This window comes from Podarcis gaigeae, assembly GCF_964106915.1.
Source record: "Podarcis gaigeae genome assembly, chromosome: 11".
NCBI classification, from domain to species: domain Eukaryota; kingdom Metazoa; phylum Chordata; class Lepidosauria; order Squamata; family Lacertidae; genus Podarcis; species Podarcis gaigeae.
In genome coordinates this window covers 2,145,499-2,368,198 of record NC_139687.1, presented here as the reverse complement: position 1 = coordinate 2,368,198, position 222,700 = coordinate 2,145,499, and the positions used below count along the sequence as shown (strand labels likewise).

The window sequence follows — 222,700 nt, the reverse complement described above, 5'->3', positions numbered from 1 at the left end:
TCTGCTTTTGGGGCAGGGGCCTGGTAGGAATTCTGTCCATTTGGCAGATTGGCTGGTGCCATTTGGTTTTGTCTACTGCGTAGCAAATTGTCGCAACTTGTAAGGTTGCGGTTAGGCATTATAAGGTTAATTGTTGGTTGGTAAATGGGATGTGGTTGGCAGTGCCTGCCCCTCCAATGCTGCTGCTGCAAGGGAATTCTGTTAAAGGAACCCAGGGGCTTGCCATGATTTCGTCCAAATCCCTGGAATGGGCTAGGGCCGACAAGCCCCAGGGAGCATGCAGGGCGATGAGGGCCTGGGGCTCAGCTCCATTTTCTCCCCAATATTGTTTTCCCTTACTGGCTTTCGTTGGAATCTGGAAGTCAGTTCTATCCCTGGACAGAGACAGATAGCCGGAACCAATGCCTAAGCAACCACTCACATTTATGTATTTTAATAAAGTTGTGGCCAAAATTATGCCAGAAACCTTAAACAAAAATTCTGTGTGAATTGTGATTTATTTAGGGGGTGGCTTGGGGACCTTGACATGCAATTGTTTGGTAATGCCACTAAGAAATCAGTTAGAGATCCATCAGACTACAGTTCTTTGGGTTCCAGAGAAATACAAAACTGGAAGACATGGAGCCCACAACATTCTCTCCAGCCTGAGAACTGCAGAATGAGCAGTACCGTAGCTATTTTACCATAAGTCGACCACCCAATTAGAAATGTTATACTTTCCCCCTTTAGTTTAAATAAGTGTGGTTTCAAACCAGGGATGGCGAAGCTTTTTCAGCCCAAGGACTGCACTCCCTTCTGGTCATGCCAGGGATGGGGGGGGGGGCAGAACCAAGAATGGGCAAAGCAAGAAATGTAAAAAATGTTTCTATATACATATAGATGGGTTTGCTTTCGTAGATTTTCACGGGTACAGGAATGCAGGTTTTGGTGTCCTCGGGTGTCTTCCCGTGTAAAAGTTGGGGTGTCTAGGCGACGTTTCGACGAGGTCTCACTCGTCATCTTCTTGAAGATGACGAGTGAGACCTCGTCGAAACGTCGCCTAGACACCCCAACTTTTACACGGGAAGACACCCGAGGACACCAAAACCTGCATAGATGGGTTTCTATATACAGTTCTCCATCCAGACAAGCAAAAGAGTCCAAGGACACATTCCAGCCAGGCAAAACGAATGCAGGGAAGAGCAGAATGAGGGAGGGATGTGGCTTGGAGAGAGGAGTCCTGAGGGCAAGAGACTGGAGGGCCTGAGGTTCACCACCCCTGTCTCAAAGTGGGGGTGAATGAGAGGACCCAGGCCCAGCATGAGCACACAGCATGGTCAGAGCTCACACCAGTAGCCTTGTTTTATTTTATTATTTTAAAAATACATATATTAGGACCTGATACTGAGAAAAAGTACCTGTCAGACCAGCAGCCACAGATGCTACCATCTTTCCTGTGCTTGTGGGTTCAGCCACAACACCACGTCCCTCTGAAAAGCTGCATCTGGGTTGACAGGTTTTCTGGGGAAATGAAAGTGGTGGTGACCACAAGGAATAGTCATCAGCTGCTGACCCTCCTGTCGGCAGAAGTGCACAAGTTGAAGTAAACACAGAAGAAAAAGCCTCTAAGCTTTTGGTGATTGGTTTGGAAAAAGAATGGCGGGAAATGGAAAAAGAAGGACCTTTCCCCTTTTAAATGGGACTGGAAAATATGGGATTGGGTATGACTTAATGAAGACATAACAAGTAAATAATTGCGAACGAATATGCTGTTAGGATTTGTTGGAATCCTTGGAAAGAAACTTATCATATTGGATCAGAGAAAGACATTTCTCTCTGTTTTAGTTTAATTTAGATTATTTTGTTTTTATTATATTCAATGTTGAAAACTTTCAATTGAAAATTGATTATAAAAAAGAACAGAAAATGGAGATGGCTGCCAATGTCTGGCCCAGCACTTCTTAGCACAGGTAGGGGGAACAAGGGGTTACATTGCTATCCATCCCTGCAGCCGCCTGCTACCATCCTCACCCCCTGGTTTTGTGACTTTGGAGGGCCCACCAGGTGATGCGAAGATTCAGAGATGCAGAGCTGACCTTGCCTGGGTACCCCTCAAACCGAGTTCCAGCTCCCTTAGGGATACTTAGGATGTCTTTGCGGTGTCTGGCTATTTACAAATCCACCAACAGCATGATGGAAACAAGTGGACTCCTGAAAATAGGCAAAACAGCTGCTAATCCTTCATCAGTTTCCTAGTTGCTATATGCCAAAGATGTTGGTTACAAAAGAAGTCAAGGCAGTGATGATACATTGGGCTAGAGATTTTGGGTATTATATCCAACTTTCATCTTGGAAGAAATAAAATTTACTGCATGCTGTTCATTGAAAGAAAACTATATGAAAATGATGCATCGTTGGTATCTAACACAGAGTAAAATTGCTAAAATGTACAAAATGAGTTCAAAATTGTATTGGAAATGTAAAGAGAAGGAGGGTACTTTTTACCATATGTGGTGGACATGTACATTGGTAAAGGCTTTCTGGGAAATGATATATAAGGAACTAAAGAAAATGTTTATAAATACATTTGTTAAAAAACCAGAACCCTTACTAGGTATAATATGTGAAGAGTTACCAAGAGAAGATAAAAGACTTTTTATGTATGCAACAATGGCAGCGAGAATGCTACTAGCCCAGAGATGGAAGTTAGGAGAAATACCAACAAAAGTAGAATGGCAGATGAAACTGATGGGAGTATGCGCAGATGACGAAACTGACGGGGAAGATCCGAAACCAGGAAGATCAAGTGTTTTCTAAAGATTGGAGTCAATTTGTAATTTATTTAAAAAACCACTGTAAACAAAATCTTTGGCAGGGATGAAATGACACTTATAATGTGGAATTATTTATGGTAATTATGGTTATATAATAGATGGATAATGGTAAAAGATGCAGCAAATTTAAACTTAAACATGGAACCCATGGAGGGAGGAAAGGCGGTCCGAAGGTTCAAAAGAACCATGTATTTCAAGGTATGAGATGATTATATCAAAAACCCAATAAAATTATAGATAGATAGATATAGATGTTGGAGCAACTCCCCCATGAAGAAATATTTTAGTTTAGAGGAAATGGAGGGGGGCATGGTAAAGGTGAATAAAATTAGGAATGGAGTGAAGAAAGTAGACATGAAGAAGTTTTTGTCTCTCTCCTAATACTAGGGACTCAGCTACTTCGGTTAATTTATAACATTAAAGATGTCTTATAAACATGTGCCACTAGATGGTGCTGCAGAGCAGAATCCAAAGTTGATGGCAGATTGCCTTGGGAGCTTTTTTCCTGTAGTCTTTTTATAGCATTTAAAATATTTGTATAGATCCAGCCTAAGTCTCATGAAGCTGAATGTTGGACGATTCAGGAATTACACAGGAAAGGACTTCACAAAGTGCATAGTGGAACAGTAGGACCCATTCCCACAATATACTGGGATAGCCACCCACTTAAAAGGCTTTAAAAGAGGATTAGAGAAATTCATGGTGGATAAGGCTATCAATAGATACCAGCCACAATTGTTATGTTCTACCTCCACAGACTGAGGCAATGAACTTCTGAATACTACTTGCTGGGAAGAGGTCCCATAAGTGCCTGGTTGGACTCAGATGGGTCTTTACAGGTTTTTTCGTGTCGTCTTAGGTTCTCCTGCTCCCAGCGCCACAACCCCAGATTCAAGCTGCAAACTGCCACAGAAGCTGCTTATGGAAACCCAATTCTGCAGATGTCCATCCAATAAAAACCTCCCCGGCTGTTTGCTCCTATCAAGGAAACACTGACCAGTATCATACTTGACAATCAGCAAGCAATCTGCTTACTCAAATGGGTTACTGGTCAGTCACTCAGCAGCAATAACAACATCTTCCTTTGAGCCCTCTTGCTTAGAAACCTGATAAACTCTCACAAATACCGAACCAGAAAATAAATTTATTATTAGAGCAGAAGCAGTCTTAGCACAGAAGGAAAAAGCTGAAAATGCCCAAATGTGCAAATGTGTGTGAGTCAGCTCAGCAGCACTGGAGCTGCTGAGCCAAGTTAGCTCAACCCTAATTGCTAGTTATGAGGAAGACCTGCTGTGCAGAGCTGTTCCCAAGGAGTGGACTGAGCAAAGAGAGAGGAACAAAGTGGGGAAAGGGAATGCATACTGCTAAACAAATGTTGTGCCCTAAATGCATTTCGGCCCACTGCCCCTCCCCAGGTGTGCTAGTAAAGTACTCAGGAGTAGAATTTACAAAGCTGTTGCAACTGACAGCAGCACAGACCACACACCTGCCATTATCTGTGCCCTCCTAACTAGCAGAATTCAGGTACGCATGGGAAAATATTTTTCCTTTATTTTAATCCAACCTACATTCTCTGTTCTGTGTTATTTTCTTTTGTTATTTTAAGACAACACTTAATTATTCCTTTTTTCTGAAGTAAAGGAGGCCAAACGTGTTAAAGAAATATATATGAAGGGGGGGGGTAAGTATCCTGAATGACAGGTGCCTTAAGGTAATGGTGAATTTCAGTGCATAATATATAACATTCCAAAAATGTAAAAAAAAATAATCAAAAGGCCACACAAAAGGTAGGTAAGTGAAGAATGTGAAATTAATTGATTACAGATCACAAAACAATTGTTTCAAAGCTACTTTCATCCACATGAAATTCTTTAGTAAGATGTAGCTCCTCCAGACTCTTGAAAGGATTCAAGAACCTGAGCCAATGGTATAAGGGGTTTGTAGCGGAGTGTGAGCTTCTTAACCAATTGAATTTTCATCCCTTTACTTAAGATGCCCCGTGTACATTCCACCATTCACGCTTATTCCAGGCAGGTCTTTCCCCGTTTGTCACAGCTATGTGACAAGCAGAAAGGCAGCTAGTATAGCATTACTTAACATGGATGTGTGATGGCAGGAAAAGCTGGATTTTTTGTTGTTTTTATTTTACATATCACACAGCTATCGATGCACAGAAACTTTCAAGAAAAATGTACTAATCCAACCAGCAATATTTAACACTAAATGTCAGCAATAGGCTGCTGCTGCTGCTGAGGCAACTACTTACAATGTTCTCTCTTTCTTTTGGAACTTGGGTTATAAGTGAAGTTGACCCCAGTACATGCAGGTATTTTTGAAACACAACCTGCCCCATTGGTTCTAATTTGCAACATGGAGTTGAGCTGTGTGGATTGCATAAATACTGGCATGCAGTAAGAGGAGCATTTTGTTTGGACAGCAGGAGTCTAGCTACAGAGTCTCAGCCTTCAACAGCTAACCTGTCCTCCAGCAAAATAGTTAATTTTTACAGCAGTTCACTGCTAATCAGTGATGAATTATTTGTAACACTGGAAATCCCTTTTGTGTAAGATGCCCTCATAAAAGTCCTAGAAAAGACTTACGTCCTTCCTATTAAGATCTACTATTCTATACTCTGTTGACGAAGTGAAACTCTTTGTTTCCTTGAAATCTTTTCTCTCTGATCTTCCTTCTTTTCTTACAGAGGGCCCAACCACTTTCGCTACCATGCAACCAGCAATACAAACTATTATGGTAGCAATTTAATCACTGGTGTGGCACAAAGAACCCCCATTTATGGTTTTCCTAAATCCAGCGGGATGTTTTGCTGGGTTCTCCCTCCCCTTTCTAATACAATTATGAGATTATAGCTTTACCCTTCAAAAAATAATAATCTGAAGGTTTTCAAAAGTTAGTAGAACTTATTTGCAGTGTTTATGAGTGAAATGTCCATGTTTTTGGTGTATTCAAGCTTTATCACCTAAACTTAAAATACAAGGGTATAGACTGATGTGAATTTTAAAAAGAGTTTATTCTTCAGCTATAGTGGAAATGTGCAAGGTCTCCTTATGTCTAAGAAATTATTATGCAGAAATTACTGGATTTAATATTCCTTTGGATTTTCAACTCAATTCTACTTCAAAAATAAAAGAATGGTATCTACAAACTCATGATATGGAAAGAAGTGGAAATTTATAATATGAATGATAAAATCATGGACCATTGAAGTGATCACCAAATTGACAATGTATATACAGTAAAATGGGAAAGATGGGAGGTGAAAATAAAGGAATACTGAGAGAAACAGGTCGCTTAAGGTCTACTATACTGCATTTACAGTGAGAAAGGAATGAGGAATGAATGCAACCTTTATTGCAACAAAATGTTCTTAACTAGTACAGGCAGTAACATTTGTTACAAGACACTTTACCTTGCTTTCGTGCTTTAGAAAAACCTGGCATAAGTAGATCTCCAAGTGAAATGTCTGTCTGTCAGAAAGTCATAGAAACCTATAACAATATACAAAATACATTTTAAAAATTTGAAATATTAAACATTCAAAGCCAGTGCAAGTAATCACATTCAGAACAGTATATTAAGATTGCCAGGATGAGACTGGCTTGTGCTGAAATTCCGCTGTTTGTGGCCCTGCATATTTTCCATACAGTCCTTCCTCTCAGACCTTACCCTCCAACATTCCTCAGATGGAAATAGAGACATTTCTCACTCCCCAACTGACCCTCCTTGACCCCCCCATTCCCTCCCCCCCGCATTTCCTATCAGAAGAAGGGAGAGTGGCGCCACCACGACACCTACAGCACACATGGCCTGCACTGTCCTGATTTTATTTTATTTTATTCTTCTTTAGTAGATTTACAAAATGAAAAACACACACCAATAAATAAATTTTATAAATTTTTATATTAGATGTGGATGCACAAAGCATTTTTATTTTAAATCATGACTTTGTGCTCCAGTCCATGCCCCCTTTCTCTCCCCCCCCCCCAGGGCAGTCCTGCCCTCTGCTCGTCCCTTAGAGCTGGCGCATTACAGGGGGTGGGCCTCAGTGGCGCCAGCCTCTCTTCCTCCTTGCCTGCTCCAGCAACCGCTATGAGCTGCCCAAGGGGAGGGGTTGCTCCCATGCAGCTCGGGACAAGCACTGGCTCATCCTCCTCTCCGAGCTCAGTGGCGGCGGCACGGCTGAGGAAATGGGGACATTCTGTGATCAAATCAGAAGCCAGGCTGTCCCTGGAAAATTGGGACCTTGGAAGGTATGAATACGTTATATGCATGGACATGGATGTGTACACGAAGAGTTAGTCCAGTGGGCATATTTATTTTACTTAGAAAACTGACTAAAAGTGCAACAAATCCTTTGCTCTCCTGGATCACATGATAGGCATACCAGCGCACACCAATGGAGACCTCTTCTGCCCTTTGGTGTACCACTTCTTGGAACTGTTTTCAAAATAAACCGGGTCCTCCCTTAAAGAGGCCGTGTATTGCGGTGAGACCTGGACAACTGACACCCTGTGTTATGGGTGGGTACAATTGGTCAGCCACAACACCTGATTGGTAAGTCCTTTGAAGCTGGGTTCAAGCTGGCCAATGGGACACAGTCCAAACGGTTCAAGGGACCTATTTATGCCCATGCACGTGACCCAGAGCTTCCTCTTTCAGCACATGCATTCGGAACACCCGCCCACCTCTCCCTACTTTTAGGGCTTGCACTTGACTTTGCTATGCCGTCATGTGTCATCTGTCGTTGGGACAGGGGCATGGCAGGAATTTCCCCCACTTGGCTGATTGGCTGTTGCCATTTGGGTTTCGCCTGCCACGTAGCAAATCGTCACAACTTGTAAGGTTGTGGATAGGCTGTGGTTCAGGTGACAGGGATGGGAGAACGCTCTTGCTATCCCTCTGTGAAGGGTATTCCATTAAAGGAATCCAGGGACTCAATGGTTTGTGCCCGTGCCTGAGTCCAGGGGGACATTTGGGTGGTGGAGTTAGCCTGTTCCCGGCTTTCTGCTTATCCAGGTGTTCACCCTAGGCTGACCTATGCTGGTGCCCTGGATCAGCGATACCTGCATGGCAGGTTGCTAATCAGACCAGAGCCTATGCAACCAATCACTTTCTGTAATCAATAAAGTTGTGGCCTAAATTCTACCAAAAACCAAACCAAAGTTTGAGTCATGTATGAATTTATTTAGTGGGGAGGTTTCTGGGTCTGAACACGCAAATGAATAATCCTCGCCATTGTGAAAGGTGAGCAGCAGCAAAATTGCTGTGCAAGCCTTAAACTGGTGCAGCAATTGGACCAAGTGTGGGGCTGATGCCCTCAAGTGATGATAGCAGAGTGAGCTTAGAATCCAGTGGTTCTGAATCAGGCCTATGCCATCACTGCCATGAAAGCAATTGGGCCAGCTTGAGATCCAGTGAATGCTAGGTTGAGTCGGGCTGGCTCCCTCTTCTGCCTTCTTCTTCAGAAGGAAGCTTTTTCTAGCACATGTGGAGGCTGGTGGAGAACACCAGGGCAGGCAGAGGGACAGTTCCAGAGAGGTTTGGATTGCAGTGTAAAATGAAAAGCATTTTCTCCTTTTTTTTTTTTTAAAGCATATGGATAAAATTGACCAGATCTCAATGTTTAGGTGTTTCTGGGCCCAGTTTAAAGTGCTGTTTTTGAATCATAAGGCCCCTTATGACTTTATGACTCAGGATCCCTTTCAGAGCACCTCTCTCTATAGGTCCCTATGTGGACCTCTCAGTCTCCCAAGGCAGAGGGCCTTTTTAGTTGTGGATCCCCATCAGTGGAATGCTCTTCTCTGGCAAGGCCCACCTTATGCCATCAAGTACATCCTTTTGACACCAGGTTAAAACTTATCTTTTCTCCCACGCATCTGATAGCTGTGTGATGACTGGCTGATGAATGAAACAGTCTTGCTGCTGGAGTTAGTGTTGTTTTTCTGCTGGGCTTCCTTGTGTGTTATTGGAATGGTTTTGTTGAAACATATTATGTTATATGTGATGCCATTTCAGCTTTTAACCTTTTTATCAATTGCTTATAGACTCTTTTGTAGTAACCAAGAAGAGGAGGAGAATAATTTATCTCCCACCTTTTCATGACATGTTGCATATTGTCCTCCTCTTCCTTCATTCCCTTTCTCCGGGTACCCCAAGTCCGGACTTTGGACCCTTCCACCTTTTCACTCTTCTCCCTTGTTCTTCTGACACTGTCTGGGATGGTTAGGATACATCAGGTCACACCTCAGCCTGTCAGGACACGGCGCCTCCTTTGCCTTGCTGGGCCCATCGCTTCATTTCATCTGCAAAGAGGCTGGCGACGAGCTGGCCTCGTTAGACATAAATAACGACAGCAAAGCCAAAGGCAGCCGGCATTTTCCTTCTCAGTTACCTGTCACATTCCCTTGGCTTTTCCTAAAGCAAGCAGTGCTTTTATTAACCCTGGTCAAGGCCAAGGCTGATGAAGACAGATACACATGTATAGACAACAAAGGTTTTGCCAAAGGCTTTGCTTTCGTTTTGTAACTGACCTGAAACACAGAGAACCTCCGACCCATCGTCCCCTTCTCCTGCCCCCTTGGGTCCCAGATCTCCTCCTGCTGAAACTCCTCCTACTTTTCTTAATTAACCAAAACCCCACTGCATGAGATCACATGCTGCCTTTCAGGAGCAGCATTTTGTAATTTGTTCTAAAGAATTCTTGGCCTAGGCTTCTGCCTCTGATTAATTAATTAGTAGACAAATGCACTAGTCTTTGCTACAGTGTTTTCCACTGGCAATGACTTTTAAATATAATTTAAATATATATATAAGCCATCTTTCCAGACCATGTCCACCCAAGGTGGCAACAATACAACTGTACTACACACATATATAAACACCACCAAAATATAAAAATAGCAATACACTAAAATGTAAACCAGAATAAAACAATTTCCAACCACAGCAGTAAAATTATCTAATAGCAGCTTATCAAACACATCAGTTGCAAGCCATTTTAAACAGTTTTAAAGGCTTTGAATAGCACACCAGAGTGCCCAGTCATCTAATTTTTAAAGATGAGCCTATGTTCAGGGCTTCCAGTGGGTGGGCTCATATGGGTGCAGGTGGCCTCTCAAATAGCCTGGCACTAAACCACTTAAGACTTTAAAGGACAAAGCCAGCACTTCAAATTGGACCTGGAAATGCACTGGTAACCAGCAGAACCAGCACAGAACCACCAGTGTAATATAATCTGACCACCTGGTCCCACTGAGCACACTAGCAACCACTTTCCTGCACCAGCTGAAGTTTTCACATAGTCTTCAAAGGCAGCCCCATGCATGTAGTCTAGTATGGGTGTAACAAGGACATGTCTATCCACTACTAGGTCTACTTTTTCTAGGTTGGGTCACAGCTGGCAGACCAGGACTCCCATGTGCAAACACGGCCCTTCAAGGAGAATATGGCCCCTGCACACACACCAGTTGCACCCCTCAGCCAGTTTCTTTACCCACAGTACCGCCATCTTGTATGGATTAAGCTTCAGCTTGTTCACTCTAACCCGTATCAAAATCTTGGAAGCTGCACAATTGCCAAGATAAACATCCTGATAAATCTGAAAAGAAAGAAAGAAAGAAAGAAAGAAAGAAAGAAAGAAAGAAAGAAAGAAAGGAAGGAAGGAAGGAAGGAAGGAAGGAAGGAAGGAAGGAAGGAAGGAAGGAAGGGTGTGGTGAAACAGGTTCAGATTCTTCTCAAAGAAATTTAGTCTAGAGGTGTGGAGGAGCAAAAGTGCTAATTAAGCAGGATACAGAAATCTCTTATGTGATCCCATCTGCTGATCCCTGCTGATCCTCAGTAGACAGCATTGTGAAGGATCAGCAGCCACAAGGCACGACTGATGAACCAGCCCCACTAACCTACTTGAGGGGACACCACAGATGCCACATCCTTTGATCCTTTGGGATAACCCCAAACTTGATGCCCATTGGTTTTCTTATAACCTTGTCTAAATATCCCCTTTTACTATTTTTTGTTTTATTTGAACAGCAGAAAATTCCTCTACCAGTTGTATGAAATCAAGCTGACACAATTTGTGACCTACTAAAAAGAACTCAAACCTTCCAGACATGCAACCTGTCCAAGGCTTGGTCCATTGGAAATCTGAGGCAAGCAGCAAAACTAAGTGATTTAGTGAGCTGGCATGGCTGCATTCATGTAAGTGGTTTGTGCATTAAAACAGGAGAAAGCAGGAATTGTTTGGTCAGGAGCCTTATCACACCTTGAAGGACAAAGCTGAGGTGGGTGGCTGCCATCTCATTCACTTTGCATATGCATCCTCTGTGTGCCATGTCTGCTGCTAAGTGGCCCATTTTATTCCATACTTTGCAACGCGTGTATCATTGCTTAAGGATACTGAGAGTTGCCTGAGAACTCATGGGTTCCAGGCCACCCTATAATTGCACCATGGGTTTCTACCTGTGTCAGGCCAAATCTTTGCACAGCAGGTGCTTTTATCAACAAAGATCTCATAGGATGAATGGTTCTTCTCAGGTCTTAGACTGGTACGTCTGATATACTATGCACTAGCTTAGACCAGGGGAGGACTTTGGTAATATGGCACCCTGAGCAATGACAAAATTTGGTGCCCTGCCCAATATTTCATATTTTCATGCCCCCTCCCTCTCACCTTCCGTTCTGAGACCCCTTGGTTCAGCGCCTGCACGGGGAAACCTCACACACAGCCCTAAATCCAGTGTTGCGTAGACTATCTTGGGAAAACAAAGCCAAGAGTGTACGGAAATAATGCCATTTAAATTTTTAACTATATATTCTACATATATAGTCTATATCTTCTGCCACTCTGCATGAAGGATGCTGAAAAATAGTTCTCTCTTTTTTTTGTTCAGAGGCCAAAACAAGGCATGCTGCTGAGAACGTGGATAGTAGGCATTGTGGAGAAACCACACCGCTCTTGGAGGTTTCTAGTGGAGGCCGGTGCTGTAGGCTTTGGATGTATCACAGAAGTTGCCCATAACCAGGCAGGGCTTGATGTTATGGCTCTTAAATAAACCTGTACAGCCTCCACATAAGGACAATAATATGTTGAAATGAAGCAGAATGGGCAGACTAGGGATAGGAGCAAGCCTTTGGCTTTGGAATCTAGTTTGAAATGCATCCAAATGAAAATAGGAACTGGAATTTAACTCCAGATGGTCTTTGATGGCTTCTCCCAGATGCAAGTTAAATATTTACTTACAGCATCAAAAGAATAGCATTTAGCGAACTTTCCCCCTGCTAAGAATGGAGTCTGGCTGTATCCATTCCTCCACCTAACTCTTAGCTGAAACTGAACCCTTCTTGGTTAATGATCCGTTTTCTTTCTGTAGCCACCCCTCCCCCAACCTTCAATCTCTCCCTCTCCCTCCCCCCACCCTCATTAGTTTAACTTGAGTTAATTAAGACTAGTAGTCGACCTTCAATCTCTTATGTGTTAAAACAGAACAATCCCAAACAGAAAGACACACAGACACAACTATGTGATTTCATTGTCTCAGGGAGACAGAAAGCCAGTGGGGCTTCCTTTATCAAGGCTAACATCTTCTCGATGCTTAATCTGGCTGGTTTTAAAACATCCTGCAAATACAGGATCTAGGATAACAATCTGTCCGTGTTTCCTCTCACCGCCCCCATTTCATCATTGGTAAGAATGAGTGAATTGGATTGACATGGAGGTGATGGAAGAAGAGAAATGGTCTGGACGTCAAAATGACAATGTATATTACATGGTTAACAGAATAAATGGTATGTGCAATAGCTGTGGGTATTTTCATCTGTTATGTCAAAAATAAGATCCTCCTCCCCCTCCTCCTCCAAGTGTATCATTCAGTTTCCTCCCAATGGAGATTTAGTGTTTGCTTGAAGGATCTGTTTCTATGAGTAACCTCACTTGATAAACAGGGGGATGAAGTAGGACTCTCGATAGCCACTTGTTGCGGCGACTGCTGTGTGCATATATATAGAGAGGTCATGCGTGATGCTTTGACTGTAGTGTTGATCACAGACTATAGGACGCAGTGTGCTTTTGAGCAAAGTGCATCCCATCTAGGAACTCAACGTGCACGGGGAAAGGTAGGACCTTGGGTTCTTGATTATCTTTATATATTTCTTTTGGGGGGGAATTGGTTGAAATTGGCACTTAAATCATGCTTACTTTGGAGCGATCTCAGAGAAGATCCTTTACTGCCTATTTAGGAATGCTCTAATTGTATGTGCAATGCAAACAGCAATGCTATAAAATTGCAGCATGTAGATGTTGGCTTCCAAATGCATCTACACAACAGTGAATGGTGTGATATATGAAGACGGTCTGTTCAGTTTTTCTTTGAAAGTGAAAAGCAAACAGAACCATCATGCAAATAGTTTACAGTACACTTGAGAAGGAAGCAGACAGAATTGCTACCCAATGAAATAAAAGGAAATGAATTATATTATATACATTATATATATTATACACATTATATTTATTAGGAAGGATCTCTTGCTTGTTTATACTTCTCATTAGAAATGGCTGAATCTGAAATAGGAAAAAGTGAATTACTGATGATGCCCAAGGTGCATATTTGTAATTATATCAGATGAAATTAGTAAAGCTGATAGTGGGGAAAAAACCCTGCTTAAAAATGCCCCTAGATACTGATGTTTCAGAAGTGTTCCTAGAGTTCCTAAAAGCGATCCAGGCTAGGCAGAACATACTCAAATGCAGACAATGTATTGTTGACTTTAGTGATGTTGAAGTTGAAACAGGATTCATTTATTACAAAAACAGCCACTCTCTCCTAACTGTCCTTAGAATCCTGCATAATAACCCTTGAAGGATAGGCGGACCTCTTATGTAATAACATAATCAAGTGAGCCTTTAAGTGGTTTATTTTTCCATTTCAGCTTTTGAAATGCAGATATGAAATGATTCAAATGGTTCAAAATGTAGCTTTTGAAATTATTCAAAAGAAAACAAATTAGACTTTGGCATTCACCAGAGGTAGGAATCAGTGAAAGATACTAGTAAATCTAATGTCTTAAGGGGCGTGCTACATACAAAAGTAAAATGAAATAAATGGATTGCAACATTTTTGTTTTAAGCAAAGCAGTTTTCTAAAATGTAAACTACTGTAGGAGATTTCCTCTATGCAAAGAAAGACAGAATAATATTTGCAATGTTAAGAACCCTGTCCTGTTATAATTTAGACTAAAGTTTTGACTTCAGATATTCAAATTTGTTCATGTACTAGACGTACCAATAGTTCTAGTGATGGTTGTCAGAAGAACCTGGAATACTTTTAATACATGTTCTTTGATAAATCACTCATTTGCCTTGTCTCACAATCTATGGAAGTAGGGGAGAAGATTCTGATTAATCAACATATAAATTTTACCCATATTGCTTGTAAAACAACTTCTTTGTGACTGAGTTTTCCTTGTTCTTCTTTGCAACATTTTAATATTCCTCCTGACAGATTAATTTACCCCAGCTGAATGTGCATCTCAAGCTTAACCAGCAAGTCTGAACGTCGGCTGGATTAAAATAAATATATTTAAAAGTAAAATGAGTTATTATAAATAATATGGCTAGGCATGTTTAAGATATTGCAGGTCTGAAAGGTCAAGGCAGAGGCACTAACCTTTGATGACTTTGAAGTTCACGGTTCAAACAGAAGCATGTTAGTTTACAACACTACAAATAATTCATTTGTGATTATTTTGCAATCCTAGAACAGTATTTTAAAGGATTTGCTTTGCTTTGCCATTTGCCTTTGTATGTTTCATCGCTTTTTGAAATAAACACATATAAAATGAAATATAATCATTCTTGAGTTTTTCACCCACTTTGACTATTTAATACTTCTTAATAACCTAGGCATAGTATTTACTCTGGGTTAAAATTTTATGGAGCCTTCCAATACAAATGTCTCATTTTCAAGCATTTCATTGATTTTCTTATCATGCTTTTATCTGTCTAAACTCAGCTGAAATATTAGGCTTTAAGATGATTTACACGTCAATTATAAATTATGTTGGAAGTAAATGCCAATATTTTAACAGAATGTACTTCTGTTTTGGATGATACCCTAAGCACATTTTTGGAAGCAATCTCATATAAATAAAAACAGAGACTAAGGCTGCAATTCTAACCCTGCTAAACTGGGAGTAAGCCTCATTGAATTCCATAGGACTTAGTTAAGAGAAGACGAGGTTAGGATTGTGCAGCTATTTCTAGATAATGTAGATGACAGTCCCATTAATCTTAATCCTAAAAACATTGACCGTGATCTAACGTATGTACCAATAATTTGCTAATAGAACTTTCTAATTCTAAACTGAAGGTCCATTATAACCCCCATTTAAATTAAAGCTCCCACCATATCCTGCAGGATTTTCTCCTTGAGAATGCTTCCTACCATCCAGTTTGGGACTCCTGTCCTTTCAGTCATTTTAATATTCATGCTATAGATCGCTGAATAGTAGCCAATGTTTCCCTTCTGTTCTTAAATAGTTGGATATAGATTTTGCATAAGCAGTACACCCTTATCCTGAATGCATTCATTATTAGTTTGTTACTACCAACTGTTTCTATGGTGCTTACTTTGATGTAAGGATATTAAGGATGGGCATTCCAGGTCCAAACACATTTACATGGAAGTAAGGCCAAGAGGTTTGGGGGGGTTCCCCTCACCCCAAATTGTACTTGATACTTTTATGATCTAAAACACGCTAACACCCGATCTTATGCACATTTACAATGTGTTCTGCTGTGTTCAGAGTAGACTCGTTGAAATTAATGAACCCACTGTTTGTGTCCATTAACATCAATGGGTCTACTCTGTGTAGCACTAACTTTGAATACCACTCTCAGTTGTTCCGCAGAGCGTATTCCTAGGTAAGTGTACATAGACAGGATTACCACTTCAATGGTTTGTGCAGTTTACCTGGATCTTGTTATCTGTGACTTGCATCCTTCCATTCCCCCAGCTGTACAAGAGCCCCACCTTTACTTGTAACTGGGTTTTCAGGGGGTTCATAGCACCTCTCAAACACCTGCAGATATTTTTTTAAGCCCTACTCCAGAAAGCGCTAAGGACAAAGGGAACTGCCTTGTACCAAGATGGACCACTGATCCATTGAGCTCAGGATTGCCCACTCTGGGCTTTCAGAGAAGGGTCATTTGCCAGCCCTCCTGGAGATACCAGGGATTCGACTGAGGATCTTCTGCGTTGCTCTGCCACTGAGCTATGGCCCTTTCTGAGCCCACTGTGATTCGAAAGTGTTTCTGTCACCTCCGTTGTAAAGTTTTCACGAGAGACCTGCTGCTTGGACACACCTTGGAACAGTTCTTGCAGGAGGTGGTGGTGGGGTTTTTTGTTTTAGTTTAACCAATAGTGAGCGTGATGTAGTCCCATAGTATGAGGCTACCATTTCTCCTTTAGCAATACAACACTGTACGTCTAGAGACAATGGATAAAACAAAACCATTAGATGTACTGCTGAAAAGTGTTTAATGGTTAATGTATTTGTATTTCTTTAGAAACCAATTAAAAATTGGTTAAAATAAGTAAAGAGATGAAAAGTTTTTTTAAAAAAAGAACATGGGGGGGTTGTCTTTTGGTGGGTGCGTGCTCTTCCCTCCACCACCATAGTATAATTTTCCTTCTTTTTTAAAAAAGAAACAAGTAAGCCCCCCCCCGCCCTTCCCGGCAATTTCAATTCCTTATTGCAACATCACATTCTGCTTTCTAACATTATAATAAGATTGGCACTGAGACTACCAAAGCACTAAGAGGGAAGATGCCTCTGTCTTTTTGCAGGGCATCTGTGAGGCGAATCGTTGCCTATATTGATCCTCCATAAATTTAAGTGCAGTCCCCGACATCGAGACTAGTGGTCATCCCCACATCTTCTTTTCTCTCTTCTGAATCCTCTACCAACCATCTTCATTGCATGAGGACTCAACACTTGACCTTTTCTTATAGGCAAGCTCCTTCAAACTCGTGATGATTTTGATTGCTTTTTTATTCTTTTTCAAGCTCTACTGTTTCATATTTGAGATGTGGTGATCGGAACTAAACACCAGATGCCAGTTGCAGCCACGGCATAGATGTATAAAAATGCATTATGATGCTGTCTGGTCTATTTTCAGTTTCTTTCTTCCTAATCCCAAGCATGGAATTTACCTTTCTCACTACTGCCACACACTAACCATGTTTTCACTGAGCTGCTAACCCACCACAATCCCAAGCTCTCTTTCCTGGTCAATCACTGCCATCAGTAAATATGTGAAACTATGATTTATTTATTTTTGCCCCACTGTGCTTGCTTAACACATATTTACACCAAACCACATTTGTTATTTTGTTGTGCATCCTCCTTTCAACAAAAGATCCTTTGAATCTCTTATGGAACTCATCTGATTGCATGTCTGACAACAACTTCAGTGTGCTTTTTATTAAATATATGTGGTTGTGTGCAATGCTGCCCATGTGTGAAAAAAATGGAAGTCTGCTCACACTGTGGAACTTCACCTTCTTTTCATTCTCCCTAGAGCCCCCTGCACACACTCAACATCTATCCCTGAGGGTTGGGCGGGGGGCTCTGAAGTAAATTTGGGGGGCATGCAGGGGAAAAGAAAGTGACGATCTAGTGTGTGAACATAAATCTGTTCATTCAACTTATTCTTCTGGATCAGAACGAAAGGCCATCTAGGCAAAGGCATCCTGTTCTCACCGTGGCCAAGCATGCCTATGGAAAGTTCAACGGCACTTTTCTCATCTGGATTCAGCCCCTGGACCATTGCCGGACCAGGCATCAGACTTCCCATACCCCAACCAGTATAATAAGAGACCAATAAGACTGGGTTTGGGGTCAAAACAGGCCACAACTTTATAGAATACAGGCGAAAGAGGTTTGGCTTGGGCATGGGGCAATCTAAATACTTCTGGTCCGCTTGCCGAAAGGGACGCGTTGTCAATCCAGGTGGGGGTTCCCAGACTTACATCCAATAGGATGACCCCCGCAGGGACCACTGTCTGGGGGAGTGCCTTCGGTCCTGGCCCTGCCAGGGCACACAGACATGGCCACTCCCCCCAGATCCCTTTAACGGGATACGCCAGTGTTTGGAGGGGCAGGTGGAGACTACAACCTCCTGTCCATCCAAAACAAAGGATTGCCCCAATGCTCAACCAGTTGTGATGATTGCTATGAGGTAGGCAAAGCCACTGGGTCAGTGCCAATTAGCCCAGTGGGCAAATTCCTACCCAGCCCTTAAAGGACGGTGACCACCCTAGCCACAGCAAAGGCATTGACTCTCAGCTTAAACCGAGGGGGGGTAGGCAGGGAAACCTGGCACAGGAACAAACAGGCTGAGACCCCAGGTGCTGGCTGCTTAAATGGGCAAGGAGCGGATCTGAGAGAAGTCCACTTTTGGCTCCATTGGCTCCACGCCCGGCACAGCCCAAGTCCCATTTGCCAAAGCAGGGTGCAGGTAGGATCCAGTTCCAGATAGGGAAGGGATCACAATTTGAAATCCCGCGTCAGGGCCCCAGTGAAGCCTCCTCCGTCCCACAATGCCGCCGCACGAAAAGGGGTGAGCGGGCTTATAAAAAATGTTGATATATTTCAGGCAATTTGTTTAAGGCATGTGCTTTTAAGATGTGCATGTCCTTATTTGACTTATCTTGACCAAGCTCTGAAAAAAATCAGTAGATCAGCACTGTACAGAAGCACAATGCAGTCTTTGCTAAATCATTGCTCAGATGATACAAACTTCCTCTGTAATAAGTTTAGGCTTATCAGTGATTTTCAGCCTTTGGCCTTGAAATAAAATTCTGCCCATATATTGCTTTGCATTTACTAGTTGGCACCAACCCTGACAAGAGTCAATGGAAGTGGCATTAGATTTTCTAGCTTATTTTTATTTTATTTTATTTTGCATGTCTAGCTCAGCATATATTGCTTTGACTGTGGACTATTTATTATAGCCCTTCAAACATCTTTCATTGTGAATTATTACTAGGGCAGAGGAGGATGGGACAATCTGTCAAATTCCTGTTTCTCGTGTTTCCAGTCTCCACATTTCCACATCTGATTGCAATTTTTTTAATGTCCTTATAAAAATTAGTAATAGTTTCCCTTTACATATTTTGTGTGCAATTTTACCTAATATTCACTTGTTCACAAGCAATTTTCCCCAATATAATGCAGTTTTGGATTTTATTACACTAATATTTGAGCTTTTATGCTTTTATGCTTTTAAAGGCTCACCTTTAAATGTGAACTGAACCAATTTTTTCTACCGTCTGTCTCTAACCTATGAGTCCTACTGTTGCAACCTCGTTTGGGGTTTTAAAGCATCTCCCTTTTATGGATTATTGGTAGTGGAGACTTTGAGGATAAATAAAGTTCATGCATTATGCTAGAAATATGAGGTAGGGTGTGCTTTTGTTGCCTAGGCAACAAGAGGTCACTTCCCGTGCTCTGCTAGAAATTACAACACAGGAATTACACGTACAGGAAGAAAGGGGAATGTCTCTTTCTGATTCACCAGGCAAAGCAAGGATACTTTCTTCTCTTCCTGCACTATAATGCATGTAAGTCACAGCCCAGAGGTGGAAGTGAGGAAGAATCACCCAAGTGTCTTGACAACTGGGCAACTTTCTGTCTCTTCCTTCTGTACACCGCAGCCTGTGTATCCCTGCAACACAGTTCAGAAAGAAAGGGAGATTGCTGCCAGGATGCAGTGAACCCACCCCATCTAGCCATAGCAGAAAAACCAAGAACCACCAAAAACATTCTTGGATTTAAATTAGGCCACAACTTTATTGATTGCAGATGTAAATGAGTTTTTGCTTGGTGCTGGGTAGCTACCATCTCCTCCAGCTTACCTGCTGGAGGGATATCAGGGTTCAAGACTGATTTGGGGTTCACCTATGACATACATCAAATAGGTGCAATTCCCACAGACTTGCCACATTGGAGAGTGCTATGGTCCTCAGCCATTGCCTGGACGTATGGACCTCCCCAGGCATCCCTTTAACGGGGTTCCCCACCACCAAGGAGGTAGAAGCAGAGGTTTCACAATTTCCCCTCTGCCAGAGACTAGGAATTTACCCAATGCCATATCCGCACATGTTGTGATGATTGCTGTGAGGTAGGCGAACCCTCAAAACAGGCCAGTTCTTCTGATGAGAAATTTTCCTCCCTAACCCCACATACAGCAACCATAAGAACCATAGCAAGGTCTATCAAATACCACACAATTGCACAACAGAACAGTGAAAACCATGAAAATATGGGTGGGAGGGAGGGAGATCTGCAGGCAACCGTGGTCTCAGGTGAAGCCCAGACCAGTTTTTGTACCCAGGGAGTGGACCTGGGTGAAGACTCCACCAGGAAGTCTGCCTCAGGTCCACCCCCAATGCCACTCCCCCAAGCCCAGCTATGATTGGGCCAAATTGCAGGTGGGCAAATTTGCTAGGAGAGACAGGAGAGCCATCTCTCAATGGCTGTTGGAGCCAGAGACTGGGAGCCAGGACAAAGAAGATGGGGAGAGGGGCTATGTTAGGCTGCAAAAACCACATCACATCTGAAGAGATGAGTGGATATTCAGCTTGAGGTCTAAGCAGCTGGGTGACTCTTCCTGCCCACCCTGCACTGTGCCACAACTTGCTTCTTATATGGTTGTAAAGTTTGCAGACAATCACAGAAGACATGTATTAAATGCATATGTGAAGTTTATATGAGGGTATTTTGAACACCACAAATCCCTTTTCAGTGGTGGAGCTTCATGCTCTGGCCCGGGGGGGGGGGTGGAGAGCAGGCGGGGGCGGGGTGTAGTGTGTGTCCTGGGGGCAGGGCATGCCACCTGCAGGGGCGGGGCACCTAGCGCAGGCAGGGGGGCAGCCACGATGGAACCCCACTGGGATCAAGCTGCTGGGGGCGGTGCGCTCCCCCCGCACTCCTCTTCCTCTGCCAGTGCCAGTGCCCGCTTTCATTCTAAAGTCTTCACTTGGTGATGCTTTGACTCAGCACAAATTCTTATTGTAAGAACTAATTCTTACTATGAGTGATTGCTTAAAATGCCCCACATACTTTGCTTACCACGACACTGTATGCATTCTTTTCCAAAATGCAATGTGCAATAATGAGTGCTCACACCTTTCTTTGTGGGCGCCCTTTGCAGGACCGCACGCAGCACCTCTGGCCACATAGGACTCACCAGCTGGTTGGGCTGGCCCACCTCCTTGTCATAGTCATTGGGGGTTCCCACCAAACCCCAGTTAATCTATCAGCACCTTTGGGAGGTGTGGCCAGTTGCATAAATAGGAGGCAGAGCTGGCAGCAAGCATGCGGTTGGCTCCGGAGCTTCACCCACCCAACCCTCCCTTTGTCTATTGCTTGTTTGCAGGTTAACCATTTTTTCTTCCTGTTCAGTGGGCGCTGCTACGGACTTTTGATGGTTCCTGTTGAAGAACCGGGAAGGAATTTCCCTACATTGGCAGGTTTTGCCTTCCCCATAGCAATTTGTCACAATTTTGGTGGTTTGAGGCCTTGGCGGAATCCTTTAGTCAATCTTCTGTATATGGGGGGAGGCGTGAAGTAGTGACTCACCCTGCCCCCTGCAGTGGCGATTCCAGGGTCCCCTCTTAAAGGGGTTTGTAAATAGGAAGTCCCCTTCATGGGTCACTGCCTTGCCGTGGCGAAGGGGCTTGAATAACTCAGAGAAGCTATGAGCTATGCCGTGCAGGGCCACCCAAGATGAATAGGTCATAGTGGAGAGTTTTGACCAAATGTGATCCACCTGGAGCAGGAACCGGCAAGCCACTCCAGTATCCCTGCCAAGAAAACTCCACGGACAAAGACAACAGGCATATAAAAGTTATGACACTGGAAGATGAGCCCCTCAGGTTGGAAGGCGTCCAACATGCTACTGAGGAAGAGCGGAAGACAAGTACAAGTAGATTCAGAGCTGATGAAGCGGCTGGGCCAAAGCTGAAAGGTCACTCAGTTGCAGATATGCCTGGAAGCGAAAGAAAAGTCCAATGCTGTAAAGAAAAATATTGCATAGGAACCTGGAATGTAAGAACCATGAACCTTGGTAAGTTGGATGTGGTCAAAAATGAGATGGCAAGAATAAATATTGACATCCTGGGCATCAGTTTGGATGACCATCACATCTACTACTGTGGGCAAGAATCCCGTAAAAGAAATGGAGTGGCAAAAGAGTGGCAAAAGCTGTACTGGGATGCAATCTCAAAAATGATAGAATGATCTCAATACAAATCCAAGGCAGACCTTTTAACATCACAGTAATCCAAGTTTATGCACCAACCACTGGTGCTGACAAAACTGAAATTGACCAGTTCTATGAAGACCAGTTCTAGGGACGCAGGTGGCGCTGTGGGTTAAAGCCTCAGCGCCTAGGACTTGCCGATCGAAAGGTCGGCGGTTCGAATCCCTGCGGCAGGGTGCGCTCCCGCTGCTCGGTCCCAGTGCCTGCCAACCTAGCAGTTCGAAAGCACCTCCGGGTACAAGTAGATAAATAGGGACCGCTTACCAGCGGGAAGGTAAACGGCGTTTCCGTGTGCGGCTCTGGCTCGCCAGATGCAGCTTTGTCACGCTGGCCACGTGACCCGGAAGTGTCTCTGGACAGCGCTGGCCCCTGGCCTCTTAAGTGAGATGGGCGCACAACCCCAGAGTCTGTCAAGACTGGCCCGTACGGGCAGGGGTACCTTTACCTTTACCTTTTATGAAGACTTACAACACCTTATAGAAATGACACCAAAGAAGGATGTTCTTCTCATTATAGGGGATTGGAATGCTAAAGTAGGGATTCAAGAGATAAAAGGAACAACTGGCAAGTTTGGCCTTGGAGTTCAAAATGAAGCAAGGCAAAGGCTAATAGAGTTCTGCCAAGAGAACAAGCTGGTCATCACAAACACTCTTTTCCAACAACACAAGAGACGACTCTACAGATGGGCATCACCAGATGGGCAGCATCGAAATCAGATTGATTATATTCTCTGCAGCCAAAGATGGAGAAGCTCTATACAGTCAGCAAAAACAAGACCTGGAGTTGACTGTGGCTCAGATCATCAGCTTCTTGTAGCAAAATTCAAGCTTAAACTGAAGAAAGTAGGAAAAACCACTGTGCCGGTAAGATACAATCTAAGTCAAATCCCTTATGAATACACAGTGGAAGTGAGGAACAGGTTTAAGGATTTAGATTTGGTGGACAGAATGCGTGAAGAACTATGGGTGGAGGCTCGCAACATTATACAAGAGGCGGCAACTAAAACCATCCCAACAAAAAGGAAATGCAAGAAAGCAAAGTGGCTGTCCAATGAGGCCTTACAAATAGCGGGGGAGAGAAGGCAAGCAAAATGTGAGGGAGATAGTGAAAGATACAGGAAATTGAATGCAGATTTCCAAAAAACAGCAGGGAGAGACAAGAAGGCCTTCTTAAACGAGCAATGCAAAGAAATAGAGGAAAGCAATAGAATGGGAAGAACCAGAGATCTGTTCAAGAAAATTGGAGATCTGAAAGGAACATTTTGTACAAAGATTTCCATAATAAAAGACAAAAGTGGAAAGGACCTAACAGAAGCAGAAGACATCAAGAAGAGGTGGCAAGAATACACAGAGGAACTATACCAGAAAGAAATGGATGTCTCGTATACCCCAGGTAGTGTGGTTGCTGACCTTGAGCCAGACATCCTGGAGAGTGAAGTCAAATGGGCCTTAGAAAGCACTGCTAATAACAAGGCCAGTGGAAGTGATGATATTCCAGCTGAACTATTTAAAATTTTAAAAGATGATGCTGTTAAGGTGCTACACTCAATATGCCAGCAAATTTGGAAAACTCAGCAGTGGCCAGAGGACTGGAGAAGATCAGTCTACATCCCAATCCCAAAGAAGGGAAGTGCCAAAGAATGCTCCAACTACCGCACAATTGCACTCATTTCACATGCTAGCAAGATTATGCTTAAAATTCTACAAGGCAGGCTTAAGCAGTATGTGGACCGAGAACTCCCAGAAGTGCAAACTGGATTTAGAAGAGGCAGAGGAACCAGAGACCAAATTGCAAACATGTGCTGGATTATCGAGAAAGCTAGAGAGTTCCAGAAAGACATCTACTTCTGCTTCATTGACTATGCAAAAGCCTTTGACTGTGTCGACCACAGCAAACTATGGCAAGTTCTTAAAGAAATGGGAGTGCCTGATCACCTCATCTGTCTCCTGAGAAATCTCTATGTGGGACAAGAAGCTACAGTTAGAGCTGGATATGAAAGAACTGATTGGTTCAAAATTGGGAAAGGAGTACAACAGGGCTATATATTGTATCCCTGCTTATTTAACTTATATGCAGAATTCATCATGCGAAAGGCTGGGCTGGATGAATCCCAAGCCGGAATTAAGATCGCCGGAAGAAATATCAACAACCTCAGATATGCAGATGACACAACCTTGATGGCAGAAAGTGAGGAGGAATTAAAGAACCTTTTAATGAGGGTGAAAGAAGAGAGTGCAAAATATGCTCTGAAGCTCAACATCAAAAAAACGAAGATCATGGCCACTGGTCCCATCACCTCCTGGCAAATAGAAGGGGAAGAAATGGAGGCAGTGAGAGATTTTACTTTCTTGGGCTCCATGATCACTGAGGAGGTAAAAGCCATGATTTTCCCAGTAGTGATGTATGGAAGTGAGAGCTGGACCATAAAGAAGGCTGATCGCTGAAGAATTGATGCTTTTGAATTGTGGTGCTGGAGGAGACTCTTGAGAGTCCCATGGACTGCAAGAAGATCAAACCTATCCATTCTTAAGGAAATGAAGTGCTCTGAGTGCTCACTGGACAGAGGAGCCCCCATTCCTTGAGGAACCCCCGTTCCCCAGCTGCAGGCTGGGAGGGATACGTGCCCAATGCCTAAGCCAAGGTCTTCCTACATCTGAAAGGTTTAATAAAGTTGTGGCCAATTTTTAATTCCATAACACATTGTCACAAGTCATTATTCTTTCTGGTGGTCTCTTGGGGTCAGGGGGTCTCCGCCTGGGCACGCAAAGAAGAAATTCACCCCTTGCACAAGAGGGTGTATATTTTTAAAGATTGGATTTGCTTGGTGTGAACCACAATACACATTGTGCCATTCCCAAACTACAGAGTTTGAGTGCGAACACTGTAACTCTAGACAAATATTTGCCACTGCAGTGCACAGCCTCATAGGTAAAACATGTCTTGCCTTGGTAGGAACTCTCCCCTGCAAGCAAAACCTTTTCTGTGCACACAGCAGGAAAACTGTTTGTGCACCTGTGCACAGAGCCTTTCCCATAACAGAAGTTAGCAGAAAACTCACCATGTGTGCTTTGGATTGTGTCCAACAAGAACAATTCAAAGAAAGGGGTGCCAAAGTCTCACTGGGATCGATAGGAACTCAGCAGACAATAAAGTCTTTGCATTCCACTTCCGGAGGCGACGCGAAACGGCAATGGCGGTCCTCTTCGCGCTGTGAAGAGGGGCTCCGCGGAAAAGGGTCGTCCGCTGCGGCAAAGCGGAGACCCATCAAGAAAAACCGCAGGCAGAGCGAGCCTGTGGCCGTGGGACTCGGCGGGTTCCCAAAGCCCCCCCAGAAGCGCAGAAGGGACCCCGTAAGGGGCTCCGGAACGTGAAAGGGGGAGCGGCACTGTGAGTTCATCGCTCTTTCCGTGGATGCAAAGCCGCGCAGCTGCTGCCGATGAGCGCCGACCTTTCTTCTTGAAAACATTGGATTGGCAGTAACATACCCGTGAGTAAGGGGTACCAAAATCTAAATCTAAAATTTAAAAATTGGAAATTTGGCCGAAAACGGGAGGCGAGTAACAGGAAGTCTGCCTCCCGATCTTGCTAAACAGATCAAAGCAAAGACTCTGAGGAATGCGGAGGAGATTAAAGGGGATCGTAAAAGTGGAACTATTGTGCATTTAAAGATTTATTTAAAGGATAAAGGAGAAGTTACTTTCAAAACTGTGGGATTCGTTCTTGGAACTATTTTCTTGCTTTACCTTTGTTTTCGGATCTAAAAGGGACAACCAAGCCGTCGGGCTGCCAGTGCTTAAGAGAGCTGTCAAACTGCGGATTACTGTTACAAGAGTTTAAACTGTTACATGTATTGAGGTTTCAACACTTAAACATTGTTGTTGCCACCTTTCTTGCGACCTTGTGGCTATTCTTTAAGAAATAGAAAGCTTTGGGAACTTTCCTTTTGTCTCGGAACTATAAGGATTCAACACAGGGAATATAGGAACTTTAATGGCGGAAAAACTCTTTCCTTCCTTGAAACTGTGAGCCACCCCCCCTAGTGGATTGTGGAGACATAGGGGCCTGGGAACTACACTTTGTTTGGACTTTCTGAGGTTAATTGTTTACACTCTGGATTTGTCTTTCTCATGGAATAAAAGACAATTTGACCTTGAACAGAGGCTGCTGGGGAATGAGCGGCACAGGGAAAACAAGAGCAGCTAAAGCTAAAGAAAAAGAAAAGAAATCTGCCCAACTAACCCAAACAACCTTAATCCATCAACGTAGATCATCTGTTCCAACTGTGCTGACAGCACAGGAGGTGGAAGTCGAACAGCCTGCTCCAGAAGATATGGCAGCAGGAGGGTCTGAAGCAGCTTTGAAACAAATTTTGGAGCAATTAGCAATTTTGAACCAAAAAGTAGACAATCAATCAACAAAAATTGACCAAGCAACATCCTCTATTAGTAAATTGACTGAAAAGGTTTCTCAGCACACTCAAGCAATTGAGAATTTGCAAGGAGCAACAGCTGAAAATCATAAACTAGCTGAGGAAGCCTATCAAAAAGCAGAGCAAGCAAACAAAAAGGTTGATGAGATTAAGGGAGAAGTTAGGCCTCTGCAAAGACGGGTAGGGGAACAGCAAGCCTACCTGTCAATGGTGGAACTGAAAAGTAAGGAAAATAACCTCAGGCTGAGGGCCATCCCAGAATTGGAGGAAGGTAATTTGGAGGGATTTTTGACACTTTTATTTTCCAAATTCTGGGGAGTAGAAGAAGATAAAGACTTTAAAATCGTGACGGCATTCAGACTGGGTAGATTGGTAAAGAAAGACAAGGCCAGAGATTGTTTGGTCATTTTGAGATCAAAGGAAGAAAGAGACAAGATACTAGGCCTACATTTTAAAAAATCTTTGGAGATACAAGGTAAAAAGGCTGAAATTTACAGAGACATACCCAAACCGCTTTTGGATCTTAGAGCCACATATTTAGAACTGACAAAATTGTTGAGATACAACGCAATCCCTTACAGGTGGGAGTTTCCACAAGGATTATCATTTACATACAAAGGAAGGAAAGTAAGAATCAAAACATCAGAGGATCAGCAGAAGTTCCTACACGACCACGGGGAAGACCTCCAAAAAGGAGCAGCAGCTTCTTGGCCACCGCCCCCACCGGAACCTACACCTGGAGCCGGACCAGTACTACCACCACCGGGATCGGAGGAAAATCAAGACACCCCATTGTAAGACTTACGAATTGATCCAGGATGTCTCTGCAACTACTTAGTTGGAATATAAATGGCGGAAACTCTCCGGAAAAAAGAAGAAAAGTGTTTCATATTTTGAAAAAAGAACAATTGGACATTATTTGCCTGCAAGAAACCCATGTGACAAGGCTCCATAGGAAAGTGCTAATTAATAAAAGGTTAGGCCAGGAATTTATTTCCTCGGATAAAGTTAAGAAAAGAGGAGTGGTGATATATGCAAAGGAGAGCCTGTCACCAAAATTTTTATTTAAAGATGAACAAGGCAGAATTCTGGCGATTGAAATTCAAACACAAGGAGAAAAATTTTTGATATTAGGAATCTACGCACCAAACGATGGAAAATCGGAATTTTTCAAGAAGTTGCATAAGACTTTACTGGACTATCTAGACTACAACAACATTATTATGTTGGGAGATATGAATGGAGTTGTGTCTGTACACATGGATAAGTCGCAAAGTGCAAACATAACGAAGGATGGCAGACTACCTAAAACCTTTTTTGAAATGACTGACAATATGGACTTGTTGACATATGGAGGGTTAAGAACCCCCTAGGAAAAGAAGGAACTTTCTTTTCTGAAGCTCATCTGTCATGGACACGAATCGACCAAATATGGATATCTAAAGGACTGGCACCCAAGACTAGAAAAGTGGAAATCTGCCCAAAAACCTGCTCCGACCATAATGCCTTGAAAGTGGAATTGAGATTAAACACAACCGGATCCTTCAGATGGAAAATGAATGACGCTTTATTAAGAGATCAGGAGATTGTTAAGAAGGCCCAAAAAACTTTAAAGGACTATTTTGAGATAAATTTAAACACTACGGTAGAAAAAAGAACAATCTGGGACGCAAGTAAAGCAGTTATGAGAGGGCTCCTAATACAACAAAATACGATAAAGAAAAGACTCTGGAATGAAAGGAAGGAGAAGATATTAGAGAAAATAAGAGAAGGAGAGAAAAAATTAAGATCTAGGCCTAAGTCGAAGGAGGTGCTGAGAGAAGTGAAATTTTTCCAAGCACAATATTCGAAACTGATAAATCAAGAAGTGGAATGGAAAATTAAACAAATGAAACAAAGATCTTTTGAATCAGCTAATAAGTGTGGGAAACTGCTAGCATGGCAGTTGAAAAAAAGACAAAAATTAAATACAGTCACAAATCTAGAGATTGAAGGGAGAATTGTTCAGAAACCCGAGGAAATTAGAAAGTGTTTCCAGAGATACTTCAAAGAACTTTATGCACAAGGGCCGCAGAAAGAGTTTGAGGTGGATCAATTCGTTAAAACCAATGGATTACAAAAAATACCCCAGGAAATGAGAACAATCCTGAACAGTAAAATTTCACAGCAGGAAATCAAAAGTGCCATACAGAATCTCCAACTAGGCAAATCTCCAGGCCCTGATGGACTTACCTCCAAATATTACAAGGCTTTGAAGGACTATTTGATACAACCCTTGATGGAGGTCGGTAATCAGATAATGGAGGTGAGGAAGGCACCGGAAACGTGGAAAGAAGCCTTCATCACATTGATACCTAAACTAGAAACTGAAAAGACCCAAATTAAAAACTATCGTCCCATCTCACTCCTAAATGTGGATTACAAAATTTTTGCGGACATTTTGGCAAGTAGATTTAAAAAAGTCCTTAATGAAGTGATCCATAAGGACCAGGCAGGCTTTCTCCCTGGTAGGCATTTGTTTGACAACACAAGAAACATCATTGACATTTTGGAACTTTTACAAACAAATCTCAACACTAGAGCGGTGTTAATCTTTATTGATGCGGAGAAAGCCTTTGACAACATTTCTTGGATGTTCATGAAGAAAAATTTGGAAGGGATGGGAGTGGGACGGGGGTTTGAAAATGGAATAGAAGCAATTTACTCAGAACAAAAAGCTAAATTGATAGTAAACAATGTGGTGACAGAGGAATTTAAAATAGAAAAAGGGACACGACAGGGGTGCCCCCTATCACCTCTATTGTTTATCTCAGTTCTGGAGGTGCTATTGAACATGATTAGAAAGGACCGGTTGGTACAAGGAATCGAGGTCGGAGTGAAACAATACAAACTGAAAGCATTTGCAGATGACTTGGTATTAACATTACAGGAGCCAGTCTCTAGTTCTAAAAGAGTTTTAGAAATAATTTCTGATTTTGGTCGAGTGGCGGGATTTAAGCTGAACAAGCAAAAGACTAAGGTTTTAGCAAAAAATTTGGCATCCACAGAAATAGATGAGTTCCAGAAAGAGACAGAATTAAATGTGGTTAAAAAAGTGAAATACCTAGGGGTATATCTGACCTCCAAAAATTTGAATTTATTTAAAGATAATTACGAGAAATGTTGGTCCAAAATTAAAAGAGATATGGAAACTTGGTCAAGATTGAAACTTTCCTTGTTAGGCCGAATAGCAGCTATAAAGATGAATGTATTGCCGAAAATGTTATTTTTGTTTCAGGCCCTACAGATCGTGGACAAGGTGGAATGTTTTGGAAAGTGGCAGAAGGATATTTCTAAGTTTGTTTGGCAGGGCAAAAAGCCCCGAATAAAGTTTAAAATATTAACGGATGCGAAAGAAAGAGGGGGATTTGCCCTGCCAGACTTGAGGTTATATTATGAATCTGCAGCCTTCTGCTGGATGAAAGATTGGTTTTTGCTGGAGAACACTGATGTCCTAGATCTGGAAGGGTTTGATAACGCGTTTGGGTGGCATGCATATTTGTGGTATGACAAGGTTAAAGTTCACAAACGGTTTAAAAACCATATTGTCAGAAGAGCAATTTTTATGGTCTGGATGAAATACAAAGACTTATTGGAGAGTAAGACCCCGAGGTGGCTTTCACCGGTGGAGGCCAAGGCACGTAAGAGACTTAACATGGAGGCCTATTGGCCAAAATATTGGGAGATAATTGAAAAAATTGGAGACAATTGGAGGTTGCAGAGCTTGGAAAAATTAAAATACAAGGTGCGAGATTGGTTGCACTATGCCCAAATTCAGGAAGTTTTTAAAGTGGACAAAAAGGTGGGATTCCAGGTGGAAAAATCGAAATTAGAGATAGAATTGTTAGAACCAAAAAATAAATTGCTTTCGAGAATGTATAACTTGCTGCTTAAATGGAACACACAGGATGAGACAGTCAAATCCGCCATGATAAAGTGGGCACAGGACATTGGGCACAACATTATGTTTGAAGACTGGGAAAAGTTATGGAACACCGGAATGAAATTCACGGCATGTAGTGCCTTGAAGGAAAATATTATGAAAATGATATACCGGTGGTACATGACCCCAGTCAAGCTTGCTAAGATATATCATCTGTCTGATAATAAATGTTGGAAGTGTAAGGAGGCGGAAGGGACATTCTTTCACCTCTGGTGGACATGTCCGAAAGTGAAGGCCTTCTGGGAGTTGATTTACAATGAGCTAAAAAAGGTATTTAGGTATACCTTACCTAAGAAACCGGAGGCCTTCCTTCTGGGCATGGTAGACCAGAACGTGTTAAAGAAGGATAGAACTTTTTTTATGTATGCAACAACAGCAGCAAGAATCCTCATTGCAAAGTATTGGAAGACACAAGATTTACCCACTCTGGAGGAATGGCAGACGCAGTTGATGAACTACATGGAACTGGCTGAAATGACTGGCAGAATCCGAGACTTGGGAGAAGAAGCAATGGAAGAGGACTGGAAAAAATTTAAGGACTATCTACAAAAACATTATAAGTTGTATGAATGTTAAGAAAATGTGCTTTTTAGGAAATTTTAACCCCAGCAATAGCAATTAGGTGAAATGAAAACCAAGGTATAAGAAGTTTGAGGTGGAATCAGGAAATAATTTTATTGTGTTTTGATTAAAATATATAAGAATTGGCGTACAACATTTTGAATTTGATAACATGATAAACTGAAAGTTACAATAAGTTATGAAACAAGATGACAAATTGCTGAAGTTTGTATTTTAAATAATTTAAGGTCTGGAGGATGTGGGGAAGTCCAGTAGTTTTGACAAAAGATCTATGAAATTTTTATATTCTTCTTTCTTCTATCTGTTTTTCTTCTATTCTGTAAAATTAATAAAAATATTTATATATATAAAAAAAATAAAGTCTTTGCATTCCATTTCTTCCAGTGACACTCCAGAATACCTAACTTTCTATTAATCATTCCTTGTCTGTTTGGAAACTTGTCCTGGTGGAATCTGATCTGTTTGCTGGCACAATTATTATAACCCATAAGCTTTGTAGTAAGTGGAAAGTCAGTAATATTGGTGGATGCTTTATATATTAAGAAAATTTTAAAATGCCAAAGCAAGCATTCATAGCTGTTTTGCCACCTGAGACAAAGCAGGAAATGGCAACCCTCAAAAAATCAAAGTATATAGCATCCAAGTCAATTTATTTTGACACCTGAAGCAGAAAAATCCCCTAACTGCAGCAACCTGTGTCTAGCAGTTAAGTATGGAAAGTGGTTTCAGGAAGACTGCAAGTAGTACTGAGCCCAGTGTTGCTCTGGGTCTTATGTCCTGCTCTACCTGGAGAGACCCCTGAAAACTGAAGGGGAAATTGCAGAGCGGGAAGAGGCTGCTGGCAGGGGCCTCATATGGCAGCATGTGGCTCATGAAACTGGAAACTCCATGCATCCCCTAACTCCAGAAGGGGTGCATTCAGAGGAGGAGACAATACTAACCAAACCATTTATATATAGTACTAACCAAACAGTTTCACGTGACTTCCAAACCCTGAAATGCAGGCACTGCACATATTATCACAACAATGTATTCTGTCATATCTAATCATGCTGACTGGATATGTCTTCCAAATGCAGTCTTTCTTAAGGATGTCAAGGTTTTGGACAACCATATCTTTGTGCTGTAGTACAGTCAGCATTGGAAGATAACATGCAGTCAGTGCGGCTAGAGAGATATATTGTTGTCATCATTTGCACGGTGTCTGTTTTCCAGTGCTGTGAAACTACAATTATTCGCTTACTGTATGTTCTATTGGCTATAGGCCACATACATATTCTTTGTAAAGTTCTTAACTCTTTTCATATCTATGTTATAGAAATACAATATGTTCATTTAAAATCTTAACTTTATGTATTCTTTTGCAATTTGGGGTATTGCCACATCCCAACAGTGTGAGGATGTGTGAGTCCTGCTTTGTTCCTTTCATGAATGGTAGGGTCAGCCCAAGACATTTTGCTCTCTGAGGCAAAGGCTGATATGGTGCCTCCTGCCCATTTCTCACATCGATGCCAGCCAGACTGACAGCACTGATGACAGAAGCAGCACCACACCTGAGGGGAGAAGACGAGCTTAGGGGACACATGGCAGGCTCACCTCAGGGAGCTACATCACTCCGACACTCAAAGGCTACAGGCTTGAAGTTCTTTCTAGGGACTGAACCCAGATTGTGGTAGTAGCTAAGAATGAAATGCTTTTCACCCGATGCCACTCTTTTTTCCGACAGAAACTGTCTTGCCTTTATGCAGTTGGAGTATGTATTTTGTAACGTGCCCCATGGCTTATTTCTGGAGTGGCTTTGGCACTACCAAGGATTTGCTGGAACAAGCAAAACTATGAGGGCTTTGAGCTAAACTGGAAGGACAGGACAGGACAGGTTGGTGGTGTGGTTCTGGGCAGCTAGCCATCTTGCTCAACAGGTGAACAGACCTTGGTCCTCCTGACTGAGGTATTTGCAGGGTGTGAACCTTGAATCTGGTTTCAATCTCACAGTGCAGCTCTGGGGCTTATAAAGTAATAAAAATAAAGTGCCAACTAGACTTGTGCAGAGTGTTTTTCTTCACCTCCAGTTGACTGCATCCACTTTTCAATCTTTGAATGAGAAAAGACTTGCAGCTTACAGCAGAGTTGCAATTTTTATTGATCCCGTTCCTTTGTCTTTCACAGCAGCCTGGTAGGAGAAATTAAGCAAGTGGAACTGTCTCTGTTGTTAGCTCTGCACACCATGAATTTTAGGTTGCTGATGAAGGCAAAGCAGCAGAGCCAGTAACGGCACAATATTTATGCAAGTGAATTCATGGAAAGCAATGCTTTTCAAATGCACATAAACTGGTTATATTATTCTTCTTTCTGCATGTAGTTACATGCAGGAACAGGGAAAATAAAACCTTGCAGAGGCTGGTGTGTGTGTGTGTGTGTGTCTTCAGTATATGTGCACAGCATAGTGCTGCATCCGTGGATGAGCACAAGGTTGGATTTGTCCATCTCTTTTTATGAAACATTATATATTAGATAGAAATCTTTAAGAGACGCCAGATATGTTATAAGGCGAACAGCTCTGTGCCAACCATCTTGTGTTGCAATATGCAGGGCTAAAGGGCAAGGCTGAGCACTTCAAAACCTTGCTGATGTTTTTGAGCATTACCACACCCTGCATCTAGATTATACCAAAAAATTGCCAGTCATGGAGGGAGGGAGAACATTTTGCACAGAAAGGCAAGGCAGCCCAATCAACATGACATGCATTTCACAAGGAAGGTTGCCATCCCTATCCCCACCCCATTTTTTTTCTCCCTTTAAGTGGCAGAAATCCAGTTAATGTAGCATTCTTCCTAAGTATTTTTGGATCTTCTTTTTTGGGAGGGGTGGGGGAGACTGAACTAGGTGCCTTTTTACCTGCAATGTATAGTCAGGAGAAAGGTTTTGCTGTTTGCCAGAACTTTACTGCCTAGTCTTATGCATCTTTAAGGAATGAACTCTCAAATGTATACCAACCTGATGCCACAATGCCCTGCACAAATGCTGCTTGTCCTGTCACAAAATCCTTCCAGTGGACACCACCTCTCCTACCTTGGCAAAGTGATAATTGCCCCAAGCACCCATCTCTGAAGGTCTCCTGCATACATGACCTGCCTGCTGCTGTCCTAGGTTCCCTCCCATGGATTGGACTCCCCCCCCCCCCCCGCAATGAGAAATGGACAAATCTCTTGGTTTCACTTTCCCATTTTCCTAATCTCAAATTCATTTCTACAATCCATTTGTGATTTTTGTTTGTTCATGGGGTGTCCAGAACACTGTCTAGTGCTGTTATGTTGAATGAATTTCAGTTAGTAAGTTTTGAGGACACGGACAATGTGTTTGGATCAGCTAGGACTTGCACTCTGGACCCGTACCTCTCTTGGCTGATAAAAACTAGCAGGGAGGGGACAGCTGGCTGGGCCAGGGAGGTGGTTAATGCCTCTTTACAAGAGGGGGTGGTCCCTGCCTGTTTGAAGGAGGCAGCAGTAAGACCACTCCTTGAGAAGCCCTCCATGGATTCAGAAAAATCTAAGGACTCAGCTACATTAGTCTAAAAACAGTGTTTTGAATTTGTTATAAACATGCAACACCAGATGGCACCAGAGAGAGAGAAAAAAAATCTATGCAAATTTTACATAGCATTTTTTTCTTTTGTTATAATGATTTAATTTCTGACTTATTTATAGTGGGGGCGTTTTCCCTGTGTGTAGATCCACCCTACCATCGACCATAGCATCCTACTGGCGCTGCTTTGTGGTGGTTCTGGTCCTACATGAATGGTGATGCTTGAATAATGCTCTTCAGCTCTGTGGAATCCTCAACATGGGGTTCCCCAGGGTTTAATTTTATCCCCTATGCTGTTTAACCTGAAACAGAGTTTGGAGGAGGTTGTCAGCAATGTGCTTACAACATGCAGCTCTACTTCTCCTTTACATCTGCAGCTGAGGCAGTGGAAGTGCTGGATCATTGTCTTGCCTCAGTAAAGGACTGGATGAGAGCCAACAAACTGAAGCTCAATCCAGATAAGACTGAGGCTCTGTTACTGGGTGGCTCCCTAGACCGGATGGCTGGGAGGTTGCCTGCTCTTGATGGGGTAACACTTCCTCTGAAGGAGTGGGTATGTAGCTTGGGAGTACTCCTGGATCCTGTGCTGTCACTTGAGGCTCAGGCAGCCTTGGTGGCATGGAGTGTCTTCCATCAGCTTCAGTTGGTGGCCCAGCTGTGCCACTATTTGGACAGGGATAGCCTAAGTTTTGCTGTCTAGGTTCTGGTCACCTCTAGGTTATATTACAGTGGTACCTCGGGTTACATATGCTTCAGGTTACATATGCATATAGCGGAGTTACAGACTCCGCTATCCCAGAAATAGTACCTCGAGTTAGGAACTTTGCTTCAGGATGAGAACAGAAATCGTGCTCCAGTGGCGCGGCGGCAGCGGAAGGCCCCATTAGCTAAAGTGGTGCTTCAGGTTAAGAACAGTTTCAGGTTAAGAACAGACCTCCAGAACGAATTAAGTACTTAACCCGAGGTACCACTGTACTGCAAACTGTTATACAAAGTGTTACAGACTGTTTGGAAACTTCAGCTGGTGTAAGAATTCATTAGACAGGTTGCTCACCAGGGCAAGATGGTTTGAGCATATAATGCCACTGACTGCATTGGCTGCCAATTAGTTTCCAGGCCCAATTCAAAGTGCTGGTTTTGACCTGTAAAGCATTAAATGGCTCATTAAATGGTACCACAATACCTGAAGGACCGGCCCATCTGAGGACCTTCTTTGTGTGACCCCTCCATGAGCAGCTCAGAGGGTGGAAACATAAGAACAGGCATTTTTAGCAGTGGCTCCATGTTTATGGAATGCTCTCCTCAGGGGGGCTGCCTGACACCTTCATTACAGATCTTTAGGTGCCTTGGGCTGAATAAACATCATACAGTATAGCCTTTTAAATGTGTTTGTGGGGTGGGGGTTATTTTATTATGTATTTCGTGTTTTCATTTTCCATGTTTATGTTGTGTGAACCACCCTGTGATCTTTGGAATTTAATATTAATTTAATAAATGATAAAAATGAAAATTTATCAGTGTTTTAGTGTGATTTTTTCCTAATACATATCCATATTTGTATGCTATTTTGCAAGCAATTTCCTCTTATACAATGCATTTTATGTGTTATGTTATGTTTTATTTTATTATATATGGCATTATTTTCAATAATAATACATTTATACTTTTCAATGCACACATTGTTGTGCTTATTATTTGCAAGAAGAATAGTTTCACAAAATTTCAGAAAGCATACCTGCTTCAGTTCATATCTTGTTTCAGCAGGAACTGTGAATTAGGTCTGGTCTCACGAGAATCTAAACTAAACCAAATATGCTGCCCATACCTAACTTGCAGCTTAGCTCCAGTAATGGGCTCCAAGATCTTGGCAAACAGGAAACCGGGAGAAGATGGTCTGAATCTTTCTTCTAGTGCCAATTGGAGATTTCCCAGTTCCTACAATAAGAGCCTGAAGACTATGTGTTTGCAACCCACTAGCCTGGAAGTTTAGAAGCAGGGTGATGGCAGTACTACCTAAAGGTTGGAGCCATGGGTAATGCTTTACCCCCTCACAGGCCAGGTGCACACAGAGGGCTCTGACACTGCAGTCATAGCATTGCACTCTGGAAGGCACATGCTGAAGATATTACTGATGAACCACAAAATCTGATTGTTTTAAAAGTGCTGCAAGGCACTTAGCTGGTTTTGCTGCAAAAGCCAGCATGGTTTCCTGCTGCCTAGAATGTTTCCAAGAGTTATTAAAAATGCATTGATTTGACATATTCAAATTAAACACTCTTTTCAATATTACCACAGCAATTCCTGCCAGGAAAAGCTGAACCTGTTGAATTTTCGCCTGTCTTGTCACTGCTAGAAAGACAGGAACTATTTTTTTAAAAAAACAACCACCAACAGACAGTTTATATTTGTGTAAATTTCCAAAGCTCTGAAGTATCTTCAGAACTCTTTTTAGGTTATCTATACCGATGTTTCTGAGTGTATGTTATTCTTGCAGGTGAAAAGGAGCAGGCTGCTATTTGCACACATAGAGAGTGCCACGACCTCATATGGACTTTTGCACCCAAGTACACAGCCTGCTTTTCTAGGTGTCGCACATTAGCTGTAGTAACCCCCCTCTCTCTCTGTGCTGTGCAGTTGTTCGTCCAATCATACTCTTGCATGCAAATATACTATAGCCAGTTCAGATAAAAAGGCACAATTATATCGAAGTGCTCAGTCAGGGCAAATATCACTGAACTTTTCTTACAACCTCCTTTCACCTGTGTTTCAGGAACTAGTCCAAGCATGTCAACTGCCCCGGCTTTGCCAGAGCCCCTCAAGGATCTGAAGATTCAGTATACTAAGGTTAGTTATATTTATGTGGCTTAACTTCCCTCTAGCTCTGCCACTGAGGCAATCTCCTCCTGTCTTATTGCTGCAGGTCTGTGCAGTTCTCACTTTGGATCTCAGTGCATCTAACTTTGTTGCCGGTTCTTACCTATGGATCTCACTGCAGCTTTATTCCCTGAGGTTCTCCCCTGTTTCCGCAGAGTGTGGCTGCTGACAGCCATCCTGTTTCAGAATGGTTGCAATTGTTGCTCGGTGTGAATTATGTCTGAAGCTATGATTCTGTGAGCCCAAAGCATTTTAAGGCTTCAGCCTTAACCATGGTACTGGATCTTATGCATCTTTACTCAAAGCAAGCCTCACTGGGTTCAGTGGCACCTTCTCTGAAGGACATAGGCGTGAGATTGGGGCTTCTTTGTTTTGGGAGATGTGTATAGGATTTGACCGATGCCTAGGAACAAGTTCTGCAGAAATTATAGCATTACTTCCACAGCGGTGTTTTCAGGACTGGATTATAACAGAGTATTAATGGTTTACAGAAAGAAAGATAAAATCAGCAAAGGGCAAAATCAGAATATGTTACTGTATTAGGGAATGTAACCTTGATTTATAATTACAATTCATTCCTAAAATATGTAGACTACAATCTTCTGCACATTTACTTGGGAGTAAACACCACTGAGCATTCACTTCTCAGTAGACGTGTGTAGGGTTGCACAGTTTCTTGGGGGGAAATCCAGCAGAATTGTTGAAATGTGAACAACACACATGCATCGCCTACGTGCCTGGAAGAGAAGTGCACAAAAGCAGGCCAGCCACTTGAGAGCAATAATGAGGTGGACAATCCTTGCTAGTAGACTTTCTACAATCTAAAAAAGGCATTGACATGCAAGGCAAAGGGCTGGGGGAAATAAGAGGGTCCCTGGCTTGAGGGCTTGTCGTTAGCCAGCTAAGCTGGAGGACTTGGATGCAGCAGGATGATTCAACCTCCAGTACTGGACAGAATGGCAATAATCTTATTTGAGCTGAACATGTTGCTCAGGTTCTGCTTACAGTGGCATCTGGTTGGACCTTGTGAGAAGAGGATGCTGGACTAGATAGGCCTTTGGCCTGATCTAGCAAAATCTTCTTATGTTATCATGTCATCTGTAATACTGTGCAAGAAAAGACACCCCCAAGCACATTCCGTATATAGTTGTATAGTTACTGCAGTTCAGCAAAAGTGTTCCTCTGTAGCAAGCTTGGGAATCTGGGTGAGAGACACCTCATGGAATCTGTATTTGCACTGCACATGTGGGATGGGGATGCACATTCCTATCTGCCTTGAGAGCAAAAGGAAATGTGCAGCCCAATCCACTCTCTTGAATCACTGGTTGCATAGGGCCTGGCTGCAGCTAGACTCAAGCTAACATATTTAGTATTCAGGCATTAATGTACTAGGAAGCAGAAGGCTTCTCAAAATAAAACTAGATTGTTTTCATGTTCTTCCTATATTCCAAGGACATAATAAACCTGTATATCCAGTTTCCAGAAGCTCTCGACAGAAAAACAACAGTGGGTTGTATCCATTCCACTCACACAACAGACTTCCACTTCCACAACCAAACTCCCCCCTCTCCTCTCCCATTTGGTCCTGTGCTCCCTCAGAATCTGCCTCAGGGGGCTATGAGACCCTTTGGAGCAGATACTGGGAGTGTGAAGGAAGGGGAAATCACGCTGCATGAGCAGAACACCACTCAAAACATGCAGCATTGACTGCAACCCAAAGAGTCTTGTGGCACTTTAACATCTGTTATGGGATAAGCTTTAAAGGACTGCAATCTACCTGATCACATGTATGAAATGCTATCCTACGTTGCAGGTGTGTGCGTGCATATGTGAATGCAGGACGGGGAAAGGATTGTAAACAGTGAAGTCAAAAGAAAACAAAATGCAGAGAAGTATGATGGTGATAATTATCTTATTAACCGGGCCTTTCATACAGACACACACAACATACATCCTAGCTTTGGTAAAACGATTTAAAAAAAAAAAGATTTGCGTGCTGAGGTCCCCAAGCACCCCGTCCCAATAACTCACACAACACACATAATTTTTGTTTAAGGTTTTTGGCATAATTTTGGCCACAACTTTATTAGCATACAAATTGTGAGTGGTTCCTTAGGCATTGGTTATGACTAGCTGTCCCCCCCCCCCCCGCCTTGGGGACAGCACTGGCTTCCGGATTCCAGCGAAAGCCAGTGTGGAGGAACAAGTGCAGGGATAACTGGAGCTGCGACACAGACCCTCAGCTTCTCCCTGCATGCTCCTAGGGGCCTTACACGGCCCAAACCCGGTTCCAGGGGTTTGGACGAAAGGATGGTAAGCCCCTGAATTCCTTTAACGGAATTCCCTTGCAGCAGCAGCATTGGAGGGGCAGGCACAGCCAATCCGTACCCCTCCACCAACCAATTTAACCAATGCCTAACCGCTAACCTTACAAGTTGTGACGATTTGCTACGTAGTAGGCAAAACCCAAAAGGCACGCACTAATCAGCCAATTGGAAAAATTCCTACCAGGCCCTCGCACCAATACAGACGACCCCATGACAGGCATAGCAAGGTCAAGGCGCAAGCCCAACAAGGGAGGGCGGGCGGGTGATCCGATGTCCACAGCGAAAGAGAAAGTAACCTGCTGTGGACCTTGCTTATATATCCTCTGATCCCACCCCCAAATTGGCAACATCAAATTTGCCCCAGCAACACAACCAACAACACTAGGCCCCATTCAACCTGCCTAGTCACTGCAGGGTGCTCTGTAGGCCCCATCCGCAACACATGCTCTCTTTGAGTGAGAACATGCTTTAAAAAAAATAAATCAATTCTGCAGTTTCAGTCCAGAAAAGACAGCGCTTAACAACACTGCAGTCTTCTTTTGAAGTTCCCGTATTCACGTTATGTTGGTTGCAGTGTCATTGGAAGCTAAAATGGCCTCTTCCTGTTTTTTCTATATTGCCATGCTGCCATTTTAGAGTAGTGTTGTGTAGAGAAAAGCCTGTTTGTCTTATAAGAGAATTCAGAAGTGCCATGTTGGCAGATGATGGCATATCACTGGAAGCTGATCAGGTGAATGAATCTCAAGGGTTGCACATAAGAATAGAATAGAATAGAATAGAATAGAATAGAATAGAATAGAATAGAATAGAATAGAATCATATTGGATGGGACCCTGAGGATCATCTAGTCCAACTGTTTTTGGGGGACAGGGGGCAGGCAAGTGGGGGGGGGCTCCCTGGTCCTGAACCAGGTGCACAGCCTGGGAGTCATTTTGGACTCACAGCTGACCATGGAGGCGCGGGTCAATTCTGTGACCAGGGAAACTTTCTACCAGCTCCATCTGGTACACCGGCTGCTATAACTTGTGGATTGAATCAGCAGAATGGATTTTTATCACACTACATGTTTTAGTTGGTTTATCAGTGACAGGATGTCTGTGCTATCAGCCCCACTCTTCTGCAACAATGTAAATTACCACCACCCATACTTACTTTGGATCTGACAGTTTACCTCCTCTAACCATCAAGTACCTGAAACTGAGGATACTTCTTCATATCTCTGGTGAAGTGGACTGTAGCCCACAAAATCTTATAGAATCATAGAATCATAGAGTTGGAAGAGACCACAAGGGCCATCGAGTCCAATCCCCTGCCAAGCAGGAAACACCATCAGAGCACTCCTGACATATGGTTGTCAAGCCTCTGCTTAAAGACCTCCAAAGAAGGAGACTCCACCACACTCCTTGGCAGCAAATTCCACTGTCAAACAGCTCTTACTGTCAGAAAGTTCTTCCTAATGTTTAGGTGGAATATTCTTTCTTGTAGTTTGGATCCATTGCTCCGGGTCCGCTTCTCTGGAGCAGCAGAAAACAACCTTTCTCCTTCCTCTATGTGACATCCTTTTATATATTTGAACATGGCTATCATATCACCCCTTAACCTCCTCTTCTCCAGGCTAAACATGCCCAGCTCCCTTAGCCATTCCTCATAAGGCATCGTTTCCAGGCCTTTGACCATTTTGGTTGCCTTCCTCTGGACACGTTCCAGTTTGTCAGTGTCCTTCTTGAACTGTGGTGCCCAGAACTGGACACAGTACTCCAGGTGAGGTCTGACCAGAGCAGAATACAGTGGCACTATTACTTCCCTTGATCTAGATGCTATACTCCTATTGATGCAGCCCAGAATTGCATTGGCTTTTTTAGCTGCCGCGTCACACTGTTGGCTCATGTCAAGTTTGTGGTCAACCAAGACTCCTAGATCCTTTTCACATGTACTGCTCTCAAGCCAGGTGTCACCCATCTTGTATTTGTGCCTCTCATTTTTTTTTGTCCTGTCCTCTGGGGTGTTAGCCACCCCTCCCAGTTTGGTGTCATCTGCAAATTTGATCAGGATGCCCTTGAGTCCACCATCCAAGTTGTTGATAAAGATGTTGAATAAGACCGGGCCCAAGACAGAACCCTGTGGCACCCCACTAGTCACTCTTCTCCAGGATGAAGAGGAACCATTGATGAGCACCCTTTGGGTTCGGTCAGTCAGCCAGTTACAAATCCACTGAGTGGTAGCATAGTCAAGACCACATTTTACCAGCTTCTTTACAAGAATATCATGGGGCACCTTGTCAAATGCCTTGCTGAAATCAAGGTAGGCTACATCCACTGCATTCCCTTCATCTACCAGGCTTGTAATTCTGTCAAAAAACGAGATCAGGTTAGTCTGACATGACTTATTTTTCAGAAATCCATGCTGACTATTGGTGATCACAGCATTCCTTTCTAGGTGCTCACAGACTGTTTGCTTAACGATCTGCTCCAGAATCTTCCCTGGTATTGATGTCAGACTGACTGGGCGGTAATTATTTGGGTCCTCTCTTTCCCCCTTTTTGAAAATAGGGACAACATTTGCCCTCCTCCAGTCTGCCGGGACTTCGCCTGTTCTCCAGGAATTCTCAAAGATGACTGCCAGTGGTTCTGAGATCACATCTTTATGCTGTGATAAAGTTGTTAGTCTTTAAGGGACCACAAGATTCTTCATTGTTTTTTCCATATATCCAGCTAAGTCCTCTGCCTTAAAAAAATCCATGTTGCAAACAAGCTTGCCATAGAAGCAAAGGATATCATAGCAAATTCTTTCCATGCTTATGCACAAACAAACGGATAAGCAGAAAGGTATTATCTTATCGAACCGCTAAAGTAGGTCTCTCATCTTACCACCAGCACATTGCTATTCTTTGCATCAGAGTATAATTGCTAAAATAGAAAGTATCTTTGAACTTTGTACAGATTGGCAGCAAACGTTTTGAAGATTTTCAGGTCATCTGAAGGAGAAAGGAAAATAGCTGTGCAATTAAGAGAACCACTAGCAGGGCCCTTTGCATATCACTTTATTGGCCAGAGATTGCTGTGAGTTGGGGGCAGGTAGGACACAGCAGGCTTTTGAGCATTCCAGCCAGTCTGTGCCTTTCCCAGCAGTTGGGTGTGCAAACTCTGGCAGGTGACGGAAGTTTATCTCCTTGCTGCTGAAGGATCACATGCTGATAGTTACACACAGAAGTGTTGTGCAAGGCAAAAGGGCAGGTACATCAGGGTGGGCTCCCTCCCGCCCTCCTTCCCTTCGATACCTGTCAGCCCTAAGCCACAGTTTCTCACCTTTAAGCATGTGCTCAACTCTCTCGCATTGAAATCAGGCTTGGCTGGATCACAGCCCCAAAGCATAATATTTCGCAAAGAAAAGAAGGAGAAATTTGGGAGGCCTCTTCTGGAATGTTGAAAGCATGAGGAAAAGGTCTGGAGTTGTGACTTTATTCTCAAATCTGATCGTTCCCCCTTGGTAAATGCTTGGAAGAAACACCCTGTGGAGGGACCCAATTCTGCAGCCTCTTTACCTGCTCCTGCACCGACCGCTCTGTGCCCTTCGTGGAGATGCGGTGAGAGTTTGGCAATATTTAACAAGTTTCAGAAACTGGCAGCAGTGTTCAGCCTTTTAAGATTATAAAACACTCCAGAAAAGTAGGGAGGGGTGTGTGTGTGTTTATGTTGCAGGTATAAGGTTCTTACTTCTTTTCTCTAAAAAAGAAGGAAGGGTGAAAAATGCAGGCTTTCCCTTTGAATTATGTCGAAAATAAAATACTTAGTCAGCATAGGAATTTCTAAAATGTGCTATGTCCAAATCCAGATTAACCACCACATCTGATATGTCAATAATGCCAGCTAACTGCCTAATATTTTACTTTCTGTGATGGTGACACAAGGGATCATGAAACCAATGCAGGCATTGACAAGGCTCCCCGGATCGAAATAGATAGCCAGTGTTGAACTTGAAGCACCCAACTTCTAATTTCAGCAACTTACCAGTATTTGCCACTAGCTGAGACTGGCAGAGGTAAAGAACAAAATTAATTTGAGTGCCTCTAAAGGGAAATGGGACCTGAAACGGTCCAAGGAAGACCTGTAGTAGCTTCTTTTCTCTTCTCCCTACCTGGGACTTTGCAATTTGATATATCCACAAAATTCTATATCTGCTTGCTTAGCACAGCTTTTTTTGAAATTGCGTGACTGATTCTGCATAGGCTTTTAATGATTTAAAAAGAAAGAAAGATGGACACACATTTTCTCTTTCCAGAGGCATACTGAAGTGTGAACATGGGATGAAAAACTTAGCCCATAAGTGTCAGGCATAGCCAAGCCTGCCTTTTAGGGGGCAGGTGTGCCACGACTCAGTCTAATGCACAATAAAGTTCCACTTCAGTGTGTCCCTCATCCATATGCAGCCTGCAGCCCATTGATCCCATTCGTTGGGATGCTTTTGCTTCTGATCGAATAAATGATGCAGCAGACAGCAGTATACTATTGTCCTGATCCACAGATCAGGGATTCCAGAAAAGGATGTCAAAACTTCCAAAAGGATTCATTCTAGTGCTTTGTTATGAAAAGGTGAAAACTTCAATGCAATGCCAGAAACCTTACTGCCTTTACAGACTCAGGATAGACACGAAAACAGCAAACATTCATCATGACTGCCTGCCCCCGGGCAAGCATTTTGTGCATTGCTTATACAGAAAACATCATGTGTCAGTTTGGTTAGAAACCCCCATTGGCCCACCTGGCTCAGGAAGGCAGGGATGGCAGGCAGCCAAGCCTCATGGATAGCTCCCCTTCCTAGGCCAAGAGCCAAGCATCCAAAGTCCACAGATAAGCACAGCACCAAAGCAAGCCAAAGAGCACATATCAAAGCCAGCAGATACACATAGATGAGCTCATTCTTGCAGCCAATAATAGTTAGTCCCGGGTTTCCTTGCCTACCAAGATGGCATTTACAGGCCTTTAGAAACATTTTCACAGTTTGGTTCTACACAAAGATGTGCGGTGAATTTGCTACTCAGCTCCAAGCAAAATCCACAACAATGCACAAAACAACACAAAAAAAGCAATCCTATTGCTATAATTGTGACAAAAATCATTAATAAGCGGTGCCACCCCCCAAAAAACCCTTGGAACCACCATGTTTCCTGTCCCAAATTGGCTATATATTGATGCAACACTTCTCATATATCTATTCTGCTTTACAAACCCCTCCTAGAGCAGCTCTTGCTCAGGACAACCAGCATAGTCAGCCAGATTCCAGAGCAAGGGTGTGTTGGGCGGAGAGGTAGCAACAGCACTGTGGAGGTAGCAGCCAGAGGGCTCATTATTATTATTATTATTTACTTATACCCTGCCCACCTAGCCAGGTTTCCCCAGCCACTCTGGGCAGCTTCCAACAGAATATTAAAAACACAATAAAACATCAAACATTAAAGACTTCCCTAAACAGGGCTGCCTTCAGATGTCTTCTAAAAGTCAGATAGTTGTTTATTTCCTTGACATCTGATGGGAGGGCGTTCCACAGGGTGGGCACCACTACTGAGAATGCCCTCTGCCTGGTTCCCTGTAATTTCACTTCTTGCAATGAGGGAACTGCCAGAAGGCTCTTGGCGCTGGACCTCAGTGTCCGGGCAGAACGATGGGGGTGGAGACGCTCCTTCAGGACCGAGGCCATTTAGGGCTTTAAAGGTCAGCACCAACACTTTGAATTGTGCTCAGAAATGTACTGGGAGCCTATGCAGGTCTTTCAGGAACTGGAGTTATATGGTCTCGGAAGCCACTCCCTGTCACCAGTCTAGCTGCCGCATTCTGGATTAATTGCAGCTTCCGGGTCACCTTCAAAGGTAGCCCCACGTAGATTGCATTGCAGGAGTCCAAGCGGCAGATAACTAGAGCATGCACCACCCTGGTAAGACAGTCTGCAGGCAGGTAGGGTCTCAGCCTGCATACCAGATGGAGCTCCAGTAGACAGCTGCCCTGGACACAGAATTAACCTGTGCCTCCATGGACAGCTGTGAGACCAAAATGACTCCCAGGCTACACACCTGGTCCTTCAGGGGCACAATTACCCCATTCGGGACCAGGGAGTCCTCCACACCTGCCCGCCCCCTTTCCCTCCAAAACAGTACTTCTGTCTTGTCAGGATTCAACCTCAATAGATGCCATCCAAACACTCATGCAGGACCTTCACCACCTTCACTGGTTCCGATTTGAAAGAGAAGTAGAGCTGGGTATCATCTGCATACTGATGAACAGCCAGCCCAAACCCCCTGATGATCTCTCCCAGCGGCTGCATGTAGATGTTGAAAAGCATATGGACGGAACCCTGAGGCACCCCACAAATGAGAGCCCAGGGGTCTGAACACTCATCTTCCCACACCACTTTCTGGACACTGCCCAGGAGGAAGGAGTGGGACTACTGTATAACAATGCCCCCAGCTCCTCTAGACAGTCCAGAAGGATGTCATGGTTAATGGTATCAAAGGCTGCTGAGAAATCCAGCACAACTAGGAAACAGCTTTCACCTTTGCCCCTAGTTCACCAGAGACCATCGACCAGCATGACCAAGGCAGTTTCAGTCCCATGATGAGACCTGAATCCCGATTGGAAGGAATCCAATGGGTCCGCATCCTCCAGGCGAGCCTGGAGTTGTTCAGCAACCACTCACTCAATCACCTTGCCCAGGAATGGAAGATTTGAGACTGGGAGATAGCTGACCATATTGGCCAGGTCCAAAGATTTTTATTTTTTAAGAAGTGGTTTAATAACCACCTCTTTCAGCGGGTCTAGGAAGGCTCCCTCGCAGAGGGAAGCTTTCACCACCCCACGGAGCCCGTCACCCTTTTATGAGCCTGGATGGGCAAGGATCAAGGCGAGAGGGGGTTGGTTTCACTCATCCAAGCAACCTGTCTACATCCTTGGAGGTAACAAATCAGAATTGATCCCATGCAACTTGACTAGACAGGACTCTAGCACTCTCCCACCCCGGCCCTGCTCCCGCAGTGGAGTCTACCTCTTTCCGAATCTGAGCCACTTTATCTGCAAAAAAACTTTGCAAAATTATTGCAGGAGATCTTGGGCCCCGATGGCAAAGGTGGTTCCATTAGATTGTGAGCCACCTGAAAGAATCTCTTGCTGCTGTTTTCTGTAGATGCTATCTCCACTTGGTAGGCTCAACGTTGAGTTCTAACCTGTGTCCGGTCTGATTCAGAATGAGTTTTCCGCCACCTGCACTCTAGCCGTCTCGGCAATTGTTCTTCATCCTCAGCTGGGGAAAACCACAGCACTATCTGGGCTCCATGCAGTCGGAGAGGGCACTTTGGAGCCAGACAGTCAATAGCTCTGGTTAACTCCGCATTCCAGCGGGCCACCAGGGAATCAGCTGAAACATCCCCTACCCTCTGGAAACCATTTGGATCCATTAAGTGGTGGGGGCAGACCATTCAAATCTGTCCCACCTCCATGCATAGAGGAATGGTTGTGGAAAAGTCCAGTTGCACCAGGGCACTTCTTTTGTTTCACTTTTACTTAGTGTCAAATAATCCACATCCATAGAGATGAACACCAAGTCTAAGGCATGTCCATGACTATGAGTTGGGTCAAACTTATTCAGGGACAGCCCCATGGAGGCCATGCTTTCCATGAAGTCCCAAGTGGCCCCTTGTAAGGTCATGTTGGCATGCATGTTAAAATCCCCTAGGATAACCAAACTAGGTGTCTCCAGGACAACATCTGCCATGACCTGAAGAGGCTTGGGCAGGGAATCCTAGGTGCAGTGGGGAGGTCAGTACACCAAAAGGAATCCTGTACTGCCCCTATTGTCCAACTTCCAGAACATGCACTCAGAAAACTGGGTCTTCCCAATAGGATGACTGGTGTAAGCTAATGACTTCCTATAAATCACTGCAACGCCCCCTCCCCACCCATATGACCTGGGTTGCTATGCATAAGAGAAACCTAGTGGACAAACAGCAGCAAGAACAGGCACATCTGCTTCATCCAGCCAAGCCTCTGTTACCAGATCAAGTCCTCCATCCATGACAGCCGTCTTGTGAATCTTTGACCTGACATTGCACAGCAGCACCTTAAGGCCATGTGGGTCTCCCTTGTTGATTCCAGTATCCTTCCGGTCAAGACCAGACCCGGAAGCAGGGGTAGTCTTCAAACAACAACTAAACCTGCCTCCTCCATTGTCTGGTCTTAGCATAGCTCCTCCTCCTACCTGTGATCACTGAGATTGGGTGTCTCAGTGCATTCTCCCCTGTGGAACTTGCCCCAGCCATTCTGAATCCCTGCCTGAAGTGAGGGGCAGTGGGGACCTGTGGCGGTGATTCTGGACAGGCTTGGAGCTCCCCAAGGCTGGTCATCTGCCTAGGTAAATCCATAACTGCTGCCCTCAAGGGGCTGAGTTTAACATGTTACTGAAGCCTGGAGGAAAGAGAAGCAGCTGCAACAGTAGGCTGGCTGTTTCTGTCTGTGTTGAAAACTCAGGGAGATGAGTTAAAGGCTTTGCAGGGGTGGGTGAAGGCTAGAGAGACTGATGTTTCTCTGGAAAGATATATGCAAGCCACCGCCTATGACGTTGTAAGGGATTCAGCTGGAAACCTAGAGAGGCAGGAAAAGCAGTTGCTCACCTTTGCTTGTTGATATGTACGCAAAAGTGGATGGCTGCAGCACCCTGGGGTAAAAGCTATTGCTCCACCAGGTTGGTCACCATCAGGGTGGGATCCTGAAGCTGAGGATAGCACCTCAACTGACGATGGGGAAGGGGAATTGCCTTCAGGTAGCGAAAGTGAGGGAAGGATGAGGCTGCACATCCTTTGGTGAAGTCTAAAGTGAAACAGCCTCGGGGGCTTGTGCTGCCCCAGCCCCACCAATGCAGGTGAATAGCGTCCACACCTGGTGTGCTCCTGGTGATGGTTAAGAAATTTCACCAGCAGCCACACAAAACACTGCTGGCCTGGCTGTTACATTTGTGGGATGAAGGGGCAAACGCCTGCTGTCTTGGTCTTCATTCTCTGTCAAGACAGCAAGGCTTTGCTGACTTTTGACAGTTTGCACCTTCTTCTGATAGAGCGCTGGAGCTGATCATTCTGTCATTTTGGGCATCACACGGGCTCGCTCTCCTTTGGGCCTGGGGATCAGGACAACCAGGGAAGAAGCAAGCAAGAATACTGAACAGACTCTGGGCCATAGCCAGAACTGCGGGTCCAGGCTACACTACCCATATATTAGTGGCATCCTGTATATTAGCGACAAACCCCATGCTGTAGCCCCAGGCCGGCATGAAAAAGAGGAGCCTTATTCATCAGCTATGATTGATATGCCAGGGTTGATGGCAAGTACAATGAAACAATTGCCTGGCTACTTCATCACATACCTAAAGTCAGCATGGATAGGTCTATCTGTCATGTGCCACAGCAGTTTGGGCATAAGAATTGGGCTGAAATCCATTTAATTCCATGTATTCTCACTTGCAAGCATGGAGGTGGGATTTATGTTAAAACAAACAGACTTTTCACACCGATTTCAACGGGCACTAAGCACAACTAACTTCGTCTAGAATCTAGATTCAGTTCATTTTCCAAAATCAGGGTTTATTCCTGATGTCTCTCCATGCCCCAAACTCATACTAAAAGCCAGTAAAAGCCCTTAATAAGACTCATGTGTGTTTTGGGTTAGTAAGGAATTCAGGAAATGGCCTTTGATATACATACACTAGTAAATATTTTACTTGATTATGCTCCGGAGTTAAATAATGATTATTCAACTAATAATGTTGTCCTTTGATTTTTCTGTTACACTTTCAACCTAGCTTTTTAAAAACAATTAAAAATAATTTATGCTGCAATGTTATAAAGGCTTAACTGGGAGTAAATCTCAATGAATTCAGTGGAACTTCCTTTTGCTGTGGGTTGCATTGCACAGCACTAATTTGTAGTTATGTAGAGCGGCTGAAAAAATACTTTTTTGTTGCCTTTGGGAAGCTAAGCTGAAAGGCAACATAAATGTATTATTTACTAAGCAGAAAGAAAAATATAAGACTCTTAAACCAATATGCTGTGAAAGGTGGTCATTTGTATGCCAGTGGTGTTAAGTCTGAAAGAACTCTGACATTAAACTCTTTGTTTTCTTTATGAGTTAAATTATTGGCAACCTTTTTCTACACAGTTCAAATCTGGTAAAGCCAGTGAGGGTCAAATACAATTGTTCTGCTTCCGTATCATATCATGGGAGCATCAACTGGCTGCGCTTCGTCTGAGAAAGACTTGCTTGGCTTCATTTACCAGATGCTGCTCAGCATGGACCTTGAACTTTGCATTCAAGGATCTCCCAAGGCCACCTTCCTAGTGGTAAGCTTCCTGGACAAGGCCTCCTTCTGTGACATTGGATCAACCAAGCCAATGGCAATCAGTGGAGCTATGGCACCTTTGCTTGTATGGCATCCCAGCCATCAAAAGGGGCAGAGGAGACAGGGACTTTGGAGAAGACAAATGTAAGCCGCCTATTATAGATGGAATAGGAAGACACACAAACATTTTGCATACTTGAATCATGTTAGGCACACAAAGTCTTCTGAACATGTTTTCATTTTACCAAAATCCAAACTCAGTGAGTCACAGACTTGTACGAGAGAGCCCTTTGAGGAAACTAAACCCACAATTAGCAAAATAACCACCATAGAGGACACCTCATCCATGTTGTGCTTTCGAATACTTGTTCTTGCAAAGAGGACCAGTTCAGACAGGCCCAGAACAGCTGTTGATGATGATCCTGTTTGCTTATTTGTTCATTTCTTCTGCCTGTCAATTATGATATGTCATTCACAATGGCATGCATTCTGCCTTAGCACAAGGGAGCTCAGCTTCCATGGAAGGCTTATTAGAAAGAAAAGTGATGAGTGTCCCTACCTCTCTGTCATCCCCCTGCACACTCATGAGGGGAAGCCACAGTTCTTAGGATCATAGGAAGTTGTCTGGATGGAGGATCATGCTAATAATGGCTACCAGCCATGGTGGCCATTTCTGCATCCAGCGACAGAAGCACGAAGCCTCTGTATATCAGTTGCAGGAAATCACAAGTGGAAAGAGCCCTGTTGCGCTCAGGCCTTGCTTGGGGGCTTCCCTTAGGCTTCTGCTTAGCTGCTTTGAGAACAGCATGCTGGACTAGATGGGCCTTTGACTTGCTCCAGTCGGGCCCTTCTGATGCTCTACAGTTACCAGGTCAGACCGTTTGCCTATTTTGCTCAGTGTTGTTTATCCTCCAGGCTCTCAGGCAGAGGTCCCCGCACTGCCTGTCCCATCTCCTATTATTTTTTCCTATTACAGTGGTACCTCAGGTTACATATGCTTCAGGTTACAGACTCCACTAACCCAAAAATATTACCTTGGGTTAAGAACTTTGCTTCAGGATGAGAACAGAAATCATGCAGCAGTGGGCTGCCCCATTAGCTAAAGTGGTGCTTCAGGTTAAGAACAGTTTCAGGTTAAGAGTGGACCTCCAGAACGAATTAAGTACTTAACCCGAGGTAGCACTGTATTTTAAAAAAAAACCCTGCAGTTAAGGGCACATAGCTAGCATGTCATCTAGTTTTGCCCATGTTGGCTGTGCTGCAGTCAAGCTGTCATTTGGAGGTGATGAGAAGAGGAAATAACATGCTGTACCTGATATAAAAAGCCTTTGAGTCAGTGGCCTAAACGTAGCAGTAAGAACTTCCAAAAAAGGTATGTTTCACAATTGTCTTTTTTCATAAACAGATACGAATTTGACTTACCCTTGCATCACATGGCACTGTTATATTAATATTTACGTTTCACGCACTCTCTCATTTTGGGAGCGCACCTTGTTGCCAAGCCTGGGTTTTCATTATTTGACACTCGGCTTGCTATCTTCTTGTGCCTAATTTAGTTTTCATCGTAACAGATCATGGTTCTGCCCTTATGTTTTTTTAATCTACATCTGGGCTTGGCTATCGGTTTCTCTGGAATGGATTTAGGCCATCATCCGCTTCCTGCTTGCTTAAAGGTTAGAACTGCATAGGCAAAATGCTTTCCAGCTATTTGAAAATGGATACTTTTAGCTATCTTACATCTGCTGCTGAGTAAATGAGTATGATCTCTGGCTTGCTCAGAACCAGGATATGTTTAAGATAATATTATTTCTAATACTGGCAGTCTTGTCGTCGTTTTCATGGTGCACCTGCAGCCTAGGAGGCAAAGGGAGGATTGGGAAAGGAACAGGAGACAGAGGAGGAAAGTCCAGGTGCATCAGCTGAGCCCTCTCCTCAATCCAGCCCAGACATATGGGAGCAGGAGAGTACCACCACCCCCACCCCCAGCCATTCTGCACACCTTTGAAAACAGCCAACACTCATTGGGTTTGACATTCACAGGTTGTCCACCTACATGGGGACAGTGGAGAGGGGGAACTGGCTAGATGGGTGCAGGCAGAAGATGAGCCCTTGGTTCCTGGGGCCTCACGTAGGAGCTGCCTGAGGAGAAGCACCATCCACTTCTGACATTCATTCAGGAGCACTGCACCATCAAGGACTCCTGACTGGTCCACAGAAATGAATGAAAGGATGAATTATGAAACTTCATGAATAGTATTTTGGTAATTTATGACACAATACATCCTGTGCAAATCCTACTGCAAAGCTGGGAGCCAGTGTGGAATAAGAGAGTGTTGGACCACTCTCTGGGAGACCAGAATTTTAATCCTCTTTCAGCCTTGAAGGACACTGGGTGACCCTGGGCCAGTCACTGTCTCTCAAGCCAACCTACCTCACAGGGCTGTTGTGAGGATAAAGCAGCGAGGGGAGAGCCACCACTTTGAGCTCCTTGGAGGAAATGATAGTATATAAATGTAAATAATAATAACTGTGGTAAATAGGAAGTGAGGCAACATGCTTCACTCATGACAAGGACTTGAATGACACTGGAGGGGGGGAGCAGCTTTGGATGGTGGCAGTGGGACATCCGATGTAAAACAAAAATAGTATAAGGAAGGCATGGGATCCAACCAGGCAGTTGTGACCTTCCAGGTGCTTGACAGCACTTCCTGATTTTTGCTGCCCCAGGGAGGAACTAGAAACAAGGATATCAAGCACCTCCTGGGATGTTGTACATGACAGGTGGGTTCTGTCTGTATTGGCACCATGTGGGAGCAAGAGAGAAAACAGGCCCGGTACCAGTGGGCAGTCTGCCTGGGGCCTGGCAAAGGCCCCACCTGCTCAGAAAGATCCCTCAGCGGCCTGACTCAGCTGGGCTGCCCTGGGTAAATTTAAATGGCAGCAGCCACCACAGATGCCAGTCAGGCTAGGCATCACTGCCAGCCCCACTCTAAGATAGCATCCAGGGTGCTGGGGAGGAGGACAGTCAGTTATGATACTGCTGTTGCCCTGGTGATGGCAGGGGGGCAACTGCAACTGCATGAGGAGATGTGAGTGCTGGCAGGAGGTACATAAGGGACCCCTGAAGGCTGAGGAAATAGAAGGTGGTTTTAACAAGCAAGTGGAATGGTGGGATGGGGATCTTTAGAAGTCAAGTGAGTGGCTAAAAAAATAATGGCAAGAAAAAAATATTTTTAATTCCATCTCTTCAGTGTAAAACAAATAATTTGTGCATCTCTTTAGTCTGCCATCTCCACTAATTAGCCTTAGGATCAGTTGAAACAACCACTTTGTTTTCAGAAACCAGGAACCAATCTCTCTCCCTCCCTCCCTCCCTCTCTCTCTCTCTCTCTCTCTCTCTCTCTCACACACACACACACACACACACACACACATTTGGTTTTAATGGCATTACCAGTATTTTCAGTGCAACTCAACATGAGCCAGGAAGATCTGAAAAAGATATCAGGTATTAGCACTCTCTTTGTATTTTTTAAAAAAATTGTGACAGGGAGATATAGTTGTGTAGAGGCCATAGTTCTGAACTCTCTCTCTAAATAGTTCCTAGTTATGACATTTCTTTAAACAAGAGCATGACTGTTATGTGTCGTTTTTTCATTTCAGAAAGTTGTGTGTTTTGCAGGGTGGAAAAATAAAAATATTGATTGATTTTATGTTATTTGATTTAATGTTTGTATTCCACTTTTCCAACAACAAATGTTGAACTCAAAGGGGCTCAAAATAATAACAATAATATTTTTAGAAACCCCAAACATTGCAATCATTATGATATCAGACACAACAACATATAAATAAAACAAAACTACAGCAACAGATTAATCAAAACAGTTAATACATTTCAATAAAGTCATAGTGACTCAGAGTGTTGCCAGGATGCCTCTTGGTTATCAGATGCATTGTTTTGCAACACTGCAATGGATGGAAATGGGATAAGCAGTCACATAATGTCATCAATTTATCTGTCTGTCTTCCATTCCCTTGCAGATATTTATAAACAATGAATGGCATGATTCAGCTAGTGGCAAAAAATTCCCAGTCCTTAACCCTGCGACTGGAGAGAAAATTTGTGATGTTTCAGAAGGAGATAAGGTAAGTTTTCCTTTCTATGGACTTTATCTTTATTTGGGTGTAAACCTCTGCCGCAGGTCACTATCTAGGGGAGAAGAAATAATGGCACTGAGAGATAGCTCACTTGGCAGAACAAGACTCTTAATCTCAGGGTTGTGGGTTTGTGCCCCACGTTGGGCAAAAGGTCTCCTGCATTGCAAGGGGTTGGACTAGATGACCTTTGTGGTCCCTTCCAACTCTACAATCCTATGAAATCAGTCACATGGTGTGGCAATCGTCCAAGGACTGGAGAATCAAAGCCACATTCTGGGGCTGTGTGCACATTACCATTGACTCCGACTCCAGTGCCCTCCCATCACTGGTGTTTAAACCCAAGCACACAGGACACTTGCCGTAAACTACCTTTCTTGATAAATATTGTTGTTTGATGTGTTTTCTCTTAAACCAGCTTCCATCCAATTTGGAAACCTAAGCCACAGCTAAACTGAGGTGTGTACATTTGAAACATCCATTATGCAGGTGCAGGTGACAGCTTCATTGAATAAGAGTTTGAGGGGCTGCAGGGTTGGAAAAATAAATCAGGTGATAAGCATAGGATGAAGCCATCACTACCCCTCTCTAGTGTGTACAGTAGTGTAAAAATGTGATTTCAAATTCAGCTTGCTGCATTTTAAGCTCCTGATGTGAACGTAGCCGAGGTAAGTAAGGGCATTCTGGCTCACTTGCAAAAAGTCCTAAGAATGGGACTAACCTGACCCAGGATGGGCTGCCTGCTAACGGGATGACTGAGCTGAGCACCCATCCTTGAAACAACAAATAACTGAAGAAGGGTTCTAAGAAGACTAATGCAACGTGTTTTGAACAGATGTAGGCTTGCCACATGTCCAGAATTTGCTGGACATATTCGGCATGTATGGAAACCCATGTTGGCAGTGTCATTTTTGGCGATTTTTTTTATGTGAATGTGCCGAAAAAGCTCAACAATTGTCCAGATTTTCATTGTTTGAAATATGGCAACCCTAAAACAGAGAGGACTGTTTGGACTCCTGAATATTGTGTCCAATCCAAGTGAGCTTTTTAAAAAGCTCTTTTTAAAAATAAATCCTGATTCTGAATGTGTGTAGGAGATGCTAGTTTACATGCAGTGCTGATTCGCTAGTGCCTATAATATCATCCAAACTACCCCCACCTTGATCCTAGAGCAATTTCTAAAGAAGAAATATGGATAAACTGTCATTTCCATTTATCATCAGCTTCTTTCCCCAGATAAAGATTGTTACAAATCAGGTGGGTCCGCTGCTTGAGCAATCTTGAATTAAACTGTGCCAGTGATTTACTCAACATTTGGGGCTCTCATAAGGTTTTAAAAAATAAAGGTTTACAAACCGTTTATTGATTTGTTTGAGCTTTCTCTCCCCCCCCCCCCCAAAAAAAAATCCTAATGTAGATTGACAATTAAGTAGGCCCTGAATCCAGCAAATTATTAAAAAATCAGCTAATTATACAAATAATTGTAAACTTCAGAGCTTAGTACTTAGGCAGTGAGCCAAAAGATTTTAAGACTTTAATCTGGATGTTCAATAGCGCTAACAAAGAATTGTTCATTACTTTAAAAAAAAACTTGGAAAATCAAAAGGGGATTACAAATCAAAGACACACATGGGAATGGGAAACAGTATCCTTTCAATTAGATTGTTCATTTAGGCTGCGCTCTCTAAGACTAAATGGCTTAAAGCATGATTGCATCTATTTCAAAAATGGTCCATGGGATGTAAAGTACATTTACAGTCTAATATTATGCATGTCTACTCAGAACCAATCTCAATGAGTTTTATGGTGCTTACTCCCAGGAAAGTATGTATAGGGTTGCAGTGATAGGGAAGTACTCCCTGTGGCTGAGGGGTCATAGAATGCTGTGTGTGGACCTCCCTCCCCACCAGCAAAAACGAAGGTCTGTAGGTGAGAATGGAAAATTCTGCTGCTGCTAGAAATGGGGGATTAGGAGGCACAGTTGCCCCCCTCCCTCAAATGGACTCCTAGTTATGCCTTTCCAGGAGTTTGTTTGCTCAAAACCTATCAAAACAGGGCACTTTAAAAAAACTTAAATCAAGCATTTAACTGAACAAAAATCCTCTGCTACTCACAGCAACAACAAAAAGTCCCAGAATTCTTAAGTGTTCTGCAGGCAACATTTAGCACAGCCTCGCCTCTTGCTCATGGACCTAACACAGAGATAAAGAAAAGACAGGTATAAGTTCAGAAAAGGATATAAACAGCAGAGTGACAGAAGGCTTTGTGGGGGCCCTGATCCAGCTCAGGGGGTTTATTGGCATCACACTGGCTGAGGGAAGGGGAAGCATCCTCTGCCTCACACCTGCTACTACACACCTCTAGTAAATAATGTCTGCATGTCAGCACTGGGTCACAGTTTTTAGCACCTATATTACATCCATGGTTTTTAGAGGAAGAAGAAGGCAGGATGGAGCAACAAGGATGTGGTATTCTCAGTGTTGCACTGGCAGTGGCATCTGTAAAGCTGGAGATGCACTACTCAGATTTCACTAGAATTCATGTACCACGGATATGGTTCAGTCAAAATAAATTGAGCATCATATGCTTAATACTTACTGCATTTAAATGGATTTTCTGTACAGGCAGATGTCGACAAAGCTGTTAAAGCAGCAAGAAAAGCTTTTGAACTTGGGTCCTGCTGGCGAACCATGGATGCTTCAGAAAGAGGAAGGCTATTGAACAAACTAGCTGATTTAATTGAAAGGGATCGTCTCCTCTTAGCTGTAAGTCTAAAACATGGACCACATTTTAAACAATTGAAATATTTGGAGACTGGCTTATTCTGAACACAATTGAGTATTTGTTTCAATGTTGTGAAAGACAAGTTCCGAAATCTGTTTTAGAAAGTCGGGGAAAGTTGGTAGGGATGAACATTCATTCTAAAATACCTCAGCTGATCAAACGGCATAGTAATATCTAACCACAGACAATCCCATCCTCAGAAACAATGGCTTGTTGTTGTGTTCTGCTTGACATTGGATTTAGACTACTGTCTTCCTTTCTGTATTTAGCAAAACTGACAAAGTTGGCTAATGCCATTTAAAGGTCATGTCTCCCCACTGCTGCTGTAGAAGAAGAATAAAAGGAACCTGTCAATTAGAGCTCCTAGAGTCACTTTGAAAGCAAAAGTTGGGATGGGTGAGCAGACCCACACTCCTCCACTGCCAAATCAGTCAGTGTGCTTCCAACTGACTCTTGACTTCTATACCTATCTAGACCATGGGTGGGGAACTGTGGTTCTCCAAATGTAGTTTCACTACAGTCTACAACAAGTGTGGCCAACCTTAGGCCCTCTGGACATTGCTGAACTGCAACAAATGTGGCCAACGACTGGGGGTGATGGCAGTAGTAGTTGAGTAACATCTAGATGGTTCACAACTACCAACATGCTGCCTGGAGCTGATGGAAGATTTAGTCCAACAGCATCTGGAGAACTGCAGCCCCTCCCTCCCCTGAAAATCTGGAACTATGGCATATATATAAGTATGTTAATTTTTGGTTTGATTCCAGTGTTGCTATGTCAAGAATTGCTTTGTTTTGCTATATCCTCCCAGAGTTCTTCATTAGTGTGGTGCTTGTGTCAGCACTGCAGCCTCAGATATCTCAAAATCATCTCCAATTGCTCTTCTCTGGTGTCTGATACTCAGACATTGAATGTTCAATTCCATTCTTAAAATTTTAACCTGTTATATTTAATGTTAATGATCACTACTAACATATTTGTTGTCTAAATACTACATAATAATTGAAAAAAATATTTGGCCCTGTAAGCTGAGAGAAAGAGATTATTATCTCCCAGAGAAGGGGGAAATTTCAGAAATGGAACAAACTCATGGGCTTATCTCAGACAAAGTGAATGTATTTGCCGGCAGTGGAAACTAACCTCGGGTTTAATCATTTCTTTTCTACTATTTCCTTAGCCAAGAACAACAAATCTACTGTTAGGCTAAAATATGTTTATTTTTCCATAAAGACATACCTTACTAATCAGAATTCTTTCAAGCAGGCCCATCTTCTTGTTTTGAATTAGTTCTGCACTTCAAACACTACACATTAAAATCCTTTCAATATTTTTGGGTAGTTTGTCTACTCTTACAGTGTATTTTTACGTATGTCTACTCAGAAATATGCCCCATTAAGTTTAATGGGACTTACTCCTGGGTAATTGTGTATAGCATTACAGCCTTACAGTACACTCCTAAGCCCACTGATCTGTGCTGCTGTAGGAGCCAGGATAAGGCCATGTTGGCCCTCCACCTGGTTCAAATGCTACAGATCCCCCCCCCCCCCCCCCGCCGAGCCTAGCAGGCCAGGAAGCTACCAATAGTGGTTCTCCTACCAGCAAGAACTAGGGGTAAAGCCTCAAAATAGGCAGCGTAATGATGGCTTTGGATCCACTGGATTCATAATCCTGCATATCCCCCAAGGCGTTCAAAATGAAAAGCCATTGTGAATAGGTGATGTTTTGATTCAGGATGAGGCCACCAACCAAATGATTCCAGGATCAGACTAAAAATTGAGGCTCAGAGGAAGGGGACAGAACTAAAATAACATCTAACCACATTTGGGCTTATAAATGGTTATAAATTGCCTATCATTCAGTGCCAAAAGATACTTTTTGGACAGGGATGAACAAGGGCTTCTTTTTGTGGCGTGTGTGTTTGTGTGGTTTTTTGGTTTTTTGTATATTTGATATACTTGTTTTTCCCAGCTGCTGTAAACCTTTTGGAAGAGAGCACATTAAAAGTTTATGACTGCAAATTCTCTGCACTGTTAAGCTATTAAATCTCACTGAAGTCAATGGGATTTGTACAGCCTAAGTGTTCAGCCTAAGTAAAGTCATAAACAACTTGGTTGGGACTTTATTCAACGTGCAGTCCTTTTTTGTTCTACAAAGAGGCAAATTTTACTCTAGAAATCTTTCTGGTAACATCCTTTGTCAGAATTGTGTAATGGAAGATTGGCATCCTGCAGTGTTTGATCACAAAGCAGCCATTCTGGATCAGCCACTTAAAAAAGAAGCCCAGTGGGTGTTGCCAAGAGCTGGTCTGTCATGAGTTAAAGATTCAGTTTTCTGCAAGCACTTATTGTGCAAGACATGCCCATGCCTTATACAACGACAAATTGCTGTGTCATTTATTTGTATTTTTGAACATAAGGTTAGTGTGCTACATTAGGACTTTGATGCATACACTAGATTAGCGTCTACAGGCCACACGGAGGGCGATCCTTCCAGTGCTACCTTCAATGCCCACCTTAGTTTCAACAAGATGCCAGGCCTATAAGCCAGAGTTGCAGAACAGTAGCCCTCTGGATGTTCTTGGATTCCAGCTCCCATTAGCCCCAGCCAGCATGGCCCATGGTAGGGATGATGGGAGGTCACTGGTTCCCAACCCCCCCCCCCCCACTGCACAATGCTTAGAGCACTCAATGGTTATAGACCACCATATTGTTTTACTTATTTATAATGATTAATTACTCAACATATTTTGTTCTAGACAATGGAGAGCCTTAATGGGGGTAAGCTTTTCCCCACCTCCTACTTAATGGACTTAGGCGGCTGCATTAACACTTTGCGCTACTGTGCAGGCTGGTCGGACAAAATCCAAGGACGGACCATCCCAATGGGTGAGTCATTCTGATAAAAAGTTTCTGAGCAGAGAGCTGATTTGGATGAGATGTTCAGGAACATTTTTCAGCTATATGAATGTGTCATCTGAGAAAAGTGTAACCTTAAAAATCCGTTACATAAGTGCAGAGCTGTGGTGGGTAAAGTTTTATCAGCCAATATTGCCTCTTTTTAAAAAAAACCACCACCAAAAAAACATTGTTGACATATTTTGTATTACTTAGCTCCATAATGCTTTTTAGTGAACTTCCTACAGCTGCAGCAAATGGCAGAGTCCTGACAGAAATAATTTTTTTAAAGAGGTCAGCAGGTCTTAGTCATCACCCTTCTTCCATCCCTAGGTCATGTTTAGGAGTAGCCAATTCTTATATCATGTTTGTATATGATCCTTATATTAGGATTTCTGCTGCACGGTGGTCCTGCTAACAGGAAATGTCACCATTGATTCCATCCATCCCACTTGATTCAGATATTACAGCTGGTTAATTGGACATCTGGGCTAATTTAAATGCTTCACTGCCCTCCTGACTAGCTGCCAATTGGTTGGTTTGTTCTCTGTCTTTCCCCATCTATCTATTTTTTCCATGTGAGCAATAACTTTAACTCCCTGCCATGGCAATTTTGTTATGTTTGTGTTGTTAAAATTATCAAAGTGGGGGGAAACTCTGCAGCCTTCTGCAATGGCAAAATACAAGAGCTGAAAGATCTCTCTTCTACATGATTGCTTATAGAATTGGAGCATTCATTCTTGCCTCCAACCTTATGTGTTTGGTCGAATCTAGATATGTTTGATCGAATCTAGATATGTTTACCTTTTCTTTTGATAGTATCATATATGCTGAATAATGTGAGACATTTTCTTTTCCTTAGCTATGCTTGCATCTTACCCATGTGTTCTTATCTTACTTAGATGGAAACTATTTCACATTTACAAGACATGAGCCTGTTGGAGTATGTGGACAAATTATTCCTGTAAGTTAGATCAATTGATATAATGGAGAAAATGGGTTGCATCCAACATTGACCTTGCAAAAGCAGAAGTCTTTCTGTTTGTGGATAGACTTTTTGTCTAGCAGAGGCTTCTGCTAATGGAAAAGGTGGAGTGATTTTGTCTATTTCCCCTCTTCCCTGCAGAGTAGATCACCCTCCATGCCCTTTTTGAAGGTCCCCAACCCTCTGGAGCAGATTTTAAGGGCATAGTGGAGAGGACGAATTGCCAAAAAAAGCTACTGTTACTTACATTAGTAGAAGCCTCTACTAAATCAAATGTTTGTCTACAAACAGAAGGACTCCTTCCATTCACAGAAGGGCATTTGGGAAGCAACCGTGTGTCTTTTATTTATTTAAGTAACATTTGTGGGTATTTGGGTAGGGGTACGCACTGACCTCAAGATTCAGTTCATATCTCAATTTGGCATCTCACCTTTGTTGAAGTTTGTTTGTAGGCTGTGCAATTCAACTCATCTGCTTCAGTCCATTTCATTTCCCCATCTTCATTCACAGACATTCTTTTAAAAATAGCATAACTTTTCCTCCACTTCTGCAGACGTGGATAAAATTTACAGGTATGACAGCCCCTTCAGAGTAGATAAAGCCTGCCTACTAAATTGCTAACAAATAGGTCCAGGGGCTTTTGTTCTCTAAAATATGCTTTCTCCAAAAAATAATCCTTCTCTAACTTTTTTTGTGGGGAGCTGAATTTGATTAAATTTCAAAGCATGGTTGCTCCTTCTGAATTCTGCCAAATTTCAGAATGATGGAGGGTAAAATCCCTTAATGTTTTGTGAGCAATCAGTCTGAAAACTGTGGACATCAGCCAAATTGCAAACAAGAAAGTCTGCAAAGAATCTTGAGAACTGCAGTTTATCCCCAGAAACACAAAGCATTCTGGGAACTCTAGTTTACCCTTCACAAAGCTACAATTCTTGCACTCTTAACAAACAGTACTTCCCATCATTTTTTGGAGGGGCAGAGCCATGGTGTGGATGTTATCTAAGTTTTCCATGTATTGATGAGCAGAGTGCATGTGTCATTGTCACATCCTCGATGCTGCCTTCTCTTGGTTAGATAGACAGGCTGCTCGCAGTCATAAAGACCTTACACACTGATTGCAGCTCAGCAGCCAACTGTGTTGTAATATGATTGAGACCCCAAAAGGAGCTATTTTGTTGTGACCATCAAAGCAACCTGCAATGTCCTCCTTCAGTTCCTGCAAGAGGTCCATTTCACAAAGAGAATCGGGGAGGGAGCTCTTTATCAGTTCAATTAACACACTTCCAGTTCAGAAGTTGTTTCAGGATTTGGAAAGAATGAGTTTATCTTCCATGAACTGGAAGGGTGGGTCTGCTTAGCAGATGTCATAACCAAAGCCCAGGAGGTGTTCTCAGGGAAACAAAGATCGCGTCATCCTAGGCCACTGCCACACAGAAAATGGGGAGCCTTCTGTGCAGATCTCACAGGCTGCAGTGGTTCTGTCATCAGGGTCAATCCATGAGATAAGCCCCAAGCCAGCACATTGAAAAGACAAAGGGTCCACTTGGGCTCACTTTAACCAAATCCTCAAGCCAATATTGACTTTTCATCGCTTATTGAATCTGAAAATGCACAAGACTCACAGAGCATTAGGGAGCATAAAGGATGTGAAGAGAATATGAAAGATAGGAGAATGTGTTGCTGTGATTTGTTGGTCATCTGTTCTTATGCTGCCCTTTCAGTGGAACTTCCCACTGGTTATGTTTGTCTGGAAGATTGCCCCTGCTCTTTGTTGCGGAAACACCGTGGTCGTCAAGCCGGCAGAGCAAACTCCACTAACGGCTCTTCACATGGGGTCTTTAATTAAAGAGGTGAGTTGCCATAGCAAAGCTGCCACGTGCATGTTCCCAAATGTGAATGTGAGTGAGCCCTTACCTTCGCAGTGCTTCTGAACAGTGAGGGCTGTTCTGTTTTGTGTCAGTGCAGCTTGCAGCATGTCTAACCTTGTCTTGGGGAATTGTAATGCACTGCAAACCACTGGAGCAAGTCAAGGGCATGAAGCCTCACATAGCTTTCCAGTCTAAATTGCTCAGAAAACAAATCATTAGCAGCTTAGCAAACTGAACATCTTGGCAATCATCAGGGCCTTCTGGAAGCAAAAGCAAACAAGAGCTCAGAAAAGCAGAATGTTGGTCTGGGTGGTGGGGGCGGGGGAGGTGGTTTTTCATGCAAGTATCTCAGTAATGAAACTCTTGTCTGTAATTTGATATATTAATTTAACTTTGTGACTGAAATATTTACCCTACCAAGCACAAAACTGACAAGCATCATGTTTGGTGTGCCCAGGATAAATACACACTTTATAGGGCTGTAATGCAAAATGTCTTTGCTTAGAAGCAACTCTCCTTCAGATCAGTAGGATGTAGGCTAGATGTACCAATGCAGCCAAATGAGATGGTAACGTAGGGATACATAGATCTGCTGGTTTTCTTCTTGCAGGGAAGTATTGGTTTTTGTTTTAGTGCAAAAGCATTGAACAATTGGCTATGCCACCTGCAATCCAAAGTTCAACAGCCCACTTTCTAACCTTGGTACACTCTCCCACTCCATTCTGCTGCATGCAGAAATCAGGCTGCATTAAGGACTCATCTTGTCCCATGCCTGGAAAGCACACATCTGAGCAGTTTTCCACTTGGCCCATGCCTCCTAGGCACAGATCAGAGAAGTTCCCCCCTTGCCCAACAACTCTCCCATGGAAAACTGGTTCTTTAGTGCTAAATTGGAGCAAATGTCAATCCAGAGAAAACGTGAATTGCTGTTTGCACCGATTGAGCACTAAGGAGCGGTTTTCCCTGCGGGAAAGCCATGAAACAAGAGGAAGTGTGGATAAGCCTAACCCTAGGTTTATATAAAACATAGTTAGGACTGGTGTGTAAAAGTAACAGGTACAATAATTTTTAAGCATTCTGTTGGATCCTTCAGCACAGTGGTATTTGCTATGCAACCTGGAGTGAAGAATAATCTTATGTGGTTCCTGAGCAGAAAAATAAGCTAAGAATACTCCCAGCATGGAGAGGTAATTGGAGTTGCTAAGGCTAAGGTTGCTGTCTTTACCATGCTTACTCAGAGGCAAGTCCTGTTGAAATCAGTGGAGCTTACTCATGTAGGAGGTTAGGTTTGTAACTAAAATCTTTTCCCTGTCCCCTTTTGTACAAAAGGAAAATAAACTGAAGATAATTGTGGTCATGGCAAGTGTTGCTAATAAGTAACCAACCAAAGAACTAACAAAAGTGATTCAGCATATCTTGTTCTTGCCACGGCAACAGTGACTCAGCAAAAGTGAGCAAACAGTTAAATGCCACTTGCAATTAAATGGTTATGGGTCAACAAGTAACTCTGCCTGCAACGGGTGACTCACACTGAAAATCACCATTTGGAATTCACATTTATTTTATTTTTTGGTATTCACTAGTATTTCTCTTCTCCACTGCTCAAAAGTCATAGATTGTCAATAAATGAATCCTTAAAGACCAACATTCTAATATTAAGGGTGTGATCATGTTATGGATATTAACAGATTTTTAAACAGATGGAGCCCTTCCGCGGAATGAAGCCTGAACCTAAACAAGGCAGCATTCCAGGGTGGGGCAAGATGAAGGGGAAGGGGAAAGGAAGTGATTCTGTAGTAGACAGAGAATTTTCTTCCAGCTGAATAGGTTTAGTTTTGCAGCCACCAAAACGGAATAACCATGGAAAGGAAGAGAGGCCCGGAGTGTTTTCTGTCCTCTTACCTCACTGGCTGCTGATAGGACAGAGTCTGAGATCATGGTTCTAGTTATTTTCTAATGCCAGTCTTGGATTAGTGGTCTAGGCTTCAGATCCTTACACACAGTCCCAGGGTTTAAACTAAACCTGTTGAATAATATTGAGAGCCTCCAGTTTAACTTGTTTGTGAGTCCATGATCTGGAAAGTTCCAGAAAAGTTCTGACTTTATGCTACCAAAAGGTTCACCAACTACCTTTGAACTTGAGCCCCCTTCAAAGCTTATTGTACTTTCTAAGTCCCCAGCCCATTCGTGATCAACTCCCCAAGAAGCAAGTGAACAAAATCCTTATACAGTATGCAGCTGTGCATGTGTGTGTATGTAAGACTTGGAGAGCACCCGGACCAGGACATGACAGATCACAGGACTTCTGATTCACAAGCCAGTCAAACCACATAGTTTAAAAACCTATGCACTCACTCAGCTTAAAAGACAATACTAGTACAACCGATTTTTCGTTTGGGCTGTGTTCAGTGGCATGAAAACAAAGACTATCAGGTACTAGTGGCATGTTCTAGGCCAGAAAAAAGCCTCATATTTTAAAATAAATATGCCCTTTTCATCACAGACTATATGCTGAGAAGGCAACAGGTTGCTTTATAAGGCAATCCGTCAAATATTTTTTTCTTCACAACAGAGCCTCTTTCAAGCCCAGTGCATTTGTTTAAATTAATTGCAGCAGCACAGAATCCACTTTGGCATGGCTCTGCCCCTCGCAACACCCACAGCCTGTAACTTCAGTTCAAACAGGGAATCTGGTGGGCAGGAAATGGCTGCTGCCGAGGTGGCCTCTCCTTCCCAGTGATGCAAATGCAGGTAATAATTGCCAGCCCTTGGATCTTTACTAGGACACTTAGGGATCTGGCTGCATGGAAGAGGCACTTTTGCCACAACTGTTATGTGTGAATCAGACCTTTGACTAATTAATCAGGCTTTGATTGCACTGTGTTCCCATCAGGAACAGTTTGCCACCTAACAATAAGGATACTGAAGTGAATGTTTCATGCATACTTTTAGAGTCACAGGAACTGGAAATGAAGCACATCCATGCTAAACAGCCAGCATGAGGTCATGGCTAGAGGGCTGGAGTTAAGAGTGGGAGACCCAGAATCAAATCCCTGCTCAGCCACAAAACTTTGACTTTGCTATTTGACTTTGCCCCAGTCCCCACCCCACAGGGTTGTGTTGCAAAAGAGAGCTATTAGCCTTCTAGGAAGAAAAGATAATGCATCTCAAGAAGGAACTTCAACTGCTTTTGTTTGTATAACACAAGCCTAAAACCTCTCATTAGTTGGCCACCTTAGCTGGAGCAACGACAGAGGTGCTTCTGCCTCTGGAAGGGAGGTGGCTTCTTCGGCAAGTACAGTGGGACCTCGGGTTAAGTACTTAATTCGTTCCGGAAGTCCGTTCTTAACCTGAAACTGTTCTTAACCTGAAGCACCACTTTAGCTAATGGGGTCTCCTGCTGGCGCCACACCGCTGCTGCGTGATTTCTGTTCTCATCCTGAAGCAAAGTTCTTAACCCAAGGTACTACTTCTGGGTTAGCGGAGCCTATAACCTGAAGCGTCTGTAACCTTAAGTGTATGTAACCCGAGGTACCACTGTATTAGCTTTTTACTCACCACAATAGTGTTGCATGCATTTTACCACAAGTTTTTGTGAAGGTTGGGGGAGAGAGGAGTATGCATTCTTTCTTTGAGTTTCTTTGAGAACGGATGGGATGAAATATCGTAAATAACACAGGTGCAGTAACTGTATGGCTGAGAGGTACAACTGTGTTCTTTCTCCTCTGATATTCAGGCAGGATTTCCACCTGGAGTAGTGAATATTGTGCCAGGGTATGGACCCACGGCTGGCGCAGCCATTTCCAGTCACATGGACATAGATAAAGTGGCCTTCACCGGCTCTACTGAGGTATTTGCCTAACCCTGTGATTAAATGACACCACAAAAGTCCGCAACCCACCCACACAGACTCTGACAAGTGATTTAATGCCTAGGTTGTGTAATTATGTTAACCTTTTTCGACTGTGAGCTTCCTAAACAATGTCGCTGAAATGATTTGTTGCTTGTTATATTCTACCTCAAACACATCTACATGGTGTTTGAATTAAAGGAATATCTCTTCAAGCAAAAGAAATTTTGGATATAAAATTGATTCTTCAAAGCTGAGGAGAGGGTGAAGTTTGGATTTTGGCTTAGTCTTTTGTTTCCCCCCTCAAATTTCAATTTAAAAATAAAAATACACATTTTTATTTTTATTTCATCTCTTTTTTATACAGAAAGTTGCATTCTACAAAAATAGATAGCTTATCTCCCTCATCGTGAGCATGCTTCATATTTTAGAAAGGACTACTTTTAATGAAGAATAATGTGGAGGGGGACCAAGATATTTTTCACTGTGCGGGGTATTTGACAAAAATGCATCTGTACACTTTGACCACATTTTAGCCCCCAAAAGTTGATATAAGCAACTGTTAAGCTCCACTCCTGACACTTTCCTTGATGTAGTTAATTAATATTCTTAGACTGAAGCTGCTATTGAATTGGCTGTGCCCCATCTGCACTGCACATTTAAAGCAATATCATACCACTTTAAACAGTCATGGCTTCTGGGAACTGTTGGTTTGTTAAGGGTGCTGAGAGTTGTTAGGAAGCCACTTTTCCCCTCACAGAGCTAACCTTCTCAGAGTGGTTTCACAATCCAGGCTTCTTCCCCGGGAACTCACTCCCCCCTTCACTTACACACACTTTGGCCTGGTGAGAGAAAGGTGTATAGCTGACCTCATATGCCACCAACCCCTTCACTTCACACACTCCACACAGCCTGGCCAATCTGGGTGGCAGGACTCCCATTGACTTTCCAGGAGCCATCATTTGAACCCCAAGGATTATTGATATATTGTGTGAGAAGTCCCCCAAAGCTTGCAGAACACAGATATTTTGTAATACATCCCATTAGTAGAGCACTATTAATCATAGGAATCTGCATTGTTCCAGGCCAGGCTGTTTGTCCATTGGGCCTGGTATTGCCTGACTAGTAGCGTCTCCTAGACAGAGAAAAGTTCTCCACTCTGCATATCACAGTTACTGTATTTTTAACTAGAGGTGCATTTTGCATGAACCACATGTGCCCAACCACTGAGCTGGAGGTCTATTCTCCACTCTCAAATTAACAAGAGAGGTCAGCCCGAACCTCTTGCAAAGCAATGACCACAGTCTAAATATGGTGTTACACACAACAGTTTCAAGTTGTGTCTTCTCTTTTAGGTTGGCAAGATGATCAAAGAAGCTGCTGGGAAGAGCAACCTGAAAAGAGTCACTTTGGAACTTGGTGGGAAAAGTCCCAATATCATATTTGCAGATGCTGATTGTGAGTGACATGCTTCTCTTAGATTTCTTGTCTTCAAAGCTCTCCCCTTCCACTGTGTTGCAAAGCTTTTTAATGTTAGTTTGGGGAGGTGTCTAAGCAAGTGAAAAAACAGATTGTTAGATTACGTTGCAAGGACTGCTGTTTTTGATTTACAGTATTGACTGAGATGCTCAATGTTGGCCTCTTCTGTGTCTCTTTCTTCGCAGTGGACAGTGCTGTGGAATTTGCACACATTGGCCTGTTTTACCATCAGGGACAATGCTGCATAGCTGGGTCTAGAATTTTTGTGGAAGAGCCAATATATGATGAGTTTGTACGTAGGAGTGTTGAGAGGGCTAAGAAAAATGTACTTGGAAACCCACTGGCTCCGGGAGTAAATCAAGGTCCTCAGGTAAGGAACGGTGTTTTGTGCCAGGGTTATCACCTGGGTCAGTGTTGTCAGCCACAGGTGGACTCAAAATGCAGACATCCTGGGAGATGGCATGGAGTATTTCTTCTAATGCCACTGCAAGTCTGTAGAAAACCACAAACCCTTCTGAGCCAAAGTAGTTTTATAGGATCTTTGTGACCCCTTCTTCACTGCATTGGCTCCTGCCCTTTTCTGACCCTATATAAGTTGTCTTTCTTGTCTACAAACTTTGTGCATCAAATGAAAGCTGTGTGCAACTCTCTTGACTCCCACTTTAACCATTCCTTGAGGCAAGCTTCCTCTCCCTGTTTTCCTCTGCACACCTGTCCAGGCTGCCTTTAAGGAACTGATTTCAACCTCCTTTTTAGCCAACAATTCCGCCATGCCCTTCAGTCAGCCCAACCCTGCAGGGGGGCCCCTGAACATCACCCCAATGTATGACACTTGGCAAACAGGTTCAAATACTTTGGCATCTGTCATTAGGAATGAGGCTTGCCTTGTTTATTATACATCTGGGTTTTTATTTTAAAATGCATTTCTGACTCTTGATTTTGCTCATGGATGGACAGTCCTCTTCCTACAAAACAGACATATTTAATACAAATAATACTAGCCTACTTCTTGTGGTGAAACTAGGAGGTTCAGATTAACATGGAACTATTTATTAAGAAACTTTCACAGATCTTTGGAGAGTGGGACTAAATTTCATAAACTGCATTTAGCATTCAAATGCTTAAGTGGGCAATATGACTTTGAGGCTTTGGGCAGCAGGAAGTGTTACACAGGGGTGCAACACTGGGTCGGGGCAGAAGTGTGTGGCTGCTCCTGCTGCCAATTATAAGTACAATATGGTGTTTGCATTCTCATGAAGGTATCCAGTCACAAGAAGGTTTGCAAAGACTCTCCCCACAATCTGGGTCATCAGTGTTGTGGGTGGTTTTCAAGCATTCTACACTAGCCTTATTTCAAAGGTTTTCATCCATCTCCATCTCATAGCCATGACATTGGAATCAGTTCTTAGGTGTTCTGAAACACAGCCCAAACCCAACACCTACATTTGGAAACATCCTTTATTATTATTATTATTATTATTATTATTATTATTATTATTATTAATTAAATTTATATACTGTCCTATGCCTGGAGATCTTCTATAACCCTCTTTGTTTTTGTTTTGCTTCGGTTACTGTTTGTCTTTTGTAAGTTTTGGCGATTTTAAATTTGGAGGTTTAAGTATAATATGTTGGTATGGGAAACTGTCGTGTAACGGGCCAATGGCCGTAATAAAGATCAATCCAATCCAATCCTCATGTGGGAAATGTCAAGGATCTAAGACTCTGCACTAAAAATCCCAAGTCCATAATTCTTCTACTTTTCCTTTGGTGCAGAAAATGCCGGAAATGAAGATATAGTACAAATTAAGCAGGAGGGTTTCCTCTCTAATCACCTTATAAAACTGTTTTACTGACTAGCTTTTGCTAACTACTGCATGTAATTGCAGTCTTGAAATCAGTTCTGAATTCATTTCTGAAAAGTCATTAGTTTGAGAATGCCATCCAGAAATATTTTTTAACAGAAATTGGATAAGGCAAAGGGAGAACTTAAATACTTGAATGTAAAACTGAGCAGAGAGAGTTTACGAAAGTCCATGGCTCACAAGAGTGCCAAGACTGTATAAGCAGTGCTGCTTAAAAAAAGAAAAATTCTTTTGTGCTTAAAGTCCTAATTACTGAACTTCATGGGGGAAAGTGGCAGGGATCCAACCACTCAGAGGCAACTTGTTGCTCCATCTCTTGCTGGTAAAGAGTTTTTGTTTCTGCTTTGTTAATCTTAAGGCCAAAGAAATATCTGGGAGAGTGACTTATCAGTGCAATATTTCTTATTTAGATTGATAAGGAGCAGTATGATAGAATCCTGGCACTAATTGAGAGTGGGAAGAAAGAAGGAGCCAAACTGGAATGTGGAGGAGGCCCCTGGGGAGACAAAGGCTACTTCATCCAGCCTACAGTTTTCTCAAATGTTACAGATGAGATGCGCATTGCTAAAGAGGAGGTAAGCTGATTCAGAACATTCTGCATGTTGGACTACATTCTGTGTTTCACTTGCCATGCAAGATGAGCCTTTTAAAAATCAAGCACTTAGAAGATTAGTTTTCACTCCTTTCCCACCCAGCCCCAATCTAGGCTGTGCAAAACTATGTTTTTACAGCTATGTGTGTTAATTTGGGTCAACTAAATAGAACAGGTCAGCAGGAATTAATACTTTCAGATGTTTTTGGCAATCATCAAATACATCCAGATTTCCAAAGAAGCTGAAGGGCAGCTACAGTTGTGAAAATCTTCCTCCCAGCATTCTCTGACAAGGCCCATGCCCCAATAAGAGGCCACACCTTGTCTCTGGAGACACCTGTCCCTGCTGCTGCTGCTGCTCCTGTGCCCATTAGCCTGCCCTCTCTGAGCAAGGAAGAGGCCAGAGGAGCCATGACAAAGAGCAGTAGCTTCCGCATCTCATTCCTTCTCTCTGGGAGGTGTTGTCATACCCTCCAACATGAAAATAGGGACGTCCTAAGGAAAAGCGGGACATTCCAGGATCAAATCAGAAACTGGGATGGCAAATCTAAATCAGGGACATCCCTGGAAAATAGGGACATTTGGAGGGTCTGCATCTGATGTAGATTAGGAAAGAAAATCAAATTGGCAGCAGCAACAGTGGGGAGGGGGAGAAGTGGCCTCCTCTGAAATGAGGGCCCCACTGAGACAGCCTTGGCCAAGCCCCCTCCCACTGCAAAAAGCCATGGATCTGACACAGGCATACCCCTCCTCCTGCATCTATTGCTGACACACATTGGGATGCATACTCTCCATAATGATGCTCATCTGAGTCTCACTGAACTGGCAAAATGCATCTTTTGAGGTGATGGAGAAGGCACATCCAAATGTGGGGCCACCAGTGGCTATATGTGACTAGCTGCTCATGTCCATAACTCATGTCCTGAAACAAAGAGGGAAACTGAAGTCAAGCAGCAAGGAAAGGCAAGTCAGGGCTTGACAATCCTGGTGAGGCCATCCTCCTAATTTTTCCTGCAAGCAAATTCTAAGATGGTTGTGGATTTGTGCTTTTGAAAAGAAAAACACTTAGACCTGGAGTACTGAAGACTGATTTGTACAAACAGTGACATTTATTGTTTAAATATATTCTGGCAATATATGGAAATGGCTCCTATAGATTGTTGTAACAATTGAAATAAAATTAAAGTCAGTAGCTGGCATTTAGCTAAATTTTACTCAGAGCAGACCCACTGAAATTAATGGGCCTAACATAGTCACATTCATTCATTTTGAAGAGTTGTCTCTGAGTACAACTTACTTGAATACCAGCCAGTATTTGCATGTCCCAAGCTCAGCACGTTTTACTGAGTATAGGATGGTGCTGCATGACTGCAATCCTGCAGTACTAGTACTAAGCACCAGACGAGCACGGTCGGACTCACCTCTGAGTAAACTTGCATGGGATTGTCCTGTGGTTTCGGCTTCTGTGCAAATAAAGCTTTTATGCAGAGGGTCTGAGAGCAGAGAAAAACGAGGCCTGGTTTAACACATCCTTCACCAGCCTAGCACCCTCGGTGTAGTTGGACTTCAGTTCCTATCTGCTGCAGCCAGCACTGAAGCTGGTGGGAGTTGTAGTCCCAAACATGCTGAGAGTGCCTGGTTGGTGGGAAGCTGGTTTCCAGCTCTATTGTCTTTGCCAAAGACATTGATAAATGTGGCAGTTTATAAAACTATGACTGACTTAGAGAGAAAGTATAGATTTTGGAAGTCATAGTAAGCACCTTACAAACGAACCAGACCAGAAGGTGTCTTAACCTGTAGAACTTACGCATCAAAGGTAGTTGGTGCATAAGCTCAACTACCTTATGCAGAAGAAGAAGAATTGCCCATAGTGTGTTACCTCTGCTAAGCAAGCTTTGCATGTTTTGTATTGTTTCAAAGGACTTCAGAACCTGGTTGACCAGTGATCAGAGTGTGACAATAGAAAGTGTGAGAAGTGAGCTTTCTTCCAGACTATCACCTTTCTTTAAAAGCAGTTGCCTGACTCTAGTGCCCTCAGATGTGAAAACTAGAAATATAATCTCTGGAGATATTGAGGGTGCCTTGTGATCTTTATTGTTGCTTCTGGCTGCTCTCTCTCTGCGTCTGCAGGTGTGTGTGTATTTCTAGCCACCCTTCACCCAAAGAACTCCGGTCAGCAAGCTTGGTTCTCCCCCTGCCCATTTTATCCTCATAACAATCCTGTGAGATAGTTAAGGCAAGGGGCACCATATGTCTGGCAAAATTAGCATGGGGGGCGGATTTCAAAACATCTGCAAATGTCTGGGGTTTTGCCAACATAACCAGAAAGTGTGTGTTTGAGTATAACTCTTTGCCTTTTGTGGGCGGCAAGTTTTGTATTCTTGAAATATGGCAACCCTAGTTGAGGCTGAGATAGTGACAGGCCCAATATCACTTATGTGGCTGAGTGGAGAGTTGAACCCAGGTCTCTCTGATCCTGGTTTGCACCACACTGACCTCTTTCCCAGGACAGATTTGACCCAGCCTGGCAATCCTTACATTCTGATTTAGGAAAAAAGCTGCCTTTTCTTGAATTCAGTGAATAAACAAAAAGTTCATGTCGGAATTTCTCTCCACACAAACTCTAGAAACAAAAATATTGTACTTTTTCATCGGGATGAAAATAATGAGGGTCACAAATGGTTCAATATTTATATAAAATGGTGAGTCTAGTGGAAATGTGTTCTTGTAACAATAGTTTGAACAAACAAAAGGAATAAAAAGATTCTTTAAACTTTGTTTTCTTACTTATGCAGAAACTTGTAGATAAGCAAATCTCCAATAAACATTTATGAGATTAAAACACAAATGTGTTCTTAATTTTTAAATAGAAGCACACAATAAGGAGTTTAATAACAATTTACTTGCACACTCATCACAAGGATGTATTTAGACAAGATGCTTTAAAATCCAAGTATACGGTAAATATGAGGTGTTCCCCCTCCCAATAATGACCCAGGCTAATGAAGAAATGGACCAGACTTATTAGAGTGTGAAAATGTGTGAAAGTGACATAAAGTATAAATAGAATTCTCCATCCCCGGTTCAACTATTCCTTTCCCACCCACCCCTCCTTCTACATGCAGGCATTGTGAAAGAAGTTTCAGGTTTGCAGGTTTCTTTCTCCACTGTGTAAATCATAGCATCAGAGAGAGCATGGTAGGTTATTTCACAGAATCACAGAATTGTAGAATTGGAAAGGATCCTAAAAGTCATCTAGTTCAATCCCCTGCAACGCAGGAAACTGAGAGCTGGAGCTCCTCCAACAGATGGCTGTCTGGCCTCAGCTTGAAAATCTCCAGCAAAGGAAAGCACACACAAGGCAATTGCTTTCATTTTCAAACTGTTTTCACTGTTAGCTTAATCTTGCTAATAGTAGATTTGCCTATCTCCCCTTTAATCGAGGGGCATGCTCACAAAGTCCTCCCGTACCGTCCCCTGTTTAAATGTATGTGTGTGTTTTCAACCTTGGCTATTTTACACTTTCTAAGGATTGAAACTAGGCATGCAGGTGGCGCTGTGGGTTAAACCACAGAGCCTAGGGCTTGCCGATCAGAAGGTCGACGGTTCGAATCCCCACGACGGGGTGAGCTCCCGTTGCTCGGTCCCTGCTCCTGCCAACCTAGCAGTTCGAAAGCACGTCAAAGTGCAAGTAGATAAATAGGTACCACTCCGGCGGGAAGGTAAACGGCGTTTCCGTGCGCTGCTCTGGTTCGCCAGAAGCGGCTTAGTCATGCTGGCCACATGACCCGGAAGCTGTACACCAGCTCCCTTGGCCAGTAAAGCGAGATGAGCGCCGCAACCCCAGAGTCGGTCATGACTGGACCTAATGGTCAGGGGTCCCTTTACCTTAAGGATTGAAACAACCCATGCTTAATGAAGGGAAGGTCCAGTGTCATCATTGTGATGGTGTGGATGCTTTGTGGTTGTCTTTACATCCTACAGCTGCAAATCCACATTTTGCTTCTGAGTAGACAAGTCCTAAGGCTACAATCCTAATCCCATTTACCTGGGAGTCAGCCCCACTGAATTCAATAGTTCTGGGTAGACGGAATTATACAGCAAATTATCTTGTCCTGCATCCTCAGGCAGCAGAGAACTGGTGTTAAACTTCTTCAGTGTGACAGACCTTTGGATGTTTGAAGAATGCTATCATTTCCTCTCTTAGTCTTCTCTCTGGGTTAAACATATTCAACTCAATATTCAATATTTCTTTGGAGGACTTGTTTTCCAAACTGCTAAACATCTTTCTGGTTCTCCTCTGAAGGCAATAGCTATAATAGGAGATCCTACATTTATTTGAATCTGAAATCTCCATGAACCATGCTATAGAGAATCTCTGCTTTCCATTTAATGGAGTTATGAAGATTAATGTGATAGGGAAGGAGCAGGCAGGTTGCTAAGTTTCATAGGGAAAATGTGGGTCTAAAATGATAAAGTAACCACTGTGTCAAAGAGCACTGATTTGATCACTAATGAGAATAATACTTTAAGACCTATGTAATAGGGAAAGTATACTTTGCAAGAAAGTATCTATTGATTTTTGCCATGCTAATTGTTGATTGCTTCTTTTGATTTCAAACAGATTTTTGGGCCAGTTCAGCAAATCATGAAGTTCAAGACTGTTGATGAAGTTATAAAAAGAGCAAACAATACTCATTATGGTCTAGCCGCTGGAGTGTTTACCAAAGACATTGACAAAGCTCTGACATTTGCAGCTGCTCTTCAGGCTGGAACAGTCTGGTAAGTACCCTTGGTGTTGTTATTTTACCCAAATTAACCTTACATAGAAGGCTGACGGCACGATTTAATGGGCATTTGTGATCTGAAGGCACACAGAGTACCTGAAGAGAGAGAAAAGCTGTGTAACCTCAAACCTGAATAGCATCTTTGAGACATGAACCTATTAAGTCTGCTACCTCTTCCTACATCTTTAGACTGTAGTTTTAACAAAGAATCTTTTTTGCTTCAGGGGTCATACCCTTATCAGAATTGGCATCACACGCCAACCACCTGTCAATCATCTGACATCCCAATGACATCAGATGCAAGGTGCTTTGAGGTCCCAAAGTTGGTTATTTCTTCCATTTTAGCAAGAGATTCAAGGCAAACGGCTTAGTTTTAGCAGCAGTTTCCGTGTAAATGCCGTTCTGAATCAAGAAGGGGTTTGCATGGACTCCTGTGAAACTGAGCAAGGTTTAACCTCTGCTTATCAGCTGACGGATCCTGTTCCAATAACAGGCATGTGCAGCCAGCACAAAATACAACCCTGCCCATCGGATGGCATCATGAGTTAGGCACAATTTTGAAAAACATTTCTCAAGGGATGCAGTTCTACAGCTTCGGCTTCTGTGCCACTGCTAACTCACATCACCATGCTGCAAATGGTGGGAGCACATGAGGTTGGGCCTTTGAGGAAGATCTCAGCACACAGGTAGGCACAAATGGGAGCAGGTGTTCTTTAGGGTCTGATGATGCAGACCATTTAGTGCTTCAAAGGATAATACCAACATTTTCATTTTTGTGCAGGAACTGCCTGGGAACCAATTAAGCTGGTGAATCACTAAGACTGTTGCATTTTCTGAATATTTTTCAAAGGCATCCCCACCTACAGTCCATTAGAGTAGTAGACTAAAGCATGCATCATTGTGACAAGGCCATTCTTCTTCAGGAAAGTGTGTAGCTGGTAAACCGGCTCAAGCTGACACACTGCAAAAAATTAGAGGCAAACAACCCAAGGAATCCTTATCAGAGCAGGGATTTAACTCTGAAAGCTCACTATCCATACTAATCACTGAACAACATGCTACTCCACATGTAGACAGTACTGTATTTCTGTATTTTCTATGAATTGGGTTGAATAATTCAACAATTTCTACTGTTAGGTAGCAGACATACAGAAGAGCTTGCAGCAGTTCTGAAGGCATATTTGTATTTTTGTGACATGAGAGAAATTCATGTTTATTCTGATTTTTAAAGTATGCACATAGTGCAAGATTCTGTAAAGAAACTCAGCTAGCTCTTATGACCTATCAGAATTCCTGCCCATGACTAAGTTGCTCCATCTTCTCTTTTTCTTCAGGGTGAACTGCTATAGTGCAGTGGCTGCTCAGGTTCCCTTCGGAGGATTCAAAATGTCAGGAAATGGCCGAGAGCTGTAAGTAAAGTCAGTGGGGATTTGTTTCAGATACAGATTTCAGAGATTTTATCTGAGCAAGTTCGTATTTGCACAAAATGTCACCACTACAACATTCTTATTTCCAGGAAGTCTGTCTTTGCTCTCCTGGCATTTCCGCTGCTTTGGCTTATAAGAATGAGTAACCAGTCAGGGAAGACAGGAAAGGAACATCACTGTGTAGAAACTGTGGGTTGTACTAACTCATCCTATGATATGCTGTCCATATCAGTTACAGTTAGGAAGGAAATAACCTGTGCTGTTTCTGTTTTGCAGTTGTTTCTTTTCCACCAAATGCCAAGTTGTTCATCTCACTGTTCACTATTTAATATAATTTTCATAATTATTTATCAATTTAACATAATGAATGATGCAATTACTTCCACACTATTCATTTCAACACAATTTAAAATGGGGGTGGGGTGGGAACCATAATCAAGTATATATAATTTTGGGACTGAGAAACAACAGCAAAGACTGATCAGTATTTGCTGGATTGATTTCCATTCTGGGCATGGCATGAATAAGTGAACATCAGCTTTTGCTTCTGTTTTCATTGGAATTCTTCAACACTGCTAATTACATTTTCCATCCAGAAGTTTGCCCTGTTGGATATTCTAGTGGCATTTGTTTTCCTGCTAGAATGGACTGTTTTGTAAAACTGAAATGAAAAAAAATGTGAATGTACAATTCATTTCAGTTTTACAAAACAGTCCATTCTAGCAGGAAAACAAATGCCACTAGAATATTGCCTGAAGCTACCCCAAACTTCCATTTAAAGATGTCATAAAATGGTATTTGATAGCACAGATCCATACAGAATGCAAGCCTCTGTGCCTTCTTGGTGAGCAAATAGCCTTCTTTGGCGAAGAAGCTGATTTCTATTCTGAAATGTTATCTAGCCCAGATCATGCATTAGGCCTCAGAGGAAGACAATAATTTCTGTAGAGTCCATGGCTGGGTGCTGTTGTGTCTAAGAGAATTTGGACACAGTCACTAGAAATACGCCCTTTGTCAGACTCTCTTGAAGCTTCATGGCAATGAATAGAAATTGTACTAGAATGTTTGTCCTTTCACTTCCATAAACAGGAAATGCTTTCTGTCAGACTTGATTGAAACACCCCCTTATCAGTCAACCAATTGACACTGCCAAGTTCTCATTTGAAACCCCCTCAACCAACCAGTGTAAGCTGAAGGAGCCACATGGTTTAACTTTCAAAAGTAGCTCATTGACTGTAGCGTTCAAATTCCACTCCTAGCCACTCAGTTGCCAAGCCAAAGCTTCCCAGGCTCTGTCTGTCATCATAAAAAAAGGCTGTCACAGAGACTGACATCTCTGGCTATCCAAGCTTCCTGTAACATCTGATCAAAATACACTGTCAGATGATATTTGCAGCTCTTGGACATTGAACATGCTAGATCACAGATATATTAAATATTGTTGCTATTCTGATGGTCTCTCTCTCTCTCTTTAAGTGGAGAATATGGCCTTCATGAGTATACAGAAGTCAAGACAGTCACCATCAAGATTCCACAGAAGAATTCATAATGTCACTGCAGGGAACAGGAGGACTTGACCACATCAGATGCTAATCAGACTTGCAAGGCCAGCTATAGAGCAGAACATTTTGTAGCAGATGTTTTCATGTAATTTGGGTTTTCTTTCTATCTGTAAAAACAAATGTGTTTAGCAATTAACAGTCATTTAGAAAATCTTAAATCTGCTTAACTAAGAAAGGGAAATCTTAATGTCTGAATCTAATTAACAAGTTTTGAATTTTGATGAAAAATCAATTTTAATTTTCCCCCTTATTTGAATATATTTGAATATATCTGTAGTGCTATGGGAAATAAAATTGTGAACATATCATATTTACACAATTTGCTTTAGTGTGCTGTTATAGAATCATAAGCTGTCATCTCTTTCTTTGTTAAGAGCTTGTCAAAAGTATTTAAATATGGCTATCTAATAGAGACTTTGTAATCAAGAGCAAAAATCATTAGCAATCTTCGGGTACATGTTGTAACTTTGATTCTGTTCATAATAACTACTGTGGAGAGGCATTTTGGATGTAAACTTTTAAAAATCTATCCTTTTCTACTGTGATTCATTCAGTTGTCTGTTTCCATTACAAACTAAAGCTGTATCCTACACACACAATCTATGTACAGTTCCCTGGGAGTAACGCCCATCAAACACAATGAGGCTTATTTGGCAGAGGTGTGTGAGGCATTACAACATAAGACGTTATGCTTTGTCATTAAGACATTGAGAATTTTTACATGCAGAGTTTTGAAAACTAAACTAATTCAGTTGGTAATAAGACATACTGGTACCTATACTGCCCCATCTACAAATATATTTTATATATTCCATTTATATACATTTATCCAAAGATCCCAGAGTGGTGTACAACATTAAGAACATAATTTATGCAGCATAATAATAAATACATAATACACAGCATAATAATAAAATAATCATAAAAATACTGCCTCACATTTAACAGGCCATAGATTATTTAATGGCTGAAGGTAAAGAGGAATGTTTTCACCTGGCACTTAAAGACATGTAAAGATGGCAGCAGCACCCACAGATGAGGAGCCACCACAGAAAAGACTTGTTCTTGTGTTGTGACCGCTGGACCTCTCTGGGATGGGGGACATAAAGAAGAGCCTCAAATGACAAGTGCAGGGTCTGGGTCGGTTTGAATGGGGAAAGGTGGTCCTTAAGGCATTTATAGGTCAGCATCAGCACTTTCACTTGGGACTGGAAACTAATTGGCAGCCAGTGCAGTCGGGCCAGCATCAGGGATATACAGAATGCTCAAACTATCTCATTTTGATGAGCAACCTGGCTGGCAAATTTTGCACCAGCTGAAGTTTTCTAACTGTCTTCAGAGGCAGCCCCCCACACAACACCTTGCAGTGATCCAACCTGGAGGTTACCAGAGCATAGACCACAGAAGTTGGGCAAAAAGCTGATGGAAGGCACTCTCTGCCATTGAGGCCACCTGAGTCTCAAGCAATAGCAGAAATTCCAGAAGTACCCCTAAGCTACTATCTGCTCCTTCAGAGATAGTAAGCCCATCAGCAGCAGGCAATCTTCCATCCATCTGATCTACGGAACCACCTACTAACAGGGCCTCAGTCTTATCTGGACTGAGCTTCAGTTTGTTGGCTCCCATCCAGTCCATTACTGGGACAAGACATTGGTCCAGCACATCCACTGCCAAATCTATAGATGTAAAGGAAAATTAGAGCTGTGTGTTCTCCGCATAAAGCTGAAACCACACTAAAACTCTGAATGACTTCACTCAGTGGCTTCATGGAGGATAGAATTGAACCCGGAGAGACCCCACACTGAAGGCCCCATGGTGCCAAAAAACACACCCCAAGCATCAGCCACTGAAGATGACCATCCAGGTAGGACCAGAACCACTGCATAGCCATGCCACCCACCTCCAACTCTAATAACCTTTCCAGGAGGACATTGTGATCAAAGGTATTGAAAGCTGTTGAGAAGTCAAGGAGGATTAACAGGGACACATTGCCCCCCCTCCCAAGAGAGGTCATCATATAAGGTGACCAAGGCAGTTTTTGTGCCAAAGTCAGGCCCAAACCCCCTGAAATGGATCTAAAAAATCAGTCTCCAATAACTCCTGGATCTGGTCAGTGACCACTCACTCAAGAACCTTGTTTTTTAAAAAAGGTTGGCAACTGGCTGGTAGCTCTCAGAATCTAGGGATTGTTTCTTAAGCAGTGGTCTTTTCACTGCATCCATCAAACTAACAGGAACCACCCCCTCTCATAAAGAAGCACTGACCACCTGCCCATCTCAGAAGGCTGTCTCCTCCCTGCTGGATTTTATCAGCCAAGAGGGGCAAGGGTCCAGAATGCAGATAGTTTCCCAAAGCAATCCAAGTGTCTCTCATGTCTTGCTAAAATGTTGTTTTTAACAGGATATACGCTTGGTCTTCATCACCCCAGTTATACAGAAAATTCCAAGTGGGTCTGAACCTCAATGCTTAAAATCCCTGATAGATTATAAGGATCCAGAGATCATGCTAAGGGTGGCCAAATTTTGTGTGGCTGCCATAAAACTCAGGGAGCAAGCTGTGCATTACAAAGACTAAGGCCTCAGAATCAAACCCTAGATAATATTTTAGAGACTAAGGCCTAAACTACATTTCTAATGGCTATCATATTCGTATTGTTTATTGCTATATTCTATTGTAAATTCAAACTTAATTCTATTGTGTTTCATGTTTGTTTAGTACAGTATGTGAATCTGGTCTGGGACCGTAATAAACTTCATTTCATTTCATTTCATTTCAATCCAAGTGCCTTGTCCACATCATCAAATCACAGCAACTGAAATTCATCTAACGACACAGAACTGGCCACTGTGCTCGGGACATCTCTTGAGATTCAAATGCTGTTACAGCAGAGACAAGGTGATTTTACCCTCCAAATGCTTGGCAAGCAAGTCAGAGCAAGCTACCCTCAGTCCTACCACCTCTTTTAGCCAATCCACAAAAGTCCCTGCACTACCCAGAAAAGCTCTGCCAGGTGGCATAGGGAGGATGCCATGGAGGTAGCAAAGCGTGCTTTTTTGCTGCCTTCACTGCCACTGCCATTCAGCTGGAGTTTTCCTCCACTTGCATTCAAGCTGTATCTCAGCTTGATTCTTCACTTAAGTTTGAGAGGATACCACGTGCTCAGACAGACTCCATGAAGCAGGAGAGGGGACTCGGGGTGATTGTGTCAACAGCTGTTCCACTGATCAAGCAGGGCTTCAACGGGAGTGCCTGCCATATCAGTGGGGGAAACTCCCAGAGTCGACTGTTAACCACTTGCATCCATCATTCATACTAATAGGTCCCCCACCTCTGCAGAGGGGAAAGGGTGTTGAAAGCCTAAAGCTCAACAGGAAGTGGTCTGACCATGACAAGGGGCTGTGTCAATATCCCCCACTTACAGATCACTCTCTTCTGGCCCAGTCAAAAAGACAAAATCCAGAGTGTGACCAGCCATATGTGTCAGACCAGTGACATGTTGGGACAGCCCCGTTGTCATGGCAGCCATGAAGTCCTGAGCCACCCACCTTGGCATGGATATTGATGTTCCCAAGAACCAACACTCTGGGAGTCCTAAACATCGCCGCCAAGACCAGGTCCCCCATTCAGGCAGGGAGACTGCTGGGCAGCCAGGCAGGCAGTAAACCAACAGAATCTCTAATCTGTCCCAATTACCCAATGCCATAAATAAATAATTAAAACATAGCAAATGTTCTACTCTGAACTAAGCCTGGCTGAATTCAATGGGACTCACTCCCATAAAAGTGAATATAGGAATGCAAAATAAATGGCCTGAGAAACAAGAAATGTTTTCATTTGGCACTGAAGATATAGCAAGCTCAGCACCAGACAAACCTGCCTATGAAAAGAAAACTGGGGCCAGAGCATCACCATGGAGAAGGCCCTGTCTCTGCTGATGTCAGTTTATCTCTGTTTCTCATTCCCGACCCCCAAAGAATCTTAAATTCATCATCACTTCATGGATTTTACTCCAATGCTCTACGTGCAGCTTCCTTTGTGCTCGACCCCAAAGCTACATTTAGTGCAGAATGTTGCAGCATGATTGCTGACAGCAGATCCTGCTACCAGCCAAGTTCAAGGTGCTACCAGTGGCAGAACTAGCCACTCGGGCACCTGGAGAGGCGCACATGCTGTGCACCCAGGGGTGGGGTGATCTGGCGAGGCAGTGATTGCATCCAGGGGGATTTTGTCACACACACCCTCAGGATGACACCCGGGGCAGACCACCCCCCCTTCCCCTGGGTGCTACTGTTAGTATCTAAAGCCCTAACAACTTGGGACCTGTTTACATCTGAGTTCTTGCAAATGCAAAACAGCAACTATGTGCCACCTGTAATAGCGCCAATTCTGCCAATCAAAGCAGTCAAGTGGGCACATGTGAGTTAAGGCCGTCTCATAGGTAAACTGATCCCAAGTTGTTAAGGGCTTTGTATACTAGATAACCACCTCAGATGCATTGGGCAATGATGTATGTTGGGAGCACAAAGGGGGTGGGGATCAGGAAGTATTTCAGGTGTTGAAAGAGCTAATTTAGCAATAGGAATTAATACCTACAAACAAATACAGATTCCTCATTTCCATCCAAAGGGCAATTCAGCCTACATTCTTTTCTCCTCTACTGAAACCAACGCCTGTTCTATATTATTAATCTGATTAATCTGATGTGCTGAATTTGCCCATGGGTCCTGCCAAAGCAAAGAGATACACCTTTTGTCAATTTAGAATTCAGACCAGCCTAAGACTGAACATGTTAGTGTTTGCTCAAAACATTTGAGATATGCTTGAAGGAAGAAAAGCAGCAACTCAGCAGGATCCATCATAAGATGTGGAAAGGGACAAACAACCCATTTAGCCAAAGATCACATTCCACATCTCTGAGCCCAAACTACGCTTTGAAAAAGGACTGCACAAAAGCTCATGAACACCAGAGCAGTTTTTTCAGTTTATCAGCATTTCGATAATCTTGGCCATTTCAGAAAAATATAGAAAGGGGGTGGAATCCAGGCTTCTCAGATTCAAGAGCATTGTGGTCTGGCCATGGTGTGGGCTCTCTTTGTCTCCTCTTCGGATTGCATAATCTGAAGATGTAAACAAGATATCTGGAGAGAGGAAAACTTTCAAGCACATTATTGATGCTTCTTGCCCTTATTGGACTGCTGGAAAGCAACCAGGGCACTGAGGAGCAGATATTACAAATATTAAGGGAAGGTGTGGTTCTGACACTCTTGAAAGTCTTAAACAGACTAGCACTTGACCTGCCTGATCTGAACATTGCAAATTTGCAGTATGCGGGCAAGTTGCTTAAGTATGTAGTGTGTCACCCAACTTCTGAGTTTATTGGATGAAATTGTTTTTTTAGGTGCTTTCCAATCTGGTTGCCTGTCTAGTTCTTGAACAGAAACTGCCATGGATGATCTTCATCAGGAGGTGGAGAAGGGGAGCAATTCTCTTCATTGGATATGTCCTAGCCGGAGTGTGGCTTGGTGGGACCATTTTGTTTTAACTTCAGTCCTTCCAGGGAAGATGAGCTGAGGAGATGGTGGTAGAAGATTGCTGCAGTTTTTGGTAAGGTTGCCACAAGGATGCTGCCACGAGGATGCAACTTGCCTCCTATGCTGTTTAACATCTATAGGAAATTAATACCTGGGTAGCATGACCTGGGACCCAGGTGAATGCCATAACCTGGGGCAAATGTCAAGACAGCACAGCACACCACTGCATGCACCTATGCTCACATCCTCAGTAACTGCATGCGCAGTACATGTCTCTGATACCTGGGTGCCATAATTTAGAGGTGTCATGACTCTGAAAATGTATACATGAGTTGTCCCCATGTTCTGTTATCCAATTATATTGCAGGAAAGCTTCACACATGTGACAATCAGGAGCTAATCATGTATAGAAAATGTTATAAAGGTTTATTGGATTTTGTATTCTCTGCCCAGTCTTTCAGAATTGTCCACTGGGTCTCTTTATTCACACAGCTGCATGGGCTATATCTGAATCCTTTCCATGCACTGTGTGTCTTCTTTTTGCTTGAAGAATCAGCATTTTTGTTGCACCCTCCTTTGCAGGATAACAAAATGACTTGGTCATGTTCCTCTCTGATTTCTATCTTCTGATCCCAGAGAGGCAGAGGAAGTCTTGAATCAGTGTCCTGTGTCACTTTTGGATTAAATGAAGGTAAACAAACCAATGACTGATGCTCATAATTATGATGTGAATGTAGTGTTGGGTTGGTTTCTGGTGATCTTAGAGTAGTTATAGAACATACTTTGGATGGGGTTGCTGGAGGGGTCACACTCCAACATTCAGTTGCTCTTTTGGGGTCCAGAGGCCATGTTCAACTTCTTCTTGTTCTTACTTGTAAACTTACCTACTAAGCTTTTCGTGAAATGTATCCCACCCCTCCATCAATTTATCCACCCAAATTCTCGTTCTGCAAAAATGGACAGAGGGAAAGGGAGCACTGAACTGGGAATTAAAGGAAGTAAAAACAGCAGCAGACAATACCACTGGGAAAACATGGTTCTGGAACTGCCAGTGGAAGTTGATGTTTCCCATGAGTCCCTACAGTGGATACTAGGACTCCATGAAGCCAGTGAGAGTGAGGGCAATGCTTCTTGCATTCACCCCAGGGGCTCATGGGAAAGAAAAAGAAAGGAAAAGTGGCAACTGCTGGCTACTAGGACTTCTGGGGCTGTGATGACCCAGGATCTGGAAAACACACAAAAACAGCTTTTAAAATAAAATCACCAAAAGAATTCCTGTTAGAACTTTCAACCAGTAATTGCTAGTGATGTGATAATTTCAAGTAATTGAACTTTCAAGTAATTGCTAGTGATGTGATAATTTCTCAAGGGGTAGATGCAGCCAGCCTTTGGGGGGAAAGGCAGAGGAATGATTATTTTTCTTTGTGGCTTTTCTCAACATGGCGAGGTAGTAAAGAGGAAAGCTGCACCAATTTAATTTCTGTCTATGGTGAAGTGCTTAAAAGCAGCACCGGCGTCTTGTTGGGGGAGGGAGTGGAGCAGGCAGATGTGGAAATGCCCAGGAAGAAGTCGACTTTAAATCCTCTAGGGCTGGGGTATACAAAGGCATTACAATGCGTTACACTGCGAACCTATAGGCATTTGCTCAGAAGCAAATTCAGTGGGTTTGCTCCCAGGAAAGCAGTCCTAGGTGTGTAGCATTATGTCACAGAACATTAAGCCATGACTGGAAAAGTGCTGCTTGACAGCTAGGGATAAACACTGGATGGAAACACCCTGACCAAAACAACCACAGAACGATGAAGCGAGAGCCTGATAAAACTCAAGCAGCTGTGAGTCATGCAAAGCAAACCACGGCAAGTGGGCATTGCCAGAAGGAACCCAAGGTGCTCCCGCTTCTTGCCAAGGTGCTTCTGTGCTTGGGCAGCACTCAACAAAATGCAGCCTAAGCACACTTGGAAGCTCAGGTCCATCAACTTTCAACCTTAATGATCAGTGACAGGTCATTTTCTCAAATCATGGCAAGAAATTTCACAAAGGAAACTGGTGTTTTTAATCAAGGCTTCACCCCTAGACACCCCCAAAACACACCTGCTGGTAGCTGACTGGTGCTTCTTTGCTTCAGCCCAGGAATGGATTAAGAAAGTTGCTTTTGGCAGACCAGGGGAACAGTGAGAGAAACTGGATCAACCTTTATTTTTTCATACAAAAGATCCCAGGTTTAACCCTTGGCATTTCTTAGAGTGGGGACCGGCTTCTGTTAGAGGCAGCAGAACCTCAGTTAGTTAAGTATTTTTATTGCTTTTTATTGATTTGGGGGGCAGTTGCCCCCTACCCCCCCCCCCAGCTGCACCCATGAGGGCTAGCAGAGAGCCCTGCCTAAAATCGTGGAGAGCCTTTGCCAGCTACTGTAGTAGACAATACTGAGCTTATGATCCAATTCAGTTTCCTATTGTCATTGTGAGCTGGAAATAAGCTGATCATTTAGTAGATATTTCAAAAACTGCTGCCTCCTCAAGCTTTTATTTTGAAGGAGTCCAATGCTAGCCACGAACTGATTTTTTGCATTCAGATCATAGCAGAGCGGCTGGGCAGGGTTCACACACAGCATATCAGCCCAAGTGAGAGGATGTAGGTGTCCCAGCTTCCCAATGCAATGGGTTGCTGGCCCTTACCAAGAGGGAGAGGGGAGGGCAAGGCATGGCCCGGTGCTGTGTGTGACCGCTGAGCCACCATGCACCACCCCAGCCAGAAAGCAGTGGTGTTCCACCAGCACCACCTCACCAGCTGCTAGCCATGGTTGAATGTGGCTCAAAATACCATGCACCAACCAGACCACGTTTTGTGGAGGGGCAAGATGACCTCCTCCTCCCTCCTGTTGCCAATGCCCATTTGTTTACCATCCCACATGGGACCTAACTCTACAGTCACTCGAGAAAGTGAAAGGTGAGCAGAGGCTCCTTGCTCTTGTCACTGCTTTGCTTCCTTAGAGGGGACAGGTTAGCAGTCAGTGACAGCAGGGAGGATGTGCAGTTCAGGCCAAGGAGGCTGTGGTACTGCCCCAACTCCAGCCGGGATGTCAACCTCAGCAGGTGCTGGAAACAGTGAGCCAGAAACAGAGGGACTGGATGCAAAGGAGAGAGATCCTGCACCTTTAACAGAAGCACTGAGGAGGAAAAATTGGCAAGTGGAGATTTGTGCAATGGATTTCTGAGGCTTATAAGTGATTAAACATATTCATAACTGCAAAACACTTTTTTGTTTAGGCAAGACTAACCTGACATGCAATCTTATTACATTCAGGGTTTTTTTTAAGAAAGATCTTGATTTTTATCTATATTTTTGAAAATTTTATTATGTCCACTATTTTTAAAGTCCGTTTTTATCACTATTTGACTGAATATTCTATATAATTTCATGAAAACTGCTTAAATATATTATTATTATTATTATTATTATTATTATTATTATTATTACTACTACTACTACTACTACTACTACATAAATCTTGCTAAAGGACTCAGTATATTGCCCTAAACCTTGGTTTTATATACTCCTCAAAATCGCTTGGAGTTGCAAAGTGATCTCAGAGGAGAGATCTGGGGAGATTTGCACTGACTGTCTCCTTTTTAAACATATGAAGCTATTCTTCCTAAAACAGTCACCTTTGGATGTTCATAAAATAAATTATTTATTTTGAAGGTGAAACATTTAATAACAGCCCTAGACCAGACACCAGGGAAATGTATAACAAACGGGAAGCCAAAACACAAATCTTTGCAGAGACAAGAGCCCATGAACAGGATGAATCCAGAAACAAGCTAAATATTTAAAGCTAAAAATCCCCATAGTTTAAGGAAGGCATTGTGCAAATAAATAGAAAACATCTGTTGAATTTTTCTTCATTACAGCTTGAGGGGGAATCAGTTGCTATTGTGAAATGCCCAGATATATTGACCATGCAGGGACTCAGTGTCAGATCAAATGCTTCACAACTAACCAGCTGATCACAGCAGAAGAGGCAAGATAAACTGTTCTTAATAAAACATTCTACATGATGAGCAGCTAAAGTTGCTCAGGGCAGCAGATTCATTTTCACAGGTGTGTAACGTCTCAACGCAACTGGGTCCTTGTTGCAGGTAAATCTGTAATGGGAATGACTTAAGCCCTCTTCGTGCCTTCAGTCTGAATGAACCAAGTGGTCTGCAGCAGCATGTACGATAAGCCCTGTCCCCTTGATGATGCTCCAGCACCAGGCACAGGGCAATGCAGGATTGGTGCTAGTCTGCATCAACACATGGGGACATCTCACTAAGGCAGAGCATGCAGCAGTGGAATCCATGCTGCTCCTGCATGCAAGTTTTGTGCAATGTCCACTCAACGCCATCTACATCATTTTCCTATTTAATCCAGATTGGGGGGGGGGATAAATCACAGCAGGAATGGTAAATCTGGATATAATGGGATGGTGTTCTGATGAGGATTATGTCACATGGATGCTGCAAAAATCTTGCATGCTGTCATGTGGGGGATGCTCCAAGGTCCATTGCCCACCTGCTTGCCATCTCCCTCTGGACCAAAACCACACAACTGTGCAGCAGAAGAGCTCCATTTCCCTACTCTTGTCATTTCTTGCATGCTCAGAGGTGAACAGGAATCAACAGGGGAGAAACTGCTGGACCAGGAGAATCCACAGAATGGCAAATGCGCCCTGCTGCAAGGGTTTGGGTCTTGGCAGGTGCTCAACGATGCCTGATCACATTTCTAGATCAGGTCCACCTAGTCCAAAAGTGGACAATATGACATCTCCGGAACCTCATATACAAGATGTAAAGATGATGCTTCTGGTATAGCAGCTATGGGGAACCTGTGGCCCTCCAAATGTTGCTGGACTCCAACCAGCCCCATCTAAGCAGTGCTATTTTTCTAGAAAAAGAGGTGCCGGAACTCACCATGAACACATCTCTCATTCTCTTAGAATGGCAATGGTGTCCATCTGAGAAGGGCTGGAACTGAGTTCCAGCAAGTTCCAGCTGAAAAAAGCCCTGCATCTAAACATGGTGCACATCTAAACATAACAGCTGTTGTTGTTTAGTCATTTAGTCGTGTCCGACTCTTTGTGACCCCCTGGACCAGAGCACACCAGGCACTCCTGTCTTCCACTGCCTCCCACAGTTTGGTCAAACTCATGTTGGTTTCTTCAAGAACACTGTCCAACCATCTTGTCCTCTGTCGTCCCCTTCTCCTTGTGCACCTGATCTTTCCCAACATCAGGGTCTTTTCCAGGGAGTCTTCTTTTCTCATGAGGTGGCCAAAGTATTGGAGCCTCAGCTTCACAATCTGTCCCTCCAGTGAAGCACTAAGGGCTGATTTTGATCTTCTTGCAGTCCATGGGACTCTCAAGAGTCTCCTCCAGCACCATAATTCAAAAGCATCAATTCTTCGGCGATCAGCCTTCTTTATGGTCCAGGTCTCACTTCCATACATCACTACTGGGAAAACCATAGCTTTAACTATACGGACCTTTGTTGGTAAGGTGATGTCTCTGCTTTTTAAGATGCTTTCTAGCTTTGCCATTGCCTTTATCCCAATAAGCAGGTGTCTTTTAATTTTGTGGCTGCTGTCACCATCTGCAGTGATCATGGAGCCCAAGAAAGTAAAATGCCTCCATTTCTTCCCCTTCTATTTGCCAGGAGGTGATGGGACCAGTGGCCATGATCTTCGTTTTTTTGATGCTGAGCTTCAGACCATATTTTGCACTCTCCTCTTTCACCCTCATGAAAAGGTTCTTTAATTCCTCCTCACTTTCTGTCATCAAGAATGAGATTTTGGCCATCAAACTCCATGGACAAAGACAACAGGCATATAAAACATAACAGTATGTCCTTTTAAAATGTGGGGTTCTTTTTTAGGGGGGTTATTGGGTGGTTGTTGTTTTTATTTTGATTATGTATTTTGTGGCTTTATATTTTGATTTTATTCTGTGAACCATCCTGATACCTCTGGGTATATAAATTCAATAAATAAATAAATAATAAAATAAACAGAATGCCTAAGCATAGAAGCTCCATCTATGGTTCATAATAGTTGGCATCTGTATTTTGTGCAAGCAGATTGTTACAAAAGATTACTGCCAGACCAACTCTCCGAGGGCCTTCTAGCAAGAGGAAACTTGTCATCTCACTAGAAGGTGAGGGCAACCTGAAGCCTGTGGATCTTATATCAGCTAGCCTCTGTTGTCTCAGGCAAAGAATAGTTAGTAAACTGCCATCTTGTCTGAAGTATTGTTTCCTGACCTAAATAAAAGTTACATACAGAATTTGTCAGGGTGGTGGTGTTTGTTAAGCCATCTAAGCTATGTGCATCTTGGTTCGACTATGTCAACAAGGTATCAACGAATAAAAATGGAGCAGTGAGCTTAGCCAAGCCAAGTTGAGATCTGCCCTCTGGTGGTTCTGTGGTTTCATTACATACAGAAGAGAAGGCACATTAAAAAAACAACCAGTGGGCTGTTCATAATAAGTCATTTTTGTATAAAGCAGTGTTTCCTCCAACTGTTTTTGGACTACAACTCCCATCTTTCCTAGCTAGCAGGACCAATGGTCACACTGGTATCAAGGAAACTTTTCCTACCCACTCCTTTTCATCTCTAAAACTTATGATCTAGATAAGAATCTATAAAATTAAAAACCCTTGAAGTACACACAAAAATATATTTGTATTTTTAAAAAAGAAAACATACTGCAGTCTTTAATGTTTACAGAGAGTACAGTTTGTAATATTCTCCAAATTACATCCCAATTAAGTTAACAAAACTTGGAAACTTAATTCACCAGTATGTTCCCCTGCATAAGGTCCACGGTTCTAAAGTGCTCCAATACCTTCACATGAGCTTGTGCAGGAGAACTTCCCATTGCATTTTAACCAAGGCGTTGGGTAAAATGCATTGCCATCTACACTCAAATTAGAAGTCAGCATTCCTTCTCTACAACTCACTTCAAAGTAACATTGGCTTGGATTCTAACAGCTTCCCCAAAAAGGCTTTTGTGCCTCTCCCTTTCCTTCACTCCCCCAACCCATTCCTGAGGAAGGGGGAGACTCTCTGGAACAGTAGGAAGAAGTCAACCCCAAATGAGGAGAGCTTTTCACACATGCAACACAACCTTTGAACTCAAGCCATGAGGGAAGGCTTTAATTTTTTTTTTAATATGTAGAGTTGACTGACAAATATTTCAAAGCAAATATTGGACACACTATGTAGATCTGAAAGTCACTCAAGTATTCAGGTTTGTTTGTGGTTTTAGACAATACTAACTCTTCTACAGAAATATTTTCAAAGCAACAGCACACTGACATCATTTTCTTTACATTCTAATGGCGTAAGTTACGTAGCCACTTGACTTTCAGACTTCTAGCTCTGTACTAATGTGTATTTGCACCTAGCTTGACCTGCTACTGCCAGCCAGTCAGTGACACTGGCCCCCATTCTCTCCTGGACTTGAATCCTGGCCACCGTGGCTCATGAAGCTAGGTCCCAGACATTTCACCTCTGATATTCCTGCTTGTTCTAACCCCTGCATCTTTCTGTGAGGGTGCAAAATCTTATTGAATACTTCCCTTTACTACAAGTATGTGGAGTCTAATGTTGTTTAATGAGCTGGAACACTTTGCTTATCAGTAATTTGGAGGTGGTCCTCATATGCTCAGAGACTTTGCGCCTGTTCATCAGGGAAGATAGGAAGCCCAGAGCACTTGTTCTTTAGATGTCCCTTTTATGAAGAGGCATGTAGTGAGACCATTGATCCCCTACTGGTGAGGCTCGCTGACCTCACAGAAAAGCAAAAATTTGACCTTTTCTGGTTAGGCATAGATCATAAGACGACCCGGATGGTCGCCAGATTCTGTGTACAGATCTGTAGGCGCAGACCATCCCCCGACCCAAACTAGGTCATTAAGATAATCCCCAAACTCGGTTCCAAGGGTGACTCTGGGTCATCTCTCTGTGGTAGCTTATCCTAAAGTTTTAAGTGTCTATACGCTTATTGCATTTATAAATTTTAAATTTATTGGTGTACATTGTTTTAAATGTTTATTTTCCTTCTGGGATTGTACCTCCAAGTGTGTTTTATAAGCTGGATTCCGACCGTAATAAATTATCTATCTATCTGGAGGTGGTCCTGGCGTGTTCGCTTCGGCAGCACATATACTAAAATTGGAACAATGGAGGTGGTCCTGGCATCCTTGGCGACATGCCTGCTAAGTGTGGGTTTCTGGGAGTGTATCCATTCATGCCACTGACCCTTGGAATAAGGTTACCAGATTTTTTTCAATGAATCTGGGGACACTTTTCAACTTCCATGGATTTTGTATGGGGACTGAGTTGAAAATCTGGGGACTGTCCCCGGGAAACGGGGACATCTGGTAACCTTACCTTGGAGCTGCGGGCCGGGTCACTGCTATCTGTGGGGGAGGCGCAGGGCCACCTCGTCCTCGGCCACAGGGAGGTTGGCTTCCATTTGCAATACCTGGTTTTTCTTCCTTCTGTTCACCTGGCTTTTTCTTGGTCTCATTTGCTCCTTTTTCTTTATCTGAAAACATTGTTGGGGGGGAAACAGGACTTATTTTTTGAACCCAAAGCCAGAATGCAAATTCTGGACTGAAACATGGCACATGTAAGACATGCTTCTGTGATTGGCACCTAGTGGTCAAAGGTTGGAACCGAGCCTGCTCTAGGCCTGTGGTCGTGGGAGGGGTTCCAATACGGATAGCAGACTAAAAACTGTGTAACAGAAACAAAGAAATGAAGCTAGTTATTGTTTCAGCCTACCTACGTTATAGCACCCTTCACAAACAATTGCCAAAAAGGTTAGGCTGCAAAGGAGCGACAAGAGTATCAGTAGTTTCTTATCAGGCCTCTGCTTCAAACAAAACAATCTTTAATGTTCTGACTGAGCTGAGGGAAGGCAATTGCAAAGCTAGTTTGAAACCAGCTAGGAGGTCTTGGTACAGAATGTAAGGCATAAGACATTGGACTTCGTGCAGTTCTTCTCATCCTGATAGGGAACTGCAACTTCCATCGGTCCCAGCCAGATTGCCAAGAATCAGGAATAATAGGAGTCCAAAATATCTGTAGGATGCAGGACTGGAAAAGACTACATTAGGATCCTTCATTCATGCATAACATGAAAGGATGTCACATACGTTTTTTGGTTGAGGGACTGCTAATCCCACCCACCAAGGTCTTGTGGCCCCCTGCCCACATTAGGCAAGTACATCTGTAAAGGGAAGCCTCTTAAGAATGGACTTCTATGCACATAGATTCCAGAATGGTGGAAAGCCATTCTGTGGAAGTCTAATCACATTGGTTTTTCTTTGCTTCTGCTTAGCCCCACAGCCCCATTCTACACCCCCTCTATCTGTCCATCCCCCAGCCACAGCTCCCCAAAACACCTATCTGGAGACTTGGGAAAATATCCTGAACACCCCCCAACTGTCCCGATAAAACTGGGAGATCCTGTTATTTCACACAAGAGACAGCAGACATTTTAGGTGTCATGATCTCACCCCACCCCCAAAAAGCACTTTTGAGGGCTGCAATCTCGCATGAGTCATGTGCCTCATGCAGGAAGGTAGCCCCAGAAGACGGCACCCCGTTTTTTTGCCTCGAAATGTTAGAGGGATAGAGGGTATGTGAACAATGAGACAAAGCTGAGTTTCTGGAGGGTTGTCCAAAACTAAGCTGATCTTCACCTGGTTTTCAACAATCCTCCTACCCATCCCACATCCTACAGAACAGCCATCTGCAAAGGCTTTTCAAGGGGCACAGATGGCTGCAGTGCAGAGAAGGAAAGTTTTCTTTTGTGAATTCCCTTCCATTCACTTCTCTTAGTATCGAAGTCAATATCATTTTCTCTGTAAATCTCCTGCAGTTTGTAAACTACAAGTCCCAGAATCCCTGGCAGGAAATGATGCTCTGTGCATCACTGTCAGCTGAGGAGACAGCTTGCTGTAATGGCTTTCAAACTGTTCCTCACCTTGACCCTCTTTTGGATTGCTGGGTTTTGGCGCTGTCTCAAAAGGGTTTTCTTCAGCCTCCCCCCGGGCTTGCTGTGCCTTTAGTTTGTTCCTCCTTTTGTTTTCCTCAGCTTGCTAATGTGAAGAACAAAAGTGAACATCCCAGAATTAGTCTCACGAATAATCACCATCTAATGAGAAACAAACGAACAAAAAACCCCATCAACAATCTTTTGCAGCATCCTTACATTTTGCAATTTCTTCTTGAGCTCGAGATTCATATCTTGGTACCCTTTTGATATAGCGTTGAGGTAGTAGATACTCAGGCTAAATGGGGGAAAACCACATATGCTATGTCACATAATTATTACAACCATTAAAAACCATTTTAAAAGTAGAAATAGGGAGAAATTTCATTCAGTTCGCATTTTGAAACAAAACAGTTATTTTTCTGTTATTTATTTTATTTCTTATCTGCACTTCACCATAAGGTCCCAGGGTGGTTTACAACAAATATAATATTAAAATCAGCTAAAACTAATTACTGTCAAGGGAATAGGGTGGATCTTAAAAGAAATATCTCATGTGCCAAAGTCCAGGGTAAAGAGGCTAGCATTTGAAATCCACACTTCTCCGAATATTTTGACATAGTTCTCTAATGACAATGTGGATATTAGAGGAAAGTGTTAATAAAACTGCATATATTAATGAAAATAATGTACAAAATGCAATATAGAAGAATAAATTTATTTCACTTGAGATAATCCAAAATTGACAGATTCATGCATCTCTATTTTAAGCAGAGTGATATAACAATCATCTTCCTTACCAGAAGCTGATGCAAGTGAATTGCACCCTAGACAAAAACGATGGTTTGATGTTTCTGGAGTCCATGCAACGCTGTGTCAAGTACTCCTTTTACACAACCACATCCTTCAGTTGCTATTTCATCCTTGCCCCCCACCCCCGTTTAGCTGCTTTAAAGGAACTCTGAGGTGAAGCTGCCGTCAACAATAATCTCAGAATTCTGGCAGGGATGGCCTAAGACATGGTCTTGCCTGAGGCCAAAGACAATATGGCATCCCCTCACCCGCTCCTTCCATTGGCAGGAGCCAAGTGGCCTGGAAGATGAATTGTACTTCTAACACTGGCAGTGGAGTAGCATCTTCCACCACACCTGAGCGTAACAAGCAAGTTTAGGGAGCGTATGACAGGCCTGAGGCACACAAAACTGAGGAAGGGAACAGCTGGTGGGATCAGGAAGAAAGGGGGGGTGTTGCTGTGCCCCCTGCCAGCTTCTGCTCCTCAAGGCAATTATCTCAATCTGCCTAACAATAGAGCCAGCTTTCAATTCAGGGGCCATTAAAAGAGGAGTCCACCTTCCCCGCCCCCCATCCCTTTAGCCCTCCTGGCTACACTGGGTAGTGAATGCATTCTACGTATGTCTAAAAAAGATGGGGATGTATTTATTTTTAAGCATATAAATGTTGCTGTACATACACCATCAGCAGTATGAAGGGCAGGATCACACCAGGGTTTGAGAGAAGTCTGAAAACCTTCCGAAACCAGGAAGGGAAATCATGCTCCAGAGTTTCTCCAATGACCTCAAACATTCTGGTTTTCCCGCTGTTAGTGCAAAGACACACAGAGATAAAGGGTGGGAATGTAAATAGTGTTTTTGTTAAAGTAATACTAATAACAAATACAAATATTATTTATTTGTGTAGCTGAAGCAATTACAAAAAACCACGAATAATTCACAACCATAGTAATGCCAGAATATAACCCAATCAGTCTTTATTGCTACCAGATATATTAAACCACTCAAGGAATTTTAGCTTTTGGGGGGGGGGGGACAGGGGTCTCCTAACAAGTTTCAGCACCCTTAACAAATTACATTTCCTAGGTTTTTTGGGGGGGGGGAAGCAATGACGATAAAAATGGTATAACAGTGCTTTAAATGTATACGTCGTGCAAATGTGGCAGTTCACATGACTGGACGCTTATTCGTCTTTTCAGAAAGGGAGGTGGGCTCCTCCATCCCCAAATACCCCTGTTATGTACTAAGCTTGGATCCTAGAACAATAGGCAAGTAGGATCCTAGAATGCAACAACTGATTGGCTTGCAGGAAAAGACCAATCAGGCTCCAGGAGGGAAGCAGAATCAGCCAATCAGACGGGACTCATTGTGTAAATAATGTATATAAAAGCCTGATGTTTGGGGGGCAATTCAATCACTGTTTTACAAGCTGCAATAAAGAGCATGAAATCACTACAGGACTCCCAAGTATATTTCAACCCCCCACAAGGAAAATTTGATTTCACAGAGGAAGATTGTAGCCTAGCCTTTTCACTGATACGTTAATTTTCTGTATGTTGGAATTAGGCGTGCATGAGCTTACACCAAAAGTCAAGGCATTCTCTCTAATCAAGTGATACACATAGCAGTGCTTTCTCCACAGGGCTGAGGGAGCACCAGGTGCATCTTCCTTCCCACAGCCCAGGGCAAGTGGCTAGGCAGCAGCTCACAGGAGGGAGAACAGCAGGGCCTTGTTCACTTCCCTCCTGCTCACTGACATTGAAACAGGGGCACTCACATTTGCAAGCAACTCAGGTGAATCCTGAGAACATCTGGAGAAGAATTTCTTACTGTTGCATTAAAAGAGCCCTGGAGGGTATTACACATTCATTCGTTATGGGGCTGTCCATGAAAGTGCCATGTGTTGTTTCATGTGCGCTTTTTACAAAATAGTGCAAGAGTGGAAGCAGTTAATGAGACAGTAGGGTCGTTATATCCTTGCACAAGTTCTGGGGCTGCACATATACAGATCCACCTCTAGATGTCACACATGGCTTTCCATAATTACAAATGAAAACTAGCAATCCTCAGCATCCCCTGTTTTGTAGCTATTGACTTTCCTGAGGTCTTTTCCAGATTTTGAAACAAAGGAGCATGTTAATGAATCTGGGCCTTATCTTGAGTCTGAGAGCAAAGGACCTGGGTTTCCACACAGCTCAGTAATAATTACCGGTATTGTTGTTTACATCAGTGGCCCTTTGCTGAGTAAGAAAAGCACAAACTTGTGAGATATTGCCAAGACCCACAGCCACATGGCACTGCTGTGCAACCCAGGTGAGGGATGTTTTGGTGGGATGGCGGTGGCAGGGCAGGGGGTACTTCCCGTTTCACCTCAAGCGGCAAAGAGGGAAGCACTGGCTCTAACTGGAAGGGAAAGAGATAGGGAGGTAGCATTCTAAGTATTTTGGGAAGCAGTCTAGGCCAGCACTGGGATACTAGATCTAGCCAGCAGGCCAGGACCTGAAGGTTGTGGACATGCTCCAGTTTACTCTGCATCCAGTGCACTCCCAGTGCTGGTTTGAGAAGCAGTGTGCGCACAATGTTTGCCACAATCCATATTTGTCCCTACTCTATCCTTATCTTTCCAACATAAATATCCCTCATCTTGCCAATCCCAGTAGAGCTTGCTATCTGCCAGCCCAGCTTCCAAAGAAACAACCAAGAACTCACTTGAAGTTGTCAATTGTTTCTTTGTAGCCATGTCCTTATCTGCCCCACACTTATTGTCACATATCACATCAGAGGTGGGGCAGGTGGGTATGATCTGAGAAAAACAGTCTCTTGGGCCAAACAAACCTGTGCCAGGTGGTGCAGGAGATTATGCACAGTTGTGGAAGGAACCAGAAAGACACAGAGAGTAGCAGAGAAGTGGCATATCCTGCACTGCAACATTTCTCTGATGAAAGTAGGGACATCCTATTCCACCACCATTTTATTATTTATAGCCCACCCAGCTGACTGGGTTGCCCCAGCCACTCTGGGCATAAACTTTCCTACACAGAACTTCCTTCAGGTGACTCAGGGGTCACATAACTCCATAACCTCCAATATTTCTCTGACAAAAATAGGGACATCCTAAGGGAAAAGGGGACAGTCAAATCAGATCAAATCAGAAACTGGGACAGCTTCTGTAAATCCAGAACTGTCCCTGGAAATAGGGACACTTGGAGGATCTGGGCAAATAATAACAAAACTCCAAAGAGGTTTAAAAGGTAAAGACAAATAGCTTGTTCTGGAAATGCCAAGGGGATGGGAAGTCAGTGTAGAGAGTTGAGGACAATGTGACCCAGCTAAATTCACAAACACTGTTCATTCAAATAAAGCAACAGGCCATATTCTCTTTTTAAAAATGCCATAGATCTATGGGGATATGATTTGTTTTGGCAAGCAAAATATTTTGTATGACTTCTGGAAATTGAAACAAGGCATGAGTAATAGGCCCTTCAGAGACGTATAAATTTAAAAATCAGGAACAATCCCACATCTAGTTCCATTTGACCTGTACTTTCCCCTCCTACATTATTCCCCCCCCCCACAGTTATTGTATCCCACTTATATATATTTGTTCCTGACTTGTTTCCCATTCAACATAATAAATGCTACATGCAGAATGCAAATCTGAAGCGCAACTGAGACACTTCCATTCTCCAGGTACCCTGTGCAGCAGCATCTATGTATAGTTACTCAGAAGTATACCTTATTAAGTTCATAGTAGAAAAGAATATGTTCTGCAGAGTCTGGCACATTCAAAGAACATCTGCAATGTTTCTGGGGATGTTTAAATATCTGTCCCTGACAAAAGCTGAGGGGAAAATGTTTACTCAGGCTAACATAAAGGCCCTGCATTGGACTGGAATTATTAATTTTTAAATATAAGTGACCCTGTTATCTGTTGGCATACACAATATACCTTTAGAGCACATTTGAAGCCATTTTCCCCTTCAAAGAATTCTGGGCACTGTAGTTTGTTCATTATTGCTGGAAATTTGAACTCTACAACAAGTATACTACAGTGCCCAGTATACTTGTCGTAGAGTTCAAATTTCCAGCAATAATGAACAAACTACAGTGCCCATAATTCTTTGAAGGGGAAAATGGGCTTCAAATGGGCTTTAAAGGTATAGTATGTATACTGTCTTTGTCACTCCTATCTTTCACGAAAGTGCATCCAATGTTATAGATATTTGTTCAGTAATCCTACATCTGACTTTGAAGAAATGGATATAAAATGCTGTAAACCTGAATGGACCACAGTCAAAGGATGGAGGGACGGAAACAACTGTGTAGACAACTGGCAGCGTGGAGAGGAAGAGAATAAACAGCAGCATGGCCATGTAGAAGTTGTTTGATCGTGAGGCTTTGAAGACTCTCTCATGGGGAACATTGCAGCACATCACAGCCCAGCACTGCAGGTACATGGATGTATGGAGACGGATGACGTTGATCGCCGGCAGACATGGTGCATAAAAAGAGCCCATCCTATGAACATTCAATAAGCCATTTTCTCATAAAAATCTACAAAGGGGGTTCTCATAAAAATCTACAAAGGGGGCTCTTTTAGCTTTTATATCCCTTTGCTTTTCCAGCCACAAACCCTGGGATCTTCTATGGATTTGCCCACCCCAACACTCTGCTAGTCCATATTGGTTCGTATTTGGAGATAGGTGCTTTCAAAACAGCCATATTTATAAAGATTAAGTTAATATAGTTCTTATCTTATCACAGGTACACAATAATAAACATGATAAGCCCCCCTGGGAAAATGCATGCATGCACACACACCACCCTCCACACAGTTCATCCTCCTCTGCTACTCTATTCCCCCAACCTGGTTGGATTGATCTATTATTATCATTTATTACAGTTGCCAGATTGTTTGACTTTACCGCCAAAGGCACATTCTTCCATTGTCTCCTAAGACAGGGATGCCAACCAACCACTCTGAAGCTTTTGTTCCTGCTTCTTTATAATTGTTTGTTTTATTCATAATTGAATAGTTTATTCCTAAATTAATAACTGACTGCTGTAGCTGAAGGGTCGAACTGAATTTATTACAGCATAAACGCAGAAACATGTCTATCGTATAGCATTGAGCTCAGGGGGATTCACAGCAGTGCTTGCCAATGGTGGAGTGTGAAGGAATGGGTCTTTCTTGAAAGGTAAACACCAACTCCCACATTCATGATTTGCCACGATATTTATAGCCTCCTGTGTTTTTGTCACATTGGAGGAGCCAAATGTAGGAGCAAGGAAGCAACACCGAATTAGAAACTAATAATGATTGCCCTGTATATGCCCTGTATATTCCAAAAGTCTGACAACAACAATAGCTGAATTTGTCACACCTGAAAGGTGGCATCCAACATGACTATGTCTTCAGAGAAGGACTCGTGATTGAGTCACCATTTGTTACTCTCAATTTATAACAGCTTATTTCACAGCGTCCAGGCATGATTTCAGTGAAGTCACACCACAGTAAAGCTGGTACAATGAAGTGGAGAATCAAGACCAGAGGTGACAAGTGTGATTTTCCACATTTATATCAGAGATTTGACAAGCAAAGCAGAAGAATTCAGTCACATTGGCAAACCTTAACCTTAAGTACAGCCACTTCTACAAGATCTCTCATGCAGTATTCCACCAAGACACACTTACCAGATCATGCCTTGATTGAAGATCAGGCCCAACACATTTCCACTAATATCAAATTCTGAATATGAAGGCTGAAGGGAAAGCATAATGAATTCTCTTAGAGTTGCAACAAAGCTTTAAAACAATGTGCAAAGATTGCATATTGATCATTTTGCATTAGGAACAGGTTTTCCCCAAGCAAATGAACAAATCTCCAGAACTGGGGCAATAATATAATCTGAAACACATATGCAAAATAATATTTAAATGAGACCTGACTGTAGAGTTTTTCATATAGAGTTCTAGGCCTGCATGGCACTATAATAGATGTAATAGAATCTAACATGTTGATTTTTAAACAATAAAATGAGTTTTAGGGGTTTTTTAAAGTACAAAACAAGTAATAACCAGTGTTTCTTTCTGTTTCAGGTCATAGATGTTGTCAGAAAGTTCAAGATCAGACACAGAACTGTTCTCCCCCTTCTGCCTCTGAACCCCACACTAAACTGTACAAAAATAAAAACTGAACTTTGTTATGTATGCTTTGTTTCACTGAACCAAAATATGTAGCATATGGAAACAGCTTCTCTGGCCTTCCCCAACCAGGTGCCTTCCAGGTGCCCTGTTAGACTACAACTCCCATGACCTCTCACCATTGGCTCTGCTGGCTGGGGCTGATGGAAGCTGTAGTCCAAAAGATCCACAAATAATAAATTACATATGTGCCTCTAATTTAGGTTGAGATTTTATCTGTATTCACAATGTGGGGCATTGTTATGGGGGCAGAAAGTGGGGCGCAGCACCCAAGTTATGGTCTGGACTCAACTAAGTACAGTGGTGCCTGGGGTTACAAACAGCCTAGTTAATGAACATTTTGGATTATGACCACTTCAAACCCGGAAATGAGTGTTCTGGTTTGCATTGGGGGTTTTTTGGGGGGGTTGTGGGGTTTTTGGGCATACGAATGGATGTTCAGGGGTACACTTCTGTTTTGTTGGCACAGCCTTCTGTCACTCAGACTCCCTTCCAGCTGAGGGATCCCTGCTCCCTCCTGCTTGCACACAAGTAGGATTTGGGATTGGGGCTGCTCCGATAGGCAGTGTGAAGCCTCCCTTCTCGGCTGAGATATCCCCAGGCTGCATAGTTGCTGGGGAAGGTGGAGGCAGCCCGGAAGCTGCATCTTAGAGCCCCTGCACCACCTGAAGGCAGCCAGGAGTTCCCCAGCAAGCCAACTGGAAATGAATCAAAAGCACAAGAAAACATAAAACAACACTGACTCTGAACTAACCCTAATTCTAATCCTTACCCTAACCCAGTCCTAAAATTAACCCTAACCCAGAAATGGTCTTGTTAGATAGTAAAATTCATGTGAAATTGCTTTCTTAGGGGTTGCTTTTCACCATCTGGAACGGATTAATCCATTTTGCATTACTTTCTGTGGGAAAGCACGCCTTGGTTTAAGTACGCTTTGGTTTAAGAACGGACTTCCGGAACAGATTTAAGTTTGTAAACCAAGGTACCACTGTAGTCCTGCCAGCAGAAAACTTCCCCTAGCACTATGGGGCTTTCTCCCCTCCCTCCTTCCCCTAATGCACCCCCAATTGGTTTGGGGTTGTCAGAAGAGCCCCTGGAAGCGCAAGCAGGGGAGGAGAGGGCAGATCGTTCTCCCAGGAAAGCAGAAATGCTGGCTCTGATGGAGTGAGCTGCTTAGCACTACACTGAATTCCTCCCTCTAAAAAGTTGAAGTTAAAATTAAAGAAGTGTGAGCACTACTTTATATAGTTATAAGCTTTTTGCTGGCAGCGACTTCTATGTCTTTAACAGCTGCACTTTAAGCAGAATATATATATATATATATATATATATATATATATATATATATATATATTAACCAATGGACGTTTTCCTGACTGATGAGGTGCTGGGGGGAAACTCCATATGCTGAATCCCTGCTTGCCACACAGCTGTTGAAAACACAAGAGCCCAGCCAAAAAAGTGATTTTCTACATTATAAACCTAAAACGTCTTGCTGGCCTCAGATGCTCTGTGTTGGCAAACCAGCACAAAGCCCATCAGAATCCCCTGATACAAAGCTCTCCCTTAATGGCGAGGTTAGAAATTGGACAAGTCACAGTCATTAAATCTCAAATAAGACATCAATCAATCATACTTGGCTCACTTGGCACCATTAAAGAACAAATGCCTTGCTGCTAGCCCAGTACAAATTGCAAGCAATACACACATGATATATAAAGAAGGTGCTGCCTTCTTTCTTATGAAATATTATCAGCGAGATCTGAAGTGGAGCCTGCGCACGTGAGGATGAGGAGGCCAGGCTTGCCTGCCTCTGCCCCATCTTCCCTTTGGGCCATTTTCCCCTGAGACTGGATGCCTAAAGAGAACGGTGTGGATACTTGCATTTTGAAGACCTGGCCATAGCTTGTTTCCTATCTTGTGACGTTTTGGTTGGACTAATAGAGGTACCACCCTACTATGGAATATTTTGTCTGTGTCATTCTTTTTAGATTTCAGACATATCCAAGATGTTTGCTGTTGCCACCACAGAATCCTGGACTTGGTGAGCCTCAGTCTCATTCAGCATGGCATCCCCTGAGTTCCTTTTCCTTATGAAAAATAAATCAAATGCAAAATCTTTCTTGGGAGTGGACTCTGTAGATGGAGCACTTCAGACAAAGATAAGATTGACAAGGCCTTATTAGCATTGCGTTTCTAATGCATTACATTTATGGTATTGTGTTCAACCAGGCATTTCCCGTATATTCTCCATAAATTCAACAGTATCGTGTAGGACTACTAGTATAGTATAATACAGCATAGTACAGTGTCAAGTACTGGAACATTTACATTATATTATTGTTATTATTTCAGAAAGAATTCATTTTTTAAAGGAGGAGGAGCAAGAAGTCAAATACTTACAAAGCCATATTCCAAGTCCCAGCACCAGCAGTAATTGAAAAACCTGACAAAGACAGCTTTTAGGAAATCACCAATTAAAATTGTGATGTAGGTCGTCACAGTGTCAGAGACCGTCAGCCGCACAAATTCCTGCAGAAACAACGTTTCTTTTTTAGAAGCAAAGGGTCGGGTTGCTTCTTTATTGAGAGCATTTGGCAAACGCCAAGGAAGCAGCGCTGCTTATCCTCCTGCCATTCACTCCTGTTGTTTGAAATGGGCCACTGGAACACTTACAAGAAACTTAGAGGACTCTTACATTGTGCACGCATGCTAAATGGGGAGCAGGATGCTGTCCTAAAGTGTTTTGTCAGCAGAATCATCTTGAATCATCTTCAGTTTAAGAACAGACCTCTGGAACGAATTAAATACTTAACCTGAGGTACCACTGTACAATAATAATTTTAAAAATTGAAAAATATAAAATACCAAATTCTGATACAGAAGGAAAAATGCACATCCTTGGCTAATTTTACTGTGTGAATATATCCAAATATGCTACCTAGCTCAGGCACACTATTAAATGGAATCCCTTTCATCATTGTGAAGACTTAAGTGGATGTTCCCAGTCATTCATTCTCAATCTGCTCTAAACAACTAGGAAAGAGGTCAGGGGTTTGTTTCTCATATATTCATACTGTATATTTCATGGTAAAAAGAGCTTAATGCATCCTGGGAGATGGCCCAGCTGTGATATCATGACTTGTTTAAGACCATGCAGTAAAGGTTGAGACAGAATTATAGACTAGGCCTCCTCTGGCCAAACCAAATAATCCATCCACAGGAGGGCATGTCTCCATATACTTAAGCTTCCCTTAAGTTTGTGGTTTGTGTTGCTGCCCCCTGACACTACTTCAATCACAGCTAAGGTAGAGATCAGGGATTTGGCTGGAGGAGGCGGCTTGTAATTCAAGTCAGGAAGACTTTCATGACACAGTGATTTAGTAATGCTGCCAAAACACCAGAGCAGTCTGGTTGCAGACCCCAAATTTTGAACCATAGATCCCCTCTATTAGAGTGAGCTGTGATTTCCACCCCATCCCAGACTAGGAGGAGGCTGATGATCCCAGAAATATGGGTTCATCCACGTCTATTTCTTGGGGCCAGAACTTGGAATCAAAGCAACAAAATATCCTCCCTCCTTCAGATTCCGGGCTGAAAGTTAAGTCTGTGAGGCCAGAATGCATTAAGAATGAATACTCTTGGGAGTATCAGCAACAAGAATCGTTCCAAAAGCTTTGGGTGCTGTTGTTTTTTCCAAAATGGCTTTACCTGACCAACCATTGTTTCCCAGCAGGGGCCTCTCGGGACATCCGCAAGGCTCACGTGTGGGGGAGGGCCAGTGACGTTTTCAGGGAGGGTCCCGTTGTACAAGTTGGTTAGCCAAATTGTCATGTTCTGCCTCACAATCTTCTCTTCTTCCAGCTGGGAAAAAGGAGAAGTTTTTCAATAGCACAAATCAAATTACACAGAGGTTGCAGCGAGGGGTACCTTTACTGTTTACCTTTACTGGCAGAAGGGATACTCTGAATCAAACTCCATGTCCCCAAGCCAGCTAAAGTTAGTCATGGTTAATTCCAAGGGAAGCTCACTTGTTCTCTTGGTTTCCATTGGACTTATTTGTGACTAATTTAGCTGGACTGGAATATAGAAGTATATCTTTGTAACCTTCTGGAGCTCAAGACTTCAAACTGGAACCTTCTTCTAGAAAGCTGCAAATAAACAGGACATGTAAAAATTAGTCAACTTGCCTTGAGATTGATTTCATCCATGAGAGCAATAATAAATGTGTACAGGTTGCCCAGGAAGAGAGCAAAGATGCGCCCCAGCTGCCACCGGAGGGCGATTCGAGGGTGATAGTTTTCCAGAGCACTGATGACATCAAATACAGTGGGACAGAACATTCCCAGTAGAGACATAACCATGTTTACCTGGAGAGGGAGGGGAGAAACAAGTTTAAAAAGTTTACCTATGCTCTCCTACTAGCAGTTTTAGTACATAGGCAGCCACCATGGGGCCCTTCAGCACAGATGTTTAGCATCAGTTCTCAACTCCCATCAGCTGCAGCCAGCAGAGTCCATGGGCAGACATGATGGGAGTTCCAGTCTACAACCTGAGAGGCATCACTTTAGTACACCTAGTATACAAAGAAAGTGGATCACCAAACCTTGTTTTTGTTTTAAAGTAGATTTTAAAAGCTTCTTACATCGTTTCCCGGTTGTTGTTTTTTTGCGATGTAATTCTCCATACAATGTTTACAAAGATGCATAACATCACAGCAAAATATGCATAAAAATGAATATATTAGTGAAAATAACATACAAAAATGCACTAAGAGAAATTGCTTGCAAATATCTGTACATTAGTCAAAACCACATATTCAGTGAAATTCACAGTAAAATGATTTTAAAAAATTCATGATGATTAAAAAAGCTGCAAATGCTGCAGTAGATTATAGAATTGAATTTAAGACAGGAGAATGAGAAACTGAGCAAATTGCAATTGACAGATCATGGCATCCTTGGTCTGCACAGAACAAGAAATGGGACAGTATGTGTGTCCACATACTTATATTCTTTTCAGCACCAGCTAAAGACCTTTTCTTATTTTCCAAGGCTTTTTGGATGTGCACACACTGATATATGGAATTTTAGATCTGCTCTTAGTAATACTGTGTTATACAATGTGCCTGCTGCCCCACACATACACATATAATTTGCTTTTTTATTGATTTATTGATAGTTATTATATTTTTATGTCTTCTTGTTGTAAGTGTCCCAGAGCGGTATAAAAATAGTGTAAGTAAATAAAAGAATCTGATTGTGTAGCTGTGATTAATAAATTAATAAATGCATTCATTCCATTCATCAGACCTCTAGTTCCTAGTAGCAACAAACTAGTAACAAGAAAATGCAGCTGAGAGAATGATTAACTGCCATCAAAGAGTAACCTTTAGCCCCAGATTGTGAAGCCTGCAAAATTATTGTCTATAAAGCAGCTGTGTTTCTCCAGCTTCTGTGTGGTATTATGATTTTCAGTAAACAAGGCTGAGATTACAGCCAATTCTAAACTCTAGTGTTAAGCATTCCCTGGCATGACAGCACCATAAAGAATATTTAATCTTGACTGCTTGCCATTAAAATTATACTTTCATTAAGAATTAACAGTTTAGTGCATATAAATCATGGTTTGGCTACACATTGTTTGTGCCATGATGGTAATATAACATCTTCGCTGCAAAAAGCAAGAATAAAAGTTTTCTTTCATGGAAACATATTTTCGTTTTTATATAATTAGCTGAACAATCAGATGAATGGGCTATTTTGTTATTTATTGCAATTTACTATTGAGTTCAAAATGATCAGTTGCTGAATAACTCAGGATGTCAGCTATACATTTCATAACAAATTGAAAAATCCTGCAGCATTATCTGAATTTGCTGCAATTTTATTTTTTATTGGGCTTTTTTGCATTTACATCCTATGTTTAATTTTTAAATAAACCATGGCAGCTTACAATAAAACACCTAATACAAACAATGCCCTTAATAATAATAAAAAACACTGCTAAAATTAGAAGATGGGGATTTCAACTAAACCTTAGGAAGAGCATCCTGATGGTGTAAGCTGTTTAGCAGGAGGAGGCAATGGACTCTCCTTAATCAGAGGCTGGAGAACCACCTCTCAGGAAGCTGTACTTGTCCATTTCCCTGAACTGGCAGGTGCGGGGAGTTGGGCTAGATGACCTTTGACATCACTTCCAATTCTTATGACACTAAAATATTTTCTAGAACATCACTCCTGTGATGCAGGCCGAGCTGTGGGTGCCTAATACCATTCATATTGGCTGGAGGAGAGCTTGCTAAAATGCAGGAACTGCATCTAATGTCATAATGACCCTCTGAGAAGCAGCTAAGAGGAGAAGAAACCCGCCAGAATCTGCAGGGGTGGTCATCCCAAACTGGAGCCTTTTGGTTCCTCTAACTGAGACCTCTAAAGAGAGCCCCCCACAAAGATACTTCTGAGGGACCAGCCCTTTCTATACCAGGGGCTGCACACTCCCTTGGTGTCCACTTGTCAGTGAACATGAGACAGAAAACTGGAGCTGTCTTGGTTCCAGATGAGTACAGGCCTGAATTAAAGCCCCGTGGGTTCCCTCTGTGGTCAGGACAGGGCCCCCAAGAGTCATGAACTTCCCTACGTTGTGCATGCAGGCAACATCTGGGGCAGCGCATCACTTCAAAAGTCCATCAGGGATCTTCCACAGCTGCCTTTTAGTGTCCAGGACAAAATGTTGAGGGCAGCACTTTAAACCACATGGAAAAAAATACTGTTTTTCAGTAATGGTAACAGAAATCCCAAAACTTATTGCCCTTTTATATTCCTAATGCAACCGATCAATGATATACAGATTTCCACAGACGTGTAACTGGGAATACATTTTCTCACAAAGAAAGAGTCTGTTGCTTTCAAAAGCAATCCCTAGCACCACCCTATGAAGCAAAATGATTTGCCACAGCTTCAGTGTGTCTGCAAGCAGAATTTAATATTTGACTGGCATCCATCATGTCTTTCTGTTGTTTGAACTGAAACACCTCCTGTTGGAAACCAGTAAACAAATAATACTGCTAAGTAATTATGGTCAATGCTATGGAGATTTCTCCCCCTTAGATGTGCTGAGAACTTTGCCTTCAACATCATTGCTAATGATATTTTAAACCTGATTTTCCATCTCAACTTCACTGCGTGAACTGCTTGGTAACACCAATAAAATCAATGTCATCTCATCATTGCAAAACCATTCTGTATAGTCTGATAGAGAAGAGATCATTATGGGTCTCTTCAGCTTCGAATGAAATGGCAGCTTAATTTTTTTATATACAATAGTACTAAATTGTACCTGATTATATCATACTCAGAGTATGCCTACTAAAATCAATGGACTTCAGTTAGTCAACTAGCTCAAGCCCATTGATTGCAATTAGTCAATTCTGAGTATGAGTTAGTCAGGTATAGCTCTTTATGTCTTAACACAGAATTCATTCCGCAAGTCTTATTTCATTTTCTGATTTATTGCAAAAGAATGTGATTTACAATAACAGGAAATATTTTTTAAAACGTGTCAGCTATTTTATGATGTGCAACCTAGGCTTTCATGACCATTTTGATACAAGAAGCAATATGTATCTTAATCTTTTTTATTTGCTATCACATATCCACTTTAAGAAAGCTATGGACTGTTAGTATCCTTGTAGACTTTGGCAGGCTTCTTGTTCAGCTGTGTGGGCATTTCAAGCTACATCAACTACGTAATGTAGTTCCTTAAGGCTGAATCTGCAGTTCCCTTGTCCTCTATTCAGACAAGCTGACTGTGTTTCCTGTTACACTATAGGAATGATGTCAGACTAATATATAAAGTAAAACATGTAACAATGGGAAACGGAGAAGTGAAGAGGAAGAGAACGTAAGTCTTACATTGTAAGGAAATCCGACTGAATGGAAGCTATCAGACCAAAAGTGATATAGTTGGAAATCGTTTTGTCTTCTTTTTTATTTGCAAGGTAAAAAGAACAAAAGAGCCTAAACAGTTTTAATCCTAGCAGATGTTGTCCTGCTGCTGTAATGATGGCAGGCCAGTTAAAGAGTGAGTAGATCCAATACTGGCCAGGATCCAAATGGGCTTGCATTTGCCCATTAAGTGAATAGGATGTTTTTGGAAAGAGCAAACCCTATGTGATGCCATATCATAAACTCCCTCAAGATTTAAGATTCTGTTTTTATGTGTTTTTTATTTATTGCATAGCTCAAGTTTTTATTTTTATGTATAATTCTTATGTATGTTCATGTGCTTAGGTGTCACCTGTACTTGGTTGCCTTATTCATAAATCTGAATATTTCACAATCACATAAATTGCTTTTGCCATCCATTATGGGAAGGAGGGAGAGAGAAAGCACAATGCAATTTCTGTACAAAGAGAGAGAGAAGGGGGTAGGAGATGGGGGAGAGGAAGAGAGAAAAGAGATAGCAGAAAAGGGGAGGAGGAAGAAAAGGCGGTGACAGCAAGTCCGAGCATTAGGCAGAGTGAGGCGACTGAAGCAGCAGATGCTGTGAGACGCAAAGTGAAGGCAAGATATTGGAGGACAGAGTTGTGTTTCCTGCTTTACAGTGGAGGAGAATATGCTGTCCAGTGTTGACACAAGATTCAACTGCAAGTATGGTCACTTTTTGTATGTGGAAGTGGGAGCGGCTTTCATCTTGTACTCCACCTCAAGCAGCAAAATGGTGGTGCTGAGTGATAAGAAGAGAGAGAAAAGCCTCCCTAACCACTGTTCTGGCCCACCACTAGCATGCAGCCCTGAGTCCAGATGACTCCTGAGGGAATGTGGCTCTCAACAAGGGGGGCAGGATCCCTCACCCCTGCCCTACATCAACCTGCTCAGTAAAGACAACACAGGCTTCCCAATACATCTGTTTTAGAAAACAAAACATGCTGGTACGAACTTCATTCCTCTCCCACCAGCCATAGTTTTCAAGGCCTTCCAAAGCAAATTGTTGGGATCGCCTCACAACAAAGTAGATGAGGTAGCCACTCCCAGCTAGTGTGCAAAAGGCAAAGAAATTAGCGAGAACCCTCAGGAATCGGGTCAAGTGGACGTTCTCTTCCTTCCGGCTCTCTTGCTCCTCCACAATTGCTTCCTGTATTTGTTACAAACAAACAAGAAAAACATTCATCAGTATTCATGATACCAAGAAGTATAATAGCATTCGCCTAAATTAGCCACCGCCGACCTGGTGCCTGGACTAAACTCTCATCAGCCCCAGCCAGCAGAACTGTTCAAACCACCTGGAGGTCAACAGGTTGTCCATGAATGCAGACTATTTGAAGATCCGTCTCTTCCAGTATAAGCCTGGCCACTCACATCATTCATAAGGGACACGGCTTTCCTCCGTGTCCTTTATCCTTCAGACGCTGGCTGGCTGAAACAAGGAACAGGGAGTCATGGCTGGAGTAGGAAAGATAGGGATAAATCTCCCCTCCAAGATTGCTGCAATCCACATAGCAATTGGTGTCTCGCAGGGCTAGAATTAATTTTTAAAAAACAAGAGATGTGGCTAACTTTAAACATTATGCGTAACACATTGTTTGACCCTGATGTGTGACTAACAGCAGCAAGGTGTTTAATGGGATATGTAAGCAAAGAAACTTGCAACTAACTATATTGTGGCACAACAAAACTGGGCTGAAAGCCAAGCAGCCCAGGCGTTTGCGTTTGCCAGTTCAGTGGTCAGCTTCCACAGCTGCAGGAATATGCCAGGCCTCCTTTTTCCAGGACTCTTCCCTAAGAATCAGTTTGCGTAGTAAGAATCCAAGAACCACCTTTGTTTACAGGCTGTTGACAAGGATCTTCTCTTTCACCAGGCCTCATAGATCTCTTCCAAGGCCTTTCAGTCTCTTTTCCCACCTTTTTTCAGGAAGCCAGCCTCCCTCCCTGGGTCAGAGATGCAGCAATCTACCCCAGTATTGTCTACACTGACTGAGAGCAGGAGACATTCCAGCCATGTCTGGAGATGCCAGGGATTGAAAGTGGTACTTTCTGTCTGCAAAGACTATGTGAACCTCGGTGACATTCATACCTGAGATCAGACTTTATACATTACCTTAAAGCTAGTTGTTATTGATGCAAATTTGTTATCTGCTGTTTCAGGATTGCCAATCAAGTAATCCCAGCTCGTGAACATTTTCCAGCTGAAGTTAAAACTGTTATCATCTCCACCACCATCGTCATGGGCATTCTTTGCCATTCTGAAAGGGGGGAGGGAGTATTTTTTAACATGCTAAAAATGTAATGGGTTTGGCCTAGAGTTGCTCCTCCCCCATCACAGATGGATCTGAGATTCAGCAAAGTCACTCCAGTGGAAGAAACCCCCCACTCCCAGTGCCAGTGCTACCTCCCCCCCTGTTCAGGAAGATGCTGAGCCCCACCAGAGCGGTGTTTCAGAGGGATGCAGAGAAAGGAGGACTCCGTGAGAGCAGCACCTCCTTCCTCTGGTGCCCCAGAACTCTGCGGATCTCAGCTCTGGATGCAAACCAATGTGTGAAACAGTCCTCAGAAAATCTCAGGAGGGTGGGGTGGGGTAAATCTCGTTTTATTTTCTAAGGGCTGTCAACTGATTAAAACATTTTAGTTGATTATTGGTCATCTGCTTCTGACTAATTGTTTACTCAGTCAATCAAGTTTAATTAAATTTGCATATTGCCAGAATCTCAATATACAGGTGCTCCTTTAAGAAACTGAGGAAGTATAACTTACAATTTAACGTAAAAAAAATTCCTTCCAGTAGCACCTTAAAGACCAACTAAGTCAGTTCTTGGTATGAGCTTTCGTGTGCATGCACACTTCTTCAGATACACTGAAGAAGTGTGCATGCACACGAAAGCTCACACCAAGAACTGACTTAGTTGGTCTTTAAGGTGCTACTGGAAGGAATTTTTTTTGTTTTGACTATGGCAGACCAACACGGCTACCTATCTGTAACTATTACAATTTAACGAACATACGTCACACCATTAAAAAAAGAAGCTTTAATTGCATAATCTGCAGGTTAAACAATTAGCTGCAATCCAATGCTCATTTTCTGGAGAGTGATCCACACTGAATAAAGTGGGACCTACTTCTCTATTAAGGAACTTAGGAATCTGCTTTACCTCAGAGTGAGCACCTCTGACAAAGGTCTTTCTCATCACCTGCTACCTGATCCACTTCACTGGAGTTCCAAGGGCTGTGGGACTTTTTGCATGCAAAGCGGAGTCTCTTCCACTGAGCTATGGTCCCTCTGGCATTCACTGGACCCAAGAGCCTGGCCTGTGGCCCTTCTCTGTGTTTGTTTGCGACACCAAGCGGCGTTCCTGCTCAGACATCATTGAGATTCACTGAAATTGTGGAGGAGAAAATGGTGCTCCAAAATGTGACTTTATGCATTGCCACAGTTAGGGCCCTCCAGATTGGTGTATTTTTGTGGGTGTATTCTACAACACGCTCTTCACACCATTAATAGCACATTCATTGTGGGTTTATTTTGCCTTATTAGTTGCCAGTTGCTATAGCACACTACTGCTGCCCAGAGGGGCAATAGCACAACAAAAGTGGGACAGAAAACCAAACAAACCCGAGAGCATTTATGAAAAGTTAATTTTAGCAGGAAGTTACAGGATATGTGCTGACTCAGAATGAAGCTGTATGGCCACCCACGGATGGAACTGAAAGCATATGACTGCCCACAGAGCATCATGAACACAAATAATCAAGAATGCACAATAAAAAGGATGACTGAGGGGCCCTTAAGACCAGCAGGTAACTCAGTCAAAGAGCTAAAAAATGGACTGATGGGAATATTGATGGCTGATTTGTACTTTGATAATTTCTGTAAATGCCTTACCAATTTCATTCTCTCTTTTCTCTCCCCAGTTGTTATGCCTTTTTAGGTACTACCACAAAAAAGAGCCAAGCAAACAAAAAGCTCACAGTTACAGTTGGATTTTGCACTTATCATATTGTTTTCTGTGAAATCATCAACAAGCCAAAGAATATAAGAGGATTTGCTCTTAAGGTTACCTAAATATAGATCAAGATTATCTCGTGGCCAGATGGAAATTTAACACATACAGTGCATGTTCACCCCAGGGTGTTCCTTTTGTTTTGCCTCCAGGGATTGTGCTGCAAAGATTTTTTGGTGGTGGGGAGAACCCCAGTGGGTGGCTGGCAGCTACTCAGCTGTAATTCCCTGAGAGGATTCAGTAGGAAGATTTTTCACAAATACAGTATCAAAGAAATATTTTTAATGGCTCCCTCTTAACTGGGTTAAAACAAAATGGTAACTTCTGAAGTGAAATCTTTTGTACCTTAATCAAGCATACTCTGGGAGTGAAGAGACTAAAATAAATGGCTTTTTTCAAGGGTTCAGAATGGGGGTGGGCAACATTTTTCAGTCCAAAGGCAGCATTCTCTTGTGGGGAAGCGTCCGCAAGCTGCAGACTAGTGGGAGTTGGGCTAGAGACAAAGGAGAGTGGAATAACTGGTCTGATTCTCACATTTGCACAGTGGGCTGTATCCTGGCCATGCAGACCACGGAACAAAGAGGAATCTGCCAGAGGCAGATTTAGGGCAGCACAACTGGTTCTGCTGCACTGCTCAGCCTCAGTGAGGATGGACCCTATGCGTGTCAATGGGGGTGCATGCATTTGGGGCTCCCTCACATGAAGGGGAATCCTGGGCCAATCACGAGTGCTCTTCTCATTGGGGAGCCCTACGCATGCAGAGCCCATTTTCACAGAAACATAAAATAGGACTGACAGGGTGTGCGGCCAGCCAGTGCGATCCCACTCCCTGAGTCAGTGTGTAAGGAAGGGTTGTGCCCACCTTGATTTGAGCATTAAACAGTGGGGAGGGTGTGACATCCTTTAATAAATTACCAGTCAGCTAACTGACTGACCTTTCCCTCGCCCTGCCAGGGGGTGCCAGGGTCTGAACCTGGGACCCTTAGCATGCAAAAGATGGGCTCCGTTGCTATATCCCTTCTTCTTATCATGCCTGAAGTGAACATAGAAACCTGCACCTGCAGCATCTTCATTATGGCTGATATATTTAAACATTCAGGGAAGGTGTCCTAGGCTGGGGCACTGAATGCAGCAGGAGGCTGGTGCAAAGAAAAGAGAGGGCCAGCCCGCCCAAGGTATTTTGCTTCCTGAGGCAAAGGGCAAGATGGCACCCAGCCCTATTCCATATACAAAAGCTAACCAGACAGGCATTCGAGTCTTAGCTTAACACTGGTAAAGGAATGGTATCTTAGCAAAGGGTCTGAGAGTTCCCTCCCTGTCTCTCAGCATCACCAAAGGTTGGGCTGGCCCTGAAACTGGAAGGCAATGGTGGAGCCAAGCTCTGTGTGGGATTCTCAAAGAGAAAGCACCAGCAAAGATGAGGCTTTCAAGTTTCACAGTTTGTAGCAATGGCCACAAAAACCCCTGCAACTTGTGAACAACCATTTACAACTTATTCCATATTTGGATTCCTAACCATACGTTCCTGTTCTCTTCTCCCCACAATCTCCAGCCCGCAAGGCCAGATAAGGAAGAATGATTGTAATTTTGGAGTGTTACTTAGCACTATGCTAGATGGAACACTTTACAAAAAAAGAAACTCCCTTTGTTACACATTTGTTTCACACATCTTAGCTGTACAGAAAATGTGATGCTATTTTAGTTTAGGACACCTCTGCCAGACTGTAATTTGTTCCAAAATGAGTAATAAAATAAACATTTGCTGAAAAATGTTAAATAACAGTAAAGTAGTTCAGGATTTCCTGCTCACCTTCTCCCCGCACCCCAAACCCTACATTCATTAATCCTGCTGTTGAAGGTGCTGCACCAGGGATTCAATACAATCAAATTCAAGAGAAACATCCTTTCCCTCCCCACACCCCAACCTTCCATTTTATATTGCCATACAGCAACTGGACTTAAGCTGACAATGGGAAATGGTTTAATTTTAATTTTAATTTTTAGAGATTTGGTGGGATCTGTACTAAGAGGGGGGCAGGATGGAAAGGGAACCTCATCTGGAATTGATTTTATGCATTTAGCTTTTCAGTGAGTGCTAAATGCCAAGAGCATCGAGGATGAGACAAGAAGGACAGAGTCTGAGCGGTGCAGTGGTTAGTGTATGGGACTAGGTTGGAGAGTCTCTGCTCAAATCTCCACTCAGCTATGCAGATTACTGGGCAACCTTGAACTAGTCACGATTTCCCAAGCTAACCTACGGTACCTCACAAGGTTTTGTGAAACAAGGTAAGGACAATCATGCCTGCTGCCTCGAGCATCTTGGAAGACAAGCAGGGTATGACTGCAATAAATACTAAATAGAAATGCGGCTCAGTCTGTGAATATATATCCCATCCTTTATTTCATCAATATCAGAAGAAACTTACGTGCGGATGACAACCATGAAACTGTAACCAATGGACCCAACTCCCACCAAAAAGTAGGAGAGAGGCAGCCGGAACTTCAACCACCCGATAGTTCTCTGGTTATTGTAATAGCCATAGAAGAGGACAGAATACTGTGCAAGACCCTGAAATGTCAACGACAAAGAACAATTTAGATATCTTCCTCTAACTTCAAGCAACAACAAATGCAACTTAAGCCACAGGGATACTTTTAAACTGAACTAATTTGACTCATGCATTGAGTTGGGGTCCAAGAAGCTGACACAGAAGAGGAGGGAGGAAAGATACAAGGGGAAAGGGTGGTGTGTAGAGCTAGTGAGTAGATGGCAGCCACCTTCTGCCCAAATCCCCAAACACAACTTCTAGCCAACTCCTGAGGTTGCCATCAAAATAGAATTTTTTTTTGGGGGGGGGGGATTCAAAACACACAAGAAATGGTCTCACCTCAAAAAAGATATAACAGAGTTCAGAAAAGGGCAAGCAGAATAATCAAGGGGACGAAGCAACTGCCCTATGAGCAGTTTAGGGAAAAGGTAAGAGGTGACATGGATGAAGTCTCAAAGATTATGCCCGGCGTGGAGAAAGTGGACCAAGAAAGGCTTTTCTCCCTCTCATTAGACCTTGTGGACACCAAATGAAGCTGAATGTCGGAAGATTAAAAAGTTATTCTTTGTGCAGAGCAGAGCTAAACGATGGAACTTGCTCCCACAGGACACAGCGATGGCCAACCAGCATGGAGAAAAAGTGACTCCTGGCCATGCTGGCTCAGCTCTGCCTCTATGGTCAGAGGCCATCATGCTTCTGAATACCACTTGCTGGGAAATGCAGGAGGGCTGAGTGCTCAGGTGCGCAGATCCTGCTTGTGGGTTTCCCACAAGCATCTTGTTGGCCTCTGTGAGAACAGGAGGCTGGACTAGATAAGCCACTGGCCTGATCCAATAGGCTCTCCTTACGTCCTTAAGATGGAGTAGGTTGTAAAGCAAACACAGCACAAATGTTTTTCTCATCATCCATCCAGGTGCTTGTGTAAGAAATACACACAACATTTCATATGTGACAGGCAGCAGATGCAGTATTTCCTAAGTGGAGATTAACCTCTGTATTAGAAACCAACATATGCCAGGGAGTTCATTATATCAATCAGTCACTAGATTTTATTCATGTAAGGGATATAACAGATCAACCCTCTTTGAGATGTGAGTCATCTGAAATATTGTGATGGAACGTAAGTGGGGATGCAGCCTGTGAAAGGCTATGCAGGGCTTTATAAATCAAAACCAGGGCTTTGAGTTGTGTTGGAAAAGCAATACTTAAATCTAATAAATGATATACCACTAGGAAATATTCTGATTTGCTAAATGAAATTACTATTGCTTTCCAAATTATTTTTTTAAAAAAACATTTTTTTTTATTAAAGGTGTCTCCCCAGTGCTTTCCAAAATTAAGTAATGGGGTGCAAATGTTTGGTGATGGCTGACAAGAAGTAGTGATACAACTGGAAAAGGGTTTCTTTGAGTCTTTTAGTTACAACAAACATCTGTCTCTGCTGGAAACCGCTTCTTGAGGTGGGCCAGATAGCTGTAAAGCTTGCAAATGGCCATAATGAATTCAAATCAGACACCAAGAGTTCAGCGTGTGCCCTTGTAATCTGCCAAGGACCTGCGGATCAATTGGAAAGAGTTTTAATTGACTGTGGTAATGCGGAGAGGCTTAGCCCTCATGCATATATTTCCCTTCCCTTCTGCTGTTTTGCTGCTGGTTATTTCTTAAAAGTAAACCATTAGTAGATTAAAATGTCAATAGGCTAACATCCTTCTGTTTCATTTAATCGCAAGCCATGCATTTGATGTATTGTGATGGCTGGGCTGCCCGAGACAAGTCACAGACTCTGCCTGCTAAGCCTCATTTGCAATCTTGGCTGTGGTGAAAATGAAATATTAACACATGACAAGTAAATATGACTAGATTTGTGGTATGACTATCAATCCATTTCCTCAGTTTCCTTAGAGCTGACATTGTCTCCACTGGGGAATTATGGGGCTCCTGCACGGTTCAGTTATTTGCAGAACATTGGTGGTGTGTGAAAAACATGGTTGCCCAGTATCCTTTGTTATTTCTCTTGTACCACTGTCCTAAATCATTATTTCCCTGGACTGAAAAGGCACACAAAGTTCTGCTTATCTGTCTCAGTCTTTCCCCTCTATTCTCTTCTGACTGAGCAGGGAACCAAATGTGACCCCTTACATTCAACTTACGGGTTTTAAAAAATGTAACTAGCAGTACTGATAATTCTGGGCATCACAGAAGACATGGAGGGGGGTTTCACCTTTTCCTTCCCAGCTGTGATCCTAAGGAAAATCCCTCCTCTGAAGGGATTTCCACGGACACCAAGGAGGGAAATCTCTATTGACTCCCAATGCAAACAGCAGCTTCAGAGAAGAGATTTTCAGCAGGACTGTAATAAGGGAAGAAAGGGTTACATTTATGCCTGTTGTGACGAGGGATGGATGAATCTTCCATCAATTTCACTTCTCCCAGTTTCTCATTTTTCCCATTTGAAATTCAGTTTCCCACATATCTCTACTGGTTTACAATTAAAAAAAATCTTTATAAACATTTGTCCACATTTTAGTGCAAATTTATTCTAATAAACACACCTTTGTATGTTATTTTGACAATTATAAAGGATTCTGCAAACAATTTCCTCTAAGATTATGCATTCTCTGTGTTATTTTCACTAATATGTGAATTTTTAGACACACATTTGCCTAATATATGCTTTCTTGTATTCATATATTTGGAGATGTGTGAAGTTAGAACCACAGAATCATAGAGTTGGAAGAGACCACAAGGGCCATCGAGTCCAACCCCCTGCCACAGTTAGCTGTGTTCCAGTTCACATATAGATTTGAGAATGACAAATTAGATAATTTCACATTAAAATGCTGATAAAATTGAATTTCTCTCTCTGTCATTGATATTAGACTGATTATTCACTTGTTTTACAAATGGAGATTCAAGGAGATGTACAATGTAGCAGAAAAAATAAAACTAATATAACTCTAAAACAAAATAAAAGCTAGAAACACTGATATACATAAAAAAGCAGTCTAACACAACCCACCCACCTGTGATTACTCTCAATTATTAGCTCTGGCACTTGATGTGAGGGTCATTCCACATCAAACGTCACCCACCATATCAGATTTTGAAGATGGCGTCGTTGGTGGTAGCTCTATTTTGTGCTCCGCGTTGATAATATAGATTTATCAGTATTTTCTAGCACTTTTAAAGCTTTTTTTTTAACTGAGCTTAGTAGTTTTAAACTATTATCTTTTTTTATTAACTGCCAAAGGCCTATTTTTATCCAAAAGAGGTTCGGCAAGCCGCCCTATCTTCACGGAGCTGGTAATTAGCAGACGGGGGAGTCAGCTACTCCTCTGGAAGGACGCCGAGCTTTTTATCCATAAAAAAAAAACAAAAAGGAAGGAACTGAAGCAGCTACAACTCCAAGAAACACAAGGCAAGTTCAACTCGATAATTATTCCAAGGGACTTTTGTTTTTGTTATACTGCCTAGCTACTTTACCGGTTACGCCGTGAGGCTGCTGAATGAGGGAGAAAGACCTAGTTGAATTTTAAAAGAAACAAGTTATAGTATGAAAGCCTAGGACCAGTAATATTTTCCAACATTTTAAATGATTGATACCTCACAAGCCCCGATGTAAATTGCTGGAGAAACTAACAAGTTGAAGAGATTGGAGAGGTCTAGAGGCAACTTCCACAAATCGGCATTTCTGCTATTGATTACTCCAGCTTAGAACAAAAGATAAGTCGCCGTTAAGCAAGCACCCCCTACCATATATCCATATATACCTATATACCCACTATGGTCCTCACCAGGAAAAAATACAAGGACCAAGGAATCTTGCCTAATTCACCACAGAGCCCGATGGAGCGCCGAAGGAGACAAAGTAAAATTACCAGCTACTTTCCTCAAAAAGACTCGAGTAAGAGAACTCAGAATGAGAGTATGCTAGAGGTAGCTATGCCTTTGCCACTCACAGTGTTGGATTGGTCAACACAGCTAAAGGACTTGCAAACAAACAACAAGAGGACAAACCATCCAACAAATTTGGCCCAAGAACTTGCCATAGCAGAGAATGCTACAAAGGCTAATACAGCCAACACACCTGATGCTAATCCTCATTTGTCACCGCTGGAACCTGGAAGCAACCTTTCAACCCACTGGTTGAAAGCCAATGACAGCGGAACAGAAATGCGGGGTGATTATCTTCAGGAGCAGATATACCAGATTTCTACGGATCTCCTTAACGTCAAAAATTTCTTATCGATAACAAACGGGCTTCTCCTGACCCTAGTGGATAATTTCAAACAACATGTGAGCGCTTCAGTCCAGTATACAAATCCCCTAGCCAGCCCGGATCTACCACTCCCCAGCAAACCCCGGAGGAAAAAAGCCGAGCCTAAGATGAAGAAAAGCAAAAATATGAAAAACCTAAGGCGGCTTAAGACAACTCACCGTACCTGTAAAAAATATTGGCAGAAGCTCTTTAACCTTCTTCCATCCCTTTCTACAAATGGAACAAACAAATCCAACTCGAGTGCCATCAAAGAGACACGTAAAGTAGATACACTCACAAAAGAATCTAAACCAAGCTTTGAAGAACCAACACCGAGCTGGGACAAAGGAACTAATCCATCTAAAGTTATACCACCCCAGAGTCCTCTTATGGCCAGCACAGAATCTGTAGACAGAGGTGAGCTGGCGACCCAAGCTATTGAGGGGAACCACTCCTCTCAAGCTCGACAGATGTTGTGTCCCAAAAGAGAATGGAGTTTAGTCCTAATCCCACAAAAGCTTGTCTTTGCTAATTACCCTAAACCGCCTAGATTTTATGCAGGGTCGGACCGTATAGACCACTTTTTGTCCATCATAAGTGGCATTTTACCGGGGGTAGTAAAAGCAATTGACATAGCCGCTATAGAGTATCTACATCAAGATGATTGCTCGGTACGAGCACTGATTACTTTTTTAGATCATAGTCTGGCCAGCTTTATTTTTAGAGCTAAAAACCTATTCAAAAAAGAAAGAATAGTCCTATTAAGAATATTTGAAAATAGAGCACCTTTAACCTCTCTGATGGGGCCCAAGGGCATAGGAATGGAAGTTCACAAAAGGGAAAAAACCAACCACCAAAACCATCAAAATAGAAAGCATAAGTTCCAGCAGGATCATCTCCATCAAACAGTGCCAAATGAAAAAAAGGAAGCTCCACATCCAACTGGCGTCTGGCCTCTCACGTGTGATAGTGAGGACTCCGTTTTGGAGGAAGAACTCTCACTGATAAAGCGATTCTGGTCACTGCACTCTCCAGCTCAAACTGAGATCCTGAAAAGACTTGATTTACTTCGAAGCAGACTAGAAAAAAAGGATGACCAAGGTGAGACAATGAAGGACCCTTATGTGCAGCCCATATCTCCCAAATGTCTAGTGGATAGGAGGACGGTGGGAGGCACCTTTAAATGTGTAGACGTGGAATTACAATCAGAGCCCCCTGTGATGTACAATAAAGTAAGACCAAATCAAGGTGTGAAATCTCAAAGCGCCTGGCACACCTATCTTAAATTGTCTCCGAATGAATTAGCTTCCCCCCCAACTCCAAAATCTAGCCCCAAATCACCAAGAAGAGAGGATCATTACACTCTCTCCAAGCAGTCATCCTCGAAAAGAGCCAATGGGTGTGTTTTTTTAGACACCAAAGAATTGCTGGACGTGGTGGTGACATAGATCCAGCTCCCCGAAGGGCCCGGGGCCTAAAAATGCTGTCTTGGAATATCGCGGGTTGGCACGCCAAGAAAAACAACCAACAATTTTTGTGCTACCTTAAGCAATTTGACATCATCTTCTTTCAGGAGACATGGCAGAATGACCCTATATTTCTCAATGGGTATAACTGCCACTACCTGCCTGCCTCTCCATCTTTAAGGGGCGGCAGATCTAGTGGTGGCCTAGCTTGCTTCATTTCCACGGAGCTGGCGCATTCTCTAACAGCCCTACCCAGCTGCAATTCTCTAGCAACAGCCGCTCTACTTAGCTTCAAGAGAACTACTCTTTTGCTGGTCAATGTCTATATTCCCCCAGGCCAAAAAAACCCCGCGGTCAAGGCTATTTGGGCTGAGCTAGAGGCGTTTTTAGAGCCTTTCGAATCTACTTACCCGTCTGCCCTGACTATTGTGTGTGGAGACTTTAACGCTAGTATAGGAACAGATGACAACAGTCTATACACTCACTTCAACCTATTTATGGACCCTGAAGAACAGACGGATATTGGTGCGACACGACTGTCCAAAGATAGAAGAAGTAATTTTTCAGGTCTCTGCTTAGTGCAGGCTGCCAGACGGAGGGAACTGCTGATATTAAACGGCAACATAGAGGGAGATCGCCCCGGGGAATATACCCATTTTTCCAAGGCTGGGGGAAGCGTTATAGATTATATTCTAATCTCAAGATTTGCTCACAGCTCTGTAAGGAAGTTCCAAGTGGGCCACAATACTCTGAGTGATCACCTACCTCTAATTTTAGAGCTTGCAGGTCGGCCTTTTGACTATTCTATTGCCGAGCCACAATATATACCTTCTGTAAATTTGGGTATACCTGCTCCCAAAAGACTCAAGTGGTCCCCAATACTGAATGAAAATCTAACCCTCCTTCTTCAGTCAGCGGAGTTAAAGCTTATTCGCTCCGCTATTGTGTCAGGCAATTCAGTAGATGCGATTATGGAACGCTTTAAATTACTTTTGGAAAGATTGAAATCCCATTTAACAACAGTGATACATAGTGCCGCTACAAAGAGGGCAAAGGACGGAGCTAGCTGGTTTGACCTGGAGTGCAGGCAAACAAGGAGACAAATGAGAACAGCCTACCAGAGATATAGGAAATCAGGGACTGCCCTCCTACTTAATGCTTATATTTATCTGAGAAGGTCTTACAAACAATTACTAAGGAGAAAGAAACTGGAAGCTGAAAGAGCCGCATGGCACAGTCTGGTTAAGGCATCGCACGAGAAAGATACTACTTGCTTTTGGCGAACCATATCTGGTCTACTGGACCAGGAGCGTACTAATTCCATCTGTACAGTGGAACCAATGGAGTGGTTGCGCCATTTTCAATCTTTGTTCTATGACCAGGAAGCCCAACACTACAAATTATGTATTCAATTGGAGGACCTACCTCATTGGCCACCAGTAACTGTAAAGGAAGTTGAGAACTTAATCGCACAATTAAAGAACAACAAGGCCCCAGGGAATGACTACATCCCTGCCGAACTTCTGAAGTCCAACATTGGCTGGTGGGCCCCCCTGCTGGCGTCTTTATTTTCTTGGATCGACTCAACGGGTTTACTCCCAGATGGTTGGACTGAGGCAATAGTTATTCCAATCTATAAAAAAGGACCTATGCCAGACCCGGCGAGTTATAGACCAATCAGTCTTCTGCCTATACCCAGCAAACTATATGCCAAACATCTTTATATTAAGCTAACTAGCTGGCTCGAAACTGAAGCTATTCTAGCGGAAGAGCAAGCGGGTTTCAGGCAAGGCAGGTCCACCATAGACCATTGCTTCACCCTAGCCTATTTAATTGACAAATATGCCAAAAAATCCCGTGGGGTGCTATATGCAGCCTTTATCGATCTAAAGGCTGCTTTCGATTCAATTCCACGTGCAAGACTCTGGGATAAATTGAGCACATCAAGTATAGACAAAAGACTATTATTTCTGATCAGCTGTTTATATAAAGACACGGTGCTGCATGTAAGAACTTCGTCAAATGGCCATCTTATAGGACCAGTTCCTGTCTGCAAGGGGGTCAAGCAAGGTTGCATCTTGGCCCCAGTTTTATTCAACTTTTACATCAATGATATGGTTAATTGTTTGTCATCTCCGGACTTCCACGCCCCGAAACTGGCTGACAAATCAATATCAGTACTTTTGTATGCTGATGATGCGATACTCCTATCTCGAACAAGAATAGGCTTAAATAGGCTCATAGGTGAATTTTCAGCATACTGCAGGAGAGAGCAACTGGTAATAAACTATCAGAAAACCAAAATTATGGTTTTTGCAAGGAAACACAGACAGTACAGCTGGAGGATGGATAACCAGACAATTGAACAGGTTAAAGCCTTCAAATATCTGGGTATCGTTTTCCAGTCGACCGGGTCCTGGGATGTCCATCAAAAATGTGCCAAAGAAAAAGCAGCTCAAAGTATTAAGATGCTGTCTCGCTTCTTTTATACGAAGGGGGGCAGATACATCCCAGCAGCCTTTGAAGTCTTTCAAGCAAAACCTCTGGCGCAGTTACTGTATGGGGCACAAATCTGGATGGGGAACCACTGCTCCAGTCTTGAAACTGTTCAGTCTAAATTCCTAAGGCAGATATTCGGCGTCCCCTCCTGTGTTCCAAACGCAGCATTACGACTCGAGGCCTGCCTTCCATCTGTAGAAACTCAGACCTGGCAAAGAACACTCAACTACTGGCTTCGTCTTAATCTAAATCCACCTGGTCTACTGCCTCTAGTAATGCAAGACCCCCACAAAAGCAAGTGGTTCAAAACTGTGCATCAAAAACTTCTTACATGCGGTCTGCATTCACAGTCCCTACTATCAATGGGCCTCATTAAAGCAAAGAGTCTAATAGGCCAGCGCCTGAAAGACATTGAACGGCAAAACAACCTGACTATCTTAAAGAAACTGTGCCCATGGTATACCTACTTTCCCCCTTCTCATTTTGACTCTCCAGCTTCATATTTGTTTAAATTAACCATCCCAAAATACAGACGTGCCTTTACATTGGCTAGATGGGATGTTCTCCCTTCTGCCGTACTCGAAGGTCGCTACCAAAAGACTCCATTTGAAAAACGACTCTGCCCATGTGGAGATGGTAACACGGAAACAGTGTCCCACGTCTTCCTATCCTGCCCCCTTTACAAAGACCTAAGGAATGAGATTATTACTCCACTCATTCTCTCCAACCCCGGCCGTTCACCAGACATCACACTGTATTTCCTCTTATCTGATACGGATAGTCAGATAACAGAGAAGGTCGCGAGGTACATCGAAAGAGCTATGAAATTGAGGGCCACCATCTGAGTGACAGACTTGTTCATCTGACGGACCTCCTTTTGCTTGTTCTTTTCTCCCTTTTATCCTTATTTCTATTTTTAATTCTTGTATAGCTGTGGCCTGTTGGCTTTGCTAATAAAGTTTTGATTGATTGATTGATTGATTGATGAAATTTGGTGTATACCCTTCCCTTTAAATCCTTTAATTTTTTTCCCTCTATCACAAATGGTTTTACTTTTATAGCACTTTGAAGTTTTGTTAAATCTGCATTGTCTGTCCCTCTTGAGACCCTCAGCATAAGATAGCCTTGTGTAGATTTTATTTTTTCTCTCCATAACCAATAATCAGATCCCTTTGAAATTTTACACAGAGCTCAATAAAATGATGAGTATTTCAGGAAAAAATAGAGAGGGGAATTAAGGGGGTTTATTTCAACTATAAGGGATGGATGTACACCAAATTTCATCAACATCCGAGACGTAGGGTGACATGACCTCATTGAAATGACTTGGAATGACCCATGAAGCACATTTTCTAAGCGAGCCAACAAGCACAACTGCACGTTATAGACGAAGACATATTTAATATGGCCCTGGGCTACTGAGACTAAAACAGTGGATCTTTTACCCCTCCACCTGTCTTTCCTTTGTTTTCCCTGGTGCATCATCACTTCTGACACAAAAGGCCTTCTCAGCAGGCTATCTCATGTCAGGTTGGTGTCCCCGTCCGCCCCCCCCCCCGACTCCAGCAGTTAATTATTCCAGATTTATTGGTCAATTACAAACGCTCTGGCAGAGCTAAATTCCTTCAGTCCTCACTCAATGATCCAGTTGCCGAAACTGGGCCCCTCCTCTTCTGTCCCCAACAAGGAAGCCCCCACTTTCTTTCTCCCCTCCCCACGTTTTTCGGCTAGCCTATTTAATCTACGAGTTTGGGGTGATTCAATGCCCCCCCTTAATTCTCCTTCTTCCGTTATTGCAGCTTCCACACTGCATTCCTTCCCTCTGGGCCTCCCATCAAGTTCCGCTGGTCTCTGCTTCTTCTCCCTCCCTGTTTCTCGGTTCTCCCTCTGGGTCTGTGTTTTCACTTCCTGTCAGAGAAGTAGCTCTTCTGACATCTAATACACTTGGATAAGAAATCATAAGGCAAGAGGACAGGGATTTAAAGGCGGACACTCAGAATGTTCACTTTTATTATAGTATTTATTTTGTAGGCAGTGTAAGGAAGAGATTATCTTTGTTCTGAATTATTGCTTTTCCTTTTAAAAATTCTCTGCCTTTAATTTGCCAAGATTTCATTTTGGAATAATGTCAAAGCAATGTTCACAGCATCAAATATCAACATATGAAAATCAAATATCAACAATAGAAAGTTAGCATTAAAACAGAAGAGTATAAAGTCATATTAAAACCCAAAGGAAGTAGTAATACATCAAATCACAGTTCAATTAAATTATAGTATTTAAGTTCTAGTTTTTGTTATTTTGAAACTTATTTTGGTAGGTTTTTTGTTTTTTTAAGTCTTTAGTAAAAAATAAATGTAATTTATCTCAAATGTAATTTCCGTAATTGTTTTCGCATTCAGTTGTTGGTGGGGTGGGGGGCTAATCTCAATTGCAGGTCCACATGTTTAAGAAGATTTCCCTATTTTAAGGAATTGCAGGTCCACATGTTTAAGAAGATTTTCCTATTGTAATCTTGCTCTTGGGAATGGTCTGTGTAAGATAGTTCAACTTTGTCCTTTTACTTTCATCAGTAATGGAAATGGTGCCATTCTTAAACAGAACTTCATAATAGTTCAAAATGCCCCCATGGGGGGGGGAAGAACCCACGAGGGGGGCTACTGGGAGGTGAAGGATAGATCGACACAAGACTCAAAGACACAAGCAGGGGGCTGGCAACTGCCTCTCTCCATCTCTCCATCCCTCCATCTTCATCTCCATGGAATTTAGTACACGAGTGAGACAGGCACTGTCCCTACTCTTTCAGACGCCAGTCAAAACAGTTTATTTCAGAAGCACTTTGCACTCTGAATGTCTTAGATGTTTTACATCCTTTCAATTTGAAATTCTTGAGGTTTAAATTCTGGAAGTGAATTTTAAGTTTTAACTGTTGCATGCCATATATTTTATTGTTGTAAGCCACTTTGACAGCTGCATTGTGAAAACTGGTATATGTTTTAAACAATGTTTAAACAAACTTGGATACAGGTCTTCTGGAAAGCTCCCAACAAAGCTCTGACTCCCCTGAGACCTAATGGATTGAAGGGGAAGCAGTTCCCAGGGCAAAGTCCCATCACACTGCTTTGTCTCATGAAGCCAACCAGAAGCTGCTGGTACTGGTTTCTCGGCGAGTGGCTGCCCAATTTCATGGGGACTACAGGTTTATCTGGTAAATATTTTAAAAGGTCCACTTAGAGGTAAATTGTGTTAAATAAATGCAAATATTTCAGAAGCAATGGCTATAATTCTCCTCATATGCACACATGAGCTTGTGTGTGCACAGTGAGTTGCACTAGCATGTGCACTGTGATGTTTTTGAATTTTTTTTTCAAATTGCACTCTATCCCTCCCCCACCCCCCATCCTGCCCTCATCACAAAGGGTGTTTTAAACTCCCATTGATTTTAAGAAGCAGCATGAAATACAGTATGCAGGAGCCACTCTTGCCTGGGGGGTGGGGGTGGGAGAGAGATAAATAAAATAATGTATGCATAGATCTTCCCATCACAGATTTATCTTAAACCATGGTTCTCTGCCCATATGGCGTTCTTGCTGGTGTGTGTCTTCCATTAATATCTGCTTAATGTGCAATTAGGTGCCAATTTTGATGAAACGTTTTTACTCCACAGAGGAACAGATGTGACCGAGATTACATCAGAATGTGAATTTTACATGGCAGATCTGTAAACAGATTATTACATTCCTGCCAGCTCCTGCTCTCAGATCTGTCCTGCAATATGGATTTTTCATTTTGACACAACATTTTTCAGGTATATGCTTCCTTCCACTGAAGGAAAACACTATATGGGAGAAAATTGGCTGTCAAGACTTTGGCTGTTTCCTGGGCATTACAGCTAAGTTCAATATCTGTAATCATGAAGAACAGATGAGAGAACTTCCCTCCATGTTCTGTTCTGTTCTTGTCCCTCCCTTTTTTTCTGCTTGGGTTCTTTCCTCCTGAATTCCTTGAGGGAAGAAAATGTCTACAGGTTGTTCTCACTGGGTATTGCCTAAGCATGACTAAGAGTAGATCCTCCGCATTGTGTGGGTTTACATGGTGCTTCTGTGAACAAAAGCAAAGGGGCTGCATTCTCTTCATCTGCCAACAAGGGCAAACACCAAGGAACCAACTGGGCAGTTTTCCCCACCCTTCAGTTAAGGCAGATTGCAGCAAGTATTTACTGTAGTATTTACTGGAATTGCAATTGCCTGTCTCCCATAGGAAACGGCTCCCCCACAGCACTTAAACTACTGCAAGAGATTCCCACGGTAATTTAACATGCACTATCAAGTCTCTCACTGTAAATCCAACAGTAGCTCTGCTGCAAACAATATCCTTGATCCCAAAGGGTAGAAAAGGCAGTGAAACACATGACTAGGAGCTCATTTCTTCAATACCTTCATCTATCTTTCTTTAACTATCTTGCCGTTGCCGGTTTGCAGGTTTGGTATTTCATCTAAGCACGAAAGGCCAAATGAACCCCTCAGGGCAACACCAGTGAAGCAAATCCACCTAGAGTACTTTTATACCTCATGAAATTGATCAGTGATGGCTCAACATGGTGGCCTTTGGGGATCTATTATATATGGCATGTAAACTTAATAAATATAAAGCAAAATGACCGTTTTTCAGCTGCATGTTGAGCTACTCTTCATCTTGCTCACTTTTAACTTACTGTACATGTCAGAAATCCCAGTGACAAGTCAATGCAAGAGCTTATTTCATGACATCAGAAAGTCCCACTGGATCTGGGGTGCCACATTTGATCCCATTTCCCAAAAACAATTTGAATTTATATCTTTTCAATTTTACCTACTTAAATTACGTATCCCAAATTGGTAGTCTTGCCCAGTGAACTGCTGACAGAAAACAACATTTCACACCATCAAAACACAAAGCCTAAGGAATGGCTTTTGCAACGTGCAACTTACACTGAAATCCCACAGAGTGGCAAAGTTCATTGCCGTCGCTTCCTCTGCTCTGGGCACAGTTTTTCTAGGTAAAGTTCCATATGGTTTCCCCATCAATGCCTGTTTTCGCACGTAGGTCAGTCAGAGTTGTAATTGTAAACACAACCAAAACAAAGAAAGAAATCAGCATGAAAAAAACATTGGGGAAGCTCACTTTCAAGGCTATTTCTTGTTTTCCCACTGCTAAATTTAATATTCATTTTAATGTTTGAATTGTTTTTGTGAAATTACAGCAGGCAAGTGGAGGAGAAGGAAAAGGTAAGGGACTAGTGGTTAGTGCAGGTGAATGAGGGATGCCTCTTTCTTAAGGCATCTCCTCTCCATAAGGCAGGGACCAAACAGAGAAAGTGATTCACCAGGGAACCATCTCTAGTAAATATAGACAGAAAACAGGAACCATCTCTGGTAAATATGGACAGTGCATATGCTGCATGAATTAACAAGATAAAAAACGTTTGAAGGACAACAAAAGATCTCTAACATCATTTGAATCCCACTGATTGTAAATGTCAGTCTAGCTCTGATCTTCCTGACAGTGGAATTTTATCCAAAATGGTCAGTCCCCCATTGTTTGCTCTGGTCTTAACTTTAACCCATTTTCCTGTGTGACATTTAAGCCTAAAGAGAAACAGCAAAACAGGCTGGGCATATTAATGTAGTTATCCCCACCTCAGGCACCATGACAAGACCAAAAGTCAGTCCAAATAGGATTATATTTATTCCATACATCCATCGCAAAAATATGAAGTAGGAGGCAACAGAAGAGCCAAAATGACCTACAAGACATGAAGCAAGATAAAAGGGCAAATGAATCATTCTTCACCTTTTTTGTCCTTTCAAATAAGATATAAATCAGAATATTTATGCTTGCTTAACACACCACAAATCAGTGGCTGCCACTTTCCCCTCCTAAAACCTAACCATGTATTACTATTGATGTGATCTGGTAAAACCATAGTAAATTATTGCTTACATTGGTATATGCGTGGTTCGTATGCAAATATATGTTACAAATTCCAGCAATCCTTGATATGCAATGTATTTGTTGCTGTTTAAAAGCTACGGAATGAAAGGAGCAATGCTATGCAACAGTGGAGGGGAACTCCAGGCCTGTCTCCCAGGAAGATGAAAATTACTTAATTCTTCTCTCTCGCTTACTTTCAATTTCTTTTATTTTCATTTCCCAGGGTATGCAGGCTGTCCGAAAATTCTCAAAATCACGTTGAAATTTCATCCATTTCTGAAATAAAGATTACAAAAGTAAAATAGGACATTAGGACAATGAGAAAAGAATGAACACTTTCAACTAAAAATCTGTCTGACGATCTTAAACCTCTGTGCTTCCAAAATCTGTGTGCACTCTAGGTTGTTAGAGTGGCCTTGGCAGCAGTGTTTCTGTTGAAGGCACAGGAAATGCAAATGTGTTTCCTGTCCTGCACTTTTCTGTCTTCCACATCTTTCTGCAGCAAGCTGATATGTTAGTGTCCCCATCTTCCTACCCAAGGACTGCTTCTCTCGGTGTGAACAAGCATGGACCCTGCATTTGCCATATGAAACCCAACCATTTGACCCTTAACTTGGAGGGTAATGAAGTTTTCCTTTGGCTTCTTTTTGTGCTCATCCTTCTGAGGAGAGGGGTGGGTTTTGTATGTTTATAAATATTTGTCAATGAGCATTTTGTCTTCCTGCTGTGGTTGGTTTAAATATTTCTTGCTATTTCTATTCTTACATTGTAAGTCGCTTTGAGACACAGTCATGCAAAAAGCAATCAACAAGTACAATAAGCAATAGCACCAAGGGAAATCTGAAAATCGACATTATATTAAATGGAGGAGATATGAAACAGAAGGTTCTTCAGCATCCTTCCATATCCCACTTCCACATTTATTTCTCTCCATCATTTCAGCTGCACTTCAGCTCCATCCAAGTGCCAAAATGATCTCCAAATCGTAATGCCAGAGGTTCACTGAGATTTTTAAATCATTTATTAACTAACTTACATATAATATTTCTAATCTGTGCCTTTCTTGCAGGTTTACTTGGGTCTGCAGCACCAAGTCACACTGAAGCATTAGTTTTGATATGATTTCAGCCTATCTGCATTTCTTTGGATTACTTGCAGTCTTCTTTCCCTAAGCATCATCTGATTTTGATACCTTCATTTATTTTTGGTGAATGTTCACCTATGCGCCTCTGACTGTGAGCCATACCTGACTGCTCAGAATCTTTTTGATTACTATGATTTGAAGGCACAAATGTGTTTGAAGGATTAATAGAGAACATTAGCAGTTTTGTAGCATTTACAGAACTAAGATACCCAGGAAATTCTCCTTGCTTTTTATAGCTCAAAGTAAATGCAATCCAAAAGGAGAGTGAAACCATTAATTCTGGAAGAGATATTTGAAAAATGCTGAGTGAGCCAATTCAAAGCCATAATGAGAGATGGTCCTTACTTTCATCATCATCACTTTATATGCATAAAATTTCTTCCCTTTGCCTTTGCCAAGGGCTCCTTCAAATTTTTCCACAAACTGCTGAGCATCTCTGAAAAATAAAAAGAAAGAAGTGCTTGTGGATTTATCTGAAAGCATCTTTCCTCTGACTGTCTCTTCTGCTGAAACATTGAGACACACTTGACATTACTGAGCATCCCAATGACATGTTATGCCAAACACTTTCTCTTCCACTAAACATAGGAACCACGTTCCTTATTTCCTCGTCCCCTCAAGCACAGTTTGCCATGTCCTGGCATTATGACACGCCATATTTCCCCACCCACTGCCCGCAATAGCCAATGATATAGAGCCCGATAAGGACACATAGAATATCAAGGCATCAAGAAAAGTACTATTGGATGTCATGGAACAAGAAACTAAACACAGAGATGCCATTTCACAATAAAATGTTTCATTTTATTGTTTCATTCCCTGCCCTTCTTGTGCGCTATCTTGGATTATTCTAAATTCATTATGATTCTCTGTAGCAACAATGGGGGACTTATGGGCCTCCAGATGTTGTTGCATTTCAACTCCCATCAGCTGCAGCCAGCATGGCCAATGAGCAGCGATGAGGGGAGGAATTGTTCAGCAACATCTGGAGGACCACACGGTCCCCTAGAGAACTGTAAGCTTCATCCACAAGCAAAACAATTCTATATTTGTTTATATGGTCATTTATAGTGGGATTGTGATGGTGTGCTGTGGGCCATGGCCAGCAGATTTAGCACTGTTTCTGTAGCAAAAGAGGATTTTTTGAATAACCCTAATGTGAAGATGCCATCCCAGGAAGAGTAGTAGTAGGAAACAAAACAAAAAAGGATGCCAGCACTTGTATTCTACCCACATGCACAATAAATAAATAAAACAATACAAAAATACAACAGTCATTTTACTGGTCCCTGTCAAGTACCTGTATTCTCCAGCAACTGACATCTGTACCACTCATAGACTATTTACATGATAAATTCAATAGCTTATTTTACAGGCACTTCAGCACACATCTCAATAAGGCTGCGGTTTTAGGAAGTATTCCCAGTGGATCTTTCTTAAAAACAAAACATATGAAAAGCAACTCTGCTGCTTGAGTAGACTATCTCAGAAGATAGTCAGAGGGTAATGATTCAAAGAACACAAAATACTATTATGTTCAATGAGCTAATAAAAACAAAGCCTTCTGTGTTGCTGCAGCCATCTACTGCTGCAGAGGGCTTCATCCTTTGTTCAGCTCAACTTTCCTACCTTAGATATAGTCAGTCAGAAACATAAGGAGCGCAGCCCTGGCACTTCTTTCACAGAAAGAGCAACAACTTTATTTGCAGATGTGCTGTAGTGTAATTTGATGGGAGGACTAGCACATGCTCCATATGTTCAGCAGGCTGGGCTTCGCTGCCTCAAAGTCATCCACCCAGTGAACTTCATGGCTGATCAAGGATATGAACCCAGGTTTCTTCAGCTAAGTCCAACATGCTACACCACACTTTCAAGCTCACTCTTCACAAGTACTTAAAGATTGCTGCATCAAATATCAGCCATCTACAGCAGGGGTAGGGAATCTCTAGCTTGTGGGCCAACATTGGCTTGCCAAGGGGTTGAATTTGGCCTGCAAAGCTTTTTTAAAAGCCATAGCCACCTGCCAATCAGCTGAGATCACTCCAATGATGGTGACATCACCTGATGAGCCAGGGTTAAATTCTGCTCGGTTTAGCTGCACACACTCCCATGATGCACTTTGAAGTCCCAACAGCTGGGGCTTCAAAGCACAACATTGCCATAGGTAGGGAGATAAGAATCTGGCCCACTGGGCAGAAAAGAGCTGCCACCCCTGATCAAGGGCCTCACAGTCAGCAGGTCAAGACACTGACACTAACTGATAACCCCCCTGAATGTAACAGAAGCATTTTGAAGGGTTTTCTGGCCTTTTCACTCTGGGTATAAAAGTTGGAGCAAAGTACAAAAATACCATCAGCTTTGGGATCTTGTTAACTGACTTGTTTGTAAGCTTTATGCTCACTAAATTTTCTAAATTAAAAATTGTTCATTGTTGAATTGTTAGTGTTATGTTGTACGGTTATTGTAATTTTTATTATGTATTATGATTATTGTACTATTGCATTTTTACTGTTTTTTCTCCTGTCAACTGATTTGAGCATAAATGTGTGCAGAAAACACATATAAATTGATTATGACTTTAAACATGAGATCCTTAATTTGCCAGATATGACAAGAGAGTGAAATCTGTTTGGCTTATGTTTTGAAAATACATCACCAAAAGACCAGTGAAAGCATTTTAGTTTATGAAAGATATCTGGTAACTGCCCAGTCACCTGCTGGCGGAAGCAAAGGACCTCACTTTCAAACATCACCATGCACTCCCCGTGTGTTCTTCTGATGTTTGAACATCAGAAACAAATCTTGTACATCTTTACTCAAAGATGCAAAAGTGTCAAAAACACAAGGTAAGTGGATTGTGTGCTATATGTAAATTATCGATAATACAAGATAGACCAAAATGTACTCTCTTAGCTAACCCATTGAAAGCTTTATTAAATTCAAAGAAACATTAATCTAATTACCAACACAAGGGGCATGAATATTTCATGAGCACAGGTATTATTGTCCTTAAATCGCCTAGCTTAATAATTCATGGGAGGTGTGGGGTTGCAGCTCTCAAAGTGCGAGGTATACTGTACTTGGGCTGTTTCAAGGTTGCAAAAGTGGGGAATGAATTACCAAACTTAAGAGGTTGCTTCTGAAGAGGAGGATTCAAGTGGATTGCTCAACTTTTCAATAACAGGTCAAGATAGTTTCAGGCACCAGCTCAAATTTCATTAAAGAGAAATGCAGTGTTGCTCCAGGGCAACTCTTTAAAAAGATTAATTTTATTTTAAAAATCAAGGCCAGAATTTCAAGGTGATATATCGAGTTGTGGTGCAACAACTTCTAATTGCCCAACCAGGATTAACTTCGCCACCTCTTCCCGTTGCAGTTCCCTGTTCACACAGAAAATCTGCTCCAGAAGCTCGGGGAACCCTTTAGAAGTGCTGCAAAGGAAGGGGAATTCCATCACTTGTGACTGGAGTATAATCCAGGCTTGATAGAAATAATTTCTTAATTAAGCCACAGGTCCACATGTGACCCCACATGTAGTCTCATTTAATGCCATCCTCAAGAATTCTGTTGGTTTTCCACCACATGTTCCTTCATGTTCCTTCCCCTTTCTTGCCTCTCTAGATTTGCTTTATATAGCACATTAATGTCAGGAAGGAGTTACTTTTCATTGTTTTCCAGAACAGTGACTGCATTGAACTGTTGCACTGATAAATAAATGTCTGTATAGTTATTTGAGGGTGATCCCATCAAACCAAGTGGGGCATAATTCTGAATAACTTCATTAAATTGGGACTTCTAGCCTGCTATAGCTCTGGTGAACACTGAAGAGGGTGGTCTTTATTCCAGATCCAGAATTTCTGGAACCACCCACCAGTTGAATGGAACCCCTGACAGATTAACCTTGAGGAAATGTGGTCGTCCATGGAAAAAGGTTGCCCACCCCCAATTGAAATAAAGCTGTGGCCTTGCTTCTACATTAATTACCCCTGGACTACATTACAGATGAACAGAAATCCCACCTTTGTTCCTATTTCAGGACCTATTGTGTCTTTCTTGTCATAGTTCTGGGAACTAAAGATATTTATTCAATGAATTATAGTGGCTCATGCATGGAGTTACATCCCTAGATCACATCTGACAGCTGCATGTGTGAACTGACTTTGTTTTTAATGGGAAAAAGCCACAAACTTGTGACGCCTTAAAGATTCACCTGTTTATTGAGCTTTCATAGTCCATAGTCTTCTCCATCGAACATGCTGCAAAAAAGGGTGGCCTGATTGCATGCATGATTACAAATATCACTGATAGAATTTTATATTACCTCCAACCCAATGGGCTTGTTCCAGTGTAAGTCATATCTAGGTCACACTGCAATCAGAGGGGCTTAAGTAAGTCATGGCTGACTTAGTCTGGATCCAGCCCAATGCTTCCCTGTGACACCAGTTCACACATTCACCTGTGAGTGACCAAATACTGAGTAACCAAGCAGTCACGACTAAAACACGTGCAAACATGCCCTACAAGTGACCATATACAAGATCATACTTCAAGACTTCCAGTTTCTTTTTCATATTCCAGGGCTTGTTTCTTAATGTGGCAATTAGCTTCTTTTTCTCTTCTACCGCTTCCTTCAGCTTGGCTATTTCCTCCTCTGTAAGCTCCTCTTCAGAACTTGAATCAGAGCTTTAAAAGACAGAGAGAGAGAGGTGAAAAGAGGGACAGCTTCACTGGCATGCTTGGGGGCAGCTGCTCCACCCACCCCTGGAAAGTATGGATTATTAAACTTGCTACATAATGTGTTCCCATGCCCCCACACCCTGGCATGCAGACTCCCCTCCAATTTGCACAGCATGAGCAAACATCAAGCAATATGAAACTGGATAATGAAACTGAACTTGGACTTTAAACATAGCCTCCAACGTTCCTCAGATGAAAAAAGGGGCATTTCTCACTCCCCCTGTAACTGACCCTCCTCAAGAGCCCTTCCCCCTCCCCCTCCCCCACAGAAGCATTTCCTATCAGAAGGGGGGCGAGTGCCATCACCACTGCTCCAATGGGACATGGCACACACGCCCTCCGCTGTCCTGAGAAAATGCTCTTCTTTTTTTGCAGCATTGTTATTTTTGTTTTCAAGAAACAGAAAACATATTAGCAACCACCATTCCCACCCTCCGAATGCTCCAAACATTGTGCTTCCGCCTCCCTTTCCCATGCACAATATCTCAGAACGATGCCAGTGCAGCCCATTGTGGAGGATACAAAATAGTGGCCAAGTTGCCAGCATAGTTCCTCCTCTTCCTCCCGACATGTGGACAAAGGCCTTAGGAAAGGGGAAAGGAAGACACTACCAGAGGTGAGGTTCCTCTCTGAGAAAGTGTTGGGAAATTTATCTGCCGACTGGACAAGCTCAGCATAAATTGTCCTATCAATTCCTCGGGCCATAAATAGGGATAATAACTCTGAGGTACCGTTTTGAACATATCATTAAAGCTTAGACCTTCAGTAGTAAGGCATTTTAGGGGGGTGAAACTTAATTTTTGACAGTGAGGGGTCTTTAAAATATGTTTTTGGGTGTGAGGAACTTAAATCTGCTAATTTGTTTTGATTGGACAACATTTAGTTTGGTAATGTCAATGTTTGATGAAGAAACACATAACATGCTTTCAGAATTTTAATTTTACCTTCTGAAAAGATCAGGTAATGGAATATAATAATAAATATTAATAATATTAATATATTATATAACTGCAAGTACTTGATAGTCATTTTTCATTATTTCTATGCGATTTTACACATATTTTACTTACAAAGCAAAACTAAATTATATTTATTTAACCAAAATATATTTTGAATTCCAATTCATGACACAACTTTTTAGCATCCCTCATATTTTGAAATTTGAAAGTTGAAAAATTCAACATACCCTACTGCAGCAGGTTCCTATGAGCAATCATCATACAAAGCTTTAAAAAGAATGAGTGGTGTAAAATATTTTCTATAGTGGAATAAAAGGTTAACACCCCTTCCATTCCAGCCCTGATATGATGATGTTTCATCGTGTTTTTAATATTCTGTTGGGAGACGTCCAGCGTGGCTGGGCAACCCAGTCAGATGGGTGGAACAACAACAACAACAACAACAACAACAACAACAACAACAACAACAATAATATCTCATAGCTGGCACATTCCCACTACATGTGAGGTTTTTTGCCTCATTATTTCTACTGTATTTCAGGAACAAACCAAATGTGATGGTGACTTCCTGATTATCAAGATTGTTTCATTGATTCCTGAATGTATGTGGGATTTTTTTGGTGGGCGCACCAACAGCAGTAATCAAAAACTGAAAATGCGTAGTTGCTGCCAGATATTTGAAGTAAATAGACCCATTTGCTTCTGCACTGTCTTCATGCCTTGATTAATTTTAATACTAATACATGGGTTTGGGGAAGGACTGTGGAGGACGCAGGGAACTAGGAAGAGATGCGAAGCTCAAAACTTTCAAAAGCAGCTCTGAGTAGGGGGAGGGCTGCAGCACAGCGGGGGAGCTTTGCCTGCAGAAGGTCCCAGGTTCGCTCCCCAGCATCTCCAGGTTGGACTGGGAGAGACCATATGAAATCCTGGAGAATACACACACACACACACACACACACACACACACACTATGCTGCATTCCTTGCAATGGCTATTTAGTTAGAAAACTAATTACAGGCACATAGCAACAAACTACACGACAAACAAGATGCCTAATTTGGCTCGTTGTCCTTTGGGTATTGAGGTCTCAGAATCTTACATACATTGCACACACAGCTTTGAACAGGAGTGGCCAGTTATGTGTTGCCAAATAGGACATCGATTTTCAGAAAATGTCCATGTGGTGATTTATATGCATAGATGCAAATTTAAGCTGCACTGTATCTCAGCACAGTGTGGAAGGCACCCAGGTGACATGTGTGTGCCCAAATAGAAGATGCTTTCAAACAGAGAACACCGCCCCCTGACAGTCCTTCAGTGTAGTGGACTGCACTCTGTTGAGCACAACACACAGTCACTCAAAAGTGTCATGTCCTCTGGCCAAAATTAAACTGCAGAGCTCTTTTGGAAATACTCAATTTTTATGAGAACTGAGTATGTATAGATCTGGCTCCATGAGCTTAGGGAGCATCTCAGAAGGTGATGGTCTCTCCTTCAATGGAGGCTTTTAAACATACAGTACAGGTTGGGTGAGTGTCTGTCAGGGATTCTTTCCCTGTGATTCCTGGCTTGCAGAGGGTGGGGCCAGAGGACACTTGATAGCCCTCCCCTCTCTACCGTTCTATGAGTACTGCAGATTGCTGCAGTATGCCTAACACAACCATCATTGACTTTACATTCAAGAGATCATCATAATAAGGCCTTACCCTGATCCTTTTTTCTTTTTGTCTTTCTTTTTTTTCTTTTTCCCTTTTTTCTTGTCCTTTCGTTTTTTATCCCCATCTTCTTCATCACCATCCTTGGTCATCTGGTTGGCTCTGTTCTTCCTACTTTTACAGCCTTCTCCATCCGATTCGCTGATGTCTAATCCACCATCTTTCATCCTCCGCCTTTTGTATTTTCGCCTACGATCTGCGGCAGTCTCTTCATCCTCATCCTCGCCCTCTTCATCCTCTTCATATTTCTCTCTGGTTTTTTTACTTGATGCTCCCTTTCTCTGAACAGATTCTTGCTCTTTATTGTCAACAGAGAACAAAAATACATTCCCTCTGGATATCAGCCACCTTCCCCCCCTCCACACATAAACCTACACACACACACACAAAACTTTGTTTTCTGATGTCATTGTTTCAAGCCAAGTACTGTAAAAGCAGTGAATGATCCCTGGGCCAGTCACGGTGCAGTGAGAAACCACAGCCTCAGTTCTCAGTCATTGTAGCTGATGACATCTTGGTTCTTTTGCAGTGTGAACCATTGTGTATGAGGAACTGGCCTGGGGGTCCTGCCCAGTTTGTTGAAGGCAGAGATCTATAGAACCTCTTTTTACTCTCTCTCTCTCTCTCTCTCTCTCACACACACACACACACACTCTATTCTGGGCATTCTTACCTTCTTCGCTTTCAGCAGCACTGCCTTCATCATTGTCAACCTCTATTCTCACTGTGGAGGAAAAGTAAAAACTCTTTGTTTTCTGTGTCCTGAAGTCCATTTAGTGGCTCTTTAATTCCCAGATCCTTAATGCATCTGCTGATTGTTCCCATCTCTGCATAGTCATTTAAAGACCAATTCTAGCATTCAAATCATAAAGACATTAGGCATGACCAGAAGTGCATCCACCTGCAGACAGCTTTGTCCCATTTAAAATAATTTGAGCTGTGCTACTGCTAATGACCCACTCCTGATAAATGGTTGGAGAATTTATCTTTCTCCTGGAAAAAGTCTGAAATGGCACACTGCATTCTGAGCACAGCAGGAAGTTCTTGTTTGCTCATAGAGCACTCTGCCTTAACAACAGAGAGCCCGGCCCCTGTTGGTTCTGGCCTATACAAGTCGTATAAACATCCCTTACAATTGCTGAAGAGGTACAAGTAATGGGGGAAGAGCTGTAGCATCTGATGTCTACGCAGAAGATCACAGGTTCAGTCTGGGCATCTCCAGATAAGGATGGGTTACACACCTGTATGGAATTCTTGAGATCTACTGCCAGTCAGAGTAGGCAATACTGTGCAAGATGCACCAATAGTATAAGGCAGCTTCCTATGTTCCCATAAAGGAGTAATGTTGTACATTAACAAATTAATACAGTAGCTGCAGTTTTCAAATGCAGCACAACCTTATTTATCCAAATAAACTGATAACAAATTGTTAACCATCTAGAAAATCACAAAACATGACTTCTGACTGCTGGCTAGATGCTTTTTCCTGGGGGGTGGGATGCAGGGGTACGCATACCCCTAAACATTTTGTGAATTTTGTACTTTTGTCCATTTACTGTATTTATTTTCCCCGATTTGATCTATAAAATGGTGGTTTTCTTGAGTCAAAATGAGAGTACCCCCCAAAAAAATTTAGATAAAAAGTGCTGGTTATATGTATGCTTATGAAAGGCGTTACGTGTGGAACAAATGGTCAGTTTAGGTCATTTAGTTTTATAGTAAAAAGAGGCAAGAGATTTATCATGACAGAAAGAAGGAAACAAGTTCCAAGTGGAAAGAAATGAAGGAGAATCATGAGAAAGGGAGGAGGTGCTTATTTCTAAATAGGCATGTCTAGGATTCCGCTGCTAGTGAACTTATTTATTTTTTGTTGTGAATTTTTGTGGGGAGAGATCTGTTTCATATACTATTAATCTGAGCAGGAAGTTAGATTTTATATTAAGATCAATGCAGGTCAGGATACACATCACAAAAAAATACTCATCTTTGAAAGATGAATGCACCAATGAGTTGCACAAAATGGATGTCTAGGTTCCCCCCCCCCTTCACGGCCTTCTTATCCTAACTCCAGTTCTCCCTTTCCCCAGCGCTGTAGCCCTCGTCCAGTTTCACAACCCATCTCACAGCTACATTAAAGTATTTTTCTTTAAAAAAAAGGCAAAGAGACCCAATCACAGATCTCCCAGGTCACATCAACTTCAGATTGTTCTAATTCCATAGCGGCAGGCTCACCACTGGTGAGCTTTTTGTGACTTTTCCACATTCCATCAGTCACATTGTTTCCTATTTTCACTTATCATTTGAAGGAACCTAGCCAAATCTTTTTTCAAAACAATGGCGTATATGTTAATTTACTGAGTGAAAACTCCATTCAACAAAATGAGTACTGCTTTGATAAAGTGGGAGATTAAAGAATGGCAAAATATGTAATGCTGAGAAAAGAACAGAATTATTATTGTTTTCTCACTGTGCAAGAGTTATTCAGAAGTTGGCAGGCTGATTTTTTTTTAAAGGCATATATGCAAGAAGCAGAAATTCCTTCCAAAAAGCCAGTAACATATTCTGTCATTTCAATTCCCACCAACATCTGCATAATTTCCCCCTACTCCCAAATTATGCAAAAATGTTATTCAATATCAAGAGTGGAACGCAAAAATGAGTGTTCTTTTGTTTGGTCTGAATATATGCTTTCGCCTGGAGGCAGTAAATGGATCCACATTATACAAAGATCATTACAATTGCCATGGAGTCCTTGCAGTGATGAAGACTTTTGGAAAAATGCTTTGCATGCTATATTAGGGCACCTTACTTTATTTGTAAGGAGTGCCTTCAGTGATCTACTTTCAGCCAAAGAAAAAATTCCCATGAACAGAGGATCCTGATGAAACCATGCAGTAAGGGAGCAGCTGGGGGAGTATATATTCTGCAGAAATCAACATGCTGATATCTGTACCATAAAAAGGCACTGCTCATAACCGGGGCTTAAACACATCGTCAATGTAATTGATTGAATTTAATTAAGCACAGTGGCACAGAATAACTAACAAGCAAAAGAGAATCCAATGGGCAGAGTAATGTGTTGATGTGAAGAAGCAGGTTGGTTATTCACCTGGTGAATAATGCCTTGGGGAAGGGCTGTGCATTGGTAGAGCATCGCCCTTGCATGCGGAAGGTCCCAGGTTCAATACATGGTATCTCTTAGGAGAGACCACTGCCTGATACCCTGTTGCCAGTCACTGTGGATGATACTGAACTAAAGGAACCAATGGTCTGATTGGCTTCCAATTCTCCTTAGTCCTATTCCTGAACTCTGGGCACTATTCGGGGAGTGACAGTGAATCAATGGGAAACTTTAACTGGGTGGCGCTGTGGGTTAAACCACAGAGCCTAGGACTTGCCGATCAGAAGGTCGGCGGTTAAAATCCCCGTGACGGGGTGAGCTCCCATTGCTTGGTCCTTGCTCCTGCCAACCTAGCAGTTCGAAAGCACATCAAAGTGCAAGTAGATAAATAGGTACCACTCCGGCGGGAAGGTAAACGGCATTTCCGTGCGCTGCTCTGGTTCACCAGAAGTGGCTTAGTCCTGCTGGCCACATGACCCGGAAGCTGTACGCCGGCTCCCTCGGCCAATAAAGAGAGATGAGCGCTGCAACCCCGGAGTCGTCCGCGACTGGACCTAATGGTCAGGGGTCCCTTTACTTTTAACTATAGTAAGGTTTAACCGAGGGAAACGAAATATAATAAAACATTCCAGCATCCAGTTACTCTGTTTCTGCAATGCCTTTCTCTATCCCTCTCCTTCCTTCCTTCCTTCCTTCCTTCTTTCTGACTTCCCTTCTTTCTTAAGTTGCAGAGATACACATATCTGGAAGCAAGTCACTCTGAACTGAGTGGGGCTCATTTCTGAATAAGCATATGTGGGACCGTGGGACCATATAAAATATCTGCCCCTGGACATAGCCAGGATTTATGTTGGGGGTGGGGGGACAGGGCACCCACCGGTCATCATCCTCTGTCTGGCTCTGTCTAGCAGATACAGAATGAAATGTCTCAAGAGCAGTAGCTTAAAATTACTTTATTTTGAACCCAAGTGCTCAGAAAAAAATCTGTCAAATTCTTTCTATAATTTCTACTTTTAGTTAAGTGTTTTCATTCATTCATTTATTTGATTCAGGAGGGCAGCTGTCCCCCCATCCCCTAGCTATGCTCATATATCTGCCTCTCTTAATCAAAAGCAGTTCAGAAGGATTTATTTGACGACAGGAAGGTCCCAGCAGAGTCGCAGAGCAGCTCCCTCCGTGCTTGGCCTGCCCACACAGCTACCTCTTGCCACAGGTCTTTCCAATGCTTTGAAAGGAACAATAGGGCTGGGCGGGGCTGGGTGCAATTGTCTCTTAGAAGGATCCCTAGAACTGATGCCTACCTCTGAATAAAATATGTTTGCAGCTGCAGTCAGTTAGTATCATACACATACAGAGTGACTATGGAAACCCAGACAGACGGGCGGGGTATAAATAAATTATTATTATTATTATTATTATTATTATTATTATTATTATTATTATTATTATTATTTTATTTCATGAATCAACAGAGGCATTCTGAATTTAACAAGTACTGTCATAACTCCTTCACTGAAAATTACTGAAGACAACCCTATGTGATCCTTTGAAACAATCCCTTTTATGCTGAAAATGAAAAGCCAAGATTGTGTATTTTAAAACGTTAACAAAAAGTCATTTGAGGACTATGAATGGTATCTCAAACAACTTGTTTATTGGATTGAATTGGCCCTTTCAAGCAACACTGTAGGTTGATCTATAACAATGAAAATCAAAACCCAGCACCAAAGAATATCTTTGATAAGAATTGCCTGCCCCTAAAACCACAATGACAGCTGAACTGAAACTCCAAATGAATGGGGTCAACGTCTTACTACTGGAAATTCAGAAAAAGATCTGAAACATACTTTTGGAATTGATTTCATAACAGCCACATGAACTGATTAAGACAAAGAAATGAAGACAAATAAATGAAAATAACGCATTTCTAAATTCATATGAGCTAAGTCATCCAGTCATTTTAACCATGCCCTGGACAGAATGCCACATAATAAAAAGGTTTGACAGTCCCTACTGGTTCAAAGAAAACTATAGACTATTTTTCTTGTAAATATTCTTTTTCATAGATGGTAAAATCCTGGTACCAATTGGACAGCTTTCATGACTATTTCAGATGTGAATTCCATGACTTCTATATACAAATACATATTTAGGTTCATATTTTAAAGTGAATATTTTATCCATATGGTAGTTGTATATGGTTTTATTGTTGATATTGTTATTGTTAATATCTTCAGGATGATTTATAGGATGATAATAAAAATAAAAATGATAATAAAGTCATTGTTTTTAATGGGAGTCAATGTTCCCAGAGAGTGTTCACAAGACTGCAGAGGAGGCAGCTGCTACCTTCCCAATAGTGCAGGATGAAAATCTTTGAAAACATGGCTCAAAACAATGGCTTGTGGTGCCGGCAGCAATATCTAGGGGAGACTGTTAAGTTTTCTCCTCATGACTGACAATTCAAGTCACATGCAGAAATGTAGATATTGTATTCAAGTCCTATAAGTGGGAAAGTAGGCATCTGCCTCAACTGAGCCAAAATTTTGTTTTCTTACTATTATTCTTTCTCTTCCTTAGTTGTGGTTCAAAAACAGAGATTGCCAGCACAGAGTTTTGATTTACAAGTTAGTAGCAAGTTAGTAGCTAGGCTGCCGAAATGAAAGGAAGAAGCTAAGAGCAAATTTCAGAGACAATGCAGAAGTCCCCCTGCACACGGACGCACACCCCAAAGTGGTGTTGGGAGGGAGTTTCAGCTATAAACACTAGAATTATGCACCTAAAGGATGCTGGAATAAGATGTATAATTAAAATTGCCATTACCATTCCTTGGTGAGGCAGCTGGCTTTTCACTTCTCGGCATCCTGGCTGTATTTCACAGGGCTCTTGGAGCTGCTGCCTTCCTAGGCAATTACCAGGATAAGTAGTTTGAGATAAAGTATACAGCACATCAACATACTTATGTCTGTCGGCGAAAGGGTGCCGGTGGCGTTTCATTCTCTGAAACATAAGAAGGTACTAATTTCCTGAGTCATTCATTTTTCATGAATGTTTGGTTTGCCATTTAGGGGTAGTGTAGAAGAGTCAATTGGTTTGGAGGGTATGTCTTGCCCTGTCCCCTTTCTAGCAGGGTGGGAATAAAACTTCTTACAGAACCACAAATCTCACTGGAAGTTGGCACACAAGGCTGAACCATATTATATTGCTAAAGTGTTTATTTCTACAAGAGAGGTCTAGCCATTGACCCGACAGAACACAGAGACACATTAAAGTGAAAGCTAGGAGTACAATTCACCCAAGGGTTTAGAGCCATTTTGAGAATGGCTGTTCCAGTGCAATGTCACAAACCCAGGACAGGGAAGGGCATAGATGGGTGGTAGAACATCTGCTTAGAGAGAGAAGGTTCTGGGTTCAATCTCCAGCAAGTCAGGAAACTTCAGCAGGTACAGATTTTCTCAGCCTTGCATAGCAATCTATGCGGGCCAACTTTCCCTCTTCTATATAAATGTTAAAGCTACAGGATCCCTGTCCTCCTTCCCTTCTGGTTCCCCTTGCTTTCACGGGAGGTTGCACGGGAGACTCACACCAAGATGAATGTGCAGGGACTGCCCCATTCATTCCTACAACGTTAGACCATTGCAACTTGATATAGTACCACTCTGGTGTCTTCTGAAAACCAATCAGAAAAGGGGGCAGGGTCCATACCCCCACCCATACACATGATGCAGTCTAAGTCTGTGTGGGTGTCTATGAAAGTAAACGAAGAGTATCAGTTTTTGAGCAGGACATACAGAAAGAGTCTGACAGCTGGCTTTGGGGATCTGCAAGATCTGGAAAGGGACCTTTCCACCAGGAGTGGGTGTGGGGCAATGAATGTTGGCTGTCCACTGGTGTTTTTAAGCTGTCTGCCTCCTCTTATGTGCAACCAGTATATTTGTAAATAAACTCAATTACAAAACAGAACACCATAAACCTCAGTGACTTACTTAGAAGATATAATATTCATCAAGGTGCCGTGTCCCCTTTTCACCCAAAGTCCTACCCTCTCTTAGGGCTGCAGTACGGCTTGTGGGCTACTGGTGCCCCATGGAGCACACACTGGGAACCCCTGCGATACAGAATCTTAAAGGAAAGAGGGACTTCAAGAGGGGAGGGAATTTTGGTGAAAAGCGAAGTGGGGCACCCCTCACCTTCCACTTGTCAAATACCATGTCTTACCAGAGGCTGCTTTTTTCCTCTTTGCCCCACCCCGCCCCTCAATTTTTTTACTTATTTCCACTTCTATGCCCCAGCTTCCATACCAGGTCTACTGGCATTGGGCAACATGCCCCCTGGTTTGCCCCTGCCTCCCGCCCCAGCATTGTGTTGCAGCATTACAAAGCCTCCAGTGAGGGCTGTATGATGGCAACCTTACATTTTAAAATAGGAAAATGTCTTCTCTCATTCCAAATAATCTGAGCTCATGGAATTTCACAGTCGTTGGAGAAGTGGGAACAGCATAACAAACAGTTATGCTTTATTTCCTATCAAATATTGGACTTCATGCACCAACAACCCCACATCTTTTCCTAATAATAAAATCATTTTTAAATAACAGTGATCCCTAAACCCTCTTCCTTTCTGCTATGATGAATGTAAACAACAACAACAAAACCTTTCTTTTGGAGGTTGAGGGGAGGAAAACACTTTTCCTTTTTTGATCAATCCAGTCCTAAAACACAATAATTTCATCTCATGTTACATCCTTTCTGTTATGTACTGAGCTGAATCCTAGAACAATAGGATCCAGAATGCAGTAGTCTGATTGGTCCGCAGGAGCCACCCAATTCAGCTCCAGGTGGAAGTGAATCAGCGACCTGATTGGCCTGCAGGAGCAGCCAATCAGGCTTCTGGAGGAGCTAAATTCACAACCTGATTGGCCTACAGGAGCAGCCCGGAATTAGCCAATCATGTGGGGCCCATTGTGTAAATAATGTATATATAGCTAGACGTTTTGGGGAAAGTTTCATTCATTGCTACTATGAGCTGAATAAAGAGCATGAAATTCACACTCGACTTCGAGTATATGGCACTTTCAAATTCTTTCGAGAAGATTTCATCCCCTTTGGTCAAAAACTCTTATTGGTTCAGATTTGGTAACAGCAGTGTTGAATGAGCTGTTAGCTGTTTCTTAAGATGTGCTCTCACACACATATGAGGTAACTGCTGGTTGACCAACCAAACCCAAAGAGTACTCATAAATGGCTCCTCAGTGTCCTGGGGAAAAGTGACAAGTGGGATGCTGCAGGATTCTGTCCTGGCCCCCCTTTTGTTTAAGGTCTTTATAAACAACTACGATTAAATCAAATTTGCAGATGACACCAAACTGGGAGGGGTAGCTAATGCAGCAGAAGACAGTATTAGGATTCAACATGACCTTAACAGATTGGAGAACTGGGCGCAGGCTAACAAAATGAATTTCAACAGGGACAAATGTAAGATTCTGCACTTAGGCAGGAAGAACCGGATGCAAGAATATAGGATGGGGGACCCTTGACTTATTGGAAGTACATGTGAAAAGGATCCAGGGGTTTTGGTGGACCACAATCTTAACATGAGTCAACAGTGTGATGCAGCAGCAAAAAAAGCTAATGCTATTGTAGCCTCCATCAACAGAAGTATAGTGTCCAGATCAAGGTAGATAGGACTCAAACCAGTAGCTTCAGATTATTAGAAAGGAGATTCCTACTAAACATCAGGAAAACTTTTCTGACAGTAGGAGCTGTTCAACAGTAGGTGTTGTGAACTCTCCTTCCTTGGAGGTTTTAAGCAGAGGTTGGATAGGCATTTGCCAGGGATGATTTAGCGGAGATCCCTGCATTGCAGAGGGTTGGACTAGATGACCCTTGGGAATCCCTTCCAACTCTACAATTCTATGATTCAATTTAATAATGTCAAGTTTCTGTACCTGTGTACACTAACGGTTGAGTTGTAAACTTGTAGAGTTATTCAGGTACCTAAGTACATAGTAGTTGAGCTGTGCATATTGTACATATTGTACCTGTGTTTGGTGTAACATGAACAAGTCTTGAGACTCAACTGAGAATCAAGGTTCTACATTAGATGGACAGATATGGTCTTTATTTGTTTCTTTCAGAAGTGCTCAAAAAAACCCCCAAAACAGCAAAGGTATAAATATGAATCCCAGCTTCTTTTTAAATTCACACCAGCAGCATACAATTGTGAAAGCAGAATGGCTTTTCACTTAAACTGGCAAGCCAAGCAGAATATATTTGTTATTCCACGGCAGCAAGAAATGAAACCCTCAATCGTGGAGCTGCTAGCTAACCAGGAAAAAAAATCCCAGCCTCATCTGCTCTTGTGCCCTTCAGAGCACCTTGAACTGCAGAAGCAGGTTCTCACGACATGAAGATTGACATTTATCACCTGCTAATTTCTGCTCAATAACCAATTTATTAATCTCAAAGAAGCTAGATCCAATCAGTAGGGGGAGGGAGTTTTGTTCCCAAATGTGAGGCCAAATTAGGGAGGAAGCAATGGGAGCATAATCTTGAAGAGGAGCTGCAGGAGAATGAGAGGAGAGGAGTTCCGGTGCAGTCATGGATGGGGCCTGGGAGAATGAAGGCCAGACTGGGCCTGGCTGCCAGCTTAGGGAAATGTCACAAATAGGCTGGGAGTGTTCAGAGATTCCTTTGCACACATATGGACACTGAGCGCATGGTAGGGGACAAGGCCCCCTGGCCACACCATTTCCAATGCCAATGTGCTCACCAGCCACATACACCCCCCAGTGGAGCATAGGAATGAAAATAGCTGCCTTAGGCCAAGTCACAGCACTGGCCTATCAGCTCAGTAATGTATGCACTGGCTGGCAGCAGCTCTCTAGGGTTCCAGACAAGAGCCTTTTCTCAAGCCAACTTGGAGGCGCCAGGGATTGAACCCAGGACCTTCTGCCTGCCAAGCAGATGCTCTGCCACTGAGCTGTAGCTGAGAAAGGACACAATGTGCACCTGGGTCACAGAAGGCCCTTCTTCATTCTGCATGCACAGTCACCAGGACAGCAGGACAAGCAGACATGTCAGCTTCAGAAATGAGGCTAGCAGGCTGCTCCCATCGCTCCCTCGTGCATCCGGGGGTGGGGGGCAGAGGAGCTCTCCTACAGGCATACACACAAATCTTATTTGGGGATCAGACCAGCACAAGAACTTGTCCTGCTCTGAATGCATCACTTGATCACTCAGCACTTTGTGAGACACAGCCAAATGTATCAGCTGACTCATTTGGGCTTGAGGTAGTATGAAAGTTGTCTCTGAGACATTTGATCTCTGGTGGCTTTTTCACACATGCAGATCCATTGCTTGATGCTGCAGCTGCCAAAGGATGAGCATGGAACCAGCTCTAAGCCTGTATCTCCCTGCATTTCCCTCACTACACGATACACATCAGCTCATTCATCAGCCCCTGGAATTAGGGAGGGCGTGGCAAGCTGCTAGTCAACCACGTTTCTGAGTAAAGGTATGTTCTTCTACAGCATACAGCACACCATGAATGCTTACTTGGTCCATTTGTTCCTTCGTAGGATTTCTATTCTACTATTCTTTCAGTCCCCACAGTGGCTTTCCAATACAGTACAGAACAATAAAATGCTAGTAATAAAGCAGATAAAAATGATGAGAGCAGCAAAAGCAGTCAGCAACAGCTAAAAGCAGCACAAATAAACACATAAAGCAGTAGAGATAGACAGCAGCAAGAAGCAAATCAATATTGTGATTAAGGACTGATGTAGAAATTGGGGTTTGGCTTTTGCTGTCCAACTCCCCATGGGACTCTGAGTCCCCAAAATCCATGACCAGTCAGAGAAGAATGGATGGAGGCAGGATCCAGTGGAAAGCAAGGCAAATACAGTGGTACCTCCGGTTGCGGACAGGATCTGTTCCGGAGCTCCAGTCGGATCCTGAGATTTCTGCAACTGGAGGGACTGTTTCTGTGCGTGTGCATGTGGCAAAACCCAGAAAAATACTTCCGGGTTTGCTGCGTTCTCATCCTGAAGGATACACAACTGGAGGTGTGCATATCCAGAGGTACCACTGTATTTATTTTTCTGTTGCAACAGAGTTCCCTGCCCTCTTTCCAAGAAGGGAGAGACCCTGAACAAAAGTGTGCAGGAACTTTTAAAGACTTTTGACATTGGCCAACCCCCTTAGCCAAAGACCACCCCCAAATCATCATACATGCATCATAGGAGGCGGTCTACTGCAGAAATCATGTCCGCCAGAATACTGATCACTGATTGCATTATCTGGACAGCCTGGCCATTCTTTGGTGATGGATAATACTTCAGTTCCTGAATCCAGGTCACAGCCTCACTCTATTCAAACACAGATACACCCTTAAGACAGCATTTGTAAGCAAAAAAACAATGAGGAGGCTTTCCCCATTTGCCTCCCTTCGCTGCAGAGGAATATTTGAGGTCACTGAGAGAGTCAAAACAGCTTCAGGATTGCTCTCATGTACTATTTCAGACACATTGTTTATATATTTAGATATGTGTGCATTTATGAATATTTATTATATATTTGAGACCTTAAAATTCTTATAACAGACCTCAGGTGAACATGACAGACTAAAAGAAAGTAGGGATAATGCCAGATGAATAATCCTGGTGTAGCCAGAGTGATGTTGCAGAAAAGCTTCTCTACACAATCTCTGGAGACTGGGGTGTCCAGGGACCAGAGGCGGAGCTTCATGCTCCAGCACCGGGGGGGGGGCGGAGAGCAGGCGGGGCAGGGCTGGCGTGCATCCCAGGGACATGATGCGCCTCCTGCAGGGGCGCAGTGCCCAGCGCGGGCGGGGAAGCAGCCGCGATGGCACCCCACCAGGATTGCGCTGCCGGCGGCGGTGCACTCCCCCCGCACTCCTCTTCCTCTGCCAGGGACAGGACTCAGTGAAGACTTTAGAGTAACCCCCTAATTTGCTGTTTACAAATGGAAGATGGAAAGTGACCCTAAGCAAATATAAGGTGTGTTTATTTTTCCTTTAGGCCACTCATTTTGCTGGTTGCAAAAGGAGTGACATGGGGAAAGGACCTTTGATAGCTGCTAAGCTGACAGTGAAAAAAAGATTAATATCATTAATAAAATGAATAATACAATGATTGATATCATAAATTAAACACTGTTCTGGAAAAAGAAAAAGAAACAACAGGTAGTCCCTCTGGGCCTCAGAACTGCTAAATGAATGTAATTTTTTCAGTTACAGGTGGTTGGGATATCCCCAAGTTGTCAATGTTCCTATGGATGTGTACCAGAAATTTCCAAGAATCGCTGTACAGCCAAATGAGGCATGTGTGCCGGCCAATTGCAAGGCTCTTATTTCGTAAGAGGAATGTGCTTCACCTCCTGTGATCTCTGCTGATGGCATTGGATGGAGGAAGAGTGTAACGGGATGCATGTTTCACTGCTTCCAGCAGGTGGTGATAAATAGCATTTATTGCTCACAGTTCAGGATTAAAACAAACAAACAAACAAAATGTTTTATAGCATAATGCAGTTTACTGCAACCTGATGTTTGCTGTGAATGCAACAAAACACTGACTTGGGGAAATACCAAGCATGGCAGTGGCTAAGAAATACCCTCAGTTCTTTTTAAATTCATTACTCATTTTAAGCAGAGCTGTAGGTGGGATGGGGGTGTCTAGCCAGGGTTTCTGTCCCAAATGAAGACCCCAAAGGAGCGCCATTGAGGCTCCCAGCATGGGGAGAAAGATGAACAAGTGAATGGCAACTGGTTTTTTGTTTTTGTTTAAATTATTATTATTATTATTATTATTATTATTATTATTATTATTATTATTTCTAAGAGAACCATAAAACAAATATAAAACAGATCAAAAACATGAGAAACAAAAGCAGTTATTGTAGCAACAGTAAAAATACAAAAAGCAGTAGATATAAATTCAGCCCAGGATTTCCTCACCAAGCTGAAGAAGGCTCATTTACAACGCAATGCAGGGAGAGTTGGAAAATCTGGAGAGGCTGTGAGGCTCTCCCAGTGAAGCAGAAGACGGGATCCCCTGTGGGCAGAGCCGTCTTTACCCGGGGTGCAAGGGGTGCTGAATTCTGGGGGGCGCCTTAGACTTTGTGCGCTCATTTACCAAAGACGCACTGCGCCAGCAGCAGCGCTTGTCATTCACAACAGCAGCACTTGTCAGACTCAGCGATGGCACTTGTCATTCTCAATGGCGCCGTGCACACAAAATTACCTTTTACATCAAAATATTATGTTACGTATTGTATTGAGCTGTGCTGCTATGCAGCGGCGGAGTCAGAGGCACCTTTGACACGACTGATGTTTCTCCTAAGTAGGTGCCTAAACAATATTTATAATTTTAAGTGTGGTGGTGTTGTATACTTCAGTATAAGTGTATTGTAAATAAATATTTACAATACTTTTAAGAAACAACTTGCTTTTACTGGAAGGGACGCTCATTTTCCCTTTGGTCATACAGTCATAATACATCTTAGGATTCCTTTGTATTTGTATTCAATGATAGATTGCCTGCTTTTTATGCCCTTTACAAATAAATGTGATGAGGGGTGTGTGTGTGTGCATGCGCGCACACGTGTAAACACACATCCAGGTGGTGGGGTGCCAATCTGGGTGTTTGACCTGGGTGACAGAAAGCCTAGTTTTGCCCCTGATTTTAGGGCTGAATATATTTTAAATGTCTTGCCTCTGGCATTGCTCTTCTGTTCATGGAAGGGTTCCTGATTCAGCAGAGATCTCTGCTAAGGAGGGGTGGGGGGAGAGGAGGTGATTTTTGCCAATTCCACACCCTCCCCCATGCTGCCACTGGCCCGTCTAACCAAGATGGTGGGTGGTTTAGCCGTGATGACAGCCAGGAGTAGCAGCAGAGGCCGGAACTAAGGTTGGCACCAGAGAGCCTCGGTTTTGGCTTCTCTCCATTTCTCCATCTTAAATTCAGTTCTCCATATTTATACCTCAATTTACTCCCCAGAAAAGAAAAGTCCTTATGAAAGCTGATAGGCATTTCCATGCAAATTTCTCCTAACAAATGCACTTTGGTAGGTAGTGTCCTCTTATATACACATTTTTGCAAAGCAATTCCACCTAACACATTTTTTTGGTATATTTTCTCTGTCATATGTATGTTATGCATGCTTTACCATAGCCTATGTAATTTTGTCCATGTTATCTGGCTGGAGAATTGCACTGCAAACTTCAGAGAGTATGAATTTTGAAGGATGATTATAGTTCCTTTTGTGTGTTGTTTGGAAATATGTGAATTAAATGACTCTGATTCCTCCCCTTCCCTGGCTGGCAGCGGCCTTTCTGTGGTGTTGGGGTTTTAGTTGGACACCAACCCCAACCCTGGCTCTGAAAGCAAAGCTAATGCTCACTACCCTTAATCTTCTGTGAATTGGGAACTGTGACCATTCACTTTCTCATGCAATCTGTTTGCTCCAACCCCCCCCCCCCACTTTTTGTAAGGAAAGAAGATGCACCCCTTGCCTACACCATGTTGAAAACAGAAAGGTGGCTGTTTCCCTGGGCTACCCCCAACAGCAAGTTAGGATAAGGTACTATTGCCATCACAAAGGGGTTTGTAGGAAGAAGCTCATTCCTCTTCTTCCACTTCCATGTTTTACTGGTCTGCTTCTATATGTTTAAAAGCACCCTGACATGCAAAAATTAAGCCAGTAAAGGTTTTCATGTTTTGATTTTTTTTAAAAAAATGCTATAATAATAATTGGGGCTTCTAATTTCTATGGAATTTCTCTCAGCATCACTGAATATTTCCATAGTATTTGTCTCCTACGCTTTGCTGATTCATCCTCCTCTTCTCTCCTGTGCTTCGCTGCTAATGCTTCAGGCACTGATGAGGTAAACCAGGAAGGTTAGCTGGCAATGCTCTGAAACAGAGCTGTGGTGCTAACTGCTGCTGTGGCAATGGAATGAAACTCCAGTTTGTAGCACGGATGCCTTCCGTGTACAGCTGAGGGTTTCGTTTCAAACTCAGGCGCCCATCTGATTCCTTGTGAGAACATGCATTCAAGGTCACATCTCCTTGAGGGTGTTTTCTTTCTCCTGCTCATTTGGTTATATTCTGAAATGGTTAAATAAGCACCGTGGAGATTTATTACCACTAAGCTGTGAAACTTGAGAAGTGCAGGTTCCCAGAATTGCAGTGCACATAATCTCTGGCTATGTGGACTCAGGTAAACCCTCGTGAACTTTAACCATCTCAAAACAGCCCCCAACTAATCAAATCTCTTCATTATTATGTCAAGGAAAACCCAGAACTTTCCCTTCATCTTAGTCACATTAAACCAGCCCCGGTTTAAATTGCTGGAGTTTAGTTCTCTGCAGAAGATCCAGTGTCAGACAGCCCTTCTCAGATGTGCTTGCAACACCTTATCTGAAAAGCAAAACAAACAAAATGTACGGTTGTGAAGCTGTGGTGTAAAGTCTAGCATTGCAGTATTGTTGAAAGGTCTCTCCAACATCTGTTTTATAGTTATTAAAAACAAAACATTGGGCTGTCTCCATCCAGGCTATGAGGTAGTTAAGGTGGAGATTCTGATCAGCGTTCTTAATGCAAGATGCTGTTCTGTTGCTCTCTGGATGGATTTCAATAAGTAAGAAGGTCTAATGTCTCATGTTTCTCCCCTCTGAGGTGTCAGAGGAATGGATGATACTGAAAGGTGTCTGGAGACACAACAGTCAATCATAACATTAAGTTGAGCCAAGTGGGAGGAAAGACACTGTCCTATCAAGGCCTATCAAACCATGTCAAAAAATAAATAAAAATAGGCATGTAAGATCAGAAGATAAACAGGAGCACGGTGATTGGTGAATGTTTCTGCACTTATAAAGGATGCTGAGAGAGTGGCTATATAGAACACTCGTTTGCTTTTTCATCACATTTAAGGTGTGGAGTGGAACTATTTGGGTGTGGGGTGAGGTTGGGACTAATCCAGTGGCAAGGTGGTGGCCCCCTTGATAAGGGCACAGGGCTTGAGCTGCGTTCAATTTTTGAACTCGGTATGTTGTTAGGCACACACAGCACACCAACCTATTTCCAAATGTTCTAGTGCAGATATCACAGCTGCCCTCTTTCCTAGGGAACGTGGTGGCATGAGTGTGAACATGGCATCTATACTTGGCAAAGCAGCAGGTTTGCCCTGAACATGACCACACCTTCCTTCCATTCTGAGGAAAACCTTGCATTGCACCTTATTTTGCTTTCCCTCCTTCCTCCCACTGCTGCTGCCACACACACATACCAACAACAACTTTGAAAGTGAGCATGGCGAGTGAGTGACTGAGTGGGTGGAGGTCAAGCTGGTATTTAAACTTGAATGTAAAATTGTATTCTGAATGTGTGTACAATATTTCATTCTGATATTTCTGTGTCCAGTGCCATTATCGCCTTGCAAACTGACAAATTCAGAAAAATAATACTAAGTGGACCCATACTCATGGCCAAAGTCCAGATAAAAACTATGAAAACTGCATCAAAAATAACCCTCCATCAGAAATTACATTATAAACTGCCCCCTAAGAAGAATGCATGGGAGGAAGTTGCAGTCCCTGGTTCAAATCCTGCGCAGACCAATTTCATCTAAAATGTTACAGGTGGAATTGGTTTTTTTGATTGTGGGTTTGGGGTGCTTGTTCACTGGCCTGTGGGCAGTGCAGTGTCATGACGCCCAGCTATACGTGGGGCCTCAGCTGCCTGTGTTACCTGTAACAGCTATCTGTAATAGGGAGAAGTATGAAAACAACAGAGCCATCTGTACACTTAGCCCTCTGTAAATATTGATATTCACAATTAGGATAGAAAAGGAAAGCTTTGCAAGACAGTTGTGCTAGATCATCTCAGACCTCTTGAAAACAGCTCAGCTATTCTGCAGTTTAAATGCTATATACTCAACAAAACCTGTGTTGCAGGAAACAGTTGTCAGTCAGTCCACCTTCAGATTTAGTGTATGGCAACATGAAATGTCTTAACATTATTGTTTTTAACATAGCTTTAGGTTTGTGAATCGGAACCTGACCTCATTTTTATTGGCTTTGCTTTCAACATCAGTTTGGAGGGTGGGAATATTTTGCCATGAGAAGGAGCCTAATTTTAATTTGTTTGGATTTTCAGTGGCTGGCAGGTATGTTCTTTAGTCAGATGGTTTACTAATGTGAGAGTCACCTCACTTGAGGCAACTGTGGTAGTTTCTACAGGCGACTTCTGCAGCATCAGTGGTGCAGTTTAAAAATGGCAGAGGATGCCTGCCCTTCAGTCTTAAAGAAAAATTACTGACCATTGGCTCCTTCATTAAAAGCAGAAATTTATTGTTACAAATCCAGTGATGTCAGATATTGAAGCATAGAAAGGGCATCGGCTGAAACAACAATATGCTTTTCTTTTATAAGTGGTGAGGGGGCGTTTGGTCTTTTATGAGTGGTGAGCGGGATTTTGGCATTTTACAAGCAAAAAAGAAATGATTAACCCCATCTGTTGCAAATTGTGCTAGATGACTGTGCTCACCAATAATTGCTCTTTTTCTAAAGAAACACATCTACAAAGCCCAGACAGCAGGGATTTGCAGCAGCAGCCCATTGTTGCCTCTTGAGATATTTGTTTACTAATATTAATAAATTATAATAATTGTTCATTATAAAGGGTTCTATTTGAAATGAATGATGACAGAAAGTTAAGCAGCTGCTTACGAGTTGCTCCAAAAGAATAAGCATTACTGCTAGGCAAAGGGAAGTGAACCCCAAGCAGCTGATTGGGGCGTCCTAAAAGAAAAAATTCTTAAGTTATTTAGCATATTACTGCTGAAGAAGGTGAAAGGCATTTGCAGGATTTCCTGCCTCAGACACCTAAATTACTTGACTGGTTGTGGGTATTATGAACTTTGTTTTGGAGGGGGGGGGAGTGCCATTTGTTGCTATGCCTCAGACAGCAAAATGTATTGGTTTTGCCCTACGTACATGCATCAGAAAAGCTACTATACTAAAGAGATGGGTTCATTTTACTAGCGAAGCCCCAGATAGGCATCAGAAAAGCTACTATACTAAAGAGATGGGTTCATTTTACTAGCCTATCTGGGGCTTCTGCTTTCTGTAGGTCGGCATTGTGGCATGAAAAATGGTCTTGCATGCTTTCAATGTGGCCAGGCTAAATGTTTGCATGGTGTCTGCAGAGAAGGCTGGGGGAAAGAGAAGAGTGTGATAAATAGGCGCTCCCCTTGTGGGTCTGTGACACCCGGGTCTTCGGCACCATGTATGGGACAGATGAGTGTCTGGTTCATACAAGCCTGGGGTGGGGGGAGGAATACCGGAGGAGCTGTATTCATGCAACATGAAACCCATCTGAGAAACAACCCCTATGTGCCTAAGTCAGAGCCGTAATGTTTACACACACTGGCTCACAAAGTTTTCCCCAATCATTTCTTGTCTGTGATAAATATAGCTTGGAGCAGATGAGCACATGATTCACAGCATGACAGTGTACTCTGGAGTAGCTTTCTTTTTCTAAAACTGCCATGAATCAAAGGGGATTGCCTAATGAAAGTAGTAATTAGAGAGCAGCAGTTCAGCGTCAAACAGATAGGAGTGAAGGAAGCAACTTTGATGATTAACAGTCCCATCTCTGGGCAAACCTGGCCAGAGGGAACAAAACATCCCTTCTCTTCCTGGGATTTCTGGAGCTATCGTGCTCTGTGTAACTGACCTTTAAAAGGCAAGCCGGACAACCTCAGTGGACCTGGATAGCCAGACGTTATGTGAGTTCAGGATGAGTTTAGCAGCCCAGAAAGAAAATGTAATGAAGATGATGTATAGATGGTATTTGACACCTGTAAAGTTAGCTAAAATGTATAGGATGAGAGATAAAACATGCTGGAAATGTAAAGAAGCAGACGGAGACTTTTACCGTATGTGGTGGACGTGTGACCAAGTAAAAACATTTTGGGAACTGATCTATAATGAATTTTAAAAGATGTTTAGATATATATTTCCCAAAAAACCTGAAGCATTCTTGCGAGGTTTGATGGGAGAGGAAATTGCGAAGATAGACCAAAGATTATTTATGTATGCCACAGTAGCAGGGAGAACTTTAATGGCCCAAAAGTGGAAATTAAAGGAAGTACCTATGATTGCGGAGTGGCAGGCGAAGATGATGGACTTTGCAGAATTGGCCATACTGACCTGCAGGATTCAAGTCCAGGACAATCAAATTTTTCAAGGGGACTGGAGTAAATTTATTGTATATTTGAATAATGATTGCAAAAAATTGAAGACACTAGCAGGACTGAAATAAATCCTTCAATGTGGACAATAGGTTAAAGAGCTAAAGTGTGAGATAGGACTTGAAAGTGGAAAACCTGCTGAAGGGAGGGAGGGAAGCCACAGGCTTGGCAGAGCTGAAAGTAAATGTGTATGTTACTGTATTGTTGAAAATACTGTTTTAAGGAGAAAAATAATAATAAAAATATTATTTTTAAAAAAGAGTTTAGCAGCCCAGAGTGGTTGGGACAGCCCAGTCAGATGGGCAGGGTACAAATAAAATGCTGCTGCTGGTGGTGGTGATGATGATGCCGACTAATGCAGGAAAAGGCACAAAACCAGGCCAAGCGTTAGCCCTCACCCCACTTCTCCAAGCAGTGGGAAGTCCTGGGGGTGCAGCGCTTAGCCAGGTTGGGTTTCATTTGGAAGGACATCACTGGGAGCTTATTAGCATTTTGTAATAGTTGTGTTTATTTACAAACATACAGGCTGGGCAGAGGTGGAGCTGATATTTCATGCTGCAACCGAAAGCCAAAGTGTAATGTCCTCACATCAGAACTCCCAGGAGACAGCCAACACTCCTGAGGTGCCTGAAGCTGGTCATCTCTACCTCTTCTCAGCAGCATTCTTCAGCCATCCCATTACTCATGCAATTAACATTGTATACAAGTAGAAGAGGGAAGATGATTATGTCTCCATCGCCCTTTGCAGGTTGGAGGGCAACTGTTGATAGCAAGAAGCCTGAGCCACTTCTGGAGGACCCAAGGTGGAGCAGGCTCCCTACTTCAGACAGTCACCCTCCAACTTGTGGAGAACAATGGAATAGTGGCAGAGTGTGTGATTAGATCACACTTGTCTTCATCCTGCACGCAGTGTCAATTGGGTGGAGAAAGGAACACTTGAAGATGGCTTCTCTCACTTACAAACACCATGATCATGTCATCTATTAGTTGGGGTGGAGAAGAGCTCTCTCCCTTTCAGGTATTTCCTAGCCATTCAGAAAGCCTTCTATTGAGAACATCTGCCATGCTGCCTAACCCGTAGCAATGTGCTAGGACTACAAGGCAACTAAGGTAGCCTACAACTTTCTCCGGCGTCCACCCCCCTCAAATTTAACAACAGTTTATGGTTTGTCTGAAGGAGACAAACCACAGGCCCAGGTTCAGGCAACACACAAAGCCCAGCAAAAGATCTTGGACTGCTTTCACATGGGTTCCATTGTCCCAGTCCAGGCAGTGTCTCCTCATTCCCCTGCCACTTGCCTTGCCTGGCTGGACTGGTCCCAGCACCAGGAACTCTCCATATGATAAATCAAGAAATGGCTCTGAGAAATGTTTGAAAGTACCCTAGATTGTACACAAGTACAAGCAGGAAAAGGAGACATAACTTTTCAGAAACCTTGTGACTATGGAATGTGAGATAGAGATGAAGACTGTCATATATTTTTATCATTTGAACTCAAAATTAAGGGAATGCCTAGTGACAGCATCAAACGTAAAGATGCTATTGAAAGCTGGTTTTGGATTGGGTTTTAGATCTGTGACATGTTCACAAAGATGAGTGATATCTGATTAGTTCATTCCTTTCCATGATGAATTCAGGCACTGGAGAAAAACACACACAACTTCCTGGAGCAACTTTATTAAACCAAGTGTTGTTGATTTTCTTTCTGATTCATCTGAGCCCAGGTATCGTCTGAAACTGAGACACACCTTTTATAATTCTGCAGTCAATCATCCTAGTATATTTGAAGGAAGAACTTCCTTTTTTCTGCTGTGGAAATTGCTGACAATGCTGAAGCTTCTATAATACTTACTATATTGTAGTTAAAAACAAATTTTGTTTTCTTGCAAAACAAATTCAGCAAAAAAAATCAGAAGATTACACAAACCTGTTCAATGGCTTCCACTCTAGGTCATATTCAAGTCAACTTCTAAAAAGTACATGACTGAAGCCCATCTGAAAATTCAGGTTGCAGAATTATAGTTCACTAGTGCAAAGTGCCCAGAGTTCCTTGGTAATTCTAAGAAACAGAAACAAAAAATCAGTGCAGTTTTGAAAAGTTCACAACCTTGATTTAAAATGGCATCCAACTGTAGCCAAATGCAGAAATAAAACCTCCTTGATTTCAAGAGCCATTGTGCAAACTTTGGTTAAGGAAGGTGGTGGTGAAATGCAGTGGAAAGTCTGGGATAATGCTTGCTTTGATGCAACATCACTTAACCTTCCTACAAACAAATCAGGACTAATGCTCAATATGCATCTGGAAGCATCCTAGCAAGTCATATTTCATTGAAGAGAAAAGGAGCTAAAATGGCTTTCAACACAGAGGGTAGTATCCTCCAAGGCCAGGAATTACCATGATCTTGAAAGTAGCAAGTGGGCTTTTCCCAGGCTTTTACAGGTCTTCAAATCATTGCTTTTTAGAGTTAAAAGGGATATTGGAGGTCATGTAATCCATCCCCTGCTCAATACAGTACAGGACTCTTGCAACTCAAGCTCTGCTGAAATGCCTTCAGTGAAGGAGAGCCCACAACAACCTTCCAATGGATTGTTGAATGGCTGAGTATCTTGTGTCACTGAATTTGACTTCCTTGCAATTTGCACCCATTGGTTCAAGTCTAGTCCTCTGAAGTAACCTCAAACAAGTCTGCTCATCTCTGTGTGGAAGCCCTCCAGCTATCTGAAGGCATCAAGTATTTCTCTACTCTTTTCTCGGCTAAGCATACCCAGTTCTTTCAAATGTTTCTCCTAAGACTTGGTTTCCAGATCAATTACCCTCCTCCTCTGACTTTGAGGAACAAGACAGGCCAAGCACTTCATCATCACCAGGGGTGCCAGCTTGAACAAAATATGGGAGAGGTGGTAAGTCCCTCCCCACATAATCTATCACATGACATAGCACACACTCACCGTTTGAATGAGAATTCCCCTCAACTTTGTGGGGATGGGCCTATGATGATCATCACCACCATCTTAGAAGCTTTCAGCCAAAGTTTTAGCTGAAAAAATTCTTTCTTTCTTTCTTTCTTTCTTTCTTTCTTTCTTTCTTCCTTCCTTCCTTCCTTCCTTCCTTCCTTCCTTCCTTCCTTCCTTCCTTTTGTACAATGGAGTATCAGACATTCCCAAATAATAAAGCATTGGAGAATCGCTTTCCCTCAACCCCAAAATACTGTGTATTGTTATAATACGGGACTTGGCATTTGTTGTTGCTGTTGTTCTTGATTAGCATTCAGACACACACACAGCAAGATGTACTATCTATGAACATTCATAAGACAGGCAGATATATTTCTGATCTTAGCTTGTCATTCTGGGCTTGCTTTTTTCCAATCGGAAAACATATGAAATTTGTGATATATGCATGTTACAAACTAACTCAAAGGAGTGTAGGAAACTCAACTCAACACAAACTGACATCACTTCCGACAAAGCATACATTGCGCAATCGTCCTGATATGTTTGCACAAAAATTGCCTGGAGGTTATATGATATGGCCATCAAGTGGTTGTAATCCTGCAACTGTAGTTTTCCGTCACTTTTCATACCACAAAAAGTCCATTAAAAATTATTGCACAAAAGCACTATATAACCATTATCAATTATTGTGCCATACCCACTTTCTTTGTGGTAGGTTATGCAGGGCATATACTGACATGTAACCAAATTTGTGAGAGATCTCTGCAAATGTATGTGATGTTAAAACCCTCTTGGACTTCCGGGTCGGCGCCATCGCCGAATGGCGGACTCCCTCCGAGCTCCGGAGGGAGCCTGCTTGGCAGGGGCTGGGTCCTACCGCACCAGCGATGCGGGGACCCTTAAAAACCACGGCCAGAGGAGGCCGTGGACATGGAGACTCGGCTGGCACCGTTAGCGCCCTCCCGACTCGTGAAGGAGCCTTTTTAAAGGCTACGGATCGGGTGCCGGGGAGAAGCGTGGTGCTTTGAGTTCTCTGCTATCCCTGCCGAGCGCAGCCGCATGCCATCCGGCGGAGAGCGCTGACTTCTTCTATTGAAAATTTGGATCTAAAGAAGAACCCGTGAGTAATTGGAATATGGACTAAAAAAAAAGGGATAAATTTTTAAAATTTGGAGCGAACGGGGGAGGCGGAAAAAAGGAAGTCAGCCCACCCCTAAATTGTAGAAGAGCCAAAACAAAGGACTGGACAACTAAGATCGAGTGTAACCTTATTTTGCCGAATTAGCAACTTCGCGAGGGAAAATTATAAGATTGAGCTGGAGGAGAAAAGTGGAATTGTTTTAAAAAAAGCAACCCCCCCTCAGAATCCCTGGAGCGATTCGTGAAACTGCCTGGAGAAGAGCAATGGAGGTTTTGACAGCTGTCAAAGAGCTGTCAAAAAGGAAGATTAAAATAGAGACTTTGTTACGAGGACTTTGCCGGTTACATTTGTTATAAATTGAACATAAACTGCTTTAAATATGGACTAACAAGTTACTTGGATTGGTGGATGTGATTCTGGAAGGGAACTTTGTTACTGTAATCCATCTAGAGGAGCTAAGGGATATTGCATGTGTTTTTGAGGAAACTTGAACAGTTGAATGGAACTTTTAATCTCCTGGGAAACTGCAGGAATGGAACATTATTTTGTCTACAGAGGTTTACACGCTACAGGAAACAATGGAACTATTTGTTGAAAAATGAAAGGAACATGATGCAATGCTTTGCTCCTGAATAACAAGACTCTGCAGAGACACTAGAACTTTTGGAAAAAGAACATTTCTGTGGGAGAACAGAGAAACAAAAAGGAGGAGAATGATTGACAAGAACAAGGAAACAACAAGAACTGGACAGAACTGGGAGAGGGAACATTTGGGATATCCAGGCTTGACAAGCTTATGGAAACAAAATTGGAGTTTTTACTCCTGGATATAAAAACCTGGATAGAAGAAATGGGCCCCTTTTTTGATAGACTCCTTCTATGATTGGACACTCGTAATTAAAGACTGGCAAAGAACCAGAGGGACGTGGGCATAGTGTAATGTGGGAACTCCAGGAAGATACTAGAAGTAGAGGGATAGGTGAAACGCAAAGGGGAAAGAGGGGAGGGAAAGTTGGAATCCAAAGGTTGTAAAATCATTACTCATATTTATTTTATTTCCATCTGTACTATGTTTGAAAGGGGGGAACTCGTGGAAGGGAATAGATCGATCTTAGGGGATGGGAATTTGGATAAATTGGGTTATTGATGATGAGTGTAATTTGGGGATAAGAACTTGTTGAATTTAATTGCTTATTTGGAAGATTTGGAACACAAGAGGGGGTAGGGAGGGGAAGTCCTGGTTATTGGCAAAAAGTTTATAAATTGGATTTAATTTGTTTTAATTTGTTTTAATTTGGAAAACCTTAATAAAAATTATTATAAAAAAAAAAATAAAACCCTCTTGAGTCCATGATGTGGAGTGATAAATGAAAGAATCTGCTAATGCTGCAGATGGAATGTTGAGATATCAGCCAGAAAATATATTAGCAGAATTTCAAGATGGCTTGAATGGCTATTCTAGCTAGGAACTGCATTTATTTAGGTTTTTGGTATATTGTGATTTCACTCTCTCTCTCTCTCTCTCTCTCTCACACACACACACATACACACACACACCCCAAAAATAGAGCATGTAATATTTAAAAACTCATATTTATCAATGATGCTGCAGAAGGAGGCCTGGCAGAATGCCCCCAATCCTCAGAAGCGCTTTTCCAACCCCTCAATCCTACAGCATCATGGCACGGTCAAGATGTACACTTGGCCCTTTGATCCATTGCTTCTATTTATGACCTCTTTATTCTTAAATAACAACATTGCCTGGAGAAGCAGACGGGACGTTGTTCATTTTCAAAACAATCTCCAAATCAAGGCACTTTATAATTTACATTGCTAATGCTTTGGCTCGGATCCATAACACCTTAGGCTCTTACCTCATCATGAAATGTTGCAAGCTAAGCAGAGTCAATGCTCATCATTATTTGGAGAAGGGGGAACTTGTGCTGAAGCTGATTCCGTAGGTGATGCTTCTTGAGTCAGCGCTTACAAAAGCTGACATGCCCTAGACAAGCGGGGAAATGATATGGAGGCAGATGCATTCCCCCCCCCCCGCCCACCCTCCACCGATGACAAATAACAGCAAGTCTCCAAAGTTCCCATGAATCACTTTGCCATGAGAAATGTGAACCAAGCTAATTGCAAGACCATTTATCTGTGCCTTTCATTGAATGACGCATCAACCTCCCTATTCCATTTGTAGAACTGTTATTGTTGTTGTGATTTGAGAAGCCTGCCCAAAGAACAGCTATATGAATAGAGAATTTGGAATCTTGCAATCTCAAAGTTAAAAGCACATTTCTCCTACTTAGCTTGAAAAGATGTGGGCAGCGTGTGATGAGGATTGAGAAGTCAGAGAGGAGTTTAAGACATTTTCATTGCTTGTGGGAGGCGGCACAACCACTTGTGCCTACCCCATGTTTCCTATTTTCTGGTCGGTACACCATCCTGCCCATTAGTGTCCAATCTCTACATTCTTCCTCTTTCCACTCTCCTAGTCCTTAGGGGTAAAAAAAAAATAATCATTCCAAATCTATTGAAAAAACCATGTATGCCTGTGGTGCATGTTTTATCCTTATTTGATTGAGCATATGCAAGTCAAAATGATTAAAATGCTTCTCAAGTTCCTGCGTGTCATTTCTGCATGAATTTTTTTCCATGTTCCTTTCAATCCATAATTCAAATGTTTAGCTATTCTTGTCTGAACCTCACACCTGGAATTCAAGCACATGCTGCTTGCCACATCTTCTTCTCTCTTCCATAAATTTCAAACTCTGTTCCTCTCTTGCACAGAGCTCACAAGGAGGCCGTGGGTACCCTGAGCACTCAGGCTTTCAACTCACAGGGGCAGCTGGTCATCCTCCAAAACACTCAAAATGACACTGCTGGACTACAAAGCCCACCATCCCTGATCAGGCTTTGCCAGCTGGAGCTGATGGGAACCAAAATATAAGAACTTCTAGAGGTCCACCTATTTCCTACCCTAGCTTAGGCCTTACTTACCTACAGAACTTGTGTCTGAATTGAGCCACAGCTATAGCAACAGCCGTTGCAAACCCTTTGTGACTGAAATAATGGGATATACATAGTGCCAAGTCCTGAAGAACAAGTCCCAATGTTGATCTGGAGTAAATATGTCCCACTGGGTGCAAAGACTAAAGTGGACAGTTTTTTTAAGGAAAATATCTTCACACACAGGCTACCTAGGAGCATGCTTGTAAAATTCAGAGCCCAATATATCAAATGATGTTCTTGGGTAACGTATGATGGTGGTTTGTGTTGGGATCAGGATGAAGGCATAACACAAATGTGTAACGAGGCAAAGCAGCAAATAAAGCAGAAGAAACCCAGGCTAATATTAGCAACAAGCTGTCAGGGCACCCATTGCTTAGAGCATTTGGCAGTATGGTGGGAGGTTGATAGGATGGTGACAGTTACCAGACAAATCTTGTTGCTATAATAAGGCTTATATGCCGAGTAGATGACTCATTGCAAGCAATGGTGGCAAAGAAAGTTAAATATTTGGGGATTAATATGACATCTAAAAATGTGAACTTATTTAAAGATAACTATGACAAATGTTGGACAGAGGTAAAGAAAGATCTAGAAATATGGTCAAACTTGAAGCTTTCCTTGTTAGGCCGAATTGCTATAATTAAGATGAATGTATTGCCTAGAATGTTATTTTTGTTTCAGACATTACAGATTGTGGACAGATTGGACTGTTTCAAGAAGTGGCAGAAAGATATATCTAAATTTGTCTGGCAGGGCAAAAAGCCCAGAATAAAATTTAAGATATTAACTGATGCTAAAGATAGAGGGGGGTTTGCCCTGCCGGACTTAAAATTGTATTATGAATCGGCAGCTTTCTGCTGGTTGAAAGATTGGCTACTTCTTGAGAACACAGACATTCTGGATTTGGAAGGATTTGATAACAGATTCGGTTGGCATGCATATATATGGTATGGCAAGGTAAAAGTTCATAAAGGTTTTAAAAAACATATTGTCAGGAAAGCATTATACAATGTTTGGATTCGATATAAAGACTTGCTGGAAAATAAAACTCCTAGGTGGTTATCACCAATGGAGGCTAAGGAGGTGAAAAAACCTAATATGGATTCTAAATGGCCAAAATATTGCGAAATCCTAGAGCAAGAGAGTGGAAAAATTAAACTACAGAGTTTTGAGAAAATAAAGTCTAAGGTACGAGATTGGCTTCATTATTATCAAATAATGGAGGTGTTTAAACAAGACAGGAAAATTGGCTTCCAGGTGGAGAGATCAAAACTAGAAACAGAACTGTTAGAACCCAATACTAAGAACCTATCAAGAATGTATAACCTGCTGTTGAAGTGGAATACACTAGATGAGACAGTCAAATCAACTATGATAAAGTGGGCACAAGATATTGGTCATGACATTATGTTCGCTGACTGGGAACAGTTATGGACCACCGGGATAAAATTTACAGCATGTAATGCCTTAAGAGAAAATATTATGAAAATGATTTATAGGTGGTACATGACCCCAGTCAAGCTTGCAAAAATCTATCATTTGCCCAATAATAAATGTTGGAAATGCAATGAGACTGAAGGTACCTTCTATCACCTTTGGTGGACTTGCCCGAGGATTAAGGCCTTCTGGGAAATGATTTATAATGAAATCAAAAAGGTACTTAAATGTTCTTTCCATAAGAAACCAGAGGCATTTCTCCTGGGCATGGTCGGCCAATTGGTGCCAAGGAAGGATAGGACGTTTTTTATGTATGCCACCACAGCAGCAAGGATTCTCCTAGCAAAGTATTGGAAGACACAAGAACTACCCACGCTGGAAGAATGGCAGGCAAAGGTGATTGACTATATGGGACTGGCAGAGATGACTGGCAGAATTTGTGACCAAGAGAAAGAGACGGTGGAAGAAGATTGGAAGAAGTTTAAAGTATATCTTAAGAACTGTTGTAATATTGATGAATGTTAAAATGTCAAGGCAAAGGAAAATATGGAATTACAGCTGCAATTGATTGATAGATTAATTACCAGAAGAAATTTAAAAAGACAATAAGTGATTAATTAACCGGTCTGAAGGGTTGTTGAAAAAACTTTTAAAATAGGGAAGCAGAGAAGGGGAGGGAGGGGGAAGTCCGAGAAGTAAGGTTATGAAAAAAGATTTGAAATTATACATGTTTATATGTTTGTGTTTGTTTGTGTGTGTTCACTGTTTTGTTTTTATTTGTGTGGAAAATTAATTAAAAAAAATATTTTAAAAAAATACAAAATATTTTTCAGATTTATATAAGGAAGGATTGGAAAAGAAGGATTTTATGAAAAATCCCAGATGAGAAATTAATAATCCTGAATGCCCAGATTGCAGAGATATTAGATGCAGTAAACCAAGCTATGTAATTAAGGGAAATCCCCAGGCCCAAATGGATTGACAGCCAAATATTATAAAAATATTAAATAAACATTTATTAATACCATTACAATCAACAATGAACGAAATTTTAAAATCAGGAATTATCCCAGTGACATGGAAGGGGGCATACATAACTTTGATTCCAAAACAAGAGGTGGATATGATGGCAAGAAGAATCAAGGCAGATAAAAAATATTAAAGGAATCACAATAGAGAAAAAGGAATATAAGCTCAAAGCATATGATCTTATAATCACAGTGTGGCCACTCTCTGAGCTGAGCTGAGCTGAGCTGAATCACTGAGCTGAAACACCAAGCGGAAATCACTGAACAGAACCAATTCAGAGCTGACCGTTCCGGCTAGAGCACTGTGTTCCATCCATCGCCTCCACATCGGCATCGGAACCATGTCTTCACTTGTGCCTCTACCGCCGTTTGTCCCAGCCTCTGAATCATGGGACTCCGACCTCGCTCGGTTCGACTGCTACCTCCAAGCCAACAAGCTGACGGAAGTATCACAGGAGCGTAAGCGGGGCCTATTCCTCAGCCTCTGTGGGCCTGACGTGTTTGAGATGGCCCGAGCATTGGTTGCGCCTGTAGCAGTCCAGGCAGCACTGTGGGACACGATTAAAGAGAAGCTCTGCAACCACTACACGCCAAAGCCCTCCAAGATTGCTGCCCACAATGTGTTCTACCACTGGAACCAGGCAGAGGGGGGGGGGTCAATTAACAACTACACTGCCGCCCTCCGACAGGCTGCAATGCACTGCGAGTTCTGAGACTTAGACTTAGATCCTAATGGATCGAATCGTCTGCGGGGTCTGGGATATCCGTCTGCAACGGTGTCTGCTCGCTGAGCCAGACCTCACGCTGCAGAAAGCCATTGAGGAGGCCATGGCCTTGGAAGCTGCTGAACGCTCCGCCCAGGAGATCCGCAAGGCCAGCAGCCCGCGTCTTGCTGGGAAGCCAGTTCCAGGGCATCACGAAGAGGCCAACAGTGATGAGGCATCCTCCAGTGAAGACGATGATGTGCACCAGACAAAGTGGGAGCGCAGGAAGTTCCAACAGAAGTCCAAGGGCCAATCGGAATGTGCCAGCTGCGGAGGCAACCATTCCCATGCCAAGTGTCGATTCAGAGACGGCATCCGTTGGGAGTGTTCCAGAAGGGGCCACATCGCTAAGGTCTGCCAATCGGCTCCATCCGGCAATCCCCCTCACTGACTTGCAAGTCCAAGTCTTCACTCCAGTCCGCCAAGGAAAGCTGTTTCGCTCTCACCAACTGCCACCGCCCATCAAGAACCACGATTGGCCAACCGACTCGCCTACACAACGCAAGCTGAACGTCATGGTGCTCATTGAAGGAGCTCCGTGTGACATAGAGATCGACACCAGGTCTGCCCTGTCCATCGTGTCTTGGAGCACCATCAAAAGACTGGTATCCAGAGTGTCCAAAAGGCAACTCGATTATCACCACGTACACCTGAGAGACTACCAGGGAAATGACATTCCCGTGGTAGGCGTTGGCCGGTTCTGGATCACCTTCAAGGATTTTTGGGGCCTGCTCCGACTGGTGGTGGTCGAAGGTCAGCAGCCAAGCCTCCTAGGGCTAGACTGGTTTGATGCCCTCGGCCTGGAAGTCACTGGCATCAACTGCATCTCTAACGCAGAGACTGAGGGTCTGGTCAAAGACTTTGCTGACGTTTTTGACGGCACTTTGGGGCAATATACAGGTACGCCCATCTCCTTTAGCCTTGATCCACAAGTTACCCCCATTAAGCTAAAGCCACGCCGGGTTCCCTTTGCTCTCAAGGCTAAGGTGGACAAACAACTGGAGAAGCTGCTCGCCCGAGGAGTTTTGGAGCCGGTTGACCACGCCAAGTAGGAAACCCCCATTGTCACGCCTGTCAAGCCAGACGGGTCAGTGAGAATCTGCACCGACTACAAGTGCACGATCAACAAGGCACTTCAGCAGCACGCTTACCTGTTGTTCAATATCAATATGTGAATGTGTATGACACTTTGATGTAACTTTATTCTTAATTCTTTTTACTTTTTACTTTTTTCCCTTTCCTTATTTTTGAAAACCAAATTAAAAAATTATTTAAAAAACAAAACAAAAGGATATTTTGCTCTGTAAATGTAAGGTTGTTCCATACAGTTCTGTTGATAGTTTCAGTTCTGTCAAAAATCTTTCAGTATAGGACAATGAAAAAACATGTTTTAGAGAAGCCTTATCCCTGTTGCATCTCCAACAGTTAGATAGATACCTTAGCCCTTTTTTAAACAAACATGATGGGATACAATATATTCTAAATATTATTTTTTGTTGGTATTACTCCTTGCTGTCTATTTGCCAATATTACTGTTAAGATTTTTGTATCAATGTTCATAAAATAAATTGGGGGATAGTTGACACATTGCGTTAGGTCCCTACCGGGCTTTGGAATAACAGTAATGTAAGCTTGGTTGAGGGGATGCGGGTGGTGCTGTGGGTAAAACCTCAGCGCCTAGGGCTTGCCGATCGCATGGTCAGGGTACCTTTACCTTTACCTAAGCCTGGTTGAATAATGTTGAGCTGAATGTTCAAGCATAAACAGGCAGACCCAAATACAGCTATTTTACAAAATATCCTTGCCCACCTTCAAACCCTAAACCATATACAATACCAGCTGAAAACTCTAACAAGACTTTAATGCGTTTCGGGTGCAATTGGCAAACTGTGAAAGCAGATTGGACTCATCTGAGACATTTTCACAGGTCTCTCACAGCACTCTTAATCATCACCTTAATGATTTAGAATCTCAGCAAAGACAAAAGAACCTGAAAATTATCAGCCTTGAAAACCCGCCAAGCCAAATAGAGCTGGCAGATTACTTGCAACAGGTATTCAAAGAGGTGCTCTCTGCCTGCTCAGTGTCAATTTGACATAGAACACGTTTTTAAAATCCCAGTGAAAAGGCGAAGGGCGGGGGCTCCCTCAAATATAAGTTTGTGCGTAATTCTGCCAAAAATCAATGGCAGCCCCGGTGAAGTGGGAACTGAAGAACAATTCTTTCCGGACTCTTCCAAGGATGTGATTCAAGCGCACTCTAAATTTGTTAAAGCAAAGGCCCTTGCTAGGGCAAATAATGTGAAATACTGCATTCAGATCTCAGCAAAGTTTTGTATTCAACTTTCAGGTCAGACCAGCCAGATTTTGCAGAGGCATTTCTCACTAAAATTGGTGAACACCCTGGACCTGAAGCTTTGGATGACTCCCTTAACTAATAAGAGGATACACTGTTGAAGATTCCGCCAATAGATTGGAGTGCAAACAGTCAGCAGTGGAAATCAACAAGAGAATGTTTATTGACTAGTGAAGCAGCAAAAGTCACCACCACTTTTTGAATAAAAATATTAACAAGTCAGAGTCAAGCTGACAGGAAAGGAGGAGGAGGAAACTGTGAGCTTAGTCCACTTCGGAAGTCATGATTTTTCTTTTTTCCATTTGGATTATTTTTTCTGTTTTTATTTTTCTTATGTTTTCAAAACTGGTTAAGTTGGATAATCGGTTTTTTGTTTTCATTGTGTAACACTAATGTAATAGGGGATTTTTCTCTGTCTCTTCTTATTTTTGTTCTGTTTTTTGTCTTCATTTTCTTTTTCTTTTTCCCCCTCTCCTTTCAACAACAATAATAATGAAATTGCTAGGTTATGGCCATTATTATGTATATCAAGCCAAATTATGTAGAAAGATATGTGTAAGGTATTTGAGGTATATGAATGGCAGGTTTTATAATATATATATATATATATATATATATGCAGGTTTTGGTGTCCTCGGGTGTCTTCCCGTGTAAAAGTTGGGGTGTCTAGGCGACGTTTCGACGAGGTCTCACTCGTCATCTTCAGGCTGGTGCTTTCGGCTTCTTGTTACTGGAACAGAGCGGGATCTCAATGTTTGAGTTCCTATAAATACTGTAGAGGGGGTGTGGTGTCTAGCCTCCAATGTTCTGGGCAGAGAGGAAGTTCCCAGGCTAGTGTGCCTTTTCTTCTTTTGTTCCTTAATTACTTGAGAGATACCTTGAGTGATTTCTTGAGTGATATCCTGAGTACCACTTAGGTGGGTCATTAGGTGTGGATTAGTTGCTAAAGTCTTTGTGTCTTGACCTCTTGAACTTTGTGAAGAGTTTTCCTGAGAAGATGGCTGTATTGCACTTTAGCCAAGCCAAAGCACAACTAAGTGCAATACAGCCATCTTCTCAGGAAAACTCTTCACAAAGTTCAAGAGGTCAAGACACAAAGACTTTAGCAACTAATCCACACCTAATGACCCACCTAAGTGGTACTCAGGATATCACTCAAGAAATCACTCAAGGTATCTCTCAAGTAATTAAGGAACAAAAGAAGAAAAGGCACACTAGCCTGGGAACTTCCTCTCTGCCCAGAACATTGGAGGCTAGACACCACACCCCCTCTACAGTATTTATAGGAACTCAAACATTGAGATCCCGCTCTGTTCCAGTAACAAGAAGCCGAAAGCACCAGCCTGAAGATGACGAGTGAGACCTCGTCGAAACGTCGCCTAGACACCCCAACTTTTACACGGGAAGACACCCGAGGACACCAAAACCTGCATTCCTGTACCCGTGAAAATCTACGAAAGCAAATATATATATATATATATATATATATATATATATATATATATATATATATATTGTTACAGGAAAAATCCGAGGGCTCCCTTGGACAAAACAAAGACACCAACCAGGATAACTTGGAGCAAAACAGCAGCCTGTAGGCTTGGCCTTTATTGAACTGTTGCAACAGGGTATTCCCCTCACGTGCAGGAGAGAGGAAAGACCCAGAAGAATAGCGTGCAAAGTCTTATCAAAACTTTTGAAATTCCCCTCCTCTAGGTCTAGCCCAGCCCCAGAAAGGAGGGGTTGAGGGAGGCATACATTACAGAAAGGAGGGGTTGAGGGAGGCATACATTACAGAAAGGAGGTGCTGAGGGAGGCATACATTACAGAAAGGAGGTGCTGTGGGAGGCATACATTACAGAAAGGAGGGGTTGAGGGAGGAGTTGGTGGTAACTTGAGTGTCTTGTCACCTGGCTGGTTCCTCCTTCCCCCCTCCCCTTCCAGGAATTTCTAGGAGACAAAGGGGATTTTGCAGTTTCCTGCCCCCTGAGGGAAGATCTGATCAGTGTCCTTTGTTTGAATCCACTCCCATATGCAGGTTCTTTGTGATCTTGATTGTCTTCTGTCTGGGATCATCAGGGTTGGCATGGGCAGGGCTCCAGTGTATGTGCTGAGACAGTGAAGGGATTATGGCTGAATAAGTCACCCCCCTTTGTTAGTTCTTGTCATAGGGAGTAAAATAAAAATGGAACAGTGCAAATCCAATGTATGGTTGATTTTCTATGAATTTATAACAGAAATGTGGCGTATGTAGTGTGTGAGTGTGAAGTTTATACAAACAGAATGATTGGGGTGGGGGGGGGGGTTCCTGCTACAGTTCCCCCCTTCGGAGATAAGATTGCAAAGGTGGTTACTTTGCAATCCTTTTCTCCGCACAATTTAAAGTGGTAAATATTAACCTGCTATTCTCCGTCCCAGATGCGTGTGTCCATGTGAACTTGAAAGGGACTTGGATGTCATGCTTCTTAAGGATATTTGTATAGAAATATAACAGTGTAACAGTGCACATAGTTAGACATAGGATATCACGTAAAATTAAAATTTTGTTGCTCAGTTACTTGTGGTATTTTAGCACCTTGGAATAAATATTTTCTCAATAGTGGCGTATGCTTTACATTTAGCAGGAAGGTCCACTAATGACTGAAAAATGCAGTTTGCTTTGCCCCCCACCATTTTTGTGTTCTCGGGTGTCAAGGTAGCTCTTCTGTGGTCTCACACCGGCCTGGTGCAACAGTAGTAGCAATCCCTGGTGAATCCACTTAGGGCTTTCATATTAACCATGTTGCCTGGCACTCACCACAGCTGCCACAGGTTTGGGCACGTCCTGAGGGAAATGTCCTTGCCTTGGCTTCCTATGGGGTTTTATTATTATTATTAATATAGTCTTGCAGTCATGGGAAGTTGCTCACTTGCACTTCAAGGACCAAAAAGCTACTTGCAGCCTGGATACACTTGCCCAATTCAAACTGAGTCCAATTTGAATTTATCTTGCCCCATGGTTCTCAACTTTTCAAACCAATCTGTTAAAAGAAAACCATTCTTAAAAGGGCACTTGTCCAAATAAGTCAATTTAACTCTATAAGGGATTATTCCTGCTAAACCAAAGCATATCCACCTTCATGTATCTTAGAAGCTTCTCCTTGGTAAAATGAGTTTTAGCACATTTTAAAATGGGTAGGGAAGTTGGCAGAATGCCAGATGAAACAACAAAATGTGGTTATAAATTTATCTAATTCTAAACAATAGCCTGATCTGTTAAAAAGCATAAAATGTATGAGAATCCTCCACTGGGGTGTAAGGAATAAGACATTAGACATAAAAACAATTACACACAAAAAATAGCCCCCCTTTTGTGGAAATAACACACTGTCAAGACACATTTCAACATTCCTACGTAATAACACATAATACAAAACAAACTAATTAAATATCAGTTGCATATCTTGAGACAATTGGGATATTTTTTACGCATGTATCTTGAGGTTCAAAAGTCAGAAAATGTCCTTGTAATTCAACTCCACCCCCCTTTGTCAGCCCCACTTCCCCGGCAGTCTATATCCTTTGAAAGAGATAGCTGTGGCCACATTGAAAACTTTGATGTCTTCTGTTGTGGTGGCGAAGGTTTTCATTGGATCTGTAGTAACACACTTGTAAAAGTGATATCCTGTAAGGGCAGGGTGGACTTAAAAGACACAGTTAAAATAATAATAAAACACACACATACAATGACCTATGAGGAACCAAAAATAAATAAATGCTAAGACACACAATTTTAAGAAACCTGAAGTAGCCTGTTTTGGCATTCTAACGTCCCAAATGAAAATAAAAGAGTGTTTCTTGATGTGACAACATCAGTCAGAATGTTAATAGCAAAATACTGGGAAATGACTTAATACCAAGAAAATGAATGGCAATTTAAAGTTGTGCAAGTACCTTGAACTAGCCAAAATGACAGAATTAATAAGAAATGATCAGGCAAAGGGTAAACAAATACCATTCCACAAACAATGTTAGGTTGTGCTTCGCTTAATTTCGTAGACATCATGGAAAAACTGATTAAATAAATGAAAAGAGATTATTTGTAACTTAAAGCGTCAAAGGCACGAAGAGATGGAAGTCAGAAATACAGCAGGGATTCAGACATGTTTCACAGAACAGGAAAGAAAGTTGCTGTGGGAGAAAAGAAGGGACAAAAACCTTTGTTATCGGGGTTCACATATCCTGTTAAAAGGGAAAAATTATTTCATGTGAGAAGCCTGTCAGGAAATGCTGTTCCTAAAATGCACACAAAGTCTGTGATTTAAATCCCTTGGGGGGGGAGTGCTTTGAAATTTACCTGTGAAAAGAATTTGGCATGTTAATCATGTTAAGATTTGAAACTTGGCACACCTTTTGTCTTGCAAAGCCCCTGGAGCAAAGGACACATTAAGGGTGATTTCCCTCAGTGGCTCCAAGTTTTTTTTTACATAAGGAAATTAGAATAAATTTCCCCCTTCAGCCCAAGCTCCTCTCACTCCCTACAGTTCCCCCCTTCTTCCTCTATCTCTCTCCCCCCTTTGTTGCTGATCTAGCCTCTGTGCATGTGTAGAGTTCGTATCTCAGCAAACCTTTTATACTATTGAAAATGTTGAAACCTTTGGCTAAATTACCATTTGAATAAAGGAAATAAAGGGTAAGGAGTAGATTTAAAAAAATAAGGTTAGATTTTTTATTTTTTTTAAACAAAAAAGAGAAACTGAGCAATTAAAGTATTCAATAAAGTTAGCAATTGTAGCCCAAGCAAAAAGGACTGCTTCCTTTATGTACAGGAAAGGGCTATCATTTTGTGTGATTTCCCTCTGGTCATTCGTGGAACAATGCCACGCCCTTATATATGGGGGAAAATGGCCAGAGAGTCAGAATTTATAGGATATTTTTTTTTAACATTCTCAGTCATTTCAGCCTTACCATTTGCAGACAAATTTTTCTGCCCTTTATTTACAGGATAAATGGTCAAGACTTATATGTATTTTATGTGTATAAACTTTGAATTGACTTTGAAGTTTGATTTTTTTTTTTTTAATAGTAGAGAAAATGATAAACACTGTAATCACTCAAATGCTTGAAATTACCAGTTCTGCTTCAAAACATCACGGATTTTACCTCTCACCTTTTTTAAAGTAAAACAAAGAGCAAAGTTGGGCTGAATTTCAACTCATCACATGCTTGCAGACACATGGCCCTCCACACAGCCACAAATTGGGAAAGCTAAAAGGGACCCTTGGGTCATCTAGTCCAACCCTAAATACAGTGTTCATAGCAAGATTTCAAGGCAAGATTTGCACTACCAAAAGGAAGAGAAAAAGAAAAGTAGCCAACTTTACACAGAACCGTTTTAGCAGATCTTGAGATAGTTTGAGTTTGCTTCCTTCAAGTTCCTAGAGAAATTATCTTTAAAGGAAGATTGAAGTGAACATTTTTCCTAAGAGGGAGAGGATCTCTTATAAAGCATAGTTAAAACAGCCATAGATTTGATTTAAAAGGAATAGAAAAGTGAGATTTTTTCCTGAACTTGCAGAGGAATAGTAAGCCTAATCTATGCCCCCCCCCTTGCAGTTTCCTTTACAGGAAGCTTACTTGGGAGTAAATTTACCTGGCACAGAAGTAAGAAGGAGGAGGGGGGAAAAACCCCTGAAAGAGACAGAATGAAACAAAGGGGCATTTTTTAAGAAAAGAGGCCAGGAAGACCGATATCAGGACTGGACTCAGATAGACAATTTTGCTGGCTATGGAAGTCTCTACATTTAATACCAATTTTAATACCAATTTTTTCTTAGAAAGAACACATTTTCATAGGCAGATGCTTAATGAAATACATATACTGCATTTTAGCTTGAGAGAGCAGTTGGCTCTACTAGGCTTTTGCAGCAGAAACATTAGTTTCTTCACAGCACATTTCAAAATACTGGAAAAAAATACTGGAACACGGATATAAACTCATAAACTCAAACGTTGCAACATAACATTATCTACCATCAACTTAAAATCATACTCCTCACTCAAGCTACTTGGAGGAAGACTCCTTGGAGCCTCTCTCAAAGAACAAACATTTGCACACTTCATTCTAATGATTTTTTTTTTTGTCCTGTTTAAGATTGATGAGGCCCAACATGGCTTCCTTAGATTTAAAATTTTTGAAGCAAGCTTGCAATTTAAAACTATGTGCATTTAAGAACAGTCTGTGGATGCCGGAGCCAATGTAAACACAAACCCTTTTAATATTTCCAAATCTTTGAATACAACTCATATCCTAAGATCCCTAAGATCTCTAATGTGTGGGCTCTCAGGCTGGGCTGTTATTATATCTACTGCCTTCTGAGCACCATTAAATTTACGGTTTCATGTTCTAGCTTTAGGTTATAGTTTAACACCACAAATTTGATGTGTTCAGCTCTCCCTAAGGGTTCAAACCCTGATTTTGTTGAAGGATCCCTGGGGTGGCCACTGTGCCCTGGGTTCCAGGTGGTGGGCCTAATCCACCCACTAAAAGTTACAATGGTCTCGTACTTTGTACTTGGAAAGACCATTTTGCCCCTTTATTTATTTATATATATATTTTTTTCCCAATTGGAGATGACAAGCTGGAGGGGCATATTAGAATCCTCTCTGGGGCAAAAAGGCTTCATGGAAGCCTTGTTGCCAGGAGGAGTCCAGCTAGGGTGTTTAGTGAGCTCCCATTCTCTCATATGTTATTATTAGGCTTTTTTCTTTTCATTTCATTAACGAAGTACGCTAAAGACAGAAAGAGTGGACGCACACACACAAGGGAGGAGGGACAATGGGAAAGAAAGGGGGGACAGAAAAGGATCCTTTCAGTACTCAAAGTACCCTTGACTAACACAATTCCTACTTATCTATAAACCACGAATTAATTTCTGGAAATCTCAAACCTGAACCTGAAACAAAACCACGGGTCTCTCTGCCCGGAACCTCAAACCACGGGTCTCTCTACCCGGAATTCCTTTACCTCAGCGCTGCTTACAAGACTAATCCTAGTGTGGGGCCCCAATTCCCCCCTCTACCCTCCACGACAGCCTCCTGCCTAGCCTTTGAGACTAAGTTCGGAACCCCTACTGGACGCTTGCGCAGTGCAATGCCAGATTAAGGCCCGAGAAAATGAAGGTTTGGAAAGGAAACAAACAACCTTGCGTTCTGACGTACCCGGGTCATCCCTAACAAAGGTCGCCAGGCAGCAGGGGCGGCTTTGTTTGCATAATTAGAGGAGAGAGAGAGAGAGAGAGCTAGCTTTGAAGGACGCCTCTAGCCGACTCCGAGAGAGGGACGTCAGAGAAAACAGTAAAGAGCCACGCTTTCCCGGACTCAATTCCAAGACGGAAAACGGGGGAGAAAAGGGATAGAGAGATTAAGACGTTCCTGGACGACCCCGCGAGGGAACGTCGGAAAACAGTAAAAGTACCACAATTTCCCCGGTCATGTCCCGCGTAAGAAATTGGGGGGAGAGAAGGGAAAGGATTTGACGTTCCTGGACGACCCCGAGAGGGAATGTCAGACAGTAAAGTTCCGCGACCTCCCTGGCCACTTTCCGAAAGGGGAGAATCGGGGGAGAAAAGAATAGAGGTAAGACGTTCCTGGCCGACCCCGAGAGGGAACGTCAGAAATGAAAGAAGGAAAGTCTGGCTGTCGTGAGGACGATGCTTCTCCACCCCCCTCCCAATTTATTTACTTCAAACCATACTCACGTTTGAAGATGTCCCCCGCGGATCCCGGGATCCTTTTTCTTTTTAGCCGGCTTGACCTCGCCTTTGCTCCCCCTGGTTAGGCTTCTGGTGACGGTTGATTACCGCCCGCAAAGAGGAGGCAGGGAGAGGAAGAAGGATCCCTGGGCTAAGGTTGCCCAGTGGCGCCCGATCCCCTCTATCTCCCCTCTCCCCTTTGCAGGAGAACCAAGTGTCCCTGAGCACGGTCGCCAAAACTGTTACAGGAAAAATCCGAGGGCTCCCTTGGACAAAACAAAGACACCAACCAGGATAACTTGGAGCAAAACAGCAGCCTGTAGGCTTGGCCTTTATTGAACTGTTGCAACAGGGTATTCCCCTCACGTGCAGGAGAGAGGAAAGACCCAGAAGAATAGCGTGCAAAGTCTTATCAAAACTTTTGAAATTCCCCTCCTCTAGGTCTAGCCCAGCCCCAGAAAGGAGGGGTTGAGGGAGGCATACATTACAGAAAGGAGGGGTTGAGGGAGGCATACATTACAGAAAGGAGGTGCTGAGGGAGGCATACCTTACAGAAAGGAGGTGCTGTGGGAGGCATACATTACAGAAAGGAGGGGTTGAGGGAGGAGTTGGTGGTAACTTGAGTGTCTTGTCACCTGGCTGGTTCCTCCTTCCCCCCTCCCCTTCCAGGAATTTCTAGGAGACAAAGGGGATTTTGCAGTTTCCTGCCCCCTGAGGGAAGATCTGATCAGTGTCCTTTGTTTGAATCCACTCCCATATGCAGGTTCTTTGTGATCTTGATTGTCTTCTGTCTGGGATCATCAGGGTTGGCATGGGCAGGGCTCCAGTGTATGTGCTGAGACAGTGAAGGGATTATGGCTGACTAAGTCACCCCCCTTTGTTAGTTCTTGTCATAGGGAGTAAAATAAAAATGGAACAGTGCAAATCCAATGTATGGTTGATTTTCTATGAATTTATAACAGAAATGTGGCGTATGTAGTGTGTGAGTGTGAAGTTTATACAAACAGAATGATTGGGGTGGGGGGGGGTTCCTGCTACAATATATACACACACACACACACACACACACACACACGAAAGCTTTCATGGATCCTGAAGCTTCTCCTTGGTAAAAATGAATCAAACAATAAAAAATAGGGAAGGTTGGCACAAAATGTGGTGCTCCAGGTGAGACAAAGAAATGTGGTCCCCAGTTGACCTACCCCATAGCCTGAGCTATGTAAAGGCATGAAATGGAAGAGGACCCTCCAGGCCCATTTAAAACATTGGGGTTGTGGCAATGAGCCAAGCCCATCTATCACACATAGTTCTGCAATATACATTAAACATAAATCAATTACACAAAAGAGACAATTGGCTCTGTACACTACAGACATAGTTCAACATTCCTACATAATAACATAGTCACAACGGGAGTCTTCAGGATGGACTTGGCTGCTATGACTGTCCTCTTTGTGGTTTGGGCACTGAATACAAATGCAGGTCCTGATGCACCTCCTAAGGTGGAGGCTGACACCTTTCTTTTGTCTGCCCTGAATCTCCTGCCAATCAAAATCATTAAGTGGCCTTAAGTTCTAATATTATGAGAGGGAAAACGTTTTTCCCTGTCTGCTTACTCCATGCCATCCATAATTCTGCAAACCCGTCATGTCCCCTCCCCATAGTTATCTCTTTCTCTAAGCTAAAAATATCTTAATGTTTTAGCCTTGAATCCCATCATTTTTGGTTGACACTTTCTGCCCACTTTTTCAGCTCTGTATTTTCTTTCTTTTTGGAAATGGGATGATCAGAGCTGAACACAGAGTTCCAATTCCTGAGGTATCACAGATTTATTTTCAATCCATTTCCAAATAATCCCTAGCAAAGAATTTGCTTTATTCATTGCTGAGCCACAGGCTGAGATGATGGTTTTACTGAGCTAGCCTCTAGCACCCCAAAATCTCTTTCCTGGTTAGTCACCATCAGTTCAGATGCCATCTGTGTAGATGTGAACCTAATATTTTTCCCTGCCCCAGATTGCATCATTTTATATTTCCCTAAAATCTCGTTTGTCATTGTGCATCCCTTTCACCCAGTTTGTCAAGATCCTTGCCTTATCCTAAATAATTTGATGTCATCCACAAAGTTAATGTTTCCCCCTGCCCATCCTGATGCCAGATCGATTTAAGAAAAAATGAAATGGCGCCCAAGCACCCAAAATAGACCATTGACATACTGTGACTCCCTTCCTGAAACTTACTACCGCTTGGGGGAGTGGAGATTGTCAGAGTCAACAGGCCCAACCCTAAGAATGCAAAAACCACAACAAAGGCTTGCCAAGGTAGAAAGTGTGACACACACTGCAAGCAATTCAGTCATGCAAAGAAGTGATTTCCGAACTGTGAAAGGTGAGTCAGCAGACTGCTGGCAATCCAGCCTGGAGCCGTATCACTTGGAAAAGGCAGATGATGACTGATTTAGTCTTCAGCTTTTTTAATGGAATCCCCTGTTGCAGATTTCTAAAAAAGCCTTCCTATTTTTCAAGCTGCCTTTTATCACAGAACGGCACAACTGCAGAGGACATAGCTGGTGTCCCTTTTTTGAAATCCCTGCAGCCCACAGAATTTGACATCTCCTTTCTTCCTTTACTTTTCATGTGTGAATGGTGTCTTCTGAAGGGAAACTCCAGAAATGGTTACCGTAATTAATAATAATATTATTATTCTGTTACAGATTTGGAAGCCCCCCCCCCAAACCCTATAAATTAACAATTTTTGATTATTTGCAGTATTGAAGGGAAGATATGAGGCCAGTGTAAAAGTACAGGCTAAGATTTCTTTCCAGGCTGGGGCCTCACCTGGGATAGAGGCACTAACATAACAAAGGGTGTTGATGGCCCACCTGAGAGCCTGAGCCTGGGCAGACAGGAAAAGAGAGCCTTTAGAGCAAGGTGTGCTGGTAAGAAGTAGGCAGAAAACAAAGTCTGGGATCCATCTTGGGCAGGCAGGCTGAAGGCTGACTGGGAGAGATTCCTTGGGCTCCAGGGCTGCACTGCTATGGGGAACAAGTCTTGCTTGAGATGACTATGCTGTAAGATCTGGACTCCCTCCATGCACGATGAAGGTGTAAATAGGTGAATAAACCATATTTCTTAAAAGCTACAACAGACTCCACTGTGTCTCAATTCTCCAAAAGAAAACAGACCCTGAGTGAGTGCTTGGAACCCCATGGACTCTTGCCACCGCTCAGCAGAGACAGGGGGAGGCACCCAACTTTTGTAACAATACCATTACATGTTACCCACTTTGCCAAGCTTAAGGTGGGGTTTTTTGGGGGGGAGAATAAAAAATGGAAGCAAAGAAGCATGCCTACAATTTATAGAAAAAGGGCCGATCCATGTATCTGTTTCCCAGACAATGAGAATTGTAGTTTCCCACCAGTTAGTCTGTACCTAGCACTGCCATCTTTGTTCTGGCAAAATACAAGGTGAGGCGGAGCAGTTGGTGTGTTATGTACTGAAGTTCTCACCCTGGGCCAGCAGGGGGATACTGTAGATAGTTCAGATCCACATATGCAAATAAGGGATCAAAAGTGACGTTCAGTGATTGGATAGTTAAAGAAAATGGTTACTGTTGCGTTCTAGTGGAGCTCTATATAAGCAGGTTGGCTGAAGCCTTCAGTTCAGTTCTGTTCTGGCCTGTGAATAAACAAGAGCTGTTTGAAGAATCGCTGTGTCATCTGATATGTTCACCCACAACATGGTGGACTTTTTTTCTCATCTGGTGCTGAAGCAATTTATTACCATCTATTGCAGCCCAAAAGGATAGCCCCTGTGCAATTTGACACATGCACACACCAACACATGAATGTGTAAATCTGTCTGTGCTTGTCTACCCAGAGCTTAAATATATGACCGTTCACACACGCTTTCAAACACATGCATTTGGAGAGGATACCTAACAAGAGAGAGAAAGAAAGAAAGATGAAATACAGGACAAAATTGGATCATTACTGGACATAGCATTTTACAATGAAACACGAGACAATCCTGTATTATACAGGACAAGTGGCAACCCTGTGACTATACCTCTGTTTAGCTAACTCCAAGGTCTCTTCTGCACTATCCACTGAAAGCAGTATTGTACCACTTTAACCAGTCATGGCTACCCTCAAAGAATTCTGGGAACTAGTTTGTTAAGAGTGTTGAGAATTGTTTGGAGACCCCTTTTCCCCTCACAGAACTACAATTCCCAGAGTTCCATGGAAAGAGGTGTTGGCTGTTAAACCATCAGAGCACATTCAGATGTTGATATTCAGCCTGAGAGATCTACCAGTGTTTGCTAAAGGCCTTTGGGAAATAATAACAACCTGCAGATCCTATTTATTATAATATTTCATCATATTTAATCATCCTGCCTGATGTTGTCTGGATTACTTTTCAATGCTGTTAGCTGCTTTGAGGTCCCCTAGGTGGCAGAAAAGCAAGGGAGACATTTTTAAAGAAATAAAATAGGATAAATCCACCTACTGAGATCATGCCAGAGGCAGCACTTGAACCAAGGAATCCCTCACACTCTTCACAATTATACGGCACCAGCTCATACAAGCCATATATGGAGCGGCTCAGAGACGCCTTGCTGTTTTCAATCAAGTCCTGCCAATCTGTCAGGCTTGAGTACCAATGCTGGGAAAAAGAAAAACAGGCCAAGTTTGGAGGGCAAAGAGAACCCGAGACCATATTGTTAGGGGAATCTATGCCGTCTGACCAGCCAAGCTTTCCTGGAGTATACAGTGGTACCTTGGTTCTCAAATGCCTTGGTACTCAAGCAACTTGGAACCCAAACACTGCAAACCCGAAAGTAAGTGTTCCAGTTTGCGAACTTTTTTTGGAATTCAAATGGCTCTGTTTTGAGTGTTACGCTTCCGATTTGAGTGTCACGCTGAGGTCTGTCTGTTTTTGCTATTTATTTTGCATTTTTGTTTTTGTGGCTCTTTTTGTTTTTGCTTTTGTAACTGTGTGGAACCCAGTTCAACTATTGATTGATTGATTGTGTGACTGCAGTACATTGTTTATTGCTTTTATTTTATGGATCAATGGTCTTGTTAGATAGTAAAATTCATGTTAAACTGCTGTTTTAGAGGTTGTTTTTAAAAGTCTGGAACAGATTAATCCATTTTGCATTACTTTCTATGGGGAAGAACGCCTTGGTTTTGGAACACTTTGGTTTTGGAATGGACTTCCAGAAAGGATTAAGTTTGAGAACCAAGGTACCACTGTACTTGCTGCCAATGCTGCAGCAGAGCTCATCAAAAGCGCTGTTTTCATTCTTGGTCCAATTTGGTAGTGTCTTTTGGGATGCATTTTGATGACAAAAGCATCATGGTTATTTATTTTGGATCAACTAAAGAAGCAGCATACAACAACTTTGAACATGGTAGGCATGTTAATCTGCTGGTCTGTAGAGCCGCCTGGAGAATTTGTGTTATAGGGTGGTTATGTTTAAAAAATAGTGAAGGAATGAAGGAAGGACTAAGGGGTATTGTGGCACATTAAAGACTAGCAAATTTATTATGGCTAAAGTTTTTGTGGAGTACAAGCAGATCTAGCTTTTCACACCTCCAACCCAATGTACAGGCCCTCTCTTCATCTCACAGTGAATAAAAACATTTAATCTCCCCCACTCCCCCAGCCTATGGTAAGAGAGAATAACTCTCTGAACAAAATGTTCTGTATCTGAAAGTCCTAAATGCACTCATCATTTGCATGAAGCTTCTCTCTCAGTGCAGTACATATTAGCAAATTAGCCTTGATGACAAATTGCACAGATAACTCCAGGGCTATTAGCCAGTGGGCAGCTGAAATTAAGGAGTCTGAATACTGTGAGTTTGATCCAAGCTTCCCATGAGCAGAGTTCATTTACAGAACGCTATTGCTGGAGGAAGGGGGAAGGGGTTTTCTCCCATTGGTCCTTCCTTCTACTGCTCCCTGAAAAGCTGATTCAGAAGGTTGAAGAAGAGCTCTCCAGAACAGCATGGGAGATGGCCCTGGGGATTGTGCAGGGAAGAAGAAAAGGATAAAGATAACGTTCCCATTTTTCCTTCAGTGGGAGCTTCTCAGTCCTTTCTACAATGGTTCCAACCATATGTGCTGTACTTTTGTCCTGATCCAGGAAGGGAAATCAATGTATAGGACCTCTGGATATGTGTATACTCCTCTGGATCTCATTGAACTGGCTGTATGAGTCTCTTGATGCAGAGACACATCCCCAGGTGAGGCCAAACCATGTTGCCATCAACTAGATGTACACAACTAGAACTAGATCAAAACCCTTATCAACACAAGAAATACAAGACAAACCAAAAGACAACCAAATGCCCTGACTAACAGACCACCAATTATATGCCATCTTAAACAATCTAGTAGTAAAATCAGCTGCAACTAGGCCCCTGACAACCTTCAAAAACTTCCTCCTAACAACAAAGGAATACAGCAAAGGGATGGTATACACAATATACAAAATACTACTGCAAAATCCCACAAACCCCCTAGACTTAATGAAAAAACAATGGGAGGAAGACATAGGCTATAAGAGTGACCCCACTCAGTGGACCAGAATGTGGTCTAAACCTCTCTTTAAATCCATATCAACGAAAGGGAAAGAATTCACTTACAGATGATACCTAATACCAAGGAAACTAGCGCTAATATGCCCAGGAACCTCACCAAAATGCTGGAGAGGATGCACCTCCACAGGCACATACCTCCACATGTGGTGGGAATGCCCCAAAATCCAACTCTTCTGGACAATAATCATACAAGAAATATGCAAAATAACTAAGCAAGTATTAGAAGTCATCCCAGAACTTGCCCTACTAAACATCTTCCAAGATAATAATGCCCACTCACATCATAAAGAGCTCATAACCCACCTCAGCAGCCAGAAACATCATAGTCAAACACTGGAGAGACCTGCAGGAGTAAGCATGGACCAATGGTACCAAATTGTATGGGAAACAGCCTTATTAGAAAAATTAACCAATAAACTGAAACTGACACAGAAACAAACAGAAGAAGATGCCTTCACCCCGGTATGGCTCCCCTTTATCACATACACAGCCCAACAAGACGACAATAATCCACCAACAGCATACAAATCAATATGGCTAACCTGATTCAAAACCACCCACCTACCCCCCGACACACATGAAAACAAAGACCACTACAGCCAACCAGAAATGAACAACCACACCCTAGGCCAACCCCAACCTCTCTTACCACTAAAGGAAGACAAGTGAACAGCAGAGAACCTGCACAAGCAACGCGGGCACAAAAACCCACATATATTAAGTAAAACAGAAACATCACCACCCGACCCCACCCCCAATGACCAAACCCCACTCCACCTCTTTCACCTTTTTCTTCCTAATGTAACACTAATGTCTCAACAAATGAAACTGATATGTAGAAAATGTAACTTGAAAAAATAGACATTGCACATACTTTTGTAAACCAAGAAATCTTTAATAAAAATATGTTTAAAAAAAAGAAAGAGATCTTGAAATAAAAACAATCACATGTTTTATAAAACATGTCCAAATCAGAGATGATTAGCTTTTTGCAGCAAGCTAGGCATTAACTCATTAATTGATGCTAACCAAGCAAATGATGTGTGGTCACACTGATGTATGGTATTTTCTGTTCCACAAACCTTAAATCAATTCAACTGTCATACTGCACCTCAAGGGTTGCAAATCTTTTTCAGTCTCTTGGAGCCTTTGCAAACTAGGAAAACTGTTGTGGGCATCAGGCACACACCATAGTCAGGCCCGCACCGTATCCATGCAAGCCCTGCAACCATGCATGCACATGGCAACATCACACTCACTACTCTCCCCAAAAAGTGTTTTGATGTTTTTCCAGCCCTAATTGCGGGGGACACTGATAGGATTGCCACATGTCCTCTTCCATGGGCATGTATAATAAGAGTCGAAATAGCGATCCATAGTTAAAAGTAGAAGTCGGCAAATGTATCCTCTTTTTTGCTCTTCAAAATATGGCAGCCCTAGCACTGATCTTGCTGGAGAATGCTTTTGGGGAGCAAGAGTCAATCTTCTCTTTCAGGTTTCCATCTCCAGGAAAATCACAACCCCTTCCCTTGGCCATAATAATTGGGAACCAATAGAAGGCTTTTTTAAAGCGTAAATGTAGTGGGGGAGGTGGGGGTCACAGCTCCCAACTGCGACCTTCAAAACTGCCTCTCCCCAAAGGCCTGACATGGCAAACCCAAAACATTTTGCCACTGCCCAAAGTGGCAACATGGGACTCTCCTCCGCCATCCCATGTACAGAAACTGACTGGACTGGCTCTGGAGACTTAATTTCAACCAGGAGCGGACTTGGGTGATATGGTGTCCTAAGTGAGGACAAATTTTGGTGCCCTGAATATTTATTTGGCCCCCTCCCTCTTCTCGCCTTCTGTTCTGCGCATGCTATGAAGTCATAATTGCAACATCTCAATTGCCCATCTGGCTGGGGCCTAACTTTGAGTACTTATCCATATAAATCTAGATGATGATGATACTTTTTAGCCCCTCAGCTCAGTCTCCTGTGGGGGTGAACTGCCTTCACAGCCCTAAAGCAAATGCTGTTTCAGCACTGGCAACAGGGCAGTGCGTCTGAGAGCAGCAGAGACAGGCCGCACTGCATGGCACATAAAACTCTGTCCTCCAGAATGCCACTGCTGTTCTGCCCCCGGCATCTGCCTCATTCTGGTTGCCTCATTCTTTCAGACGGTAGGGCTGGATCTGAGCGCTGAGCAAAAGGCATAAGAATTATGATGACAATCAACAGCATTCATATTGGACCATTACTCATGGTTTCAGAAATCAAAACAAAATTCTTAAGTATGATGAAATTTGGAGGAGGAGAAAATAGATTTAGTTGTAAGCAACTTCCTTCTTGGGCAGCTATTGCAGCATGTCCTGGTGAATACATTTTTCCATATGTGATTTATGGGATCTAGTGCAGATGTAACTTTACATAGGAGTTGGCCTTTATAGTTAATAAAGTCAAAGTACAGGTAGGGATGGGCAAATCTGTGGCTGCGCATCTTCCTGTTGTAACTTTATCATATATATTATTGGCCTCTTTGAGTCAGCAGTAGAAAATTCCTCTGAATTTAAATTGCCTTAATTTCAAGGAAGTATTAGCTATTCAATATATTTCACTACCTAACCATTCTCTGATGAGTAAGATCTCATAATGTCTCATATTATCTTTTCTATTTTATTTGCAAGAAAGGAAGATATGGAACTGTCAGGCGTATTATGTGGGAAAATACATTCATGTTTGAATGTAGCAATGAGTGGTCAATAAGGAGGTGCCAAAACACTTTACAGTCTACCCATTTCTCTCTTCTTTTTGAAATAAAGCTGAACAGGAAGAAGCATGAATGCCCTTAAGTATTGATACTATTAGGCACAATCATGAAAAGTACAGATAAGGCATTGATGCAGGGCATATCCGAGAGTAATTTTTTAAAAAGACACTTACAGTGGTACCTCTGGTTACGAACTTAATTCGTTCTGGAGGTCCGTTCTTAACCTGAAACTGTTATTAATGGGGCCTCCTGCTGCCGCAGCTGCGCAATTTCTGTTCTCATCCTGAGGTAAAGTTCTTAACCCAAGGTACTACTTCCAGGTTAGCGGAGTCTGTAACCCGAGGTGTTTGTAACCCGAAGTACCACTGTATAACCAGTTAGGAATGGAATGCAGATACATGGGCCACCTTACAGGCCTGCCCAAGATCTGGGGGAGGTATAGTTAGGAGCCCCAGATCTTTTGTTCTGGGCTTAGGAAACGTGATTTAAAAAACAAACAAACAAACAAACACCTTGGTTTACAGCACCTTAGAGCATATTGCAAAGTGCAGTTACAGTAGGACTCCAGTCACCAACCACAGTAATTTGCCCAGAGGTCTGAATCGTTTTATATGATGCAAAATGTCTTGTGGGCCTGTGCCCTGAAGTATATAGGGCAAGGAGCCAAATCTGCAGGGCCAAGGCCAACTCCTGAGCTTCATGGCTGAACTGAAATTAGAAACCATAGTTTGTACCCAACTAAGTTCCCTTGTGCAAACAGAAGTTCGTGCACGAATGAGGCAGCTTTGTGGAATACAAGCCCAGGTGTCGCCTTCAGGTCAAACACGGAAGCCAATGCAGAAGCTGCCTACATCTATGCAACTACTAGTGTTGTGCACACAAAATTAGGATTAGATTAAGCACATTCTTTTTGCCTTTGCTTTGAGAAATCAACTGTAGGTGTGCCCCCCCCTTCCTGAAAGGGAGTTGTGATTTCAGCTTTACAGTCTCAGATGGGCTTGCATGCCACAGGTTAACTGCTCTATTGAGCCGTCTTCAGCACATATGAAGTACTTGCTGACAACAAGCCAAGCTTTAAAATGACAGCAATTTGGCCGGCACAAGATCCCTTGTCTTGATAGCAAGTTCTGACTGATGAAATATGAATCATAGAAATTAAAGGCAAAGAAGGGCTGTTAGCTCATCCACTTCACCTCTCTGCCAGATAAAAATTGTTTGTTGCATATTATTCCCCAATGCTTGTCTAGACCATTTTTAAAGGACTGTGAGAAGAGAGATCATCATCTTCTTGGCAGCATTCTTTGCAGTCTTAATAGATGTTGCTATAAGACAACCCTTGCTTCTGATTGTGGCAGCTGAGGCCATTCAGAGCATCCTAAACAATGCCTTCACCTTCAGTTCCTATCTTTGTCCTGTGACCAGTTGATGCTGCAATTGACTTCCTCACCTTGTAAAACTAACTTCACTTGCAAAATTATTCAGCAAAGAAAAGGATCCACAGCAAGCAATAAATTACAATTATTTTATCATTTATAGGCATGGTGCACAATATGCAATGCACACATTTTAAAATGCTCACATACATATATTACAGATTTTTTAAAAATCAATGTTTTGGACAAACAATTAATTAAATTAATTCTCATGTCACATTGGCTACCACATCTGCTTTATAAATTATTAACAATGGAGGGAGTGCTTTCATTTTGTTTTTAAATCAGGATTAAGGTTGTGGTTGTTTTGCATTGGTTGCTGGAGGAAAATGTAACCCTATTAGCATTCAAAGTGAGCTTATTTTAAAAACTATTTAATATTCATTATATTATGGTACTTTCTCATACTGTTAAGCTGTAAACAGCACTTAGGGGTTAAAAAAATAATCTCCAGGGCATTTGGTAAGTAAAATTCTTCAGAAAGTAACTTAATAATTAGCTTTAACATAAGGTCAAATTTAAAATTAGTCCAACCAACTGAGCTATCCAGGCAGCATTAGCCCAACCAAATTGCATCTAATAAACAGTATGTGTTGCAATATCAAGAGAAGAAAAAGGGGTGGGCATTAAATCTCTGTGCTTTCAGATACTCTAGAGATGAGGAAAATTATTATACTGCTTCAAATTCCACTTCAGTGTAATAGTTGTACGAGCTACATTAAATGAACCCCTAATGCTAAAATGGTGACAGCAGTCACAAAATTAAAAGACGCCTGCTCCTTGGGAGAAAGGCGATGGCAAACCTAGACAGCGTCTTAAAAAGCAGAGACACCACATTGCCAACAAAGGTCCATATAGTTAAAGCTATGGTTTTCCCAGTAGTGATGTATGGAAGTGAGAGCTGGACCATAAAGAAGGCTGATCGCCGAAGAATTGATGCTTTTGAATTATGGTCCTGGAGGAGACTCTTGAGAGTCCCATGGACTGCAAGAAATCAAACGTATCCATTCTTAAGGAAATCAGCCCTGAGTGCTCACTGGAAGGACAGATCGAAAAGACCCTGATGTTGGGAAAGATGGAGGGCCCAAGGAGAAGGGGACGACACAGGACGAGATGGTGGGACAGTGTTCTCGAAGCTACAAACATGAGTTTGACCAAACTGCGGGAGGCAGTGGAAGACAGGAGTGCCTGGCGTGCTCCGGTCCATGGGGTCACGAAGAGTCAGGCACGACTAAACGACTAAACAACAACAATGCTAAAACTTCTTCCAAATTTGGCTTGAACTCCATGTAAAATTTGTCTCTATCCATGGCTAGAAACAGTCTATTTTTAATGTTGATAAATAAAAGTGTCACATAGGTAATAAATATTGTTATGTATTGAAATTTTATACATACATTAGGGCAGGCATGTCCGAAGTCCGTTTTGTGGCCCACTGGTCAGTTTAATCCGGCCCCTGTGGCAGTTTATTTCCTGGGGTAAAATTTGGACACCTCTGCATTAGCATAAAAACCTTTACTTAAAAAGGCTTGTTGAAAAGGAAAGATCTTAGATAGCTGCTGTAAGTAACACACCCACAATAAAGATGGCGCCTGCCTGATATGTAACAGAAGGAAGCTCCAAAAAGGAGATGTCATCACACTAAAGGTCCAGGTCCTACATTTTGTGGAACAGACCTCCTGAGAAAGCTGGCTGAGTTAATGCCCGGAGCTTGAGAGGTTGGGCCTGGAGAGGTGGGAGCATCTTTCACGCTGATGAACCGGTGCAGCTTTTAATCACATGAATCATTTCCCCTAGAAAGTCAAAGCACGGTGATTTGGGGAAAGGGATTAAAAACTGTTTGGTTTTCATGTGGATCTTTGCCTTTTTCTAAAGGAAGTCTATGGAGCAATCACCACTGCATGCCCCAAAATTGGGGGGTGGCAGCGCAGAAGCCAGTCTCCCATCAAAGAAGCCGCCCAGAGTGACTGGGGAGGCCCAGCCAGATGGGCGGGGTATAAGTAATAAATTATTATTATTATTATTATTACTACTACTACACAGTCTTTGCTGGAGCATAACAATTTCTCACCTCAGTCTTTCCTGGGTATGTATGCTCTTATTACCATCATTATCACCTGCCCTCCTATGATTCCTATTGGACCCACCCCAAAATGTTTTGCCCTTGTGCAGGAACCACTGCAGTTATCATTCTGAAATTTGGTAGGCTTCATCCCCTCAGAAGGGATGGCCATGCCTGCAAATTGCATTCATTTCTGGCAGACAATGAAAAAAAATCATAGTTCTCTGTTGTTTTTTTAAAAATCAAACTTAAAGGTGCTCTGACAAAAAACTCTGGATATATATGCCTACAATTTGGCAGACTTCATATATTCTGGAGCTTCTGTCATGCCTGCAATTTTAATCCACCTTTGTGAAAAGGAAAAAAAGTCATAGCCATTTTTAGATTCACATTATATGAAGGGGATGTAGAGATTCAATTTTAACAGGTCTAATTTGATCCCCCAACATGGGTTGAATTGTATAGATGCAGGGTGGCTGAAAAACAATTCAAAGCTACATATAAAAGTCAGACTTTGTGGGCACTGCCCAGCCCTACTGTACATATTTATAGAAAATACCAAGCTCACAGCATCACAATTACAAGTGTTTAAACTAACAGACAGAGAAACAAATCCTCTCAGGGAATTCTAAACTGCAGAAGCCCACAGCAGTTTCATTATCATTCAAACAGGGGAAAAGAAACCTCTGCTTCAAGGTTAAATAAAATTAGCATAATTACACCTAATTGATTGCATGTGTTAGAGAGAAACATTTATCACACTTTTAATAAAGCTTCAAGTAATACAGTGAACCTGAAGTGAAAGGGTCAATACTGAAGTGGTCCAGTCATTGCCAGAAGCAAACCTTCTCACTATAATGTGTCATAGACTGCTTACAGCTATAATATATATTCATGTGGATGAAACCCTGAACTTTCATCACCCATTGGGTAACCAACGTAAAATAAGAACACACAAAGCACTATTGTCCAACTGCAGTAGAGCTCTTTGCCCCTGGCATCTACAAGTCCAAGGAACAGAAGCACATGATCTTGGAAAATGCCTTCCATATTCTACTGCAGATGCAAACATGTTGTTCTAGACAGCCATCTAGAATGACCTGAGAGCCAACAATGTGAGCATGATGGGGTGTCTTGTTTTGAAGGCATATTACAGACTTCCTTTTAATCACCCCTGGTATTGCAGTGAGTAGACTAAGAAGATGGAAGGTAGCAGGTTCACAGCAAGGGTGGCAAAGGGGGGGGGGGTATTTGAAGCTGCCTCTGAATATTCTCTGCCCATTTTTTCCCTCTCTCTCCCTGTGGTTCATCTAAGCTAGGGCACTTCAGATGTTGCTAAACCACAACTCCCATCAGCCTCAGCAAGCATGCCTAGTGGCTTTGGGGTGATGGGAACTGCAGGGCCGATGGCTCCCCCGTCTCATCACAGCAGGCTTGTTGTATGGCTACCAGTCAGAACAAGATTGCCTCAGGAAGTGAGAAAAGAGATATTCAGTTCAACCATAGTTGGGTCAGTTGTCCTTTCATATTCCAATCACGTCTTCACCCAATTCAGTTGTTTGCTAAGGCCACAGAGCTCTAGTAAGCACATCCCACAGCCACATCCCTGCTTCCCCCAGTGGTGTTATTTTAAACACATGTGGATCTCAGAGGACATTTATGGGGGTTGTTGTTGTTTATTTTAATTAGTGAAACTGGCTTAGATCGCCTCTAAAGCCTGTAAAGTGTCAGGATAAGTCAGAGATATGTTTGACCTACTCTGAGTCCTCTCTGATTATACATGTGTTGACTGAAAAAGTAAGCTTGAGGGAAGAATAGCACTTGTAAAATATTACACTTTTCAGATGGATGCTTGTTTCAAGCAGATAGAGAGATCTTGACAAACCACAAAAAAATGAACGCTCTGGGGTTAAAGCTATAAACAGAATGTATCATACAAAACTGAAACTGTGCTCATGAAGGCTATTAAAGTCAATTCAAGGACCTGTCTTTGATTCAAGCCTTAAAACCAGCATTCGAAGCCATTTCATTCCCTATAGTGAAACAGAGTTAGCAAGAAATGCAAAGCTCATCTATGGAACTGCATCTCATCACTCTGTATGCATTTAGATTTCTGGAGCCTTAAAATAGTTTTACATGACAGATGTTATCAGAATAATTCTGCATAAAATTTTGTATACTGGTGTAAGGAGAGTTAAAACAGATTTATAGTTCATGGATTGCCTGGTGCTCTCTTTCTCCCTCTTATTTCATAGCCAGTTGTTTTCATTTACCCACCTGACATCTTTTAGAGAAAACCATGAATCTCTACTAGCAACATTAATGGCTGACCGATATTGGATTTTTCTTCTTTCAACACCCCCAAAAGGATACACAGAATTTAGAGGGGAAATTGGCAAATCCCCCATTTCTGCTAATGAAAGCTAATCACAGCCGACACACAACCATACCCTGTGGGGGTTTACAAAGGCTGCTTGGAAGGTCTAATACCAGAGTACATCAAAAGCACAAATGGCACTGTGAAGCATCAGAGATCATTGTTAGATTAGTCAAACATAACAGCAGTTCTAGCCATCAACCAATTGGCCCAGCTTTTGCCTTGCTGAACTCCTTGTTCAGTGTGAGTTCTCCTTTCTTATGTGTGGAAGCAGAACAATGTGTTGTCCCACCAAGAAGAAGGCAATATATACATAAATAAACCTGCTCATTTTTACTCTCTCTCTCTTCCCCCACTCCCTTTCGTTTTCCTGATAGCTGTTTTGCAAGGCATGTTTCTTGCCATTCTCATCATGCTGTATTATCCAGACACCAATGAAGCCTGCTCCCCAGGCTACTTAATACGGTATTTATTCAGTCATGTCTGCTACCCTGCAGTCTTTGCTAGGGGTGGACTGATAGGGCAGGCTGAATCTCTCAGGTTCAGTTTCCCTCCCAGTCTTACTTTTCCATTCTTAAGTTCAGTTCTCCATGTTTCATGAATATTTGTCAACGTTTTTCCTGCAAATTTGGCTACTATACACATCTTTAAGAAACAATTGCTCCTAATACACAGGATTTTTGTATTTTCACTAATAAATGTATTCATACTCATTGCAGTTGCAGTTTTGCATACCTGACGTGGAACACTGCATAGCAAAATTCAGGCATATATAAAATTTGAAGGACAGCTGTGTTTCACCTTGCCTATTGTTTTAGAAAATGCATCTTTGTTAACTTTCCTTTTAAATACAAACTGAATTGAGCTTTGCCCCCTATCCCTACTGACTGCTGGCTCTGCTAATGATGATCCTGCTTCTTGAGTTTCTCCTTCCCTGTATGTTGTGACGTGTGAGGATAGGAACATCAAGATGGACCACAGTACAGAGTGCATAGGTATATGACACAAATGTCAGTGTCCAAGATGAACTGAACCACAGAGGATGGGCCAGAGACACTGCTAGGATGTGGCCTCTTGTGTTCACAATTCCACCTCATCAGCTCATTACTTTGATGTGTGGAACAGCTGAGGCAGAGCAAATACTGCAGACATAACATTACCACCTCACATAAGACTTCACACATTAGCTACCAACATTGGCTGATATGACTTGCATCATAGATGAATCACCATGTTTGGGATACAGTATATTTACAAGAGCAAAAATAAATAAAAATAGGTCCCAACTTTGAGCACATGCTGGTCCTGTGGGATATGCATCAGATATAGGGAAGTCCAGCTTAACAGGTGGTGGACAGCAACTGATATAGAGGAACAAAAACACTATTTACCTAATCAAAACTGGTCTGTTTTCAAAGCAATGCATCACTTGGCCGAATTATCACAATTCATGAACCTGTTTTCTTAAATCACTACATAAACATTGGCATTTAATTATGTTGTGAATCTTAGAAATGTTTTCTTCCCCAAATAAAAATTTATGAGAATATACTAGACAGAGCTGGTCATATACGAAGCTTCCTAAATGTTATAATTCCTTACAAACTCATTTTCTTCTTACTTGTTATGTCAGGCTGCCAAGAAGCAAATACAGAGGGTGCTGCTGCAAAGTGCCCACAGACCACTGACCACGTAGACTCTGAACTTGCTTGCTTTCTTTTCTTTCTTTCTTTCTGTTTGGAAGGAAGGAAGGAAGGAGCCCTTACTTTTTGTTATGAAACAAAATGTGTAGGTAGCCTTATAGGTGATTTATGGGAGATGAGTGAAATCAGCGAGTGAAGGTACAGCTGTGATTGCTCAATGAGCTGTTTAGATTCCAGGCTGCAGTACATGAATCCCTGAGGTCCTAAAGAGAAACTCCTCTTTAGTGCACTTTTCTTTCCTGCTTCTGTCTGATTTTTTGGTCCTTTGAAACTCCATCGCTTGACCTTCCTTTTCCCCTAGCAACCAGGATGCATCTTTCCTGTGCTGAATATGTCCATTTATGGTACAGTACATAGATGTAGTAGTAGTAGTTAAAGGAACCAAGATGGGATGCCTATAATATTAAGACTAAGTCCCCTTTTGGAGCTATGTTATACCTCCATCTATATCTTCACAAAAGTCATGTGTAGTAAAGAGCCAGATGGTCTGTGGCTTGCAGAGGGGACCTCGGACCTGAATTGTGCTGCCTTTGGGAAGAATCAAGGCATCTGTGTTGTCAGAGGGGGCTGATCCAAGCTGCCTAACTCTGGGGTGGGTCAGGGCATTCTTTCTGAATGCTGCTATGTTTTTAGCAATAGCTGTATTAAAATGCAACTCCAGATGAATTTTCAAAACAATTCAAAAGAAAATGCCATAGAAATAATTGAAGTGTAAAACTCATCTCAAACAAAGGATGCCTGTGTAGAACTATGAAAACAAGTTCTCATTGTCTTATGAGTTACTTCATAAGCAGGTTAAAAAATGGGGCATATAATGTAATTGTATCATCTAGTAGATTATCATTGTTCAGATGCAAATACACAGACAATCCAGAAACACCCAGGTGCTAGTGATCTTTTTTGAACAGCTTCCAGGAAAAGTTCCAAAAATACATTCCAAAACTTAATTAATCTGAGGAAATCGTTTGCTGCACACCTACTGTACAATTCACAAGTCAGTATGACTCCAACTTTGTACATTTCCCCTCTGTTTTACATTTTCAGAAATAAACTCCACTAGCAATTTGCCACCAAACAACATTTCCATAATTTTATTTTGTGACATTTTCATATAAGTAATAGTACAAAAGCTGAGCCTATTCTACTGTAAGGCAAAAGGTAAAGGTCCCCTGTACAGTCAAAGGCAACTATGGGGTGTGGCACTCATTTCACCTCAGGCTGAGGGAGCCGGCCTTTGTCCACAGACAGCTTTCTGGGTTATGTGGCCAGCATGACGAAACTGCTCCTGGCACAACGGGACACCATGATGGAAGCCAGAGTGCACGGAAATGCCATTTACCTTCCTGCCACAGCAGAACGTATTTATCTACCTACTCACACTGGTATGCTTTCATTATTTTTTTTATATTATATTTTATTAAAGTTTTCAAAATAAGACAATAACCGGGGAAAAAACAAGAAAAAATACAAAATCACAAAAACAGAAAAATAGAAAAATACAAACAATTAACATAACAGAAAGAAAAAAGAAGAAAAAGAAAAAAGAATAACAAAAAATCCCACTTTTTTAATCTCTCTTCTTTGATTAACTTGTTTTCCTGACTTCCTTACGCCTCCCTTTTTTGTATTCCATTTAAGAACTTAGTTCAGCAAATTCATCCTATTGGTCTATCTTTACTTGTTTTTCATCACATATTTAACTTTTAACTTTCATCTAATATCAATCCACTCTTGCATAATCTTTTACCTTATTACTAGAACCCCTTCATTTCATTCCAATGTCATCAACATTCAAAAATTTTACAATGTTTCTGTAAATAAATTTTAAATTTCCTCCAGTCTTCTTCCACCGACTCTTCTCCCTGATCTCGAATTCTGCCAGTCATTTCCGCCATTTCCATATAGTCCATTACTTGCACCTGCCATTCTTCCAGGGTGGGTAAATCTTGTGTCTTCCAATGCTTTGTGATGAGTATTCTTGCTGCTGCTGTAGCATACATAAAGAAAGTTCTATCCTTCTTTGGCACCAATTGGCCGACTATACCCAGGAGAAAGGCCTCTGGTTTCTTCAGAAAAGTATATTTAAATACCTTTTTCATTTCATTATAGATCATTTCCCAGAAAGCCTTAATCTTTGGGCACATCCACCACAGGTGAAAGAATGTACCTTCATTTTCCTTACATTTCCAACATTTATTGTTGGGCAGATGATATATTTTTGCAAGCTTGACTGGAGTCATGTACCACCTGTACATCATTTTCATAATATTCTCTCTTAGGGCATTACATGCCGTGAATTTAATCCCGGTGGTCCACAACTGCTCCCAGTCAGCAAACATAATATTATATCCTATATCTTGTGCCCATCTTATCATTGCAGATTTTACCGTTTCTTCCTCAGTGTTCCATTTCAACAGCAAATTGTACATTCTTGATAGTATCTTAGCATTGGGTTCTAACAGTTCTGTTTCTAACTTTGATTTTTCCACCTGGAAACCAGTTTTTTTATCCAGCTTATAAACCTCTCTTATTTGAAAGTAGTGTAACCAGTCTCGCACCTTCTCTTTAAGCTTCTCATAATTCTGCAATTTCAATTTGTCACCTTCCTGTTCTAAAGTTTCCCAGTATTTTGGCCATTTGGCCTCCATGTTAAGTTTTTTCAAAGCTTTCGCTTCCATAGGTGATAGCCACCTTGGGGTTTTACTCTCCAAAAAGTCTTTGTATCTTATCCAGACATTAAACAATGCTTTCCTGACAATATGGTTTTTAAATGCCTTATGTGCTTTTACCTTGCCATACCACAAATATGCGTGCCACCCGAATACATTATCATAACCTTCGAGATCTAAGACACCTGTATTTTCAAGAAGCAGCCATTCCTTCAACCAGCAAAAAGCTGCTGATTCATAATAGAGTTTAAGGTCTGGCAGGGCAAACCCCCCTCTGTCTTTAGCATCAGTGAGTATCTTAAATTTTATTCTGGGCTTTTTGCCCTGCCAGACAAATCTAGATATGTCTCTTTGCCACTTCTTGAAACAATCCATCTTGTCAATAATTTGCAATGATTGAAATAGGAACAATATTCTCGGCAATACATTCATCTTAATAACAGCAATTCGACCCAGCAAGGAAAGCTTCAAATTTGACTAAATTTCTAAATCTTTTTTCACTTCTGACCAACATTTCTCATAGTTATCTTTAAATAAATTCACATTCTTAGAAGTCATGTTCACCCCCAGGTATTTTACCTTCTTTACTAATGTTAAGTTTGTCTCTTTCTGAAACCTCTCTCTCTCTATCGGCGTTAAATTTTTCTCCAAAACCTTGGTTTTTAACTTATTCAATTTAAAACCTGCCACTTGACCAAATTCCTGGATTACTTCTAAAGCCCTCTTGGTACTAGATGCTGGCTCCTGTAATGTCAATACTAAGTCATCTGCAAAAGCTTTAAGTTTATATTGTTTGACTCCGACCTGAATACCTTGAATCAAGTGGTCCCTTCTAATCATATTTAGCAAAACCTCCAGGACCGAAATAAAGAGCAATGGGGAAATTGGGCAGCCTTGTCGTGTCCCTTTCTCAATTTTAAATTCTTCTGTCACCACATTATTGACTATCAATTTAGCCTTTTGTTCAGAGTAAATCGCACCTATACCGTTTTCAAAGTCAATCAATCAATCAATTTCCTTTATTCGACCGATAGTCAGAAATAAAACATTACACAATACAGAATTATAAACTAAAACATCATAGGGGTACATAAATAAGGTAGGGCCACAGTACCAGACCTCTCACAGATAACCCACATCAAAGCATTCAGTTATACGTTTCCGACACTTGAGTGCCAGGAAAAGGAATTTAGCCACTGACAAAGTTGTTTTCCCAGAAGACTTATTTAGTAGATATGCTGTCTGCTTTCCTCTTTGCCGGGAACTGAGCTGGGGTAAGTATGGAGTTATAAGATACTGTCTTAAATCGTTGTAGAAGGGACAGCTCAGTAAAATGTGCTCTGTGGATTCTACCTCACCCAACGCACAGTGGCATAATCTCTGGTCATATGGGACTCCTCCATATCTTCCCTTCAGGACCGCCGAGTCAAGAACATTCAGCCTAGCCGCAGTAAATAGTCTGCGGTATTCCACGTAGTGGATATCCGCCAGGTAGCGAGCTGGAGCAGCCCGATACAACTGCTCCCCCAGAAACAACCCAGGTTTCACACGGGGTATGTCCTCCTGTCTGGCAATATCCCTTAATCTTTGAGCGATCACCGCCTTTGCGTGGCTATACGTCATGGACTCTATATAAAGGGAGGACAATCCGTACTTCTGCACTTCCTCCACTATCTCCCCTTCCCATGGAGATTTAAAGTTATCCCTCAGAATCAAGGGGGCCAAACCCACCGGTCTGAAACAGAGCTTGAGCCATAGCCATAACTTCGCTTTCAGGGCCACATACCTAAAGGCTTGACAACCGGTTCGTTTTCAAAGTTTTGTCCAACCCCCATCCTCTGAAGATTTTTCTTCATGAAACTCCAAGAAATATTGTCAAAGGCTTTCTCCGTGTCTACAAATATCAAACTGCTTTTGTGTTGATGTTCACCTGCAACTTTTCCAATATATTAATTATATTCCTCATATTATCCGATAGATGTCTACCAGGGAGAAAGCCGGCCTGGTCTTTATGTATCACCTCTGCCAGTACTTTTTTCAATCTTCTAGCCAGAATGTCTGCAAAAATTTTATAATCCACATTAAGCAGGGATATGGGGCGGTAGTTCTTAAGTTGTGTCTTTTCAGACTCAGTTTTCGGTATAAGTGTGATATAAGCTTCTTTCCACGACTCAGGCGCTTTCCCCCCCCCCCCTCCATAATTTCATTGCAAACCTCCTTTAGTGGTTGAATTAAATAGTCTTTCAAAGTTCTATAGTATTTGGAGGTTAACCCATCAGGCCCTGGAGATTTGCCCAACTGCATATTCTGAATCACACCTTCCACCTCTTGTTCAGTTATTTTATAATTCAACAATAATTTATTTTCTTGAGAAATTTTTTGTAATCCGTTGGTTTTCAAAAATTGGTCAATTTTTGTCTCAATCTGTGGCCCTTGTGTATAAAGTTGTTTAAAGTATCTCTGGAAGCAATTTCTAATCTCCACACTGGTATGCTTTCAAACTGCTAGGTTGGCAGGAGCTGGGACAGAGCAATGGAAGCTTACCCAATCGCGCAGATTCAAACCATCAAGCTTCTGATCAGCAAGCCTAAGAGGCTCTGTGGTTTAAACCACAGCACCACCCGTGTCTACTGTAAGAAGTCAGCAACCAAGACCACTTGGCCAGATCTACCCCTTCCTGTTTCCCCCTGGAGATCTAACAGATGAGGAGAAAATGGAGATTGTGGCAATGAGGATTTGAAGGCATGGCTCTTCAATGGGTCCAGGTTGCAGAATGAGATCACCACTGCTCATTCACTTCCCTAATTAAACATCCAGCCAGGGGGCAGAAGGGGGGCAAAGGATCCAATCCCGCTAGGGTCTGTTTCCCCAGTGTGTTCTGGCAAAGGAGACCCCTGAAGCCAGCAGGATTACACCTGTTCAATCTTGTTTCCCTGCTGGGAACAGGTGTGCACAGGCAAAGCTGTTTATTCCTGTCTGATGATGTCCTATCCCCAGCAGTCCCAGATCACTCTGGGAGGCCCAGCCAGAACCAGGGTGATGTAGGATTGCCTCCATGCAACTCACGTGAAGCCCTGACACACACACCCCGCCCTCATTCCAACTGGCTGGGTTTGGGATCCAGCTAGATCCACTGCAAAGCCCTAGTTAGCACAATATATTAACATATTTACAGTCTTCTTGCTTATGCCTACTGTATTAGAGAATGTGAACAAAGTATGTAGCCCACTATTCTTTGAACTTGGGACAAGGAGTAGGCTATGGGGAAAAACAGCTACAGTTCCTTCACTCTTGTACAATAACAAGGATTAGAAGCTTAATTTTATTTTAAAAAAAATATAAAATAAGACCTTTCTGCCAAGTTGGATCAATATGTATTGATGATAGCACATGGGACTCAAAGTGGCAAAACCAGGGCCTTCTGGATCCTTTGACAGCAATGTGAGTCTTCAGACTGGGTCTCTGGCCACTAACTGCAGTGTCAAGTGCATAAATATTAACATGTGCGAGTGGAGAGGTCTGTACACACAAATGAGTGCCCTTTTCCTCCCCAAACCCCTTTATATTTTCTTTATGAGTAGAAAATACCACCAGCAGTTTGATGGAAAGGGGCATTGAATGTTAGTAGTTATGTGCCAAATAGCTTGATGGCAACATAGAATATTTCCTAATCTGCAGCTCTTTAACAGCAATCTCACAGGAGCAAGAATGTGGGAGTTGTGAACACGATTGCCGTGTCTGATTTTTTCTTGATTAATGAAAGTAATATATTAATCCTACTTCTGGTAACTGAAAGTTTGCGGTTATAACTGATGCAGTTAGAAATGAAAGCTTGTTTTCGGGCTACTGCATTCAACAACAATAATAATAAATCCTTTCAGTAAGTGTCAAATATTTTTGTGCTATTTTTATAATTCTCAAAAATCCCAAGAAAGATGTAGCTGCTATTTAAGGCCTGGCACTTGACTGCAGTTGACTACTGAACTAGTAGCAAATGTTAAAAATATACCCTTGTCCCAAAGACAGTTTACTTTCTTCCCAACAGATTTAATACAGCTTCAAGGAAGACAACCTCTGTCATTAATTGAGCTATGTATTTGTGTTAACTTCATTCAGCTAATTCAATTAAAAACCTTTTCAGCCCTACTACAGGACAAAATCAAATTGTCCTAAATATCTCACCACAGTCCAGAGACAGCTCTGCGTAATTCCATGTGGTTGTCAGTTCCAAAACTACTCTGGGCTGACTTTTTGCAGCATTTACGAGACACACTAGGCCCGGCTTCCTCAAACTCAGCCCTCCCAATGTTTTTGGCCTACAACTCCCATGATCCCTAGCTAGCAGGACCAGTGGTCAGGGATGATGGGAATTGTAGTCCCAAACATCTGGAGGGCTGAGTTTGAGGAAGCCTGCACTAGGCTAACCAGATTTCACTCTAGGGTCCAACTCCTATAGCTGATATCACCTACCGGCATTTTTTTTTTATTTCTCACAAATAATTCATACTAAACTGGGCCGTTTTTACAGCGAAGGTATGTACAATAAATGCATGGCTATCACTTTTACTGAAATGGCCATGACTCACATAGAAATGAAGTTCCTGCGACGTCAGTGTGGTGTAGTGGTTAAGGAGCCAGTGTGGTGTAGTGGTTAAGAGCGGTAGACTCGTAATCTGGGGAACCGGGTTCGAGTCTCCGCTCCTCCACCTGCAGCTGCTGGGTGACCTTGGGCCAGTCCCACTTCTCTGAAGTCTCTCAGCCCCACTCACCTCACAGAGGGAGGAAGGGAAAGGAGAATGTGAGCCGCTTTGAGACTCCTTCGGGTAGTGATAAAGCAGGATATCAAATCCAAACTACTACTCTTCTTCTTCTTCTTCTTCTTCTTCTTCTTCTTCTTCTTCTTCTTCTTCTTCTTCTTTCTTACACTGTTGAATATAAATCCATGTTATTAACCATCTTGGCTGTCTCTTAGTGCCTGAACTTCCACAGCTGTCATCCACCATGAACCACCATTGACAGGATTGGCAGCAACAGCAGCAGGTACGTTCAAAGCTTGATATTTTATTCTCTTAGTAATTGTGCTGTTTTAAATGTGCATTTTATATATGATTTCCTTCAGAATGTTCCTGTTGAAATGTTAAGATATCTTTTTTACTAACTTTGCTGTGTTTAATGTGCATTCTGTACATGATCTCCTTTGTAAATTTTTATTTTGAAATCTTTAAGATAACATTTTAGTTTCCTGTTGATTATGTGGCTTTTAATGTATACTTCATTTCATTTTCTTCTGTAATCAAATTTATGCTGGATTGTTTTATTCGATGTTTTAATGTAGTATCTAAATTCTTTGAGACTTTTTTCTCTAAAATATAAAGCGGTAGAGAAATGAAATAAAAAATAGAATAGTAATAATAATAACAGTTTTAATACTGTAGCCAAAACTAGTATCAGGCCAAATTGTATTGTTGCTGAACTCAATTTGCCTAGCTATTTTGCTAACTTCTCTTTTATGTCTATATGCTCTGCTGGACTCTAATTTCTAAACAAATAAATTACATTTATTTGCATTGCAGTTATTTGTGTGTTCAGACCCAGAGACCTCCCCCCTAAATAAACACACATTTGACTCTAATTTTAGTTTTGGTTTTTGGCAGAATTTAGGCCACAATTTTATTGATTACAGAAAGTGAGTGGTTGCATAGACTCTGGTTCAACTAGCTCCCTGCACTCTTGCAGGCAACGCTGACTCAGAGCTCTATCATAGGTCAGCCAAGGGTGAACACCTGTGGTAGGTGGAAAGCCCAGGAACGGACTATGTCCACTCCCCAGATTCTCCCCTGGACTCAGGCACGGGCACAACCCCCTCTCGGGGCTTGACCAAGCCAACTTGAGTCTCTGGATTCCTTTAACGGAATACCCTTCACATAGGGATGGCGAGACCGTTCTCCCATCCCTATCACTTGAACCAGTGCCTATCCGACACACAAGCACCTGCTCTCACCGCCAACCACTCACACCTGTAACCAGTCTGTATTTTAGCCCTGGCCTTATTCAACTTATATATCAATGACATGGTCAAATACCTAACATCCCCGGAGTTTCATGCCCCCAAATTGGCCGAAAAATCAATTTCAGCGCTCCTCTATGCGGACAACGCGGTTCTCTTATCACGAACTAACCAGTAACCAGTCCCTTAACCCCACTGTCACTGCTGTCAGCCGCAAATCATTCCCAGTCACAGACAGATGCACCCCATCAAGCATGCATCAGGGAAGGTAATGCCCGGGTGACAGATCACTGTCCCGCCCAAGGCCAGAACCTTCTTGACCACAGTGCTCTGGACACGCTTCCTGACGGCAGAAGATTGAATTCTAATGGACTTAACCGCACGACCCATGTTCCACAGGTGAGCCAAATACTGCAACACCTGATGCATGGATGGCAACAAAGTATTGTCGATTGTCAAGTGCCGTGATTGAAACGCTAATAAGTCCGGCCCTCTTCTAAGACCGCAATGTGGAAGAAGAAACAGATGCCACTACTCCCTAAGGACCAGCTGCTGCCAAGGTTCCAAAGCTGAACAGGGAAATATTCCGGAAACTGCTGTACATCCGGAGCCAGGGATCTGAAGCGCTCCATCTGAAAATGGGATAGGGCATCAGCAATATCATTAGTAGCGCCAGGAATAAAACGGGCAGAAAACACAATGTTGAACCTGAGGCACCGCAGCACAAATGTGTGCAAAAGAGCAGAGACTCTGCTGGAGCGTGACAACTGCCTTGCCAAAACACTCACCACGGCCTGATTATCGGACCAGAAACGGACCCGCCGGTCCTTGAACTCCATGGTCCACATGTGCACTGCTACTACAATGGGGAAAAGCTCAAGAAACATTAAGTCATGGGTAATGACGGTGCCCTGCCAGTGCTCAGGCCATGGCTGTGCACACCAATGGCCATGGAAATAAAGCCCAAAACCCAAGGATCCAGCAGTGTCCAAATGGACCTGGAAATCACAGTGCAGGTTCAAGGTATCCTGCCACAGAGATACCCCATTGAACTCCCTCAGGAATTCCAGCCACATCTTGAGGTCTGCCTTGACCTCCCTAGGCAATCGCACCTGATGATGGGTGACTGCAGGCCTGCAGAGAGTCTTGCCAGGCGAGCACAAAGGGGGCGACCAGGAGCAACCACCCTGCAGGCGAAATTCATATAACCCAATAGGGACTGAACCTTCTCCAGTGGCAAAAACTCCAAAATAATGTCACATAGGGCCATCAATTTACCCTCAGGCAGTGAGGAAGTCTGTGCCACAGTATCCAGCTGAATCCCAAGGTAAGACAGCCTTGTATCTGAAGAAGTGTGCATGCACACCAAAGCTCATACCAATAAACTTAGTTGATCTCTAAGGTGCTACTGGCGGGAATTTTTATTATTATTATTTTGTTTGTGATAATTACCCTTCTGCATTGTAGAGTTGAACTGGTTGTCTCCAGCTCTGAAGCTGACTGTTCACTTTAGTGAAACAGAGAGCCCAATAACCATTTTAGCTGGTTTGTGGCACTTAGATTCCCAGGTTCCATTGTCTACTTCAGTGGTGTCCAAAGAGGGCCAGATTTGATGAAGTGAAGAGTTAAGGTTTTTTAGGATTTTTAGGCTTAAACCGGATTAGGCCCTCGTAACAGACTTTGGACATGCCTGCAGGGGCATAGTAAGGGGGGGTGGAGGTGCCACTCTGGGAGGGGTGACAAGATGGCCCCTGCCTCTCCCAGCTGTATAGAGTGTCCAAGGGCACACACAGTCCGAATGGACGCTGCGCAAGTGGCAGCTCATATAGCCGCCACGCGCGAGCGGCATCCCGTACGGACTGCGCACATGCGGGATGCCGCATTCACAGTCCATATGGTCTACGCCGCCCCAGGTGCTGGAGAGGGTTCTTCCAACACTGCATGCCTGGTCTATTTAGAAGCCTTTAGCTGCTTAGAAACATACATTTTTAATAGGTTCAGGATGTAGTTCCAGACAACAGGTCAGTCCTTGGTAAATACTTTGTGATTAGTTCAAAAATTCCAGTGATCATAAATAAATGGTATCCAGGATATAGTCAACCCACTTATATTTTTGATAAAATAAATTCAAACACTTTGAATCAATGCCAATTTATTCTTATTCTCCTTGGATGAGAGATGGGATATTAATGTAATAATAAATAAACAGTACACACAGACGCTGCTGGTTCATAAACAAGAGGAACTTGCTCATTAGGAATGCCTCAGTACTTTTACACATCCTTAATTATCTGCCCAAAACTAGAGTGTAATAAAAATTAAGAGGAAAATCAGAGAAAAGAAAATAATCTCAGAACAACAACAACAAAAATGCATACATACAAAAGTTATTGAGAATTCCAGCTCTTAGCTAGAGGAATTAAATGGTGGTAGGAGCAGGAAATCTGCAGCAATCTGAAATTCAATGGACAAACCTTGTACCGTTTTACTTCTGTCCTTATTTCATTTAAAAAATAAAAACAAAGCACACATCCAAAAGTAGGCTTTTAAAAATGATAAAATGTATGCTCAAGACACCAGATGCCCCATGCTCCTTGTGCTGTGGAATGTCAGCAAAGCCATCTCATTATTCCTGTTTTGCTGTCTCTGCACAGAGAATCCATCCGCAGACCAACATTTTCCATCCATCATGACATTAAAAAGGCTGCAGCATTTAAACACAAATGAGCAAAAACCCAAGGTATTTAGTATAGTGGACCTGCAAAACAGCAAATATGAACAAATGTTAATGTATGCAACTAAAAATAATGACAGATAAACACAACAGAGGCAGGAGAGGAGAGAGATGCGAGTATGAAGAGAGGTGCTTGGGGTGACTGTCTTCTGATTATGGAATTCCCTCATGGTACATTTCAGAAATATTTCAAGACTTTGCCTGTGAATGCAAACTGTGTCCTTGGTTTTATCTGAGCGCATCCCCTGCTGGTGAGCTCATGAAGGCAAAATCTGGCCAGGAGGCCAGGTAGAAAGAGGTAGGTTGTGCTGCATAGGATCTAAAATTGTTTTCATCACATACCTTGGGTTGTTTAATTCACTTATCCTTGTGGAAACAGTTTCTACTTCTGAGTTAACAAAAACGGGAGTGGTCTGGTATTTTTTTACTATTGTTATTATTCATTCCATTTCTTTACTGCTTTATATTTTTAAGAAAATATCTCAAAGCAGTTTACAACACACTAAAACAGCAAATAAAACCATGTAGACTAAAATATGACTGAATAAAGTCAAATATACATTCAAAGCAACATTAACAGGAAAATAAAATGTTATATTAAAGATTTCAAAATAAACCATTGCAAAGGAGGGCAGCTACAGAATGCACATTTAATGCAGCAAAGTTAACAGAGAAGACAATGTCTGCATAGAGCATACCTGCTGCAGTTGCTGCCAGTCCTGCCAACGGTGGCTTGTTTCACCTGTTCCTGGTACAAGGAAATGACCTCTGAACATTTGTTCTGATCAACCCCACTTTAAAATGTCCACATTGCAGGTTTAGTCTCAGGAGCTGCTACGGAGTAATGAAAGAGGAGGTTGGAATTGGAGGTGAACTCTTGGTAGCCGTAGCACTTGTGGCATAACTGTCAACTTACAGATTTGAAAATAAGGGACCAGCAGCCTCGAAAATAAGGGATCAGCAGCCAAAATAAGGGATTTTCCAAGCACAGGTATGTTTAACTTCTGAGCCCCTCCGAGCCAAAGGCAGAAAGCCCAGCCAGCAGCCAAATGCTGTGTCCCACACCGATTTAATATAAGATGCAGTTTGTCCCTACACAGTGCCAAACACATAGTGCCAAACCCAGAAGTGACCCACAAACATCAAAAAGGACATCACTAAAAGGGTGGGGCAGGAGCAAAACAGGGCGTTTCCATTTCACGTGATTTCATGCAAGTGCACAATGACCTAGAACGCAACCCTCACACAAATCGAGGGTTCCCTGTATTTTGCCTCCCTTCCCTCTTGCTCTCCCTCCCCCTGGCCCTCTCAGGTATTTCTGCCCTGCTCTTCTTCCACCTCCGTTGTCCCAGCCACAGCACCATTGGCGGGCAGGGCGTGGGAGAGGGAGCGGGAGAGCGGGTGGCATGTTGCGGGGTGGAGCAGCCGCAGCCGCAGCAGCCCAGCAAAGAAGTGAAGCGGCTGCTGGAGGTGAAGTGTGCAAGGTAGAAGGAAACGTTCTTGTGACAGGAGGTTTCTTGGCTGTGCAAGGACTCATTGCTAGTATAGGGAAAAGCATCACCAACTTGTGCTTGTGTTGGGCTTGAAAATTAACATAAAAACAAATCCTGTATTCCAGTCATGTTTAACACTTCTAGAAAGAAGCTAGTGTTCTTTTGTTTCTTTAAATTTACAAATCCCTGAATCATAGAATTGTAGAGTTGGAAGCGACCCTGAGGGTCATCTAATGCAGCGCTTCTCAACCTTTTTCCAACCCCAGCTCCCTTCCCACCTAGTTTCCTTCCTGTGACCCCCTGTCCTACCTGTAGAAAGGTAGCAATTTCAATGTTTTGTTTGTGAACAGAACATGTTTTAATTTTTATAATTTACACAAAACACAATTACATTAAAAAAATATTCTTTAAGTATTTCTCTATCGATGTGACCCTTGTGCTTGAAGACCAGAAACAAGCTTTTTCTATCCGGTTCTGTTGCTGTGAAGAATAACCAAAGATCATCTCTGTCCCGGATGCTAAGGTGATTCAGGGTTAGGCTGAGTAAATAATTCACACAACTGAGACCTGAATCTACCAAAGACAAAGTAAGAAATGCCATGAAAAACAGTTTTGCTTGATCATTTCTCACTTCCCTCTGTGGTCCTCTGGCCTCGTGCCATGGCCCCCCATTTACACCATTTTCACCTGAGGCCCCTGAGGGCCCCCAGGGGACCATATGGCCCCCGGTTGAGAAAGGCCAATCTAGTCGAACCCCATCCAATGCAGGAGTCTCAAGTAAAGCATCCCTGGCAGATGATGGCAGGTGTTTGTGTGAAAGAAAGAAGATATTGAGTTTACCAGGTGCTCTTGTGACTGCTTGTCTTCTTTTTCTGACAGTGGATGAGTGTTACAAAATCTCGCTTGGTGCCAGCCAGTAAGAGTTTGTCTAAATGTTTGGAAATAGCTTCTAGAAATGCATCTCTTTCTGCCATCCAGGTGAGATGAGTAAAAGAGATTAACCTCTTTTAAAGCTCTCCTGGCAAGAGGCCCAGGCCATTAGCAATTGTGGGGAGGGGAGGCAGAGGCTGAGGTAATCATATCTTAGTTTAATACAGGCTTCCTCACCCTCGGCCCTCCAGATGTTTTTGGTCTACAACTCCCATGATCCCCAGCTAGCAGGACCAGTGGTCAGGGATGATGGGAATTGTAGTCCCAAAACATCTGGAGGGCTGAGATTGAGGAAGCCTGGTTTAACACAGCTAAAAGAAATCTGATGTACTTGTGTATCTTTAAATTTACAAATGAGGCAGAATGACAGATATATTTACAGTGATGCTATGAATTCATCGGGTGCTCTTGCAACTCAGCTTGCTTGGAACATGGGGTCCTGTAATGGTGTCCCACTTGTGGTCTCTTCAGCCCAAAATTGAAACTACCTTCTGAGGTGCACAATATTTTTAGGGGTGTTTCAAGGCAGTAGCTTCCTATTTTCCTAGAGCAATGGTTTCCAAAGCTCCCCCTCCCCCTGGCATGGACCACTTGAAAATTGCTGGGAGTTTTGGCAGACCATGTAATGGTTTTTCTGCCTGTTATGCCAATTGTAATGGGTTGTGCTAGATGCTGCATGGTTTTAATCTTATTTGTATGGCTTCCATTATTTCTTCTATTGTATTTTATTGTGTTACAATTTGAATACTGTAGAAGTCAAACTGCAATAAAGAAAAAGAAATAGAAGAAATAATAGAAGCCATACAAATACCATTAAAAATCAGTAGTAATAATAATAATAATAATAATAATAATAATAATAATAATTTATTATTTATACCCTGCCCATCTGGCTGGGCCTCCCCAGGCACTCTGGGCGGCTTCCATAGAAACCAAAAATACAGTAAAATATCACACGTTAAAAACTTCCCTGAACAGGGCTGCCTTAAGATGTCTTCTGAATGTCAGGTAGTTGTTTATCGCTTTGACATCTGCTGGAAGGGCGTTCCACAGGGCGGGCGCCGCTACCGAGAAGGCCCTCTGCCTGGTTCCCTGTAGCTTTGCTTCTCGCAATGAGGGAACCACCAGAAGGCCCTCAGCGCTGGACCTCAGCGTCCGGGCAGAACGATGGGGGTGGAGACGCTCCTTCAGGTATACTGGACCGAGGCTGTTTAGGGCTTTAAAGGTCAGCACCAACACCTTGAATTGTGCTCGGAAACGTACTGGGAGCCAATGTAGGTCTTTCAAGACCGGTGTTACATGGTCTCGGCGGCCGCCCCCAGTCACCAGTCTAGCTGCCGCATTCTGGATTAGTTGTAGTTTCCGAGTCACCTTCAAAGGTAGCCCCACGTAGAGTGCATTGCAGTAGTCCAAGCGGGAGATAACCAGAGCAGAAAAGTGACTAGTGGGGTGCCACAGGGTTCTGTCTTGGGCCCGGTGTTATTCAACATCTTTATCAACGACTTGGATGATGGACTCAAGGGCATCCTGATCAAATTTGCAGATGACACCAAACTGGGAGGGGTGGCTAACACCCCAGAGGACAGGATCACATTTCAAAACGACCTTGACAGATTAGAGAACTGGGCCAAAACAAACAAGATGAATTTTAACAGGGAGAAATGTAAAGTATTGCACTTGGGCAAAAAAAATGAGAGGCACAAATACAAGATGGGTGACACCTGGCTTGAGAGCAGTACATGTGAAAAGGATCTAGGAGTCTTGGTTGACCACAAACTTGACATGAGCCAACAGTGTGACGCGGCAGCTAAAAAAGCCAATGCAATTCTGGGCTGCATCAATAGGAGTATAGCATCTAGATCAAGGGAAGTAATAGTGCCACTGTATTCTGCTCTGGTCAGACCTCACCTGGAGTACTGTGTCCAGTTCTGGGCACCACAGTTCAAGAAGGACACTAACAAATTGGAACGTGTCCAGAGGAGGGCAGCCAAAATGGTCAAAGGCCTGGAAACGATGCCTTATGAGGAACAGCTAAGGGAGCTGGGCATGTTTAGCCTGGAGAAGAGGAGGTTAAGGGGTGATATGATAGCCATGTTCAAATATATAAAAGGATGTCACATAGAGGAGGGAGAAAGGTTGTTTTCTGCTGCTCCAGAGAAGCGGACACGGAGCAATGGATCCAAACTACAAGAAAGAAGATTCCACCTAAACATTAGGAAGAACTTCCTGACAGTAAGAGCTGTTCGACAGTGGAATTTGCTGCCAAGGAGTGTGGTGGAGTCTCCTTCTTTGGAGGTCTTTAAGCAGAGCCTTGACAACCATATGTCAGGAGTGCTCTGATGGTGTTTCCTGCTTGGCAGGGGGTTGGACTCGATGGCCCTTGGGGTCTCTTCCAACTCTATGATTCTATGATAGCATGCACCACTCTGGCGAGACAGTCCGCAGGCAGATAGGGTCTCAGCCTACGTACCAGATGGAGCTGGTAAACAGCTTCCCTGGACACAGAATTGACCTGTGCCTCCATGGACAGCTGTGAGTCCAAAATAACTCCCAGGCTGCGCACCTGGTCCTTCAGGGGCACAGTTACCCCATTCAGGACCAGGGAAGCCTCCACACCTGCCCGCCTCCTGTCCCCCAAAAACAGTACTTCTGTCTTGTCAGGATTCAACCTCAGTGTATGAATATTTAATACAATTGATGTGTATGTTGGGTTTTACATCTTAATTCTAGCCTTCCATTAACTTTATTGGATAAAAGAAATAAAATAATGGCAATAGCTTAATAATAATAATAATAATAATAATAATAATAATAATAATTTATTATTTATACCCCGCCCATCTGGCTGGGTTTCCCCAACTGAATTTATCTGGGACAGGCTTCCTCAACCTCGGCCCTCCAGATGTTTTGAGACTACAATTCCCATCAGCCCTGACCACTGGTCCTGCTAGCTAGGAATCATGGGAGTTGTAGGTCAAAAACATCTGGAGGGCCAAGGCTGACGAAGACTGATCTGGCACAATGAAAAATCACAGCTGAGTGCAGATACAGTGACAGACATATTAGAACAGGCTTCCTCAAACTTGGCCCTCGAGATGTTTTTGGCCTACAACTCCCATGATTCCTAGCTAGCAGGACCAGCGGTCAGGGATGATGGGAACTGTAGTCTCAAAACATCAGGAGGGCTGAGGTTGAGGAAGCCTATATTAGAAAATGTACAGATATATTTATTCTGGCCTTTGACACCTGAGATGTATGTTTTCAGGGTCAACCATATTCCTGCAATTGTAATCTGTTCTAAGTGTTTTTAATTTTGAATTGCTGCAACTCAACCTGGGACCTGCTAGTGAAGGATGGGTAATAATAATTTAAGAAAACAGAAAAGGTGTACTGATCCTCACCTTCCAGGCAGAATGATGGAGCAGCTGCTGCACCCACTACTCTTGCTAGACCACCTGCATGAAGCTTGCAAACCATGGGTGGTCAATGGATCAGCTTGGAACACCTGTCCTGAGTACTGCACAGCATGATTTGGCAGAGGGCTGTAAGGATAAATGTGAATCTACTTTTAAGGGCACCTCCCATATTTAGCTGAGGTTAGGCCCAACCAAGCGGGCAGGGCAAGAAGCCAGAGTGAAGTAGCACCTAAAGGATATTAGACCTGTTTGTACTTAGTTCTTTAACAAATCCTCATTAAAAGAGGACATTACAGGGACATTGACTGTTCCACCTCTGGCAGAAAAATGTCCTGGACTGGGCTTGGGCTTATCTGCTTGTGCAGACAGATGGGAGTTTTGTCCCAAGCTCTGCTGTCCTCCTTTGCACCTTCCAAAATGCTGTTCTGGAGAATTCCCCAGCCCTCTGAAAACCAGTTTGCAGAAGCAGCAGAGAAGGAAATCAGAAACACCTTGCCCCTGTGTAAGCAGAAAAACCTTCCCTTTATGCAGACCTACCTTAGGATCCAAGCCTCCAGAACTCTAAAAGGTTATGCTGCACCTATTCAGTCCAAACATTTCACTGATAAGTACGGTTCTGTTTTTGCCCAGTCACCACAGCTGACCTTGGGGAAGCAGCTTCTCTCGTATCCCTCCTGTAGTGTAAGAGAGCCCCTTCCGTGCAGCGGAGTGAAAGCGGCAACTGCCTTATCCCTGTTTACATCTTAGCAGCACAAGCTTACTCATTCACAGCAGAAAGTTCAAGGCCCACACGCCTGTACTTGTAGTCCGAGGCACTAAAAGGACACTCACCAAAAAAACCCTCTAGCGTGCAGATATGAACACTGATCAAACTCGCCGCTACTGAAAAAAGGATCCCAGCAAAACAAGAATATGTGCAACTTGATGTGCTGTGTGAACTTTATGTAGGGTAAAGGTCACAGCTGTTCAGCAAGCACAAAAGGGGGAACAAATGGCTCAAAGCCCCAACTGGGCTTCCTGTTGTGTGCAGATCCATTTTGTTTTTCATTCATTTTATATTAGGGTCTATTTAAACATTCACATTTTATTTGTCTAACGAATATCAGCAGGCCACTTAATAGGAGTGTACAGTGAAGAGAAAATATTTATAATTACAATGTGTTGAGGTAGTAATAGAGGGACTTTTATTTATGCTGAAAGAAATACAGTAATTTGGAATTGGTTATCAAAGCAAATATTAGGCAAGATCAAGAAATGCTCAGCTGTCAACAGCAACATTAGAGCGTCATTGGGCTGAAGCCGTTTTCAAACACTTTCAAAAGACATTCGGCCTGTTGAGGAGGTCCTAGGCTAAGCACTGCTATGGCACAATTAGGATTCCCGTGGCCACAGCCAGACCGCCTCAGTAAATAAGACACCACTAAAACTGCATTTCTGACCAATCACAAGAACAGGAACAATAAGAGGTCCTTGGATAATTTACAAGCGTGTATTAAATCCAAAATGAAATTTCTGCTCCCACTAAATTAGCAAGAGTAGCCGTGCTCAAGGAAAAGTCTCTAAGCACTATGCATGCCCTTTAACATGTACTGTATATATCTTTTAAAATATTTGATGGAAGCTGATCTCCTTATTATGGGTATCCTGGCAGTCTTGTTTTTCTCCCAGGATTAGGCCGGCGTGTAAATGTGTGGAGAGAAATGAGGTGGGAGGAGGGCACGGTTGACCTGAACGGGGCAGTAGTGCAGATTCCCTGGGCACCACAGTTTGCCCACAAGTCAGCAAGTGTGTCTCGGTGAGTGTGCAGGAATGCCTGGGGAATGTCCGAAGGGAGACGCAGGACATTCCACGCTCAGCGGGTCTTCTCGGAGCTGCCTCCAGGTCCCGCGGCTGCTTCGGGGTTTCCTGGTTCTCCTCGCGAAGGGGGAGGGAGATTTCGCAGGAATTCGCAGCTCTTTTCGGCTGCCTTCCATCCCTTCCTTTGCGCGGCACTTCGGGCGCCACTCGGGGCCTACTTCCGAGGAGACGTGGCTGGGGCTGCGCCAGGAGGAGCGGGCCAGGGAATCCCTCGGAGGGCGGCGGCGCCTCGCAGCGCGGCGATCGCGGCCTGGGGAGGGGGGGGCGGCGCGTGGCGGGCGGGGCGGGGCCTGGTGACGTGTCGCGCCTCGTCATCGAGCCCGTCAGCTGCCGCGCTCGCGCGCCCCCGCCCGCCTCCCTCGAAGCGCCTGGGCCGCCGACGCGCACGCGCGCGCCCTCCTCCCTCCCTCCCTGCCTGGCTCGCTCGGCGGCGGCGGCGGCGGTTTGTGCGCGCGAGGCGCTCTCTCGGCTCCTCCGGCCCCGAGGCTGGTGGCGGCGGCGGCGGCGGGGCAGAGGCAGAGGCAGAGGCAGCACCGGCAGCAGCAGCAGCAGCAGCAGCAGCAGCGCCGCCCTTCGCCCTCCCAGCAGCCGCTCCCCCCGTCCGACAGCGGCTCCTCCTCCTCCGCCTCCTCCTCCCGCGGCTGCTGCTGCTTCAGGAACAAAGGGAGGAAGCGGCGGCGGCGGCGGGGCTGTCTTCCCGCCCGAGCCCGGGATAGCGGCGGCGGCCTCCCTCCTCCTCCTCCTCCCGGTTTCCGCTTCTTTGTCCTCTGGGTCGGAGTCTGGCCGGGAGCCTCGAGGCGGGTGAGTCGCCCCTTCCTTCCCCTCCCCTCCCGGGGGGGGGGGCTGCGGACCCAGCGGCGCCCCTTCTGCCCCCCCGGCTAGGGGGGGTCTGTGTCTCCGCGTCTCCCCCGCGCCAAGGAGGCGGCGGCGGCGGACAAAGGGCCGCGAAGGGGCAGCCGGGCTTCGGCCGCGGGGGGGGGGGAGAAAGAGCTTTCCCCGGAAAGGGGCCCCCAAAGCCAGGCGGGGCGAGGGGGGGCTGGCAGAAGACCCTCCGGGGAGGGGGGCAGACAAAGGGCTGGCCGGGGGGGGCGCGGGGACCCGGGCGGCTCCTCTCCCGCCCCCCCCCCCCGGAGAGAGGCGGCTTCCTGGGCCCCGTGGGCCGCCTGGCGCGGAGGCCGCGAGCGGCTCTTCTCCTCGGCTGGGCCTGGCCGTGACTCAGGGATTCTCCGGCAGGCCTCTCGCCGCTTCCTCTCTCCTCCTCCTCCCTTCCCTTTGTTTGTGGTGTTCCCCCCCCCCCCCGCGCCCGCTTTCTCGGGCCTCCAGGCCCCCCGGCCTAGTTTCCTCCGCTGTTTCATTGTGTGCCTTTACCACTCAGTTTCCCCACAGGAGGTTTCCTTTTCTGTCCCCTTCCTAATTAAACTGCATTTAAAAGAAGGAAACCTGGATAAACATAGTCGTGGTTTGTAAGCTTTGCTTAAACTATTAAATCGTGAAGCCTTGGGGCCTGGATGGGGCATGTTCCCCATGTTCTGCGCCTGAATGCTACACGGTGTGTCTGTAGCTGTGGCTTTGGACCAGCATTGCAACTAATATGGACGGAGCAGTTCTATGAAGGCAAGCCATGCAGTTGAGCAAGCGCAGCTTTCTTGAGCTGGAGAGCGGGAACCCAAATCAGCATATTTTAGGAGGAACCATCTGGTGCATACAGTGTGTAGTGTGTGCTCTGGAGTGACACAATTGCAGTCATCTGGGCCATTTAACTGTTCTTACTACTCTTGCTCAGGGCTAAAATCACTTGGATAAATTCTCGATATGTTTCTCTTAATGGAGTGTCTTTTGTTAAGCTGCTTTTATAGTTTCCTGTTGGTCCATTTTTGCTGCTTCAGTTCTGTGGGCTGTACAGGAGCTGGGCAGCCTTTGGAGATATAAATAGAAGCTGATTTCAGAGGCCCCTGTTGACGAGCTTTTGCCTGAGCCTCTAGCTCAGCCTGTCACATTGCAGCCTTGTGACAAGCGGAAGCTAATGCACGCACCATGTGACTTGGGCTTCTGAGAAATATTAAAGCAAGCAGACGACGTGCATGTGATAGTATTCGAACCCAGTATTCCAGTAAAAAAGCGAAAGGTCTAAAGAACGGTAGCTAGCTTAAAATTATGAAATTCATACCCGATAACAAACATTGTTTTTCTGTAAAGATTTGTTTGGCTTTCCATGCTAGTCATTTGCAGGTGCAAACTTCTTTGATACTGATGATGTCATTCTAGGGCTTTTTAATTGGATGGTGCAAAATTTACATGAAACTAGAAAAATGAAAATGGCACAGCTTTGTTTTTACAGATAAGTTTTACATAGCTTACGGTGTCGATTTTACATTTGTTTTGGAAAAACGGGTCAAATTTGTGACCACATATTCTCCCAAACAAATGTTTCTTTATAAATTACAAGCTGATTTTAGTGAGTTAGGGTGGACTTTATGGTGAAGGTCTGCCTGAAGTCTGCTTTGGGATATTTATTCAGCAAATATTATCTACTGTTTTGTGAAACAGGCCCTCTTTTTCTGTCCCCCTTGAGCATATCTTCTAAAATGCTATATTATAACAATTGTGGAAAAGTGACCCACTCGTATGTATGGTACAGGACTCTTGTCTTCAGGCCTTTTAGAACAAGAATAAACTCTGAAGCCATTCTCAGTTGATTTTCTTAAAGATGCTCGTGCAGAAAAACACACGATTATTCAGGATATGTAAATTCAAGCTTTGGAAGTTTCATACTGTTTAAAATATACATGCAAATATGCTCTGTGAAGATTTTTCATTTTTATTCATTTCACAGTTTTATATGCTGCCTTTCCATTGTTGAGGCCTTCGAATGCTTTTCTTTCTAGTAGACCATTATTAAACATTACAATCCAATTAATGTAGTGCTGTGGGAACAGAGGTTATGGATCCTATATTTTTATATCAGTCTTGCATAGCTTATATGGTAATGAAGTTGAAGTGTTTATGTTGCTAAAACATGACCCGTGTCATGCACAGATGAGGCGGCCTTTTCAAGCAGGAAATTTTGTTCAAGTTTGTTCTGATAGTCACGGTATTTTGCTGAGTTGCTGTAAAATGAGTGGCTTGTTTTAATGAATATATTAAGCAGGACATCTTCCAAAAAGCCTGCTTCAAGTGAAACTCTTCAGCTTAATAGCTTTTGTCTTATTAAAATAGTAGATGATTTTGTATAAAATAATTTAAACACATGGTGTTCTCAGTTAGCATGGGGTTGGTTTGGTTACGGGCCCAAGTTCTCAGGTCCTGTTGGGCTAGTCTACCAAGAATAGTGCTCCATCCTTATCTCCATAATTTGTTTTTAATATACAAAGCAGTGTGTCTCTTGAGCCTAAAAGTACTCCCCATGCTGTGAGATCTATTGATAGGCAATAACCAGAACAGGCATGAATGGAGAAGCATAAGACTGTTCTGCTTTATTGAATAGACTTGAAGATTTAAAATCACTATGAAAGGTTCAGGACACATTTGTGTCCCTTTCAGTGACAAATCACAGTCCAGGGTTTTATGATTAGCATATGTTGGTCTGCCTTCTCCACAGGAATAAAGGAAAACAGAACCACAAACTATTTTGATAGTTCGTATATTTTGCTTCTAGTGTTGTTCTTGTTGCATCCCACTCCACAGATGGGGCAGGTAGAGCAAAATGGAGGAATCCTAGAGTGGGAAGGGACCTGAAGAGTCATCTAGTCCAGGCATGGCCAGACTTGGCCCTCCAGCTGTTTTGGGACTACAATTCCCATCATCCCTAACTAACAGGACCAGTGGTCAGGGAGGGCCAAGTCTGGCCACGCCTGATCTAGTCCAATGCTCTGCAGTAGGAGTCACAGTTAAAGACAGATAGAATGTTTCTCTCTCATATTTCTTCCACACTCCAGTAAAGATTGCTGGATCAGGACCCTTAAGTCTAAATCAAAGGAGCATAATTGCAGTGGGTTGGACTGGATGACCTTTGAGATGATCCTTGTGGATGTGGTCTTTTCAGCACCGAATGACTGTCAATGGAACATACATTTAGATTCATCTCTGCCATATGCTTACTTGAAAGCAGTGCATTGTGGGCAGGTTGCATTGATGCCTGTATGCACTTAACATTGACCCTCAGGCGTCTAAGCTATGAGGCAACATTTTTTCTGTAGTAAAGCAATCCAGGTGAGGTTGATTTGGGACTGGAGAATATGAATCCAATCTTCCCTCTCCTTCAGCCCTAGGCTGAAGATAATCAATAGGCAAGCTACTTACCTCTCTTCAGCTTCAACAGTTGGGGTGGCATTCCTGCTTATTCCTGCCAATTTGACTTACAGTACAAGATGAAGGAATCACACAGGTGTAGCTCACAATCCTGTCTGCATTTGGGGGGAAGGTGGTATCTTTTCACAAAGTTCAAGTGGAAACAGGCTTTTGCCTCATACCTCACTTACTCTGTTTGGAGTGGTTTCCTTTAGTCCTGTCCCTTTTCCTGTTATGGTTGCCTGTGCTTATACACAGAGAATGACCACTGTGGAAATATGGCTATGTGATGTTATCTTATGTATTGGCTAGTTCATGTGAATTATGATCTTATAGCAACTTCTAAAGCAGTTTGTGTGTGTGTGTGTTTATTTACAGCACAAGATGGCTCAGGAGACCAACCAGACCCCAGGGCCCATGCTGTGTAGCACAGGATGTGGATTTTATGGGAATCCTAGAACTAACGGAATGTGTTCTGTCTGCTATAAAGAACATCTTCAAAGACAGCAAAATAGTGGTCGAATCAGTCCAATGGGTATGTGCTGGAGGAACATAATATAACTGAAATGCTAGCTGTGAATACTGTTACATTTCAGATATAAACATTTAAGTGAACGTTTATACTATTCTAGTAACTTTGAGGCATTTTTGTGTATAAGCCAAATTAACTCATTAAAAAGACTTCCAAGTATTTAACAGCTGTAGTATCTGCATATTACAAAGTTTACATTTCTAATCTATATGCTTATATTTCCCCCCTTCATACAGGAACATCAAGTGGTTCCAACAGTCCTACCTCTGACTCTGCATCTGTACAGAGAGCAGATACTAGTTTAAACAACTGTGAAGGTGCTGCTGGCAGCACATCTGACAAATCAAGGTAAGAGCAGTGTAGAGCCTGATAGTGAAATGAAATAATTCTGGGAGAGTATGTAAGGGACACTCTAAGTGTGTTACTATTATAACAGTTTCTGCTACAGCTAGTTTGTAGGGGAAATAACTGCAGAGTTTATTACTTCTGCAATCAAAAAGGCTCTGAGCTTTACAATGAGGGAATTGATGTAAATGCCTTAGTTTGCTATAAGGTTAGATTACAAGGACACTTAGATATTACAGTCTATACATCAAACTTTATCTCCAGTGAGTTCAGTCATAGTTGTCAAAGAAGAGCCCAGGGTTTTTAAGTTTTAGCTTTATAAGATGTTAGTCTTCCTAATAGCACTAACAGATTGCTCTCATTTCACTGAATGCAAGCAGAAATGTGCCTGTTGCCGCCTTGCCTGTAACACAGCAAATGACAGAAATGAGCATTTCAAGAGAGGAGAAAGTAACTCCGAAAACAGAAACAACAGAGCCAGGTATGCCTTTTTTAAAGTCGCTTAAGTGCAGCTAGTTCAGTGGGACCTGGCAGGTGTAGACGTTTGGTAACCAATGAGAAAAACTGTGCCATATTCTCTTTAGTATTTGGTTCTTTAGCATTAAAAGGCAAAATTGCAAAGTAAAAGATTTATCATCCTTAGATCAATTTGTTCACTGCTTGTAAGAGTTCATCCAACAGTTATTATAAGTAGATTAATGTCGCTAGTCCCTTCAGCGAAAATGAATTGAGTAGTGAGAACGTGCTATTCTTTTTTTATTTAAAGAAAACCATACAAAATGGTTGGTGTTTTTTTAATTAAGCATTTTGAATGAATTCTTTAACGTGCTGCAGTTCACCAGTCTTTACAACTTTCAATAGTTACTTTTGATCACTAGAGAAATCCAACAATCTTGCAAACAAGGTTGGTTTTTTTAAGTATCTTTGTTTTTTATATCCCTATTTTATATCTGTTTTGTATACCAACTTCACTGAAATGATTATTTCTGAATATAATATACCTCCATGCATTGTTATTCAGGCTTTTTTTAAAGACTTGACATTTTGAAGTAACTTCTGGTACTTGTAAAGTGTTTATGAAATACCGTATTTTTCGCCCTATAGGACGCACCGTCCCATAAGGCGCACCTAGTTTTTTTGGGGGGAAATAAAGCAGAAAAAATTATTCCCCCCCCCCCCAGGCGCGGGGCTGGGGCGGGGGAGGCCCGCCGGAGCTTCCCCTGACCCCAGCCCCCAAACAGGCAGCTCTCTGCAAGCCGTGGGAGCCCAGGGCTGGCTCCCGCCGCTTGCGGAGAGGTCCGCGAAGCCTGGATGCGCTGAGCTCAGCGCGCGCAGGCTTCGGCATGCAGGCAGCGGGAGCGCTCCCCCCGCTTGCGGAGAGGTCCGCGAAGCCTGGACGCGTTGAGCTCAGCGCGCCCAGGCTTCCGCATGCAGGCACCTCTCCGCAAGCAGCGGGAGCGCTCCCCCCGCTTGCGGAGAGGTCCGCGAAGCCTGGAGAGCGAGAGGGGTCTGTGCGCACCGACCCCTCTCGCTCTCCAGGCTTCAGCGAAAGCCTGCATTTGCCCCATAGGACGCACACACATTTCCCCTTCATTTTTTGAGGGGAAAAAGTGCGTCCTATAGGGCGAAAAATACGGTATTTCCTAAATTTGAATAAGTTCACAAGGTTGGAATCCATAGAGCATTTTGCATGAGCGTTTTTGTATTAATTTGCATTCAATATTCCCACTATTGAATGTTCTGGTGCTGAAGTCATAATCAATGGGTATATATTTACATTAATTGTTTGGATGAACTCTTCTTATAATAGGCTTTTAAAAGTTGTTTTTAGTAATGTATTTTTACTATATGATTTTGTTTGAACGCTTTGATATTAGGATGGTTTGATTCTTTTGCCAGTATTTCTTGCTGGTGTATAGTATCATAAAATGTAATTCTAAATAAGGTGAATTTGGACATGGGATTCATTTAGAAGTAAGTGAAAAGGCCAGCCCAGCAGGTACAGCCTTAATGATGAACAGCTTTATACATCAGGGGGACCTTTTTATGTATATTCCTGATAAATGTGAAGGTAGATGGCAAGCTGAAAGATATTTAAATAGCACAATTATTTCCTATATTTCTTTGAATCAAGTAGCATACATATTAATGTTCTGAAACTAGGTGGGAGTATATAAAATGATAGAATATGCTATGGCCTATGTATGATGTGTGTTGTTCCACCCATCTTCCACAGACGTGGAAAAGCCTAATAAATCTGTAGTGTAAGTAAACAGATAATGCATTAAATGAAAGGGTGTTTTTTAACTGCATAGATTAGGTAAAAAAGAAAGAGTAGTAGTAGTAGTATGAAAGCGTTAGCTCTTCATTTATGATGATAGGGCAGCAACACTGAATACTGTGTGCACAGAAAGATGGAAACATACCACACTAAGGTGTTGAGCACCCAGAAATACCTTCCTAGTTCTCTGGAGCAGCTATGGGCTGATGCAGATTCTGTTTGAAGGTGATAGTGATTATAGGGGAGAGAATAGGAAAGAGGAACCTCCAAGGTACATCCTTTCAGCCAATGTATGTTTTTTGTGGTGGCAAGAGTAGTAGTTTGCTGAAAGTTTGAGTGAGACCATAAAATATCCATTCCGAAACCTGCATCTTTACTCTTGGTAATCTCCAGCACACGAATCTTCTACAATCCATGACTTGGGAACCAGCCCAGAAGGTTATGGGCTCTACTTGGTGCTTCTATCAAGACTGAATTGCTTGAATCCTAAACTAACTTGAGAAATTTAACTTAATGGAATGAAGCTTTACTATCCCCCCCCCCCCCGAAAAAGTCTCTGAAGGGGAGGCATCCTGAATAATATGGAAGGGTACAGCGGACTTCTGGAAAAGATGAGGACTGTGGCAACTTAGAAGCCACTGCCCCACAAAAGGTGGGGAACCCCCCAGGGAAGCTTTTCATGGGTCATAGGTTGCTATAGGCAGAAGGGGGGGGGATAACTTTGTGTTTTCAGGTTAACATAATAAGAGAACCATTCTAATGATTTCTTTACTACAAAAAGGAGACAGGGAGGATGAAGGAGTAGGTGCTTCCAAAAATTAATTCAGCATCTCTTTCTATAAATAAACTACCAACACTGAGGTGTGTAAAGAAGAGAATTTAAAATATGGAGATGAAAGCAGTTTAGAATTACAGTATACCACGTCTAATCAACTTTGGCCTGTTTTGTTCTTTTCAGTTGTTACTCAACCCAGTCCTAC

General features: G+C 42.6%; 3 protein-coding genes and 1 long non-coding RNA gene across 6 annotated transcripts in view; 2 read left to right on the top strand and 2 right to left on the bottom strand.

Annotated features, from left to right (window-relative positions):
* Window positions 1-12,338: 12,338 nt before the first annotated feature.
* On the top strand, window positions 12,339-79,080 carry ALDH1A1 (aldehyde dehydrogenase 1 family member A1). Of its 2 annotated transcripts, XM_083702074.1 has the most exons (14): window positions 12,339-12,941; window positions 37,498-37,571; window positions 54,344-54,448; window positions 57,082-57,222; window positions 59,998-60,127; window positions 61,039-61,100; window positions 62,843-62,971; window positions 66,726-66,839; window positions 68,195-68,297; window positions 68,504-68,688; window positions 70,594-70,758; window positions 75,400-75,557; window positions 76,897-76,971; window positions 78,466-79,080. In XM_083702074.1, exons 2-14 carry the CDS (start codon window positions 37,512-37,514, stop codon window positions 78,536-78,538), a joined length of 1,500 nt encoding a protein of 499 aa, XP_083558200.1. In that variant the 5' UTR covers window positions 12,339-12,941; window positions 37,498-37,511; the 3' UTR covers window positions 78,539-79,080. The 2 variants fall into 2 exon arrangements, with proteins under 2 accessions (XP_083558200.1, XP_083558199.1); XM_083702073.1 differs by lacking the exon at window positions 12,339-12,941 and having other exon boundaries at window positions 37,399-37,571.
* TMC1 (transmembrane channel like 1) lies at window positions 73,657-145,093 on the bottom strand. Its single transcript, XM_083701946.1, has 21 exons — window positions 144,360-145,093; window positions 139,089-139,139; window positions 138,407-138,713; window positions 135,550-135,687; window positions 131,350-131,440; window positions 130,055-130,136; window positions 129,566-129,672; window positions 128,858-128,956; window positions 115,542-115,684; window positions 111,219-111,363; window positions 110,061-110,255; window positions 105,311-105,490; window positions 104,832-104,984; window positions 103,524-103,652; window positions 100,611-100,678; window positions 99,195-99,434; window positions 95,597-95,722; window positions 94,345-94,423; window positions 94,117-94,231; window positions 92,514-92,670; window positions 73,657-77,650 (listed from the first exon to the last, which is right to left on the bottom strand). Exons 1-21 carry the CDS (start codon window positions 144,397-144,399, stop codon window positions 77,569-77,571), a joined length of 2,727 nt encoding a protein of 908 aa, XP_083558072.1. The 5' UTR covers window positions 144,400-145,093; the 3' UTR covers window positions 73,657-77,568.
* A 60,527-nt stretch (window positions 145,094-205,620) lies between these two features.
* On the bottom strand, window positions 205,621-214,125 carry LOC310826824. Its single transcript, XR_014555995.1, has 3 exons — window positions 212,956-214,125; window positions 207,278-207,413; window positions 205,621-206,603 (listed from the first exon to the last, which is right to left on the bottom strand). It is a non-coding gene; the product is annotated as an uncharacterized lncRNA (long non-coding RNA).
* Window positions 214,126-214,526: 401 nt separating this feature from the next.
* Window positions 214,527-222,700, top strand: part of ZFAND5 (zinc finger AN1-type containing 5) — a 10,126-nt gene continuing 1,952 nt past the window's right edge. Inside the window, exons 1-5 of one of the 2 annotated variants that reach the window (XM_083702147.1) lie at window positions 214,527-215,076; window positions 218,941-219,097; window positions 219,331-219,442; window positions 219,820-219,920; window positions 222,679-222,700. The exon at window positions 222,679-222,700 is cut by the window's right edge and continues 104 nt beyond it. In XM_083702147.1, the coding sequence (XP_083558273.1) occupies window positions 218,947-219,097; window positions 219,331-219,442; window positions 219,820-219,920; window positions 222,679-222,700 (386 nt within the window). In that variant the 5' untranslated portion in view covers window positions 214,527-215,076; window positions 218,941-218,946. Of the gene's footprint in view, window positions 215,077-218,940; window positions 219,098-219,330; window positions 219,443-219,816; window positions 219,921-222,678 lie in introns of both variants that reach the window. The other variant, XM_083702148.1, reaches the window with a different exon arrangement.

Bases quoted from the DNA above. Each gene is read 5' to 3' on its own strand.
- TMC1 (XM_083701946.1), bottom strand. From the start codon at position 144,399: ATGCCGAGAAGTGAAAAGCCAGCTGCCTCACCAAGGAATG. The intron at 135,688-138,406 runs GTAAGGCCTTAT...TGTCTTTTAAAG, and splicing joins AAAAAGAAAAAAGGATCAGG to CTCTGATTCAAGTTCTGAAG. The intron at 131,441-135,549 runs GTATGATCTTGT...TTTATTTTTCAG, and splicing joins AAGAAACTGGAAGTCTTGAA to AGATGCTCAGCAGTTTGTGG.
- ALDH1A1 (XM_083702074.1), top strand. From the start codon at position 37,512: ATGTCAACTGCCCCGGCTTTGCCAGAGCCCCTCAAGGATCTGAAGATT. The intron at 57,223-59,997 runs GTAAGTCTAAAA...ATTTTGTTCTAG, and splicing joins GGGATCGTCTCCTCTTAGCT to ACAATGGAGAGCCTTAATGG. The intron at 68,298-68,503 runs GTGAGTGACATG...CTTTCTTCGCAG, and splicing joins CATATTTGCAGATGCTGATT to TGGACAGTGCTGTGGAATTT.